Consider the following 225,717-nt stretch of genomic DNA (forward strand, 5'->3'; position numbering starts at 1 on the left):
GGGATGGGGTATGTAGCAAAGTGACGTGGTAAAGCACCACCTTCTCATGTAATGACCAACAGCAGCACTTTCAGCTTGGCACAAGTATGTCTCAAAGCCATCATGGGCCATTTATGATTAAAGACATCTCATTAATCAAGGAAAATACTTGGGTGAAAAAATGGTGGGAAGATAGTGCGTTGGTCCCTTAATTACTAAGCAAATGCAAGGGTCTACTGCTCCCTGTAATTTGAAAGGAGCAATCACAAAGGGTCTACCCTGTCAAATCTCTCCTCAGGGCAGAGAAACCGTCAAAGAATGGGCCGTTTTCCTGAATTTTGCATTTCCCTTTTCAGTTGTACACTCAAGAGTTCATCTGTCTCTTTTTAGCACTTCATCTAAAGTATGTTGCCATGATTAGAAAGGACACAGCAGCTCAGGTCTTCAAGCTTCACCTTGGTGGCCTTGCCCTGTGTCCATTTCTATCTGTTTTGTATCCTTAGGGCCCTCATTTCCTCCCCCTCCTCTGTGTGCACAGCTGACTTCAGCCATTCTGGCCCCAACTCATGGCTGCTTTGTCTCAGAACTCTAGACTGGTCTTCTTTTCCATCTGGGCCAGAGCATACCATTGAGCTCATTGGCCCTGAAAGGAGAGCCACTGGAGCTGGCATAGGCAGGGGATAAGTGTTTGCATCTACGTCATTTGACCCTGAGCTGGATGATTCTGATCGTTGTGAGGACCTTTTCTCAGTCTCCTGCTCATGACTTCCAAGGTTGGACCACACACCTGACAAGCTTTACAGAAGTTGAAATTGTAGCCCTGAGGCTGGTAAGGAAAACAGCAAGTCCCAGTCCCTGCCCCAACATTTCTGGCTGGTCTGCCAGTCTCAATTGGCTCTGTCTGAGAACAGAGCCAACTGAGATCCTGTTGGCTCTGTTCCCCAGAGTCCCCCAGGATCCTTTCCAGTCACATAAACAGATCCAGTTCAGCCTAGCCTTGCCCTGCTTTGCACACTGGCTGGCCCTGAAACAGACTCTTTCTTGATATTTTGCAGGATCCTCCTTCCTTTGTATACAAAACCTCCTTTCTGCTCATTCTCCTCCATAAACAGATGTCATTGCTCCAGAAATGAAACCTGGGTATCTGGTCTTTAAAAATCTCTGCCCTCCTTACCAACAGGAAATGCAGTGTCAGGCATTGAGCCAGTCTTTGGCATTTGTCCCTGCCTTGTCCCAGTCACCCTCTTCTTTACTGGATCTCCCACTGGCCTTCCTGATTCACTGACCTTCTGCAAAACCTCAGCCCCTTGGGCCCACCTGCAGCTCACTATCTTCATTATTGCTCTCAAATTGATCACCATCTCACTTTTCCTGCTGTTCACTCCAAATTGCTTCCACTTTAAAATTTGAAATTCATCATACAGATGACTGGATGCCACTTTCCTGAAAAGATTGAGGTCATCTGCATGATATTTCTGGAATTCTACCTATTGGCCTCAAATTTTCTATGTCCTCTCACTCATCCTTTTGCCCTCTCTCCCACCTCAAAGAAAGAACTACCTCTCCAAGGCTTTCCCTTATGTTGGTTCTTCAGGTGGAAGGAACACAAGTTTTGAACTCTGTTTTGGGTTCACAGGTGTTTTTACTATTATTGAAAACCATTTGGCACCTAAGACCTTTATTTTTCTTCCTTCTGAGTGGGTCATAGTTTTTGGAGTCTGTTTTGGGTTCAGATCTTAACTCTACAATCTGTTGTAATTATGTGTCTTTGGGCAAATTAGTTGACTCTTCTGAATCTCAGTTTACTAATTTGTAAAATAGGGATAATACTTTCTACATCCTAATGACATAGGTGTGCACAAGGAATCATGTACTGTTTTTAAAAGCCTTGACACACTGTAGGCTTTCATTAAAGCAAGTGTTCCTGGCCTGGTCCTGCTGTCATCATTAATTACTCCCTTGCTCTTGAAGCAATGTCTGGCACTTTTGAAACTGCTCCATGGATTGATCACCTTATCTGCTTCTTGGATGAGTGAACTTGTCCAGTTCAGTGAACCTCTCTGAGCTCTAATCTTCTTTAATAAACAATAAAAAAGGTATTGACCTCACAGAGCTGCTGTAAGAGACAGTGAGACTCGGCCAAATTAAGCACATTTCTACAGTGTCATTGTGTGTGTTGTCAGGTCCTGTGTCTGTATCATGTTTAGTCTACAAAGGCACACATACTCCATCCTTCAGTCAGTACATATTGAGCATTTGTTCTGAGCCAGGTCCTGTTCTAGGTGCTGAAGTATAGCATTGTGGCAGACATTCTTGGTTTTTCACCCAACAGACAATACCCCTCCTTCCTTGATTTCAGGGCCCCAGTTTGTGCATATACTAGGGAAATATATGCTCCAGAAATATGTGCTTGTTCTCCTTTCCAGGGAGAAACCATTACTGATCAGGTCTAATCCCCATCATCTTATTCCATTTTTCATTAGGAGTGGGCCCCTGACCTCATCTGGATAATCATATAAAAGGGGGAATTGGTGAGGTTTCTGAAAAAAATTCCAGAGACATGAGGGGATAAAGTCTTTTCTTTCTGCCCTGACATGGTTGGGTCAGGATATGAAGATTGGAGCTGCAGCAGCCAGACTTTAATATGAGAAAAACAAAGATGTCTGACATTGTTGAATTGCTAAATGCACACTGATGTGAAAACTCAGATGTCCTTGATTGTTTAAGTTACTTTTAATCGTTTTGTCTGCCACATAAAACTGAAAACATTCTTCAAGCAGTAAGCAGGATGAATCAAGTCCCTGCCCTCATATAGCTTACATCTGTCAGTGGGGAGATAGAAAATAAACAAGACGGCAAATACATGCATAATATTAAAGTAAAAAATGACAGTTGCTGGAAACTAAAGAGGACAAGGGGATTCAGAATGATGAAGGCATACTACTTAAGGGACAGTCTTTCTGAGAAGGTGACACTTGAACAGAGACTTGAATGAAGTGAGGAAGCAAATACATGAAGATCTTTTAGGACATTCCAAAGGCAATAGCATTTGAAAGGCCTTGGATCAGGAATGAGCTGGGCCTGTTTGAAAAATCACAAAATGCCCATGTGACTGGAATGCAGGAAATCAGAAGGAAAGTGAGTTAACCAGGGTTAAGTAGGACTCTGTGAGCCACAGTAAAATGTTCAGATTTTATGGGATTAGTGTGATGGGAATCCACTGGAGGACCTTGAATAAGGTAATCACATGACCTGCTTTTGGTTTTAAAAAGACAACTGTGACTGCCAAGTGGAGACGATGCTAGGAGGGAATGATTGTTGAATCCAAGAAACTACTTCAGTGGTTTAGGTGAGAAGTGATAGCTCCAGTGGAGGGTGGGGCAGTAGTGACGGAGAACTATCATATCTAGTTTGTTGTCAGGCTGAAGAGGACTATGTTTTAAATAAGGCTTGCTCATAGATTAGATGTGAGATATGAAAGACATGGAGGAATCGAACATGACTCTAAGTTTTTGGGAGCTGAGCAATTGGGAGGATGATGGGAGCATTTATTTAGATAAATGAACTGAGAAGGGTGTAGGGTTTAGTTTTTCTGGGGAGAGGATTTAGAAATCGACAATGCTCTTTCAGATAAACTTATGTTTGAATTGACTATTAGACCTCAAAGTAGAGATGTGTGGGAATTTAGATAAAAGAATCCAGTTTATTGAAGAAGTAGGGAATTTTTGTAAATAAGAATTTAGAATTCATTAGCCTGGAGATGAAAGCTAAAACTATGGGAGTTGAGATTTTTGAAGTAGGTACCATTATTTCTATTTTACAGATTGGGAGACACAGCACAGAGAGGGTCAGTAACTTGCTCAGGTAGCAGAGCTAGTATGAGGCAAAGCCAGGATTTGAACCCAGATGGTCGTGGCTCTATAATCCTACCATTAACTATTACACCTTGATGTAGCTTATACTTCCACACGGAGGTGAGTGATTTTAGTCATAAGCTATACTAATGTAACTGATATGACAAAATGTAATGGCTCAGACAACATATATATTTTTCTTTCTTAACATTCCAATGAGAGTGTTCTATATAGGTGGATGTTTGGGTCCCAGGCTGAAGAGGCCTCGTCTGTTACTTCCAAGGTCCCTGAGGTTATCTTCACTGCCATTTCTATTGGGGTGCAAATATCTCATTCATTCACATTCCATTGGTTGGAGCTGTCATATGGCTCCATCTACCTGCAGAGGAGGCTGAGAAATGTAGTCTGGATGTATGTCCACAAGCTAAGGGAGAACAGATTTTAGTGAATGACTAGCAGGAATTTCTGCCATATAGACAATGGACTCTAAGCTAGATAATGAGGAAAGGAAGTATAGGGGGTGGGTGATGAACAGTGAAAAAGAAGTGGTAGGGTTCATGGATGGAAGGTTTCAGTGGGCACAAAAATTTGTTAGAGTGAGGATAACTTGAAGAAATAGCTGGAAATATAGGAGCTGATGGGTTGTCTGAGTCTACATGTTTGAAATATAAATTTTGGAGGTGATGCAGTTATTCACAATGACAAAGGTCAAAGTGTGAACACAGGAGTGGATGGTTGGGGTTTGGTAAGGCAGGTGAAGTGACGTGGTCAAGCATATGCTGAGGCAGGAGAAACTACTGTATTTTTCAGACCATAAGACATACCTAGGTTTTAGAGGAGGAAAATAGGAAAAATTTTTTTTTTAATTTTATTTTAATCATTGTTCAAATACAGTTTTCTCCTTTTTACTCCCAATCCAGCCCCCCCCACCCCTCCCCACTTGAAAAAAAATTTTTTGAAGCAAAAAATGTGGTAAAATATTTAATAACATAAATAACATAATATTTCACCCATGTAAATGTAAACAGAACTCAACAGCAGCATTAACAACCATTGTTCCTCCCAAATTTGGGGTGGAGGTGCATCTTATAGTCTGAAAAATAGAGTACATAAAAGCCTAGAGCTGACACTGTCAATGAATAGGTACAGGTCTTTTTTAACTTTTGCAGGGCCTAGGGTAAGAATACAAACAGAGGTCTAAATATACCTTAGGTCTAAATATTTAAGTTATAGGTTAAACCACCAGCTTTAAATATATATCTGCCTTCTTACTTTTACAGATATGCCTTTATAAACCCCTGGAAGACTAAATTTGAAATGAAAATTCTGCCTGTGGATTTTATGAGAATAGCTTTCCTGGCTTTCTAGCCATAGGCTGTGGGCCAGTCCTCTTCCAGCTCTGCCCCATAGTGTATGGGGGTCAGTCCTCACATCCAAGCTCTATCCATACTCACAATGAGAGACAGACACATGGGAGAGATCTGTGCAGGCCATGAAATAGGTTCAGTGGGTACTGAGCAGAGCACCTGGAACAAAGTCCAACAGAGGGACACAGGGGCTGGGTCAACATGGACCCTTGGCTCATGGACTTCTCACCCACTGGAGAAAAGTGTCTTCAGAAGGGTGTGGGGTGGGTCTCCTTGCCTATGTCTTGGTGAAAAACTTCTTAGGAGTCAGTAGGGAAGGCAGAAGGGATAGCAGAGCATCTTGTCATGTATCTCAAAAGGACTCAGCTTTTAGAGGGATGGTGTTGGAGAAATGGTTAGAGGAGTGTGGGGGATGCTTCCTGGACCCTGTGGAGGCAGCCAGGTGAGCCAAGGCTGTAGGAGGTAGGGTCAGGTGAACAGTTCATGGATGGAGAAAGCCACAAATCCTTTGTATAACCACCAACTCACACAGAATACAGAACTCATCCATCACCAAAAAACTCTCCCTCATACTATTCCTATATAATCATCCCCTCCCCCATCATCCCTAACCTCTAGAAACCACTAATCTGTTTTCCATCTTTATAATTTTGTGACTTCCAGAATGTTATATAAGTAGTCATACTGTATGTGACCATTTGAATTTGGCTTTTGTCATCAGCAAAATGCCCCTGAGTCCATCCCAGTGTTGTACTTACCAATGGTTCATTCATTTTTTGTTGTTTTTTTTTTTGCTGAGTAGGATTCTCTAGTAAGAATGTTCCACAGTATGTTAATTCATGCATACACTGTAGGACACTTTGGTTGTTAACAGTTGACTGTTGTAAATAAAGCTGACAATCATGTAGACATTTTTGTGTGGACTGAAGTTTTTATTTCCCTGTAATAAATGCTTAGAAATTCAATTACTGGCAAAAATATGTTTAGTTTCTTTAAGAAGCTGTCAAACTATTTTCTGGGGCAGTTGTGTCATTTTTACATTCTCAATAGCAACATACAAGAGGTCTTGGACTCTGTTTAGAATAATAAAAATGTATTGTTTTAGGTTAAATTAATTTGTAATGTATGGCAATATAAACATTGGTATAAAGCATAAGATAAGGGGCACAATTGGGGATCAGTGTTAGTGTGAATTCTACTTGATTATATATCTTGTTCAAGAACTTTATATAGCTATGAATAAACATGGTTCTTGAAAGTGAAAAAAATTAATTTAAAATATGCAAATTAAAAGATTTTGATAATTATGATTTTCTTTGCTTTAATTTGAATGAATGAAATCTTAGCAGAGGTAACTATAGAAAAGGATTAAGATTGAGTTCTAACATTTGTAATAAAAGAAGTGAAGGCAAACCAGCTTTTGCCTGGGTGTCACTGACTTACATGTTGTTCTCGCTCTCTTTTCTAAATTAAAGCAAACTTGTGTTTATTATGGAGGGGAAATCCAAATTTTGTTTTTCTCTGTTCTACAGTGAAGCAGCCACATGGCAGGAGAAGTTCACTTTGTTTCTCTTGGACTCAGTTTCTTCAATTGTAAATGGTTAGTCTGAACAATTTACTAAATAACCTGGGACAATAAAAATTGCTAAAATGCAGATGTACCTTGCTTTCCCTTGGAGATTCCTGTTCAGCAGTTCTGGGGTGGTGATAGGGAGTCTATGTTTTGTCAAGTTATAGTCTGAATCTGATGAGTAGACAAATTTAGGAGAAAAAGCACAAGATATTAGGTTGCAATTATTGTAAAATGCTTTACTAGCTAGTGTAGAATGAGTAGTTTTAAGCAGGAGAAAGATAAATTTTGTGAAACATTTTATAAGGTTTATTAGTTTTGTTTTGTTTTTTAAAAAAGGCAACATAACATAAAGTAAAAGCCCCCAAATGGACAATAATTTCCTGGACTAAATAAAACTAATGACTAAATAATAACTCAAAACTCTTTCCCTAAAGCAACCACTATTAAGTTTCTAGTGATTCCTTCTCAATAAAGAATATGTATAAGAATATATAAACATATATAAAGAATACATTTATACATATTTTGTATATCTACAGTAAGAGGAATGATGCAGGGCAATTCCATACCTTTTGCTTTTTAAATTATTTTCTTCTCATTTGTTGATGGCCAGCATGCACGGATATATCTTCCTCCTTTGTACGGCTGTATAGTTGGGTCTCCACTATGTGTGAACCACAATTTATTTATCTATCCACTATTAATGGACACTTTGGTGCCTTTTACTTTTTAACTATTACAAAAAAAATCCTGCAATGAGAATCCCTTTTTATATGCTTGGGTGAACTTCTGAAAGAATGTTCTTGGGGACAGTTCCTTGCAGTAGGGTTTACAAATGATATGTGCATTTATAGTTTCAGTGGATATTCCTGAATGCCCTCTGAGAGGTTGCATTAATCTACATTTCCACTAGGGGTATATGGAACTACATCATTCACCATGCCCTTGCCAGCCTTTCGTTTCATCACACCTCAGTATTTTTGGGTTCAATATTTGAAGTAAAATGTCTATTTTGTTTTTAAAAAGTGTCTCTCTGTTTTGAAACTGCTATTGACTTAAAGGCTTTCAGATATATTTTTTCACCCTTACCTCTGCAGAGCTATGATCTGATTCTAGTTGTTGCCCCTCTGCTGACTTCTTTCCGAGCCCAAGTAGCAGAGAGTGTAAGATTTTCCTCCTCTTTCTCCAACCACATCCCTCCTTAAAGAAGAAAATTCATTTTATTGAGGTATTATTGATATACAAACAACAGTACATATTTAATATATACAACTTGATAAGTTTGGAAATAAGTTTATACCTGTGAAACCATCACAAGAATGTATGCCATAAACATATCCATCATATGAAAAAGTTTCCTCCTGTCCTCTTTTTTATTACAATTATTATTTTTGTATGCATTTGTGTAATGGTCACAATCACTCTCCTCTTTCCTTCACATGGGCACTTCCATCATTCCTCATGATGACTTCGCATGGTTCTCTGTTCAGTTTGGTGCAGGTCTGAAGTCTGACCATGTCAAAGGGCATGGAGGGCTGCTAAATTAATGAAATTAAGGCCTCACTCTTGGTTGGCCCAAGGTTCCTTACAGTAGATAAAGTGATGTCCGTGTAAAAGTCCTGCTAAGCCGCAATCCCACTGTCATCTACAGCACCTAATCCAACTGAGCTCTTATGGGCTGTCTCACAGTCACTGGCTTTGTGCTCCTACTGCTGAGGTGGCCCTGCCTGCTAACCAGTCAGAGCCTGAACAGGACCCTGGGGAGGAGACTAGCAGCACTGAAGAAAAGGGCCTTTGTTGACTCACTCAATGGGCAGCTAAGTGCTTAGTAACAAACAGTAAACAAAGGCAGCAACACAGACCACAGAGGCAGCTCAATGGTGAGGAGCAAGAGATCCCTCCTCCCTCTTGGAAAATGATCCATGATGAAGGCCTAGATGAGGTTGTGGAGACTTTTGGCTGCAGCCTTTGACACAGGACACAGGTATTCCCTGACATCATTCACTTTTCTCCCACCAATCTGGTCAAGGGAAGGGCAAACCCACACACTGGGTCTGGGTACAAGGATCACACAGCTGGGCTAGGCCTTGTGCTAGCCGCTCTCTGTTGGTGTGATTTGGAGTATTATTTGTTCCAGGTACTGGTAGGGCCTGATTCAGACAGTGCATTTGTTTTTAAGCAGTAAAGAATGGTCTCAACAAAGACAACAACATTTGTTTGAACCATAGCTTTGTTATTCAGTGTGTGCTTAAATTCAAACAAATGTTTTTAAGTTTCCTAAAACTCAGCTTCCTTACTTATAAAATGGGGGAACTAGTGCCTGCATTGCAGCATTATTGAGGGTACATGAGGGAACATATGTAAGACAATTAATACATGCTTAGAGCTTAAGAGTAGCCCAATAAATGATAGCTCTCACTACTTTCAGGAATGAGTGTTGTGGTTATTGCTTAAAGAAAATTAGTGGTTTAAGGTAAAGAGTTTCAGGCCATGTCTTATTGACTTTAGAAAACAATGGAAAAAATGTCAATGATTCTCCTAGTTTTATACGTATGCTTAGATAAAGGAAAAAGCTTATTTGAGTTTGTCAACAGTTTAAACAACTTTTTTTAATCTTCACTCAAGGACAGTTTTCATTGCTTTCAGAGAGTTGGGGGAAGGAGGGAGGAAGGGAGAGAGAGATGTGAGAGAGAAACATCAATTGGTTTGCCTTCTTTTTTTTATTTTTATTTTTTCATTCTTTTAGGTATCTGTTTATTTTATTTTTTAAGATTTTATTTATTTATTTTTAGAGAGCGAAGGGAGGGAGATAGAGAGAGAGAGAGAAACATCAATGTGCGGTTGCTGGGGGTCAGTGGCCTGCAACCCAGGCATGTACCCTGACTGGGAATTGAACCTGCGACACTTTGGTTCACAGCCCGAGCTCAATCCACTGAGCTATGCCAGCCAGGGTGGTCTGCCTTCTTATATGCGCCCTGGCTGGGGCTTGAACCCTTAACCTGGGTATGTGCCCCGTCCGGAATCAAACCCGCAGCCTTTTGATCTATAGGACAATGCTTCAACCAACTGAGCCATGCTAGCCAGGTCCAACTTTTTTTTTTAAGGAACAATTGAATTCAGAGATGAAACATGTATATATCTCCTGCTAAATCCTATTATTTGCTATTGGTTATAGCTGACACCAATCAGTTGGTTTATTATTTCAAAAAGTACTGACTAAATATCTCTTGGTGCTAAGCCAGGTGCTAAGTGCTAGGGACAACTCCCTCTGCTCAAAAAACCTTTCAGGTGAGTGGGGGAGCTGGAGAGCTCTACCTATACAACTCATGATAGCAGCAAGTGTTAAAGTGGCACAGGCTCTTGGAAGTGCATGTTTAAGCATGTTGAATACTAAGTGGAAACCAGCACCCTCTGCTGGTTTCCAGAGGGTGGGAGGGGAGGAGAAGGGGAAAGACATTCCAGGCTGAGAAAAGCACACTCAAAGGCCCTGTGGCATGAATAAGCAAAGTATGTTCTGGGAATAATGGGCAGTTTGGCATCTGATAAGAAAGGAGGCTACAACAGTGAACAGGACAAAACAAGGAAGGCCTTCTATGGTTTGCATTTCTTCTGGAGAGACATTGGTAATTTTAATGAGGGGCATGTCATGATTGCATTTAAATATTAGAAAGGTTATTTTGGTAGTAATATGGGCATGGGATTGGAGGGCGTGAAGCTTGGAATGATGACGGATTTACTAACCTAAGGAAACAACAGTGAGGATTAGATAGCCTCTAAGCAGGTACTGCCAGCACTGTGAAAAACCTCAAACATACACATGTATAAGTTCATTAAATTTTATTGCTCTGAAGGATGTGTATTGCATAATATATAATAAGATTTACTTTTTATTGAAAATTTCATGTAGCCAGTTGACTCACACAGAATGCATTCATTGATTTTTGCTAAACTCTTATATCCTTTGTCAGCCTATGTCTGCAATTGACCAAAGAGTGTAGTTCCAATATGAATGTTGGCTGATACTTTTATTTACATTGACAAGAGGAAGTTAAGCAATGATGGTGAATGTGTTAACTTTACTCATCTGTCAGTGACATTAATGACTTCTTTGCTGAATTGGATAATAGATTGTAATTCTGAAAGAGTATTTCCTCAATTTTTGTGCTATTAACAATGTAGCAGCGACAGACATGAAACGCTCTTAGGTTTAATCTGCATTATTAACATTTTCATAAGTCTAAACAATCAACAAAACAACAAACCAAGCCCTGATTTGTAGCTTTTGCCAATTTCTGTGGTGTAAATACTACCAATGTGGCCAATTCTAAGCTCCCAATGAACATCACTGAACACAAATTTGGAAGAGACATGCTCTAGTAAACCATTATATAGTATTTCCACCATATACTTGCAATTGATTTAAATAAGTTCAAGAGCACAGACAACAGTAAAAATATAATAAAATAATTAGGAAATGGTGAGTTTGGGGTATATTATTAATATAATTTATTAAATTGGAAGGTTTTGTAATTTAATTTTTGCAATGGCTATGTTTAACAACCAGCTTGAAAAATTGCTGAAGATTTAATGATTGGCTCTCACTGGCCAGTAGGAGCCTTCTTCAGCACATCATAAGATCCAAGAGAGTTTTTTTTTTTAATATTTTATTTATTTTTAGAGAGGGAAGGGAGGGAGAAAGAGAGAGAGAGAGAAACATCAATGTGTGGTTGCTGGGGGCCGCGGCCTGTAACCCAGGCATGTGCCCTGACTGGGAATCGAACCTGTGATGCTTTGGTTTGCAGCCCGCGCTCAATCCACTGAGCTATACCAGCCAGGGCTGATCCAAAAGAGTTTTAAACAGGCAGAATCTGATGGAGATGGGAATATAATTAGTAAAAATAGGAGGAGGAAGGACAAAGAAAAGAATTAAGAATACACACTTCTCACTATGGACAAATACATCACTCACCAAAATAGGAAACACAGGAGTGGATTCATGAGTGCAAGTCAATGCTGGACTCTTTAAAAAGACCAACATGAAAAGATGACTATCCATTTAAATATGGAACAGAGAAGGATGAGGGCTCTTTGCAGGCTTGAAGGAAGGTCATAGGACTTCTTTAGATGCCTGCAGAATGGCTCTTACTCATTGGTCCACAAGACCCTCTGGGATAGAGGTAAAGTCCTATTTTTTGAATTCCCAGCATTCAAGTTGTCAGGCTTGGCACATTGGTGCTTAATTGGATTCATTTTGGCTAAGTTATTATGCATTAATTCTTTGATTTTTAGAGTAATGTTTACTTTACCCTTCTATAAAATGAATGTAACACTACTCTCTAAAAAGTGTATTTTGAACCTAAAGGAATATCTGTAACTCAATGTAAGCCTTTTTGGAGAGACTCTTGGAGGTAGCCCCTTGCCAATGCTGCCTCTCCATCTGTCCTGCTCATTGGAGTGGAGCTTCTGGAGGAAGAAGAGTGCCTGCTCAGAGGGGCCTTTTGAACCAGGGTAGCACTTTTGGAGGGCACAGAAGTGGCCGTGCCTGGCCACGGAAGTGTGGGCCAGGCACATAGGCTGTATGGGAACTCAAATAAAAACAGCCCTGTTGACCATTTCTCTCCTCTTAATCCCCTGAGTTTCTGGCTCTGGTGATCGCTAGCTCCCCATACCCTCCCACCACCCCATAATCTTCCCCTTTTTTATGTACTTTCCACTCTCGGTGTCTGTGTTCAATCACACAAGCTCAGACATTGAGCAGATGGTGCTGGTTTACAGCCTTGGCTTATCTTGTGATAAGTCCTCCATTAAATTCCATCCCTCTAATCTAAGAGTGTAGTTACTCCAGTTTCCTGGATCATTGACCAGCTTTATTTAGGGGTCTCCTTGGCCACCTAACACAGCAATTCTGCCTCAAAATTCTAATTGCCTGCAGCCATTGCCTGCCTTTAACTGGTTCTTCCAAACAACCTGATGGGACCTAGGGAGTGTCATATGTCACTTGTAATGGGCTAAAGAACCACCCAATGATCTTGTTAAAATGCAGATGCTGACTGAGAAGGCCTGAGAAGAGCCTGGGTATACATTCCTAACAAGTTTCCAGGTGATACCAATATGGTGAGTCTGAAGGGCTACACTTTGAGTAGCAAGGACTGGGGTATACAGCCTAGGTCAATGCCACCAGAAACTCTATTGGTGAATCCATTTCTGCTCTCAAACCTAGCTTTGCAGGTTTGTCCCTCCCTTCCATCATTATATACTCAACATTACTCCTATGAATAGCTAGCATTTATTGAGAAGCTACTGTGTGTCAGACACAATAACTCATGTTTATAGATGAACAAAGAGAAAAAGTAACTTATCTAAAGTAGACAGGAGTCAATCCAACATTGATCTCAGAATCTGCCCTTTCAACCACTATGCTTTGCTATTTTTATTTCCTTCTGAGTGTTATTTGTCCTGAGTTCAGTGTCTTTTGCTGATATATATATATATATATATATATATATATATCTTTGAGTGTACGCCTTTGACAATTAAATTCTCAGCATAAATTTCTGGAAAAGAAATGATTTGATGGGAAGGATGGACATCACTTGGCTCCTGATAAGTGTTGCCAAATCGCTTTATACATCAGCTTTCTCAAATTGGCCATACCCTGAAGAGTTTCTGAGAGGAACAGTTACATTGCAATCTCTCAAACACTGAGAGTGCTTAACTTTGAAACTAACTTGATGGATGAAAAATGGGCCTCCTGGTAGTTTCTATCTGTAGCTTTTAGATTACATGTAGGGGTGGACAGTTTTTCATATGCTTTAATAATGAGTTGCAGTTTCTTCCATGATTTTTCTTAATCCCACTTTCTGCTGATCAACTAGTATTGGGAACTAGTGATATTTCTCTCTTTTGATGGAAATTAGTCATTTTCAGCTTGACCTTCATATTCTAGCTCATTGTACTGAACTTTATGGATGGCACAGTGGGAAGAAGCTTCTAAGCTCAGGAACCTAGGAGAGGATCTAGTGACTGAAGCCCAGGCAAGGGTCTTGAGACTGTAGTTCTCTGCTTACAACCAGTTGGAAGGTCACATGAGGAAGTGCCTTCATTTCTCCAACCCTCAGCTGTTCTGACATGTTTCTTTTCTGTGCTAAAGTGAGGCCCCTTTGATGGGTTAAGCTTGATACAGAAGTTAAGGACTATCTCTTTTCTAGGCATTATTTTTAAGGATCTTCTTTGGATGGATATATTTGCCTTAATGACACAGCTTCACCTCTAGAGGAAATTTTTAAGCAAAGAGTTCATTTTCTGGAGTTTGTGACTGAGTGAGCCACTTTTCCACCTGTATGAGGTTGGAAACCCACTAAAGGCCCTACCATGCTTGAGTCCTCTCTGCCAGAGATTTCGTTCCCAGCTCTAACTATAGGATGAAAGGGGATTAAACTCTCTGTGAAAGTGGACCCTCCCATGCCTGTTTGGCTCCAGGACCCCTCAGGAGGCAGTAGAGCCCTTTTCTCTAACTGGCATTCAGTGATCATTTCCCCCCAACATACTAACCTGTCTCTCTTTCACATTTTCCCTCTCCCTTGGTGGATTCAACCTGTGAAAAGAATGCATGTGTCATCTTTGGTTGTCAGGCAGAAAACATTGAGTTTATATGCAAGGCCCTAAAATTTATCAGACCAAAATGAAAATCTGGAGGATCCTGGCTTGTTAGTGTTTACTCCAAACACATTTTACTATTTTCTTTTATTTTAATAGCCTTTTTTTTAGAGCACACAGCATAATGCCCTCAAGATCCATATAAGTTGTTACAAGTATTACTAGTTTTATTTTAATTGCTGAGTAGAATTCCATGGTACAGATATACTGCAATTTGTTTAGCTGTTCACTAGATGAAGGACATTTTGGTTGTTAATAGTTTATGGCTCAGGTTTTTGTGTGGACATAGTTTTCATTTCTGTGGAATAAGTGCCCAAGAGTGTAACTGCTGGATCACATGGTCTCCCACCCAAGTACTAACCAGGCCCGACCCGGCTTAGCTTCCAGGATCAGATGATATCAATCATATGGTAAGAGTATATTTAGTTTTTTTCCAGAGTGGCTATAACACTTATATTCCCACAGGCAATGTATGAGAGATCCAATTTGTCCACATCCTCACAGCATTCAGTACTATCAATTTTTTTTTATAATAGGTAGGCAGTGATATCTCATTCCTTCCTCTTAAGGCTATTAATACTGAATATCTCTTCAGTATTTGCCATGTGTATATCTACCTCACTATAATGTTTCTTTTTGTCTTTTGCTTATTAAACTTTTCTAAAAAAGTAATGAACCTTATTCTTTTTTAGAACAGTTTTAGGTTTATAGCAGAAACTGAGTGAGATTGTACAGAGATTTCCCATATACTTCCACCCCAACACAGGCATAGCCTCCTCTATTACCAGTATCTTTCTTCAGAGTGGAGGATGAACTGTTATCACTGATGAACCCACATTGACACATCCAAATCACCCAAAGTCCATAATTTACTTTAGGGGTCTCTTGGTGGTGCACATTCTGAAGGTCAGGACAAATTTATAATGGCATATATCTACCATTACAGTATCATACAGAGTAGTTTCCTTGCCTTAAAAATCCTCTGAGCTCCATCTATTTATCCTTCTCCCCTCGACCCCAGAAAACCACTAATCTTTTTACTGTCTTTTCCAGAATGTCATAAAGTTGTAATCATACAGTATATAGCCTTTTTATTTTTTGTTTTATAAATATATTTTATTGATTATGCTATTACAGCAGTCCCATTTTTTCTCCCCTTTATTCTTCTCCACCCTGCAATCTCTTCCCATCAGCATTCCCCCTCTCCCTTAGCTCATGTCCATGTGTCATTATTTAAGTTCTCTGACTTCTCCATTTGCTATACTATTCTTAACCTCCCCCTGCCTATTTTGTACCTACCATTTATGCTTCTTCTTCCATGTACCTTTTCCGCCATTCTCCCACTCCCTGCTAATAATCCTCTGTGTGATCTCCATTTCTGTGATTCTGTTCCTGTTCTATTTGTTTGCTTAGTTTATATATATATAGCAATAAATATATAAACTGCTACTCACAAGCAATATATATACATATATATATTTATTTATTTAGGTTCAGATGTTGTTAGTTGTGTTTGTTGTCATTTTACTGTTCACAGTTTTGATCTTCTTCTATTTCTTAGATAAGTCCCTTTAACATTTCATATAATAAGGGCTTGATGATGATGAACTCCTTTAACTTGACCTTATCTGGGAAACACTTTATCTGCCCTTCCATTCTAAATGATAGATTTGTGGGATAGAGTAATGTTGGATGTAGGTCCTTGCCTTTCATGACTTTGAATACTTCTTTCTAGCCCCTTCTTGCCTGCAAGATTTCTTTTGAGAATTATGGGAACTCCCTTGTAGGTAACTGTCTCCTTTTCTCTTGCCGCTTTTAAGATTCTCTCCTTCTCTTTAAACTCAAGTAATATAATTATGATGTGCCTTGGTGTGTGCTTACTTGGGTCCAACTCCTTTGGGGCTCTCAGAGCTTCCTGGACTTCCTGGAAGTATTTCCTTTGCCAGATTGGGGAAGTTCTCCACAATTTTTTCAAATAAGTTTTCATTTTCTTGTTCTTCCTCTTCTTCTTATGGCACTCCTATGATTTAGGTATTGGAACATTTAAAATTGTTCTGGAGGTTCCTAAGCCTGTCCTTATTATTACTATTTTTTTTTTTGCATTCTTTTTTCTTCATTCTGTTCTGGTTGAATATTTATTTCTTCCTTCTGCTCCAAATCCTTGATTTGAGTCCTGGTTTCCTTCCTTTCACTGTTGGTTCCTTGTATATTTTTCTTTATTTCACTTTGCATAGTCTTCCCTTTTTCCTCCATTTTGTGACCATTTCTGTGAGCATCCTGATTACCAGTGTTTTGAACTCTGCATCTGATAGGCTGGCTGTATCTTTATCACTTGGTTCTGTTTTCGGAGCTTTGATCTGTTCTTTCATTTGGGCCATATTTTTTTGTCTTGGGCATGCTTGTTACTTTGAAGGGGCAGAGCCGTAGGTATTCGCCAGGGTGAGGCAACCCACATTGCTGCATTGCTGCATTATAGGGGGGACATCTCCCCCCTATATAGGGGGTAAGTGTCCAAGAGGGAGCAATGTTGCTTGCTTGGCTCTTGGGTAACTTTCAGTCACTTCCTTTGCTACTCACAAGCAAATTGGGGCCTTTTGGTGCTGATTCCCCAGTTGGTGGGATTTTATGCATTCTAGGACCCTGTGGATCCCTCCAATGAATTCTCCTGTGAGGCTGGGAGTTTCTCCTACCACCACAACCCTCATGGGTTCTTATGGCCAGAGGTTTTGAGGCTTTATTTCTTCATGCTGAAACCCTGTGTTGCATGCTCTGTCTCTCTCTCCACTTGTTCCTCCTGGTTTATCCACACACATATGTGGGACCACCTGGTCCATCAGCTGCTGCCTTGCCACTTTGCATCCTCTCTGCTCTGGCTGCCTGTTTCCATTCCTCCTACCAGTCTGAATGAATATTTTTTCTTTAACTCCTTGGTTGTCAGACTTCCATAAAGTTTGATTTTTCTGGCACTTCTGCTTGTTTTTTTTTTTTTGTTTTTTTTTTTTTTCTTAAAGCTGTTGTTGTCTTTCTTTTGGTTGTGGGAGGAGGCAAAGTGTATCTACCTACAACTCCATCTTGGCAGGAGATCTCAGTATGTAGCCTTTTTAGATTGGCTTCTTTCACTTAGATGTATATATTTAAGTGTCCTCCATTTACTATTTGCTCCTTTTTAAATTTTTCCCTATTTTCTGCCTTCTAAATATTTTTTTACTTTTGATTTTTATTGTTGTTCAAATACAGTTTTCTTCCTCCCCCCACCACTCCCTACTACCCCAGCCTTCCCCACCTCCCTCCCCTGTTTCCACCCCCTTGTAATTGTCCATGTGTCCTTTATAGTTGTTCTCATAAACCCTTCACGCTTTTCCCCCATCATCCCCTCTCCTCTACCTTCTGGTGACTGTCACCTTATTCACAATTTAAATGTCTTTGGTTATATTTTGCTTGCTTGTTTGTTGTGTTGGTTAGGTTCTAGTTACAGGTGAGATCATATGGTATTTGTCTTTCACCGCCTGGCTTATTTCACTTAGCATAATGCTCTCCACTTCCATTCATGCTCTCCCAAAGGGTAGCAACTCCTTCTTTCTTCCTGCTGTGTAGAATTCCACTGTGTAAATGTACCATAGTTTTTTTGATCCATTCACTTACCGCTGGGCACTTCGGTTGCTTCCAGCACTTGGCTATTGTAAATTGTGCTGCTATGAACACTGAAGTACATAGGTTCTTTTGGGTTGGTGTTTCAGGTTTCTTAGGATATAATCCTAGCAGTGGAATTGCTGGGTCAAAAGGCAGTTCCATTTTTAGTTTTCTTAGGAAATTCCATACTGTTTTCCATAGTGGTTGCACCAAACTGCATCCCACCAATAGTGCACCAGGGTTGCCTTTTCTCCGCATCCTCTCCAATGCTTGTTGTTGATTTGTTTATGATGGCCATTCTAACTGGTGAGAGGTGGAATCTCATTGTGGTTTTAATTTACATCTCTCTGATGGCTAGCAATACTGAGCATCTTTTCATATGTCTCTGGAACCTCTGTATGATCTTCATGGTGAAGTGTCTTTTCAAGTCCTTTGCCTCTTTTTTAATTGGGTTGCTTGTCTTCTTAGAGTGAACTCATGTGAGTTCTTTATGTATTTTGGAGATCAAACCTTTCTCTGAGGTATCATTGGCACACATGTTTTCCCATACAGTTGGTTCTCTTGTTATTTTAATACTGTTTTCTTTAGCCATGCAGAAACATTTTAGTTTGATGAGATCCCATTTGTTTATGCTTTCCTTTATGCCCCTGGCTTTAAGGGACATATGAAAATGAAAATATTAGTGAATATATTACTGTGTGGAATATCTCAGATTTTCCTGCCTATGTTCTCCTATAGGACTTGTATGGTGTCAAGACTTACATTTGTCTTTTGTGCACCTTGAATTTATTTTTGTGTATGGTGTAAGTTGGTGATTGAGTTTCATTTTTTGCATGTAGCTGTCCAGCTCTTCCGACACCATTTGTTGAACACGTTATTTTTTTTTGCTTCATTATATGCTGCTTTTTCCTTTGTGAAATATTAATTGACCATAGAGACTTGGGTTTCTTTCTGGGCTCTTTGTTCTGTTCTGTTGATCCATGTGTCTGTTCTTATGCCAGTACCAGGCTGTTTTGATTATGGTGGCTTTGTAATACAGTTTGATATCAGGTATTGTGATCCCTCCTGCTTTGTTCTTCTTTCTCAAAGTTGCTGCTGCTACTCAGGGTCATTTATGATAACATATAAATTTTTGAAGTGTTTGTTCTTTATCTGGGAAATATGCCATTGGTACATTAATAGATATTGCATTGAATCTATAAATTGTTTGGGGTAGTATGGACATTTTGATGATGTTAATTCTTCTGATCCATGAACATGGTATATATTTCCATTTGTTTGTGTCTTCCTTAATTTCTTTCTTCAGTGTTGTGTAGTTTTCTGAGTACAGGTCTTTTACATCCTTGGTTAGATTTATTCCTATGTATTTTTATTTTTCTTGTTGCTGTATCAAATGGGATTTTTTTCTTGATTTCTGCTTCTGTTGTTTCATTGTTGGTATACAAAAATGCCTTTGATTTCTAGATATGACATTGTATCCCACTGTTTTGCCAAAATAATTTATTAGGTCAGGCAGTTTTTGGGCCGAGTCTATAGGATTTTCTATGTACACTATCATGTCATCTGCAAACAGTAACAGTTTTGTTTCCTCCCTTCTGATTTGGATGCCTTTTATTTCCTTTTTTGTCTGATTGTTGTGGCTAAAACTTCCAGTACTATATTGAATAGAAGTGGTGGAAGTGGACAACCTTGTCTTGTTCCTGATCTTTGTGGAAAAGATTTTAGTTTTTGTCCATTGAGTATGATGTTGGCTGTAGGTCTCTCATATATGGCCTTTATTATGTTGAGGAATGCTCCCTCTATTCCCACTTTGCTGAGTGTTTTTATCATAAATGGGTGCAGTACCTATCAAATGCTTTTTCTGTATCTATTGCTATGATCGTGTGATTTTTGTCTTTGCTTTTATTTATGTGACGTATTGCATTTATTGATTTGCAAAATCTGTACCATCCTTGCACCCCTTGGATGAATCCCACTTGGTCATGGTAGGTGATCTTTTTAATGTATTGGATGCAGTTTGCCAATAGTTTGTTGAGGATTTTAGCGTCTATGTTTATCAGCGATATTGGCCTGATCTTTTCTTTCTTTGTTGTGTCTTTATCTGGTTTTCGAATTAGGATGATGCAGGCTTCATAAAATGAGTTTTGGAGTCTTCCATCATTTTGGATTTTTTGGAATAGTCTGTGAAGGGTAGGTGTTAGCTCTTCCTTAAAAGCTTCATAGAATTCTCCTGTGAAACCATCTGGTCCAGGGCTTTCGTGTGTGAGGAATTTTTTGATTACTGCTTAAATTTCATTAGCTGTTATTGGTCTGTTTAGGCTTTCTGCTTCATCTTTATTGAGTTTTGGAAGATTATATTTTTCTAGAAATTTTTCCATTTCACCTACGTTTTCAAATTTCTTGGCATAAACTTCTTCATAGTAATTTCTTACAATCCTTTGTATTTCTGTGGTGTCAGTTCTAATCTCTGCTCTATCATTTCTGATTGTGTTTTTTTTGGATCCTTTCTCTTTTTTTCTTGGTGAGCCTGCTTAAAGAGTTGTCGATTTTGTTTATGTTTTCAAAGAACCAGCTCCTGGATTCCTTGATCCTTAGAATTGTACTTTTAGTCTCTATGTCATTTAATTCTGCTCTAATCTCAGTTATTTCCTTCCTTCTGCTTGCTCTAGGCTGTCTTTGTTGTTGTTCCTCAAGCTCTTGTAGGCATAGGGTTAGGTTGTTTGTTTGAAATGTTTCTATCTTTTTTAGGTAGGCCTGTATCACTATGAACTTCTCTCTCAGAACTGCCTTGCTGCTGTGTCCCATAAATTTTGAGTTGTTGTGAGTTCATTTTCACTTGTTTCCAGAAACTTTTTGATTTCTTCTTGATCTCATTCTCAACCCACTGATTGTTTAATAGCATGTTATTCAATCTCCATGATTTTGAGTGTTTTGGGTGTTCTTCCTTGGGGTTGGTTTCTAGTTTCAGTCCCTTGAGGTCGATAAATGTTTGATATGATTTCAATTTCTTGAATTTGTTGAGGCTTGTTTTTTGTCCTATTATGTGTTCTATCTTTGAAAATGTTCCATGTGCATTTGAAAAGAATGTGTATTTAATCTTATTTGTGTTGGAGGGCTCTATATATATCAGTTAAGCCCATTTCATCTGGGGCATTGTTCAATGCCACAATATCTTTGTTGATACATTGGAAGATCTGTCTATTTTTGACAGTGGGTGTTAAAGTCCAATAATTGTGTTGCTGTCAATATCTTTCTTGAAGTCCTCTCACATTTTCTTTATGTATTTGGGTGCTCCTATGTTGGGTGCATATATATTTACAATGTTTATGTCATCTTGATGGATTCTCCCCTTGAGTATTATGAAGTTACCTTCTGGGTGTCTCTTTATGGCCCATTTTTGGAAGTCTATTTTGTCTGATATAAGTATTTCTACCCCGGCTTTTTTTTCTTCTTTGTTTGCTTGGAAAATTTATTTCCAGTCTTTCACTTTTAGCCTGTGTATAGCTTTTGTCCTGAGGTGGGTCTCTTGTAGGCAAGATATGTGTGGTCATGCTTTCTTATCCATTCAGCTATTCTATGTCTTTTCAGTGGAGCATTTAGTCCATGTACATTTAAGGTTATTATTGATAGGTACTTATTCATTCCCATTTTCGTACCTGTGTTCCTCTCTGTCTCTCTCTCTTCCTCCCTTTCCTTAAAGCAGTCCCTTTAGCATTTCTTGCAGAGATGGTTTGGTGGAGGTGTATTCTTTTAGACTTCTTTTGTCTGGGAAGCTCCTCATTTCCCTTCTATCTTGCTTGAGAGCCTTGCTGAGTAAAGTAGCCTTGTTTGCAGACCTCTGGTTGTCATTACGTGGAATATTTCTTGCCATTCTCATCTGGCTTGGAGCATTTCCAGTGAGAAGTCAGCTGCTAATTTTATCAGGGCTCCCTTGTATGTTACTTCCTGCTTGTCTCTTGCTGCTTTTAAGATTCTCTCTTTGTGAGGTAAAAGACCTGTATTCAAAAAACTCCATAACACTGAGGAGAGAAATAAAGGAAGACACAAACAAATGGAAACATATACCGTGTTCATGGATTGGAAGAATTAATATCATCAAAATGTCCATACTACCAAAAGCAATTTACACATTCAATGCAATACCTATTAAAGTACCAATGGCATATTTCACAGACATAGAACGAACACTTCAACAATTTATATGGAACCACAAACGACCCCGAATAGCTGCTGCAATTTTGAGAAAGAAGAGTAAAGTAGGAGGGATCACAATACCTGACACTAAAGTATACTACAAGGCCACTGTAATCAAAACTGCCTGGTACTGGCATAAAAAACAGGCACATGGACCAATGGAACAGAACAGGGAGCCCAGAAATAAACCCAAGTCTCTACAGTCAATTAATATTTGACAAAGGAAGCAGCAACATAAAATGGAATAAAAATAGCCTCTTCAACAAATGGTGTTGGGAGAACTAGACAGCTACGTGCAAAAAAATGAAACTCGAGCACCAACTTACACCTTATACCAAAAGAGATTCAAAGTGGATAAAAGACTTAAATATAAAGCGTGACACCATTAAAGTCCTAGAAGAGAACGTAGGTAGGAAAATCTCTGATATCTCACGCAGAAACTTTTTTACTGATTTGTCTCCTAGAGCAAGGGTCATAAAGGAAAGAATAAACAAATGGGACCTCATCAAAATTAAAAGCTTTTGCACAGCTAAAGAAAACAGTATCAAAATAACAAGAGAACCAACTGTATGGGAAAACATATTTGCCAATGATACCTCAGACAAGGGTTTAATCTCCAAAATATATAAAGAACTTACATGACTCCACTCTAAGAAGACAAGTAACCCAATTAAAAAATGGGCAAAGGACTTGAACAGACACTTCTCCAAGGAGGACATACAGAAAATCCAAAGACACATGAAACGATGCTCAATATCGCTAGCCATCAGAGAGATGCAGATTAAAACCACAATGAGATACCACTTCACACCAGTCAGAATGGCCATCATAAACAAAGCAACAAACAACAAGTGTTGGAGAGGATGTGGAGAAAGGGGGTCCCTAGTGCACTGTTGGTGGGACTGCAGACTGGTACAACCACTATGGAAAGCAGTTTGGAACTTCCTCAAAAAACTAAAAATGGATCTGCCTTTTGGCCCGGCAATTCCATTGCTGGGACTCTATCCTAAGAACACTAAAACACCAATACAAAAGAACCTTTGCACCCCGATGTTCATAGCAGCACAATGTACAATAGCTAGGTGCTGGAAGCAACCTAGATGCCCATCAGTAAATGAATGGATCAAAAAACTATGGTACATTTACACAATGGAATTCTATGCAGCAGAAAGAAAGAAGGAGCCCATACCCTTTGCAACAGCATGGATGGAGCTGGAAAGCATTATGCTAAGCGAAACAAGCCAGGCAGTGAAAGACAAATACCACATGATATCACCTTTAACAGGAATCTAAACAACGAAACAAAAAAAAAAACTAGCAAAAAAACTAGCAAAGACACTGAAATAGGGGTTAGTCTGACAGTGGCCAGAGGGGAGAGAAGAGGGAATTTCAGGGGGAAATAGGTAGGGTTTACAGGAACAAATTTGGAGGACACATGGACAAAAACTAGGGGTGGGGGGTAATGGGGGGAAGAGGGGAGGGTTGGGTGGGCGGGCTGGAATGGGAGTAGGGGGGAAGAAAACTGTACTTGAACAATGATTAAAATAAAAAAAATTTTTAAAAAAAGATTCTCTCTTTGTTTTGGAATTTTGCCATTTTAATTATGATGTGTCTTGAAGTGGGCTTCTTTGAGTTCCTCTTGATTGGGACTCTCTGTATTTCCTGGATTTTTGTGACTTTTTCTCTCATCAAATTAGGGAATTTTTCCATTATTGCTTTTTCAAGTAGGTTTTCTATCCCTTGCTCTTCTTCTTCTCCTTCTGGTATCCTTTTTATATGAACATTATTATGCTTCATATTGTCTTGTATTTCTCTCAATCCCTCTTCATTCTCTCTGAGCCTCTTTTCTTTTTCTTGCTTTTTTTTTTGTAGTTTGTCCTCTAGCTCACTGACCCTATTTTCTGCTTCAGCACCCTGCTTTTGATCCCTCCTACTGTGTTCTTCAGTTCAGAAATTGTATTCTTCATTTCCTCTTGGTCCTTGTTGATAGGTTCTATTTCCTTTTTCATATTGATATAGTTTTCAGTGAGTTCATTATAGCTTCCCTGTAGTTCCTGGAGGCTCATTGTGAGCTCATTGAGCTTCCTGACAATCATTCCTTTGAACTCAATATGTGATAGTTGTGTTGCCCCTATTTTATTTAGCATTCTTTCTGAGGCTTCCTCCTTTCCTTTCACTTGGGGATTGTTCCTTTGTCTTAGCATTGTTTCTGAGACTCTTCTTGTTAGCCTCAACTTCTTAAATTCATCTGTTTTAGCTCCCTGGGTCTGTGGTGTGAACTTCTGTGGTAGAATACCAGTGAGTTTCAGTGGTGCAGTTTCCTTGATATCCTGAGCTCAGTGGTCTTGGGCTGTCATTTAAGTAGGCTCTGTGTTTGTCTTTGGGTTTTGGTTGTTGTTGGGTCTTTCTTTGGTGGTTCCTTCCCACCACCTGTTGTATTTTGTTGTCCTGGCGAGGGCAGGTTTTGTTGAAGCTGATTCTTCCGTGTGTATAAGGTTTTGAGGATTCTTTCTTGCTTTTGTTCAGTTGTTTGTACTGGGTACTGTCTCTACTGTTTAGTTGTATTTCCAGATAGGTCCTGGATTGAGGTTTGTGTGGTTTCCACTCCCTCCTTCACCTTCTTCTGTTGTTATCTGTTGCTGGTTCCTTTGTTGTTGGGTTTCCTCTCCCAGTGGGTATCCTGGTGTTCACCGTTTCCACCTGCACTTTTTTGTGATCTGTTGGAGGGGGAAGGCAAAACAGTTTAAGACAGCAAGAGAGTATTCTATGATATTTACAGTAGAAGCCAGAAGAGAAGAGATAGGAGATCCTTTGGCTATGTATAGTGTTAACTGTGATCTTCCACCCAGCTAGCTGATTTTTAGAAAGGATGGAAAGAAGATAAGACTCTTGTTGTGGAAGGAAGGATTGTGAGTTGGACCTAGAAGGCAGCGAGGTTGTGGGAGGTGAGATTGTGAGGTAAGGTGAGAGTAAAGGATAGTAAATAGATGTAGTGTGAGAGAGAATAGAGTTAACCACTACAGTAATAAAGTTCAGGAAATTTTAAAGTGGGCTAAGATCTGGGAGGAGTGTTGTGAAGTATTTACAATTGCATGGAACAGCTACTATTTACAATAGTATTAGAACAACAATCATATGACAGAATCTATGTGATCTGGATAATGAGAATAGGGAGTATAGGACCTTGAGTAGTGTGCTAATGGGACACAGGTGAGGTGAAGGACAGTACATTAGCAATACACTATGCAAGAGATATCAGGGGAAACCTGTCAGGTGATACAATATAGCCAGCCTAGCAAAGCAGACTATGCAAAAAGAAGAGGAATACAAAAATACTATTAAGAAAAAGATGTAAGAATAATGGAAAAATAATAATAATACAAATATGCAATAACTTGCAGGTTCTCTGTAACAGCAGAGTCAAATTTGTCTCACTGTCTTGGCTGTTGGGATGCCCCCTCTTTTGGTCCAACTCTGGTCTTTTCACAGATCCAGGTTTTTGTCTCACTTGCAGGTATTTAAAAACTAAAAATAAAAAGCAGACGAAGAGCCCTGGCTGGCGTAGCTCAGTGGATTGAGCGCGGGCTGGGAACCAAAGTGTCCCAGGTTCGATTCCCAGCCAGGGTACCTGCCTGGGTTGCAGGCCATAACCTCCAGCAACCGCACATTGATGTCTCTCTCTCTCTCTCTCTCTCTCCCCCTCTGTTCCCTCCCTAAAAATAAAATAAATAAAATCTTTAAAAAAAGAAAAAAAAGCAGACGAAGGAAGAAGAGTTAAAATTGGAGGAAAGAAAGGAGGAAGGAATAAAAGAAGAAAGCAGGAAAGAGAGGAAAAAGAAATTAAAAGAGAATAAAAGTAATAAAAATTAAAAAATTAAGAATTGTTTAAAAAAATAGAATAAAATTAAAAAGTCTCTTGGTTTCAAAGTGGCCAAACCTGTTTTTCTGGTCTTGCTGTCTGTGGCAGGCTGAGGGGTGATTGGTATGGCTTTTCTTTCTTCAGAATCTGCACTCAGTCTGCTCAGTGGTCTGTGGCGTGCACTGTCTGGGGAGCTATCGTGGGTCCTGGGCTCTGTGCCCTTGGTGTGGGAATCAGTTCTTTCTGCAGGGTTACTGCTGTGGACTGGGCTGCTGCAATGCGCTCCCACTTGCGAGCGCCCTGGCGCACAGGCGCCCTCACCCTCGGCCAATGCCTCACCCTTCCCAGCGCTATGGGGGTGTGCAGGTTCTCCACACAAGCACAACCCTCTGTGCAAACTCGGGATCACCTCCCAGCTTGGTGGCAGGGAGGCCAGTGATTGCAGTAGGAGAATTCCCCAAACAGTGTCTGTCTTTTCACTCCTTCCTCTTGAGAAATTCCTCCTATTCAAGCCTGACGCTCTATACCTTGGCGTGGCTTCTCCCACAGCCCAACTCTCCAGCCAGACCAGTGACCATGGGGATCAGGGACCATTGTGTGACCCAACCCCGCTGGTGTCCACAGACTATGAGGGTGCTCGTAGCCCTTGTGTGTTTGCTAGCAACTGGGTTCCTCTCAGTGCCACTCAGACCCTGTTTGGCTGGGGAGGGAGCAGTTGTCCCAACTCTCTCCCAAGGACTCTGTGGCAAACCTGGCAGTGGGCACTGGGCCTGGGGCTGCAGCATGCCCCCCCACCCCCCAACCCCACACTGGTCCTGGGACCCTACTGTATTGCAGCACTCCTCTCACTGACTAGTTTTTCGGTTCCTCCACAATCCGTGGTCCCCTATTTTTACATATGCTGAGGTATGTTTGTTGCTTGCTCCTCCACTCCGTAGATCAGCCAGGATTCTCTCCCATGTGCAGGGGGAATCCAAATCTGCTCCCTCCTACTCCAACGCTATTTTCCTTCTCTCAACATCTCACTTTTAAGGACATGACTTTTGGGACTTTGGAAAGGAGATACTGAATTACCAAAACTTGTTATGTAAAAGAATACATGGTTACTTGAGCAGTCCACTAAATTTAATACAAATGGGTTTGGTTTTGGTTTTTACATCTCTAGGTCAAGGGCATGTGTCCAGTGTCACATGTGCCAATTAACTCTGTACTTTTTTTAAAAAAAATTGTACCCTTAAACCAGCCAACAATGCCTCTGATGAATGTGATTAAATACCTGCCACGAAGTTCACAAGCTGTACACTCATTTCCAGGAAAATAATCCTGAAAACAGATGCCAGAGCAGCATCTGAGCATCCATACCTGATAACTTACCTAGATTCCATGGGTTCTATTGTAAAGTTCCTAGGCAAGGTCTAGTGCCACAATGACAACAGACTTCATCCCCAATCCCAAATCCAGCCCATTGGTAGACTCTACCTGAAGAAGGGTGGTAAGAAGGATTTTGAAGGCCACTACTGGATCTGTGTGGAAGATCACCACAATCAATTGGTGATGTCTGCCATAAGCATGAGATTGGGTGATATAGCTATGTGTGACTTATAGTGAGAGATCGCTCACACCTTCTACCTGCACCTGGGACTAACACTTCAAGCAGGGAGGGGAATGTTTCAGTATGCTGTTTAGAGTTGAATGTTGGCCTGAAAAAATGAACCAGGGTACATCCTCCTAACCTCAGAACAGAGCCCAGGACTGGGAGAGGAGTATGGGCACAGCACCTCCTGAGATCAGTTTCCTAAATGCCCCCTCTACCCAACATAGGACGCAAGCCAAGTTGGATGATGAGAGGAGCCTGTGATACATGAAAGAGAATAGCAATTAACAGAGCTGAGCGGTAGAGATGTTATAAGAGAGAGAACAGGGATTTTGAAGCTGGTGGCCTCTTCCCCTTAAGCCATTCTCAAGTGCTGTGTTTCATAAGCCCAGGGAGTTAAACCACCCACAAAAAAATCATCATTTGATTCATTCAGGATTCTGTCCCTTCTGACACTGACCCTCTCCCAGTTCAAACACACCTTATCTTCCTGACCTGGAATTTTGTCAGTATACCTCCCCAGGTCTTAGCTTGGCCTATTCTTTTAGCAATGGAACTCTTGGAGCCCTCACTCCTCTGCATGGAGGAGCATGTGCAGGACATAAGGATGATGGGTTTCTCCAGCTCAGCTCAGATGAGAGATACTCTGAGCAAGGAGTAACTAGACCTTCATAAGTCACTCAGTGGGAGCCAAGCTACAGTCAGGAGGGTCATGTCTGGTCCTCACTAGTGAGTGCTGGGATGGACAGGAAATAGTCCTAAGAGCACTCAAGATCTGTCTTATCTCAGGTCTTGTGGAAAGCAGAGCCTAAGACAAGGATTAAATTCTGACATTTCATTCAGGAGCTGTAAGCCCAGGGCAATGAAGGTAAGAAGAAAAGGGAAGGAAGACAAAGGCAAATGTGATATGCAGTGTAATCATGCCAACAATCTAACACTCAGTGTTTCTCTGGAAGGTTTGCAAGATGTGACCCACTCAAAACAGTCCAGGAGGAAAGAAAGAAGGGAGAATTTATTACTTTCTCAGTTTCTTCCAACCTTTTATTTTCTAATGGTTAAGGTTCACACCATAGAACCTAGCTCCCCTTTCATTAGCGGGCCCTTTTAATAGGCATCAAAGAGTCAGCTACATGGCCCAGGATATGGTGTCTTAGCTGTGTTCAGAGTGTAGGAGGTAACATGGTGTGGGTGAAGCACCACCCAAGGGACCTAAATAGAGGGACCCTGCAAGGCACTCAAGTCTGTGTTAAACAATGGGATCCAGACATTCACCCATGAGATCCTGGCAGTATAGGAAAGGGTTCAGGGACATGTAGTGCTAGGGCAACTGCCAGTGGGGTGACAGAGTCAGGGCCACTGCAAATGGGACTCTGGTGCTTTCACTGTTGTGATCCGACTTGGAGAAACGTGGGCCCAAACAAACTAACCCTAGAAGCCATCAAGACTCTATTCACTGAACCCAAAGGAAAAGCATCCTCAGTTCCAGAATGCACCTGAGAAGAGCAGACTTTCCAGATCTGTACTTTTCTGAATAGAAGGATAAGGACAAGGATAAAGAAACAGAACTCATCAATTAAACACCCACTATGCCCTGCTCAGTGTTGGTGCCTGCCTTCCATCATCCTCTCGTTAGATTTTCTTCCCTTTAAAATTGATAGTAGTGTCTATTGGAAAGTTTTGCTATTCAGAAGAGTATCCATGGCAAAACAAAATCACCACTGAAACTGCCCAGAAATAATCACTGTAGACAGCTCAGTGTATATATTTTTAGATGTGTGTGTATGCATGTGTGTGTACAGTTAGAATGCATTGTATATACACATATTTATTTTAAGGTAATTAAATTAGTTTGTACAAACTCATTTTTAAATATATTTTATTGATTATGCTATTACAGTTGTCCTATTTCCCCCTTCACTCCCCTCCACCCTGTACACCCTCTCCCACCCACATTTCCCACATTTAGTTCATGTCCATGTGTCATAAGTTCTTTAGCTTCTACATTTCCCATACTATTCTTAACCTCCCCCTGTCTATTTTCTACCTACCATCTATGTTACTTATTTTCTGTACCTTTTCCCCCTCTCTCTTCCTCCCACTTCCCTGTTGCTAACCCTCCATGTGACCTCTCTTTCTGTGGTTGCTCCTGTTGTAGTTGTTTGCTTAGTTTCTTCTGGTTTTGTTTTAGTTGTGGTTGTAAATAATTGTGAGTTTGCTGTCATTTTACTATACATGTTTTTTTTTATCTTCTTTTCTTAGATAAGTCCCTTTAACATTTCATATAATAAGGGCTTGGTGATGATGAACTCCTTTAACTTGACCTTATCTGAGAAGCACTTTATCTGCCCTTCCATTCTAAATGAAAGCTTTGCTGGATAGAGCAATCTTGGGTGTAGGTCCTTGCCTTTCATGACTTGGAATACTTCTTTCTAGCCCCTTCTTGCCTGTAAGGAGTCTTTTGAGAAGTCAGCTGACAGTTTGATGGGAAATCCTTTGTAAGTAACTGTCTCCTTATCTCTTGCTGCTTCTAGGATTCTCTCCTTCACTCTAATCTTGGGCAGTGTAATTATGATGTGCCTTCATGTGTTCCTTCTTGTACCTCTCTGGTACTGTCTGAGCTTCCTGGACTTCCTGGAAATCTATTTCCTTTGCCAGAATGGGGAAGTTCTCTTTTATTTTTTGTTCAAATAAGTTTTCATTTCTGATTCTTCCTCTTCTCCTTCTGGTACCCCTACAATTTGGATGTTGGAACGTTTAAAGATGACCTGGAGGTTCCTAAGCTTCTCCTCGTTTTTTTGAATTCTTATTCCTCTATTCTTTCCTGTTTGGTTGTTTCTTTCTTCCTTCTGGTCCACTCTATTATTTTGAGTCCCAGTTTCCTTCCCATCACTATTGGTTTTGTGTTCATTTTCCTTCATTTCTCTTATTGTTGCCTGCATATGTTCATCTAATCTGTGACCAAAATCAACCAATTCTGTGAGCATCCTGATCACCAGTGTTTTGAATTGTGCATCTGATAGGTTAGCTATCTCTTGGTCACTTAAAAGGATGAGTTCTGGGACTTTGATTTGTTCTTCTGTTTGAGCCAATTTTTTTTTGGTCTGGTTGCACCTGTTACAGTAAGGGGTGGAGCCTTAGGTGTTCACCAGGGTAGGGCACCCCAGTCGCTGGGTTGTGAAGTTGTATGTGGGGGCGGGGTCGAGAGGGAACAATGGCAGTTGCTCCATTCTCCGTGGGACCTCATCCCCTCTGCTGCTTCCCCCAAGTAAACTGGGCCCCTCTGGTGCCAGTTCCCATGTGGGTGGGCTTGTGCACGCTGTAGGACCCTCCAAGGACATCCTCTGTGAGGATGTGTGTCTCTCCGTGCACCTCAATTCCCACAGATGTTCTCAGTCAGTGTCCGGAGGTTCTATTTCCCAGCGCTGTGATCCTGGGTTGTGCGCCCTGCCTTGCTTTACCGGGTCTGCCGGTTGCCTGTTGCCATCCCTGGGCCAGGGTCTGCCAGCTGCTGTTTGCACACTCTGGGTCCACCTGCTGTGGTTCTGCATGCCCCAGATGCCTTACTCGCCCCCGGATGTCTTACCTGCTGGTCCCACTGCTCTCTCCTGCGACGAGCACCTGGCTGCTTGTCTCCACCCCTCCTACTGGTCTGGATGCATGGGTCTAATTCAACTTCTTGGCTGTCTGACTTCCATTCAGATCAATTTTCTGTATGTTCTGGTTGTCATTCTGTTTCTTAATTGTTGTTGTCCCTATATTGATTGTGCGTGGAGGTACAGTGCATCCACCTATGCCTCCATCTTGACCAGAAGAGCCGTACAGACTTATTTTAATGCTGTCTTATTTTATATCCACTCTCACTGGACATTAATATGTCTCTAGTTTATCACTAATGTCAATAATGTAAAATAAATGTTGTAGCTCAATCAATTTTTACTTGTGCTCTAGGATAATTCCTTGTCAAGGACTTGTTGGGTCCTTTTTATGGTTTTTGCTGCATGCTGCCAATGCTGTCAACATGCCAGACCATTTACCCACAGCTCTTCCAGCACTTCTTGAATACTCACAATAAACTAATAGATTAGGTCATATGAACCCCACTTTACAGGTGTAGAAATTGGGGCACAGAGATGTTGACTTATTCCCTTCTAAGAGCTAATAAATTGATGGCAACAAAGCCTGGGAATAACATTTTTTTTTTTAGTCATTGTTCAAGTACAGTTTTCTGTCTTTTGTTCCCATTCTACCCACCCACCCATCCCTCCCACCTGCCTCCCATTTCCACCACCCCTAGTTTTTGTCCATGTGTCCTCCAAATTTGTTCCTGTAATCCCTACCCATTCTCCCCTGAAATTCCCTCCTCTCTCCCCTCTGGTCAAGGTCCCCTCTGGAATAACATTCTTTAAACACATTCTGCTTCAGAATTCCACAGATCTGAGCTGGGAGCTGGGAGCTAGGAGCTGCAATGACCTATAACCAGGCCTTTCCCAGAGGACAGGCCCAGGCAGGATACACAGCCACCACATGCCTTACCTGAGGTGCATCAGGCCGTTTGTTCTTTCTCTGTCTCTGTAGAAGTTCAGGGGCCTTGAAAGCAGTAGCCCCTATGTGAGATACATGGCCTTGGAAAGAAACACTTCCAAACACAGAAAGCAAGGTTGACCAGGGGCAAACCATGTAGTTCGAGGAGCCTGAAACCAAGGCAGCAACGGGGTGTAGAGACAGAACCACTAGACAGTGGCCATCTGTGGGACTGTGTCCAGTAGATACCTTACAATACCCCCTCTGGGACAGACTGTGAGCTGACCCAGGACAAATATGAAATGAAACACATTCAATCATGATGTGTACATGCACAGGAGCACATGTTACAAAAGGTGGCAACAGCTGGGGCCAATACCTGCATCCAAATTCTTTAGTGGCCTAAGATTTTCAAGGCAAAAGGTAAAGAAAGTTGGGTCCACCTGAAAATTGGAACAAGCTCGAGTTCTCTGGAGTGAGCCAGGAGCCCTGGCAGCTGTTTTTCTGGGCATCAGAATCTCCAGGATAGGGAAGAGGGAGTGAAGGTGCATCATCAGGGAGATATGGGGCTGAAGATGTAGGTACACAGCCTCCCTTCATCTCTTCTAAGTTGGAACACTTCACCCAGACTGCACATATTTGATATCACCTGTGGGGGTGTCCACTGCAGCCTGACCATGCCCAAACATGTGACTTCTGAGTTTACATCTTAGTGTGTGGGTCCAGTGTTTGTTCAAGTTGTCAATTTAATGTCTCAGCTACAAATCCATCTTTCAGTACATGCTCAGTCCCTTAAGCATCTCACCTTTACAGAGAGCACTGAATACAGCTTTCTCAATAGGTGGAGAGACATTGCTGTTTCATGGGGGTCAGCATGTGGGCGAAGACACCTGGTGATGCTTTGCACCAACATCTACTCAGGATGCCCAGTCCCTTGGCCCCCTGTAGGCTCAGTCTTGCTGAGTGGTAATTCTGTCTACATTGATGCTGCAAGCTCCAGGCCTCCCATCTGCAACAGCTCCAGAGCTATGGCTCACTGGCACCTGCCACCACTGAGATGGTCTGTTGGTTATTGCCTGTGCCCTGCTGTCCAGTGACTAAAGGCCAACTATGTCCAGAGACAGCAGCAAACTTCACTGTCATCATGGGCTATAGGTGCAGATCTGGATCCCAACCTGGGGAGGTAGATTCCCTCCAAAGTTTGTCTGCCACTGGGACTGCCTTCAGCCCTAGGGGACCACGTAGAGTTTCCTGTGTAAAAGAGTTACAGTCACTCTTCCTTGGAGTTTAATGATTCTTTATATTACCCTTCCTGTTTAGACCACAGAGTTGTGTTAGTTCTGTCCCTAATGGGACACAAGCTGGTGCAGCATCTTGCAGGGGACAATGTGGGGGTGTACCTGGCCCTCTGTCTCTGATTATGTTCAGATTGTCCAAGTGCTGGAAGGGGCCATAATGCTGCAGGTGCTCTCTCTTTAGCTACCATGCCCAGGAAACTGCAATACTAGGCAAAAAACAGTGCCTTTCTTTAATTTTGCTGCAGGCATGAGTCCAAGCCAGGCTTTCTTTCCCAGTGCAGCTCCATGGTGGATGCCAATTACCTACTCATTATAATACCTTGGGCTGATATAGAAACATTACCCAGAAATGTATTTGTTCGGGAAGCTTTACATTCATCATGCCACACCCCACCCCCATGACTCAAATGTCCCAAACAAACTGTCTTACCCTCACAGAGGTGTTTCAGGAGCCACTCAGCAGCTGGGTACAAGAGAGACCAGATTTTCTCCTCTGACAGAGCTTTGCCCCTTGCCTTCAGGGTACTGGCCACAGTCACAGAGCCTGGGCTCATGCCTGCAAAGACACACCTGTGGTAGAGCCCCCACACTTTCCAGAAACACGGGTGGGCCAGCACTTGCCACTCTGGTCAAGTCACAGTCCAGCCCCCCTAAAGCATAGGGAATCATAGGTGCACAGGAGAAGCTAAACAGATGCTCATTAGAGGGCTGGCTAGGCTGGCTAGCTGATTCTCCAAGAATGAGTAAAAAAATAAATTCCAAAAAAAAGGGCTAAGTGAATGAAAAAATGAATAAACAAAGGAACCATGAGTAGTGCCTCCCTTGGAGCTGGGTATGCACTGTTGCAGAGAGCTACCTATGCGCAGCTGTTGTCCATTGCCTGCTCCCCCTCTCCAACTGGGAAAGTGAGTTAACCTTTTTTTGCCTCTAATACATGATTCATGTCTTTCCCTCTCCAGCTACCACATGCAAATTTGGATCTGATTCCAGTAACAGACCTGTCTCTAATGGTGAACAACACCTGCCTGAAGAGGGAAAATCACTAGAAGGAATAGCGAGGACTGTGATTTGAAAAGGCACAGACTCACAGAAAAGCAACAGAATGCTTTGCTGGAGGAGAGGGTGAAAAGTCTGGTCCCTCCTCTTCTTCTCCCTCTCTTCTTAGAAATGCTCCTTTAAACCAAAGCTGACATTTAAATGCCTGTGCCCCTAACAAACTGCCATCCCCTAATCTCCAGCAAGGAGACCCCAGGTACGGTGGTAGCAGGAAGAGGCCAGGCAGGCTTTTCCTAATCCTTTACTTCACTGATCTTTGTTTAACCAGAGCTCATGGGGTGGTGTTGTGTTGGGGGAAGGGTGGGAAGGTCATTATGGCACCCCCATCTTTCCATCTAGCATGTTAATCCAAGCTCTCCACTCACCAGCTGCTCAACTCCATACATATGCCTTTAAAATCAACCTCCTGTGGCCTTAGGAGAACAGAAAAATTCCCAGGAGAAAGAGCCTTTCTCTTCTATCTTTCTCTGTGAGCCAGAAGGTCAGTGCTGCAGAAAATGAACAGGAAGGTTTAAGTGTAAGTAAGATGTTGCTTATCACAATAAATCTGTGAAGAAGAGACTGTTGACCACTTCTACAGACAGGAAAGCAGTACAAGGAAACCTGGTTAAAATAAAATGATGGAGTAGCAGCTGAAGTCCAGACCCTCTCTCTCTTTTTTTTCTTTTCTGTTCTTTTCTTTTCTCTTCTTTGTTTTTTAAACTTTGTCTGAAACTTATGGACTGGGTATCCTATTTTGCTTTCTTTCTAACTTTCTATATATTTTTAACATTTTCCTATATGTTTTTAAAATTTTCTACATATTTCTACATGTTTTCATGTGTTTTTTCTAACTTCCTGTTTTTCTAACTCTATAACCACACCAAAGGCTATCTTTTAATGAAAAAACAAAGGTACGAGATTATGATTCTCAAATAGGAAATCTCGGAATCTATAATTTAAAACATCCTTACAAAAATATCCCATGTTGTTTTTACTTTTAAACACTCCATGACTAGAAAAGAATGTATTAAAAGTCTTGCTAGGTTGGTGTGGCTAATTAAGACTATTATTTCAATATAGTAAGTCAATGGAGAAAGAACAGTCATTGCAAGAAATAGTGAAAATACACCTTATACAATGGATTATAGATATAATGTAGACCATAAAACTGTGTGTGTTTGTTTAAAAGAAGAAAATATGCCCTGGCCAGCGTGGCTCAGTTGGTTAGAGCATCGTCCTGTATACCAAAAGGTCACAGGTTAGATTCCTGTTCAGGACACATACCCAGGTTGCAGGTTCAATCCCCGGTGGGGCACATACAAGAAAGCAACCAATTAATGTTTGTCTCCCATATCGATGTTTCTCTCTCCCTTTCTCTCTCCCTTTGCCTCTCTCTCTATAGTTTGCCTCTCAATGAAAAAATTCCACCAGGTGAGGATTCAAAACAATAGGAGAAAATATTCAGGATCTAAGACTATGCAAAGTGCTCTTAGGCAACACCAAAAGCACAACCATAGGAAAAATGAAAAATTGGACCTCATCAAAATTAAAAACTCTTGCTCTGAGAAAGATACTGTTAAGAGAATGAAAAGGCAAACTATAGACTTGGAGAAAATATTTGTAAACCACATATCTGACAAAGCCCACTTATATAGAATAGATTAAAAAAAACACTTGAAACTGATCAATAAGAAAACAAACAATCTAACTAGAAAATGGGAAGAGGTATGGACAAACATTTCATCAAAGAGAATTTACAAATGAGAAGGAAGTTGAACATCATTAGTAGTTAAAGAAATACAAATAAAAATTATGATAGGATGCTACTAGACACCAGCAGAATGACTAAAGTAAAAAGCTGTGACACCCCATATGCTGGTGAGAATGTAGGGAAATTGGATCACTCACACAATGCTCGTGAGAATATGCCATGGTACAACTACCTTGTAAAGTATTTTGGCAATTTCTTATAAAAGTAAACATGTAATTCACATTCAACCAAGCAATCACAACTTTGTGTATTTACCCTAAAGAAATAGAAATTTATGTTTACACAAATACCTGTACATGAATTTTTGTAGCAGCTCTATTTGTATAGCCAAAAACTGGAAACACAGATGATCTTCAATAGTTGAATGATTAAGCAAACTATGGTATACTAAAATACTATTAAGCAATTTAAAAGAATGAAATATAGCCCTGACTGGTATGGCTCGGTTGACTGGGTGTTGTCCTGCAAAGTGAAAGGTCACCAGTTTGATTCCTGGTCTGGGCACATGACTCTGTTTGGTCCCTGATCGTGGCATGTATGAGAGGCAACCCATTAATGTTTCTCTCTCACATCAACATTTCTCTCCTTCTCTTTCTCCCCCCCCGACCCCTCTCTATAAAATTAAATAAATAAATAAAATCAAAGAAAATCAAAAGAATGACTTCTGGCTAAGATGAAGGCACAAGTAGATATGCTTTGCTTCGCCATACAACCAATAAAGGATAACAACCAATTTAAAAACAAAAAGCAACCAGAACTTCCAGAAAATTGAACTGTATGGAAGTCCAACAACCAAGGAGTTAAAGAAAAAATATTCATGAAGACTGGTAGGGGGGCGGAGATGGGCACTTGGGGTGGAGAGGAACTGTGGCAAGGTGGCAGCTGGAAGACCAAGTGGTCCCACACTTGCATGAGGATAAACCAGGAGTAACAACTAGGGAGAGAGACAGACTGCACAAAACAGGGTTCCAGCCCAGAGAAATAAAACCTCAAAACCTCTGGCTATAAAAAGCTGTGAAGGTTGCGGTGGTGAGAGAAACTCCCAGTCTCATAGGAGAGTCTGTTAGAGGGAATTATGGGGTCCTGGAATGTACACAAACCCACCTACCTGGGAATCAGCACCACAAGGACCCAATTTGTTTGTGGGTAGCAGGGGAAGTAACTGAAGTGAGGTAAGAGTCAAGCAAGTGGCATCGTTCCCTCTCTGATGCCTCCCCCACATACAGTGCCATGACATAGCAAAGTGGATTGTCCCACCCTGGCATATACCTAAGGCTCCACCCCTTACAATATAACAAGTATACCCAGACAAAAAATATGGCCCAAGTGAAAGAAGAGATCAAAACTTCAGTAAAACAGCTAAGTACTGAGGAGATAGGCAACCTAGCAGATGCAGACTTCAAAACACTGGTAATCAGGATGCTCACAGAAGTGATTGAGTGCAGATGCAAAATAAAGGAAAAAGTGAAGGCTATGCAAAATTAAATAAAGGAAAATATACCAGGAACCAACAGTGAAGGGAAGGAAACCAAGACTCAAATCAACAATTTGGAACAGAAGGGAGAATTAAACATTCAACTGGAACAGAACGAAGAAACAAGAATTCAGAAAAATGAGGAGAGGCTTAGAAATCTCTAGGACAACTTTAAATGTTCCAATGTCTGAATCATAGTGGTGCTAGATGAAGAAGAGGAAGAGCAAGAAACTGCAGACTTTTTTAATTGGCCACTTCTGTGGCTTAAAGACATCATTTTATTTCCTGTCCTTTTTTAAATTTTACATATTTTATTTTACTTTTTTACTATTGTTTAAGTACAGTCGTCTCAAGAAACAACTTGAGACATGTATACCTATAAAGGTATATGTGTTTCTTTTATTTTTAATTTAAATTATTTTATTGTCATTCAATTACAGTTGTCTGTATTTTCTCCCCACGTCCTCCCCCCACCCCAGTCAAACCCACTTCCATCCCTTGCTTCCACGCCCCCTCCTTGGTTTTGTCCATGTGTCCTTTATAGTAGTTTCTGAAAACCCTTCTCCCCGCTGCCCCCTCCCCCCTCCACCTATTGTTATATTGTTCTTAATTTCAATGACTCTGGTTATATTTTGTTTGCTTTTTTCTTTCATTGATTATATTTCAGTTAAAGGTGAGATCATATGGTATTTGTCCCTCACTTCCTGGCTTATTTCACTTAGCATAATCCTCTCCAGTCCATGCTGTCACAGAGGGTGGGAGCTCCTTCTTCCTCTATGCTGCATAGAGTTCCATTGTGTAAATGTACCATAGTTTTTTGATCCACTCATTTGCTGATAGGCACTTAGGTTGCTTCCAGCATTTGGGTATTGTAAATTGTGCTGCTATGAACATTGGAGTACATAGGTTTTTTTTTTTTTTGATTGGTATTGCTGGGCTATTAAGGTATAATCCCAGCAGCAAAACTGCTGGGTAAAAAGAAAATTCCATCTTTAGTTTTCTGAGGAAATTTCATACTGTTTTCCATAGTGGCTGCACCAGTCTGCATCCCCACCAACAGTGCACTATGGTTCTCTTTTCTCTGCATCCTCTCCAACACTTATTTATTGATTTGTTTATGTTGGCCATTCTAACCAGTGAGAGGTGGTTTCTCATTGTGGTTTTAATTTACATCTTTCTGATGGCTAGTGATGCTGAGCATCTTTTCATGTATTTCTGGGCCCTCTGTATGTCCTCCTTGGAGAAGTGTCTGTTCAAGTCTTTTTCTCATTTTTTAATTGGATTTTTTGTCTTCCTGGAGTGGAGTTGTGTGAATTCTTTACATATTTTGGAGATCAAGCCTTTGTCTGAGGTGTCATTGGCAACTATGTTTTCCCACACAGTTGGCTCTCTTTTCATTTTAATGCTGTTTTCTTTAGCATTGCAGAAGCTTTTTAACTTGATGAGGTCCTATTTCTTTATTTTTTTCTGTTATGCCCCTTGCCTTAGAGGACAGATATGTCCTCTAAAGGACATGTTGCCACGTGGAATGTCTGAGATTTTCCTGTCAGTGTTTTCCTCTAGGATGTTTATGGTGTTATAACTTATATTTAAGTTTTTTCTCCACCTTGAATTTACTTTTGTGTATGGTGTAAGTTGGTGATCAAGTTTAATTTTTTGCATGTAACTGTGCAGCTCTTCCCATACCACTTGTTGAAGAGGCTATTTTTGCTTCATTTTATGCTTCTTCCCCCTTTGTCGAGTATTAATTGACCATATAGACTTGGGTTTATTTCTGAGCCCTCTGTTCTGTTCCATTGGTCTATGTGCCTGTCCTTATGCCAGTACCCGGTTGTTTTGATTACAGTAGCCTTGTAATACAGTTTGATATCAGGTATTGTGATCCCTCCTATTTTGTTCTTCTTTCTCAAAATTACTGCAGCTATTCAGGGTCATTTATGGTAACATATAAATTTCTGAAATGTTTGTCCTATATCTGTGAAACATGTCATGGATACTTTAATAGGGGTTGCATTGATTCTATAAATTGCTTTGGGTAGTATGGCCATTTTGTATATGTGTGTCTTGATGACCCTTCCCCCTTTTTCCCCCGTTATCCCCTCCCCTCTCCCCCCTGGTTACTGTCAGTTCATTCTTTTCTTTTTTTCAATTGTTGTTCATGTACAGTTGTCTCCATTTTCACCCCACCACAGCTTCCTGCTCCACCAATCCCTGCCTCCCACCCTCAAACCTACCCCCTTTGGCTTTGCTTTGTGTGTCCTTTATACATGTTCCTTGATGACCCTTCCTCTTTTCCCGCATTATCCCCTCCCTTTTCCCCTCTGGTTTTTGTCAGTTTGTTCTTTATTTCAGTGCCTGTGGTTATATTTTGCTTGCTTGTTTGTTTTGTTGATTAGGTTCCAGTTAAAGGTGAGATCATATGGTATTTGTCTTTCACTGCCTGGCTTATTTTACTTAGCATAATGCTCTCCACTTCCATCCATCTTGTTGCAAAGGGTAGAAGCTCCTTCTTTCTTTCTGCTGTGTAGTATTCCATTGTATAAATGTATCATATTTTTTTGATCCACTCATTTGCTGATGGGCACTTAGGTTGCTTCCAACACTTGGCTATTGTAAGTTGTGGTACTATGAACATTGGGGTGCATAGGTTCTTTTGAACTGATGTTTCAGGGTTCTTAGGATATAATCCTAGCAGTGGAATTGCTGGGTCAAAAGGAAGTTCCATCTTTAGTTTTCTAAGGAAATCCCTTACTGTTTTCCACAGTGGCTGCACTGTCGCAGCCACCAGCTGGTAGTGACCTCGGAACGCTGTGGATGGTTCGTCAAGACACAAGAAAAACATACAAAGAGACAACCAGGTCATGTGGGGAAATAGGGACGGAACAGCCAGTCTCTCTAGTGGGGAGCACCATGGCCACCTTCCCTAGGGGAGAGTGCCCCTAAGGGAGAATGCCCCATTCTCCTGCCTGAGCAGGCTTTTTATTGGGTTCATTTGCATAAGAATTCAGGTAAAGCTCATTACTCATTGCCAGGAAGTAAGGATCGAACAATAGATAACAAGGAACTCTGAGGGCCTATTTTGAGTCAGGGTCAGATAGTTAAAGAGCTGTAAAACTTTGAGGAACAAACTTACTTCTTGCTTGGACCCTTATCATTTCACTGAGAGCACTCTAAACAAAGGCTTCACAGGATTTTACATATTCTTTCTTAGGCCTGATCACCCAGGGGAACCCACCCTTTCCAGCACAGGGCTGCACCACCCTCTGTCATTGTTTCAGGCTTAGGTGGAGCAAGGGAACTAAGGCAGCCAAGAGATTAGGAGATTTTCTCGCAAGACAATGAGGACTCAGGCTATGTCAAAGCTGAGGGGCCAGGGTCCATCACCTCCTTTTGCTGTAGCCCCAAAGTCCTTCCTTGGGGGCCTCCCATGTGATCATGCCTGTCTTAGATCGTTGCCCCCTTGCGGAATCTTACCTGTCATTGGCTAACCGACCAAGCATTGGGGGCCAGTTATAGATGAAGTAAAAGGAGCAGGAGCGGTGCTCCTGCCAGGGAGATAAGCCTGTCTCCTTGGTGGCTTATGGTCCAAGGTCATTCATTCCCTCAGCCTTAGCCTTGGAGGGGGTTACAGCTTCTGATACCAGGCAGGGTGGTTCCCAACATCCAAGAATGAGTGTAACTGGCTCAACCACTTTTGCTTTTTCATTTGCAAAATCCCTCTTCTGTGATGTGATTAACATCAATAGCTCCTTTGTTTTCTGTAAAAGGTAACCACCTAAAGCAAACCTGAGCACAGTAAATGAGAACCATCAAGTAAAGTGCTGAGAGATAGAAAGAAAGGCCTGTCATGGCGGAGGCTGCAGCTTTTGCTCCCCTTGAGAGAAAAACCATGCTGTCCCTTTTCCTTCACCAGACTCGGTAGTATGTGTGAATGTCTCATTTCATCCATAATGATGTAGACACTGTGGGCCGGTGTCTGAATCACATAAGATAAAATTACCTGAAGCTAAACATTCCTGTGTGTGCTCACACTCACGAGTACAGGTAATAGGAAATCAACTAGATCTGTGACAGCATCCACATCATTATCCTGTTTGTGATATTTTACTATAGCTTTGCTAGATGTCATTATTGAGGGAAATTTTGTAAGGAGTACATGGAATCTCTTGGTATTATTTCTTACAACTGCATGTGAACCTACAAGTATTTCAATATTAAAGTTTAATTAAAAAAACGTAATGAGATATCATTTCGTATCACTTAAAGGGGGAAGAATAAGAAATTCAATACCACCTGACTGGTGTGGCTCAGTGGATTGAATGCCAGCCTGTGATCCAAAGGGTCTCTGGTTCACTTCCCAGTCAGGGCACATGTCTGGATTTCCGGCCAGGTCCCCAGTACTGGGTGCATGAGAAGCAACCACACATAGATGCTTCTCTCTCTCTCTTTCTCTTTCCCTTGCTTTTCTCTAAAAATAAATAAAATCCTTAAAAAACACACAATAAATCATTAAAAACAACAAAAAAGGAGTCTAATACCACCACTCGTTGGCAAATATCTGGAAGAAAGTGAGACTCTCATATACTGCAAATGAGAATGTAAATTGGTTAACCAACTATCTTGGAACATAAATTAGCATGAAATGATAAATTTGAGTATGCATGTAAAAAGAAAACTCTAGTCAGTTTCTCTATTCAAGGACTCTCAGACTGCGGAGTTACACTAAACTAGGTGTATAGGTGACCGTTCTGCGTGGTGGGGCCCAGCTCCCACTCAGAAAGGCCAGTGGAAAGTAAGGTCCAGTGTACAGGGCCCACACCCATGGATAGGTTCTCCTGTGGGGAATAAGGCCTGCATTGTACCTTGGCCATTTTGAGACTTGCTTTTTGCTAAAACTCCTTCACCCTGAACTGAGGCAGCAAACGTTTATTGCTTATCTTTAAAGTAACTTCCTAAAATCTATGCTAAGCCTTCCTAGGATGAGTGTAACCAGTTCAACCACTTTTCCCTTTGCATTTGCAAATATCCTTCTTCTGTGGTGTGATTAGCAGCATCCTCTCCTTTGTTTTCTATAAAAGGTAAACACCTAAAGTGAACCTGTGCATGGTAAATGAGGACCATCCTCAACATAATGTGCCCAGAAAAGCAATAAAAGCTTGTTAGGCAAGGGTTTGCATGCTGTCACTCTTGAGAGAGTGGCCAAGCAGTCCCTTTTCCTCCACAGGACTTGGTTGTCTGTGTTAATTTGTCTCATCTCATCTATAACACCACAGACCCCACAAGCCAGGGTACATCATAGGTGAGCGTGGATAGCACCTATGTGGACACATGACACTGTGACATGAATACACATATATGTGTGTGAAATAGTTAAGGTTGCCATACCTGCTTCTTCAGCAGATATATCCTGTGGTGATACTCTAACATCACTTCTTGAATAGCTACAAGTAAGCAGAATAGTATTTTGCTCATCACAGGTTTTTGTGCAGACTTTTAAAATGAAGAGACTGAAACTGGGCACTTAGTGATATTGAACATATAGTCAACACTTTACAATATATGTGAATAGAAGGGGGGAAATATATATACTGTATACATTCATACTTTCAATTTATTGCAGGCCAAGTAAAGGCAAATAAAATATATACAACATACAAAAGAGGTTAGATAGTGCTTAACACAAATGAGTACTATATGAGTAATAACTTTTTTTGACTATTTCTGGGCAACTTTAACCCATTATGCATAGGGAATTAATATACTATGCTGAAATATTAGTAGTTATTATAGTTATAAGTGGCTTTGGATCTTAAAAATCTGGATTTAACAAACCAACATATTGAATTTTCTTATTTATTAACCAGTTAAAAGAAACTAAGCTTTGATTAATGAAATTTCTGCCTTTTAAAAAAATTTTAAAATATTAAATGTATTTGCCACCCTTCTTGAAAATAAGTTTGACTGCATTATACATTTGCCCTAGAAACTCAAACATTGTGCCATCTGCAGAATGACACAACACCATCTCAAGTCCTACCAATGGGGCTGGACCAGATTCAGAGCAGGTCTCTGGGCTCAGCTGCCATTTTGTGACCTTCAGAAGATAAAGAGCATATTGAAATGCACAGAGAGTATGTCATTGTAAAATCTGAACATGGAAAACTGCAAATCAAGCAGCCCAGATTCTTCAACAAATAAATGATTTTTTAAAAATGAAGAAAGGAAAAAGAGTGAATGAGGTCATGGAAATGCCAGAGTTAGAACCTCCAAAAAAATCTTTCCTTCCATAAAAGCAATGATAAAACAAGCAGCTTAGCAGACAATCTAAGGGTCAAAGCATAGTTGTAGGTCTTTCAAGACCCCATTTTCAGAGAATTGTTAGTTGACCTTACAATGGTAACAGGATCAACCCATCAAAGAATATACAGCTATAAATACATATGAATCTAAAAACAAAACCTCTATATACATGAAGCAAAAACTAACAGAACTGAAGGGAGAAATATACAATTCAATGATAACAGAGACTTCAATTCAATTATTTTCAATAGTAGATAGAACAAATATACAAAAGACCAATAAAGACTTCACCAATACTGTAAGTCAGCTAATCCCAAGAGACTCTGTAAAACATGCTGTTTGACAACAACAGAATATACATTCTTCTCAGGGGCACATGAAACATTCTCTAGGATAAAATGTATGCTAGACCATAAAACAAGTTTTATGTCTCTGTGGCCACCATGGCTCCCATGAAAAAGCTTATGGTGAAGAGGGGGGAAAAAAAAGAAGCAGGTTTTGAAGTTCACCCTTCACTGCAACTACCCTGTAGAAGATGGAATCATGGATGCTGCCAATTTTGAGCAGTTCTTTTAGGAGAGAATCAAAGTGAATGGAAAAGCTGGGAACCTTGGTGGAGGGATTGTAACCATCAAAAGAAGCAAGAGTAAGACCACTATAAATTTTGAGGTGCCTTTTGCAAAAGGTATTTGAAATATCTCATGAAAAAATATTTGAAGAAGAATAATCTACATGACTAGTAGTGTGTAGTTGCTAACAGCAAAGAGAGTTACAAATTGTGTTACTTCCAGATAAATCAGGATGAAGAAGGGGAGGAAGATGAGAATTATAAGTCATTTACCTGACACATTTTATACTAAGTTCTTGAATAAAACCCAGGAACCAAAAAAATAAAAATAAATAAATTTAAAAAGATTGAAAATGTACAAATTATATACACATACAATGCAATGAAATTAGAAATCAATAAGAGATGAAAATTTGGCAGATCGATAAATGAGGAAATTGTAAAATATAATTAAATAACTAGCAGCTCAAGAAGATGTCACAAAGAAAATCAGAAAATGCTTTGAGGTAATAAAAACAAAAGCATGACATACAAAACTTATGGGTTGCAACCAAAGTAGTCCTTAGTGGGAAAATTATTACCTATAAATGCTTATATTAAAAAAGAAGAAAGATCTCAAATTGATAACCTAACCTTTCACTTTGAGAAACTAGGCATAGCCCTGGCTGCTGTGGATCAACTGGATGGAGTATTGTCTCATAAACTGGAGGTTGTGGGTTTAATTCCTTGTCAGAGCACATACCAAAGTTGCAAGTTTGGTCCCCGGACAGGACACTGGTTTGATGTTCATCTCTTGCATCAATGTTTCTCTCCCTCTTTTTCTCCCTCCCTTTCCCTCTCTCTAAAATCAATCAGCATGTCCTCAGATGAGGAGAAAGGGAGGGAGGAAGGAAGAGAGAAAGGAAGGGGACATAAAAGAGCAAAGTAATCGGAATCAAGCAAAAAGGAAGTAAACAATAAAAACTACAGTGAACTTGAATTAAGTAAAAAATAAACAATAGAGAAAATGAACAAAAGCAAAAGTTGGTTATTTGAAAAATATCAACAAAATTGGAAAATCTTTAGCTAGATTGACCAAGATAAAAAGAGAGAAAACTTAAATTAATAAAATCAATAATGAAAGAGTGAACGTCACTACCAATCTTACAGAAATAAAAATAATTATAAGAAAATACTATGAATAGTTGTATGCTGACAAATTAGAAAATCTAGATGAAATAGAAAGTTCCTAGAAAGGCACAAACTGACTCAAGAAGGATCTGAACATCTGACTTGGCACATAACAAGTAAACAGATTGAGTTATTAGTCAAAAAACTTCCTACAAAGAAGAGTTCAGGAATGCAGGGCTTCACTGGTGAATTTTTAAAGAACATCTAAAGAAGACTTAGGAGAGAGAGGAAGATGGCAGTGAGGTAGGAGGGTGCGGATTCCACTTTCCCCTACACATGGGAGAAAAACCTAGCTGATCTATGGAGGAACAGAGCAAACAGCCAACAGACCCCAGCATATATGAAAATAGGGGACCAAAAATTGTAGCGGACATTGAAAAACCAGATGGTAAGGAGAGTGCTTCAGGATAATAAGGTCCCAGGGACCAGCTCAGGGACCAGAGCAGCTGCAGCCCCAGGCCAGGCGCCCACTGGGTCTGCCACAGGGTTCTTGGGAGAGAGCTGGGTCAACTGCTTCCTCCCTGGCTAACAAGGTTTGAGCAGCACCAGGAGAGACCCAGTTGCTTGAAGTCACTGAGAGAGGAATAAGGACTAAGTGGCAGACATACAGGGGCTGTGAACACCCACTGAGCCTGTGGGTGCCAGATGGGGAGAGTTGAGAGTTGGGCCATGACAAGCTGTGACCCCAATAGTCCCCAGTCTGGCTGGAGAATTGGACTGTGTGAGAGGCCAGGCCTCTGTACGGAGTGCCAGGCTTCAGTAAGAGGAATTTCTCAAAAAGAAAAAGTGAAAAAAGAGACACTGTTTGGGGAATTCTCCTGCAGCAATCGCTCTGGCCTCCTCCCCACCCAGCCAGGCAGAGCTCCAAGAAAGCCCTGTACAAACCCATAGCCCTGGGAAGAGGGTATGCCCTAAGATGTGGGACTAGAGGCAGCCTGGCTGAGCACACATTCCCAAAACCCCATGAGACAGCTCTCTGAGGAAGGCCTGGATCCCACACTGAAGGCCCAGGGGAGAGACCCAGGCTAGTGCTGGGGAGAATGCTCAGGCTGACTGAGTGCTATCAGGAAGGGAGAAAAGCCCCTCAGCCTGCTGCAGCCAGCAAGACAAGAAAAAACCATATGGCCAGTTTGAAATCAGTAAGAGGCTCTTTTTAAAGTTTTTTTTTTTTTTTTTTTACTTTTTATTATTCTTTATCTCTCAATTCCTTTTTCCTCCCTTTCCTTCTTTCTTGTTTTATTCATTCTTCCTTTCTTTCCAATTTTATCTTTCCTTCCTTCCTTCTTCTGCTTCTTTTTTTTTTCTTTTTTAAATACCCACAAGTGAGACAAAAACCAGGATCTGTGAAAAGACCAGAGTTGAACCCAAAGTGGGGGCATCCCAACAGCCAAGACAGTGAGACAAATTTGACTCTGCTGTTACAGAGAACCTGCAAGTTATTGCATATTTGTATTATTATTATTTTTCCATTATTCTTACATCTTTTTCTTAATAGTATTTTTGTATTCCTCTTCTTTTTGCATAGTCTGCTTTGCTAGGCTGGCTATATTGTATCACCTGACAGGTTTCCCCTGATATCTCTTCATAGTGTATTGCTAATGTACTGTCCTTCACCTCACCTGTGTCCCATTAGCACACTACTCAAGGTCCTATACTCCCTATTCTCATTATCCAGATCACATAGATTCTGTCATATGATTGTTGTTCTAATACTATTGTAAATAGTAGCTGTTCCATGCAATTGTAAATACTTCACAACACTCCTCCCAGATCTTAGCCCACTTTAAAATTTCCTGAACTTTATTACTGTAGTGGTTAACTCTATTCTCTCTCACACTACATCTATTTACTATCCTTTACTCTCACCTTACCTCACAATCTCACCTCCCACAACCTCGCTGCCTTCTAGGTCCAACTCACAATCCTTCCTTCCACAACAAGAGTCTTATCTTCTTTCCATCCTTTCTAAAAATCAGCTAGCTGGGTGGAAGATCACAGTTAACACTATACATAGCCAAAGGATCTCCTATCTCTTCTCTTCTGGCTTCTACTGTAAATATCATAGAATACTCTCTTGCTGTCTTAAACTGTTTTGCCTTCCCCCTCCAACAGATCACAAAAAAGTGCAGGTGGAAACGGTGAACACCAGGATACCCACTGGGAGAGGAAACCCAACAACAAAGGAACCAGCAACAGATAACAACAGAAGAAGGTGAAGGAGGGAGTGGAAACCACACAAACCTCAATCCAGGACCTATCTGGAAATACAACTAAACAGTAGAGACAGTACCCAGTACAAACAACTGAACAAAAGCAAGAAAGAATCCTCAAAACCTTATACACACGGAAGAATCAGCTTCAACAAAACCTGCCCTCGCCAGGACAACAAAATACAACAGGTGGTGGACAGAGTGACCCTCACTTAACCAGCTGGTGGGCAGGAACCACCAAAGAAAGACCCAACAACAACCAAAACCCAAAGACAAACACAGAGCCTACTTAAATGACAGCCCAAGACCACTGAGCTCAGGATATCAAGGAAACTGCACCACTGAAACTCACTGGTATTCTACCACAGAAGTTCACACCACAGACCCAGGGAGCTAAAACAGATGAATTTAAGAAGTTGAGGCTAACAAGAAGAGTCTCAGAAACAATGCTAAGACAAAGGAACAATCCCCAAGTGAAAGGAAAGGAGGAAGCCTCAGAAAGAATGCTAAATAAAATAGGGGCAACACAACTATCACATATTGAGTTCAAAGGAATGATTGTCAGGAAGCTCAATGAGCTCACAATGAGCCTCCAGGAACTACAGGGAAGCTATAATGAACTCACTGAAAATTATATCAACATGAAAAAGGAAATAGAACCTATCAACAAGGACCAAGAGGAAATGAAGAATACAATTTCTGAACTGAAGAACACAGTAGAAGGGATCAAAAGCAGGATTAATGAAGCAGAAGATCAGATCAGCGAATTGGAGGACAGAGTAGAAAAAAAAAACCCAGAAAGAGCAAGAAAAGGATAAGAGGCTCAGAAAGAATAAAGAGGAATTAAGAGAAATGCAAGACAATATGTAAATGTAATAATATTTGTGTAATAGGGATACCAGAAGGGGAAGAGGAAGAGCAAGGGATAGAAAACTATTTGAAAAAGTAACAATGGAAAAATTCCCTAATTTGATGAGAGAAAAAGTCACACAAATCCAGGAAACACAGAGAGTTCCAATCAAGAAGAGCCAAAGAGGGTCACTTCAAGACATATCATAATTAAAATGGCAAAATACCAAGACAAAGAGAGAATCTTAAAGGCAGCAAGGGAGAAACAGGAAGTAACTTACAAGGGAGCCCCAATAAGGTTAGCTGCTGACTTCTCTATGGAAACACTCCAAGCCAGAAGAGAATGGCAAGAAATATTCCAAGTAATGAGAACCAGAGGTCTGCCACCAAAGCTACTTTACCCAGCAAGGCTCTCAAGCAAGATAGAAGGCCAAAGAAGAAGCTTCCCAGACAAAAGAAGTCTAAAAGAATACACCTCCACCAAAGTAACTCTGCAAGAGATGCTAAAGGGCCTGTTTTAAGGAAAAGAAGGAAGAGAAAGAGAGAAAGAGGGAGCGGGGGGAGAGAGAGAGAGAGAGAGAGAGAGAGGGAAACACAGGTATGAAAATTGGAATGAATAAGTACCTATCGGTAATAACCTTAAACGTACATGGACTAAATGCTCCAATCAAAAGACATAGAATAGCTGAATGGATAAGAAAGCATGACCCACACATATGTTGCCTACAAGAGACCCATCTCAGGATAAAAGACCTACAGAGGCTGAAAGCGAAAGGCTCAAAACAAATTTTTCAAGCAAACAGACAGGGAAAAAAAGCTGGGGTAGGAGTACTCAAATCAGACAAAATGGACTTCCAAAAAAGGGTCATAAAGAGAGATGGAGAAGGTCATTTCATAATACTCAAGGGAAAAATCCACCAAGAAGACATAAACATTGTAAATATATGTGCACGCAACATAGGAGCACGCAAATACATAAAGAAAATCTTAGAGGACTTCAAGAAAGATATTGACAGCAACACAATTATATTAGGGGATTTTAACACTCCACTGTCAAAAATGGACAGATCTTCCAAACAAAATATCAACAGAGACATTGTGGCATTGAACAATATCTTAGATGAAATGGACTTAACTGATATATACAGAGCTCTTCATCTCATAGAAGCAAAATACACATTCTTTTCAAATTCACATGGAACATTTTCAAAGATAGAACACATGATAGGACATTAAACAAGCCTCAGCAAATTCAAGAAATCATATCAAGCATTTTCTCTGACCACAAAGGACTGAAACTAGAAACCAACCCCAAGGGAAGAAACCCAAAACACTCAAACTTATGGAGATTGAATAGCATGCTATTAAACAATGAATGGGTCAAGAATGAAATAAGGGAAGAAATCAAAAAGTTTCTGGAAACAAAGGAAAATGAACTCACAACAACCCAGACTTTACAGGACACAGCAAAGGCAGTTCTGAGAGAGAAGTTCATAGTGATACAGGCCTACCTAAAAAAGATAGAAACATTTCAAACAAACAACCTAACCCTACATCTACAAGAACTTGAGGAACAACAACAAAGGCAGCCTAGAGCAAGCAGAAGGAAGGAAATAACCAAGATTAGAGCAGAATTAAATGACATAGAGACTAAAAGCACAATTCTAAGGATCAAAGAATCCAGGAGCTGGTTCTTTGAAAACATAAACAAAATCAACAAGTCTTTAAGCAGGCTCATCAAGAAAAAAGAGAAAGGATCCAAAAAACCACAATCAGAAATGAAAGAGGAGAGATTAGAACTGACACCACAGAAATACAAAGGATTGTAAGAAATTACTATGAAGAAGTGTATGCCAAGAAATTTGAAAACGTAGGTGAAATGGACAAATTTCTAAAAAATATAATTTTCCAAAACCCAATAAAAAAGAAGCAGAAAGCCTGAACAGACCAATGACAGAAAAAGAAATTGAAGCAGTAATCAAAAAACTCCTGATACACAAAAGTCTGGGTCTGGATGGTTTCACAGGAGAATTCTACAAAGCATTTAAGGAAGAGCTAAGCCCTATCCTCCACAGACTATTCCAAAAAATCAAGAATGATGGAAGACTCCCTAATTCTTTTTATGAAGCCAGCATCATCCTAATTTCGAAACCAAATAGAGACACAACAAAGAAAGAAAATTTCAGGCCAATATCATTGATGAGCATAGACGCTAAAATCCTCAACAAACTATTGGCAAACCGCATACAACAATACATTAAAAAGATCACCTACCATGACCAAGTGGGATTCATCCCAGGGATGCAAGGATGGTTCAACATTCACAAATCAGTAAATGTAATACATCACATAAACAAACCAAAATAAAAAATCACATGATCATATCAGTAAATGGGGGAAAAGCATTTGGTAAGGGACAGCACTTGTTTATGATGAAAACACTCAGCAAAGTGGGAATAGAGGGAGCATTCCTCAACATAATAAAGGGCATATATGACAGACCTACAGCCAACATCATACTCAATGGGCAAAATCTAAAATCTTTTCCACAAAGATCAGGAACAAGATAAGGTTGTCCACTTTTACCACTTCTATTCAATATAGTACTGGAAGTTTTAGCTACAGCAATCAGACAAGAAAAGGAAATAAAAGGCATCCAAATTGTGAATGAGGAAACAAAACTGTCATTGTTTGCAGATGACATGATAGTGCATGTAGAAAATCCTATAGACTCTACCAAAAGACTGCTTGACATAATAAATGAACTTGGCAAAACAGCAGGATACAAAGTCAATATCCAGAAATCAAAGGCATTTTTTTTGTATACCAACAATGAAACAGCAGAAACAGAAATCAAGAGAAAAATCCCATTTGATATAGCAAAAGGAAAAGTAAAATAAGTAGGAAAAAATCTAACCAAGGAAGTAAAAGATCTGTATACAGAAAACTACAAAACACTGAAGAAAGAAATTAAGGAAGACACAAACAAATGGAAATACATTCTGTGATCCTGGATTGGAAGAAGTAACATCATCAAAATGTCCATACTACCCAAAGCAATTTACAGATTCAATGCAATACCTATTAAAGTACCAGTGGCATGTTTCAGAGATATAGAACAAACATTTCAAAAATTTATGTGGAACCATACATGACCCCAAATAGCTGCTGCAATTTTGAGAAAGAAAAGGAAAGTAGGAGGGATCACAATACCTGACATCAATCTGTAGTATAAGGTCACTGTAATCAAAACAGCCTGGTTTAAAAACAGGCACATGGACCAATGGAACAGAACAGAGCCCTGAAATAAGCCCAAGTCTCTACAGCCAATTAATATTTGACAAAGGGGGCAGCAACATAAAATGTAGTAAAACTAGCGTCTTCAACAAATGGTGTTGGGAGAACTGGACAGCTACGTGCAAAAAAATGAAACTCGAGCATCAGCTTACATCATACACATAAATAAATTCAAAGTGGATGAAAGACTTAAATATAAGCCATGTCACCATTAAAGATCTGGAGGAAAACATAGGCAGGAAAATCTCAGATAGTTCGTGCAGCAACATTTTTACTGATACATCTCCCAGAACAAGGGACATAAAGGAAAAAATAAACAAATGGGACCTCATCAAAATACAAAGCTTCTTCACAGCTAAAGAAAACAGTATTAAAATAACAAGAGAACCAATTGTATGGGAAAACATATTTGCCAATGATACCTCAGACAAGGGTTTAATCTCCAAAATATATAAAGAAGTCACACCACTCCACTCTAAAAAGACAAACAACCCAATTGAAAAATGGGCAAAAGACTTGAACAGACACTTCTCCAAGGAGGACATACAGAGGATCCAGATGCACATGAAAAGATGCTCAGTATTGCTAGCTATCAGAGAGATGCAAATTAAAACCACAATGAGATACCACTTTACACCAGTCAGAATGGCCATCATAAACAAAGCAACAAACAACAAATGTCGGAGAGGTTGTGGGGAAAAGGGGCCACTAGTGCACTGTTGCTGGGATTGCAGACTGGTACAACCACTATGGAAAACAGTATGGAATTTTCTCAGAAAACTAAAAATGAATCTGCCTTTTGACCCAGCAATTCCACTGCTAGGATTGTATCTTAAGAACCCTGAAACACCAATCCAGAAGAACCTATGCACTCCAATATTCATACCAGCACAATTTACAATAGTCAAGTGTTGGAAGCAACCTAGATACCCATCAGTAAGTGAATGGATCGAAAAACTATGGTACATTTACACAATGGAATTTTATGGAGCAGATAGAAAGAAGGAGCTCCTACCCTTTGCAACAGCATGGATGGAACTGGAAGACATTATGCTAAGATAAATAAGCCTGGCAGTGAAAGACAAATACCACATAATCTCACCTTTAACAGGAACCTAAAGAACAAAACAAAGAAACAAGCAAAATATAACCAAAGACACTGAAATAGAGAACAGACTGACAGTGTTCAGAGGGGAGAGGAGAGGGAATTTCAGGGGAATTTCAGGGGAAAAGTGGAAGGGTTTACAGGAAGAAGTATAAAGGACACATGGATAATAGCTAGGGGCAGGTGGAAATGGGAGGGAGTAGGGGAGGGCTGGGTGGGTGGGTTCAGATGGGAGTAAAAGATAGAAAATTGTACTGCAACAACAATTAAAATAAAAAATATATTTAAAAAGTTAGATGTTAAGGAGAATATGCCTTGTCAGTTATAATAGAAGCCCAATAATAATAATAATAACAATAAAATATTTATTGAGGACTTTGTATGATCCAGAATCAACATAGCTGAGTGGCTCAGGGCAGAAACTCTGGTGACTGGTTCATGTTTAGGCTTTAGTTCTTACCTGGGGCTTTGCTTTAGTTTCCTTCTATCTAAACAGGAACAATTAAAATATTTACCTCTTAGGATTGTGTTGTGAACCAAATAAGTTAATATAAGGAAAAGATTTAGAGCAAGGCTTGGTACAAGTGTTTTCTGCCCAATAATAACAATATTAATTATTATTACCATATCCATGTACTTTTTACTCAATCCTCGGGAATATTCAGGCATAATAGTCATTTTAAAGATGAAGAAACTGAGGCTCAGAGGAGTCAGATAACGCTCTTCCATTACACCATATTGCTTTTATATTGCTTGCTTAAAAGTGATGCTTTTAAATCATAATATGTCATGTACAGATGGTTTCGGCTACAAGAAACATAAAGCCTAAAATACAGTGGCCAGAACCATAAATATAGTTGTCACTATTTACTTAACAACAAGTCTGGGGATTGGTCAGCATCTCAAGGAATGCCATCAAGAATCCAGGCTGTGTGTTTCCATTCTATTCTCTTTAGCTGCTGGTTTTTTGTTGTTTTTATACTTTTTGCCTCATGGTCACAAGATGGCAGTTCAAATTCCACATTTGACATCAGTCTTCGAAGGGGGAATAAGGAGGAAAGAGTGGGACCGGTCACATGTGTTCTCATTGTCAATAAAGCAAAAGTTTCTCAGAAGCTCCCTAACCGAATTCCCTTCGTCTTTTTCCAGAATTGGGTATCATGGTCACTGCGGCTTTTAGCTACTTTGGACAGGGCAGATATAGAGCATTCCTGTCAATATGATTCTGTTGAGCATGGTTCTATAGAGCAGGAGGCAGCAAAATTTTAAGAGAGTCGCAGATGGTCATTGGGTTAGCCAGCCAGTAATGCTTGCCACATGTGGGAATACAATTATGTTTTTGACCATAAATAACAGAGGTGACTAAAACTTAATCATGTGCTTTTTCTCTTGGGAATATGCACATCTATTCTTTAGGAATGACCCTGTACTGGTCAGCAGGGTTTCATGTTCCACAAAATGAGGTCTGTAACAAGATACTCAAGTCTTTGGATTTACTTAGCATTCTTTTTCTGGGTCAGGGACTATGTATACTGAGCTGTGTGCCACCACTCTTTCCTCCTAGGTTCTAAGAAGGCATTGCCAACCGATTATAGAATTGCTCTCGCTGAGCCCAGAGATAACCTCTGAGGCCTACTCATGGCAATCTAGGCAACCACAATTTAGAGCTGGCAAACAAGATAAGGCTTATTTACCACCTCTGCTCAGTGGAAGTAGCAAGCTAGAGTATTTGATGGCTCCTAAAAACACAAATTTATAAAACAGGCTTTAAAGCAGTTCTTCCTGAAGTGAGATGCTTTCCTGAAAAAGGGTTCTGTGCTGAATTGATTTTGGAAAATGCTGCCTATGATGTCTTTCTCTAAAAGATTTTTCAGAGTAATTTATTAAAGACTATGAAAAGAATTAAAGCATAGAAATTTTTAACTTTATCATAGAATTTCACAAAAATTTTGACTACAGAATTTGTGTGTGTTTGTGTGAGAATGTGAGTTTTCATCTAACAATAAAGAAACCAGTGTAACAAGAGCACATGCTGAAGAACCCTGCCCAGCCATTTATCCTTCTTTCTTTCCCTTCTCCCTTCCAACTTCTATCTCATTCTTGCCTTCTCTAGTTCTGTGGCAGGAAAAAAAAAAAACCATAAAAAGTTTTCTATGCTCTGCAGCTTCTTTGATAAGCAGTGCTCTCTGTAACACTTGCAAAATGTCACAGTGTCTTTGTTTTTATATGATGAGGAGCTGACTAGCAGCTGTCACCAAGGTAACAGTTATCTCAAGGCCAAAACACTGACCTTCGCTTTGCTTCTGCTTCTGTAATGTTTGCTCTAGCAGATGACTCGCCCCCTCCTCCTTTTTGCCTTGTAACAAGTATTTAAAGGAAACTCCAGCTTGGACTCTTTGCTCAGAGGATTTGAATGGTTAACTCCCCTCTGAGCCCCCGGGTAATAAAGTTTGTGCTTCGTCATCTCTCTGTGAGTGAGTGATTTTCTGCAACAGTTCAACATTCCAATGTTTCCTGGTGCTTTTTCTGAAACAGGAACCTGCTCATGTCCCTCCTCCAGTGAAATCTTTTATAGCTCCCCAGTACCCATGGGATTACATTCTACTTCCCAGCAGGGCACACCTGGAGCACAGAATTGGGTTCCTACTTATAGTTTTGTTTCTTCTTTGTACTCTGCAATAATCAGGGCTAGTTTCATGGCCATATGGCCTGCATAATAGCACAGCACCCTACATTTACAAGGGCCCCATGCTTTATTTAATGCTCTGTTGTCACTGTGTTGAAATTCTGAATAACTTCAAATAAAGGGCACTGATCATCATTGTTCTGGGCCCTGCCCATACTCCCTTTCCTTTCAAATATATGCTGACATTTGCACACACTGCTCCCTCCATCTCCAGCTCACTTTCCACTTTTCTGGTTAACTCCAGCCTGACAAGAAATGGTAGTGCGGCCTTTATCTGCAGAATGACCAGCGATATGGATAAGCATGAGAAAAAAGCCTGATTTTGAGTCTGGGTGGAGGCCTTCCCTGTATAAATAGTGGCCATGTAAACACATGAAGGAAGTGCTTAATATAATAAAATATTGATTTTTCCTTTTGTTTGGTGCATACGTGTGACATAAAGTTCAGCCAAAACTTACTGATCTTGTGCTAACTGCTGAAGATTCCAGAATGAAAAAGCCACTGCCCTTTTATATTCCTGAAACTCACATTCTAGTTGAAAGGCCCAATGAGACCCATCTAAATAATCTGAGAAAAATCACAGGCTGCCTAGGTGAATGTAAATTAAAGGCTGTTTGAGCCCTGGTTTGATCTGGATGCTTGGCATAGGTGGAAATTCATTTGGTAAAGCACTTATTTTTCATAAGTATACCAAGCACATGTGTGGGCTCTCTGTGAACTGAAGGGCATTGCTGTTTAGAGAGCAGAAAACCTCACACAGCTGGCACAGTGACAATCATTCTGCATTTGGTGGCTTCAGTGATTATCTTGTATCTATCCCTGAATTCTCCAGAAGGACCAGGCCTTGTTGAAGGGTTCATGAGAACATGTGTTTTTGTTGCCTTCACTGCACACCTGCAGGAACTGGCTGCAGGGCAGCAGCTCTCCAGCTGGCTCATGTAGCACTTTGCTTCCCAGCCCCTGCAGCTCCAGGAGCCCTTGCACTCTCTCCTGCTGACCATGTGTGAAGAGCAGCCTGGCAGGAGACTGCCACTGCAGTTGGTTCTGGAAGCCTGCTGGGTTCATCAGGAAGAAAGGGCTGTACACCCTGCCTCAGACAGTGTCCATATCAGATGGCTGGTTGGCTTGCTTCTGGGCACCCTATCCAAGGTCATTGTGGATCTCCGCTTCTCATGCCAGGAGCCATTAGCCATGTGTGGCAGTTGAAATTTAAATGAGCTAAAATATAGTTAATTAAAGTGAAATAAAATTAAAAATTCAGTTCCTCAGTTTCATCTGCCACGTTCAAGTGTTCAGTAGCCACATGGAGCTGGTGATGGTCATTCTGAATGGGTCAGATCTAGAGCATTCCTGTTCTGTTGGGCAGTGCTGGCAAAGATCTTGGGGCAAGCCAAATTCCTCATGTGGCTAAGACCCTTTGGATCTTGGAAAGAGCCTTTTTACATAAAAACAATCATGTTTATAAACCATGAGTCAGTTTGCCTATCAAAATTAAACTCCAGGCTTCTTGTACAAGAAGTCTTCCCATACCATGCCTACACAGTCCTCCCCACTCCGTGCAAGCTCCCCTCTGCTATTTTGTACCTGCAGGGCATCTCCTTGTTGTGCTTGTCACATTGTGCCAGTTGCTGCCCTGTACCCTTCCCAACACCTAGGAAGGTGCCTGGCACATAGTAGGTATTTGATTTGGCCTGGGTTTTCTTGATGCAAAACAAGAGACAGGGATATTTATGAAAATTACTTATTGGAAAAATACTCCTGGGAGTGATGGAAAGAGGACAGGAAGGGGGGCAAGCCAAGCAAGGAGGTTGTCTCAGGTGGAGACAGCCTCAGGGTAATTGCACCTGTGTTGCATCTCCTTAAGGCCAGGGCAGAGCTGGGACTAGGGTGAGGCAAATGAGGTGCTCAAAGTACAAATGCAAAGAGGTTAGCATCTTAGAAGAATCAGAGAAGGCTGGGTAGCCCTGAACTCATCTTGGAGACAGGCTGGAGAACTGAGCCATGATTAATGGAGGGGTCGTGTGGATAGAGAAGAGAGAACAGTTGTGGACAGGGGGACACTATCAAAAGTCAATCAGAAAATGTCTGTCTCATTCTGTTTTCCTTATTGGATCCCTGCTTTCTTGGCATGTGGACATGTTGCCCCTATTTGTTGAGCCAGAGGGTTTGGTAGGAAAGAAGGTCTATTTGTTTCAAACACTTTAGAGCCTGACCCCCTTTGGTGTCTCATTGTCCCCTGAATGACACAGAATTAATCTAGAGCATTTTCATCAGGGAACCATAAAGGTAGATTTTGGTCACTAACTGGACATTCATTGGGGCTGAACTATGTGAGCTACAATGAGGCATAAATCATGCAGTGAGATTGGGGGAAACAAATAAGCAAATGTGATATAATGGAGTGTAATAGAGGGAGTTGTGAGTATAGTGATGAGGGAAGGTGCTGAAAGGACATTTTCATCTGTATGAGGGCAGAGGTGGAGAGGATTAGAAGTAGAGAGGGCATAGCTCTGGGTCTTGGAGGCACAGAGGAACTCAGCAGGGAGGCCCCCAGCAGTAGAGGGAAAGTGTGGGCAAAAGCACAGATGTGCATAAGTACACAGGTATTGGAGTGGAATTACCTTCAGGGTGTGTATGGGTGATGGGTACAGAGCATGTCTGGGTGCTAGTGAATGCATCGCTAGGCTCTCACTGTGTGGGACAGACACTGCCACACTGACCCAAACTGACAGCTTAGTCTGTATGTATCTATATAAATGCCCCCTCAACCTTGGGATACCAATGTGTGATGCACTTGACCTTCAGGTGGAAAGGATAGTTGTGAAAGAAAGCTCCTCTGCAGAGCAGTACAGGAGCTACCTGCTCAGGAGTAGGTTGCACCAGATGAGCTGTGAGACCAACAGCATGGACCCTGGAGGGTCTGCATCCCTGCAGTGGTGGGTTGGTGCCTGGGTGGGCCACTGGAGACCATGTGCTGCCATATGTGGGCCAGATGTCTATGCTGCGGTGACAGAGAATGCCCGTGCAGACTCAACTCTTCCAGGAAGCCCTTGAAGAGAAGGGGCTGAGCTTAGGACTCCTCTGTGTTGTGGAGAAAGCTTCATTTGGAGATACAATTCAACAGAGATATTTATATCTAGTGTAAACTTATAGTTATAGGGGTCTAGTTGTTCAAGTTGGTAAAACAATTTAAAACAAACAACAGAAAGAAAATTTCTTTAGTTTCTAAGTGGAAAGAAAGGAAAGTAACCTGTAAAATATTGTTTTTGTTGTTGCTCTAGGTGTGTTAAAAGAATGAACTTTAGAATGGTCTTTAAATCTGTTCTCTACTTTTCAACTGTGTCTGAGATTTAAAAAAAAACAAAATACAATAATTTTTGTTTGTTGTCCCTAAAATAAGGTACTTTTTGCTGTTAGGCTTTATCTTTCCCTTAGAACTTCTTCCAACCCTTTGCCATTTTCATTTCCATTTTTCACATGAGGAAACAGACTCAGAGAAGTTAAATAATTTTATCAAGGTCACACAGCTAGTAAGTCAGGATACTGATATCCACACTCCAGTCTGTCTGATTCAAGAAAGGAGGGCAGGTGACCCAGCTCTTTGTCTCTGTTCATGCCCTCCACTATGCTGTTGGGTTAGTTTCAGAGAGAAGCACAGAGATCCAGAGTTCTCTGCAGCCCAGTCCAAGCACCTCAACACATAGTCACTGTAACCTCTCTAACAGGTAAGCAGCAAGGTGTACAGGGCTTTGAGCTTGGTGTGGGAAATAGGGTGGTGGGTGTAACCTACTTCTTTACTGATTATTGATGAGAAGCCTCTTGCTTCTTCAGAAGAAACTGACCCACTGGCAGGTGAAAAAGCCACATTTAAGCAGATACTAAGACAAGGTGATGAGATGCCTGATGGCAGGTGTGCTGTCAGGGCATCTGTCTCCTCTGGGAACCAAGAGCAGGCTCAGTTATGGAACAACAACATGCTTTCATGTCCTTGTCATTATCTATTGCCAGGTGAGGCTCCATAACAGCCACAAATCACAGTGGCTGGAAATAATGATTGATTTAGCTCTTGATTCTGTGAGTTGGGAGTTTAGGCTGTGCTCAGCTGGAAGGTTCTTTTGGACTCTGCTGGATGCCATTGTGCACCTGTGATCGGCTACTTCTGGGGGGATGGCTGGCTATTGTCTTGGAGATCCTAGCTCTTTACCAGAAGGCTAGCCCATGATTGTCAGAGGGAGAAAGAGAAGGGAAGGGAAGGGGCACAGAACTTTCAGAACTAGCCTCCCACCATTTTCATCTCATGGTATTGGCTGAAGCGAGCCACAGACTAGCCTGGCTTCAAGAGGTGGGGAATAGACTCCACCTCCTGATGGGAGGATGGACAAAGTCACACTGCAGCCTTAACTTCTCTAGGCCTCAGCTTCCACATTTGAAAGTGGATATAGTGCTTCCCTCATATGTGTAGGGTGAAGATGAAGTGGTGCGCACATCCTGCCCCACTGAACACCTGCACGTGGTGGTATTTTACTAGCTGGAAGCCATTTCCACTGTTAATTGTTCTTCCTATTCTCTGACTGCTGGCTGGCCAGTGCTCTTCCAGCTGAAGCCTTCCAGGACCTTCAGGAGGGCAGGTAGCCCTGCTCCAGATCCCCTATCTCTGTGGCAGTGCATAGCTCATGGCCAGAAACTCCTTCTCAAAAGTGTTTCCTGCAAAGAAAGGGAAAGGTGAGCAAAGAAAGGGAAAGGTGACCAAAAAAGGGAGAGGATGAAAGAATGGATACCCACAAAGAGGTTTGAATGGGGAGTGGTGGATGGCTGACATAGCAGCTGAAAATGGGCAGAGTCCTCTTGGGATACCAGTCTTCCTGGGCTGAGATTTCTAGAATTGAACCAAAAAACCATGAAACATTCAAGTCAGGGCATTAGGTGTTCATTGAGTGACCTTGCTGTAGTAGATGTTGTATAGGATAGAAAGTTGAAGGTGCCAGGTCTCACCCTTCAGGAAGTTGACAGCCGTGGTGGGGAGGTGGCAGAATGAGGTAGGTGATAAGAGAGCTGACAAGGCCCAATGTACTTGGAAGGGGCCTTTTAAACTGAGGGGAAATGCAGGGGCAAAGGTGTGCGTGGGATGGACAGGGAGGAGAGTCTCTGTTCTGGTTGGCACATAGGATAACAGGGTTAGAGCTGCAGCTGACAGAGCGATGGATGACAGAAACTCTTGCAGTGTGCTCATGCCTGTGGGGACCCCCGACTCCTCACAAGGCAGTCTGCTCTCTGCTGAAGGGTCTGTGCTGGATGGTGAGATTGGGGTGGTCCTGGGATGCACCTTCTACCAGAAACAGCCCACAGAACCATTTCCAGTGCTTAGAAAAAAGAAGCCCTTCCTCAAGGGTGACACTGCCATAGGCTGAAAAACTGTTTTAACCACATGACACCTGGGGGAATAGCATTCCCTGGAGTGGTGACAGATCCCTTATGCACAGGCTGTTTCCTGAGGAGACTGCTTCCACTAGGCCTACCGTTGAGTATTTGACCCTTTGGGAATGTCAGACCCAGATGCCTCCAGAAGGTCTTTGCCTGCCTGTCACAGAGACACTTGTTTAAAGCTTCTCAACAAATCAGAGATGAGCTGAGCCTGCAGTAGCCTTAGGTCATCCTCCTCGTGCATGGATCTGGGCTGCCACCCTCTTAGCCCAGACCCTGTTGCCCTCCAAGGCCACTCTCAGGTCCTCATGATCTCTGGGGAACAGAAACAGGTTCACCTTCTTTGGCTTTTCTTCCTCATCACTCATTAAAGACACTTCTATTGAGTACTCTCTCAGGACATGCACCACCCCTGGCTGGACCTTTGGCCTCTTGAGACAGGTGTCCTGCTGGGTACTCTTGGGGGCACATTAGAAAGTCCACCCAATTATCTCAGTCACTGATGTTGGGTATGGGAGAGTTTATTAACCTCTTGGAGCCTCAATTTCCTGCAAAATAAGTTGAGACTATGTATCTCGTAGCATAATGGTGGGGTCTAAATAATGCTGGGTATTAAGGTATTTCCCAGGTCATAAATGTGATACAGACATAAAGTATTGTGATATGAGAATGGCTGCCCCCACATGCTATTGATTCAACATCCACAGCTAGAAAAAGTTTTATCTAATCTAAATTAAAGGTATCTTTGTTTTTAAAAGTTCTTATTGCATATAGCATACATTTGTATTATATAAGGTATTTTTATAATTTTGATACATGCAATGATTATGTAAGCATGCATGGATTATGAAACTTATAATAAAGTAGACACCCAGCTTAAGAGCTAGAACATCCTATAAGGCTGTTGCTTCAAACTGCCCTGCCCAGCTAGGGACTCAGGCCAGTTTAGCCTCATGTCACTGAAACCTGTTTCCTGCTGGCTCTGGGAAAGGGAGTGCTAGGAGGGTGTGGGGAGAGATGTGCCCACAGAGGAAGCCTAGTCCCAAAGTTGGGGGGTCTAGTCCCATGGCACAAGACTTCTCTTCTCTATGTTGAGTGACCCTGGGTATTTCCCTAGTTCTCCAGGCCAGAGTTTACCCTGCTGGCTGGAGAAGCCCCGGTGACTTTGCATCTGCCTGGATCAATTGTGGTAACTGCTGGGTTAGACTGGGCAGGGGTGGAGGGTGCTAAGGGAGCTGACTAACTGGACAGGTCCAGAGGATGACTGACCTTACTGGGGTTTCAGCCTGGGAGTGTCCCCGAGTGTTCATTCTGTCCTCCAGATGCCTGCCAGAGCTCTCTACAAAGTCATATTCCTGCTTCACGTCCTTCGGCACTTCTTTTCTCCCTTAAGAGAAACCTTCTGTAACTTTGGCTAAATTCTGCTTGTCCTTTCAGCCTTAGCTCAGCCTTCATCTTCTCATTTAGTCAGAAATATTGTTTAAACATCTAGAAAGTATCAGGCACTATTCCAGACCCCAAATCTATGATGTGGGCCAGAGTCCTCTTTGGAGCTTATATTCTAGCATTTATACATTTGTCTGTTTTCTGGGATGGAAAATTTCATCTCCCCTCTCTTGGCTCTGTGCTCCTATCCCAGGGAGACTATGGACTCCCAGAGGGGTTGCAACCTCTGTGTGGATAGGCACTGGTACCTGGATTGGGAGAGATGAGAGGCCTGTCCCTGCTGGGTCACCCACAGCTCTGGTGCTGTCAGCTCTGAGTGAAGACAGTGGCTGCCGTGCCTTGCTCTGAGATGTCTTGGAGTGTATGTGCCTGACTGGTACCCTTCTTGAGTCATCCCCGGCAGAGGAGGAGAGTGATGGTAGAATATGAGCTAGAGGCCATCCTGGGTGTTGGGTGGCAGAGGCTGTAGGGTAGGGACGGGAAGGGAAAAACCAGGTGCAGTTTGAGGCACGAGAAAGCAGAGGACTTAGCAGCCAGGACTCATTGCCAGGGGTGGGGAGGCAGGACCACTGTGAGCCTAAGTTCCATGTGCAGGCTCTATTGTCCCCTTGAACCACACTTAGAAAACACACATTCAAAGATATAAATGTTAAGATTTCAAGAGGGCAGCTACAGAGTAAGTAAACCCAAGCACAGGGCCCTTAGAGCATAAGGGATGAGCACTCCCCCACCTCTCTCTCTCTCTCTCTCTCTCTTTTCTACCCCCATGTGGCCCCTGAACCCACATGTTAATCAACTGCTCAGGTGATTCATGTGTGCAGCAAGGGCAGGAGTTGTGGTGGCTCAGACTGTGCCATGTGATTAGCTCTGCCCAGGATCTTGCAGAAATCTTTTCCTACAGGGTCCTCAGATCTGCATTGCCCCCTGCAGCATCCAGAGAATTAAGATGTGGTGTGGTCTCAATGGCACTAAAACTACACGTCTTTGTTTATCCATGGCTGTCCTCTAAGGAGAATTTCCCTGCGGAGGCCTGGGCTATCGCTCACACTGGCATTTAGAGCAGAGAAGGGAGTGAGTGATTTACTCTCCAGACTATAGCCAAGAGTCCTGAGCCTGACCTGGAAGTCTCCTAGGAACTTTCTGTGTGGGGACAGAGAGGGAAGAGCACTCCATGCAGTGGATGTTGTGTGCAGAGACACAGGCTGACCGGGTCAGGGGCAGTGAAATGTGGGTGTTCAGAGGCCATGGTGGTCAGGGTGAGGTTGTGGTGGTGGATAAATCTGGAATTAATCTGAGTGGGTGGAAAGGCAGAAGGCTGACTGTTACACAATTTTGGATGGGGCTCTGCTGACCCATTTCTCAATGTGAAGTAATCCCTTTGCTCTGGCCCTCTCTTTATTGGATCTGTACCAGCCCCAATTCATTCTGCTGTGTTCTAGGGAACCTAGAGGGCAGTATAAGGTTGAGCGACACCACCAGGGGTGTCTGATTTATTAATAAAAGCCCTGGGCAGTCTTTTTGGAGGTGGAGTCTGAGGGACAGCTGGGCTTTCAGCAAGGTAGAGGCACCAGTAAGACCTGCCTCCTCAGCCTTCCTGGCTCCTGCAGGGCCTGGCAGAGGGTATGATTTGCATCTGGCTCTGCCTGTTTCTAGCTATGCTGCCATGGTAAGTCCCTTACCATCAATGAGCCTCATTTCTCATCTGCTAAATAGTATCATAAATATTCTTAAGAGTTGTACGTTAGTTAAATGAGACAATGTATATAAAGTGTTTAGCATAGCAGCTAGACCACAGTGAAGACTCCATGTCTCATAGTTACTGTTACAATCGATACTGTTATTATTTTCAGACCAAAAAAGGGAAATCCTGTTTGACTCTTAGGGACCTCTATGTGGTGCTGCTGAGTGGGCAATGTCTGGAGGTGAAATGTGACATCACGTCCACAGTGGGGGTCATCTACAATGCTGTCATATCCTTTGCCAATTTGGGGGAGCTGACCCACTTTGGCTTGGCTTACATGAAAGGTAAGTGTCTCTTGCATAGCCCACAGCTGTCCTGGTGCCTCAGGTAACCTAGGTGTCTAGGTACTTGAGCACTATTCCTTCTAAAATAACTGCTTGGGCTGGGGCATATCACCCTGCACACTTAGACATTACTTAGCATGGTGAAGGCTTCAAGTGTTTATGTACAAAGTGTCAAGTAAGTGCAGAAGACTGTAATGAAACCGTGCCTGTAAGATCTTGTGTGTTTTTGTGATTTGCTGGGTTTGGTTGGCTGATCTCAATGTACCAATAAGGAAATGTTAAAATGTTAAACCCATTTCCATCTAGATTGGAATATAAAATGGTGCAGCCACTGTGAAAAATAGAATGGTAGTTTGTCAAAAAATTACAAATAGACTTTCCATATGACCCAGCAATTTTACTTTTGCATATATATGCAAATAATTGAAAACAGGCTTCTCAGAGATTTTTATACACCTATGTTTGTAGCATCACTATTCACAGTAGTTAAAATGTGGAAGCAACCCAAGTGCCCATTGATGGATGAATGGATATGCAAAATGTGGTATGTATATACAATAGAATATTATTCAGCCTTAAAAAGGGTGATAATTCCATCACATGCTATAACATGGATGAAACTTGTGGACATTGTACTAAGTAAACTAGTTGCAAAAAGATAAATACTGTATAATCTCACTTATATAAGTGAGGTACCTAGAGTAGTCAAATTGATAGACACAAAGTGGAATGGTAGTTGCCAGGGGCTGGGGGAAGTGGGTTGGGGATTTACCGTTTAATGGACACAGAGCTGCAATTTCGCAAGATGGAAGGGTTTGGAGGTGAATGGTGGTGATGGTTGTTCAACAATGGGAATGTCCTTAATACCACTGAACTATACACTTAACTATGGTTAAGATAGTAAATTTTATGTTATATGTATTTTATCACAATAAAAATTTTTAAATACTCATCTAATCATTCAGTACTAATAGGAAATCAGCACCCTGACCCTAAGTTAAGAATGAGTTCTGAAAATCCAAAGAAAAGTGTTTCTACACCCTCTTTTCATCTCTGCCCTTCCATTAAGGGGCTCTTTATTTTAATCAACCTCAAATGTCCTTTTGCTATAGTTGAAGTGTTTTAACCACTGTGTGGAATAATGGGAAGAGAGCTGAGCTGGGAACATGTGGGTCTTCAGGTTAAATCCTGGCTCTCCCAGCCCACCTTGCTAGGTGTCATAATCTTGGTGCTCTTCTCTTCTTCCTCCTCCAGTGGGAGAAGCTCATAAGCTTACTGTGGGATCGTCCTGTGTGACACAGGGGTTTAGGAGGGTGGCCTTATCTCCCCATAGTTCTCAGCAGACCTGTGAAAAATATCTCTCCAAAGTTAAAAGCACTACATGTTTTGATGTGATCAATTGATGTTTGCTCAATCTTTAGAACAATGTGAGCAGGAGAATCTTTAGGAAACATTGTATTTTTATTGATCTGTAACATGCAATCTAAATAAAACCAGTGAGCTTGCTCTGGGAGTAGTACAACCTGGGGCTTACCTGCTACTGCCTTCTCCTGGTCAAATACTGACCCTAGGACCCCTCCCATTTGACATTAGCTGTCTAGCTGGGGCCTCCTGGGTAAATCACTCAAAAGTGATCAGTCTGGGATTTGGCTATAAACCCACCAGGGAGGGTTTGCCAGCCAAACTGAAGCAGGGACCTACCATTCCCTGAGGAGGAGTGACCCTGAGGGAAGGGTGAGGTGGTATGGGGACTCAGATTCAGTTGCAAGGAAGAAAGCACAAAGGTAAGTTTAGAGGAGGTTTCTTGAATTTTTTAAAATGGCATTTCCATATTTATTTACTGAGATCTGGTACTTTTGCATTATCAAGAGCCTCTTGTGCCCCCTCCCTAATGTGGATAGTAAATGTGGTGCAAGTTAGTTGACATACACTTTAGGAAGCCATTTATCAGGATTATTATGTTCATTCTTGTCTTTTTTTTTAATCTATTTACCCCTAAAATGTTCTAATTTTGCTTAGAACTTAATTTTGCTTGTACATTTTAATTATTTTCATTAAGTTAAACCATTAACAAAACATTTTGCTAACTTGTAATTAATATATATGTCAAAATAAGACATTGGGCACTGTGTAGTGACTGTTGACTTGAACTTTTCTGGACACCTCCTTCCCTCTCCCCATCATGCATATACATGCCATTGGAAGGGAAGCTTACCTGCTTAAGACTTTTGCCTTACAAACCATGGCAACACACCTGTGGCCAGGCAACCTGATACAAGAGCATCTCTATGCTGAGAGGACAGAGCACAGAGAAGGCTGTGGGGCAGAGTAAGCCTTGGGCAGATCTGCAGGAGGCTTGTGGGAGTGGCCAGGGCATTCAGGCAGAGTGGGGAGGGGATATATTTGCCTCACAGACAGCAGGGGTAGAGACAGGCCCATCAGTGTCTGGGGCTGATTCAACCTCCTTCCCAGAGGTGCTAAGTACAAACAATAGGAGTTGAAGTCCTGAGCTTAGATTGGTAGAGTTTTCAAGCTGGCAACATTCAGGTCAAAAGGCAAATGCAACTCCATTTATGCCCTGTCTTGGTCAGCTTGGGTTGCTAAAACAAAATGCTGTGTAATGGGTGGCTGAAACAACACACATTTACCTCTCATAGTTCTGGAGCCTGGGAAGTACAAGATCAGGGTTTGATTCTGGTCAGGTTTAGAGATCTCTCTGGCTTAGGCAGTTACCTTTTCACTGTGTCTTCACATAGCAGAGAGAACTCTGGTTTCTTCCTCTTTTTATTACATTATCCCACAATGATGGTCAACCCTTATCACCGTATCTAAATCGAATCACCTTCCAAAGGCCACACCTCCAAATACCATCTCATGGAAAGTTAGGGCTTCAATATATGAATTTTGGTAAGACACAAACATTCAGTCCATAACACACCCGTGGCTGGGGACACTTGGGGACCACCCAGTTTATGAAGAGGGCCTGGCCTATGGCAGGGATGGGATAAATACTCATTCCTTTGTTTTTCTTTTTATCTCCATAAGATGGTAGCTGGAAAGCATATAACAGTGATATCTTCTCTAAGATAAATAATCACATTTTCTCTTTTGTTGCCAAGTTTCTCCTCCACGCCCCCCCCCTCTTTGTCTCCTACTACAGCCCCTCATAGACCCGGCAAATCCACAGTGGTAGCAGGTGTGCAAAGAACTTGGTTCCTGCTCTCTCCTGCAACGAGAAAGCTCTTGTCCCACATTCTGGGCAGGGCTCAGGGCTATAGATCTGAGGGGTGGTGCCTGCCTGACTTCTTTTCCCTCCAAATACTCTCTACTTTCATTTCAGACAAAGAGTTCTTCTTCCTGGCCAATGAAATCAGTTTGTGCAAAATAGCCCCTAAGGGGTGGAGTAAGCAACCACAGAAGACCTCCTGGAGTGCCTTCATACTCTTCCTGAGGATCAAGTTCTTTGTCAGTCACAATGGGCTGCTCCAGTGAGTTCTACAGACTTGTTGCATTGTCCATTAAGGGCTAGGCACATCCAGATCCAGGATGACATTAGAGGTAGTAATTAGAGGCAAGTGCTCAGTGAACTTTAACTTGTATATAAATAACAATTATTGTGGTTGACCTTCTATCAACTCAATTCCAATCTGACAGAAAAGGGGGGGAAATCAGTGTTTAGGAGCAAGCTCTGGTCAAAATGAGAACTTGCCTGTTTGTTTCAAATATATTCCACTTCAGGTCAAAATTCTATCTCCCCTGACCTACATGTCCCTCCCCGAATCAGCCCAGTCATGAGAGTTGGAGGATAGGGTCATGGCTTTGGAGTTCAGCCACTGCTTCTTTGTTCTTTAGCTCACTAGAAAAACCACCCAACTGAATGTCAGGTTTTTTTCACTTGAACCACAGCAACAAACATATCCATGGGTGTAAGTACATGGCACAGAGTGGCCTTCAACTAGAGGCAGGAGACATAGTGTGGATAAAGGAGACCACACTTGTCTTACTGCCATTGCCCTCTGGGTAGTATTTGTGTGTATCCTATATTCTCTCCTTTCCTTGTTTTCCAGACTGAGAAAACCCTCTCAGCATTCCAGTGGCCTTTATTTCTTCTTTTCTTTCTCAGGCAGAGCTAGACAAGACATCAATTTCCCCTGTAGCTTCAGAAAGACATCCTGGAGGAGAAGCTGTACTGAAATGATGAGATACTGCTGCATCTGGAAGTCCTGGCTCTGCAGGTTAAGTTTGGCAGTTACCCTGAGGAGGTAGAGGAGGAAAGCTGAGGCTCTTGGTGGGGTCAGCACAGGAGCAGTTAAGGGACAAAGGGAAACTGTTGAAAATGTGGAGACTAAAAAGTATTGTTAGCATTTACCACTTAGATAGGGGTAACCATCTGCTCATCCATCCATCCATCCATCCATTCATCCATCCATGCATCCATTCATCCAATCAAGTGATCTTTGCTAAGTTCTGATGGATACAAAGATGAACAAGTCAAGTTTATGTATTACAATGTAGTTCTAGTCTAAGATCCCTCCTAAAGAGAGTAATTTACTAATTTATTTGGTTCTCATCATCATCATCATCACCATCATCATCATCATCATCAATTAACAGGCCACCTTTACTAAAAGATCTCTATGTACCTGCCATTAAGCTAGACATTTTCTACACCATTAACTCATTTAACCATCAAAACAGCTTTGCAAGGTTGATACTCACATTTTCTAGAAGAGCAATTTGAGACTCATGTGCCAAGAAAATGGCAAAGTCTAAATTTGAGCCCAGGTGTATCTGACTCCAAGGCCAGTGCTGTTTCTGCCAGATCTGCCGCCTCTCAAATAGAAGCTCTAATCTTGCTGGCCAAGTCCTTGTCCCTGCAGCACAATCATATGTAAGTTTCTTTGATTTAATTTGTGTCTAATTGTCCTATGTTATAGCCCTCAAGACTTAGTAGGGGTTACTGGTTATTTAATTTGCAAATACATCAATGTAGGGAGGGATAATGCTAATATATTTTTAACTTAATTAGGATTTAAAACAGAGATGCCATGCAGGAAGGAAGGAACAACCAGGTGAGCTATGACAGAGAGTACTGCAGCTTTCTCTTGGGTTCATGAAAATCCCCTACCCATGTTCATCTTTGAAGCAGTAAAGGGGTCTGTTTAGACCTCAACAAAGACCTAAACAGTATGACATGACATCTAAATGTGGAGTGTGTCTCTGGCTTCGTCAGTAGGAGCAGAAAGAGAAGAGCAATGGAGGTAAAGGTCTCACCGATGTCTTCCCAGGTGACTTCTTAGCCAGTGCACCGGTCTTAATCTTGGAGGGAATCTCACTGCCATGTTATAAAAACCAAGAGCCTTTGGCGGTACTTAACTTGGAGAAGAGATGCTCTAAAGAGGACATGAGAGCTGTGTGATAGAGGGGTCCCTTGCTTGAAAGAGAAAATGAGGTTTAACACATATGGCCTTGGGCCTTTGAATGCTTTCCCAGTAGGGTCTGCATGTCCATCCTGATCTCACCCATTCTCCAAGATCAACTCAGCCCCAACTACACAGCTTTCCTGGCCTCCCCATCTGTGGGAGGAAATTCTCCCCATATTCTCTGGACCCTTGTGTACATATCCCCACACCCTTTGTCCAGGACAGGTGATCACTCAGTAGCAAGTTCTCTCAATAGCAAGTGACAGGAAAGCTCACTTGGCTTGAATAAAACATGTAATTTATTGGCTTACAAAACTGAAGTGTCCAGGCCTCCCTGCTCCTTGGACAAGCCTCCAGTCTTATCACTGCTTACCTTGTAGCTACTTCCTGTCTCCTTGGTCCCCAGGTCTCCTCGGTCTCCTGGTCCTTGCCTGGGGCTTGCTGGGTGCACAGACCCAAATGGCATCAGCAGGACTTGGGTGTCCTGCATCTCTAGGTTATGTGCTCTCCTTAATCAGGTTTCCTTCCAGTAGCTCTAGATTCTACCCTCCAGGTTGCAGCCCAGCACCAAAGGGAGAGGTCCTCTCCCAGTAATGTAATGGAAATCCTGTTGTTCTGTCTCATTGGTTCTGACAGGGTCATGTGCCCATCCTAAGCTAATCACTGTGCAGCAAGACACTGTGCTCTGATTGGTTGCACTTAAGTGATACTGCCACCCTAGGAGCTAGGAGTAGAGCTAACACTAAGCAAAATGCTTGCACTGACAGGGAGGAGGGTGGTTTCCATTTCCAGAAAGGAGGGGCACAGTAGTACATGACCAAAAATATATGTCCACCACCAGTGAGCACTCATGGTGAGGAATGCTACATCCTTGGTGAGCAAAGGAGATGCATTTTGCTAAACTTCTGAGTCTGCTGGAGACATCTGAGTGTGACTGTTACAGGGTGCAGCCAAGAGGGGGGGGACCCCAAATGGGCATTTGAAATGGGGTCCAGAACTTAAGGTGTCCAGGAGATTTTGGGATGTCTCCATCCCCCCTGCCCAGGGAGTGGGTTGGGGGGAGGGACAAATGGAGCAGGGCCATTGAGAGCTGTTTAGCATAGCAACAGCCTTGCAGCTAAGCTCTGGTGTGGTCGTTTGGCATATCTATAACCTTTGACTGGTTGCATAGATATGTTAAGTAGCTGTGATCAGCTCTAAGCCAGGGGAATGGAAGTAACTTCCCCACCCAGATGTAACTGGGGGGGCAGGTCCCCTGAGTTACAGCACCTGCGTGGGAGCTCAGAGAGGATTGGCTCCAGGATATGGGGCCACGCCTGCCCAGACTCATGATGGCAGCCCAGTAAAGCTGGAAGGACACGAACTCTGGCATGTGAAGCCGAGTGTGGGAGGAGTCAGAAATGAGGCTGCAGAGGAAGATTGGCCGCGGGGATTTAAAACCCAGATTTGGTGGCCATTGAGGAGGAGAACCATGTGGCCTTGACGGAGTGGAGACTCCTGCAGCCCTGAGAGGAGGAGAACCACGCGGGCTTGACGGAGTGGAGACTCCTGCAGCCCTGAGAGAGGGAGAACCATGGAGCAGCCCTAGAGGGGAGAATCATGCTGCTTTAAGAAGGAGAACCACGCAGACCTGACTGAGTGGAGACTCCTGCAGCCCTGGGAGGAGGAGAGCCATGCACAGCCCTGAGAGGAGAGAACCATGTGGCTGTGGAGGTGCAGAGAAGATCATGGCCATTGGAGAGAGAGCCACACAGCTTTAGCAGAGTGAAGACTCCCCTGGCCCTGGGAGAGAAGACCACGTGCCTGTGCCAGAGTGGGGACCCCCACAGCTTTAGAAGGGGGAACCACCACCTGGTTTTAGCAGAGATCCTGGTGACTCAGCTGAGGGTGCTGGGAACCCAGGGAGGTCTCCCAGTCGAGATGGAGTTCTAACTGGGAAGAACCAGAGGACTGCCTGAGCCATGGACTTCTATTTCCTTTCCTGAGATACGGTACTCTGGACTGGGCAAAGGGGGAAGGAAAGAAGGACTGTGTCTGTTTGAGGGTGTTTTAAGGGACTTTGGGATTTTGGTGAAGACATTAGGTCACTACTTTAAGTTTGTATAGCATTAAATAAACATTTCCTTTCCTTTTCACAAATCTCTGGCATTGAGAGACGTCTTTCCTAGGGCGGCAGATATAACAGACCCAAGGCCTTCTTTCAATAATAATATATTGTCCCAGGCCCCCCTTGTTGTGTTCTGTAACATGACCTTGTGTTATGCGTTGAATTATATTCCCCACAGTTCATATGTTGAAGCCCTAATCCCAGTACCCCAGAATGTGACTGTCATTGGAGAAGGGTCTTTAAAGTGGTTAAATTAAAGTCAGGCTGTCTTGGTGGGTTCTAATCCAGTCTGACTGGAGTCCTTATAAGAAGAGGGGATTAGGACACAGAAGGACACCAGGGAGTCAGGTGACTAGAGGAAAGACTATCAGAGGACACAGCAAGAAGGTGGTTGCCTACAAGCCAAGGTAAGGCCTCAGAGAAACCAATCCTGTTGAGAATTTTGTCTTGGATTTCTGGCCTCTAGAACTGTGGATTAGTTTATGTTGTTTAAGCCACTTAGTCTGTTGCATTTGTCATGGAAGTCCCAGAAAACTAATATACTGTGAGTCTGCAGCCATCACCAAGTATGGCTACCTTCACAGCATCCTCTGTTCTTAGTTCTCATGTGGTATGGGTTGGAGAGTGTTGGGAACCGCCCTGACTGGTATCAGAAGCTGAAACCCCTGCCTAGGCTAAGGCTAAGGGAACGCCCTTGGAACCATAAGCCAGCAAGGAGACAAAAGCTTATCTCCCTGGCAGGAATGCTGCTTCTGCTGCTTTATTCATAACTGAATCCCAAAAAGCTTGGTCAGTTAGCCAAAGATGGGTAAGATTCCCCAAGGGGGGGGGAACAACCTAAGACAGGCACGATCATTTTGGGAGGCCCCTCAAAAGAAGGACTTTGGGGGCTGCAGCAAAAGGGGGTGATGGACCCTGGCTCCCCGGCTTTGACAAAGCCTGAGTTCTCATTGTCTGGGAGAAAATCTCCTTATCTCTTGGTTGCCTTAGTTCCCTTGCTCCACCTAAGCCTGAAACAATGACAGGGTGGTGCAGCTCTGTGCTGAAAAGGGAGGATTACCCGGGTGATCAGGCCTAAGAAAGAATATGTAAATTACTGTGAAACCTTCTTTGTTTAGAATGCTCTCAGTTGAATGAGAAGGGTCTGAGGAGGAAGTTAGTTTGTTCCTCAAAGTCTTACAGCTCTTTGACCCCGACTCAAAATAGACCTGCAGAGTTCCTTGTTTTCTATGGTTCCTTACTTCCCCCTAATGAGTACTGTACTTTACCTGAATTATTATGCAAAATGAGCCCAATAAAAGCAGGTATGGACAGTAAATCGGCGTGCTCCCCACTAGGGGTGGTGGCCATTTCGTCCCTACTTCCCCACAGAAACTAGTTTGTCTCTGTGCATGTTTTTCTCTCGCATGTTTTTCGACAAGCCATCCACAGCGTTCCGTGATCACTGCTGGCCAGTGGCCCACGCAACAGGAGAGGGCAAGGCTATGACTTCAGTCACAGCTTGTCTTTTCTGTCCCAGTAACTGTGTTTAAGGCTGAGGACAAGTTCAAAGACTAAAATGGTTATTTGAGAACACTGGCTTTCAAATGTTCTGTGCCATGACCTATCATAGAAAAAAAAAAAAAAGATAGATGTTATAACCCAACACACACATATGTACGTATCACAAAACTGAGGCAAAATTTAGGAAATAAGATGCACCCTTTCTATATGTCTTGACATTGGTATTTCCTATTGTATTCTAGTTAATATAAAATTTTCTGGTTATGAACCACTAAATTGTTATCATAATGCCATTTGGAAAAATACCTTTCAGACTATATTAATATCATTTTGCTTTCCTCCCAGTACATCTTCAGAAGAGGCTGCTGTGTCCTGAGTCTTCAAAGTTCTTTATTCCCTCAAACAGCTGTATTTGTCATTATAACATTTCTCACCACCTGGCATGAAATATTCCTTTGTCAGCCTTAATGCTGTTCTCTCCCTTAGAATGAAGCCTGTCTAAGGGTAAAAGTTCTGTCTGTTTTTTTTTTTTCTGCCATTTCCCCAGCACCAAAGCAATGCCCGAAACATAGGGAGTTTGGTCAAGAGCTATTGGTGTAAACAGTGAATGAATGAACAAAGTACAGGGTGACACTGTGAATAACAGTCAGCCATCAGGAAAGTTATCATCTTGCTTGTCAGGTGATAACTGTAGCTCAGTTCCCAACACCTCCCTCCACCCTCACACCCTTGTGCCACCTCAGTCCATGGAGATTGAGATTCACTGACTCCTTCTGGCACTGTGCGAGCCTGGCAGGACAGTCTCCCAGAGCAGTCCTGGCTCCTTGCCCCTTTGACAAGCTTTTAGCCCTGTCACTCATCACATGGAGCTCCTTCCTATATCCTCAGCCCCAAAGCTGGAATCCTTACCATGTCTAAGCCAGCTCTCTCTTGCCCCTGTGTTGCTACATTTGGTGGGGGGGGGGGGGCGGGGCTTGTCAGGAGAAGGGCTCTGACATTTAGAGAGTACTGTAAGCCAAGGTTGCCATAGTGAAGCAGCTGACATCCTTGCTGCACCCTCTAGTCCAATCCTGTATATGGCTTATGTGGACAGGATAGGGTGACTTCCAGCTGCAGGATTAGCCTATCCTCAGCAGGTTCCATGGAGCAGAGTAGGCCTCAGTTTTGGAATCACATGGAACTGGGTCCAAACCCTGCCTGATTTTGTTAGTCATGACGTGCATGACTGGGTACATTATCTCTCTGAGCTTCAGCTTTTTCATCTGCAAAATGGAAATAATAGTTCCCTTGCAAAGCTGCTGTAAGGGTGGAAGGTGGTTATGCATGTATGATCCCTGGCATGTAGCAACTGCTATTTGCAAGCTCCCTTCTCTGTCCCCCAGAGTTAGGAGTGCTCTATTATTAAACCACACAAAGACCTAGCTTTCAGTCTTTGGATTCAGACATGAGATGTAATACCTGAGGCCTTAACTGTAGCCTTAGAGGTTGTAGAAACTGTGGGCCATGTCCATTGAAGGCAACTGGGAGTCTGAGTAAGACTCAGCCCAATCTTCTTATGGGCTCACTCATCCCATGGTTCAGAGGCCCAGTCCTGTCTCTTGATGCTCCATTGGTGACTCCCTGTGCTTGTCCAGTTTCTGACTGACCTCACCTATCCCCTACCTTATTCTGATCTCATCCTCACCTCTGGCTCCTCCCCCAGATCCTGCCCCATCTCAACCTCTCCCACTGCCCTGTGGATCAGAATTGTTCTGAGACACTCTCTGATGCTCTCACGTGGCTCCCAATGGCAGGTCTTTTTCCTTTCTCTTGTTCGTATACAGAGGCAACAGATTACACAAACTCATTCATTTGCACATCCACTTGCTCAGTCCCAATTTATGCAGGGCCTGCTCCATGCTCGGCATCATCTGAGCCTATGTCAACCCTGCAGAGCCAGTGTAATTTCCATTCACAATTGAGAAAAATTGTGCCTCTGTGAGGTTAGGTAAGCTGGTGAGAGCAGCAAGGACTCACTTCTGGGGCCTTGTTTCCTTACCCTCCTGGCACTGTGGTGGGCACATCAGAGGATGTTAGGGGAAACTCAGAGAGGAGAGCCCCACCAGTTGAGTGCATAGTATGAGAAGGCTGGCTATGCAGAGAGCTGCAGATATTCCACTGCTGCCCTGCCTACAGGGGTTCTGAGACTGAGCGGTGTTTCTAGTCTGGTCCAGGAGGAACTTATTGTGCCCTCCTAAGGGACTTGTATTTTGTTTGATAAACGGTTCTGGTGATGGAAAAAAAGAAGAATTTGGAAACCACTGTAGTAGAAGATTGGGAGCCACTGATGAATTCTAAGCAGGAGTGTCATGATTACATTTGCATTTTAAAAAGGCAGACAAAGACAATTTGGTATAAAAATAAATCTCAATCACATCATTATAGCAGAGCAGCTTTCCTCTGGGTGCCTTCTCCTGCAGCCTCTGATCACTTGCAGAGATTTTATACAGTTGTAAACACTTCATTTAACACTTCATTCAAGCCACATTTCATTTGCATTCTGCTTTCTCACTTGATGACACATGTCTTCCTGTGGCTTCCTAATGATCATTTGGAATAGCTATGTGTTACCCCACAGCAAGGTTGGATCTCCACTCACTTACCAGTATGAGTACTATATCAGGTATCATTTAGAAGTGTCATGTAAGTTATAACTACTGTTATTATTATTCCAGCTGTTTTCTGATTTTCCTTTTTTATAAATGACATAGTAATAAATGTTTGTGCTAGAATTATTTTAGTTCCATGTTGACTTCTTCTCTTGGACATATTCCAAGCAATGAGATGCTGGGTCAAAGGTCTTAAACACTTAAAAAAAGTTTACTAGTTTTAAGTTCACAGCAAAATTGAAGGGAAGGTACAGTAAGTTCCCAAATTCTACTTGCCCCCCACTACAGCCTTCCCCATTTTCAGCATCCCCCACCAGAGTGGCACATTTGTTACAATGATGAACTTACATAGACACATCATAATCACCCAAAATCCATAGTTAACATTAGGATTTTTTCTTGATGCTCTATATTCTATGGATTTGGAAAAATTTATAATGACATATATCTACTATTATAGTATCATACAGAGTAGTTTCACTGCCCTAAAAATACTCTGTGCAACACTTAATTGTTCTTCCTCCCACCAATCCCTGGTAACCACAGATCTTTTTACTGTCTTTACAGTTTTGCCTTTTCCATGTCATATATTTGGAATCCTACAGTATTGAGTCTTTGCAGATTGGCTTCTTTCACTTAATAATATGCATTTAACTTTCCTGTATGTCTTTTCATGGCTTGATAACTAATTTCTCCACACTTGATCTTCGCCAAAAGGCTGAGAAGCGATGATAACTAATTTCTTCTTAGCACTGAATAATATTTTACTGTCTGGATGGACCACAGTTTATTTATCCATCACCTATTGAAGAACATCTTTTGTTTCAAGTTTTGACAATTGTGAATAAAGCTGCTATAAACATTCACATGGAGGTTTCTGTGTGGAGATGTTTTTAACTCCTTTGGGTAAATACCAAAGAGCATGATTGCTGGATTGTATGGTAAGAGCATGTTTAGTTTTGTAAGAAACTGCCAATCTGTCTTCCAAAGTGGTTGTATCATTTTTCATTCCCACCACTGATGTTGCTCTAAACTTGTCAATACTTGATGTTGTCCATATTCTGGATTTTGGCCATTCTAATAGCAATCTGAATGCTTTTTTATGCACTAGATTGCTGAGCAATTTCTTTTCCTTTATGTTTCCGAGCTGAGCTCAGAGCTGGCATGAACCAGTCGTAGGCTGGATGATTCTTAGTCTATGGCCACATAGGATAAGCCTGTGCCATGTAGGAGCATGGGGATGTAGCAGACACTGCAGTTCTTTCAGATCCCCTTATTTGGTCAACTTGCCCACCCCCTCATCTGGAAGTTCAGATGCTCTTGGCTCCCAGCTGCCTTCCTCTGGGGTAGTTGGATAGTTGCCCTCAGCTGTAGGGAAATATCTTGCCTAAGGTTGGGCTGGAAGGGGCTGCCTGAGACCAAGAGGGCTGATTCAGGAACACAAGTGCAGGATCACCTTCACCCTCTGTCAAGTCCTACCTCTCTCATTTTTTACAAGGGACCCCAAGACCTCTCCTCCAAAACTGCATACCCATCTCTGGCCCTGAGTCCACATCAGAGACTCCAGCATCAGGCAGGGGTGATGCCTCTACTAGCCACTCCTGCTGGAGCTTCAGCTTCAGGTTCTCTGAGGAGCCAACTTGATGAAGAGTGAGGCCTGGCACAGGGTGGGGCTGTCAGATATTTTCTTGTTCCTGGGTCAACTTCTTGATCACCTGCTTTTAGAGAGATAGTGTCATAAACCAAGACCTTTCCTTACAAAGAGTGGACAGTGCACTAGGAGCACACATGGAGAGAAATGATAAATGAATAAAAAGAAACAAAGTTTCAGGACCAGGGTTTTTCTGTCCTGAAAAAAAATTTCATCATGGAATGTGTAAGGGCTTGGATGACCAAATCTTGTTTCTGTCACTTACAAGTGGTGTTACTATTGAGTGGCTTCCCTCCTTGTCCATTGTGCTCATCTTGTGCCAATAATAATGCTGTCTCTGTGAGATTACTGTGAGAATCAAAAGAACTAGTGGTTCTGAGGACCAACTGGCTTACAGAATGGGCTAAAAAACGATGGTTCTTCTCTTCTCTCCCTTCCATTTACATCATATGATGTGATGCAGCTTCTATATAGTAGAAAAAAGATGTACCAGGTGGGGTTTTTGAAGGAACATCCTAGCCCTGAAGCCCTAACCTGGGTTTTGACTACAGGCAGACTTCTGTTCTTAGAGTTCCATAGAAGCTATTCCTATGGGCCCCCCTTTTTTTCCTGCATCTTATTTTTAGCAGATAGAAACCAAAGCCTATTTCCACATTGAAGATTACATCCTAGCAAGTCTGATTGAGAAGATGACTGCTCTCAGGGTCCAGGCCCAAATCTCAAAGATGCACCACCTCAGTCCTGTGCTCTGGGGACAGGAGGCTGAGCTGGAGTTCTTGAAGGTGAGGCCCTGGTACCCCTGGAAGAAGTCTTGGTGTTCAAGGGCACACAGTCAGCAACCCACTCTAAGGCCTTTCCTGTCGGCTAAATGTGCTCAGACCCAAGAGGAGTTACAAACAAGGGTTCTGAGGCTTGGGGAGGAAGGAAGCTCCATTGCCCACCTGGCAAAGAGAGGCTTCTGGAAGCAGATGACATTGGAAATGATCCCAAAAGATGGGTATGAATTAGTGGGCTGGGGTGGATATGTATGTCAGGGCCTTTCTTCAATCTTAGAGCTCACAGTCACTTTTCTGTGAGTGGAGAGATCACATCTCTTGTAGGTGACATACAGGAAAACTGAGGTACGAAATTGGGTGGTGAGCCAAAAGCAAAACCATTGGAAGACGTCCAGTTTTCAGACTTCCAGAAAACTGTCCTTAGCACAGCACAGATAGTGTGGTCCATGCATATGGGTGCATCTCTGGTCCACTCTTTCCTCAGCCCTTGAGCCAAAGGACCAGCATTTTAGGTTCCATATTGGTGGGCACATACAGAGCCTGCAATGAGTAGACTTTGCTCACTCTTAGACTTACACCTTCTTGAGCCAGGCACTGTGGGCAGTGGAAAATACAATACACACTCCCTGCCCTCCAAGGAGTCCCAAGTCTTCTGGGGAGTACAGACAGGTACCCTGAGGCATGTAATACTGTGATAACTACCCCATGAGAATGACAGAAATAGCAGTTACTCTCTCTCAGGGTGGGAGGGAGTGACTACTCTGCCCATGGAGGTAGAGCTGTCAGGCATGTGGGAGGAGTCCCCTCACCCCCGCCCAACCTCAAGCCTTTTCCAGGGCAGGATACCTGGCTTGGCCTTTAGAATCAGAAGCAGTTAAAAAAGGAAGTTTGAAGACTTATACATTTCTCTGTACAAAGTCTCCTGAGACAGATAGAAATATTGTTATTGTTTTTTGCCTTTAGTAAAGACAGGCATTAGAAAGCCAAACTGCTGAGGGGAGGTGTGGCCTTTTCTTTCTGGTGGGTCACTTAGCAGAACTGTTTGTAGCACCCAGCATGGTGTAAACCTGCAAACATTTTTCATTTGAGAAGCCCTGTCAGAAAGGTGCTTGCTGCATTCCACAATCTAGCGCTCATGTGTGCTCCTTGTCAAGAGGATGCAGCATCCCCTTGGCAAAAGGCAAGTGGGAACTGCAAAGCCATCAGTGCACATTTGGTGGAGAGTGGCCACAGAGCCATGGAGCCAGTAGAGATACCAAGGCATCAGGCCCACAGAGGCCCTGCAGGACTGACAATGCCCGTCTGCCTCTGCTCAGGCCTGGCTTTGTGGCTTTACAAAGTCAACATTTCATAAGCAAAGCCCTGACAGATTTGATTTCACTTGCATGCAATTTTATCAGTTTCCAGCTAACTTTTTGAAGTTCCCCTTTGTTGGGCTTGCTACTACTATGTGCCACCTGAGGTACAGAAGCATGACCCAGTGGGTTTGGTAGCTCAGAGCACATTGTGACCCTTTCTGTTAGAGTGAATGTTTGTTAACAAAGTCTTACCCCACGACTGTAAAAGCAATGATTTGTTTCTAATTATGCCTCGCTATAGATAGCACAGTTACACTAGAATGTATTTAGTCTTCTCTCTTGTTCTAGGCATTCACAGGTATATGTACATATATATTTAAAATTGGTTTTATATTATATATGCAGTTTTATGTATTTTTATAATCCTATCTCACTAAAATTTGAAACTATTTTAAATCAACACACGTACCCTAAATTTTTTTTCTCAATAAGATTGAATATGGGACTATTTAAAACAATACTGAGATTAGTACTTCTTTTTTACATAAGTCTTTAGCTACATTTCTGCTTAATTCCTTAGGAATAGAATCTCATGAATGCACTTACAGGACTGAAGATTATGAAAACTGTAAACATTTAAACATGCTAAGACACTTTATGTTGCAGTTATTTCTGTACATTTTTTGTTCCCTCTACTAGGTTGTAAATGACCTCAGGGCCTGTCTCAGAGCCTAGTTGCTCGATAAACAGGCACTGGATTATTTAATTACAGCTCCTCCAGGCTCCCCTTTCCATTATCAGATTGTGCCTGTTGGCATGCTGTTCACTGGTGACTAATTCTGCTAGTTCATCATCTCACACTAGAAGGAGACTTGGCAGCAGTCAAGTTTGGGTAATGCTGAATAATATACTCTGTCTGGAAGATTCACAACTACATTAGTGTATTAATCCCAGAACAACCTGTTCAAGGTTAATTTAGTGTTTTCTAAAGTTCCTCAATCATGGAACCATTTTCCCACATAACTAGGGGTTGTGATATGCTATTGAAACATTTTTTTGTTCTGTTGAAATCATACTGGTTGTATCTTGTATTTTCCTCCACTTAGCATTATAACATATGCATTCCCCAGATAATTACAAATGCTTTATGAATATCCTGTGTTAAAACTGCCTGATAATACCTTTAAGGCAGTACTAACTTCAGTAAATCACTGACCTCTGGGAGCTGATCCTCCCAACTTAATCTTGTAAGTCTGTACTGAAAATTTCTATGATAAGAGTTTGTACTGATTTCATATTATATTTTCTTAGGACAGAGTTGCAGGAGTGGAGTTGTTACAGAAGAAACTCCCAGAAACTCAGTTCTTCTCATGGATGCAGTAGAAAAATCACAAATCAGTGAATCTATTAACACACAAGCAGGGTTTATTGGTCATCCATTCTCATCATGACAACAGCCTAGCTAAATCGGTGGGGGCTGGGGGTGGAGCTCAGTGAAAGTCATAGAGAAAGCAGTGTTAGGGAGGCTGAAGCAAGGGTGGCCGAAGCAAGGGTGGCCAAAGGCCATGGTGTACTGTGTGGCCAGAGGCGGGGTGGCTAGAGAGCCAAGAGAGAGAGTCCTTCATTCTGAGAGCTTATATAGTTGGTGGGATGGGGCGAAGAAGTTACATACTGATTGACAGGTAAATGTGGTGCCAGCTTTCCTGGGCAGATGTGACTACCCAAACTTAGGTATGTGTGCGGGTCTGTTAGCCCAAATCCTCTTCTTGCTCCAGCTCCCATTTGTACATCTTGTTGTAAGACAGATACGTGACTGGAGGCAGTTAATTAAAGTTGGGGCAGGTACCCAAAGGGCTTTTTCTTTAAGCATTAGGCACTCCCTTGTAAAACAGATAATTACCAGCTCTAGGCAATTAACTAAAGTTGTTTTATGGGCTTCTTCCCTTGGCACTGGAGACCCTCTTCTGCCTTTCAGCCTTGAGGTAAAAGCACAGTTTCAAGACTTTCCCCAATAGTGGAAAAAATACACAGAATTTCAAAGCTTCCCCTCCTCCTGTTTTAGCATGGTGTTTCTTATGATGTTGTCACATCTGGTAATATTATTGGACCAGGCTCAGGACTGCTAAGTTTGTGGGTGAGACATGTCTCTTTCCTCCTTCCTGTCTTGGTTTGCCATCTATTCTAACAGAATTATAGAATCAAAGTATATGAACTGTGAATCTCTTGATGAATAGCTGGAAATAACCCATTTGTTCTGCCAGTTTTCAGTACAGAGAGGGTGCTATGTGGGCTGGGAGCCAGGAGGGCCTAGGTCCAGTCTCAAATTTGCTGCCCTATTTAAGGAGAAGGGGAAAAGAATGAGTTGGCCCTAAGCGCATGGAGATGAAATGACCCTCTGAGAGGAAAGTCAGGGGTAGCAACACAGAAGGAACCAGGAGAGATGGTACTGAAGACTCCCTAGCAGAACACGGAGACATAGATAATGTTACCTTTTTTAATTTTTACTTTTTACAAATTGAAAATGCCATTGACAATCTTATATATTATCAACCATGTTTCCAGTCTTTATAGCAACTGTACTTGTGTTGGTAAGTGTGAAGACATAGAAGCAAATAGACTCATGTTTCCATTCTTGGCACCCAGTGGGAACTTTGCAGATTACTCAATCCTTAATCCTTCTGTGCTTGTATAGAATAATGCCTGGGGACATACCTAGAATCGTGCTTTATATATTTCAGTAGCTTATCCCCCTCTATGTAATTAAAAGTAAAATTAATAATTTATATTAAACAATTAAAAATGTAAGCAAGCCTTTCAAAGGCATCTTTATTATGATGAGTTCCTTTTCTTGCCTTACATTATTTTTTTTAAAGAAATATCACATCAAATACTTTTAAAGAATTTATCTAATTGTTTTAGAGTGAACCTGACTTGTCATACCTCAAGCACATATCTAGTCTGGCCATTGGCTATTTCCACACCAGTGGTTAATAAATATTGTTTTGCATGATGGTGATGGAGATGATGATGATGGTGATAATGATAATGACAAGTGTAACAAAGTCTCTCCAGAGTTAAAAGAAGGAGGCTCAGGGTCCAGAACTTTCATTAAGATTATATGAAGAGCTATAGACTTTGTATGCAGCAGAATTTATGTGTAGAGATTGTTGATTCACAAAAGGAGAGAGGTTGTCAAGGAGCATGAGAAAGGAGCTCTCGAAAGCCATAATTTGTCCCTGTGTTTGTGACCCTGCCTGGGGGTGACAGAGATGGGACAAGACACAGTGCTCTCTGCTCGGTGGTTAGAGATAGAAAACCAGATTTCACCACTGAAACCATTCTGAGAAGTTTTCAAATACCTGGAGCAAAATGTTCCTGCTGTGAGTTCAGGTGCATCAAACTTCTGAAGAGAATTGGAGTCATCCAGGGGAAGATGAGGATTGTAGAGAGCAAGGTAGAGACATAATTAAAAACATTTCTGTTAGGTTTATACTCAAGTTTTTTAAGAATTTGGTTGGTCTGAGGAGTGCCAGCTTTGAATGACACTCAGACCCCTGACAAAATTCAGCCTCCTAACCTGGTAAACTGGCCAACAGGACAGACCTTGGACTGGGGGGCACTACACTGAGGCACTGCCACATGGTAAGAAATACCAGTGATTCCTCATTTTCTCTGCAGGATGTTAATGGCTCATCTTGCTTTAATGGTGATGTCAACCATTTGGACAGTGGCTTTCTGTAGCTGGGCCTTATTTTTTTTTCTGTCTATAAAGTGAATGGGTTGGACCAGATAATACTACAGTTGACTTTGATGCAAATAGAAAAGGAATTCCTTATGGTGAGATTATCCAGAAGAGTCTGAATTCTAAAAACTTCTCCACAATACTATTATGCTATTGTACCATTTTCATAATAACTGTATTCTAGATGTTTTAAAAAGGTATTCAATGAAAAAAGGATTCCTTGGATTAAAAAAAATAGAAAAATGTTATCATATCAGAAGTGCAAGAGAGATTCTGGAGTAAGGAGATCTATTTAGCTCAGTGTTTCCTAAACTTATTTGGCAAGCCTATCCTGTCTTTCTTTCTTTATTTTTTAAAAAAGAACATCTATTAAGGTGTTTTATAGAATTTCTTGAAGCCCTTTATTTAGACCAGTGTGCCTGTCTCTTCTAAACTGGCCTTTTTCTTGCTCCAGGTCACTCAGCAGCTCCTGGAATACGGTGTCTTGGTCCACCAAGTTCTTCCAGAGAAGACAAGGCTTGAAGGGGAAGTGGCCTTGGGGATCTGTGCCAAGGGTCTCATAATATATGAAGTGAAAAACAATAGCAGGATTGCAACTTTACAATTTCAGTGGAGAGAAGTTGGAAAGATTTCAATTTATGTGAGTGTAGCTCAGTTGGGAAATGACCAATGCTTCATTTTTCTTTGATCTGTTGCCTTTAAAGGAGCAATGAATGGGTCATGTAATCTTCTCCTGACAAGAGGAGCTCATAGCCTGCCAGCTAACCTGCACTTGGATACACTGTGGCATATTTATAGGAAGGACACCAGGGGATCTGAAAGTTGTCAGGAGGCCATTTCTTCTCTATAGGCTCTCACCCAGTCTTGCACCCCGCCCCCCCCCCCCCCACGGCCCTTACACACACACCCACTCCTATGGTCAGCCATCAGCCTAAAGGGCTACACTTTCATTCTGGGTAAAGTTCTGTTAATGTGGGGAATCCACTGATGTTGAGATCAAGGCTGGAGGTGGGAGACGGGAGAGGAGGGCATATTGCAGGTGCAGTGGAGTCCACAAGGTTTTAAAACACTTGCCTTTTGTTTTAATTTTCCCTTCACACACAGCGTGCTGAGGACCCCCTGACCTGTCTCCCATGGGCTACAGGTGTACTGCAGGACACTGGTCACTGCAAACCTTTGACACCCATCAAAAGTCTTCAAAGCCTTCTTTTTAAAACCAAAAAAATCCTTAGTAAACACATAACATTTGAAATTGTATCTGAACACCATTTACATGAGTATATATACCTCCTGGATTTAGTTACAGTAAATTTGGCACCAAAGAACATTGTGTGCCCCCCTGCAGGGAGTGCCCTGGCGTCCAACTTGCCTGCAGCCCTGGGGGCCATCCCACTTCAGCAACGACTTCACTATAAGACATGAAATTCTTCATCTTGTGGCCCTTAAAGAAATTGAGTTCTCTTTTATTTAATTTTCTTTTATGTTTTTAAAAGATTTCTTTCTGACTAGATTGCTGTTTTTATTATCATAATCTGATGTTAGAACTTCCTAAGTAGAATGTAATTGATTAATTTATTTTTTCAGTGTTTCTTTTGTTTCTTTCACCTTAGCTGTTGAAGTAACATATTATTAAAATATGATTCTTGATATAATTTTATAATCAATTATTGGTTGTCTTTATGAAAAAAGCTTACATTCACAAGTAAATAATAACAGCATAATCTAATTGATTAAAGTGGCCTTTATACTATTAGGAAAATGACTTTTTCCAAAATATTTTTTTACAACACTAAAAATAAACATTTATATTTGGGGATTGTTCAGAATTTTAAATATATATTACTTTAATTTATTTGAAAGATTATTTAAAGAATTTTTATTATTGAATTAATTCAATATTATTGCATTATTCCCTCTTTTCTTTACATCATATCATGTTTGTTACATTTAAAACAGTAATCTGTTTTAAAATAAATCTGTAAAAATGCAGATAATGTAAAAATTAATTTTGAAAAAAAGAATTTTTTAAGTCATAAAGTTTAAGTGTCTGTAAGTAATACTTTATATTTCAGTTGGTTTAATTTTTATAGATACTTATTTTCCTCACAACCAAGGCTGATTTCTTGATTGCAGCTGAGAAGTGCACCAGGTGCACCAGACAAACTTAGGAGCTTGAATAAAAACATTGCTACTAATTAGTATTCCCATGCCCTAATGACCATCCTCTTTCTCAGCATGAATGTCTTTTGTTAAAGTCACCAGGTAAAATAATTTCACCAGCTGCTTGCCACACACCAGATATCTTACACAGAAAATGACTTGGACTCTTCATATTTCTGCAAACACAAAATGGGGAACTCTGTGAACAATAGGAAAATGAGTTCAGGAAGCTGGTTTGAAATTTGCTTAATTAATAGTGGAAGCCAAAATGCTTCAAACAATCACAGATCATTCATCTTGCTATCCTACAAGGAAGTAGCAAAGGAAATAGGGAAAATGCCCTTTGGAAGAGTGTGGTTTGTAGGTGTATTGGCAGTCTACTTATGACACAGACAACACATTTCAGAAGATCATTCAATTGAGAAAGTGCTCATTGTAGAGTGCTGCTAGTAACTGTTCTTGGTTATTAGCAATAGCTAAAATATCTGAAGAGAAAATATGGGCTTTGTAGGCATCTCTCTAAGAAAAAGAATACAAAGTTCAAAATACTACAACATACAAGTGAATATTCATTTAGAATGAGAAAATAAAATACCACAATTTGTGAATTTAAAACAGCTGAGCTGATACTGCAGAACTACAAAAGCCAAAAAATAATATATTAACTCCCTGAAAAACTCTATAATTCTCCTTTTTCTTTTAAGTGTTCATTGGCATACACTCTGATTACATTTTTTAAAATATTTTATTTATTTATTTTTAGAGAGAGGGGAAGGGAGAAAGAGAGGGACAGAAACATCAATGTGTGGTTGCCACTCATGCACCACCTAGTGGGGACCTGGCCTGCAACCCATGCATATGCCCTGACTGGGAACCGAACTGGTGGCCCCTTGATTTGCAGTCTGGTGCTCAGTCCACTGAGCCACATGAGCTAGAGCAGATTACATTTTAATATGATGACACATTTGTAATACCATTTTTTCCTGGAGAAAATAGAAATATAATTTAGTCTTCCTTTTAGCATGGCTGATCAAAGATTGTTTTTATTTTTGATGCATAATACACACAGATTTGCAGAGATGTAGGTACTCTTTGTAGTGCTGCCAAAGGTTTCTATGCTAGAATTATAGAAATCTAATAACTTCCATTTCATGAGATTGCCATCCAAAAAGAAAAATATTGTGTAGTGTATTGATAATGCAGTATATAAAATTAATAAGGTATACCCCTGCCAGGACAGAACTTTTACTTGATTGAGTGCTTTTGAGAACTAAATTACAGTTTATCATTCTGACAATTGGACAAATTTCCTGTGGACTGGCCTCTGGCTCTGTACCTTTCAAGCCTGGTTCCCTTCCAATGCCGCCCTGGCTGCTTCTGGTGCTGCGTATTGTGGAGCACAGTCAATGTCCTATGGCTACTGGCCTGATATTGTTATTCTGAGACTTTGAGTGTGTTGGCCTAATGGAAGGAGTATTCTGGAATGGCTAGCAATAAATTATTGCAGAACAGACTCCAGATCACATAAATAAATCCCAGTAAATCTACACAGTACATTCTCATCTTAACTTCTCCTTAGTGGGATCTGCTTCCACACCACATACCACCTGTGGTGAGAAGTGGGAATGAGCTGGAGTGGAAGTCAATAGTCAACTGATTCTGGTGAAAGCATATTTTCCCCACGTTTTACAAGAAAGCATGGAGACTTTGCCAGAGTTTCTCCTAGGAAGTGACCTACTCAAGTGAAGGGCCATGGAGCTTCAGCTTCATTAGCTTCATGGCAAATCCTCCTCTGCCTGGGAGAATATCATTGTTCTGCAAAGGTGTATCAGAGCAACCAAACTAGAGTATGAATAAGCAGCAACAATAAAACTACTAGGGATGAAATTTTTGAAATAGTAAAGCAATGAAACAAATGCGTTGAAACAAATAAGACACTATGGAAGTACTAGCATGTTTGTACTCCAACCACAGAGGTGTAAATAAATTCTCCATGTTTATGCTGAAAGCCCTGAGGTTTAGGTTATATATCATTTTATTCACAGAGCAGTTGTCCCTTGAGAAAATTTGCTTGCAAATATAGATTTCTCATTAAATAACATTATCAAGATGGAAAAAATCCATACCATACACTCAAGACTGTTTTCAGCTTTATGCCAAGAAATGCTATCAGAATTTCATTCTTTTGGGTGTTTAATACCTAGACAGAGCACTGATATCCAAAAGGAAACTTTTGTTGAGAGTTTATGAGCTGAAAGATTGAGGTGCGTGTGTGCATGTGTATGTAAGAATGATTTTCTCTTTTCAGATTTGTTATAGAATAGCAATTACATTTGTAAAATTGACTTATCTATTTTTTTCTTTTATATATATATTTTATTAATTATGCTATTACAATTGTCCCACTTTTTTCTCCTTTATTTCCTTCTGCCCTGTACTCCACCCCCACCATCATTCCCCAGCCTTAGTTCATGTCCATAGTTCATACATATAAGTTCTTTGTCTTCTCCATTTCCCATATTATTCTTAACCTCCCGTCTATTTTGTAGCTATCATTTATGCTTCTTCCCTGTACCTTTTTTCCCATTCTTCCCCACCCCTTCCCTGCTGATAACCCTCCACATAATCTCTGTTTCTGTGAATCTGTTTCTGTTCTAGTTGTTTGCTTAGCTTGTTTTTTTTTTTAGGTTCAGTCATTGATAGTTGTTTGTTGTCATTTTACTGTTCATATTTTTTTATCTTCTTTTTCTTAGATAAGTCCCTTTACCATTTCATATAATAAGGGCTTAACGATGATGAACTCCTTTAACTTGACCTTATCTGGGAAGCACTTTATCTGCCCTCCCATTCTAAATGATAGCTTTGCTGGAGAGAGTAACCTAGGATGTAGGTCCTTGCCTTTCATGACTTTTAATACTTCTTTCCAGCCCCTTCTTGCCTGAAAAGTTTCTTTTGAGAAATTGGCTGATAGTCTTATGGGAACTCCTTTGTAGGTAACTGTCTTCTTCTCTCTTGCCTGTTTTGAAGATTCTCCCCTTATCTTTAATCTTGGGTAATGTAATTATGATGTGCCTTGGTATGTACTTCCTTGGGTCCAACTTCTTTGGGACTCTCTGGGCTTCCTGGATTTCCTGGAAGTCTATTTCCTTTGCCAGATTAGGGAAGTTTTCCTTCATTGTGTTTTCAAATAAGTTTTCAATTTCTTGGTCTTCCTGTTCTCCATCTGGCACCCCTATGATTCAGATGTTGGAACGTTAAAAGTTGTTCCAGAAGTTCCTAAGGCTCTCCTCATTTTTTTTTTTTTAATTCTTGTTTCTTCATGATGTTCTGGCTGAATGTTTATTTCTTCTTTCTGGTCTAAAATGTTGATTTGAGTCTCAGTTTCCTTCCTTTCACTGTTGATCCCTGTACACTTTCCTTCATTTCACTTTTCATAGCCTTCCCTTTTCCCTCTACTTTGTGACCATATTCAACCATTTCTGTGAGCTTCCTGAGTACCAGTGTTTTCAACTCTGCATCTGATAGGTTGGCTATTTCTTCATCGCTTAAAATCAGTTGTATTTTTTCTGGAACTTTGATCTGTTCTTTCATTTGGGTCATATTTGTTTGTCTGGATGCACCTGACTTATCTAAAAATTTTTAACACCTGAGTGAACTTGTATAAACTTATCAGGATTCCATGAAAGCATATCAATAATGTACTGACAAGGTAGATAAATTCCAGGCAAATATTCAACTTCAGTAAAGTGTGAATAAAATGATTCACTATGAGAGTTTAGGCATTATTATAATTTGAATATAAGGAAAAATTATTAAGGCTAGTAGGACAGCATCTATCAATGTTTGAGAAAATACATTATTAAAAATTGTAGATATAGTAGAGTTCAATTGGATTCAAAATCTATTTATTAGCACAGTAATGTTCAACATTATATTTATTAATAAAAAAGAATATTTAGAGAATGCTCAAATTATCTAAAATTAGATTAATGATAAAAAGGAATTTCTGGGAGAAAATGTGATGAATCTGCCTTTCGTTAATATCTGACTTGTGTGAATGAGGTTTCTTAGAAAAGGTGACCATCATTGATTAAAAAGAACCAACATTAAAGAGGATCAGGAGTTTCAGAGAGCCCTTTCAAGCAAAAAACCTTATATTTACTAAGTTATCTTCATAGGAGCAACTCAAGGTTATTATAGAAATATCTAGAAAAGCAAGTATATAGATTTTATTTGGACATCATATATAAATTTATAATTCATGTAATCTCTATTACTTTGTATTTTATTAGTCTTCTTAGAATTATATATTATAAAAAGTTATGAAATTTGCCCAGAAAGCTCCATAGAGATAAACCCATACAGATAATCCTCTCCAGTTTATCTCAAGGAGCTGTACAAATATTATCACTCACATTGTATGTGGGCCATGAGGGTATAAATATGGGGGAAGTGTTTTGTGGTTATGTAACCTCAACTCCTGCTACATTTTCAGAACTGGTGGTCTGTTACCTAATCAGTAGAATAAGGATAATATTAGAACTTCCCTCATTCTGGAGCTTTCAGGGGGAAATAAATTAATACCCAGAGAACAGTTAGAACAGAGCTGGGCTCATAATTGTAAGAAATATGAAAATATATACAGTGCTTTTATCTTTTCTATAAGCCCACTAGTTGAGATTTTGCCTGCAACTTCTGGGAATTTGTACAGTGAAAACTATTTTTATATTTAATAGCCTTCAAAATGTACACTGAGGATTATGTTCACTCTTTGCTCAGGGTCAAGTGTACATGTACCTGTCTCAATTTATCTTCTATTCACCTAGCATACCTTGGTGGATAGAAATCACCCAATAAGCAAATGTCCAATTTATGAATGAAGGAAAAATAAAAAGAGGGGTTTTCCTTAGTCAGACAAAAATTATTGAGCCATGGTCACACAACATGTGCGGTATACTTCTTATGCCTAGAACGTTGACATTTTACTGGCCCAGTATTTGATTACTTTCTGGACAGTTGTTCTTTATAGATTAATGTCTGTGTTTGCTTCCTTCAGCAAAAGAAGTTCACCATCACAAATAGCATCACTGGAGAAAAGCACACATTTGTCACTGATTCTACCAAGATCTGTAAATGTTTACTGAGCCTGTGCTCTGCCCAATGTGGCTGTAATGCTCAAATGAATGCTCCCTGAGTTGCAACTGGTGAGTAGACACTATGTTTTCCGTCTTCAGAGATTTGGCTTTGGGTGATGGGTTTATCACATTTCCTGTTGATCTCTAATCATCATTTCTTATTGCAAAAAGCAGGATTTCCTTCTTTTTAATGGCTGAATAATATTCCATTATATATGTAACCACATTTTCTTTTTCCATTCATCTGTTGATGGAAACTTAGTTTGTTTCTATATCTTGGATATTGTGAATAATGCTGCAGTGAACATGGGAGTGTAGAGATTTCTTTAACAGCTTCTTTTCACTTCCTTCAAGTTCATACCCAGAAGTAAAATTGCTGAGTCATATGGTAGTTCTATTTTTAATTTTTTGAGGAACCTCCATACTCTTTTCCATAGTAACTGTACCAAATTACACCTCCCCCAGGGCAAGGGCTCCCTTTTGTCCCTATCTTCACTAGTTCTTATCTTTTGCCTTTTGTTATGATAGCCATTCTAACAGATGTGAGGTGATACCTCATTGTGGTTTTACTGTGCATTTCTCTAATGATTAGTGATGTTGAACATCTTTTCATGTACCTCTTAGACATTTGTATGTTTTCTTTAGAAACATTAAACAATTTTTCTTTGTCTTTTAAAATATTTTTTTCATATTAGAAACTCTCTACATACACTGTTTTTGATGCATCCAGGCAAGAATGTGCTGTCTTCCTCTGATGGCCCCACAGACTCCTCACACTCAATGTATCTGAAGTTGACCTCATCCTCCCACACAAATTCCTCTACCTTGGGAGGGTTTGGACCCTTTCTCCTCACTTCACCTGTCACCAAATTCTGGGAGTCATGTGCTCCCAAAGACATCTTACTCTCAGCCTTCAAAGTGGCAAAAGGACCAATCCAATCATGTTTTTCCACACTGAAAATTTGTCAGTGGCTCTCTGCTATCTGTAAGTACAAGCCCATACTTCATAGGATAGCATGTCAGACTCATGCCATTTGGCCCAGCCCTGACTTAGTCTTGCTATGACCCCTTCACTCTGCTTCTAGCAACACTGCTTGCTCGCTGGCAGACTGCTGAACACACAGGATGTATCAGGTCTAGGGCCTTTGTGGTTAGCATGGCCTCTGCCCACAAAGTTGTGGCTGCCCTCTCCCAGACTCAGACCACCAAGATAAACCCTATTCTTTAATAATGAGTTCAAGGACAGCCTTTTCTAAAGTTCTCTTGATTCACTACTCCTCTCTTTCCCTCCCAAGTGCATACGCTCTTTAGTGCAGGCTCCATCTTTTCAACTGTTTTCTTTGCCCCTTGCATCTGTGGCTCTGCCTGCCTCCAGTCTGCAGGGCAGGGGCAGTATCCCACTGCCTTCACAGCTCCAGCATGGAGCACAGGTGTGTCAAGTGGGAGGTATTTCGTTCAGGGTTGGTTATTTTTTTGAATTAATGGATGATTAATGTGGAAGTACAATCATTTGCTTAATCATTTTCCTGTTTTGATTTTAAGTTGCTTTTCATTCTTTAATACTCTAAGCTATATTGCAATAAACATCATTGAAAGAAAATTTTTCTGTATCTTGGAATATCTTTAAGCTAAGTCTTGGAATTGTAATTATTGTGTACAAAGGCTGTGGTATTTTTAAGGTCCTTGCTGTTTTCCCCAGTTCCCATGCCCAGTATTGTTTTGCCCATTTCACTGCAACCTTGCCAGAATAGATAGTATCATGTCTATCTTTGCCTGTTTGATAGGTAAAATGATGTCTCATTTGGCATTTTTTTTGATTGTTTATAAGCTCAACATTTTCCAAATGTTTCTTAGTCATTCTTCAGTGAATTGTGTCAATGAGCATATTACTTTTTAGTTAGTTATATTTGGTGCTCTGGGGAGAGAGAACAATCACCATGTTTTCACAAGTGCCCAATTTTAGGACTAAATCAGGCAGGCTCAGTCAGCCCCTTTCAGATGGGTGGCGGGGCTGCTGGGATGCTGTTGCTCCTGCAGCTGTGGCTGTAGGACTCTGCACATCTTTAGTGGGCTTCCCAGGATCTGGTCCTGATTCCCTTCACATTTTCTCCATGGCCCCTGGCTTTGGTGGCTCTCGTGCTCTTGAAACACTGTAACTAACCTAGACTATGGAGCTTGTCATCCAAACCAACTGAGACATTTCCTGGTGCTTTCCTGGTGCCACAGTTATTCTCTGAGTCACCCATGGCCAGTGGACAGAAACCATTCATTCTCCTCGGCAAGCTGGTTGGTAGCTTTGGAACATTCTTGGCAAGACTTCCTTATATTATTAAAAGGTTCTCAGCTCTTGGCTTTCCTACCTTAGTAGTCAATTCTTCCTTTACTGCTTGTCTAGCCAATCAAACTCCACTAAGCTAGGGCCTAATAATAATAGCACACTCCCCACCAGCACCACCAGCCTTGACTTTGTGCCAGTTATCTGATGCTAGTTGCATGACATCTGTGTTCTCCTTCCTTGAACTCACTGTGTAGTATTTGTCCTTCCCAGTGCCCTGATTCTCTTAGGCTTCTTGCTGGGGACAACCCTGCCCAGAGCCCACTGGGGATCTTCTCTGAAATCTTCCATTAGTCTCTCCCTTAGGGGACAGCCCCTCCTTCCTTTACCCTCAATCTCTGTGTCAAGGCTTCCTTTCAACCCACTAAACCTCTCTGAGCTGAGACCCTGCCACCACCATCTTTCCCTACAGTGTCCCTGTGGGTATTATTATCCACCATGAGTAAGCCTAAGCTGACAGTCTCTTTGGGCCTAGCAGTCAGAATGCTAGGCTAGTCATGCCTTAGATGAATCTCCTTGCTGATTTAGTCTCTGCATTCTTGGCATATCGATTTTCTGGTGTGGACTGTGAGGTCAGCTGACTTGACTGTGAGTTCTGCTCTACCACTTACCAATCCAGAGACCTTGAGGAAAATTTTAATTCTCTCTTAGCCTCATTTTTTCCTCATCTATAAAGTAGGAATAATAATACCTACTCCACAGGGTTATTGTGAGGATGGAACAATAAATTGCAGATAACAGGCTTACCACCATTCGTGGCATATCATAAGCATTTAGCATACAGGTCTATCCAGGAAAGATCCAGCCATGTACTATGAAAAATAGAGACATTTACTGAAGAAGATACTAGATACAGAAACACTGGACATAGGACAACAACACATCAGTCCCCTTCAAAATAGGCACCTTGGGACCTTACACAGTTCTTCCAATTGCCATCAGCTGCCCCATCATATTTTGCTATATCTCATTGAAGGTATGATATCTGTGCCCTTTCAAAGGTGATTTTAGTTTGGGGAAAAGTAAAAAGTCACAGGGCACCAAACTGGGGCTGTAGGGGGGCTGAGTCACCTGGATGATTTGATGTTTTGCCAAAAAGGTCTGTATGAGATGTGACACATGAGCAAGTGCATTGTTGTGGTGAAGCTGCCAAGACGCAGTTGCCCATAACTGCGGACTTCTGAATCATCGGAATAGTTTCTGTGGAAGAATATTCAAGCTTAACACAAAATTTGATGTAGATTCATTGCTGTACTTGCTCAGTCATTTTGAATGTGATGGTCACACAGTACATGTGGTCACTCAATGGCGTCTACTGCCCCCACTGACTAGTACAATCAAGTTATCATTGTTCATGCATGTGCAATCCAATCCACTCTCCTTGGCTGCCAGGTTACACTGATGTTGTGCAGACTATTCTCATTATATTAAAAAGGCTAGAATTTTTCCGGACAGACCTTGTGTATGAGTTGTTGGTGTTGAGGATACCATTGCTGTTGCTATGTGTCTGAATAGATCCAAGCTCTGGAGTAAGATAATATGCAATTTTCGCAAAAGCTGCAGGTCATTTTAAACTGTTCATATTCTTCCATTCTTTCTTGTTCACTGTATGTGAGTCATGATACTGAATGCCTCATAGATACAGAAAGTTCTTGAAAAGTATTTTTAAAGTTACCTGTTTCAGTGGGCAAAGCCCTAACAATGGACCAGGCACCACTGTAGGGAAGGTGGGGAGTCTGCTTGAGGCAACAGTGCCGACAGCCACAGCACTGCTCTGGGCTTCACACACACACACAAAGCCGGAGCCACACAAGCCCTATGTGCCTGAGCACTCTTTCCTTCACGGTTTTAGCAGGGAGAAGTTGACCAGAACATACTCATTGTTCTCATTTTCTCAAAATACAAACTGGGCTTTATAAAAGCATAGTTAATTTACAGGATCTATGTACCAAGTCTCAATTTCTTATGAATGATATGAATAGTGACTCACATTCATGGTCTCAAGTTAGGGACTTCATTAGAATCATTTATTACATCTTTCTACATGAATGGAGTGTCGAAGCTGGACTCAACACATCTGATATATATTCATATTTCAGAAAATTTGATTTTAATTTAAATATTATTACCAGGGAATAAAACTGTATTGAGGTTGAGGACTATATTTCACAGGACAAAGCCTAATTTGGGAACCCAGGTAATTTGAAGACCCATTTGTTACATTTATGAGGACAGTTTTGTGAAGGCAGCAAGCAGAACAGATGGTGGCAGTTAATGTTATAGAGGGCTCTGATGGCATGGTGATGTTGCTGTGGATTTTGTTGGGTTCACACACATCACAACCTTGGATCAGACCTGTCAGCTATAGTAGGAGGGCGAGCATCTCGTTTCTTCCTTCTTATGTCTTTGACATTTCTCTCATTAGTAAGTGCTAATTAGGGAGACTTGGCAGTCTCAGTGCCCATCACAAGAGCAGGTTCATATGAGAAAATGAAGAAAAAGATCAGGAAAAGAAAAGAATGAACACAGTATGGGGCCTGGGATGTGTTGTTGCCACAAGAGTGAGCAGTAGAGCCAATACCATTCTTGTGTTTATTTTTATATTTTTCTCTCAAATTTCAGACTATGGTAAGTGTGTGCAAATGGCCAATTTGTGTCTTGCACACCTGGCCCAGTCCAAGCCTCTCACTTGGATTCAGACAATGTCATGCTCAGAAAGTGCATTGTTCATGCCCAGGCTGGAAGACCCTGCAGGAGGACTGCTGTGCACATCCCTGGAAAATGTCACTATGGACACCTGCAGGGAGACAGGAGCACTAGAAATCGAAAGCAGGTGGTCTTGGCACATACTTTCTTTGGACCCAAACCACCATGTACCTGGTGCTTCAGAGCAATCTATTCCTAGAGAAATTGTTTAAAGGGTGTCAGATATCTAAGGGAAGTATATATTCATTGGGTAACTAGCAACTAATTCTGCAGAGATTTCCTGAAGGTTGACTATGGGAAAAGTCTCTGCTAAACAAAAGAAGGGAGATATTCCATCTCCCTACTATGTTTTTCTACCTTTTAGTGAAGAAAGAATTAGGTGACAATATGAAATTGAAGAGGACAAAGTATATAGGTTGCTATAACCCTATTTGGTCTAATCATGAGCTAAGTACTGTTCTAAGTATGTGTATACATCAACTAACCCCCACAATCTCTTAAAACCTATTGTTTTACCAGTTCTAAAGGGAGAGAAACAGAGTTTGGGATTCAAGCCCACACAGCTGACCCTGGAGTGCTTTACTCCTAACCTTTACACTATGCTACTTTCTCTGTTGATGGATCATTTGTAATTTAATTTGCAAATGAAAATAATGAGTTTACAAACACAACTTGACATTGTAACACAATGATTCAGAAATAGCCTAGAAACTGGATTACACTTACATGGCAAGCTATATAAATAGCACAAATTCACAGGCAGCACCTGACTGATGAAGTTTGCTGAAGGAGTTGTGTTTTTTTTGTTTTTTTGTTTTTTTATTTTTTTTGGATGAGTTATACACCTGTTTCAGCAAGCAGGTATGGACAATTCATCTGGACTTTGACATCTTTTTTTTTTATGATTTTTATTTATTCATTTTTAGAGAGAGGGGAAGAGAAGGAGAGAGAGGAAGAGAAATATCAATGTGTGGTAGTTTCTCACACACCCTGTCCTGGGGACCCGGCCAGCAACCAAGGCATGTGCCCTGACTGGGAATGGAACTGGCGACCCTTTGGTTTGCAGCTCATACTCAATCCACTGAGCCACACCAGCCAGGGCTGAACTTTGACATCTTAAAGTCTTAAAAATTACTGCACCAAATTTGATAAGTACAAATATGTATCACTATGCACTGCAAACTGAATCAATAATGATGAAGTGAACTGTATCTGTTGCTGTGTAATAAACCACTCCAAAACACAGTGGCTGAAAACAACCACCATTTTGTTACTCTATTTCACAGTTTTCTGAATTAGAAATTCAAGCATGGCTTAGTTGGTTGAATCTTTTGCTTCACGTGGTGTTGACTGGAGTCAGCAGAACTGGTCTACAGGTTTCAGGACAGCTGTGCTTATGTGCCTGGCCCTATTGTGGGGATGACTAGGACTGTGAGCCCAGCTGGGCTTTCTCACTCCTGTGCGGTCTCAGGACCTCTCCACATGGTGCCTCCAGCAAGGTAGTCGGGCTTCCACATGGCAGATCAGGGCTCCAGGGGCCCAAGGTAAGGCTGCCAGTCTATTTAAAGGCTGGGCCTGGAGCTGCCACAGCATCACTTCTGACATACTCTTTTTGTCAAGTAGTCTCAGATCAACACAGATTTAAGAGTAGTAGAAATGGACTCCACCTGTTGATGTAGGAATGTCCAAGAATTTGTGACTAACTTTAATCTGTTATTCAAAGTAGTGGTACTTTATAGCACTTTAAAAGCCTAAAGAAGCTCTGACTGGCTCAAGGTTATGGTGCAGGGCAGGGGGGAGTTCTGCCTGCAGGCACCCCCATCCCTCAGCCACAATGGATGAGAATAAGTCTACCAAGACATGATGCGCTTGGGGAGGAAAGGTGGCCAATCTCTCAAAAGAGAAGGGGCAGGAGCCTGTTCCTCAATGGGCTTTTACTGGGTTTAATTTGCATAGGAATACAGGGTATATACATGAAGCTCATCAATAATTGCCAGGCAGTAATGATCAAACAATAGATAACATTCAAAGAACTCTGAAGGTTTATTTAGAGTCAGAGTCAGATAGCTAAAGGGCCACAAAACTCTGGGGAAACAAACTCATTTCATGCTTGGACCCTTATCATTTAAATTGAGGGTTGGAGCACAGTAGATTTCATAGGATTTTTAAATTTTATGTTAATTGTTGTTCAAGTACAATTTTCTATCTTTTGCTCCCATCCAGCCCACCCATCCAGCCCTCAACACCTCTCTCCCATTTCTACCTGCCCTTAGTTTTTGTCCATGTGTCCTTTATACCTGTTCCTGTAAACCCTTCCCCTTTTCCCCTGAAATTCCCCAACCCCCTCTCCTGTGAACACTGTCAGCCTACTCTCTATTTCAGTGTCTTTGGTTATATTTTGCTTGTTTCTTTGTTCCTTACGTTCCTGTTAAAGGTGAGATCATATGGTGTTTGTCTTTCACTGCTTGCCTTATTTTGCTTAGCATAATGCTTTCCAGTTCCATCCATGCTGTTGAAAAGGATAGGAGCTCCTTCTTTCTTTCTGCTGCATAGAATTCCATTGTGTAAATGTACCATAGTTTTTTGATCCATTCATTTACTGATGGGAATCTAGGTTGCTTCCAATACTTGACTATTGTAAATTGTGCTGCTATATACATTGGGGTACATAGGTTCTTCTGGATTGGTGTTTCAGGGTTCTTAGGATATAATCCTAGCAGTGGAATTGCTGGGTCAAAAGGCAGATCCATTTTTAATTTTCTGAGAAAATTCCATACTGTTTTCCATAGTGGTTGTACCAGTTTGCAGTCCCACCAACAGTTCACTAGGGTTCCCTTTCCTCCACAACCTCTCCAACACTCGTTGTTTGTTGCTTTGTTTCTGATAGCCATTCTGAATGGTGAGAAGTGGTATCTCACTGTGGTTTTAATTTGCATCTCTCTGATAGCTAACAATACTGAGCATCTTTTCATGTGTCTCTGGATCCTCTGTATGTCCTCCTTGGAGAAGTGTCTGTTCAAGTCCTTTGTCTATTTGTTAATTGGGTTGTTTGTCTTCTTAGAGTGGAGTAGTGTGAATTCCTTATATATTTTGAAGATTAAATCCTTGTCTGAGGTATCATTGGGAAATATGTTTTCCCATACAGTGGGTTCTCTTTTTATTTTAATACTGTTTTCTTTAGCCATGCAGAAGCTTCTTATATTGATGAAATCCCATTTGTTTATTCTTTCCTTTATGTCCCTTGTTCTAGGGGACATATCAGTGAAAATATTGCTGTGTGAAATATCTGAGATTTTCCTGCCTATGTTCTCCTCTAGGATTTTAATTGTATCATGGCTTATATTTAAATCTTTTGTTTTTAAATTGGTTGTTATCCTTCTTTTGGTTGTGCAAGGAAGTGAAGCTTTTCTGCCTATGCCTCCGTCTTGGCTGGAACCGCCTATTGTTTCTAACCATTTTTTGGTGGAATTGTTAGGGTTTTCTAGAATTATGTTGCCTGAAAAATGTGACAATTTTATTTTTCATTTTCAGTATTGATGCCTTTTATTTCTTTTTTTTTTTTTCCTGATCACTCTGGCTAGGACTTCCAGTACTATGTTGAATGACATTGGTTAGAGTGGGCATTCTTGCCTTGTTCCTGATCTTAGAGGAAAAGCTTTCAGTTTTTTAGCATTGAGTATAATATTAGGTGAGGGCTTTTCATATACGGCCTTTATTCTATACCAATTTTATTGGGTGTTTTAATCATAAATATTGTAGCTTGTCAGATGCTTTTTCCATATCTATTGATATCATCATGTGACTTTTATCCTTCACTTTGTTAATGTTGTGTATCACATTGATCAATTTGCTTATGTTGGACCATCCTGGAATGAAACCCAATTGATTGTGGTGTATTATCCTTTTAATGTATTGTATTTGATTTGCTAGTATTTTGTTTAGGATTTTTGCATCTGTATTCATCAGAGATTCGGGCCTGTGGTTTTCTTTCTTTTTTTCTTTTTCTTTTTTGTTATCTTTGAGAGACTTTTGTATCAGATCTTAGTTTCGTAAAATGTATTAGGAAGTACTGCCTCTTCAGGTTTTTTTTGAAGAATGAGAAAGATGGGTATTAAATCTTCTTTGAATGCTTGGTAAAATTTACTAGTGAAGCCATCTGGTCCTAGGCTTTTTCTTTTTGGGAGGTTTTTGATGATTGTTTCAATTTCCTTGTAGTTGATTTGTCTATTTACATTTTCCATTTCTTTATGATTCAGTCTAGGAAGGTTATGTATTTCTAAAGGCATGTCCATTCTTTCGAGGTTATTGTATTTGGTGGCACATAGTATTCTGTAGTATTCTTATATGATCCTTCATATTTCTGTTGTGTCTGTTGTAATTTCATTTTATTTATTTATTTATTTATTTATTTATTTATAGTAAGGGAAGGAGAAAGAGAGAGACAGGAATATCAATGACTGAGAGAGAAACATTCATCAATTGCCTTCTGTGTGAACCCCAACGAGGGCCAAACTCACAACCTAGGTGTGTGCCTTGAATCAAACTAGGAATTGAGCTGGTGACCTTTTGCTTTTTGGATCATTTCCCAACAACTGAACCACACCAGTCAGGGCTCTTTCATTTCTGAGTTTGTTTATGTGAGTCTTTTCTCTTTTTTCTTTATTGTCTATCCAGAGGTTTGTCAATTTATCTTTTCAAATAAGCAGCCATCTTAACCATTTTTAAATTTACGATTTATTTCTGTTAAGTATATTTACATTGTTGTGTAACCAATCTCTAGAATTCTTTCTATCTAGCAAAACCAAAACTATACCCATTAAACAACAACTCTCACTTCCCTGTTCCTGAGCCCCTGGAAACAACCCTTATGCTTTCTCTCTCTAAGAATTTGATGACTTTAGGCACTTCATATGAGTGGAATCATGCAGTGTTTGTCTTTTAGTGATTGGCAGCATCTGTTGGTCCTTATTTTTTTTAAACAATAGAATTGCATGTGTGGCCCAGATTACATAGCTTTTTCTATGGCTTTGAGCACCCATGGCTTTTCATCTATTCTTTCTTTTCATTCTCCACTTTCCTCATCCCCAAATGTTTATCTTATGCAGAGCTGATCTCTAGGGTGGAGCAGGGTTTCTACTTAATTTATTATTCTCTTAGGGCCTTGAATATTCTTTTTTTCTTTTTCACTAGAATTCTGGCTCAGCCAAGTTCATTTGAATGCCTACACGAAAGGTTTTTGTTTTCAGATTGTTATGAGCAGGGGACAGACAATTGAAATGCCTATAACACAGGTGGCAAACACAAGGCCCACAGGCCAAATCTGGCCCTTCACCTTCTTTTATCCAACCCAGCACCTTGTTTCTACCCAGCAGCAGTGCTGAGCTTTTGCCGAACTATTAAGGAGTAGTTACATTTATACAGTACTAAAATTACATTTGGCCCTTTGAAGGCAACCATGAGGCTGATGTGGCCCCTAGCGAAAATGAGTTTGGCACTCCTGACCTATAAGGATCAAATAGATAAGTTCTGTGTGGAGCCCTCAGGGGCATATCATAGGTCAAGGTGTTAGAGCATGTGCTGTTCAGCCAAAAACAAAACCAAACAACAAAAATCAGAACTGCCTAAAAGATTCACATTTTACACATTCTGCTTCATTCATTTTTGAGCCATCATAAGCCTGGGGAATAGGAACATGCTACCTATTTAATGGTCAAGGAAATGGAGGTTTTGAAGGGCCACATATCCAATCTAAACAAGAGATAGTGGAAGGTTCATAGGAGACCTGAGTGACTTTAAGGTCCCATCTAAGAAAGGAAGACCTTAAAGACATTCCTTCTGGTGCATTATTCACAATCAGATCAGCCATTCATAGGTCTGTCTACAGATCTGCTGTCCTCTCCAGGTCACAATCTGTACTCAGATTCCAAGAAGTTGCCTCCTGGGGACGTCTTATTTCATCTTACCATCTTCCCCTGTAGTACCAGCACTGGCTGGGAGCAACAAAAGAACATCTGTTTGATCCAGAAACCAATGACTTTTGACCCTCTTCCTGGGCTGCCTACCCAGAGTGTGTGCACAGGGATGAGCCAGTCAGTGGGTTAGGTTATGGACCAGGTTTGGGGTAAAGGAAATCTTACACATGATGCTTGCTTTAAATCTTTTCTACCACTTCAATTTGCTTCCCCAGTGATGTTTATAATTGTTTTGTTTTTAAAAATTATTTTCAAAACTAATTTTGGTCAGGAAGAGCACTTGCAGTCCACCATTGGCTGTGGTTTGGTATATGGACTTAAAATGTGCTAGTGTTGGCGAAGATTCCCAGCACTTAGGTCAAGCACAAGGACTACCTGCTGTGGAGCAGTGTGGTTAGAAAAACATATCATCCATTTTAGTTACAACTCTTCTTGCAAGCCAGAATGTGATCTCCCAGTATTTACCAGAAAACATATACAGGGTCAACATCATTGCCCTCTGTCATAATCTTCTGGACCAGTCCCTAAAGGGCTGTATAAAAAGAGATTCCAGAACTAGAAAAATGCTTATAGTTAATGAGCATCAAACCTGGGCATTGTATCTGGAATGCTACCAGCACCTCTTTACCATGAAATCTCTGCCAGGTTTCACCATGGTTCCTGGGGAAAGGAGAGTGGGGAGAGCAATGGGTGGTGGGTCACCATTTGGTAATTTTTCCATGAGTTCCTGTAAGGCATTAGAGTGCCTGCTCCAGGGCTCCAGCTTGCCTAGAAAACCCTTGTGGCTCTGCTTTGGGTTTCCTCTAAGACCCAAGTTGGGGGAAGCCCTACAGGGCACCTGCACTGGGCTGTGGGACCATATCACCCCTTGATTAGAGGCCTAGAAGGGAAAGGCTTTGGTGTCCCATCTCTGCTCTAATTATAGTTTTAGTTTTTACTCACATGAAGTACATCTCTGCTCAAATTCTCTCTTGTCCCAAGCCCAATACAGAAAAAAAGAGTGCTATAATAAGTCATACAGAAAACAATAATGTGACCCCTGCTACCTTTGCCTCTGCTCCTGCTGAGCCAACACTGACTGAGAGTGAGCTTATCAGAACTGTGTTCAGTTATCCATTCTCAGTATTGTGTGTATGCACATGAATGCCTGCCTGAGCACATGTTCACCCCTGTTGTGTTAGAGCTCAGGTAATTTGAAGGGAAATCACAATGTGAGGCTGTGTTTTGATTTCTAGGGTCACAAAATAAGAGAATGAGTTTCACAGCTGAAATGGATCAAGAAATCATGCATGTGACACTGAACCGAGATCCATGTTATGGTTTTGGTAAGAGGGATTGTGGTAGATGAGAACCAGTCTCTCCCTTCGGGTAGACAGCAGTGTGTGCCAGCTTCCTTTTTGATTTTTCTACTCCTCTTTCTACCTCTCCCAATTTTTCTTTTTTGGGTAAAAGTTTTCCTTTTAGATCTGATGAGGTTTTGGGGTACATATAGTGAGAATCTGAGTACATGAGAAAAGGACTCCCCCAGTATCATGTAACATACTTTTCTGGTATATTTAGATTCTTAGTTATGAAAAAAAATAGTCCTCATTTTTAACCTCTTACTATTTGCCACAGACTCTTAAAACCATGTAAGAAAAAAAGACACTGAGTAGACAATCATCTCTTTCCTATTTCTGGTTATATGTTGGAGCAAATTCAGTGCACATTGATGGGCCATGTTCCTAGCTTCAGCTGTGCTTACTAATATGGTACAAAGCACTCTTCTCCATGAGTCTTGGCATAGTGGAAAGAGCCTGTTTAAAGGTCAGAAGACCTATGTACAAATATCAGTGATGCCACCTGGTAGTTGTATGATTTTAAGCAAATAACCTAAACTGTCTGACTTACAAAATCATTAAGTATCATCTTTTGAAATATTATTGGATTGCAGGTTTTGTCATTAAGGAGGGAGAAGATGTAGGCAAAGTTGACCCTGGCATCTTTATATCCTCAATTATACCTGGAGGACCAGCTGAAAAGGCTAAAAAGATCAAATCAGGTATGCCTTTTTAAATCGCCTGAGATACAGCTTTAATTTCCTTGATGGTATTACTGAGACATTTTATTTTTCCAGAAGGGCAGATACTAGCCTTGAATCACATCAGTCTGGAGGGCTTCACATTGGACATGGCTGTTAGAATGATTCAGAATTCTCCTTACTACATAGAATTAATCATTTCTCAGTCAAAAGGTATGTCTTTACCTGCTTTCAGAAGCTGATGAGCCTTCTTCATTTTCAGGGTGCACTTACACCACAGGGTTCTGGATCTTTTAGTCCATGAATTCTTTTGCATCACCATCCTCATGGTAGTGACTTTCAAAGAAGCTGCAGAGTAAATAAGCTCTATAATTGCAGGGTAGAATGGGCTCTACAGTTGCTTGTCCTGCCAAACAGGAGAAGCTGGCTCTAGTTCTTCATTAGACATGGTTGGCACAGCCATTGCACATTTTTATGCCCACTTTTTTTATATAACAAGGAGGACATTCTTTATATCATCCAAGTCCTTATTGAAAGAGCTGACAGAAGGAAGATGTCAGAAGAGTGAATGGAAGTCACACTGACTTCCTTCTAGGACCAATCTGCAACTACAACTCAATTATGGAGAAACCGCCCAGAACAAACAACTGAGCAATAGCCAAAGAGAAACATATAACTTTGAACATACAGAACCAGCTTCAACACAACTGGTCTGGTAAGGAATGAGATGGAAACTTGAGAGGGCTGGCTGAGCACCCACAGGCAGCAGCATCAGTGGGATAATTAAGTGGCCAGTTGGTTCCCCCAGAGAAGATTGGGGTCTAAACCCTAAGCTAGGATTCCCAGCCTAGAACACCATAGCCCAAAAAGTACAAAGATAACAACCAGTGGTGAAAAGCAGCAGGGTTGCTCTCTGCCAGAGTCAGATGGCTGGAGACGCAAGGGCCATTTAAAGAACCAACAAACGAATTTTTATTTGCAGCCATTTACCTTGGGCTCTGGCAAAGGTGGGACCAGAATGGGCTGGAGATGCCTGGGGAGAGATGGGAGACAGAGGCTTTGGGGAGAAAACTGAGAGAGTAGCCACCTGGATTTCAGTGCTGAGTCATCCCCCAGACCACAACAGTCTTTGTGCTTAGGCAGACCACACCCCTCCCAGCAGCTGTAGCCTGAGGGGAAACAATAGCCCCAATGCCAGGAGTGTTGCTGCCCTGGCCCTTTGGTACTTAAGCCTGACTGATGAGTCCTAGTGACCAGAAAAGCAACCAAAGGAGATAGTCAGAGACAGTAGATAACTGTCAAAGGAGGGGCAGATTAGACTAGAGAGACTTGAGGAGAGACTGGGGATGGAGGCTTTGGGGAGAGAACTGAGAAAGCAGCTGCTGGGATCCAGTGCTGAGCCAACCCCCCTATGCAGCAGCCATTCTGCTCAGGAAGACCACTCCCTTCTGAGTAGCAGCAGCCTGAGGGGAAATAATAGCCCCCACCTCAGAGGGATTCAGCCCCACCTACAGTGCCTAAACCTGAGTGCTGAGTGCAGAGTGAACAGATTAACAATTGAAGGAGACAGCCAGTGACAGCAGATCACTGGGAGTACCGAACAGGCTGCCTAAGGTCTGACAGGGTCAATGTCTGACATTCCCAGAGGCAGATCCAGAAAGAAAAAAAAAACAGTGGTAAATACAAGAGGCTTACTGAGATGAAATCCATGGTGGTCTTCACGATTTGCCATATTTTCTTTCCTGCACAGCTTTAAAACATTCATTTCTTGTCCAGCAAATTTGTACATAATATCACTAGATTTTATACTACAGTGTATTTCAACTCACATATTTTGCCCCTCTTTTCACTTAGTGCATTTTACCTTCCTCTTTATTTGAAATATTTTCATTTCAAATTTGGTTTTCTCTCTAGCTACAACTTGTTTCCATTTCACATTCTTACTATTTCTACCCCATCCAGACACTCAAAACATATTTCTTTGTGAAGGGTCATTTCACATCCTTTTACCCAGCACTAAAAATACCCATGTTCTCTCTACACCTTTAGCAAACTTTGCTAGTTGGGTGTGGGTAGGGTAGTTGTTGTTGCATTATTTTTTATTCAAAGTTATCTCTATAGCTTCACTAATTCTGTATTTCAAATAAATTTTACTGGATCCTTCTCCTACTTTTCTTTTCATCTTAAATTTTAATTTTTCCATCTCAGCCTGTTTTTTTCTCCATTTTCTTTGTCTTCTATTCCTCTTTCATCCTGCCATTTTATTCTTTTTTATTCTCCTTTTTTTTTCTTTTGCTTTACATCCCAAATTTTAATTTTCCTCACTTATTCTGGTTTTTGTTACTTACTCTTAGTATTACCTCTCCCTCTATCATTACAAAATCACATCCCATTCCTCTAAACATCTCTTAGACTTTTCTTTGTTTCTTTTTTTCCTCTTATTCCCATACCAGTTATATTAATTTTTGCTCATTTGTTGTTCATAGTACTATAGTGTATCTTTCTCTATAATTTGGCTCCTGTATTTTTATTAATTAGTTGAAATTTTTCTTCTTTTTTCCTCTCTCTCACTTTACTTTATACTATTTTAATTTATGTTTAAACGTAATATTATATGCTTCCTTTCTCATATTCATTCCACACTCTTCATTCCCTTTCCTTATCCATGAGGTAAACTTTACCTGTTCTCCTTCTGTTGCTCTAACTCCCAAATCTTATTAGTGCTCTTCCCTCTGCCCTTTCAAAAATCATGTCACTTTCAGTAGGTCATCTTTTATCCACTGTTCTTTCTTATAATACTCTTAATATTTTTTTAATTTATTTTTAGAGAGGGGAGGGAGAGGGGAGAGAGAGAGAGAGGGAGAGAGAGAGAGAGAGAAACATCAATGTGCGGTTGCTGGGGGTTATGGCCTGCAACCCAGGAATGTATCCTGGCTGGGAATCGAACCTGGGACACTTTGGTTCCCAGCCCGCGCTCAATCCACTGAGCTACGCCAGCCAGGAATACTCTTAATCTTTTTACACCCTTGTTAATACTGGTTCATCTGCTATTGATAATGGGTTTGTGGGAGGAGTTATATTTGCAGGTGTAGGTTTGTTGCCTGGGCTCTGTGATTTTGTTCAGGCAGCACCTGCACAACAGCACACAGGATGTGGTGGGTGAAGTGTCCCCAGTCAACTAGCGATGGGGAAGGGCCCACAAAGGAATGGCCCAACAACAATAAAAACCCAATTACATCCAGAAAACTAAAATAAAAGTCATAAAGAACATCCCAAGAATATAAAATTAAGGTGATCAAGAAGACTGCACCACTGAATATCACAGGTCTCCCACCATAGAAGTTCATACGAGGAAGTCAGAAAGTCAAAACAAATCAATTTAAGAAACAGAAGCAAACAAGAAGAGTCCCACAAATGATGGAAAGACAAAGAAACAATCCTCAATCAAAAGGAAAGGAGGAATCCTCAGAAAGAATGCTAAATGAAATAGAGGCAAGATAACTATCAGATGTTGAATTCAAAACAATGATTATAAAGAAGCTCAACAAACTCAGTGAGAATTACCATAAACTACAGGGATATCCTGAGGAAATTACTGCAAACTATATCAGCATAAAAAGAGATAGAAATGGTCAACAAAGGCCAAGAAGAAATGAAGAATACAATTTCTAAGTTAAAGAACACAGTAGAAGGAGTCAAAAGCAGACTTGATGAAACAGAAGATCAAAACAGTAAGCTGGAGGACAAAGTAGAAAAAAACATCCTAAAAAGAGAAAGAAAAAGAAAAAAAGACCAAAAAAACAATGAAGAGGGGTTAAGGGAAATGCAGGACAGCATAAAACACAATCATATCCATTTAATAGGGATACCAGAAGGAGAAAAAAAGAAGCAAGGACTAGAAAACCTGTTTAAAAAAGTAATGATGGAAAATTCCCTAATTTGGGGAGAGAGCCACACAAGTTCAGGGAGCCCTGAGAGTCCCAATCAAGGGGAATCCAAAGAGGCCCACTTCAAGACACATCTTAATTAAAATGGCAAAATTCTAAGACAAAGAGAGAATCTTAGAGGCAGCAAGGGAGAAATAGGAAGTAACATACAAGAGAGCCACAATAAGGCTAGCAGCTGACTTCTCAACAGAAATATTACAAGCCAGAAGGGATTGTTAAGAAGTATTCCAAGTAATGAAAAGTAAAGACCCACAACCAAGAATACTCTATGCAGCAAGGCTCTCAATTAAAATGGAAGGTGAAATAAGGAGCTTCCTGGACAAAAGAAGGCTAAAAGAATACACCCCCACCAAACAAGCATTGCGAGATATGCTAAAGGGACTGCTTTAAGAAGAGAAAGAAAAACAGTGAGAGAGAAAGGAACAAGGGTACAAAGGGAATAAAATTGTAATGAGTAAGTTCCTCTCAATAATAACCTGAAATGCAAATGGATTAAATGCTCCAGTCAAAAGATGGATAAGAAAATATAACCCACACATATGCTGCCTACAAGACCCACCTCAGAGCAAAAGCTTCACACAGACTGAAAGTGAAGGGCTGGAAACAAATATTCCAAGCAAATGGGAAGGAAAAACTGCTGGGGATGCAATACTTATATCAGACAAAATAGACTTCAAAAAAAAAAAGGGCTATAAAAAGAACCCAGAAAGATATTTCATAACACTCAAGGGACGAACCCAACAAGAAGATATAAACATTATAAACATATATGCACGGAACATAGAAGCAGCAAATACATAAGAAAAATCTTGGAGGACTTCAAAAAGACATAGACAGAAACACAATTATAGTAGGAGATTCTGACACACCACTGTCAACAATGGATAGATATTCCAAATAAAATAACAAAGATATTGCAGCATTCAACAATGTCCTGGATCAAATGGACTTAACTGATACATGTAGAGCCTTTCATCCCAAAGAAGCAACATACACATTCTTTTCAAATGCACATGGAACAGTTACAAAGATAAACCACATCATAGGACAAAAAACAAGCCTCAACAAATTCAAGAAAATTGAAATCATATCAAGCATCCTCTCTGACCACAAAGGCCTGAAACTAGAAATCAAACTCAAGGAAAAACTCAAAAACACCCAAACTCATGGATATTGAATAGCATGCCATTAAACAATAAATGGGTTAAGAATGAGATCAAGAAATAAATAAAAAATTTCTGGAAACAAATGAAAATGAACTGACAACAGTCTAAAATCTATGGGACACAGTGAAGGCAGTCCTGAGAGGGAAGTTCATTGTGACAGGCCTGCCTACAAAGTACAGAAAATTTTCAAATAAACAACCTAAACCTACATCTACAAGAACTGGAAGAACAAAAACAAAGACAGTCCAGAGGAAGTAGAAGGAAGGAAATAACCAAGATCAGAACAGAATTAAATGATATAGAGACTAAAAGCACAATTCTAAGGATCAATGAATCCAGGAGCTTGTTCTTGAAAAGATAAACAAAATGGAGAAGCCTTTAAGCAGATTCATCAAGATAAAAAGGGAGAGGACCCAAATAAACACAATCAGAAATGAAAGAGGAGAGATTACAACTGATACTACAGAAATACAAAGGATTGTAAGAAATTACTATGAAGAACTTTATGCCAAGAAATTTGAAAACTTAGGTGAAATGGAAAAATTTTTAGAAAAATATAATCTTCCAAAACTCAATGAAGAAGCAGAAAGCCTGAACAGACTAATAACAATTGATGAAATTGAAGCAGTAATCCAAAAACTCCCTAAACACACAAAAATCCCTGGGTATGATGGTTTCACAGGAGAATTTTATAAAACATTTAAGGAAGACCTAACCATCATCCTTCACAGACTTTCAAAAAATCCAAGAAGATAGAAGACTCTAAAACCTTTTTATATAGCCAGCATCTTTCTAATCCCAAAACCAGATAACAACACAACAAGGAAAGAAAACTACAGGCCACTATCACTGATGAACATAGACACTAAAATTCTTAACAAAATATTGGCAAACCACATCCAGCATTACATTAAAAAGACCATACACCATGATCACGTGGGATTCATCTCAGGGATGCAATGATGGTACAATATTCATAAATCAACAAATGTAATGTATCACATAAACAAAGGAAAGACAAAAATCACATGATCATATCAATAGTTGAGGAAAAAGCATTTGACAAGGTGTAGCAACCATTGTGGTAAAAATACTCAGTGAAGTGAGAATAGAAGGAGCATTCCTCAACATAATAAAGGCCTTATATGAAAGACCTACAGCCAAAATCATACTCAATGGGAAAAATCTAAAATCTTTCCCACTAAGATAAAGAACAAGACAAGGATGTTCACTTTCACCACTCCTATTCAACATAGTATTGGAAGTCCTAGCCACAGCAATCAGACAAGAAGAAGAAATCAAAGGCATGCAAACTGGAAAGAAGGAAGTAAAATTGTCATTGTTTACAGATGACATGGTAGTGTACATAGAAAATCCTACAGACTCCACCAAAAAACTATTTGACCTAATAAGTGAATTTGGCAAAACATCAGGAAACAGAGTCAATATTCAGACATCAAAGGTATTTCTGTATGCCAGCAATAAAATATCAGAAACAGAAATCAGGAAAAACATCACATTTGATATAGCAACAAGAAAAATAAAGTACCTAGGAATAAACCTAACCAAGGATGTAAAAGACCTGTACTCAGACAACTACACAACACTGAAGAAAGAAATTAAGGAAGACACAAACAAATGGAAACATGTACCATGTTCATGGATTGGAAGAATTAACATCATCAAAATGTCCATTGTATCCAAAGCAATTTATAGATTAGATGCAATCCCTATTAAAATACCAACAACATATTTCAAAAACATCGAACAAACATTTCAAAAATGTATATGGAACCATAAGTGACTCTGAATAGCTGCAGCAATTTTGAGAAAGAAGAGCAAAATAGGTGGAATCACCATACCATACCTGACATCAAAGTGTATTACCAGTCCACAGCAATCAAAACAGTCTGATACAGATATCAGAACAGATACATTGACCAATGGAATGGAATAGAGAGCCCAGAAATAAACCCAAGTCTCCATGTTCAATTAATATTTGACAAATGGGGAAGGAGCATAAAATGGAGTAAAAATACCTTCTATAACAAATGGTGTTGGGAGATCTGGACAGCTACATGGAAAAAAAAAAGAAAGAAACTTGGCCACTAATGTACACCATACACAAAAATAAACTCAGGATGGCTGAAAGACTTAAATATAAGTTGAAACTATAAAAGTCCTAGAGGAGAAGATAGGCATGAAAATCTCATATATTCTATGTAGCAATATTTTCAATGATATGTCCCCTAGACCGAGGGACATAAAGGAAAGAATAAACAAATGGGAGTTCATCAAAATAAAGAGTTTCTGCATGGCAAAAGGAGACATTAGCAAGGTGAAAAGGGAACCAACTCTGTGAGTAAATATATTTGCCAATGAGATCTTGGCCAAGGGTTTGATAACCAAAATATATAAAGAACTCACACAACTCCACTCCAGGAAGACAATCAACACAACTAAAAAAAATGGGCAAAGGACTTGAACAGACTCTTCTCCAAGGAGGACATACAGAGGGCCTAGAGACATATGAAAGGATGCTTAGCATCATTAGCCATCAGAGAGATGCAAATTGAAACCACAGTGAGTTGCCACTTTAAACCAGCCAGAGAGGCCATCATGAACAAACCAACAAACAATAAGCACTAGCAGAGTTGGGCAGAAAAGGGAACCCCAGTACACTTTTGGTGCAAAATGTTTCAGCTTCTGTGTAAAACAGTATGGAATTTTCTCAAGAAACTAAAAAATGGAATTGTGTTTTGAACCAACACTTCCACCTCTGGGTTTATACCCTAAGAATCCTGAAACACCAATTCAAAAGAACCTATGCACCTCAGTGTTTATTAGCAGCACAATTTACAATAGCCAAGTGCTAGAAGCAGTCTAGGTGCCCATCAGTAAATGAGTGGATCAAAAAACTGTGGTACATTTACACAATGGAATACTACATAGCAGAAAGAAAGGAGTTCCTACCCTTTGCAACAGCATGGATGGAACTGGAGAGGATTATGCTAAGTGAAGTAAGATGCCTGGAAGTGAAAGATAAATACCATATAATCTCACCTATAAGTGTAATATAACAAAACAAACAAGCAAGCAAAATATAACCAGATACATTGAAATTAACAACAAACTGACAGTAACCAGAGGGGGAGGGAGAGGGAAATAATGTGGGAAGGAAGGGAAAGGTTCATAAATGAACATGTGTAAAGGACCCATAGACATAGCCAAGGTGGGGTAGGATTGAGGGTGAGAGTTGGGGGTGGATAGAGTGGCAGAAAGTGGTGGTGGGAAAATGCAGGACTGTAGTCTAACATCAATAATTTTTTTTAAAGCCAAAAGAAAAAAAAAAAGAAAGTGACTGCTTCAGGATTCTATGTAGTTGGAGCTTAGTTGTGGCAGTCAGGTGGGAAGAAAACTGCGAACTGTCCTTAAAGCTGAATTTGCATAGCAAGCATGCTGTCTTACTTATTTAAGACTTGACATTTCAGACACCAACAGATATAGTGAAATTTAAAAAAAGATGCTTGTATCCATCCTTAGATACATATGAGAGGGAGAGCAGCAATTGCCATATCAAACAATAATGCTTACATATTTATTTGGGCAGGTTTGGGGAGTGGTGGAGGTAATAAGGGAAGGTTAAAATCCCCTTTTCCTCCATTTATCTGGGAACCCTGCTGCTTTTTGGTTGCCTGGTCCTATAATTTAATGGCAAACTGCCTGCAAATTCAGTCTCATGGATTTCTTCTTCAAAGTTCAGGGTCATTATACAATTTCCCCTTATGATCAGAAGTGATTCACATCACACCAGCCAGTATTTCCTAGTTCTTTAATGTAGTCACCCTATTTGCTTCACCCTTTGAAAACCACACACACTCTCTCATGTTGTGGACACTGACCTGCAGTGTCCATGCTGTTATGGATGAGAAGAGATACATTCACATGGATTACTGAGTCCTGTGGAGGGAAAGGGATGGCATGGCCACACTCAAGGGGAGAATGCCCAGACCCTTGCCTTGACAGGTTTTTATTGGCTTTCAATATGCACAGGAATACAGGTAAAGCTCATTAATCACCATCATCAGGCAGTAAGGATCAAACAGTGGATAGCATACAAAGAACTACAAGGGCTTATTCTGAGTCAGGGTCTGTTAGCTAAAGGGCTACAAAACTTTGGAAAACGAACTCATTTCCTGCTCAGACTCTTATCATTTAATTGAAAGCATTCTAAGCAAAGCAAATTTCATAGAATTTTATGTATTTTTTCTTAGGCCTGATTGCCTGGGGAACCTGCCCTTTGTCATTGCTTCAGGCTTAAGTCAGGCAGGGGAAGTAAGGCAGCCAAGAGATTAGGAGACTTCTTACAGACAATAAGAACTCAGGCTATGTCAAAGCCGAGGTGCAAGGGTCCATCACCCCCTTTTGCTGTAGTCCCCCAAGTCCTTCCCTAGGGCCTCCCCATGATCATGCCTGTCTTAGATTGTTCCTCCCTTAAGGAATCTTACCCATCATTGGCTAACCGATCAAGCACTGGGGCTAGGCAGGGTTAAGTAAAAAGAGCAGAAGTGGCATTCCTGCCAGGCAGATAAGCTTTGTCTCCTTAGTGGCTTATGGTCCAAAGGTCACTCACTCAGCCTTAGCCATGTGGAGTGGTGGTTACAGCTTCTGAAACCAGACAGGACAGTTCCCATCATTAGTCATTAATTACAATTGTTATTGGTAATAACACTGGTTGCTGCCAAGGGCAATGCATCGACAATCAGGTATCTCATGTTCTTGGCCCTGCTGGGTCCTCAAGCTGCAACTAAGTGACTTGGATCTTGACAACCCCTATGGAGGAAGAAGACAAGGCTGACTTTGGTGTATAGAGAGCCATGTATTTCAGCCCCAGAGCCACCACCCTCCAGCTCTGTCTCCTTGGACATGGGGTAGAACGGTCTCCTTTCTCCCCTCTAGACATTTTCCTCTTTTTCTCTGGGCCTTGCAAAACTGACATTTATGGACTATATCCCCCTCTGCTTTCTAGTTGATTCTGCATAGGAGAAGCCCTATATCTAGAGACAACTCCCTGCTTTCCTTTACTCTCAGATACTATCCCACTCACAACACTTGTGATATCAGATGTATATGTGTGGGCTTTCTGGAGTTAACTGCCTGGAGTTAGCAACAGATCCCACAGGTTAATGACTCAGTCTTACAAGACTGCCCCTATTTCAGACACCAATCACAATTAGTTACCCACACTTATGACTTACTTGCTGCAAACTGAGGTTCCTACAACCTCCTTCTCAGATTTTATGATTTCCTAGAGCCTCTCACAGACCCAGGCAAATAGTTTACTTGCTGTTTCCAATTTATTACAAAGAATACTTTAAATGGTGCAAGTGAATAGCCTGATGAAGAGATGCATGGGACAAAGTCTGGAAGGGTCCTGAGAGCAAAAACTTTTGTCCCTATGGAGCTGGATGTGCCATCCTCCTGGCACATGTATGTGCTTACCAGTGTGGAAGTTCTCTGAACTCCACACTTCTGAAATTTTTATGGTGACTTTATCACATAGGCATGATTGATCATTATTAACTCACTTTCCTCTTCCCAGAGAATAGGGGCTGGCGTGGAGTGAAATATTCTAAGCTTATAATCATGGTTTTGCCTTTCTGGTGACCATCTACCATCCTGAAGATCCTTGGCAGCCCACCAAGAGTTATCTCTCTAGATCAAAAGACACTTCTATCTCCCAAGAAATTCCAAGGGATTTAAGATCTCTATCAGGAATCAGGGCTAAAAATCAAATATTAGAACAAAAGATTCTCCTAGTTTCTTATGACTTAGGAAATTTCAAGGGTTTAAGGACCTCTTTTCCAGGAATGAGGAGCAGAGATAAATAGATGTGTTTGATGTTGCTTCACACCCTGGTAGAAACCTGTAGTTGGGGCATGAGTGAGGAGGACAGGCTTGTCATGCTCTGCCTGTGCTGGGGTTGGCTATGTCCTTCCACCAGTGAGCACACTTTGCTTTGCCATGGAACTGTTCTCTAGCTTCGGTGAGCCACCCCCTCCTTCACTCATCAGAATCAGAAAAGGTAACAGCACCACTGTTGTAGTCCATGGTGTTTAGCTCTCTTTATTGGCTTCTCTAGATGTTGCGAAAACCTTTGAAAACTGTGAGCACTCCTCTGTTAACCAGGTTGAATTGTGTACCTTCTCTTCTTGCTGGTACTCCAGTTCACATGGTCAGGTTGTCTCACCTCTCTCAACCTAATTTTTTCCAGAATTTTCAGCTGATGTACAATATTATATTAGTTCTAGGTATACCACATGATCAGACATTTATATAACTTATGAAGTGATAACCCCAATAAATCTGGTACCCATCTGACATCATGTATAGTTACTGCAATATCCTTGACTATACTCCCTATGCTTTACTTTGCATCCCTATGACTATTCTGTAACAAACAATTTGTACTTCTAAATGCCTTTTCCCTTTTTACCCATCCTCCCAACCCACCTCTTCCATCTGACAACTGTCAAAATGTTCTCTGTATCTGCAAGTCTGTTTCTTCTCTGCTTTTTTTTATATATTCCACATATAAATAAAAATATCTGGCAGTTGTCTTTACCTGTATGACTTATTTCACTCAGTACAGTACCCTCTATATTCATCCATGTTGTTGCAGATGGCAAGATTTCATTCTTTTTTAGAGCTGAATCATATTCCATTGTATTTATGCATTTCTTTGTCTACTCATCTATTGATGGACACTTAGGTTGATTTCATCTTGGCTATTTTAAATAATGCTACAATGAACATATAAATGTATATGTCATTTTAATTTAGAGTTTTGGGTTTCTTCAGATAAGTACCAAGAAGTAAAATTGCTGGGTCCTTGTCTCTTGATATAGCCTTGTTTTAAAGTCTATTTTCTCTCATACAAGTATTGGTACCTTACCTTTTCAGTTTATTTCCATTTTCATAAAATATCTTTTTCCATTCCTTTACTTTGAAACTGCATCTTTTCCTCTGAAGTGAGTCTATCATAGATGGCATATATATGTAAGAGTCTGGTTATCTTATTCATTCAGCCACCATATATCTTTTGATTGAAGCATTTAATCTATTTGCATATAAAGAAATTGTTTCTTTATTACCACTTAATATTCATATTTTTAAATATATCCCCCCTGTTCTTATTCTTAAAGAAAATCTTTTAACATATCTTGTAATACTGGTTTGGTGGTGACAAACTCCTTTAGTTTTTTCTTATCTGGGAAGAACTTTATTTGACCTTTGACTTCTTTTTTATTATTGTGTATTCTATCACAGTTGTCCCATTTTTTCCCGCTTTGCCCACCCCCTGCTCCACAGTCATCCCTATACCATTATCCATGTCTATGGGTCATTAACACATGTTCTTTGACTAATCCCTTCCCTTCTTTCCATCATTCCCCTTTCCTCTGTAGCAGCTGTCAGTCTTTTGCATATTGCCATGTCTGTTTATGTTTGTTTGTTTTCTGTCATTAATTAATTTTGTTGGTTAGATCCTTCTTATAAGTGAGGCCTTATGGCATTTGTCTTTCACCACCTGACTTATTTCACTTTACATAATAGTCACCAGTTCCAACTGTTCTGTCACAAAAGGTAGGAATTCCTTCTTTCATTCTGCTGTGTAGTGTTCCATTGTATAAGCGTACCACAGTTTTTTGATCCAGTCATCTAGTGGTGGGCACTTGGTCTGGTTCCAGCACTTGGCTGTTGTAAATTGTGCTTCTATGAAATTGGGGGGCATAGGTTCTTTTGGATTGGTGTTTAGGAATTCTTAGGGTATATTCCCAGCAGTAGCATCATTGGGTCAAAAAGCAGTTCCATTTTTAATTTTTTGAGGAAATTTCATGCTGTTTTCCATAGTGGCTGCACCAGTCTGCACTCCCACCAACAGTGCACTATGGTTCCCTTTTTTCCACATCCTCTCCAACACTTGTTGTTTGTTGATTTTGTTTATGATGGCCATTCTGACTGGTGTGAAGTGTTATCCCATTGTGGTCTTAATCTGCATGTCTCCTATGGCTAATGACGTTCAGTATCCTTTCATGTGTCTCTGGGCCCTCTGTATGTCCTCCTTGGAGAAGTGTCTGTTCAAGTCCTTTGCCCATTTTTTGAATGGGTTGTTTGTCTTCTTAGAGTGGAGTCATGCAAGTTCTTTATATATTTTGGAGATCAGACCCTTATCCAAGGTGTCATTTGGCAGATATGGTAAATATGTTGTTGCATACAACTGGTTCTCTTTTCATTTTAATACCATTTTCTTTAGCCATGCAGAAGCTTTTTATTTTTTTTTAAGATTTTATTTATTTATTTATTTATTTATTTATTTATTTATTTATTTATTTTTGAGAGAGAGAGAGAGAGAGGGAGGGGCACATCAATGTGCGGTTGCTGGGGGTTATGGCCTGCAACCCAGGAATGTACCCTGGCTGGGAATCGAACCTGGAACACTTTTGTTCCCAGCCCGTGCTCAATCCACTGAGCTACGCCAGCCATGGCAAAGCTTTTTATTTTGATAAGGTCCCATTTGTTTATTTTTCCCTTTATGTCCCTTGCTCTAGGGGACATATGGGTGAAAATATTGCTGCTTGGAATATCTTAGATTTTTCTGCTTATGTTCTCCTCTAGGACTTTTATGGTGTCACAACTTATATTTAAATCCTTTATCCACCCTGAATTTATGTTTGTGTATGGTGTCCATTGATAGTCCAGTCTCATTTTTTTTTTTTTTTTGCATGTAGCTGTCCAGATATCCCAACACCATTTGTTGAAGAGGCTACTTTTACTCCATTTTATGCATTTGCCCCCTTTGTCAAATATGAATTGACCATAGAGATTGAGTTTATTTCTGGGCTCTCTGTTCCGTTCCATTGGTCTGTGTGTCTGTTCTTATGCTATTACCAGACTATTTTTATTTCAGTAATCTTGTAATGTAGTTCGATATCAGGTATTGTGATTACTCCTACATTGTTCATCTTTCTCAAAATTGCTACAGCTATTCAGAGTCATTTATGGTTCCATATAAATTTTTGAAATGTTTGTTCTACATCTGTGAAGTATGCCATTGGTACTTTAATAGGTATTGCATTGAATCTACAAATTGCTTTCAGTAATGTAAACATTTTGATGGTGTTAATTCTTCCAATCCATGAGCATGATAAGCTTCTGTTTTTTTTTTTTTCTGCCTTCCTTGATTTCTTTCTTTAGTGTTGTATAGTTTTCTGAGTACAGGTCTTTTACATCCTTGGTTAGATTTATTCCTAGGTATTTTATTTTTCTTGTTGTTATAGCAAATGGGTTTTTTTCCTGCTTTCTGTTTCTTTATTTTTTAATTTCAAAAAATTTATTGTGTAAATTACTAAAATGCCACCTCAATCTGGGTTAAATTAGGTGGAGTTACACCAAAATCTCTTCACTTCTACTTCACAGAGGTAGTATCTCTCTTCAAATCTGTATATATATAATATATATATATATATTTTAATTTCATTTTAATTGTTGTTTAAGTACAGTTTTCTGTCTTTTACCCCCATCCCAGCCCACTGCCCCAGCCCTGCCCACCTTTCTCTCATTTTCACACCCCCTTGTTTTTCTCCACTTGTCCTTTATACTTGTTCCTGTAAATTCCCTCCCCCTTTTCCCCTGAAATTCCCTCCCAGACAATGTCAGTCTGTTCTCAATTTCAGTGTCTTTGGTTATATTTTGCTTATTTGTTTGTTCTGTTGTTTAGGTTCCTGTTAAAGGTGAGATCATATGCTATTTGTCTTTCACTGCCTGGCTTATTTCACTTAGCATAATGCTTTCCATTTCCATCCATACTGTCAGAAGTGGTATAAGCTCCTTCTTTCTCTCTGCTGCCTAGAATTCCATTGTGTAAATGCACAACAGTTTTTTGATCCATTCACTTACTGCTGGGCACCTAGGTGCTCCCAACACTTGGCTATTGTAAATTGTGCTGCTATGAACATTGGGGTGCATAGGTTCTTTTGGATTGGTATTTCAGGGTTCTTAGGATATAGATTCCAGTGGAATTGCTGTGTCAAAAGGCAGATCCATTTTTAGTTTTCTGAGAAAATTCCATACTGTTTTCCATAGTGGTTGTGCCAGTCTACAATCCCACCAACAGTGCACTAGTGTCCCGTTTTCTCCACAATCTCTCCAACACTTGTTTGTTGCTTTGTTTCTGATGGCCATTCTGAATGGTGAGAAGTGGTATCTCATTGTGGGTTTAATTTGCATCTCTTTGATAGCTAGTGATACTGAGTATCTTTTCATGTGTCTCTGGATCCTCTGTATGTCCTCCTTGGAGAAGTGTCTGTTCAAGTCCTTTGTCCATTTGTTAATGGGTTGTTTGTCTTTTTAGAGTGGAGTGGTGTGAGTTCTTTATATATTTGGATATTAAACCCTTGTCTGAGGTATCATTGGCAAATATGTTTTCCCATACAGTTGGTTCTCTTTTTATTTTAATGCTATTTTCTTTAGCCATGCAAAAGCTTTTTAGTTTGATGTGGTCCCATTTGTTTATTCTTTCCTTTATATCCCTTGCTCTGGGGGACATATCAGTAAAAATGTTGCTGCGTGAAATATCTGAGATTTTCCTGCCTATGTTGTCCTCTAAGACTTTAATAGTAACATGACTTATATTTAACTCTTTTATCCACCTTGAATTTATTTTTGTGTATGGTGTGAATTGGTGCTCGAGTTTCATTTTTTTTTCTTTTGAATGTAGCTGTCCAGCTCTCCCAGCACCATTTGTTGAAGAGGCTATTTTTACTCCATTTTATGTTGCTGCCCTTTTTGTCAAATATTTGTTGACCATAGAGACTTAGGTTTCCTTCTGGGCTCTTCTTCTGTTCCATTGGTCTGTCTGTTTTTATGCTGGTACCAGACAGTTTTGATTACCATGGCCTTCAAATACAGTTTGGTATCAGGTATTGTGATCCCTCCTACTTTGCTCTTCTTTCTCAAAATTGCAGCAGCTATCCAGGATCGTTTATGGTTCCATATAAATTTTTGAAGTGCTTGTTGTATGTCTGTGAAATATGCCATTGGTACTTCAATAGATATTGCTTTGCATTTGTAAATTGCTTTGGGTAGCATGGACATTTTGATGATGTTAATTCTTCCAGTCCATGAACACGGTATATATTTCCATTTGTTTGTGTCTTCCTTGATTTGTTTCTTTAGTGTTATGTAGTTTTGTGAGTAGAGGTCTTTTACCCCTCTCAGTTAGGTTTATTGCTGGGTATTTTATTTTTGTTGTTGTTATATAAACTGGGATTTTTTTTCTTGATTTCTACTTCTGATGTTTCATTGTTGGTATACAAAAATTCCTTTGATTTCTAGACATTGACTTTGTATCCTGCTGTTTTGCTAGATTTATTTATTAAGTCAAGTCATTTTTTGGTGGAGTCTATAGGATTTTCTATGTACACTAACATGTCATTTGCAAACATGACAATTTTGCTTCCTCTTTTCCAATTTGCATGCTTTTTATTTTATTTTCCTTGTGTGATTGCTGTGTCTAGGACTTCCAATACTATGTTGAATAGGAGTGGTGAAAGCAGACATCCTTGCCTTCTTCCTGATCTTAGTGGGAAAGCTTTTAGTTTTTCCCTATTGAGTGTGATGTTGTCTGTAGGTTTCTCATATGGGGCCTCTATCATGTTGAGGAATACTCCCTCCACTACCATTTTGCTGAGTGTTTTTATCATAAATAGGTGCTGTACCTTATCAAATGTTTTTTGTGCATCTATGGTGGGGTCATGTGATTTTTGTCTTTGCTTTTGTTTATGTGATGTATCACATTTATTGATTTGCAAATACTGTACCATCCTTACATCCCTGGAATGAATCCAATTTGGTCATGGCAGATGATCTTTTTAATGTATTGTTGGATGTGGTTTGCCAATATTTTGTTGAGGATTTTGGTGTCTATATTCATCATCATTATTGGCCAGTAGTTATCTTTCTTTGTTGTATGTTCATCTGGTTTTGGAATTAGGGTGATTCTGGATTCATAAAAATAGTTTAATGTCTTACCTCTGCTTGAATTTTTTGGAATAATCTGTGAAGGATAGGGGTTAGGTCTTCCTTAAGTGTTTTGTAAAATTCTGGTCTGAAACCACCTGGTCCAGAACTTGTGTGCTGGCAGCTTGTTCATTACTGCTTTGACTTCATCAGCTATTATTGTTCTGTTCTAGGTTTGTGCTTTGTCTTCTTTGAGTTTTGGAAGATTATATTTTTCTAGAAATTTGTCCACTTCACCTAGGTTTTCAAATTTCCTGCATATAGTTCTTCATAATAATTTCTTACAATCCTTTGTATTCCTGTGGTATCAGTCATAACCTCTCCTTTTTCATTTCTGATTGTGTTTATTTGAGTCCTCTCTCTTTTCTTCTTGATGAGTTTGCTAAAGGCTTGTTGATTTTGTTTATCTTTTCAGAGAACCAGCTCCTGGATTCATTGATCCTTAGAATTGTTCCTTTAGTTTTTATGTCATATAATTCTTGCTCTGATCTTGGTTATTTTCTTCCTTCTACTTGCTCTGAGCTGTATTTGTTGTTTTTCCTCCAGTTCTTGGAGGTGTAGTTAGGATGTTTATTTCAAATATTTATGTCTTTTCTATGTAGGCCTATATCACTATGAACTTCCCTCTGGACTGACTGCCTTTGTTGTGTCCCATAATTTTGGATTTTTGTGAGTTCATTTTCATTTTTTTCCAGAAACTTTTTGATTTCATTCTTGATCTCATTCTTAATCCATTCATTGTTTAATAGCATGCTATTTAATCTCCAGAAATTTGAGGTTTTTTGAGTTTTTCCCTTGAAGTTGGTTTCTAGTTTCAGTCCCGTGTGGTCTGAGAAAATGCTTGATATGATTTTAATTTTCTTGAATTTGTTGAGGCTTGTTTTGTGTCCTATCATGTGGTCTTGGAAAATATTGCATGTGCATTTGAAAAGAATGTGTATTTTGCTTCTTTGGGATTCAATGTCCTATATGTATATAGGAATTATATATATGTGTGTGTTTGTGTGGTATATTATATGTGGTATAGTATTAGTAAGGCAGGAGATAGTCAGGAAGGAAGCTCCAGAGGCCCCCGCAGGGCTGAGGTAGAAAACATCTATACATGACAAAGACCCCCTAAGACGGGTTGTTCCTGTTTACTGGGATAACTCTGAATCATAGAATGCGCCTGCGGGCTACCCCTGATTCATTATAATATCATTATAATGAAATAACATCATGGGACTCCCTTCTCCAGTAGCCAGTCAAGAAAATCATAGGAAACCACACATGCGCAGTAGCTTTGAAATCCAACTCCTTGTACCTGCACAGGAAAAGCCCGCCAAAGATTAGCAAGGGGGCTTCTGCCCTATAAGAATAGAATCCCCCAGCCCACATGCCCCTTTTTTTTCTCTGCTCAGAGCTGGCCCACTCCCGTGTCCTGTGGAGTGTACTATCACTTAATAAATCTTCCCTCTTTCTTTATGCTATAAACTTTGTGTGTTCGGTTCAATTCTTTGTCCTCGATCACTAAGAACCTGGTTACCTGTGCACACCTGTGACAGTTTTTGGCGAGCCAGCCAGGAGAAGACACCGGAGTGGTAAGCCTTCTTTGCTGCTCTGACACCTGGGATGCCCTTTTCCGTTATCACCTATTCTGTTTCGGTGACTCTGATGTTCCATGATGGAAGGTCGGCCGCTAATTTGCGGGCACAGGTCGGGCAGTTAAAAGCCACAAGGGCGCCCGCCGCTTGAAGACTCCTGTGATAGAATGACTTGGATGCGGAACGGGGTTAGCCTTAGTCCCCGCCAGGTACAAGAAAATGTCCGCACAACGGTCAGGCACACTGTGGAAAGCACAAAACACTGCCCCACCCCGCGGCCACTCCCCCAATAGGCATAGTCGGACCTTCCATGCGGGATATCAGTCACCAGTTCACCTGCGCTATGACTTCCTTTTGCAGTCTCCTCATCAGGCCCACAGATAGTCTTTTATGCTTTTCCTCCCCAACTGACTTCTGGTCTTTATACCTTCACTCATACCCCACTTGCCTTTTATGTATGAAGGGCTCCTGCTGTCTTTGTACTAGGATATCTACCTTGGGGTCATTGACAGGCTAGCGCTAAGTACAGTTGCAGGAATGAGCCACTCCCATCTTTGCCACGTGTATACTCTCATTGTAAGCAGCAACATCGCTCAGAACCACACAACAGGTGCCTGCTGGTCGCTGGTTACTAAATGGCTGCGTAGAGCCACTCTTACCTAATTAATTGAATTTGGGAATCTAAGGTGGTTTACTTGTTCCTATAAGGGTATTTTAATTTCCCCTCTCAGTCCATTGTCCCTCTATGAGATCCGCCTCCAGTATAAAGGGTGGTATTTTAGACATCTCTTGAGGTCCCTTCTGCGAGACTTCAGACGCAGGTACAATTTCTTAAAGCTCTGGAAAATTACATAAGATATTTAAGGGTCTTCTTTGTGATCTAGAAAAGAGTCATTTTATAATAAGATCATCTTGGTGCTTCTTGAATGGTTTACAAGGCCAGAAATTATTTTTCTAGTAACACACTTCCTTTGCCCCAGATCTTAAAGCTTACAGGAAAATGAGGGTCCCCATAGATGAAGAATACAGAAATGGAAATGTACTAGGGCCACAAGGGTAGAGTCTGGGATTGTTGGGATTATAGGCAATTGCTCAAGAATGCAGGACTGGTTCCTTCCCAATAGTTAGAGACAAAAGTAGACTGTGGTGATTCTCTCAAGTCTTTTAGATTTCTGTCGGCCGACACTCACTAGGATTTCTTTCGCCAGAGACGTCTGGTAGTTCGGTGGGATCCCAGGGGACGCCCTGTGGCCCACTAGGAAGCTCCTGAGGCAAGAAAAGGGGGACGCCTCTCGATTGCAAAGGAGTATCTCTCTCACTAGAATCTCTTTCGCCAGAGACGTCTGGTAGTTCAGTGGGATCCCAGGGGACGCCCATGGCCCACTAGGAATCTCCTAAGGGCAGCAAAGAGAGGGACGCCTCTAGTCTGCAAAGGAGTATCTTTGTGTTTCTTTTCCTTCTCTCTTAGGATCACTGCAGTCGAGATGGGAACTACATCTTCCATCCCTTCCAAATCACTATTGGGTTGCATTCTTAGCAACTGGGATAAATTTGACCCCAAAAATTTAAAAAAGAAGAGATTAGTTTTCTTTTGTAACACAGTTTGGCCCCAATATAAATTAGGGGATGGAGAAATATGGCCTGAGAATGGGAGCAAAAATTATAATACTATCCTACAGCTAGATCTATTCTGCCGGAGGGAAGGCAAATGGTCTGAAGTTCCTTACGTGCAGGCATTTATGGCTCTGTACCGAGATCCCTCGTTTGGCTCCAGCCCCACCCTGACAAAACCTATAGGCCCAAGTGTTGATCAGTTAGAAGATACTCTCCTTAGCTCCCCACCTGTCTCTCAAGGGAGATTAAGGGAACCCCAGAGTTCTGGAGTCTCTGCCCCTACCTTAAAGGAAGCGACCTCTCCACCACCCTATGCTGTAAACAACCTAAAGCCACCAGCTGAGGAAAAACCCAGCCCTGCAGGACATACTAGAAGTGGTGCTTCTTATCTCCCTACCACTCCTGCACTCCTACCCTTGAGGGAGGTAGCAGGCCCTGAAGGTGCTATAAGGGTACAAGTGCCATTCTCTATAACTGATTTACAACAATGTAAAGACAGGCTTGGAAGTTTTTCAGAGGATCCTTCACGTTTCACTAGTAATTTCCAGACTCTTACTCTAGCATTTAGTATGTCGTGGAGGGATTTGTACATAATTCTGACCACCTGCTGTTCCCCAGATGAGAAACAGTGGATCTGGGAGGAGGCCCGTAAGTATGCAGATCAGCTGCATACCCAGAACCCTGGCACTAACCAGCCAGCTGCCCAAGCTGTCCCGGACCAGGAACCTGACTGGGGATACAATACTCAGGCAGGGATCCGGAGTAGGGATGCAATGATAGATTGCTTACTGGCAGGAATGAGAAACTGCATCAAGAAACCTGTGAATTATGAAAAGGTTAGGGAAATCTTTCAGGGCAAGGAAGAGAACCCAGCTCTCTTCAAAAACAGACTAGTGGAAGCCTTCCAAAAATATACAAACTTGGACCCTTCATCCCCAGAGGGTCGAATCTTGATAGGACAGCATTTTATAAGTCAATCTGCCCCTGATATTCGCAGGAAGCTTCAGAAATTACAAATGGGCCCGCAGACCCCCTTAGATCAGCTCATGGATACAGCCTTTTCAGTCTTTAACAATAGGGATTTGGAGGAAAGAAAACAGGGAAAGAAGGAAAGAGAGAAGCAAGCAGAGCTCCTTGCACTAGCCTTTAGTAGTGCCATTGGCGGAAACCAGCCCCATCAGGGGAGCTTGGGGAGGCCTCAAAAGAATCAGGGGCAAAAGGATCAGACCTGTTATAAGTGCAAGCGCCCTGGACACTGGTCAAAGAACTGCACTCAGCCACCTCCGAGGCCCTGTCCTCTATGCAAGAACTTCAGTTCTGATCCCTGGCACTGGAAGGTAGACTGCCCCCGTTCCCATAGTGGAAAGGGGTCATCTCCCAAGGCCATGGCTACTCTTGAGGACTAAAGGTGCCCGGGGAACAGGTCGGCCCCAGGGAATACTCATATTCCCATCTCTACCGAGGAGCCCCGGGTAACTCTAGATGTGGCAGGTAAGAAAATCAACTTTCTTGTTGATACAGGGGCCACTTACTCTGTCCTTAACTCTTACTCTAGACCTCTTTCCTCCAAATCAACTAAAGTAATGGGGGTCGAAGGAAATCCTAAGGCATATTTCTATACATTCCCTATCACTTGCCAATTTGAGAGTCGAATATTCAAACACTCCTTTTTAATTGTTCCTCAGTGCCCTATTCCTCTGTTAGGCCGGGACCTTTTAGCTCGGATGGGAACTATCTTGTTGTTCCCTAAAGTGCCATTTGAGTTAAGTAAGGTGATGATAATCAGTAGTGTTCAAAATCAGGAAGAAATCCCAAGTTCAGTTCTGGATACAGTAAACCCACTAGTTTGGGAGTCAGGAATTCCTGGAAGAGCAAAGACTGCATTACCGGTTAAAATCCAGTTAAAACCCAGGTCAGATTACCCTCACAGGAAGCAGTATCCTATTAAACAAGAAGCTTTGGAGGGCTTACAGCCCATCATAACTAAATTTATACAACATGGGCTCATAGTCCCTTGTCAGTCTCCTTGCAACACTCCCATCTTACCAGTGATGAAACCTACAGGAGAATACAGGCTAGTCCAGGATCTAAGGTTAGTCAATAAAGCAGTAGTTCCTTTACATCCAATAGTAGCTAACCCTTACACCTTGCTCTCGCAGATACCAGATGATGCTCAGTGGTATTCAGTATTAGATTTGAAAAATGCCTTCTTCTGCATCCCTTTGCATCCTGACTCTCAGTATTTATTTGCTTTTGAGTGAACTGATCCAAAGACAATGATACATCAGCAATATACTTGGACTGTATTGCCATAAGGGTTTAGGGACAGTCCCCATCTCTTTGCTAGGGTATTAAAAAAGGATCTTAGAGATGTACAGCTAGAAGGAGGGGCCATTTTACAATATGTAGACAACATACTAATCTGCAGCCCCTCCAAGGAGGCTTCTGATCAAAATACCATCCAGACTCTGAATTTCCTAGCTAAAAGAGGATATCGGGTATCAAAGAAAAAGGCTCAGATTACCAAACAAAAAGTAAATTACTTAGGGTATATTTTGACTCCTGGGTGTAGGCAATTATCACAGGAAAGAATTAAAGCAATTACTGAATTAACTCCACCTGCTACTAAACAGCAGCTTCGCTCCTTCTTAGGAATGGCAGGATTCTGTAGGATTTGGATCCCCAACTTTGGGCTAATCGCCAAACCTCTGTATGAAGCCATTAAGGGGCCAGACACTGAACCCATTATATGGGAAAAAGAATGTGATCAGGCTTTTAATAAAATCAAGCAGGCTCTAATCAAAGCCCCAGCCTTAGGCATCCCCAACTTAAGTAAGCCTTTCTCTCTATACATAGCAAAGAAGCAAGGGATAGCTTTAGGGGTCTTAGTCCAACGACTAGGGAATAAACCTCAACCAGTTACATATTTCTCAAAAAAACTGGACACTGTAGCAGCTGGGTGGCCTCCGTGCCTAAGAGCAGTTGCAGCCATAGCCATGCTAACCGAGGAAACTAGTAAACTAACTCTCGGGCAGAAGTTAAAAGTCTTAACTCCACATCAGGTACAAGGGGTGTTAGAAATGAAAGGGCACCTCTGGCTAACAGGAAATAGACTGACCAAATATCAGGCCCTTCTTCTAGACAATCCTAAAGTAACTATAAAGACCTGTAACACCCTAAACCCAGCCTCCTTAATGCCTACAGAATCGTCCCCAGATTTGATCCATTCCTGCTCAGACATTATTAGTCTTACTCAATCGAGCAGGACTGACTTATTAGACCAGCCCTTAGAAAACCCTGATGATGAGTGGTTCACTAATGGAAGCAGCTTTGTACAAAATAGGCAGAGAAAAGCAGGATATGCAGTAGTTAGTTTATATAACACCATTGAGGCACAGCCCCTTCCATCCTCAACCTCGGCCCAAAAGGCTGAAATTATAGCCCTTACCCGAGCTCTCATCCTAGGACAAGAAAGAAGGGTCAATATCTATACAGACTCCAAATATGCCTTCCTTGTTCTGCATGCTCATGCCGCCATATGGAAAGAAAAAGGGCTCCTCACCGCTAAGAATTCCCCTATTAAACATGGACCAGAAATCTTAAATTTATTGGAAGCAGTTAGGCTCCCTAAGCAAGTGGCAGTTATGCATTGCAAAGGCCACCAAAAGGATATGTCCCATATCTCTCAGGGAAATAGGAGAGCAAACCAAGAAGCAAAGAAAGCAGCGCTAGGGACTGATAGACAAATGGCTTTATTCCCCCCTGTAAATGTCTCAGATATCAAGCCCAACTATACATCTGAGGAAATATCTTGGGCTTTGGAGCAAGGAGGTATCCATGAAGGACCCTGGATATATATTGACCAGAGGCTCTTCCTTCCTCAAGCCTCCCAGTGGAAGTTCTTAAAGGCTTTGCATGACTCCTTCCACCTTGGAAGGGATGCTACAATGACAATGGTTAACAAATTATTCATAGGTAGGAGAATAGCTACTACCATAAAGAATATTTGCCAGGCTTGTACTCTTTGTGCCTATAACAATCCTGGGCAAAAGCCATCCCTGCCCCCGCTGATAGAACCTATTCAGCGAAGAGGGACCTATCCTGGAAAGGACTGGCAGATTGATTTTACCAAAATGCCTCCTTGTAAAGGATACAAATACTTACTAGTCCTGGTAGATACCTTTACTGGATGGATTGAGGCCTTTCCAACAAGGACAGAGAAGGCCACAGAAGTAGTAAAGGCTCTCCTAAAAGAAATAATACCCAGGTTTGGTCTTCCACGATCCCTACAAAGTGATAATGGGCCATCCTTCACTTCTAAGATCACTCAAGCAGTTTCTGAAGCTCTAGGCATAAAATATTATCTTCACTCTGCTTGGAGACCACAGTCCTCTGGAAAGGTAGAACAAGCAAATCAAACTTTAAAAAGGACATTAGCAAAACTTTGCCAAGAAACTTCTGAAAACTGGGCTACGTTGCTACCTATAGCCCTCATGAGAATTAGGGGCTCCCCTAAGGCCAATACTAAACTCAGTCCATTTGAAATGTTGTATGCCCGGCCCTTTTTAACTCTAGATCTGATATTCGATACAGAAACCCATCAAGCAATTAAGTATATAATAAACTTAGGACAAGTGCAAAAAGCTTTACAGGAATATGGAAATAAAGTTTTACCAGCTCCGAAAGGGAATTTTCAAACTGCCATATCTCCGGGAGACTGGGTACTCCTTAAAACCTGGAAGGAGGGATCACCAGCAGACCAACTCAACCCTAAATAAAAAGGGCCTTACCAGGTAGCCCTGAGTACCCCTATGGCTGTAAAACTCTTAGGGGTCGATAGTTGGGTTCATATTTCCAGGGTAAAACTAGCCCCCACGGATCCCAATCTAACTCAGGACCAGCTGGAGACCCAAAGCCCAGACTATACCTGCGAGCCACTGGAAGACCTCAGGTTCCTGTTCAAAAGGAGGAAGCCCTAAAAAGATAAGTAATAACCAATAACAGTGCACTAAAATCACCATTGTTCTGGATAGTTGCACTTCTTAAAAACTTCCTATTCGTACTGGTCCTCTGCTTCATATAAAGGCTTTCTCACTTCCTTCTGGGTGGAATCATATCTGGGTGGATTGTCTAAAATGAAAATGTCTTTGTTATTTCTATTAACCATTCTCTACTCTCCTGCACCCTATATAACAGAATGGGATGAAAATTTTCTAGTAAATGCTTCTCGGACCTTAGCAGCAGAAGAAAACCTGGCCCAATGTTAAATATGTCATCCTAACCCGGAAACTCCTTCCAGATACAATACTCATATAAAAGCCTACCCAATAGCTAATAAATCCTTAATCAGTGCTTTGAATTCCTCTGCCAATTACATGCCTTCCTCTTTTTCTTTAAAAGTCAAATGGGAGCAAAATCCTCCTTTGTGTTTCCGTATGACCCCACTAGAATTAAAGCCATTTAATTACTCCAGCACCTCTTTTAAGTGCAACAGTACAATGGGATGTACCCCATGTTATAATAATACTCATACAAGGGCCATCAACCCATTTCAAGCCCTGGCTTCTCTTTCAAGTTCCAGCTTTCTAAAGAATCTTTCTGAGGAAGAAATTTTCAAACCATTAAATTGGTCACATATAGTATGCTACCCAAATTATGGTTCTAACTGTATTCCTAATAGTACCCATTGTTGCTTTAATAAAACTCACAATGCAGATACAAACGATACTTCTAAATATGTTACTTGGAAATTAAACCAATCTCTTCAAGAAATATTAGCAAAATTTCTACCACCTCCTGCAGGTGGGAAAGATCAGAGAAATAACTTAGGCCCTTTTAAGGACTGCCTTTCCCCCTTGCCATATGCCCTCCTTAACAAATATAACTCCACTAATGCCACAGTTATTGCAGCACCCCCGGGGCTCGTCTGGCTATGTGGGACTCCCAATAACTGGCTAACGGATCATTCAAAATTTCAAGAAGCTATTGCTTATACTCATCTCAGCAACTCTAAACATGGGGGTGACTGCACCTTAGGGACCTTGGCACCCCAAGACCTAACCATTATAAATATAACCACGGGTCCTGGAAGTCCATCTCTCAGCAGAAAAAAATGAGCTTTTGGTCTAGTAGTGGCTGGAGCTGCTGCCACTATAGCCGCTGCAGCCCCCTGGGGAGGCTTTGCCTATCATGAGGCCACTCTAAGGGAACTCACTAAGATTATAAAAAAAATCTCCAAAAATACTGCTGGTACTCTAGCTGGACTCTCAAGATCAGTAAACTCATTGGCAAATGTAGTCATAGATAACTGCCTTGCCCTTAACTATCTTCTAGCAAAACAAGGAGGGGTATGTGCTGTTATCAATAAAACCTGCTGCACCTATATAAATAACTCTGGAATGATCAAAACTAACATAAAAAATTTTATAAACAGGCAAAATGGCTACATAAGTATAATCAACAGGGCCAAGAGATGAAAAAAGCCCTGACCTCTTGGTTCCCTGGCTTAACATGGTTATTACCCTTCTTAGGGCCCTTAATAACACTGCTGGTTTTACTACTTTTAGGGCCTTGCTTATTTAATTTACTTGTTAAATTTGTTTCTTCTAGACTTAAGCAATTCCACGTCAAACTAATAACACTCCAAGGTTTCCAACCAATCCCTGAAAACGATGTCAAAGCTGACCAACATACAGCATCCGCGGTGGCCTCAGGAATTCCTCTTCAACCTCTAGATAAAATAGGGCAAGAGTTCCGTGGTTCTTAATAGGCAGGGTCTACTGTCCAATCTAAGCCTAAAGCAGCTATGGAAGACGGATCTTCATCCTTCAACAACCCCAAAAAGATTTTTAAAAACCATGTCTCTCAGGGGGAAGTTAAGGCAGGAAATAGTCAGGAAGGAAGCTCCAGAGGCCCCCACAGGGCTGAGGTAGAAAACATCTATACATGACAAAGACCCCCTAAGACGGGTTGTTCCTGTTTCCTGGGATAACTCTGAATCATAGAATGCGCCTGCGGGCTACCCCTGATTCATTATAATATCATTATAATGAAATAACATCGTGGGACTCCCTTCTCCAGTAGCCAGTCAAGAAAATCATAGGAAACCACACATGCGCAGTAGCTTTGAAATCCAACTCCTTGTACCTGCACAGGAAAAGCCCGCCAAAGATTAGCAAGGGGGCTTCTGCCCTATAAGAATAGAATCCCCCAGCCCACGTGCCCCTTTTTTTTCTCTGCTCAGAGCTGGCCCACTCCCGTGTCCTGTGGAGTGTACTATCACTTAATAAATCTTCCCTCTTTCTTTATGCTATAAACTTTGTGTGTTCGGTTCAATTCTTTGTCCTCGATCACTAAGAACTTGGTTACCTGTGCACACCTGTGACATTAGTATATATAGTATATATAGTATATTATATATGTATGTATACATATATATATATATATATATATATATATATAGTCAGTTTAGTCCATTTGATCTTGGGCATTGTTCAATGCCACAATGTCTCTTTGTTCACTTTTTTATTTTAGTTGTTCAAGTACAGTTTTCTGTCTTTCACTCCCATCCTTGCCCACCCCCCCCCGCCCTCCCCACTCCTTCCCATTTCCACTCCCCCTAGTTTTTGTCCATGTGTCCTTTATACTTGCCACAATATCTTTTGTTTGGGAGATTTATCCATTTTTGACAGTGGGGTGTTGAAATTCCCTAGTATAATTGTGGTGCTGTCAATATCTTTCTTGATGTCCTCCAAGATTTTCCTTATATATTTGAGTGCTCCTATGTTGCATCCATATGTTTGTAATGTTTATGTCTTCTTGATGGATTCTTCCCTTGAGAATTATGAAGTGACCTTCTGGGTCTGATTTTATGGGCATTTTTTGAAGTCTTTTTTGTCTGATATCAGTATCGCTACACTGGCTTTTATTTCCCTGACAATTTTCTTGGAATATTTGTTTCCAGCCCTTCACTTTCAGTCTATGTAGGTCTTTTGTTCCTAGGTGGGTATCTTGTAGGCATTATAGGTCATATTTTCTTATCCCTTCAGATATTCTATGTCTTTTGATTGGAATGTTTAATCCATTTACATTTAAGGTTATTATTGATAGGTACTTAGTCATTGCCATGTTACTTCTTTATATCTGTGTCCCTCTCTCTCTCACTCTTTTTCTTCCTTTAAAAAAAAACACAAAACAGTCTATTTAGCATCTTTTGTAGTACTGGTTTGTAGGAGGTGTATTCTTTGAGGCTTCTTTTGTCTGAGAAACTCCTTTTATTGCCTTCCATTTTAATTGAGAGCCTTGCTGGATGTAGTAGTCTTAGTTGTAGCTCTTTGTTTTTCATTGCTTGGAATATTTCTTGCCTGTCCTTTCTGGCTTTCAGCATTTTCATTGAGAAGTGAGCTGCTAGTCTTATTGGGGCTCTCTTTTATGTTACTTGTTGTTTCTCCATTGCTGCCTTTATGATTCTCTCTTTATTATTGGAATTTTGCCATGCAATTATAATGTGTCTTGAAGCGGGCATCTTTGGGTTCCTCTTGATTGGGACTCTCGGTGCTTCCTGGATTCATGTGACTTTTTCTGTCATCATATTAGGGGAGTTTTTTTTTTTTTCATTACTTTTTTGAACAGGTTTTCTCTCCTTTGCTCTTCTTCTTCTTCTTCTGGTAACAGAAGAAGATATTATACAGATATACAGATATTATTACGTTTCATGTGGTCCTGCAGTTTCCTTAACACCTCTTTGTTTTTTCTGAGTATTTTTTCCTTTTCTTCCTCTTCCTGGGAGGTGTTTTTTTTTTTTTTTTTTTTTTAACCTTAGCCTTCATATCATTGATTCAATCCTCTGCTTCATCTAACCTGCTTTTGATTTCTTCTACTGTGTTCTTCAACTCAGAAATTGTATTATTCATTTCCTCTTGGCCCTTGTTGATAGTTTCTATTTCTTTTTTCATGTTGATATAGTTTTCAGTGAATTCATCATTATTTCTCTGTAGTTTTTGGTAAATCTCAGGGAGCTCATTGAGCTTCCTGATAACCATTGCTTTGAACTTAATATCTGATAGTTGACTTGCTTCTATTTCATTTAGCACTTTCCTGAGGCTTCCTCCTTTCTTTTCATTTGAGGTTTGTTTCTTGTCTTCCCATTGTTTGTGAGACTATTCTTGTTAGCCTCTGCTTCTTAAACTGATTTGTTCTCACTCCCTTGATTTGTGTTGTGAACTTCTATGGTAGGAGATCTGTGACTTTCAGTCATGAAGTCTCGTTGATCTCCTGAACCTACTGCTCTTGGGCTGTTGTTTATGTTGGGTTCTGGATATATTGGTTTTGATTGTCATTGTGTCTTTTTTTGGTGGGTCCTTCTGTCCAGCTGGTTAACTGAGTGTCACTCTACATACCACATCTTGTATGTTGTTGTGCAGGTGCAGAGAAGTTGTGTTGAAGCTGGTTCTTCTGTCTGTCTGAGGTTATGATGCTTCTCTCTCGCTATTGTTCAGTTGTTTGTTCTGGGTAATTTCTCCACCATTTAGTCATAATTCCAGATTGATCCTGGGTGGAGGCTAGTGTGGTTTCCACTCACTCCTCTGCCATCTTCCTGTTTTATCTGTTAGTGGTTCCTTTGTTAGTGGGTTCTCTCTTCTACCAGGTATACTGGTGTTCTCAGCTTACACCTACTCTTTTATGTGATCAGTTGGAGGGGGGAGGCAAAATGGATTAAGACAGTGCTGGCTGTTTGACTCAGTGGATTGAGTACCAGCATACACACTAAAGGGTCATAGGTTTGATTCCCAGTCAGGGCAACTGAAAAAAAAAAATGGATTAAGACAGAAGGAGCATGTTCTATTGGATTTAAAGTACCTACTCAAAAGAAGAGATAGGAGACCTTTTGAATAAGTGTACTGAGTGTAGTGTTAACTGTGATATTTCACCCCACTAGCCACTTTTTATAAAAGGTGGAGAAGAGATAAGGCTCTTGTCAAAGTGCAGAAGGATTGTGGGCTGAATCCAAAAAAACAGAGTGCTTTTGGGAGGTTAGATTATGAGATGTAGTGAGAAAAAATGGATAGAAAAACAGGTGTAGTGTGCAAGAGAATAGAGTTAACCAAACAGTAATAAGGCTCTGAAGATAGTGAAATGGTCTAAGATCCGGGAGGGGAGCTGTGTAGTATTTACAATTATATGTAAGGACAATTATTTACAATAATACTGGAACAACAATAATATGACAGGAACTATATGATCTGAAAAACAAGAATAGGAATACATGACCTAGAGTAGTGTGCTGTTGGAACACAAGTGAAGTGAAAGAAGGAAAATTAAAATACACTATGAAAGAGAGAATAAAGACAACCAGTCAATCAATGCAATTGAACAAATGAATAAAATGAAGAAAACTAATAGAAAGAAGAGAAATAAAAAATACTAATAAAATAAATGAAGAACAAATAATGAAAAAAATAATACAAATAAACAATAACATGCAAGTTCTATAGGATAGCAAAGTGAAATTTGTCTCATTTTCTCAGTTGTTGGTATTAGCCCTGTGCTCCCTCTCTGGATATGTCTCTGGACCTTTCACAGTTCTAAGTCTTATTGTCTCACTTGTAAGAGGGGTTAAAAAAAAAGCCTCTTGCCAAAGAGCAAGTTCTGCTGATCTTCCTAGATGTTGGGGGTGGAGGAGAACTGGGGTTTGATTTCCTTCCTTCCTGTGGTTTTGTGAGCATTGGGACCAGGCCTAGGCTGCGATATTCACTGTTGCCTAGCCTCTAGCCCAGGTCCTCCATGTGCCGCCACCACTGCCTGGCCCCCACAGTTCATCTATGCCAGGCCAGCACCTTTAGTTCACCAGTTGTGCTGTCCATGAGGTGCACTGATTAGGGGTAACTCAACTACCTTCTTCCTCTTTGTTGGCCTGGGTGCTGTGTACTCTTAAAGTCTCTTTAGGGCAGTTCAGTTCTCCCACTAAATTAAGTCTCTCTGGGGACTGCTAACTCCCTGAACCCTGCTGCCCTGCTCTGACAGTCCTCTTCACTAGCCAGCTACTGAACGAGCCCACTGCCATGAAAGCCAGCCACTGCAAAAGAGTTCCTTAAACAGTGGCTGGGAGCCTTTTTTTTTAAAGTAAAATCCACTTGTTTAAGACTGCCATTCTTAACAAGCACCTGGCTTTACACACAACCCAACTTTCTAACTGACCAGACACTATCCAGGTCAGGGTATGTCAGGGCCCAACTCTTCTCCCTTCTCCAGATGTCACCCAGCTCCCAAATTTCTCTTGTAATTACCTAGGTCAGCATCCACAATCCTAGCAGGTGAACACCACCTCTGTGCGTCTCCCATTTTGTCTTTATTCTCCCCAATGACTTTAAGCATCCAGGTCTCTCATGGTTATGCCACACTGTCTTCCATGCTTTGGTAGTGGAGGGAGCTGCTGATCTGGTTCTCCTTCAAAGATCCTGTGGCTGCTGCCAACCATGGCAACAGGTGCTGGGCTGAGGGCCACAGCAGCCTTGGTCCCTGCCCAGGTTCCAGGGACCTTACCATCCCTACCACCTGTTTTTCAACATTCTCTGCAATTTAGGCCTCAAAACTTCATATATGTTAGGATTCTGTTGGCTGTTCACTCAGTTCCTCAGAAGATCATCTAGGTATTCCAGCTGAGTGTAGGGGAAGTGGGCTCCTCTCCCATCTGCCTCACAGCCATCCTAATTGCTTTGCTTTTGGTGTTTTTAAGATTCTCTCTTTGTCTTTAACCTTCAGAATTTTAATTATGGTATGTCTTGTTGTGGGCCTCTTTGGGTTTCTCTTGTTTGGGACTCTCTGCTCCTCCTGGACTTGTATGTCTAGTTCCTTCACCAGGTTAGGAGAGTTTTCCATCATTATTTTTTCATATAAGCATTCAATTTCTTGCTCTCTTTTTTCTCCCTACAGCTCCCCCATGATGCAATATTGGTATGCTTGAAGTTGTCTCAGGGGCTTCTTACACTATCCTATTTTGGGGGATTTAAAAAAATTTTTGCTGTTCTGATTAGGTATTTTCTTCTTTCTTATCTTTTAAATCACTGTTTTGATTCTTGACTTCATCTACTCTATTGTTGATTCCCTGTAATGTATTCTTCATTTCAGTTAGTGTATTCATCATTTCTGACTGGTTCTTCTTTATGTTTTCCCCTCCAATGATTATGTTTCCTATCTGTTTGTGGAAGTTCTTACTAAGTTCCTCTACTCATCTCCTAAGTTCATTGAACATCCTTATAACCAGTGTTTTGAACTCTGCAACAGTAGATTGCTTGTCTCCATTTTGTTTAGTTCTTTTTGAGGAGTTTTGTTGTTTTTTTTTTTTTTTTCCATTTTGGACATGCTTCTTTATCTCCTCATTTTGGAAGTCTCCCTGTGTTTGTTTCTATGTATCAAGTAAAGCCTCGCTGTCTCCTGGTCTTGATAGAGTGGCCTTATGTAGTAGGTGTCCTGCAGGGCCTAGTGGCAAAGCCTTCCCAGACACCTGAGTTGGGTGCTCCAGGTATACCTCCCTTGGTGCAGGCTATGTGCACCCTACTGTTTTAGTTGAGCCTTGATTACCATTGAAACATCAATGGGAGGGATTTAGCCCCAGGCAGATCAGCTGTAGGTACTGACTCTTACCATGGTAGAGAACCTTTTGTGTGGAGGCTGATCCCACAGAGCAGAATCACTTCATCAGGGCTCAGGTCACTGTTGAGTCTACCCCTTGAGTGTGTTGCCCATGACAAAGGTTGGTGGTGGTTCAGTGTGGTCTGATTCTGTCCCCTGGGTGTGCTGGCTGTGGAGCCTCTCAAGAGGAACAGGTCAAGGTCAACTGCCACCAGTGCTCCTTCCAGAACCACCTGGCTTGAGCTACAAAGCAATCTTCATAAGGCTGTTACTTGTCTGGGCTTGGAGACGCCTGGGAAAGGCCAAGTTGTGAACCAAGACTGGCTGCTGCTAGTGACAGGCTGAGGTAACTTAGCAAGAAGTATGGAGGATACAGAGGCCAGTTACTGCTTGTTTGTGAGATTTTTAGGAAAGTTAGCAGTGTGAGCCAAGGCATGCCATATGTATGGAACATCCACTGAGAAGGGCTTGAGTGGGACCAAAAGTTGGGTGGGTCAGGGTCTCAGGGAATCACCAGGGTGGGGTGAACAGTGTGAGCTAGGTTGATGGAGACTCAGATATGGCACCAGCCTGCTGACTCTGTGGGTGGAGGGCTTAGCAAAGAAACTTCTGCTTGGGAGAAAGTTACCCTCCAGTCCTTGCCATAATGCCAGTCAATTCAGCTCCTCTCCATATGTCTAAGGCACTTTCCAAACTGCTGCCCCACTGCTGGAGCTCAGAGAGAGTGAGTCTGAGTAAGCCTGTGCACAGGCCCTTTAAGATGAATTTCTGGAGCTCTAGAAGTTGTCTCACTCAGCCACAATCCCCACTGGCATTCACAGTCCGAAGCAATGCAGACTTCTCTTCCCAGCACTGTAACCCTGGACTGGGGGCCTGGTGTGGGGCTGAGACCACTTGCTCCTAGGGGGACCTTCACAGCCAAGGTATCCCTCCCAATTTTGGGTGTGGGACCAGCATGTTCCTCATTTCTGTTCTACTTACAAGTCTTGATGTGGCTTCTTATGCATATTCTTAGTTATAGAACTTCTGTTCTCCTAGATTTCAGATGGTCTGAATAATGGTTGTTCTGAAGTTTAGTTGTAATTCTGATGTGGTTATGGGAGGTTCCAAGTACTGTGTTTACCTATTACCTACACTGACATCTTGACTGTAGGCTCTCAACCTCATTTTTATCTTTTGTGGTTGTGGTAACGATGCCTCTTCACAGAGCTGTGGAGACAAAAGTACCCGGGATTTGGTTCACAGTAGGGTTGAAGAATTCTAGTTCTTTCATAATTGGCCATCACGCTCACCTGGACAGCATGCCACATGAAGAACCAGATGTGGGGTCAACAAGAGAATAATACTAGCAGTGAACATTTATTTAGTGCTTAACCATGTGTTAGGCAAGGGCCCAAGCACTTGGGTGTGTTATGTAAGCTTCATGACAAGCCTATGGGCATTACTATCCTTATTCCTTTTATAGGTGGGATACTTGAGGAACAGAGAGGAAAAGAACATGCCCATGGTCTATCAGGGAGTCAGCAGCAGAGCTTAGATTCAAATCTGGGGAGGAGACACCAGAGCAGAAACCTTCACCCTGGACTGCACTTTGGAAGACACCCTTCTGTAAGGAGCAAGGCCTAAAGGGCTTCTGTTGAACTGGTAATTTTTTTAAGCTTACTTTAGCCTGCTTAGTTTCCTATGTGTTATATTTTCCCGCATGGGGGTGGGCTAGAAAGTACCTAAGCAAAAGGGGCAATTAGGACAAAAGGCTGGGAGTATCTCTGGTCCCATCTTCTGGGCAGAGTTCATTAAAATTCTCTCCCTCACTAGTAGTCTGATAACAGGCAGGTCTGTCTGATTACTGCCATATTCCTGGTGCTCAATTAATGTTGCATGATTGGATGAATAAATAAACAAACCCTATATGGTTATTTCACAATACCAAGCAAAATGCCTGGCATGTGTGGTAGATAATTCTTCTCTTCTATCCTTCTCTTAAAGATTCATCCACTATAAAGTAGAAACCCAATGCAGCTACTCTTGCTGGGGTTGATTGAAGGTCCTCCTGAGGTTTTCTTCTGCTCAAGAAGCTGCTGAGTATCTGGTATACAGCATGTTATAACTAGGCTGATGTCATGTGTGATGGTACCAGGAAGTGCCTGGATGATTTCAGTTCTCGTAACAATATTTGCATCTTAAATAGAAATAGGAGAGGACTTAAATTTATTGAGTCCCTGTTATGTGCTAGGCATCATTCATAGCCACAGTTAGAAGAGGAGCTCTTATTCCAGCTCTGTGGATTTGGAAACTAAGGTTGGAGAGATCAAAAGCCTGGTTGAGGGTGATATAGGCAGGAGCTGCTAAAGCTGGAAGCAAATCCCCTGTTGGCCCAACTCAGTTCATAACTGTTTTGGTGTGCAATGCTGCCAGTCCCTGAGAGTAGGTGAGAGCTAAGAGATGCTATTGCTTAGGCAGGACAAGTGCCCTCACACTTTCTTTATTTTGTTTCTTTGCAGCAGGGTGTTGGTTCTTCTTGTTCTCCATCACTTTCAGAAACCAATGCCAGTGGAATTTGCTTTGTGGAACTGGTTAAAGAAGATGGGACACTTGGATTCAGCATAACTGTAAGAGTTATTAGGAGAGCTCAGAATATAAACAGTTAATAAGATGTTCATCTGGAGGCTTGGTGGGCATTCCACTCACATGGTAACCTCTGATAATGTGCTTAATGGTACAAGCAGAATATGAGAAATGGGTGAACCAAGAAAGTTGTTTTGGGCCTTTGTAGGCTGTGGGAGTTCAAAAACAAACTGGGAGACATAGGGAAAACTTGGGATGAGCAGTGTGGGTGGAATTGGGTGATGAGTCCTAACCCTGAGTTTACGCTGGGCAGCAAGGAGAGGGTAGCAGGGTGGGTCTGGAGGGACGCAAGCCAAAGGTGAGAGGGATATCCACAGCCACCCAGAGAAGGGTCGTGATAGAGTCTGTTGCTCCCACTTTCAAGGTCAGGACAAAGCCAGGTTGGTAACAACTCTCTTCAGAATGGACACTTTGCATTTGGTTTGTGAGCTCTATCTGGCAGATCCTGGAGGAGGGAGGAAAAATACTATACGGGACTGATACAATCCCACTGATTTAACAATCTATTTATGTGTATATACCTGCATGAAGTAATTAGAAGAGAAAGATAGAGTTAAATCTTTATCTAGTGGCCTATAGCGATGTTCACAATCAATTATTAAGTTAAAAAAAGCAAGTTGCTGAATACTGTATAGTTTAATTCTAGTTTTGTATCCACAAACCAGCACACAAGCATACAGGAAATACCAGGCACCAGACATTGATGTGATAGGCACAGTCCATAGCTGAATTCACCTTTATTGGCTGTTGCTTATGGAGAGACAGTGTGGTGCATTGATGTGGCTCTGATTTTCAAACACCTGCCATGGGCCATTGCTGGGGCTGGATACAGCAGCTCCCTTACACAGCTCGTATTGTTATATTTCTTGTGAGTACCTGCTCATGGATACTATATGCTAAACAAATGAGTGAATAGATAAGATGGTATCACATGGAGATACAGTGGCAGGCAGATGGGGGCTCTTTTAGTCCTGAAGGTCAGGGAGGCCCTCCAGGAGGGAACAGACAGGTGGTGACATTTTTGTATTTTTCAGGGTGGCATTAACACAGGTGTGCCCTATGGAGGGATATACATGAAATCCATCATTCCTAGAGGACCAGCTGCCAAGGAAGGGCAGATCCTGCAGGGTGAGGAATGGAATCATGCTGGGAACTGCATTCTTCAGTGTGCAGAGCCCTGACCTGGGAGGTGCAGCCCTGCTCCCACTGTTGAGACATTGTGCAAATAACTGCCTCACCACATCATAGCTCCCTCACCTGGAAAAGGGGACAATTTATGTTAGCCCACCCATTTGATAGGTTCATATAGCAATCAGATATTAATAGTAGCACTTTGAGAACCACAAGGTGACTCAAAAACATAAGATTTTAAATAAGCATGTTACAGTTTGGCCTTCATGGGAGAAAATAGTAGTTTCCATGGAGGACAGAGAATACATTGGTGATGCTCACTTTAGTGTCTGGGGTGGACACTGGTGACCCTTCTCTCTGTCTTTCCTCATGTCCACCACTCTAACAGAAGTAGGTGATTTAGATTGTTCTCTAAAACAGCCATAATTGAACCAAAAAGGGCACTTAGGCTCTTACTTCATTTCTCCTAGAATTCCAGTGTCTCTGGCATCAACCAGGTCTCCCTGACCTTTTTTAAAATAAAAAATATTCTGGAGATAAACATTACCCAAAGAGACTTGAAAAACTTTCAAAAACAGTTTCACAGAAAAACAGGAGAAAGGATGGGGTTATACAGGGATGGCCCAACCAATCGAAAGGCTTCTCTCTCACTGGTAGTGGAAGATGTTCACAGCAGCGCTGGCACTCAGGCCCAGGCAGGGCTCCTTGCTACTCTGCTTCCTACTTCTCCTTGAAGCTGCATGGAAGTCCACTGGGCAGGGAACCCCAGGACAGTCTTTCCTGCAGCCTCAGGGACCTTTGAACATCACATCTGTCTCCCTGCTAGGAGACAGGCTCCTGCAGGTTGATGGAATGAGTCTGTGTGGCCTCACCCACAAGCAAGCTGTGCTGTGCCTTAAGGGCTCCAGGCAGGTAAGTGCACCATCACTCATAACTGGGGAATTTCCCTTCCTTTCAGAGCTTTCCTGGTCAACATCAGACACTGCAATTTCCTGCGAGTGGGAGGGACCCAGGCAGGAAACAAAACAACACTTTCTTCGTTGTCTGTTTGTTTTTCTTTTGTGTCTTCCTTTTACTGTTCCTTTTCTATGTGGATGTGAAAGCCAGGAGGAAGCAGACAGATGTTCCCAAGCGGAAAACCTAACCCCTATAAACAGCCTTGAAAAATGTACTTGTCATTTGCCTTGTCATTTGAATGTGGATTCTGGAATCACACAGCTGAACAGAGCTGATGGAGTGGGGCCACTTTTCTTGCCTGGCTCTGGCTGCCCTCACTCTCTGTTTCAGCACTAAGTGACCAGGGCTTCCACCTACTCTTAGGCTCTCTTACTAACAACCTACCTTTGCATATGCTGATCCCCCCCCACCCCTACTACCACCCCCCAGTCCTTTCGGTTTTCATCATGCTGTGGTGTTAAAGGCCACATCATCCTGGGAATCTTTTTATTACAGTGAAGTAGAAATTCAAGATGCTGAGAGCTAGAGGCATTCACCCAGGCAGCATCTGGATATTATCACATTGTTTCAATCTCTGCCTGAGGGTAGGAGACTCTACTTGCCCCAGTATCCTAAACTACAGAGCTAGCATGGCTCTCTCAGTAGGACTCCTGAGGCCCCTTCTGGAAAGCTTTGCTTTTTTTAACCAAAGAAATCTTCTGGGTATTGGTAATTTACTTATATTGACAGCCTTGATTCACATATCTTGAGAACAGAATCATAATTTACTAGTACTCTTTGTTCTTTAGACCTTTGCTAATTAATATTACAAAAGGTACTTGGCCAACCTACTGGTGGTGATGACAGGTAGGAATTGTCACTCTAGGATCATGGGATTAGTGCTAAATGACAATTGCAACAGAAGAATGTTAGGAGGTCCAACTCCCTTGAATGGAAGTTTGAGATTTCTAAAAAGTGTCCAGGTGATATCGAGCCACTGGTTCTTGAACTATGATTTGGGTAACAAGCGTTTGAGTGTGTGAAGAGGGATGGAAATCAAACCAGATGTAAAGGGGGTCCAGGTTGGCATGGGCATGGGATATTGTGCTAGGGGCTGGGACTTTAGCTGATGGGAAACATTGGAGACTCTTAATCAAGAGTATTGCATATTTAGTTTGTGTCTTTGATCAATCCCTCGATGTCCATGAAGAAGACAGGCTACAAAAGGAGAAGTTAGGGTCCAGCAAGCCAAGGAGCTAGCCACAGTCCAGCTGGGCACTGGCAGCAGGAGAAGGAGGAGAGAAGTAGTGTGCACTGAGATGTTTCTGATGGTGAACATTCAAGCCTTGGAAATCAGATGAGAATTTTGAGGGCAGCAGGGGAGAGCTGACCACTGCAAGTGTGGTCCTGGCAGATTAGTTGAGGGATGTCCCATATTCTGGAAGAGCTAATGCATGGGGAGAAATGTTTTTGGTAAAAGGAAGAGGAGAAAGTGAGGATGAGTGAGGGGGAGAAAATGAATTTGACCTTGAATACACTGAAATAGAGGCACATATATCACTTCCAGGAGAATTTGTCCAATAGGCAGTTGGAAATATGGCTCTGGATCCCAACAGATAGGCTAGCTTGGAGATCTTAATTTGAGATTCAAGTGAAGCAGCTACTGAAAGTATCAGAAAATTAAAAAGCATTTGCAGGGTGAAGGGAGAACCTTCTGGGTGATATACAAGGTATAAATTGCATTTGTTCACCCATCCTAGGTTGCAAGACTGGTGTTAGAGAGAAGAGGCTTGAGGACTGCACAGCAGTATCGTTCTGTTAATAATGGGATAGGAATTGAATGCACGGCTGTTTCCTTGGCAACAGCCTTGCCTGGCAAGCCTGCAAGCTGTGTCTCAGGACAGATGATGAGAGGAGAGAGAATTGTTACTATTGTCATGTCATTCTGTGCTGCTTTTGAATGGTCAACTCAAAAGGGAAAGGAGGAAGGCTTTTTCTGGGTTCTCAGATAGTGAGCAGTGGTGGTCATGATGTGGTCAGCTTTCTGATATAGTGGAAGACAATCTAATAAAATGTGTTTCTGGAAAAATAATGCATTGTCCCAGAATGACTGAAAGGCATAATTCTGCCACCAAACCTTCTGAGGGCTTCTGAGCAGCTGTTGGAATGTTTGTGTTAAGTATTTGGGGATGAAATTGAAATGAAAGGGTCATGCATTTTTCTGACCAAAGCTCCACATTCAAGCTAAGTATTTGTAACAAAGGATCTGAGGAATAATGAAGCAGACTGAGAGAGAAAGGTGTTCAGAATCTGACCTTTTTATCAGCATCATTTTAAAAAGCAGACCCACAATCAGTTTACTAGGGCATCAGTGCACATCTTCTGAGGGTTGCCCCTCTGCACTTCCCTGTGATTTTGTTTTCTGCTAGGAAAAAGGCTTATTTACATAGGATATTATGATTTGGAGTTTAACTGTTTTCCCAGTCCCTTTGTAGAGATTTTCTGGAATGTGTAAGTCAGGTGGGATGCAAGGTAGCCATAGTGAGTGATGGGTTGGGTGGAGGAGCACACATGTTCATAAACAAACCTGTCCTCTTTTATTGCTTCACTGTTGATTCCAGTGAGGACCTTTGAGAAACTGAGTACAAAATGAGCCAAAGGGGCCAGATAATGGTGAAGGTGAAATTAGTCATACAACACATTTGCACCTAAGAGCTTCTGATGCTTTTCTTCCTGCCCCAAATCAAAGTTCACAAAGGCAGTGTGCTCTGTGCCTATATGGAACAATGCCAGCTGAGCTGAAGAAGCCAAATGAGAGGATGCTGAGAGGCCTCTTTGGCTGCCAGATACCCAGGCTCCTGGGACTGTATCTATCTTGGGTGCCCAGAGGCAGCTGTTTTTTCTATGGTCAGTCCACATGGCTAAACAAAACAGCAACTAAGGCATTTCCATGGAGTTGGCCATAATTGTTTCCATAGTCTAATTATGCAAAATTTAGCTCCAAATATATTAAAAAATGGTTGAAGTTCTAAAGGAGTACTAAGAGTGTATGTGATACTAGTTTTACTAAATGCAATGGGCATATTGTATATGTCTATGAACTATATCTTTACATATAGACTTTGTTGATTATCTATAATTGCACTGTGTGATGTGATTGCCATTTGTCACATGTGCCTATTAAGTACTTGAAATGTGGCTAATCCAAATTGATAAAACACACTCTCAGTTTCTGAAAACTTAGTTAATGAGAGGAGAATAAAGTATCTCATTAATACTCTTTTTGTGTTGATTACAAGTTGAAATGGTAATACTTTAGACATATTTAGAGATATATAATCATAAATAAAATATATTATTAAGTTTATTTGACCTCTTTCCTCTCACTTTTAAAACAGAAATTACCTATGTGGTTTGCATTTTCAGCTAACATTCTATTTCCATTGGACAACACTGATCTATAACATATATAATGGATTCTGTCATAAAATTAACAAAATGAAATCATTTTATGTAAAACAAATAGTTCATCTACTTGATAGTTTGCATTTTGAGGCTGGTCAGTTTCACTTGTAATCTACTGAAGGATTTATTCATTCACATCCTACAACACAAGTCCACAATTTGAAGTCAAACTGAAAAAGAATGCCAGTGGTTTGGGATTCAGTTTTGTGCAGATGGAGAGAGAGATTTGCAGCCACCTCAAAAATGATCTTTTGAGGATGAAGCAGCTCTTCCCAGGACAGCCAGCTGAGGAGAAGGGGGCCATTGCAGCTGGTGACATTATTCTGGCTGTGAATGGAAAGCCCACAGAAGGCCTTGTCTGCCAGGTGGGAGGCCATGAATGATGTAGCCTCATGTGCAAGCTTATGTCAACCATGCTTTTTTTCAGGCCCACTCACTGTAGAGAATACTCTGTGATCTTGAAAATCATACCTGGAGCCTGGACTTTGATTCACACACAGAGAGTAATTGGCAGAACATTCTCACATTTAATTTTCCATCTTAGTGTTTAAATAGCTGACCTTGAGTGTGCCTTGCTTCTAATTAGGTTCATAATGAAACTGAGATTAAACCCTGGGCTTTTATGTTGTCTAAAGGTTTCCTAACACATTCTGGGAAGTGAGTATAAGGCTAAAGGGACTGTAGTGGTTCTCATTTTGCCCTTCTTCCCCTTTTTCTACTAAATTCACAACTTTGGGTGCAGTGTTACATTGCTTATCCTGAATATGATAAATATGTAATTCAAAAAAATGTGAAAAGTAGACACTTCTCAATAGTTATTCAAAAAAGCTCTATGAAATATTGTACATGTCAGTCAGGGCTCTGGCAGAAAATTGGCTCACTTGAGGGGATTTTAATAAAGGTGTGGGCAAGGGAGATATGGAGCCCTGGGTCTGGGAACATGAGGTGCAGTTACCCACTCCCCCAAGCCTGAAGGGATATGGGAAGGAGCAATTACCCAATCCCAGAAGCTGGAGCAGACTCACTGAAATGAGCTGTGATGTTAACTGAGGGATGCAGTCATCACCAGCCTCCCTCTGTTCTCTGTCTCTATCCATGTTCATGCTGGCACCAGCTAAGCCCAGTAGGAAGCCCCACTGCTGCCCATACAGGCCCACCTCTGGAGCACAGCACACACATGCTGCATGAAGGTGGAGAAGGGTTCCAGGTGGGGTAGGGAGCAAGGAGTATCCCCAAAACAGTGTATGTTTGGGTGGGGAATGCCTTTTTTCATCTAGCTTCAGATCTAAGGGCTATTCTCTGAGAACTGTGGCAATATTACAGTCAGGAGTTTCCCAGGGCCTTAGCTGAGCACTGCCTGCAGCACCTACATGACTGGTGGTATTGAGATTAGGGGGTGGAAGGAAAGAAGGTTGAACTGGAAGAGCCATTTGTTTGAGTCACTGTGTCTCTGGAGAAAGGCATTATTATTGGCAGATGCTTTATGAATAGGCCCTGGGTAAACTCTGGCTATTTCCAGTCCAATATTGGTTCATTACCTTTGTGGGAGCTGCAGGCTAGTGGCCTTGCCTCCTTGCACTTTGGGAAGTTAGGCCCACAGTGGTGTTCTCTACAGTTTTCTGGAAGTGAGTAACATATAAGGGGTAGGGGGTAGAAGGGCCAGCACAGGGAGATAGTGGAGAGCACAGAAGAGGAGATGCATGGCCATGCCAACTCCACATTTGACTATGGAGTTTGGTTTCTTGTAGGAGGTACTCCATTTACTGAGGCTCATGCTCCTACCTTGCCTACCTCCTTCAGGTGTCTTGCCTGAGACAGAACAGGGATGGCAGGTAAGATGTGGTGTCCTTGCTCTCTCCACATGCCTCAGGTTCAGGTAACCATTTTCCTGTCTGGTGGGTTCTGAGAAGCCCAACTTTGCTTTCTAGGTAGGATTCAATGCCAGCTTCTCTCACTGGGACAGGAAAATAGCTGGTCCCCAAACTCATTTGGTTGGTAACAAGTTCATGAGGTCATATCTCTGACTTTTCCTTTTCCTCCATGATTCTGCCTCTCTTAATGTTTGAATCTTCCTGTATATGGTTACACATGTTCAGGTCTTGGCCATAAAACCTCTATAGCCAGACTCTATGACAGCTGAGCTGATTGTGGGGAAACCAGAAACAAAGGAAGCAGATACAAAACCAGAGTGAGGGAAGGTAAGGATTTCTATTCTGAGGAACGAAATGGACAGCAGAATGTGATCCATCCTCCTAATGCGTAAATTAACCATAAAAGGTCTAGTGCAAGGAAAAGAGGCATTGGAATAAGAAAAAAATCAGAGGTTTTACCTTGATGCCTGTATTAGGTTCACCAGAGAAATAGAACCAAAAGATGTGTATGTGTGAAGGTATATGTGTGCCAAAGCAGGTTCATATATATGGGGGGGGGGAAGAGGGAGAAAGAAGAGGGGAATGGGAGGGGAGAGGAGGAGGGAGAGAGAAAAGAGGAGAAGAGGGAAGGTGAGAGGAGAGGAGAAAAGATAAATTTTAAGGAACTGGATCATGTGATTATGGTGGTTGGATAGCCTAATTCTGGCATCTGGAACTCCAGGGAAGAGTTAATGTTACAGCATGAATCCTAAGGCAATCTGGAGGTGGTATTCATTCTTGGAGTTCTTCGTCTTTTTCTCTTAAAACCTACAGCTGATTGATGCCCACCTACATTACAGAGGTTAATCTGCTTTATTCACAATCTACTGATTTAAACATTAATCTCACCTAAAAAAATACCTTTACAGAACACTAGACTAGTATTTGACCAAATGTCTGGGTACTGTGGCTTAGCCAAGTTAGCACTTAAAATTAACTATCATGATGTGGTGTGTTGGGTCCCTAGGACACAGGCTCTGCAGAAGAGATTCTAGTGTCATAGGTGTATAGGGCCCATCCTTAGAAACACTCCTGGGAAGGTGGGGAAAACAGTTTGAGGGGCTGGAAAAGGAGAAGAAATGTGATGCAGCTGCAACAGGGGTCTTTGCTGACCCCACAGGGAACTCTGGAGCTGGGATGGCCTCTTCCAGTTGTTCTTATGTGGGACATGAGAGTCTGTGCCTTTGCCCTGAATATCAACCAGCACTGGCACATGGGCTATCCCAAGGGAGGGGGCCTAACTTTGGCTGAGGCAGCTCCCTTGAGCTGAGAATTTCTGGGAAGGGGCTTGCTGAGTGCCATCAGCTTCTGACACCCTTAGCAGCTGGGGAATGAGGGCCTCAGCCTGGAAGAGGATCTGTGGGCACACCCTGGAATCCCCCACACCTGCTCTGTCACTCACTTGCTGCATGGGCTTTGGGCAGTTGCCTAACTTCTCTAGGGCTCATGATTCCTCATCTATAAAATGAGGGTAAGAATCACTAGGGACAGCACAAGAGACTTAGTGATTCAGATTCTTTTAGTGCTCAGATTCTGAGAGCTGGTTGATGCTGACTTTGGTGAGAAGAGCTATGGGAAGGAAGTAAGAAATTTACCCATTTGGAATAAAGCTTAGATGACAGCAATTGTTTAAAGCAATTGAACAGGGTGAAAGAGGGTCAAGTTTTGCACACACAAGGATCAGGCTGAGGAGTTTGGTACCCTGGGTTTTGTTGGTATATCCAGGAAATACCAGAGGAAAAGTTGTCCTCTGTCCTGGAAAATAGTTCCACCTGGGAGAACCCAGAAGAGCTTGGTGGGATGGCTTGGGGTAAGGTATGGTGGGCATGCTTTCTCTCTCCTACCTGGAGCCAACTGGAGAGGAAATTTCATTCATTTGTGTGAATCCAAAGGTCAGATTGAAGACCAAGAAAGGGAACATTTAATTTATAATTAGAATAAAGTAATTATGAGAAAGAGGCAGATGTACAAACATTTTGAGTAAGGTCATTCCAAGCAGAAGGAATAGCAAGTGAAAAGTCTCTGAGACATGAATAACCTGGATGTTTGAAGGACAAAAAGATAACAGTTGGTGTTTGGACTGTAGTTAATGAAGGGGAGAATAGAAGGAGAAGTGTAGAGGCAGTTGGGGCCACATAATGTAGGACCTTATATGTTTTGGTAATGTGCTGGCTGCAATGAGAAGCCACTGAAGGGAGTGGTGGTGGAAGATGAAGTGTTAAGCAGGAACATACCCTCACATGGTCTATGCTTTAGAAAGATTACTTGTTGCTTGCTGATGGAGATGGGATAGGGGAGGCAAACCAGTAGTTATTCAGGGAAGATATTATGTGGCATGGACTCAGGTTGTAGTTGAATAGTTGGTAAGAAGTAATCAGATTTGGGATACATCTGGGAGGTAGAGCCCAGAGAATTCTATTTCAATTAGATATGGGTATGAAGAAAGAAAACAAAGTTTGGCTTGAGAAGCTGGATGAATGGTGGCACCACTTATAAAGATAGGGGGTGCATAGAAGGAGGAGTTTACAATACCTGGAAAAGAAGCAATAGTTCTTGATAGCACGCAAAACTGAACTGTTTATGGAACAGCCAAATGGAGATGTCTATTAGGCAGTTACGCGAGGAGAACTGAAAGTAGATTTGGGAATTGTCAGCAAATAATGTAATTTAAAGCCATGAAATGGATGATACTACCTTGGCAAAGAGTGCAGAAAAAGTCAAGAAGAGGGCTGACAAAGTAAGCCATGGGAAACTCTAACATTTTTGAGAGGCCTGGTTCAAAGAAATGAGACAGCAAATGGGACTAAAAAGTGGTCTGGGAGGTGGTAGGAAAACCAGACAAGGACAGAGTTCAGAGTAAAATCTGAACATTTAAGTAGAATAAATGAGTAATGAATGCTCTCAAGAAGGATGGGGGCTCAGTTATACTGGATGTTGCTGAGAGGTAGAGTGACATGAGGACAGAGAATTGTCTTTTGGATTTAGGAAGAGGTAGATCTTTAGAGACCCTGATTGGGACAATTTCATTTGGGGAGTGAACAATGGCCACAGAAGCCTGGTTAGAGTACGTACAAGGGAGAAGGGGGAGATACAGAAATAGTGAGTATAGGCACTCATTTGAATAACAGAGAAATAGTATGGCTATTAGAGGAGGCATGTTGGGGTATTAGTAGAGGAGGATGTTGTGGTAGGATGCAGGCTGGTCAGCTGAGTTTAGTGTGAGAGATGAAGGATTCTTGTCTGAATGTGTTCATTCTCACTATGAAGTAAGAGGTAAGGTGGGGGAACTTGAGGAGAGAGAAGATGAGAAATAATTTAGAGAGTAGAGGGAACAGGAAACTGAATTTACTAAGAAAGTAGAGAAAGATTATTTGGAAGTCTTGAGTGTCCATTTTACCTCTGCATCCCTACATTTGGTATTAGTCAGTGTCTCAAAAGCAGGCACAAAGTCCACACGTACAAATAGTCACTAATATCTGTAATTAAAACAGCACCAGCAAATAACATATGATAGAGGCAGAGAGGGGCAAGAGGATGGGAGCTCAGTGCTCTTGTTTTTAAGGGAGTGATTATGGGGCAGACCATGGAATCTAAGCAGAATAAAGGAAAATGTGGACATGTGTGGCTGGGAGGGAGAGTGTGGTGAAAATGTAGCAGGTCCATGCATGAAGAGCCTTAAAGGGGATGAAGGCTTGCTGGGGAGGAAGTACAGGGATGATGAGCTAGAAGGGGAGGAATGTTTCAAAATGAGATTTTGGAGGTCTCCCAAGAATCATGAGAACAAAAAGACTGCTTTTCCTATTTTTTTGGTCTTATACTTTCTTTTAAAAGATTTTATTTATTTATTTTTAGAGAGGGGAGGGAGGGAGAAAGAGAGAGAGAGAGAAACATCAATGTGTGGTTGCTGGGGGTCATGGCCTGCAACCCAGGCATGTACCCTGGCTGGGAATCGAACCTGCGACACTTTGGTTCGCAGCCCGTGCTCAATCCACTGAGTTACGCCAGCCAGGGCTGGTCTTATACATCTTTATGTATACCCTTTAAAAAGTACTTTATGTATCAATAGAGTCATAGTGTTTATGACTCATATGTAAATAAAAGTACATATATGGAGGTCCTCTCATTGTGGGGGTTGAACAGTCAGACAAGTGAGGAGACCACTAGGCTGGGCAGCAAAAGTTTCTTTCTTATAGGTGATGGCAGGTATGGGAGCTCAGCTCTGTCTGGCTGGCTAGTGTATGTGCTATATTACATCATGGATATAGGCCATGGGATGTAAGTAATACAAGATAATTTTTAGGAAAAGTTAAAATCATGACCCTGAGATGTAAAATGAATACACATTAGAGATTTTTTTTTAAAGACTTTATTTATTTATTTTTAGGGAGGGAAGGCGGAGAGGGGGGAGAGAGAGAGAGAGACAGACAGACAGACAGACAGACAGACATCAATGTGCGGTTGCTGGGGGTTATGGCCTGCAACCCAGGAATGTACCCTGGCTGGGAATCGAACCTGGGACACTTTGGTTCCCAGCCCGAGCTCAATCCACTGAGCTACGCCAGCCAGGGCTCACATTAGAGATTTTAACTAACTTATTCAATGAGGGAAGTAGGCAGATACAAAAACTGGGCAAAAAGGTTTCCTAACTTATACAGAGTTATGAACTATCTCAGAGAAATGAATACAGTTCAAATCAGATAACCCCCAGGTTGTGCTAGAGGCAATGCATAGTTTCCTACTGAAACACAGATTCTTTTTATCCTCTAGAAAGTTGAGTGGTGTTAGTGCACCATAAAAGGCCATCAAAATCAGAACCTAAAAGGCCCAAGGGGAATGTAAACAGTTGAGAAGAATCAAGTAATATTTGGAGAAGTGAAGAGGAGACCCAGGGGAGGGCATCATGTTGGGAGGGAAAGTGAGGCTGTGAAATGGGCCATCTGGGATGAGGACAAATGAAGACAAAGAAACTTAAAAAAACTTCCTGTTGGAAAGTGGAATAAAGAGTCATTGTTACTTCTGTTTTTATATTGTTTAAGTTTTCAAATATTTTAAAAGATTTTATTTATTTATTTTAGAGAGATGGGAAGGGAGGAGATAGAGAGGGAGAGAAACATTAATGTGTGGTTGCCTCTTGTGTGCCCCCCACTGGGGACCTGGCATATAACCCAGGCATGTACCCTGACTGGGAATCAAAATGGTGACCCTTTGGTTCTCATGCCAGCACTCAATCCACTGAGCCACACTAGCCAGGGCTCAAAATAATTTTTATTAAAAACAAACAAACACATTCATCAAGGGCTTCCAATGGTCCCAAGCTAAGGGGCTTAGAGATGGATAAGTGTGCTGCCTAGGGCCTGTGGGAGCTAGGGTCCTGACAGAGGGAGGATGACCCCAGAGTGCATCTCTTAACTGCTCTATTCTACATGAAAAAATTCCTTGTTATTTTTTACAGAAGCAACTTTTAGATTCTTCTCACTGTACATCATGGATCTATTAATCCTTAGGATTTTTTTTTAAGAGACACCTGTTTCAGATCAAGAATTTGCCAAGGCAACATGCACTGACTCAGAGCAGAGCCCCAGCCTAGATCAAGAGGACAGCTGGAGGGACAGTGCCTCCCCAGAATAGGGGAAGGCCTGGATTTCAGGCCAGAGTCTTGGCAACAGGCCACCAGAGAGGCACAATGGGACCAAGACATAAAGGAGACCCTGGGCTACTTCCTTGATGCGTCCTGGGGATTCCAACCCTCATTTATGCAGACAGCAACAGGAAGTAGAGGCTGAGGCATTGCCTACCTCTTTGGAAAAGGATATGAGGCAAAATTGCTATTCAGTCTGTGACATCAGAAGACTGGGTAAGACTCACCACATTGCAGATATTTTGTAAATTGTGTGCATTTTGTGGCTAAAAATTACAATTGAGTCATCAATAACTGTGCTTAGATACTTAGATACTAGGCGCAGCACTGTTCTAGGCATATGGAGGGGAGGCCAACACAAGACAAGCATAAGGTCTGGAGCTGCTGTAATTACAGCTTGTGAACTTTTGAAGGCTGCAGATGGTTTGGAGGCTGCCTTGGGGTTTCTTCTCAGCACTCAAATCTGTGTCTTGCTCCCTCATGGCATCTTAAAGCGTTGTGGTAAGAAAGAATTTCCTGTATACATCATCACCTCTATTGCTAATATAATGCTTCACAATCAGCAGCAGCTTAAAAAAACATGCCTACATTTTCAAAACTAGGCTGAAACATTCATTTCAATATCCATTTTTAACTTAGCTTTATTTTTGTGCTCATGCAGCCCTAACTATTCCAGTTCTCAGTCCTGTCCTGATGGAAAACATACTATTTGATTCAGCTTTACATATTTATTACAGATATCCAAAGTGCACAGAGACCTATTAAAAGCAGAGAGAGGGGCACAAATATTGAGAAAGGGTAAGATACTGCTCCTAGGTGTGTGCTAGGTGGAAGCATGAGCACAAAGCAGACAAATAATGAGGAACAATGGTTTGTGTTTTACACTATATAAACCCAGTGAGATTATATGTGTCTTTTTTGTTGATCAACTTAGAAGACTGACAAAGGCAGATCTATAGGGACTTGTCAGTGACATGAAATGTGAAGTAGACCACATAATGCAATTAGGCAGGGTGAGACCTGTGACTAACAGGAGCCACGTGTTCCTTAAATATATTCAGACAACTTTTAAAAGAAGACTGCGCTAGACAAACAAAAACCAACTAGTCTGCAAACAAGAACAAAGTGGGTAAGCACATTTGTCAGTGTTATTCACTTCATTGTCTAAAAAATGCATAAACACAAGTGTATTCTAGGCAGTAATTGAAAAAATTGATTAAATAATAACAGAAGTAATCTACAGAGATTTATCTAAGGACAGCTATGAGCATGATCTTATAGGAAAAATAAAAGAAACTACTTCCTTGTAGGCATGGGACCACTCTTGGAATTTTAAAGATTTTACTGCCAGATAATTTGGGGTGATGGACAGAGACCCTGAGAACTGGCTTACAAAGTGACTCTGGGTTTAGGTATAGCCTGGAGTTTGACTTGCCATGAGCCATTAATCTAACATGGTTATAAGTTATTGATAAGTTATTTTTTAAAACTAATTATTAGTATAGGTAGTCACTGCTTCATTCATTGAAGAATTCATCACAGAATCTCAGGATTGTTCAATATAAAAATCATTGACTCCAAACCTTGAAGCCCATGCTGAAATCTGCTCTGTGATGTTCCCGAAGTAGGGGTCCTACTTGTGCTTAAATATCTCTAGGGATGCAGAATTCACTTCCTTTTGAGGTTGCCCATTTTATCATCATGTTTCCAAAGTTAGGGAATAAGGTGAAAATCACCTCATGCCATATTGCCCTTGAACATCACTTTGGAAGATATGATGTCCCCTCTGCCTCCCCATTGTGGGAACAGATTAGTTATTTATTTATGTTTGGTTAAGTCTCTGATAAAGTCTGGTGACTTGTGTTTATGGGCTCTCTGCAAAATGCTCATCTTTAAATGCTGGCCTTATAGGAATGAAGAGATGACAAATTCAAGTTTCCCACTGATGTTCACTTCAGGGCTTACCCTCATTGAGTGAAAAGTTGTTAATTGCAGATGCTTCCATTTATTTCTCCCCTCTCTCTCTCCTTCCACCTCCAGCACATATAGTTAAATTCATGTAATTAAAACACATGTAGTTTTAGCAACCAGTATTTAGTGAAAGAATTGATAGAAGTCTTCATAGTCATTTAAGAATGTAAAATTAAGGCAGAGTTCTTGAAAGGAACCCAGAGTTACTCTATGCCTTCAGGGAGGCAGAACACTATTTCTGGATAAGGAGGCTAAAGGTCTAACTCTACTGCAGCTGCTGTGCCAGCTGTGTCATCAGGACAGCTGGCTGAGGGATGAATGAGGCTGCCAGGTGAGGGCTATTGGTCAGATGGGAGGGTGAAGGAGAGCCCTGTGAGGCCTGCTCTGGAGTCAGAGTGTGGCTGAGTGGAGTGAGTGAGGTTGATGCCTGGCTAAGAACAGGAGCAATATAACAGCAGGACAGAGCCCTCATCAGGCTGGGGCCTGGGTACTGCCTTCAGCAGGGTGCTTTCCATATACAGATTCTCAGGGGAAAGCATCTACTCTCCCCATTCCATACATACCACTCTGACAATCCTAAATATTGATCTTCAACAGAATCATTATTTATTCTTCAAACCCAGTAGTCCACTGGACTTTTCCACTTGATATCTTAGAGACACTGCAAATCCTACATGTTAAATGCTGTTGTTGGGGCTCACAGGAGCAGTGGCCCTGAGTTCCCAGCTGCACTAGGTAGGGCTTACAGGAATATCAGACAGGGCCTGTTGCTGGAGAACTGAGAAGGCTAAGCCTCACAAAAAAGACATAAAACCTGAGCTTTGTTGTGAGTTTAACAACAGTAAATGGGGCAATTACAAATCCTTAGTATCTAGGCTTGAAATACTGTCTACTCATTTGACTTGTCTTTCTGGAAGGTACACATGATTTTTGGTGGCCCAAGTCTCTAAAGAACAGCTGTTCAGGGAAGTAAATCCCCTGTAATAAGCAAAGGCTTCACAATGATTTCACCGACTAAACTTAACTGGGATTCTTTTAAGCAGTCTTTGAAGCGTTGCAATATTTGGCGTTCTGGGCCCTGCCAGCTTGTTTGGGGAATGTGGCTGGGCAGGGATCTCACATCAGGTCTGCTGATTGTCCTCTAGTTATCTTGTGTCTAGAGCAGCAGCTGAAGTCATTAACTGTACCTAAAGGTCAGCAGAGAGTTCTGTGACCTTGATCCATTCAAGCTCTTGATAGGAATCCTTGCTGCATTACTCCCAGATGCCCCAGGCTAGCTTGGAGCCCTTGATGAAGGACCCTGCTTCTTTACCTGGCATGTCCACCTGCCCAAACATCTGGCCTTGCTCTAAAGCAATGCTACCATCCTTATTAAACCCCCCAAATCTCTAAGTCTTGCCCCTTCCATGAAATAAGCTGTGCCTTGGGGGTCTCATGGGACTTTTTGTGCCTCTTTTTCCCTTGCTCACCCTTCCCCACCCTCACAGTCAGACTCCAGGTCATATTGTTACAGAAAAAAACAAGGGGGGCCTGGGACGATATATTATTATTGAAAGAAGGCCCTGGGTCTGTTATATCTGCCACCCTAGGAAAGACGTCTCTCAATGCCAGAGATTTGTGAAAAGGAAAGGAAATGTTTATTTAATGCTATACAAACTTAAAGTAGTCACCTAATGTCTTCACCAAAATCCCAAAGTCCCTTAAAACACCCACAAACAGACACAGTCCTTCCTTCCTTCCCCCTTTGCCCAGTCCAGAGTACCGTATCTCAGGAAAGGAAATAGAAGTCCATGGCTCAGGCAGTCCTCTGGTTCTTCTCAGTTAGTCCTCCATCTCGACTGGGAGACCTCCCTGGGTTCCCGGCACCCTAAGCTGAGTCACCGGGATCTCTGCTAAAACCAGGTGGTGGTTCCCCCTTCTAAAGCTGTGGGGGTCCCCACTCTGGCACAGGCACATGGTCTTCTCTCCCAGGGCCCCGTGGTTCTCTCTCTCAGGGCTGCAGGAAGGGAGAGTCCCCACTCTGCCAAAACTGCATGGTTCTCTCCTCCAGGGCTGCCGCGTGGTTCTCCCTCTCTCAGGTCTGCGGGAGTCTTCACTCTGCTAAAGCTGTGTGGCTCTCTCTCCAATGGCCATGATCTTCTCTGCACCTCCACAGCCACATGGTTCTCTCCTCTCAGGGCTGCGCATGGTTCTCCTCCTCAATGGCCGCCAAATCTGGGTTTTAAATCCCCGCAGCCAATCTTCCTCTGCAGCCTCATTTCCGACTCCTCCCACACTCGGCTTCACATGCCAGAACTCATATCCTTCCAGCTTTACTGGGCTGCCATCACGAGTCTGGGCAGGCGTGGCCCCATGTCCTGGAGCCAGTCCTCTCTGAGCTCCCACACAGGTGCTGTAACTCAGGGGACCCGCCCCCCCCCCAGTTACATCTGGGTGGGGAAGTTACTTCCATTCCCCTGGCTTAGAGCTGATCACAGCTACTTAACATATCTATGCAACCAGTCAAAGGTTATAGATATGCCAAACAACCACGCCAGAGCTTAGCTGCAAGGCTGTTGCTATGCTAAACAGCTCTCAATGGCCCTGCTCCATTTGTCCCTTCCCCCAACCCACACCCTGGGCGGGGGGGGGGGGGCGCGGATGGAGACATCCCAAAATCTCCTGGACACCTTGAGTTCTGGACCCCATTTTAAAATGCCCATTTGGCGTCCCCCCTCTTGGCTGCACCCTGTAACAATATCTCAAGGGCAGCTTGGTGGCATGTGTGAAAAGGTGGGAGGAAAGAAAGTCATTCTCCCTGACCTGTGGTGGGGTGATGGCCAGGATTTTTTACTCTGGTGGCCACTAAGCACCCCCCTGGACTTTGGCCAGCTTGCCTCTTGCCTTCCAGGCTGATGGCCTCCCTGGTTCTCTCTCTTTAGGCAGGGCCAGTAGTTGAAGCCCCAGATCAAACCAGGAGAGCAAGGAGCACATTAAAAATATTGGAAGCATATGGTGGTAGGGTCTGAGGCCTGGACAGTTCCATACTGTGTGGCCAACGGATACATGTTGCCACCTCTTTCTCCTCCTCAGAGGACTGCTCCTGGGAGGTGGTGGTGCGGAGTGCACCTGGGCAATAGGTTGGATTTCCCATTCTTTAACAAAATCTCCATTTGTTTTTCTGCACAATTTCTATACAACTAAGCAACCATATTTTCTATACAATTCAACCAAGTATCTTCAAGTTTTAAACCAATTTTCCCTTGAAGAGCTTAGTGATTTTTAAATAAATGATTTTTTAGAATGAATGTTCTTTAGTCAGTTACATGCAGTTTCCTTATATACATAAGAATGTGTGTATATTTACATGAAATGCACATTTCCATATACCATGTAGCTCTCATGAGCAGAGATAAGCTCTTGTTGACAGCAAAAACTGAGGTTGTTTGGGGGCTTGTAGCTATTGGGAGGTACCTAAGCTGATTTTAAAGAAAAGAGGCATTGCTAGAAAGGGAAAGGGAGGGTCAGGGGACATGTAACAATGCCAACCCATTGATTTTGGGGTGGGGAAGGAGGCTGATAAACAAAGATTCATTATTTTGATAAAAAACTAAATCTGTGTGCATTTCTTTTAGATTTTCTTACTCATCATCTCTAGATTTTCAACAGATATTTTCTGAGCACCTTCTCCACATATTTGAAACTGCAAAATGCTGTTCCATCTGCACAGGCTTCTCTTTTTAATCAAAAAGCATGTGTGGTGACTTTGGAGAGCATCTAGAAGGCTATTCTTTCATTGTCATGTTTGTGTCTTCATTGTTAGACAATGAGTCTCACCCTTCATTTGCCTCTTGCATCACACAGGGAGTAAATGTCATTCTAGCTGGCTGCTTCCAAATAGGCACTTTTTCAATGCTCAGGAAAGTATCTGATATTTGCACAAAACATTTGAAGGTCACCTGCTTGAGTTGCTCCCAACCTCCTGCTTTATCCCTTTTCATCTAATTCCTCTGTTGAAGTAACAATCATAATCAGTGTTGCAATAATGGCATCTCCTACTTTTTAAGATCTTACCCTGTACCAGGAACCAGAGATTGCTGTATCAGAATTATTTAATTTAAGCATCCCAATATTCTATACATTTCTTGATCTTCCCACTATTTAGATGAGAAAACCAAAATTTAATAAACTTGCCTGAGTTCTGAGTGACTCCCATGTGAAGAGTTAGTCCTAGAACTGGGTCATAGCTTTGCTTGCAATGTTATGCCCCTTGACAAGTCCGCCATGGTCTCCTGAGCTTGGTTAGGAACTCCCCCTGCACCCATAATACTTTGTGCTGCCTCTACCATAGCACTTACTACCTGGATTGTGACATTTATTTACTGCTCACTCCTCCCATTAAATGGGGGGCTCCTCAAGGACAGGAGTCATGCCTTATTCACTGTTTACCTCCTGGCCCCAGAGCAGTCTCTGACAAGGTTTGAACACTGCCTGGCTCTCCTGTGATGCACCATGATGAGAATCCTGAAAGGCAAGGGAAGCTTGATGCGTGGGTCACTGGCCAGCAGTGATCACGGAATGCTGCGGATGGCTCAACGATACGCGAGAAAAAACATGCACAGAGACAGACTAGTTTCTGTGGAGAAGTAGGGACGGAATGGCCACCCCCTCTAGTGGGGAGCGCGCCGATTTACTGTCCATACCTGCTTTTATTGGGCTCATTTTGCAAAATAATTCAGGTAAAGTACAGTACTCATTACGAGGAAGTAAGGAACTATAGAAAACAAGGAACTCTGAGGGTCTATTTTGAGTCAGGGTCAAAAAGCTGTAAGACTTTGGGAAACAAACTAACTTCCTCCTTGGACCCTTCTCATTCATCTGAGAGCATTCTAAACAAAGAAGGTTTCACAGTAATTTACATGTTCTTTCTTAGGCCTGATCACCCGGGGAATCCTCCCTTTTCAGCACAGAGCTGCACCACCCTGTCATTGTTTCAGGCTTAGGTGGAGCAAGGGAACTAAGGCAACCAAGAGATAAGGAGATTTTCTCCCAGACTTGAGAACTCAGGCTATGTCAAAGCCAAGGAGTGAGGGTCCATCACCCCCTTTTGCTGCAGCCCCCAAAGTCCTTCTTTTGGGGGGCCTCCCACATGATTGTGCCTGTCTTAGATCATTCCCCCCTTGGGGAATCTTATCCATCTTTTGCTAACCGACCAAGCTTTGGGGTTCAGTTATGAATGAAGCAGCAAAAGCAGCACTCCTGCAAGGGAAATAAGCTTTTGTCTCCTTGCTGGCTCACAGTTCCAAGGGCGTTCCCTTAGCCTTGCTTAGGTGGGGGTTACAGCTTCTGATACCAGGCAGGGCGGTTCCCAACAGAAGCTGGGGAAAGGAATTTCTAGCCAATGCTGAAAGACCCACAGGTTCCTGTTTTCTAGTCCTGAATTGGACCAGGATGATGAGGAAGGTGACATGCATCATCTGCCTGAAGTTCCTTCTCCTACTGTGGATGATGAAGTGTATTTTCCTATCAAATGTGTATCAGAAGACCAGCTACCTTGTGTGAAATGTTTGGAAGCAGATTCAGGGACCATTCCTGTTGGGAACCGCCCTGACTGGTATCAGGAGCTGAAAACCCCGCCTAGGCTAAGGCTAAGGGAATGCCCTTGGAACCATAAGCCAGCAAGGAGACAAAAGCTTATCTCCCTGGCAGGAATGCTGCTTCTGCTGCTTTATTCATAACTGAACCCCAAAAAGCTTGGTCGGTTAGCGAAAGACGGGTAAGATTCCCCAAGGGGGGGGAATGACCTAAAACAGGCACGATCACTTTGGGAGGCTCCCCAAAAGAAGGACTTGGGGGGCTGCAGCAAAAGGGGGTGATGTACTCTAGTTCCTTGGCTTTGATATAGCCTGAGTTCTCATCGTCTGGGAGAAAATCTCCTTATTGCCTTAGTCCCCTTGCTCCACCTAAGCCTGAAACAATGACAGGGTGGTGTAGCTCTGTGCTGAAAAGGGCGGATTCCCTGGGTGATCAGGCCTAAGAAAGAACATGTAAATTACTGTGAAACCTTCTTTGTTTAGAATGCTCTCAGTTGAATGAGAGGGGTCCAAGGAGGAAGTTAGTTTGTTCCTCAAAGTCTTATAGCTCTTTGACCCCGACTCAATAGACTGGCAGAGTTCCTTGTTTTCTATAGTTCCTTAATTCCCCTTAATGAGTACTGTACTTTACCTGAATTATTTTGCAAAATGAGCCCAATAAAAGCAGGTATGGACAGTAAATCGGCGCGCTCCCCACTAGGGGTGGTGGCCATTTCGTCCCTACTTCCCCACAGAAACTAGTCTTATCTCTGTGCATGTGTTTTTTCTCGCGTGTTTTTCGGTGAGCCATCCGCAGCGGTCCGTGGTCACTGCTGGCCAGTGACCCACGCGCAACACATTCCCTTGCCACAGTTCTATTCTTGGAGTGCTCCCTCAGTGCGTTTGCCTCTGGAAGAGTCTCAAGATTATGAGAGTGAATGGGAAGACCTATAGGAGACCATGGACCCAGGTGATGGCACCCTCAGGTGGGTATCACTTTGTCTCGGCAGAATGAGGCTGCATTGTGAGTCCAGACACTAGTCTGGTTACCTTCACTTACCTTTCTGATGATGGAAGGCAGGCATGCAGCTGTGAGTGATCAAGACATTAGTTCTTAGGCTGGGCTCTGTGGAGCACCCCACAGATGTGCCCCAAGGCATCCATGGACCTCTGTACCTATTGCAGCATGTTGACTTGTATGGTTCTTTTGGAAAAAAGCAGCTCTCAACACTCTTTGAATTCTCTAACAGATCCATCACTCCCAAGAGTTTAAAAATCTCTGTTGTAAATATTCCCTCTTTCATCCTGGAAGTGGGGAAAAGTGTTGGAGGGCATAGAGAGCTTTGCTTATGGATGAAGTAGTGTGTCCTTGGACTTTTAACCTACGTAACAAATTATTTTATTTTGTCCTGTTAGGCAGTAATAGTGCATAGGTAGAATCTATAAATGATTTAATTTAATCCTCACATCAACTTTGAATGATATTCCTATTCCTCTTTTATAAATGTAGCTTAGAATGTTTATTTAATTATTCCAAAAGCATGCAGCTAGAAGAGATAGATTCACACTGCATCTATCTGATTTTATTTTTGATACATTTTTACATTTTCCCTTGAATATGTCTTTCATATTCAGTGTAAACTTATATAACAGAGATGTCTTTCCATCACATGTCATGAGTCCTACTTTTTCCCTTACAGGATATTTCTCTCTAATGAGGCTAAAACAAGCCTTGCTGTCCAGTAGGATTGGAAATCAGAGCAACTGTTCTGTTTAGGACAGGCTGCCGGCCAAATGGTGGAGGCTACCCAGCAAAACCTATGTATTGTTTTAGATGAACACAGTCTCTTAAGGCAGGACCTGATGATTTCTGCATGGATGTTCTTTCAACTGGAAGAGCCCTCAGATGTCCTTGGTCCAGAGACTGTGCCCACTGGTTTGGCCACCAGGAAGGAGAAGGAGCCTGGGAAGAATATCTGTGATGGAGTGTCTGGCCCAGTTTTTAAGAACTAATATTGAAAAGATCATGTCTATCACTTCTGAGACTCATTCCGAATAGTGACCTCTATTCAATTGTGGGGTATATGTCAAGTGTGTTTGAGTGTGTGTGTGGGTGTATGTGTACCCTTGCACTTGTGGCTGGGAATGGGGGAATTCCCTTTGTGAAAGATGTTGAGAACCAGTCTTCCATCAGGCTTGTCCAACCTGCGGCCTGCAGGCCGCATGCAGCCGAGGATGGCTGTGAATGTGACCCAACACAAAATTGTAAATTTACATAAAACATTATGAAATATTTTTTGTGATTACTTGTTTCAATGTAGTTAATGTGTGGCCCAAGACAACTCTTCCTCCAGTGTGGTGCAGACACCCCAGATGGCTGGACACCCTTGTGACTATATTAAGATAAACTTGGACAAGGCAAGGTACTGTACACACATTCTGGGACAGATGTAATGTTCCAGTTTGCACCTTTTACTTCTCCATTCATTGAAGGAGTTTTCATGACTTTCAAAGTGCCCCTATTTCCTTCAAATGAATCTGCTCAGGGTCTTAGCTCAAAGGCCATGAAAGTAATGCATTTCAACATATTTCTGTGTTCTTTCTATGCAACTCCATATTAGCATAAATTCTTTTGAAAGCATTTTCTTTTGAGACTCAACAATCTGAGTCTAAACATTATATCAAGGAAAAATAAGATGGGAACATCTAATAAAAAAAGAAGAGTGAAGTGGCAGATCCAGTATTACCAGATATTAGACATATAGCCAACACCATAACAAAAACCTGGAACTATGTGGGATTAGCAAATGCCCAAAAGAAATAGACCTTATGGGCCACAGTGTGAGCCAAGGAGGACACTCAACACTATACAATGGGAGACTCATGGCTGTTAGTGTCCCAATGTCAGGGAGGACAACCTCATCGAGAGAACAATGATAATTAAAAAAAGATGACTTAGATTTAAAGATACTTCATCTACCAAAATCACATATAGGTTGATTAAGTGTAAAAATTTAAAAAAATCAGAAAAATCCTGGTAGAAAACAGACTTCCAATGCATCAGATCTATAAAGGAATAGTAAACTTATCTCTGGCTTATCATAACAAAGGACTACAAAAGTGATGGTATTAAAATAACAGTGATAAAATTAATGTGAATTAATTTTAGCAATGGATTGGAAATAATTTACATACTTGCGAATAAAGATTAATTATATAATTTTTGTAAAGTCCATTATAACTTATAATAGATTAGTATTTAAAAGAGCAATGCATATAATAAAATATAAATGGTGGACAAACACATATTCTAATCAAAATAATGTTAATGCATTTGTTTATATTCATTATATTTGCAAAATTTTAAAAACTAATATTCTACTTTGGCAAAATTTTAGTGAAGCTGATATACTCAGAAATATTAAAAGCCATAAACAAGGTTATATCCAATAACTTAACAATACCATTCCTGAGAATTTACCCCAAAGAAATTCAAAATAAGAAAAAAAATCTGTATATTTTAGGATGTTCAATGAGGTACTCTTGGTAAAAACAACAAACTGAAAATGGCTAAAATGGATTTCCAGCCAAGATGGAGGCATAGGTAGAAACCCTTTGTTTCCTCACACAACCAAAAGGAGGACAACAACCAATCTAAAATCAATAAACAACCAGAAGCACCAGAAAATCAAACTGCATGGAACTCCAACAGCCAAGAAATTAAAGAAAACAATCAATCAGAACAACTACTCCAGTAAGGCGGCAGACTGTGTGGGCCACTGGCAGAGAAAAACTGTAGTGAGTCAGTGGACCTTGTGTGCAGGGCTGCCTGTGGTGTGGAGACCTGCTGCATGGGCTGCGTGGGTGGGGCTGACTTAAGGGAAAACTGAGACTCAGAGTTCATATGTCAGTTGCTACATTGGGAGAAAACTCCCAGTCTCACACAGGAGTCCCTGGGAAAGTGCACTAGGGACAAGCAGGAGAGCTGCATTGTTCCCTCTCTGCACCTCCCCCACTCGCAGTGCTACAGCGCAGCAAAGAGGGTTGCCCTGGTTGAGTGAATTCCTAAGGCCCTGCCCCCTTTCAACTTCTCAGGTGTGTCAAGACAAAGAAATATGGCCCAAATGAAAGAACAGTGCATAACCTCAGAAAGAGAACTAAATGATGAGGACATAGCAACCTATCTGGTGGAGAATTTAAAGCCCTGGAAATCAAAATGCTCACAGATCTGATTAAGCTTGGTTGAAAAATGAAAAACAGAACAAAACAGAAAAACAAATGAAAGATAATCAAAATGAAATAAAGTAAAATATTCAGGGAACCAACAGTGACAGGAAGGAAACCAGGACTCAAAATAATGATTTGGAACAAAAGAGAAAAATAAATATCCAACCACAACAAAATGAAGAAACAAAAATTCAAAAAAGTGAAGAGAGTCTTACAGTCCTCTGGGATAACCTGAAATGCTCCACTGTCTGAATTATAGGGGTGCCAGAAGGAGAACAGGAAGAGGAAGAAATTGAAAACTGATTTGAACAAATAATGAAGGAAAACTTCCCCAATCTGGTGAAGGAAATAGACTTCCAGGCAGTCCAGGAAGCTCAGAAAATCCCAAAGAAGTTGGACCCAAAGAGGAACACACCAAGGCACATCATCATTAAGTTACCCAAGATTAAAGATAAAGAGAAAACCCTAAAAGAAACAAGGGGAAAGGAGACAGTTACCTACAAAGGAGTGCCAATTAGGCTATCAGCTGATTTCTTAGAAGAAATCTTGTAGGCAAGAAGGTGCTGGAAAGAAGTATTTGAAGTCATGAAAGGCAAGGACCTACATTCAAGAATACTCTATCCAGCAAAGCTTTCATTTAGAATGGAAGGGCAGATAAAGTGCTTTCCAGACAAATTAAAGGAGTTCATCATCACCAAGTCCTTATTATATGAAATGTTAAAGGAACTTACCTAAGAAAAAGAAACTAAAAAATATGAACAATAAAATGACAACAAACTCACAACTATCAACAAATGAACCTAAAAGGAAAGACAAACAATGAAAACGAAAACTAAGCAAACAACTAGAACAAGAACAGAATCAGAGAAATGGACATAACATGGAGGGATTTCAGTGGGAGTGGGAAGGGTGGAATAGGGGGGAAAATGTACAGGGAAGAAGAAGCATAATTAATAGGCATAAAGTAGACAGGGAGAGATAAAAAATAGTATAGGAAACAGAGGACTCAAAGAACTTATATGTACAACACATGGACTTGAACTAAGTGGGGGGATTGCTGGAGGGTTGAGGGGCAGGGTGGAGGTGAGATAAAGGGAGAAAAAATTGGGAAAACTGTAATAGTATAATCAATAAAATTATTTAAAATTAAAAATAAAACAATAGAGGATAATTTAAGAAAAGAACTTCCTTACTAATAATTATCTTTATAAGATCTTCTCTCTCAACGTTTATCCACTTGGCCTGTCATACACTAAGAGAAGTGAATTAAAGTCTTGTACTAATGTGAAAAAAAAAAGAAAATGGCTAAAATACCTTAGGATATAGTAATATTAGACAATTATGTCAACGTTGTGAAAAACAAATGGAGTAGAAATACTGATAGGATAAAATACAGTAATATTAAAGGTGGTGTGGTAAAAAAAGACAATTATGGTACAGTAGCATAAATGAATATTATGCAGCCAAAAAAACAATAAGTATAAAATAGTCACCACTTAAAAAAGTATTTTGTATAGTAACTCAAAATTGTACACTTACTGATTACAGCTATAGAAAATAATGTATTCACAGAGAAGTGAAATGAATAGAAGGGAATATTCAGCAATAAAATAGAAATCACCTGGTATTTGGGTAATAGGATTTGGAGACTATGTCTTGTTAAAAATTTATATATATATATATATATATATACACACACACACTCAGTATTTTACATTAAAAATAAAGAGACTGAAACAGCCAAAGCAAAAACTAATAAGACAGCAACAAACAAACAAAAACAAAGACAAGGGTTTAAAAATGCCTGTGCTTTAAATCGTAATTTATACACTCTTCTCTCTGTGCTTTGATTTCTAATTTCCTGTTCTCTTTATGATAGAAAAATCTTCTTTATCATTTGGCTGTTTCTGCTGTTAGTGAAAAAGAGGTTTCTAGGCACTTCAACAGTATTATTCAGATGTTTTTTGTGCAACATCCAGCCCTTGGTGAACTATTAGAGTTTCAGAGACCTTAGGTAAGGGAGTTGATCAAGTATGCAATGAAGTGAATAAATAACAGTACTGCTGGAAACTGCTTGCACTGTGCTGAACTCTGGTTATTATTTCTTCTTTGGAAACCAAATGGGTGGCTACAGATCAAAATGAATTGACTCTTCCCCTCCCCCAGACCTTTTTACTCATTTTGCATCATAATTCATTAAAAACTGGTTAATTTGTCTCACGTAAACTTGATTGCAGCTGCCACTCTCCTTGTGTTGGGCAAATGTCAAAAAGAACAGTGCAGTTCTTCTCATTGCCTTATAACTGCTTCTATTTCCGGCTTCTATGTCGTATATTCTCAAATCTGGCCATACCTGAGAATCAACTCCAGAGAGTGTTAAAAATAATGGGTAAAGGGGGTCAAATGTGTGGTAACAGATATAAACTAGACTTTTGATGGTGAGCACACAGAAAGTTAATTATAATTTTGTATACCTGAATTTTACATAATGTTCTTAACCAATGTTACCTCAATTACAAATTTTTTTGAAAAAGAAGAGAAAATCAGCTGTACTATCATCATCCCTGGAGACCCAGAAATAGCAGGCCTGAGGTAAAGCTCAGAAATATGTACTTCTATGATGCCCAGCAGAGGTTTTGGGCATGGCCAGTTTGGGAACCAATGATAAAATGTAGGGGACTAGTTTGTTTTGGTCTGGCAAATCTGACACAGCTCTGTATAGAAAACCGACAGAAGTGAGGTGGTGGGCAGGAGCTAGACCTTCAAACCAAGTTTTCCCATGGGAATCAGGCCTAGAAAATGTGTATAGACTGCTATGGCTTGCTCTTGCTAAAACTGCCTCACCCTGGTCTGAAACAGTAAATGTATATTGTCTATCTTCAAGGTAATTTCCAAAGCCTGTGTGAACTTTCTTAAGGACAGAGCTAATCAGCTCGCCACCTTTCCCTTCTGCATGTGTTGTTTTCATTCCCTTGGTTGTACCTGAAATGTAGACAATAATATTCTATGTAATAGATAATAAATCCTTCTTTGATGTAAGACTCAAGAAAAACAATAAAAGCTTGTCTAGGCAAGGGTCGGAGTGTTCTCCTCTAGAGTAGCCTTGCTGTCCCCTTTTTCTCCACAGGATTGCTGTAGCCTGTGTATTTATTCTCATCTTCAGTCACAACAGATGTATTCTACTGGCTGGAGTCTGCCACATCTGGCACCCAGGAACAGGGACCCAGAGGCTACGAGCTGCAGTTGTGGGCAACACACCAACATGGTTGGAACATGCACATCAGCCCAGGTAAGGGCCGACGACACCGAGTGCTTTTCAGTTAGGTCGTAAGGTGTGTTGTATTTCAGACAAAAAGGGTATCTTTCCAAGGTCTCTCTCTCTTGCGACTGCACTCTCTTTAGTAAGCAGAAGCCTTGATCTCTCTCTCTGGCAATTGCCACACTTGGTGGGCACAGGTTGGGTAGTTAATAGCCACAAGGACACCAACCACTAAAAGTCACCCATGACAGGACAAGTTGGGACATGGACCAGGATAGAACACTAGGTTTCCTGCCAACTGCAAGCAAAAGTCCACATGACAAGAGGCACACTGTAAAAAACATTCACAAACCCATCCTCACAGCACAACCCCCAATCTCATTTTAGGCTTGGGAGAGAAAGCAATGAATTTTCCTTTCAATTAGCTTTTTTCCCTTATGAGCACCTCTGTGCATTCTTTCTTTAAAAGCTGCTTTTTGCAGCCCTTTTAATTCTGCCTTTTCCCTCTGCCTGCCTGTAAACAAAAAAACAGATAGTAAATGAGTGTTTTGGTTTCAACTGGACTCCGAAGATTGCTTTGAGAACTCTGTTAGTTACAGAGTTATTTATAAGTGTCTCAGCTTCTTGCTGAAGCACCTAAGATAAGAGGCATTCCCTCCTCCGGCTTGAGATCTCAGGTGTTCCTATGTGAGTAGGGGCCTTGTGGAGGTGTCTGAGGTCAATCCCTGAGACATGCAGAGGCCTCACAGGGAATTCCAATCACAGTAATTTAACTGTTGGCTCGGTCAGGGATCACAATACAAAGGTTGGTCACCTGGCACTTCGAGCTCCCCCTCACAGTCTTAAACATGTGGGAAAAATCTGAAACCCGTAAGCAGGGTTAGGGTACCCTGGATAACAGGCAGCCCTCCTCAACTGTCTCCCACCAGCAGTACATTTTGACCTACTACATTCTTTTCACTAGGAACAAGTAGGATTTAAAGGTGGAGATGGGATGAAAGTGAAACTGGTTCTGTAATTGCTGCACTTGTGGTGGGAGGAATTTTAGAAAATGGGTCTTTTATTTGTTAAAATTTTTTGTAAGTTTCCAAGAATCCTCAACCATGGGGAATGGCTCTCTAAAGAACAAGAGCAATGTTTTATGTTAATTCAGCAGCTTTTTAAGGCTGCTAGATGTCTCCCTGATAAGGGATCTTTAGACTTAGTTATTTAGGAAAAAGTTGGGCAGAAGTTAAAACAGCACCAAGTAGTATGAGATAAAGGCTAGTGTCTCACTCCCTCCTCCTTTAGAGGATTTAATTTGAAAATACTGGTGTGCTTGAATTTTATTTTTATTTCTGTTTTAAAAGTAATGTCTCAGTCTCAAAATGTTTTGGTAAATTGAATGAGATCTCTAATGTTGTTAAATCATAAGGATTCTACTCAGAAAGAATTTAAATGAATGATTTTTAAAAAATCTCAGTTCCTTCAGACAGTAAAAAGCACAGGAAGAAAAACAATGAGAAAATGTGTCTTTAACCACTCTGAATCCTCTTTCTGAAGGCCCAAGGACTTCTTTGGTCCTGGGAACAAGCTATGCCGAGCTTAGCATCCTCCTTCCCTTTTCTCCAACCTCCCTAAAGTTGTCAAGGGCACTAGATAATGAGACAGCTCACTTTTAAGCACATTCTGGGAATGTAGTAATCACCATGAATAGAAAAAAAAAAAAAGTAAATGCATTTGTCAGTAGAGAAAAAATATTTCTAAAAAGTATGAATGTGTTCATAAATTTGTCAATCTAAAGTTGGGGGTGTGATGTGTTAAAGAAATATTAAGAATCCTTTTTGTTTATGCTGGAGCTGTGATCTTTTATTGTAAACATAAAATATAGGTATACTGTCTCCTAGAAATAACTAGCCCTTCTCCACAGAAGACTATCATTTTTTAACTCAATACCAGTAAACACCGATCATTTCCTTGGGGAAGAACTGGCTATTCTGTCAGAGGGAACGAGTTAGTCAATCGAGTCACGAAAGGCCCTTGGTGTGTAACCACTTTTGTCTAAAACATATTTGAGCAGACTCCCCCCATCCTCCCCATTTTTCTTACAAATTCTGAACCTAAAAACTACCAGGTCCTGAGAACAACAAGGCAGTTAATTTGCTGCTCAAACTCATTGCAGCTTGCAAAAACAGCAGGGGGTCTGTCTTTCAAAGCCCACCCTCCCCTCCAAAAAAAAATAGCTCTTTTAAAACTGAGACTGTTTTTCAGTCACCACTTGGAACCAAATCTCATTCACACTGCTCCCTACCTGTTGCAAACTGGAAAACCAAGGGTTAAGGGCTTAAAGGAGCCCTCCCAGGAGGGCAAGAATCAGACCCCTGGAGCTAAACAAGCAAAGTAATAGAAAAAAGTTAAAGGACTGTTTCTTTATCATTCCCAAGCTAAGCAAATTATTAAAGAATGCCCTGACTGCCAAGCCCTTACTAAGGCACCTCCATCCACGGGAATTAACCCTCAAGGACTAAGTTCTCAAATGATTTGGCAAACAGATGTGACTCATTACTCTCCCTTTGGGAAATTCAAATATATTCATATTTCTATTGATACTTATTCTGGTGCCCTACATGCATCTGCTTTAACAAGAGAATTTGCTAAAAATATACAAGCCCATTGGCTTGAAGCCTTTAGTCATTTAAGATGGCCTCAGCAAATTAAATAACTGATAATGGCCCAGGATATCTTGTCCATTCTACTCAAGCCTTCCCTCAGCGTTGCAATATGCAACATAAAACAAGAATACCTTATAATTCAACTAGTCAGGCAATTGTTGAATGAGTGCATCATACCTGTAAAAATATTCTGAAAAAACAAAAAAGGGGGAGTCAAGAGTGCAACCCCTCAAAATTAGATTATGTTAGCTTTGTTCACCTACAATTTTCTAAATTGTAATAAATCTGTATGTACTCCAATTGAGAAACATTTTCAGAAGAAAAGAGCAAAAGTCATCTTATCCTCAGGTTTTATATAGAGATCCACTGGAAGATGACTCTTGACAGGGCCCTGTAGACCTCTTAACATAAGGAAGAGGGTATGCATGTGTTTCCATCCCTACAGGTCCTGTTTGGCTTCCAGCTAAAAGGGCAAAGCCTTATCATGAACAAAACAGATATCAAGCTCTGCTACCTGGAAATGAAAACTGAGCAGACAGATAACAGACCAGATACCCCATTAGAAGAAAACAAGCCCTGGATGCTGGTGCCAAAAAATACAGTTTATGTTGCTAAGTATTTACTAATTTGATTTTCTGTTTTTACTGACACTTTGTGCTTTCCTTTAAAGGGGCAACTTTACGCTGCAAGCAAAGAGCAACATAGTGATTACTATCAGCTTTCCATGGTAACTACAGTCAACCTGTGAACCCATGAGGGATTTATCATACTCTCAATCCCCCTCCAATTCCTCCTTGTACTTTAGACAGTAGCTGTAAAGACTCAGTCTTTTAGTCTTTGTGCAGAAGTCTGAATGCCGCTGTTGCTTTTCTCCCCAAAAGTCCTCTTGTAGTGAAAAACTGGGGAGCTAAGTGGAAGGTACTGGCTAAACTTGGCACAACAATAGTTTCGGCTCTGCCTCAATTCCCATACACTAATATATGGTGGGAAGGGCCTGGTACCAGGGCACCTATTATCAGAATTGTTTCTCCCAACCACACTAGCATTACAATTCTTGGAAAATGGGCTTGCCTTTTATTGCTAGAAAATGCCTGTATAATTTTTTTTAAATGTCTCTACCAGGATGGCCCTCCAAAACAGGATTGGGTCACAGTTTGTACCTCTCACCCCTACCTGTTTTTGGCAACTCCAGGGACAGCTCAAGTCTTTTATAATAAATCAGCAAAAATTTATTCTCTGCCTATTCCTGCAGGCACCATATATGCCAGCTGTCTTACTCATCTCAATATTATTCAGTTAAGCCTCACTACAGTTTATAGTTAGAAGACAAACTCAAGTATGGGTTCCTGTTAACGTAACCAGAGAATGAGAAGATCCCAATGGCATAGTAGCACTTAACAGTAGCACTGGCCTCCTTAAGAGTCTGACAGTTTGTCAGCACCTTAATTGCATTTATTGTCTCTGCTATAGTTGTCACAGCTACTGCTGCCATGGCAATCACTTCCCTCATTGAATCAGTTCAAACTGCTCATACTATTGATGTTCTTTTAACCATTCCACATTAGAAATGTTTCAACAGGCCCAGATTGATCAAGAAATCCTGACTTGGCTTTCTGCAATCGAATCAGAACCCTCAGCTGGATCAGTGAACACCAGGATGCACTAGTGACTCATCAGCAGCTGACCTTTGATCCTGGTTTCTCCAAACTGTGTGTCACTCCACTATAATGGAACTCCAGCCAATACTCCCAGAGTGATATTCAGCATCACCTAAAAGGAGCCTTTTCTACTAATTTAAATGGGCAAATTAATAAACTACAACTGGGGTTACACCAGCAATTGCAGGACATTCAATGCTTAAAACTAAACAGGAGACTTTTCAAACACTTAATGATAATCTTGGTTGCTAAACCCAAAAAGTTGGTTTGAGGGACTCAACCTGAGATTGTGGGTCACTGGAGCTGCTGGTTGTTTACTGATTTTAATAATGCTTTGTACGTTATGATGCATTTACAAATTATTTGCCCAGGGTCGCAAAAGAGACCAGCAAGTAGCAAGTCTTGTGGGATGCGTCACCACAACAGCTTTAACAAAAAGAAAAAAAAACGGGGGGAATTTACGGGATGGGTTTGTTTTGGTCTGACAAATCTGACGCAGCTCTGTATAGAAAACCGACAGAAGTGAGGTGGTGGGCAGGAGCTAGACCTTCAAACCAAGTTTTCCCATGGGAATCAGGCCTAGAAAATGTGTACAGACTGCTATGGCTTGCTCTTGCTAAAAGTGCCTCACCCTGGTCTGAAACAGTAAATGTATATTGTCTTCAATTAAAGGTAAATTGAAGGTAATTTCCAAAGCCTGTGCGAACTTTCTTAAGGACAAAGCTAATCAGCTTGCCACCTTTCCCTTCTGCATGTGTTATTTTCATCTCCTCGATTGTACCTGAAATGTAGACAATAATATTCTATGTAATAGATAATAAATCCTTCTTTGATATAAGACCCAAGAAAATCAATAAAAGCTTATCTAGGCAAGAGTCAGGGTGCCCTCCTCTTGAGAGAGTAGCTGAGCCCTCCCCTTTTTCTCCACAGAATTGCTGTAGCCTGTGCGTTTATTCTCATCTTCACTCACAACAGGTGTACTCTGCTGTCTGGATTCTGCCACAAACTCTTCAAACATTTTCTCGGCTTTCCCATCCTCTCTACCTGCCATAAATTTATATTTATTAAGTGCAAGCATACCATTTGTACAAAGTTGCTCAAATATATATATATCCACCACTAAATTTTAAAACAAATGTGGGCTTTCCAACTGAATACAGTAAAGATATCAATTTTCTCCAAAGTGATTTAGGGGTCTAATGCAATTCCTATCAAATTCCCAGCAAGGGATTTTATAAACATAGACAAGCTTATTCTGTAATTCATTTTATATGATATTTTTTATATTTTAATATTATTTACATAACCAAAATAAAACAGTATTTTCTGAAATTTATAAGAAAAGACACAGGGCCTAGACTACTAAAATATCTTAAAAAAGTAGAATAAAATGAAGGAATCACTGTACCCAGTATTAATGCTTACTGTATAATTATCACAATCAAGACATGTAGTACAGGCAAAAGGATACACACATAGATCAATGGACTAGAATGAAAAGCCCAGAAATAGACCTACACAAAGATCTCTGCCAGTCTTGGACAAAGGTGTAGAAGGAATTTAGTGGAAAAAAATGTCTCTCAACAAATAGTGTTGGAATGGTTGCATATCTATAGACAAAAAAGAAAGAACATTGACATAAACTTCACACCTTGTAAAAAGATAAACTCCAAATGGAATATTGATTTAAAAGTAAATGTAAAATTATAAGACTTTAAAAAAATAGAAAAGCTTTGGGGATTTAGGGTTCCCCAAAGTGTTCTTAGGCTCGACATCAAAACCATGAAACACAAAAGGAAAACTTGATAAATTTGTCTTTTTCACATATCCAACAAAATAACTGTACCTGGAATAGGTAAAGAACTCTCAAAACTAAATAGTGAATAACCAAAATCCAATTAGAAAGCAAGCAAAAGCCATTTATTTCACTGAGGATGATATAAGCAGATGGCAGATAAGCACATGAAAGGATGTTCAATCTCATTAACTATTAGAGAATTGCAAACTAAAACCTTAATTAGATATCTCTTAATATGTATCAAAAGAGTAAAAATAAAAAAAAGTAGTGACAATACCAAAGGCTGGTGAGGATGTAGCAGTATGAATACAGACATTCTGGAAAACAGTCTGGCACTTATCAAAAGATCCAGAAGTTGCATATTAGACATTTATTTCAGAGAATTGGAAATATGTTTACACAAAAGCTTGTACATGAAAGTTTATAGCAGCTTTATTTGTAAAAACCAGAAATTGGAAACAATCCAGATGCCCTTCAAAAAGTTGAAGGGTTAAATGAGCTATGGTACATCTATATGAAAAGGAATGAACTATTGATACATACTTGGTGGATATATAGAGAATGATGCTGCAAAAAGTCCAATTCCAAAGGTTTGGACAGTATGATTCCATTTATATCACATTCTTGTTTTTAAAGATTTTATTTATTTATTTTCAGAGAGAGGAGATGGGACAGAGAAACAGAGGGAGAGAAACCAATGTATTGGTCTCTCGTATGCTCCTTTCTGGGTACCTGGCTCACAACCCAGGCATGTGCCCTGACTTGGAATCAAACCAGCAACTCCTTGGTTCCCAGGTCCACACTCAATCCACTAAACTACACCAGCAAGGGCTACATCGCATTCTTATAAAGACAAAGTTATAAAAATGGAGAGAAGATTTGTGGTTACAAGGTTAAGGACAAAGTAGGAGAGCAGGAAGAGAAATGAATGTGCTTATACAAGGGTGATAGAAGGGATCCTGAGATCCTGATAGTGATGCAACTGTTCTATGTCTTGACAGAGATGGTGGACATATGAACCTATCCATACATAAAATTGTATAGAACTTAATACACACAGACTCAAACACAAATAAGTATAAGCAAGTAAAAAAATTTCTGAACAAGACAGATGGATTATCTCAATGTCAATATACTGTTTATTATAATGTACTATAGTTTTGTTAAATGTTACCATTGGGGAAAACTGGGTAAAGGATAGGGGAACCATGATATTATTTCTTATAATTGTGTGAGTGTAATTATTTTTTAAAAATTATGATTTAAAAAGTGGTGGAGAGAGGGAAGATGGCAGAGGAGTGAATGGAAGTCATACTGACCTCTTCCAAGGACCAATCTGGAATTACAGCTTAATTGTGCAGAAACCATCTGGAACAAACAACTGAGCAATAGCCAGAGAGAAGCATATAACTTTGGACAGACAGAAGAACCAGCTTTGGCACAACCTGTCTATAAGGAGTGAGGCAGAGAATTGAGAAGGCTGGCTAGGCACCCACAGGCAGCAGCACCTGTGGGATAATTAAGTGGCAGCTGGATGCCCCAGAGAAGATTGGTGTCTAAACCTAAAGCTAGGATTCCCAGCCTAGAACACCAGAGCCCAAAAAGTACACAGATAAAAACCAGCGGTGAAAAGAGGCAAGGCTGCTCTCTATCAGAGTCAGATGGATAGAGATGCAAGGGCCATGTAAAGAGCCAACAAACAAATTTTATTTGCAGCCATTTACCTTGGGCTCTGGAAAAGGTGGGACCAGAATGGGCTGGAGATGCCTGGGGAGAGATGGGAGACAGAGGCCTTGGGGAGAAAACTGAGAGAGTAGCCACCTGGATTTCAGTGCTGAGTCATCCCCCAGACCACAACAGTCTTTGTGCTTAGGCAGACCACACCCCTCCCAGCAGCTGTAGCCTGAGGGGAAACAATAGCCCCAATGCCAGGAGTGTTGCTGCCCTGGCCCTTTGGTACTTAAGCCTGACTGATGAGTCCTAGTGACCAGAAAAGCAACCAAAGGAGATAGTCAGAGACAGTAGATAACTGTCAAAGGAGGGGCAGATTAGACTAGAGAGACTTGAGGAGAGACTGGGGATGGAGGCTTTGGGGAGAGAACTGAGAAAGCAGCTGCTGGGATCCAGTGCTGAGCCAACCCCCCTATGCAGCAGCCATTCTGCTCAGGAAGACCACTCCCTTCTGAGTAGCAGCAGCCTGAGGGGAAATAATAGCCCCCACCTCAGAGGGATTCAGCCCCACCTACAGTGCCTAAACCTGAGTGCTGAGTGCAGAGTGAACAGATTAACAATTGAAGGAGACAGCCAGTGACAGCAGATCACTGGGAGTACCGAACAGGCTGCCTAAGGTCTGACAGGGTCAATGTCTGACATTCCCAGAGGCAGATCCAGAAAGAAAAAAAAAACAGTGGTAAATACAAGAGGCTTACTGAGATGAAATCCATGGTGGTCTTCACGATTTGCCATATTTTCTTTCCTGCACAGCTTTAAAACATTCATTTCTTGTCCAGCAAATTTGTACATAATATCACTAGATTTTATACTACAGTGTATTTCAACTCACATATTTTGCCCCTCTTTTCACTTAGCGCACTTTACCTTCCTCTTTATTTGAAATATTTTCATTTCAAATTTGGTTTTCTCTCTAGCTACAACTTGTTTCCATTCCACATTCTTACTATTTCTACCCCATCCAGACACTCAAAACATATTTTCTTGTGAAGGGTCATTTCACATCCTTTTACCCAGCTCTAAAAATACCCATATTCTCTCTACACCTTTAGCAAACTTTGCTAGTTGGGTGTGGGTAGGGTAGTTGTTGTTGCATTATTTTTATTCAAAGTTATCTCTATAGCTTCACTAATTCTGTATTTCAAATAAATTTTATTGGATCCTTCTCCTACTTTTCTTTTCATCTCAAATTTTAATTTTGCCATCTCAGCCTGTTTTTTTTCTCCTTTTTCTTTGTCTTTTTTCTATTTTTCTTTCATCCTGCCATTTTATTCCTTTTTATTCTCCTTTTTTTTTTCTTTTGCTTTACATCCCAAATTTTAATTTCTCCCTCACTTACTCTGGTTTTTGTTCCTCACTCTTAATATTCCCTCTCCCTCTATCATTACAAAATTACTTCCCATCCCTCTAAATATCTTAGAATTTTCTTTGTTTTTTTTTTTCCTCTTATTCCCATACCACCTATACTAATTTTAGCTCATTTCTTGTTGATAGTATTCTGGTGGATCTTTCTCTCCAATTTGGCTTCTATATTTTTATTAATTTTTTAATATTTTTCTTTCCCTTTTCTTTCTTTCTCTCTTTATTTTATATTACTTTAACTTATGTTTAAACCTTATATTATATGTTTCCCTTCTCATACTCATTCCACATTCCTCATTCCCCTTTTTTACTCATGAGATAAGCTTTACGTTCTCTCCTTTCATTGCTCCAACTCCCAACTCTTATTAGTGCTTTGCACTCTACCATCTCAAAATTATTTCTCTTTCAGTAATTCATCTCATATCCACTCTCCTTTTTATAATAGCCTTAATCTCATTACACCTTTATTAGTAGGAGTCCATTTGCTATTGATAGTGCGATTGTGGGGGGGAATTATACTTGAGGGTGTGGGTATGTTGCTTGGGCTCTGTGGTATTGTTCAGGCTGCACCTGCACAATAGCACACAAGACAAGGTGGACAGTGACCTTCAGTCAACCAGCAGCAGGCAAGGACCCATAAAAGAACAACCTGACAATAATCAAAACCCAATTAGATACAGGATACCAGCAAAAGGCATAAAAGACATGCCAAGAACATCAAGTTAAGGTGATCAAGGACACTACAACATTGATTCTCACAGGCCTCCCACCATAGAAGTTCACACCACAAAGTCAGAAAGTCAAAACAGATCAATTTAAGAAGCAGAAGCAAATAATAAGAGACTCACAAATAATGGGAAGACAAAGAAACAACCCCCTAATCAAAAGGAAAGGAGGAATACTCAGAAAAAATGCTAAATGAAAGAGGCAAGTCAACTATCAGACACTGAGTTCAAAACAATGGTGATAAGGAAGCTGAATGAACTCAGTGTGAATTACCAACATCTATAGGAAAACTATAAGGAATTTACTGCCAAGTATATTAGCATAAAAACTGACAGAAACAATAAACAGGGACCAAGAAGGAAGAAAGAATACAATTTCTGTATTAAAGAACATACTAGAAAGAGTCAAAAGCAGGCTTCCTGCTGCGTAGTATTCCATTGTGCAGAAAGAAAGAAAGAAGGAGCTTCTGCTCTTTGCAATAGCTTGGATGGAACTGGAGAGCATTATGCTAAGTGAAATAAGCCAGGTGGTGAGGGACAAATACTATATGATCTCACCTTTAAGTGGAACCTAGTCAACAAAAGAAACAAGCAAGCAAAATATAACCAGAGACACTGAAATTAAGAACAATCTGACAGTAACCAGAGGAAAGATGGGAGGGAATAATGGGGACAAAAGGGGGAAGTGTTTTCAAAACAACAATAAAGGACTCATGGACAAAACCAAGGGGGGGTGGAATCGGGAGGGGAGGCTGGGGTAGGAGGAGTGGTGGGGGTAAATGGGGACAACTGTACTCAAACAACAATAAAACAATTTTAAAAATCATTGAAATTAAACATGAAACAAAAACAAACAAAAAACACACTCAACGAAGCAGAGGATCGAATTACTGAGCTGGAAGACAAAGTAGAAAAAAACTCCCAGAAAAAGTAAGAAGAGGAAAAAAGACTGAAAAAGAAAGAAGAGGGCTTAAGAGAAATGCAGGAAAACATGAAATGGAATAATATCCATATAATAGGGATACCAGAAGAAGAAGAAGTAGAGGAGCAAGGGGTAGAGAACCTGTTTGAAAAAGTAATGATGGAAAGCTTTCCTAATTTAACTAGGAAAAACACACAAGTCCAGGAAGCACGGAGGGTCTCAATCGAGCAAAACCCAAAGAGGCCCATTGCAAGAAACATCATAACTAAAATAGAAAAAAAAGTAAAGGTAGAGAAAGAATCTTAAAGGCAGCAAGGAGAAATAGGAAGTAATATATAAGGAAGTCCTGATAATGCTAGCAGCTGACTTCTCAACAGAAAAGCTCTAAGCTAGAAGGGAATGGCAAGAAATATTCCAAGTAATGAAAAACAAAGACCTGCAACCAAGACTACTCTACTCAGTGAGGCTCTTAATTAAAATGGAAGGCCAAATAGGGAGCTTCATAGACAAAGAAGGCTAATATTAAACCTCCACCAAACCAGCATTGCAAGATATACTAAAGGGACTGCTTTAAGAAGAGGAAGAAAAACAGTGAGAGAGAAAGGAACAAATGCACAAAAGGAGTAAAATGGCAATGAATAAGTACATATCAATAATGACCTTAAATGTAAATGCATTAAATGCTCCAATCAAAAGACATAGGGTAGGTGAGTGGATAAGAAAACATGACCCATGCATATGATGCCTATAAAAGTTCCACCTCAGAGCTAAAGACCTAGACAGACGAAAGTGAAGGGTTGGAAAAAAATATTCCATGGAAACAGACTGGAAAAAAAAAAAGGCAGGATAACAATACTTATATGAGACAAAACAAACTCCAAAACAAAGGCCATAAAAAGAGACCCAGAAGGACACTTCATAACACTCAAGGGAAGAATCCATCAAGAAGACATAAATATCATAGACATATATGCAGCCAACATAGGAGCACCCAAATATATAATCTTGAAAAATCATGGAGGACTTCAAGAAAGGCATAGACAGTAAGACACTTATACTAGGGGATTTTAACACCCCACTGTCAAAAATGGATAGATCTTCCAAACAAAATATCAACAAAGATATTGAAGTACTGAGAAATGCCCTAGATCAAATGGACTTAACTGATTATATATATATATATATATATATAACTTTTCATCCCAAAGAAGCAAAATACATATTCTTTTCAAATGCACATGGAACATTTTCAAAGATAGAACACATGATAAGACATAAAACAAGACTCAACAAATTCAAGAAAACCAAAATCATATTAAGCATCTTCTCAGACCACAAGGGCCTGAAACTAGAAACCAACCCCAAAGAAAAAACTCAAAAACACACAAATTCATGGAGATTGAATAGCATGCTATTAAACAGTGAATGGGTAAAGAATAAGATCAAGGAAGAAATCAAAAAGTTTCTGGAAATGAATGAAAGCCAACTCACAACAATCCAAAACTTATGGGACACAGCAAAGGCAATTCTGAGAGGGAAGTTCATAGTGATACAGGCCAACCTAAAAATGATAGAAACATTTAAAAAAAATAACCTAACCCTACACCTATAAGAACAGGTGGAACAATGCAAAGACAGCCCAGAGCAAGTAGAAAGAAAGAAAGAACCAAGATCAGAGCAGAATTAAATGATATAGAGACTAAAGAAACAATTCTAAGGATCAATAAATACAGGAGTTTGTTCTTCAAAAAGATAAACAAAACTGATAAGCCCTTAAGCAGACTCATCAAGAAAAACGAGAGAGTACCCAAATAAACACAACCAGAAATTAAAGAGGAGAGATTATAACCAATACCACAGAAATACAAAGGATTGTAAGAAATTATTATGAAGAACTATATGCAAGAAATTTGAAAACCTAGGTGAAATGGACAATTTTCTAGAAAAATATAATCTTCCAAAACTGAATGAAGAAGCAGAAAGCCTGAACAGACCAATAACAGCTGATGAAATCAAAGCATTAATCAAATAGCTCCCAGCCCAAAGAAGCCCTTGACCAGACAGCTTCACAGGAGAATTTTACAAAGCATTTAAGGAAGAGTTAACTCCTATCCTTCACAGACTATTCCAAAAAAATTCAAGAACAGGGAAGACTCCCAAACTCTCTTCATGAAGCCAGCATCATTTTAATCCCAAAAGCAGATGAAGGCAGAACAAAGAAAGAAAAGGCCAATATTGCTGATGAACACAGCAATATTGGTTGGAAATCAGGCCAATATTGCTGATGAACACAGACACTAAAGTCCTCAACAAAATATTGGCAAACTGCATCCAACAATACATTAAAAAGATCATCCACCATGACCAAGTGGGATTCATCCCAGAGATGCAAGGATGGTACAGTATTTGCAAATCAATAAACATAATACATTGCATAAACAAAAACAAAGTAAAAAATAACATGTTCATAAACAGGTGTGGAAAAGCATTTTTAAATATATTTTATTGATTATGCTAATTCAGTTGTCTCATTCCCCTACCTTTATTCCCCTTTACCCTGCACACCCCCTCCCACCCACATCCCCCCTCTTTAGTTCATGTCTATGGATCATACACATACATTTCCTATACTATTCTTAAACCCCATGTCTATTTTCTACCTACCATTTATGCTACTTTTTCTCTTTACCTCCCTCCTCCACTCCCCTGTTGATAACCATCCATGTGATACCCATTTCTGTGGTTCTGTTCCTGTTCTAGTTGTTTGCTTAGTTTGCTTTTGTTTTTGTTTTAGGCATGATTGTTAATAACTGTGAGTTTGCTGTCATTTTACTATACAGCAACAAATTGAAAACGTATTTGTTTTTTATCTTCTTTTTCTTAGATAAATCCTTTCAACATTTCATATAATAAGGGCTTGGTGATGATGAATTCCTTTAACTTGACCTTATCTGGGAAACACTTTATATGACCTTATCTGGGAAACTCTTTATCTTCCATTCTAAATGATAGCTTTGCTGGATAGAGCGATCTTGGATGTAGGTCCTTGCCTTTCATGACTTGGAATACTTCTTTCCAGCCCCTTCTTGCCTGTAAGGTCTCTTTTGAGAAATCAGCTGACAGTATGATGGGAACTCCTTTGTAGGTAACTGTCTTCTTTTCTCTTGCTGCTTCTAGGATTCTCTCCTTATCTTTAATCTTGGGTAATGTAATTATGATGTGCCTTGGCATGTTCCTCCTTGGGTCTAACTTCTTTTGGACTCTCTGAGCTTCCTGGACTTCCTAGAAGTCCATTTCCTTTGCCAGAGTGGGGAAGTTCTCCTTCATTATTTGTTCAAATGAATTTTCAATTTGTTGCTCTTCCTCTTCTCCTTCTGGCACCCCTATAATTCAGATATTGGAATGTTTAAAGATGTCTTGGAGGTTCCTAAGACTCTCTTCACTTTTCTGAATTCTTGTCTCTTCATTCTTTTCTGGTTGAATGGTTCTTTTTTCCTTCTGCTCCACACCATTTATTGGAGTTCTAGATTCCTTCCCATCACTATTGGTTCCCTGTACATTTTCCTTTATTTTACTTAGCATTGCCTTCATTTTTTCATCTAATTTCCAACCAAATTCAACCAGTCCTGTGAGCATTCTGATTACCAGTATTTTGAACTGTGCTTCTGATAGGTTGTCTATCTCTTTGTTGCTTAGTTGTATTTTTTCTGGAGCTTTGATCTGTTCTTTCATTTGGGCTATTTTTTTTTTTTTTTTGGTCTCAGCACACCTGCTATGTATAAGGGGTGGAGCCTTAGGTGTTCACCAGGGTGGGGCAACCCATGTCACTGCTTTGTGACGCTGTATGTGGGGAAGGGGTCAAGAGGGACAAATGGCCCTTGCTCCTCACTTTGCCAGCTTTCAGTCCTTTCTCCCACTGCCCCCCCAAAAAGTGGGCCCTTCTGGTGTTGATTTCTGGGTGGGTTGGCTTATGGACATTCTGGGACTCTGTGGGTCTCTCCAACAAGCTCTTCTGTGAGGCTGAGAGTTTATTTCACTACCACCTCAACCCCCACATGCACTTTCAATCAGTGATTTGAGGCTTTATTGGCCAGCAATGGGACCCCAAGTATGGAGGACTGTCTTGCTCTCCAGGTGTTCCTCCTGGTTTACACACAAGTGAGTGTGGGACTGCCTGCTCCACCAGCTGCTACCTTGCTGGCCTGCCAGCTGCAGCCTTGCTGGCCAGGTGCAGCCTTGTCTGCCCCACTTTACAACCCATGACTTCACTGAGTCTGCCAGCCACCACCTTGCCCACCTTGGTCCTCCACCGCTGCTTTGCCATGAGTCCTCTCCAACCAGCTGCCTGTCTCCACCCCTCCTACTCATCTGGATGGATGTTTCTTCTTTAACTCCTTGGTTGTTGGTATTCCATACAGTTCAATTTTCTGTCAGTTGTGGTTGTTTTTTTGTTTTTAAATTATTGTTGTCCTTCTTTTGGTGGTGTGAGGAGGTACAGTGTATCTACCTACACCTCCATCTTGGCTGGAAGTCCCGGAAAAAGCATTTGATAATGTACAGGACCCATTTATGATAAAAACACTCAGCAAAGTGGGAATAGAGGGAGCATTCCTAATATAATAAAGGCCCTATATGAGAAACCTACAGCCAACATCATACTCAATGGGCAAAAACTTAGAGCTTTCCCTTATTGTCTGACCCATTCATTGTTCCGAAAGTAATTACGGAAGACACAAACAAATGGAAGCATGTACCATATTCACAGATCAGAAGAATTATCATCATCAAAATGTCCATACTACCCAAAGTAATTTAATAGGGATTTGATGCAATCCCTATTAAAATACCAATGACATATTTCACAGATACAGAACAAACATTTCAAAAACTTATATGGAACCATAAACAAGCCTGACTAGGTGCAGCAATTTTGAGAAATAAGAACAAAGTAGGTGGGATCACCATACCTGACATCAAACTGTATTACAAGGCCACTCTATTCAAAATGGCCTGGTACTGGCATAAAAACAGGCACATAGACCAATGGAACATAACAGAGAGCCCAGAAATAAACCCAAGTCTCTACGATCAATTAATATTTGACAAAGGGGGCAGAAATATAAAATGGAGTAAAAATAACCTCTTCAACAAATGATGTTGGGAGAGCTGGACAGCTACGTGTAAAAAAAATAAGACTGGACTATCAATGTACATCATACACAAACATAAATTCAGGGTGGAAAATGTAGAAGGCTGTTCTGCATGGTGGGGGCCCAGCTCCCACTTGGAGATGCACAGGACCCACGCCCACGGATAGGTTCTCCTGTGGGGAATCAGGCCTGCAATGTACCTAGGCCGCTATGAGTCTTGCTTTTTGCTAAAAATCGCTCACCCTGAATTGAAGACTTTTACTGCAAAGTAACTTCCTAAAATCCATGTTAAACCTTCCAAGGATGAGTGTAACCAGTTCAACCAGTTTTGCCTTTTCATTTGCAAATATCCCTGTTCTGTGATGTGATTAGCAGCATTGACTCCTTTGTTTTCTGTAAAAGGTAACCACCTAAAGCGAACCTGTGCATAGTAAATGAGGATGATCATGTACATGTAAAGTGATGAGAGAAAAAAAGGCCCAACATGGCGGAGACCATAGCTTTTGCTCCCCTTGAGAGAAAAGCCACGCTGTCCCTTTCCTCCACTAGACTCGGTAGTCCATGTGAATGTCTCATTTCATCCATAATGACGTGGACACTGTAGATCAGTGTCTGCATCAGAGAAAAGACTTAAATATAAGTCATGATACCTTAAAAGTCCTGCAGGAGAAGATAGGCAAGAAAATCTGAGATACTCCATGCAACAATGTTTTCACCAATATGTCCCCTAGATCAAGGGACATAAAGGAAAGACTAAACATATTGTCTTCATCAAAATAAAATGCTTCTGCATCACTAAATAAACCATCATCAAAATGAAAAGGGAACAGAATGTATGGGTGAACATATTTGCCAATGATACATTGACAAGGGTTTAATCTCCAAAATACATAAAGAACTCACACAACTCCACTCCAGGAAGACAATAAACCCAACTAAAAATGGGCAAAGGACTTAACCAGACACTTCTCCAAGGAGGATATACAGAAGGTCCAGTGACATATGAAATTGTAACAGGGTGCAGCCAAGAGGGGGGACCCCAAATAGGGATTTGAATGGGGTCCAGAACTCAAGGTGTTCAGGAAATATTAGGATCTCCTCACCCTTTAACCTACAGGTGTGGGCTGGGGGAAGGGACACATGGAGCAGGGCCATTGAGAGCTGTTTCGCATAGCAACAGCCTTTCAGCTAGCCTCTGATGTGGTCATTTAACATATCTATAACCTTTAACTGGTTTCATAGATATGTTAAATAGCTGTGGCCATGTTCAGCCAGGAGAATGGAATTAACTTCCCCACCAAGATATAACTGGGGGGCAGGTCCCCTGAGTTACAGGGCATGGGTGCTTGGAGAAGATTGGCTCCGTGACATGGGGCCACTCCTATGCAGACTCATGATGGCAGCCCGGTAAAGCTGGAAGGATATGAGAGGGCTAGCAAGTGCAGCCCTCTTGTACTATTTTGTACTTGTCACATTGTCAAGTGACACATGACACTTGTACTATTTTTTAATGATTCTTTTATTTACTTGTTTTTAGAGAGGGTAAGGGAGGAAGAAAGAGAGGGAGAGAAACATCAATCTGTGGTTGGCTGTCATGTGGCCCCTACTGGGGAGCTTGCCCACAACCCAGTCATGTGCTCTACACTACTAATTGAACCAGTGACACTTTGGTTTCCAGGCCAGCACTCAATCCACTGAGTGACACCAGGGTCACTTGTAGTATTTTTTTAAAATAAATTATATTTCTTTCCTTCAGCTGCCTGAATCTGTTGCAGAATAAAGAACTCAGCTTTAGAGTCAAGCAGTCCTGAAGAAAAATAAATCAGAAGACTATCAGAACAGCTTTACATGTCTCTGTCCCATTTTTAACTTGACACATTCATTGAGCACTTACTATATGGCAGACTCTAGGCAAGGCTCAGGGGATGGACATGAACATGGATGGTGATTAGTCCCCCCCCCCCAAGAGCTTGTGTTCTGTGAAGGAGGTAAAATACAAATGCATTACTATAATCAATAGAAAGAATGCTGTAATGATGGTGTAGAAATAAATGTTGTATAGGAAACAGGTAGTTTTTTCCCAGAAGAAAGTGTGACTCTTGCCTGAGAGTAGGACCTTGAATAAACAACAACACATTATTTGAGAGGAGTGGTATAAGCATTGATAGGCTTGGGAGGAGGCAACAAAGATGCGGCATATAGACAGAGGGAGCAGGGCACTGAGAGACAGGAAAGAGTAAAGAGATTGGGTTGGGGGCAGTGGTGAACTAAGCTTGGCCTTTCAGCAGGTATTTGCTATAATCAGAACTCTAATCACAAAAATTAGTTTGGTTTGTGGGATGGAGGGAGGATTGGTGTGAGGGAGATGAGAAGTCATTTGACCAGTTGGGAGACCATTGCTGATTTCAGAGTAAAAGGAATGGTGAGTACATCAACTGAAATGGGGACTATCAAGGAATTTGAATTTCCAGTATCTCTGGATATGAGGCATCCCAGAGGGATATTTTCACTAAGGTGGGATCATCTTGAAATCCATTGCAAAGGGTGCAGTTACTGAGGCCTGAAAGCAATGATATACTGTGGCTTCGTCTACAAGAGATTTTGTAGAACAGGCCCTAAAATGCCTGTGTTATGAACTCTAACACAGAAAGTGTGCAGCTGAAGGAAAATTAACAGATGAGTATGAATGGACACATCTCATGGCTGAGAAACAAGGGAGGGATGCAGTGTCCCCTCTGCTTCTCCATTAGACTCTGTTAGCTGATAGGCATGCCGTACCAAGTCGTCCCATCTTATGATAAGACCCTGCTAAAGATCAGCAGTTGAAACCTATCTGAATCATTTGCTAAAACCAGGCCTGCTTATTTTCAAGGGTACAGAGTAGATTACTAGTTGTCTATTCAGCATCCTTTCTTTTTTCCTGCTTGTGACTCCTTTTGCTAGTGATGGAACTAATGATTTAATTTAAGCCAATGAAATATAAGCAGATATTTTGCAGGGACTGTTAGAGACAGGGACCCCATACATCTTAAGAGAAGGTTTCCAGAAAGTAATTATTTCTCTACCCTAGCAGATAGCTTCTGACAAGCTTTCCATGAACTCAAGACAAAGTAGTCTTAAGGTGTACCAAATGAAATCAACATGGTGAATGAAAGTGTAAAAAGATAGAAAGAATCTTGGTACTTCTTGACATAATTGAGCTGCTGAATCAATCAACCTGGAACTCTGCCCTGCAGTGGGACTTGGATTTTTCATGGCAAGAAATGTGCTCATGGTTAAGCCAGTCTGACTTGAAGTCAAAAACCTTCCAAATTACACAAGGGATACTCAACTGCCTTTCCCCAAATTCTGTCTTGAAGAGCCCTCTTTGTCTACAACTTGAAGATAGGGACATTTGCCAACCATCATTATCATGATCATCATCATTACTATTATTATTATTATTTCTGTTCCTCAGCCAGGATTTCCTTCACTGGAATTTTAAAATTTCCTTTCATCATTTTGAAATAGAAGGTTCAATGTTTACCTGTGCAATTGAAAATACAATACTTTTGCTAACATACTTAGTGAGAAGCTGGAAGTCTTCACTACAGCTGTGGGTGAGGCTGCTCTTTATAGAAAAGCTTTGTCAGAACCTGCTTGGTTACTAGCTCTGTATCAAAGCACTTTGTGTTTTTAACCACATTTAACTCCCACTATAGCCTTGTGGGGGAGGTATTTTTGGTATCACACAGGGTGCCTTGGTGGTGGAGTGGGGCCATATTACTTGTTCTGACCAAAGACTTGTGAACAAAAGTAATGAATGACACACCCAGTCTGTAACATACACTGTGTGACCCTCCAGGGCTCTCTTTCCATGAGCCACAGTGATCACAATGTGTGAGATGATGAGTATTTTATCTGCCTGTGGGTTGAAGTCACAAAGCATGGAATAGAGTTTCCAGCTGACCTACATTGGATGTATATTGAGAACAAGATATGTGTCAAACTTCTATTGCTATATGTGGCTAAGGTTTGGAGTTTGTTTATTATAGCAGCATAATCTATTGGGTTGGCCAAAGAGTCCATTTAAGTTTTTTCCATTAAATAAAAGACACATTTTTCATTTTCACCAATAACTTTAATGATTTAGATATTTTGAGTATGGCATCTATCTCCCACTATTGCTTTCTTGTGGGTTGAAGCCAGGGGTGCTGCTAAACATCTTCCAATGCATAAGATAGCCCCACAGTAAAGAATTATTTGGGAAAAATGTCAATTGTACCAAGAAACTTCACAAACCACTTTTGACACATTTGATCAGTCACAGCACCTTCTCCATACACTTCACAAACTTTTTGTGTGTTTCAGTTGTGTTTTTACCTTTCTTGAAATAATAAAGCATAAGAAGCCAACAATGTCATGTATTTCTACCATCTTTAATATTAAAATGGCTTCACAAAAATTTACCAACTTTGATAAGTTTTTTAAAATGCATGCTAATATAACAGTGTGATGATACAATCTAACAAAATTGTTTTGAATGAAATTGAAGACAACTAAACACTACTAGAGCCACTGTATGGGAAAAACTAAATGAACTTTTTGGTTAACCCAATAGTTTATTCGGGATCATAAATTCTTAGTGTAGTTTCTATATATAAGGAAATTGAGATCTAGAGAGGTTCCATATTTGTCTGAGATCACCAGCAATTAGTGGTCCCAAAATAAAACCCAGGTCACTCTGGAATAAAGCCCATGCCTTTCTCTCTCAATCATGATGCCTTCCTAAGAACTTGGCAAACCAAGGAGAATGAATGGCTTTCAAGACTATTAAAAGACTTCAATAAATAAGAAAAAAGTCATAAATTCTTTTACTCCAATTGAAAGATTCTCTAAATATTGCTTATTAATGTTCTTAGGTCACATAAAAAAAGTCTCCACTTTCACCATAACTTTCCATACTGCATTTAAAGAAAGCATGCAAAGAGGAAAGTAAAAACATGTGCTATCTTTTTAAATATCCTTTTATGGTTAATCCTATAGGATAGTATTCAAATTTCTTAGTACAATATGCAAACCACTCCAGGAATCTGGTACAACTCAGTTCTCTACATTTCAGTTACATCTCTTTGGCCAGCCCTGAAACTCTTTCTTGTGCGATCACATGGAGCTCCAAGAGCATGCCATGCTCTCTCATGTCATGTAGCACACTCTCCCTCTTCATTCAATCAACACCTACTCATGTTTTAAGAGTCACTTCCTCCAGCAAGCCAGCAGCACTGGTGATCATCCATTCATAGCCTATGAGGCTTTAGAGAGCTAGGAAGTCAGGAATGAACAATTGCTCTGAAAAGTTATTGGAACACTATGCCATTTCCCATTTCTCACCTGTTTCTGAGGTAGACTGGTGCTTCTCCTTCATCTCTGCCTTTCTGAGAGGGGATTTAAGAGAATAATTTATAAGGCTTAATATGTGTCTCCTGAAATTTGAGGGGACACAAGGGCTTAGTGTCTGACACATACCTGAGCAATCCAAAGGTGAAAGGTGATGGCTCAAACAACATGCCTTGTGGGAGAGCAAAGAGAAAGAGGACAGGGCCCAGGAGTGAACTGGCAACATCTTTAGTGGGGGGAGAGTGACATGCAAGTCCTTATTATAACCAAGTGGACCTATAGGCAAGGCACAGCAGCCTGGAGCTGCTGCAAAATGAGCAGGAGTGATATGGTCCCAAACAGAGAGAGAGCCAGACCCTCAGCTAATACAGAGGGCACACTGGTGAGAATCATGAAAAAAGCACCTCTTATGGCTGATGAACTACATGAAGATGGCCTTTCCTGCCTTTGAGAATCCCCTCATTTGGAACACAAAACCAAGTCTACATTGGCCTCTACTTACCCATTTGTCCAGCACCTTTATTTATGGCACAAACCATATGAAACATATTCATGCCCCGAGTGAGCCCACAGAAGGCAAGAGTAGAGGGAGGGCATTATACACAGCTGGACAGAGGCAACATCACCCAGGTAGTGGAGTTGTACTTGGACACATCTCGCAGGGGAATTCTTAGGAAACCACAAGATTGACTCCTAGGACAACTGCCAACACAAAATATCTGCTGAGCCCAAAGGCCTTATCAGTAAATTCTAACTGCAGAGGTATCAGATGCTGCATCTGGAGTGTGTAAAGCTGTGTTAAAAGTGATAGAAACCTTTAATTTCACAAGCCTGTTTCCAACCCAAAGCAGTCCTGGCCTTGGTGCAGAGAGAACCTATCACCTAGATAAGAAGTCAGAGTGAATCTTGCAGTGAAATGAGACTATTCTGGGTGTTCAAAGTTATGGGCCTGTCCAAGATTTTATACGCAAGGGCCCAGGGGGTGGGGAATGCATCTGGGCAATGAGTTTGATTGGCATTGGAAAAAAGAAAAGAAGTTGTCTTCTGCATGCACCCTATTCAATCCGGCTAATGAGATGCAATAAGGTAGTGATATTTATATTCTTGCTGTAAAGCACAGGGCTTGGCACAGACCAAATGGTAATACATGAGAATGGAAAGGCATGTATCCAGCTCTTGTCTTAGAATTTGGCAGTATTTGCAGTTCCCTTTATGCCACATCATTATTTTACTGTCAGTAAGTAGACCTCAAAGTGAAACACAAGGACGTTTATTAGAAGAGTTTGTGGCAGGCTCTCCTGCCAACTTAGCAACTCTCCTATCCAAGCCTAAATATTCTCTCTCCTTGTGGTGTATGCATGCAGAGCTATGGACTGGTTGAAGCTCTGCAAATAGGTGAGAAGCCAACTAATGTGTCACTCAGTTCTTATTTATTGGGTATTTACCATGTGCCAAACTCAGGGACTAGACAGCCAGGAATCCATGCCAAAGTAAGTGCATGTCCTTCTGCACTTTATATAAACTAGTTTTTAGCCTCCACTGGAATTTTTATTGACATTGTAATTTTCATGATTTACTTTTATAGAGTCTTTTATGTGAGGTCTCTCAAAGCTGAGCAGAAAGAAACACACAGAAAAGGCTCCACAGCTTCTTCTAAGCTCACAGTCTTCATCAAATGACACTCGGTGGTGTTGGGTGTGAAAAATACCATCTAAAAATAAACTGGCTACAAAGCTGAGGTCTGTACCATGGTGAATCCTATGAAAGTACAGTGTTGCTGAAATGTTATTTTTTTCTGTTACTGTTTCTTATCCTTAGTTATCTGCACTTCTCTGGCCCCAAGCCAGGTTTAGAAAACCCTAAACTTGAACATAGGTCTTAGAGACTGTGAAGAAATGACTTTGGGTCCTGAAGTTCTGCATGTGAGCTGTCTGAGGTCTGGGAGCCCTTATTGCATGGGTGCTCTCTGATTGTGTCTGGATGTCCACAACTTGAGATGAGGGGTCATTTTGGCAGTAAATTCTTATGCTTGAAAGGAACATATGGGCCCCACCTCAGCAGAAAGCAGATATTTGCCTGGTCTTCAGAGTCCATCTCAGAGTGTGTCTGGATGCCCAGACCAGGGATAGAGATGTAGATAGTGAGAGACCACCATCAGTATTAGCTGTCTGTGCTGGTCACTGTTGCTACACTATTTGAGCTTCCCCAGGAAAGTTCAGTGAGCCTGGGGCCAAGCAAGATGTGTGAGCTCATGAGAGCTATATCTGGGGGCAGCAGAGAGGGGACAACCAAGAGACTCTTTAGCTAGAAAAGGGACCTGGAGGATTGGACTAGGAGAGGCAGAACTGAGGCCTGGGTTGGAGGATCAGAATGAGACCAGGACTGCACTGTGGATTGTGCAGTAGAAAGTGTTGTGAGATTGAGTCCTGGAGTCAAGAGGAAAGGAAACATTAGCAACCTGATCTTCTGGATTCTGCTTAGGAGCAACTGTCTGATGTGTGAATACATCTGGCCTGATTTGTCAAGGGTATCCAGCCTTACCCACAACAGAACAGAGACCATGAGTGTGGCCAGGTCCTCCACTGGGAGAGAAACAGACAGTGAAAAATAGGAACAGTGAGCACAGAAACTCTGGGAGAGTCACATCCCTAGGGAAATTTGTGGTTTTAACCTCCTGGGAAAGGGAAGCAGCATTTAAGGCCAGGCATAGTGCTGGATTCTTCCATTGTTTGCCTCATCTTTTGACTCATAACCTCATGTCCTCTTTGAAAAAAAAAGAGAGAGAGAAACTAAGGCAAAATTTGGGAAGAAACTTGCCCAAGATCAACAGCTATTCAGTAGCAGAGCAGGGAGGGACTAAGGCCAGGCTTGCAAGACTCTTGCACTATCAGTAATTATCAAAACACAAGGATTTGAAATGCTCTCCAGAGTAGTAGAAACCAGCAACAAATTTACAACTATCAACATCTGAATCTGAAAAACAAATTAAGCAAACAGGCAGAGCAGGCACAGAATAATAGGTATGGAGATCATTTGGAGGGTTATCAGCTGGAACAGGGAAGTAGGAGAATGGGGGAAAAGGTATAGGAATTAAGAAGTACAAATTGGTAGGTACAAAATAGACAGGAGGATGTTAAGAACAGTATAGGAGATGGAATAGCCAAAGAACTTACATGCATGACCCATGGACATGAACTAGGGGTGGGGGGATTGTTGGGGGAAAATGGGTGCCAGGAAGAAGGAGGCAAAGGGGGGAAATTGGGACAACTGTAAGAGCATAATCAATAAAATATATATTATTTTAAAAGTAGCAGACACCTTAAGAAAGCATTTAACTTTATAGCTCTTTGAAGATTTCACTAGTAAAAAAAGAAGCAGCCAAAAAAGAATCTTCTGGGTCAGTGGTTTCTGGGAGTATTGTGTGGTTAAGCTGGAAGTTAGGAGGGGTGGGATAAGACTTCAGGGTCCACTCCCAGAAAGTGTTTCATCTCCATTCAGGGATTTCCTGATGCTTTAGTTGGGAAATCTTCCCTCTATCTGTCCTCAGGACAGCCATCTATGTAGGCATACAGTAATATATATAATGTTTGGATTAAGTCATGCTGCTCATGTTTGTGAAATGGTGACCATGTGCAATTCTGACATCAGACATAATGAGAAACAAAAGACACATCTAATATGGGGTCCACCTTTATAAGGAATCCTACCCTGGCACTTGTATCACTCACCTGGAGGGTACCTTGACTGCCAGGGAAGGTGAGGCCTCTGATAAAGAGAAAGCATCCACCTTCGATGACTCATAGAGCAGGAAGCTGATCCCTACAGGTCTGGACAGAGGTGAACTGTTTTCTCTCAGATTCAGTTCTTCTCAACGATATGGTTCTGTCTTTGGACCAACACTGAGGGCTGTGGGCTAAGTAAGGCAAATCTGGTTATGCCTTCAAGGGTAATGGATCTGTCAGAGTGGCTGTGGTCAGAACCAAATGAAGACAGGTGTGCTTACCAAGATAAAAAGATTTTGGCTTCATGTCTTGAGGTATGTTTGCACTCTGAAGTCCCCCTACACTAACCACCCTAGCTGAAACACTCAACTGGTCTAGTAGCCAACTGACCCCACATTCTCGCACAGGTTAGGGAGTCTTTCTGACATAATCTATTTTGTCCACAATGTGCACTCTACACATGTCCCTCTGTGACACTATAAACTGACCCCAAACCCAGCCCCTCTGTGACTCAGTATTGGCCTTAGGGCAGTGATGAGACCACCCCTAGAGAACACAGTGTTCAGTGGTTCAGGATATAGGCATGGGTCAGAAGTTGCTGGCATTAGGAGCCTGGCTTAGGAGGGGCAGATGTACAGAGTGGTGGACTCCCCGGCCCCCGCACGCAAAGAATCTACTGCTGCTCCTCGGTGATCATTGCAGTGCCTGCCGGGGGCAGCAGGGGGCAGCGCTGTAGGCTCTGTCCCAGCCAGCAGAAGGTGTCTGTACAGGGCGAGGCTCTTGTGCGCAGGCTCGCGGGCGCTGCCAGGATTGGACTGCACTTATCCCGCGGGCTGGTGGCCTTCTGAGAGAACTCAACTGGCCAGTCCATCTGGGGCAGGTGGGGCGGTTGGGGCCAGGCCCGTCAGTGCAGAGCCTGGTGAGGAAAGCTGACTGGGGGCTAGGTGGGCCGTTGGAGAGAGGACGAAGACTGCTTCTCTGCCTCATGAGACGACAGAGTTGGGCGCATCCAGTGGTCCTGAGACGAAGCTACCACTGTTGTGTAGGGGCTGAAGGAGTGAATTGTGCCCCCCCACCCAGACACCAGGAGGCCTTCGTGGGCTGGATTTGAATTGGCTCTGAGCAGAGTAAGGCCAGAGCCCTCCAAAGCCTCAGCCTAGGCAGTGTGATGCCTGGCTCTACTGTGACATCTGCTGTGGTCCTGTGTGACAAGTGTGGGACAGGAAACACTTTGACTCTGTGGTAAAGGAAGGTACTAAGTCATGGTCTGCTCTGGCCTGCCCCAGGGTGTTTGGGATGCAGGAAACTCCATTCTTACCCAGGGCTTGTGAGGGTTGAGGGGCACAGAAATAGAACGTTGATTCATCAACTAATTCAACAGTTATTTTTGAGCACCTGTGTGTCAGGTACTGTTCTTGAAGCTGGAATATTAAGAACAAGATAGGTAAGGATTCTATTTTTTTGGAACAGGTAGAATCAAGAATTATGTTTTGAATATGGTAGGTTTCAGATGCCTAGTAGATTTTTCCCCCCAACATATAATATATGAACAGTATGGTTGGGAAGAATTTTCCAGTGAACTGTGTACACCCATCACTTAGATTCCACCATTAACATTTAGCTACACTTGTTTTTTCACATGTCAGTCACCTGGTAGATTTAGTTTTTATTGTGGTAAAATATATACAAAACATAAATCATCTAATAAATACTTAAGAAGCCAAATTGGCCATTGGAAATTTGAAGTCCTGGGGGATATCCTGGCTAGAGTTGATATTTGGAAGCATCACCATATACATGGTATTTAAACTAGAGGACTGGATGAAACCATCTAGGTTGAGAGTGTACACAAAGAAGAGGAGGGGGAGCCAAAAAAGGGAAAGGTGGCAGTCAGCTGGTGAATCCTATTGTGCATGGTGGGCTTGGCAATGAGGAAGATTTTAATTATTATAATTTTTAATTCTCACCTGAGGATATGTTTATTGATTTTGAGAGAGAGACAAAGAAGCAGAAACATCACTGTGGGTATGAAAGAAACATCAATCAGTTGTCTCCAGTAATGTGCCCTAACTGGGGATTGAACCCACAACCTAGGTATGTGCCCTGACCAGGAGTTAAACCTGCACCTTTTTGGCATAGATGATGATGCTCCAACCAACCGATCCACCCAGCCAAGGCTAGGAGGATTTTAAATTATTTTTAACAAGAAAAACATTAGTGGAATAAAGGGCCTTAAGATCAAAGGGAATTTTTTTTAGATAGACTTTTTTTTTTTAGAATAAAATGGTATTTTTAACATACTATTAAGAAAACACATTGATTTTTTAGATAGACTTTTTTAAAAGAAGAAAATAGTATGTTTATATACTGGTGGGATCAAACCCATAAAAAGGGGTACATTGCAGGAGGAAGTCCTGAATACCTGAGAAACCATAGAGCAGGTGGATAGTTGGCTTTGAAATGAGCATGAACACATATTTTATGGTAACTGGAAGAGACATTGACAATGGGTAAAGATACAGGTAATGGTAGAGGCAATGTCTGTGAAGGTGGTCATTGGCTGAGAGTAAGGGCAGCAAAGGAGAAGAGAAGACATGTTAGAACTTGGAAGAGAGATATGTGACATAGCCTTTCTGGAGAATGGGAAATTGAACTACATAACTAGGGAAATGAGATTGGATTGTCAGACTGTGTTAAGTACCTGTTTGAGATGTGTAGTCATGAATTTAAAGTGAGATTAACCACTGGGGATTGTGTGCTTTCCTGTGGGAATGTTCAACCTTGGAAGGGTGTCATAAGGGTTAAATGAGATAATGCCTGGATATCATTTAATACAATGAGAAGTATATTATGAATGTTACCTACTTTTGTTTTTCTCATTTTGTTCTTCTTTTTCTTCTATAAATGTGACTGAGGAGCACAAACATTTACCACCTGATGGGATCTTCTCCTGTAGTATGTTCTGCAGTCAAACAACTACAGTTTGCAGCTATTTGGAGTCTGACTCCTTGTGTATTTGGATTTATACAGCTTGAAAATTGAAGATGTTTACTAAAAATAAACTATAGTAAATAGAGCTCTCCATTGTCAGACTCCATTGTCAAGACTAATTCATAGTCTTGGATTGGATGGGCTATGCATTTGTCACAGTGGCAGCTTATAAATTTTTGTGAAAATCTTTTATTCACTGTATTTCATATTGGATCTGATGTAGTGGGAGTCTACAGAATCCACAGCTTTAGATCACCAGGGAAATATTCGGTTTAATAGGTTGTCATTTCTCCCTGACCACTTGGGCTGTATTATAATACAAATAATAATGACTGACATTGACAGCTCTTAAAAGTGCTACTTTTATAAGCATTTCATATACATAATTCTTGTTTAAGCCACACTATGTGAGGCAATTGCTATTATTATATCAGATGCAAAAGTGGGCTCAGAGAAGTTAAAGAACTTCCCCAAGGTACATTTAATTTGACCTCCAGTTTCTGCTGCAGACTTTAACTATTTTTTTTGTAGGCTGCTTGGCCATTACTTATCTACATATTAGTGGGGCAAAGGTAATGGACTGATGCAGATTTTCTAGCTTCAAAAGCTGCCACTTACTAGCCATGGGCCTTGGAGCAAATCATTTAACCTCTGTGTGCCTTTGTCTTTATATCTATGAAATGGGAATAATATTAGTCGTCCTTTATGATAGGGTTATTGTGAGGATCACATGAGTTAATACATTTAATAAGCAGTGGCTGGTTATTTAAATGCTGCTGTTATCCTCCACCTGGCCCTGCAACCAGCATGGCCTGTGTACTGATCAAAATTTTTATAATCATCCTCTGTTACTGTGTCCAGGTAGAATTTAAATTCACAGGCTTTCTGCTAATGCTCTTAACTCAGGCATCGCCTCTGTTTCCTTTGATTTTATCATCTCTCTGAGGGATGCGAACATAACAAGTTGCTTCTTGGTGCAGAAAACAACCCAGACTTCATTCAGACATATCTGACCAATGAGGTTCATTTCATTAGTCTTGATATTTGCATGCCACTTATAAATAAGGCTTAATGTAATACCATTTTGCCTTTCCCAAATGGGAGGGATTTGGTTGAAAAGGCCAATATACTAAACAGCTATTGCTGAGCATAACATACAGTAAATGTTGTGGTCTAAGAACTGCACACAAAAGTGTTCTGAAAATGTTTGTAAAATTTAGACTTATTTTGATGTGTTGTATCAGTTACTGATTAAAGGAAACTAGACAGGCTTGATATAGGAGACCAGTGTAAGTTTACACACACAAAAAGAGTAATGAATAAGATAAAACAGTGGTCCCCAGTGAGTTTACATCAGAATCTTTGCAAAATACAGATTCCATGTGCACAGACTCTAAATTAGTAAATCATGATGTTGTAGATGGAAGTGGGATCTAAGCTTTTTGTGGTCACGAGCAAAGAATTGAACTGTCCACATGGATATTGTAAAACAAAGCAAGCAGGAAATTCATTAAGGAAGGAATAAATTCCCAAGAAATAGGAGAGTGCCATCTCTGGCCAGGGGATGGCTGTCTTGTATTGAAAGGTTACAGGGTGTATAGGGTTTTTATTTAAGCTTATACACATGTGATTTCCCACAATCCTCCATGATTGTCCACTCTGAAAAGAAACCACGATGCTAATTATTATTAGGTGTTACAAGGTGATTCTCAGAAATCAGGATGCTGACTGATGACAGCTGCAGTGTCTCAGGGTTTCCTATTCTATCTCCTGCCTCAACTTCTGCCTGAGAGACATGGTTCTCAAAAATTCTTTTTTGGGGTTACTGAGGAAGGATGGTCAATCTTCTGTATCTACTTCTTGCTGGAATAGGATAATAGACCCTGTCTGCTGAGAATCATGAAACTCTTGCCCTATCTTACCTCATGGTTGTGGAGGAATTCCTGAGACAGGCATGGACACTGGGTGTTGTAAGATGTTGGCATCAGATTCCTTAAGGATGGTTGAAAACCTTAGAGCATCATTATCCTGATGTGGTGAGTCTGGAAGATATAAATTTAACCAACAGGTTAAAGATGCAAGGGCCAAAGATTAACAAGACCCAACAGAGGTAGAAACCAAGTTACTGAGGGAATGTATCCCTTTACTTGTATCCCAGATAGTTTCAGTTATCTCAGATACAATCCTTTTAGCCATGTTGCTTGCTGTAATATTTTATCAGCATTCATTTCTATTTGCCCTGATGAGTTTATCAAGAAATATTAGCTAGTCTGCTAGAGCACAAATCCCACCCTCCTAGGCCAATAAGTAATCTACTTAAAAGTCCACTCAGATTTCTGGGAGGGCAAGAGAATTTTGAGGCTCGGATTGTGTGTTAGTTCATTTGGCACAAAGTACTGTTAGGGATATTCCTCCTAACACTGCCCAGATTCTGTGTTTTGGCCTGGGTCTGAGTGCTGAAGTTGTCATGACTGACTTGTTTATCAGTTTGCCCACTGTGTTGTGGTTGATGATGGCAATCCTGGCAATTATTATTAAAAGTACTTCCCCAGAGCAAATCCTGGGTAATTTAGAAAAGAGTTATTGACCCAAGAAGGAGTAGCAAGAGTGCAGATTGTTAGCCATAAGAGGTTTCATATTGACTTATCTTTAAGTTTTCTTCTTTTTGAACAGAAATTTGGGGGTCTTCTAAGGGTTCATAGGCATAAGTAGAGTCCAGTTCTTCTGCTGGTGTGGGGGAAAGTCTACTGGTATTATCCTGGAAATGTGAACTCAACTATCTACGCCTAGCAGGTTCATGGACGTGGGAGAACTTATATAACCTAGTAGGGTCCCTTCCATTTAGGGATAAGTTGATCTGTTGGCATTCCCTCTTTCCAAGTTTTGAGAAGTACCCAATCCCCTGGAGATACAGTGGTCTGGAATTTTCCCTTGGGAGTGGGTAAGACCTTATTTCCATATGCCTGTAGTGGTTTTTGTGCCTGCCCTAAATTTATTATATGCTTAACTGCTCAATGGGTTTCTGAATCAAACATCAGATCTAGACTTAAGATAGGCCTGCCATTTAGCATCTCAAATGAACTGTGTTTAGTGTTGACCTTAGGGGAGTCCCTGATTCTCATGAGTGCTACAGCTAGTAATTTACCCAATTTTAAGAAGTTTTTGATGGGGCTTTGCCAATGCCCTTTTCAAGGTCTGATTTGCCTGTTCTACTTTCTCAGAGGACTGAGGTCTTCAAGCAGAGTGAAGATAATATTTTATGCCTAGAGACTCAGATTAATGTTTTATGCCTAGAGACTCTTAGATGTAAAGGATGGCCCTTATCACTTTGTAGGTGAGTGTGGGAGACTAATTGGGTTATTATTTCCTTTAGGGGGGTTTTTGCTATTTCTGTGGCTTTCTCCATCCTTGTCAGAAAAGCCTCAGTCTATCCAGTAAGGGTATCTATCAGGATTAATAAGTATCCTCATATGTCCTCTACAGTGAGGTATTTTGAAAAAATCAATTTGCCAGTCTTCTCCTGAATAGGTTCCTCTTCACTGAATAGGCTCTGACAATGAGGGAAGGGTTCCCCCACCCCCCGGGATGTTGTAGGCACAAAGAGTACAGGCTTGACAAATATCCTTTATGGTAGTTGCTAGCTCTTTGCCTACAACTAATTTGTTAACCATTGTTGTTGTGGCATTCCTTCCTATGTGGAAAGTGTCCTGTAAAGCCTTTAAAAATTTCCACCAGGAGGCCTGGGCAAGGAAGAGTTTTGGGCCAATGTTTATCCAAGATCCTTCTTGGATGCCCCCTTGCTCCAAAGTCCAAGATACCTCCCTAGATGTATAGTTGGGCTTGATATATGAGCCATTCACAGAGAGGAATAAAACCAGTTGTTTGATAGTCCCTAGTACTGCTTTTGTTGTCTCTTGGTCTGCCCTTCTATTTCTCTAGGAGATAGAGGGCATGTGCAATGCATGACTTCCACTTAAGGAGCTTAACTGCTTTTAATAGATTTAGGAATTATGGTCCATTTGTAATGGGGGAATTCCTGAAAGTAAGGAGTCCCCTTTCTTTCTACATAGCATCATGAGCATGCAGAAGAGGAATCTGCATAAATATTAATCCATTTTCCTTATCCTAGAGTAAGAGCTGGGTAAGGGCCATAATTTCAGCCTCTTGGGCAAAGGTCGAGAGTGGAAGGGGTTGTGCTTCAATGGTATGATATAAACTAACTACTGCATAGCACGCCCCCTGCTGCCCATTCTGTACAACGCTGCTTCCATCCGTGGAACCAGTCATCAGGGTTTTCTAAGGATTGGTCTAGCAAGTCAGTTCTACTGGAATAGGTGAGATTAAAAATCTCTGAGCAGGAATGGGTCAAATCTTGAGATGATTCTATAAGAATTAAGGAGACTGGGTTTAATGTATTATGGGTTTTTACAGTTACTTCAGGATTGTCCAGAAGAAAGGCCTGATACCTGGTCAATCTTTTTCCTGTTAGCCAGAGGTTCCCTTTCATTTCTAATATTCATTTTACCTGATGTGGAGTTAAGATCTCTAACTTCTGCCCAAGAGTTCACTTAGCTTTTTCTGTTAGCATGGCTGTGGCTGCAACTGCTCTTAGACATGGAGGCACCTGGTTGCTATATTGTCTAGCTTTTTAGATAAATACACAACTGGTCAAGATTTGTTTCCTAGTCTTTGGACTTACACCCCTCAGGCTATTCCATGCTTTTCTGATATGTATAGAGAGAAAGGTTTGTTTAAGTTAGGGATGCATAGGGCTAGGGCCTCAACTAGGGCCTACTAGATTTTATTAAAAGCTCAATCATGTTCATTTTTCCATATAATGGGTTTGGTGTCTGGCCATGCAGTAGCTTCATATAAAGGTTTTGCAATTAGTCCAAAGCTTGCCATACAAATTCTACAATATCCAGCCATGGCCATTTCTAAGGAAGAAAGAGAGTTGTTATTCAGTATTAGGTGGTATTAAGTCAATGATTGCTTTTATTCTTTCTTGTGACAGTTGTCTAGATCCTGGGGTTAGGATATATCCTAAATAGTTTACTTTCTGTCTGGTAATTTGGACCTTTTTTTTTTCTTAGGGACTCAATATTTCAGGTCCCCAAGGAAGTTCAGAGTTTGGATAGTATTATGATCTGAGGCTTCCTTCAAGGGCTGCAGACTAGGATATCATCTACATAGTATAAGATGTTTCCTTCTTATGATTGTAATTACCTTAGATCTTTTTCTAATGCTATTGCAAACAGATAAGGGCTATCTCTAAGCCCTTGTGGTAGTACCAACCAGGTATATTGCTGATGGGTTATTGTTTTGGGGTCTGTCCACTCAAATAAAAATAAGTCTTGGGAATCTGGGTGGGCAGGGATGCCAAAGAAGGCATCTTTTAGTCTAAAACTGTATATACCACTGAGTATAGTCTGATACTTGAATGAGTATGATGTAAGCATTGGTTATATGGGGATGGAGGAGTGCTACAGCCTTGTTAACTAGTCTTAAATCCTGGACCAATCTACACTCCCCTTTTGAGTTAAGAATGGAGAGGATTGGAGAATTGCAGGGGGACTGACAGGGTACTAGCAGCCTGTGTGTTACATATTTCTCTATGATGGGCTGCAGACCCTCTAGGGCAGGAGTATTAAATTCATTTTCACGGGGGGCCACATCGGCCCCATTGTTGCCTTCAAAGGGCCAAATGTAATTTTAAGACTGTATAAATGTAACTACTCCTTAACAATTGAGATCTAGGCACTGCTGCCAGATAGAAACAAGGCACTGGGTGAGGCAAAACAAAGTGGAGGGCTGGATTCGTCCTGGGGCCTTGTGTTTGTCACCTGTGCTCTAGGGCCTCCTATTTGACAGGATACTGTTTCCTGTGATAATCAGCTGTCCCAGAGTCTTAGGGAAAATTTGAACAGGTTGGCAGCCTTGACTTTCAAATTGACAGGTGACAGGGGTATGTAAGAACAAGTTTGAGACATTCCTTCAACACCCATAATATTAATTGAACTAGGACAGAGAGGTCCAGCATAAGAATTGAGGACAGAATAAGTGGCCCCAGTATCAACAAGAAAGTTAATTTTCTTACCTGCCACATCAACGGTTATCCAGGGTTCCTCATTAGAGATCAAAATGCTGATGTAGGCTGAGAACAGTCTGATCCTTGGGCACCCTCAGTCCTCAAGTGCTCCCATGGCCTTAGGTGATGACCCCTTTCCACTCTGGGAATGGGGGGCAGTCTACCTTCCAGTACCAGGGATCAGGGTTTGCACCTTTGCACATGGTACATGGCCCTGGGGGTGGTCTAGTGCAATCCCTTGCTCTGTGCCAAGGGCATTTACACTTAAAGCATGTTTGACCTTTTTGCCCTTGGCATTTCTGTGGCTTTCCTGGGTTACCTTGAGGTGGCTCTGCATTGCCAATGGTGCTGCTAACAGCAAATGCTATTTACTTGGCCTGCCTTTCCACTCCCTTTTTCCTATGCTGGATCTGTTCCTCCCTTTCCTCAAGGTCTCAGTTGTTTAAAACCAAGGCGGCTATATCAATTAGTTGGGCCATAGGAGTTTGTGGACCCATTTGTAATTTCTGAAGCTTTCTACAGATATCTGGTGCTGGCTGGCTAATGAAATGCTGCTTCATTAATACTTGACCTTCTGGAGAATATGGGTCTAGATTAGTATATTTCCTGAATGCCTCAACCATCCTGTTATGGAAGAGAGCAGGATTCTCTTCATTTCTTTGTGTTATTTTTAATGCTATTTGCCAAAAAATATTCTTGTTTTTCATTAAATTGGCACTGCTCCTTTGTCAAAGACTGTGGACTGAATCTGTGTGGGTCTATGTCTGGGCACTTTATTCTGTTTCATTGATCTATTTGTTTATTCTTTCACAAGTACCATGCTGTCTTAATTACTGTAGCTTATAGTACACCTTGACATTCTTTGTGTCAATGTTCTGACTTTGTTTTTCAGTAGTGTGTTGGATTTTCTGGACTTTTTGCTTTTTCAGATATACTTCAGAATAAATTTGTTGATAACTATGAATACAAAATAACTTTCTGGGATTTTGAAAGGGATCGTATTGACTATAAGTCACATCAGGAAAAATTGAGATCTTAACAGTATTGAATTTTTCTATCCAGGTACATGGAATACTTCTACATCTACTTAGATTTTTGCTTTCTGTCTTCAGTTTTGTAGAGTTCCTCATATAGATTCTGTACATATTTGTTAGACTTATCACTATGCATTTAATTTGGGAGATAATGATAATGTGATTTTTATTTCCAATTCTAATTATTTATTGCTGATATATTGAAAAGGAATTTGCATATTAACTTGTATCCTGTAACCTTACTATAATTAATTATTAGTTCCAGGAGTTCTTTGTAGTTACTGATTCTTCCTCATAGGCAATAATGTCATCTAAGGAGAAATACCAGTTTTATTTCTTTCTTCCTATTTGTACTCTTTATTTCCTTTTCTTGTCTTATTGCATTAGCTATGACTTCTAATATGATCTTGAATAGGAGTCAACAACATTGTTGACTTTTTCCCTATCATAGAGGTATCTATATTCTCACCATTGAGTTACCTCTAGTTTTTTTATAGTTGTTCTTATCAAGTTGACAAAGAAGTTATCCTTTAGTCATAGTTTTCTGAGTTTTTATTATTATTTTTTAAGATTTTATTTATTTATTTTTAGAGAGAGGGAAAGGAAGGGAGAAAGAGAGGGAGAGAAATATCAATGTGTGGTTGACTCTCATATGACTACTTCTGGGGACCTGGCCCCCAACCCAGACATGTGCCCTGACTGGGAATGAACCTGCAACTCTTTGGTTTGCAGCCTGCACTCAATCCACTGAGTTTACACCAGCCAGGGAAATTTTCTGAGTTTTTAAAAATCATAAATGGAATTGGATTCTGTCAAAATTTTTGCATATGTTGATATGATTGTATGATTTTTCTTCTTAGCCTGTTTTGTTGCATTACATTAGTTGAATTCCAAATGTTGAACCAATTTTTCATACCTGTAATAAGTTCTGCTGGTCATAGTATATATTCTTTTATACATTCATTATTGGATTCAATTAGCTAATATTTGTTGAGGAGTTTTATATCTATGTTCATGAATGACGTTGGCCTATAGTTTTCTTTCTTCTAATGTCTGTATTGGATTTTGATGTTAGGGCAATGCTGGCTTCATAGAATGAATGAGGAAGTGTTTCATCTGGTTCTATATTTCAGAAGAGATTTGAGAGGATTGATGTAGTTTTTATTTTTTTCTACATGTTAGATAAAATTCACTAGTGAAAACATCTGAGTCTGGTACTTTTCACATTGGAATGTCATTAGTTATTGATTCAATTTATTTTTAAGTGTTTTTTATTGATTATGCTATTACAGTTCTCCCAATTTTTCTCCCTTCTATCCTCCTCCACCTGCACATCCCCACCCTCTAGCATGCTCCCCAACCTTAGTTCATGTCCATGGGCTGTACATATAAGTTCTTTGGCTTCTCCATAGACAAGAGGAAGTTGAGAATAGTATAGGAAATTATTCAATTTCTTTAATAGGACATTGGCCTATTCAGATGATCTATTTTTCCTTCTGTGAGTATCGGTCAGTTTTCATTTTATAAGGGACTGGTTTCTTTAAGTTGCCAAATTTGGGGGCATTATAAAATTCATTTTTTATCCTTTTAATACCATAGAATCAGTAGTGATGACCCCCCTTTCATTTTAATGATTGTAACCTTTCACTTTTTTTCTTGGTTACCCTGGCTATATGTTTATCAATTTTATTAATTTTTTTTACAAAGAACCAGCTTTTGGTTTTATTGATTTTCCCTATGATTTTCTATTATCAATTTCATTTATTTCTTTTTTATTTTTTTTATGTTGTTGAAGTACATTATGCTAAGTGAAACAAGCCAGGTGGTAAAAGAGAAATACCATATGATTTCACCAGTTTCATTTATTTCTGCGCTAATTTTTATTATTCATTTATTTTTGCTTGTTTTATGTTTACTTGTTCTTTTTTCTTTAATTTCCTGAGGTAGAAACTTAGTTTGTTAATTTTCTTTTTTCTTAATATTTGCATTCAATGCTACAAATTTCTTCCTAAGTACTGCTTTTGCTGTCTCTTCATGAATTTGATAAGCTGCCACTTTCACTTTTATTAGTTTAAAATGTTAAGAATGTCTCTTGAGGCTTTCTTGACCTATGTGTTATTTAATCACATGTTTAATATCCAGCTCTCCATCTCTTATTTATTTCTAGTTTAATTTCACTGTGGTCTGCGAGCACACTTTGTATGTGTTCTACTCTTTTAGATTTGTTTAAAGTTTCCTTAAAGGCCAAAAATGTAGCCTCAAAACTCTTCTAGCCACTATGCACTACCCAGTTACTTCTGCCATTAAGTATTTTTTACAGCAGCACCCCTATTTCTCAGTACCAATTTTCTGCCTTAGTCATTTTGGGTTGCTATAACAAAATACCATAAACTGGGTAGCTTAAACAATAAAATTTATATCCTACCGTTTGGAGGCTGGAAGTCTGAGATCAGGGTGCATGGTTTGGTTTTGTGAGGGCTCCCTTTTAGGTTGTGTACTGCTACCTCATTGTATCCTCACATGGTGGAAAGAGAGCTAGCTAGTTCTCTAGTCTATTCTTACAAGGGCAATAGCTCCATTCATGAGGGTTCCACCCTCATGACCTAATTACTTCCCAATACTCCACCTACAAATACCATCATTTTGGAATTAGGGTTTTATACATGAATTATGGAGGGACACAAACATTCAGTTCTTTGCAGGAGGAAAGCAGATGCAAGCTTCATCTCTTAGTGGAGTCACACAGGAAGCACTTAATTCTCCCCAGAAACAAGTTGTGACAGCTTGTGGGAAGTGCATACCAGGGAAGCTCACTAGAAATTTAAGGTCTTTTTCAGGGGTTGGTCATGGAGGTGTACAGTGCCTGTGTGACTGATGAAAGTTCTGAATTTCCAGACACCCAGAAGGAAAGCGGGTGTTAGCATACATGACATCATTTGTACAGTTGAGGCACAGTGAATCACTTATCATTTAGGAGTATCATTAAGTTTTACCAGGAAAATTTCTAGATGCCAGTTAAGGCCTAGCCTTGCAAATAGGCCTTTTCAAGCATAACAGGCTCAGGACTGTTTGGGTAACTCTTGTCTTTACACAAATGTAATGTGCTTATGCTCTTGACTGATATCTCAGTTATGGAAATGGTTCAACTGTACCTTATAAATAGTAGTTCTTTAGGTAATGCAAGCCAAAGTCTACTAATTCAAGGTACAGGAACTAACTATATGTTTTGGAGTAAGCACTATCATGTTTACTGGTTTACTTCTGAAAGAGAGAGAGGAAGATAGGAGGGAAAGAGACAAGGAAGAACAAACAGATGGATAGTCAGGAGGACCTGAGGTTCAGGAGAATTGAGGGAATATGCCAAAGCAATTTATGCCACCAATAATACAAACCAGAGAAGATTGTAACATAAAATATTACATTAGTTTCAGATGTACAACATATCAATTAGACATTTATACAAATTACCCTAATTACTCTAGTACCCATTGACCCCATAAATAATTATTACAATATTATTGGCTAAATTCCCTATGCTGTACTTTATATCCCTGTGACTGTTTTTATAACTGCTAATTTATACTTTATAATCCCTTCATCTTTTTCATCCAGCTCCCCAACACTCTTCCTCTCTGGCAACCATCAGTTTGTTCTCTATTTATGAATCTGTTTCTGTTTTATTTACTTTGTGTTTTTAGATCCTACATATAAGCAAAATAATATGGTCTTGTCTATTTGACTTCACTTAGCATAATATCATCTAGGTCCATCCATGTTGTTGCAAATGGCAAGAGTTCCTTCCTTTTTATGGCTGAATAACATTCCATTGTATATATGTACCACAGCTTCTTTATCCATTTGTCTAATGACAGATAGTTGGGTTGCTTCCATTTTGGCTATTGTAAATAATTCTGCAATGAACATAGGGGTGTATATATCTTTTAGAATTAGTGTTTTATGTTTTCTTGTATAAATATCCAGAAGTAGAACTGCTGGATCTAAGTAGTTCTATTAATAGTGTTTTGAGGAACCTCCATACTATTTTCTATAATGGCTGTGCCGATTTTCAGTCCCACCAACAATGCACAAGTGTTCCCTTTTCTCCACATCCTTACTAACACATGTTTGTTGATTTATTGATGATAGCCATTCTGACATGTGTAAAGGTGATATCTCATTGTGGCTTTAGTTTACATTTCTCTAATGATTAGTGAGTTTGATCTTCTTTTCATATGTTTATTGACTATCTGTATGTCTGCTTTGGAGAAATGTCTATTTGGGACCTCAGCCCATTTTTTAATTGGATTGTTTGTTTTCTTGGTGTTAAATTGTATGCATTCCTTACAAATTTTCAATATTAACCCTTTATAGGATGTATCATTGATGAGTAGCATCTCCCAATGTGTAACTTGTCTTTTCATTTTGTTGATGTTTTCCTTACTGTGCAAAATTTTGTTTATTTCGATGTAGTCCCATTTGTTTATTCTTACATATGTTTCCCTTGCCTGAGGAAATATATTAAAAAATATTACTAAGGGAAATGTCAGAGAGTTCAGTGTCTAAGTTTTCTTCTAGGAGTTTTATGGCTTCAGGCCTTATATTAGGTGTTTAATACACTTTGAGTTTATAGTGTAAAAAGGTGGCCTAGTTTCACTTTTTTGCATGCATCTGTCTAGTTTTCCCAACACCATTTATTGATTAGACTATCTAGCTCATTGTATATTCTTGCCTTCTTTTTCCTAGATTAATTGATCATGTAGGTATGGATTTATTTCTGGGCTGTCTATTCTCTTCCATTGATCTATGTGTTTGTTTTTATGTCAGTGCCATGCCATGTTGGTTACTATAGGCTTGTAGTATTGTGTGGTAATAAGTAGCATTATACCTCCAACTTTTGTCTATTCTGGGTATTTGTTGTTCCATATAAATATTAGAATTATTTGTTCAAGTTCTATGAAAAATGCCATAGTATTTTGATAGGGATTGTGTTGAAACTATATGTTGCTTTGGATAGTATGAACATTTTAACAATGTTAATTCCTTTTTTCAAAGATCCAAACTTATATTTGATGTTTCAAAACAACTCTTTTTAAAAACTTTTTCTTTACCATTGTTCAAGTATACTTGTCTTCATTTTCCAAACACCACTCTCCCCCCACCCACCGGCCACTGTCAATCCTACCCTCCTTTGGCTTTGTCCATGAGTCCTTTATACATGTTCCTTGATGACCCTTCTCCTTCTTTCCCCCATTATCACACTCTCCCTCCTCCCATCTTGTTACTGTCAGTTTGTTCTTTATTTCAGTGCCTATCTATGAGCATGATATATACTTCCATTTATTTGTATCTTTTTCAATATCTTATAATTTTCTTGAATACAGGCCTTTGTACTCAAAGAACCATTGGCTAAATTCAAGGCTTTTAATTTTTTTGATGCTATTGTAAATGGGATTATTTTCTTAATTTGTCTTTCTGATAGTTCATTATTGATGTATAAAAATACAGCCAATTTCTGAATATTAATTTTTATCCTGCTTTACTGAATTCATTTATCAATTCTAATAGTTTTTTGGTGGAATCTTTAGGGTTCTCTGTGTATAGTATCACACCATCTGTGTGTAATGAATTACTTCTCCCTTTTCAATTTGGATGCATTTATTTCCTTATTTTTTTATCTGATTGCTGTAGCTAGGATTTCCAATACTGTGGTGAAGGTGGACAAACATGTCTTACTCGTGATTTTAAAGAAAAAAAGCTTTTGGCTTCTTACTGTTGAGTAATATGTTAGCTGTCTGTTTCCTGTATATATGGCTTTTATTATGTTGAGGTACATTTCCTTTATTCTCACTTTGCTGATATTATTTTTATTTTTATCACAAATTGGTGGTATATTTTGCCAAATGTTTTTTCTGTACCTATTAATATGATCACATGATTATATTTATTTTGTCTTTTATTTTGTTTAATTGATTTATGGATGTAGAACTGACTTTGCTCCCCAAGAATATATCCCACTTTGATCATGGATGTAGAACTGACTTTGCTCCCCAAGAATATATCCCACTTTGATCATGGTATATCCCCATGGTATCCCACCTTTATAATGTATTGCTTCATTGGTTTGTTAATATTTTGTTGAAGATTTTTGCATCTGTGTTCATCAGGGATATTGGCCAATAACTGTTGTTTTGTAATGTCTTAGTTTTGGTATCAGGGTACTGCTAGTCTCACAAAAATAAGTTTGGGAGCCTTCCCTCCTCTTTTTTCTTTTTTTTTTTTTTTGGAATAGTTTGAGAAGGTAGGTGTTAATTCTTTGACTAGTTTGTAAAATTTACCTGTGATGTCATTTGGGTTGTGTCTTTTGTTGGTTGGGAGTTTGTTTATCTGTTTATTTATTTATTGTATTGTATTGTATTTATCAGGGTGACATTGGTTAATAAAATTATATAGGTTTCATGTGTACAATTCTATAATGCCTCATCTGTATACTGAATGTGTGTTTCCCAACCCAAGTCAAGCCTCTTTCCATCACCACTTAATCCCCTTTTACCCTCTTCTACCTTCCACATGCCCCATTTCCTCTGGTAATCGCCATACTTTTGTCTGTGTCTATGAGGCTTTTTTTTCTTTCATTTGCTTAACCCCTCCACCTTATTCAGTCAAGCTCCCAACACCTTCCCTTCTGGCAGCTGTTAGTCTGTTCTCAGTATCTATGAGTGTGTTTCTAATTTGTTTGTAAGTGTCTTTTGTTAACTAGATTCCACATGAGTGAAATCATATGGTACTTATCTTTCTCTGATTGGTTTATTTCACTTAGATAACACTTTCTATGTCCATCCATGCTGTCACAAAGGGTAAGATTTCCTTCATTTTTATGGCAGAGTAGTATTCCATTTTGTAAATGTACCACAAGTTTTTTATCCACTCATCTACTGATGGTGGATTTGGGCTGCTTCCATAGTTTGGCTATTGTTAATAAGGATGCAATGAGCATAGGAGTTCATATATCCTTTCAAATTAGTATTTTGGTTTTCATCAGATAAATTCCTAGAACTGGGATCACTGGGTCATAAGATAGTTCCATTATCAATTTTTGAGGAAACGCCATACTGCTTTCCATGGCAGCTGCACCAATCTGCATCCCCAGCAACAGTGTATGAGGGTTCTATTGGTGTTTGTTGATTTATTGATTATAGCCTTTCTGACAGGTGTGAAGTGACATCTCATTGTGGTTTTAATTTGTGTTTCTCTGATGATTAGTGCCATTCAGCATCTTTTCATATGTCTATTGGCCATCTATATGTACTCTTTGCAGCTAGTCCTTTGCCCATTTTTAAATTGTATTGTTTGGGGGGTTTTTTTTGGTGTTAGGTTTTATATGTGTTTATATAAATTTTGGATATTAACCCCTTTAAGATGTATCATCAATAAATATGTTCTCCCATTCACTGTGTTGTCTTTTTATTTTGTTAATGATTTCCATTGCTGTGTAAAAACTTTTTTTAGTTTGATGTAATCCATTTATTTTTTCTTTCACTTATTTTCCTTGAGGCAATATTTCAGAAAAAATATTGCTATGAGAAATGTCTGAGATTTTACTGCCTATGTTTTTCACTAGAATTTTATGGTTTAGAGTATAATGTTTAGATTTTTTTAGATTGTTACATTTTATTTTATTTTTAAAATATATTTTATTGATTATGCTATTACAGTTGTCCCATTTCTCCCCTTTCACTCCCCTCTGCCCTGCTCACCCCCTCCCACCCACATTCCCCCCCTTTAGTTCATGTCCATGGGTTGTATATATAAGTTCTTTGGCTTCAACATGTCCTATACTGTTTTTAACCTCTCCCTGTCTATTTTCCACCTACCGTCTATGCTACTTATTCTCTGTACCTTTTCCCCCTCTTCCCCCCTCCCACTCACTATTGATAACCCTCCAAGTGATCTCCATTTCTGTGGTTCTGTTCCTGTTCTAGTTGTTTGCTTAATTTGCTTTTGTTTTTGTTTTAGGTGTGGTTGTTAATAATTGTGAGTTTGTTGTCATTTTACTGTACAAATTTTTATCTTCTTTTTCTTAGACAAATGCCTTTAACATTTTATATAATAAGGGCTTGGTGATGATGAACTCCTTTAACTTGATCTTATGTGGGAAACACTTTATCTGCCCTTCCATTCTAAATGAAAGCTTTGCTGGATAAAGCAATCTTGGATGTAGGTCCTTGCCTTTCATGATTTGGAATACTTCTTTCCAGCCCTTTCTGCCTGCAAGGTCTCTTTTGAGAAATCAGCTGACAGTCTTATGGGAACCCCTTTGTAAGTAACTGTCTCCTTTTCTCTTGCTGCTTCTAGGATTCTCTCCTTATTTTAATCTTGGGTAATGTAATTGTGATGTGCCTTGATGTGTTCCTCCTTGGGTCTCACTTCTTTGGGACTCTCTGAGCTTCCTGGACTTCCTGGAAGTCTATTTCCTTTGCCAGAATGGGGAAGTTCTCCTTTATTATTTGTTCAAATAACTTTTCCTCTTGTTGCTCTTCCTCTTCTCCTACTGGTACCCCTATAATTCAGATGTTGGAGTGTTTAAAGATATCCTGGATGTTCCTAAGCCTCTACTCATTTTTTTGAATTCTTGTTTTCTTCATTCTTTTCTGGTTGGATTTTTCTTTCTTCCTTCTGGTCCTCACCATTGATTCGAGTCCCAGTTTCCTTCCCATCACTATTGGTTCCACGTACATTTTTCCTTTATTTCACTTAGCATAGCCTTCATTTTTTCATCTAATTTGTGACCAAATTCAACCAATTCTGTGAGCATCCTGATTACCAGTGTTTTGAACTGTGCATCTGATAGGTTGGCTATCTCTCTTCATTGTTTAGTTGTATTTTTTCGGGTGCTTTGATCTGTTCTTTTATTTGGGACATTTTTTTTTCTCTTGACACATCCATTCTGTAGTGAAGGGCAGAGCCTTAGGTGTTCACCTGGGAGGGCCAACCCATGTCACTGTGTTGTGATGCTGTATGTGGGGGAGGGGTCGAAAGGGAACAATGGCGCTTGCTCTGTTCTCTGTCAGATTTCAGTCCCTTCCCCTGCTTCCCACATGCAAATTGGGCCCTTTTGGTGCTGATTCTTGGGTGGGTTGGCCTGTGTACATTCTGGAACCCTGTGTGTCTTTCCAACCAGCTCTCCTGTGAGGCTGGGAGTTTCTCCTGCTGCCACCTCAATCCCCACACGTGTTTTCAGTCAGTGGTTTGAGGCTTTATTTCCCCTCACTGGAGCTCTGAGTTGCATGTTCTGTCTTGCTCCCTAATTGTCCCTCCAAGTTTATCTGTGAGGGAATGTGGGACTACTCCACCAGCCTCCCATGCAGCCTTGCCATCCAGCTGCAGCTTTGCACACCCTGCTCCACTATCCGGCACTGGGTCTGACAGCCACTGTCTTGCCTGCCCTAGTCCTCCAGCCACTGCCTAGCTGCAAGTCCTCTACGAGCACCCATCTCCACGCCTCCTACTGGTCTCGATGGGTGTGTCTTCTTTAGCTCCTTGGTTGTTAGACTTCCATACAGTTCAATTTTCTGTCAGTTCTGGTGGGGTTTTTTGTTTGTTTGTTTGTTTTGTTTTCAAATTTGTTGTTGTCCTTGTTTTGGTTCTGCAAGGAAGCACAGTGTATCTACCTATGCCTCCATCTTGTCCAGAAGTCCTAATGTTTAGATCTTTAATTCATTTTGAGTTTGTTCTTATGTATGGTAAAAGAAGTGGTCTACTTTTTTATTTTGTACTTATATGTTCAATTTTCCCAACACTATTTATTGACTAGACCATCTTTATCCTATTTTGTTAATATGTTTTTGCCTCCTTTGTCAAATGTTAATTGACTATAAAGGTGTGGGTTTATTTCTGGGATCTCTTTTCTGTCCCATTGATCTATGCATCTGTTTTTATGCCACTACCATCCTGTTTTGATTACTATGGTCTTATAGTATAGTTTGATATCAGGTAGCATGATTTCTCCAACTTTGTTCTTTTTTCTCAAGATCTGTGGCTATTTGGGGTCTTTTGTGGTTTTATATAAATTTTTAGAATATTTGTTCTAGTTCTGTGAAATATATCATTGGTATCTTGATACAAATTTCATTGACTCTATTGATTGCTTTGGGTAGTATAGACATTTTAATGAAGTTAATTCTTCCTATCCATGAACACAGTATATGCTTCCATTTATTTGTATCTTCAACTTCTTTCTTTAGTTCTTATAATTTTTGAGTACAGGTTTTAATCCTTGGATAGATTTATTTATAGGTATTTATTTTTTGATACAATTGTACATGGAATTGTTTTCTTAGTTTCACTTTCTGATAGTTCATTATTGGTATATAAAATGTCACTGATATTTGGATATATATTTTGTATGCTGCTCATCTACTGAAATCATTTATCATCTCTAGTAGTATTTTGGTGGAATCTTTAGTGTTTTGTATATACAGTACCATGCCACCTGCAAATAATGACAGTTTTACTTCTTGCTTTTCCATTTGTATGCTTTTTATTTCTTTTTCTTGTTTGATGGGAGTGGCTAGGACTTCTAGTTCCACGTTGAATGAGAGTGGTAAAAGCCAGACTGGCCACAGATCTTTAGTTTGTAAACAATCCAATTATCTTCAAGGTGCAGTAAAACAAAGTGTAATAAAATGAGGTATGCCTGTCCCATGTAAAATGTGTATATATCACCAAGCAATCTGCATAATCATGTCAAGAACTCTGGAAAGCTATGGAAGTCAGATTCCTAAATTAAATGTTTCCCTTCAAATCCTAGGGCAGGTATAGAAAATCAGTAAATTAACCCGAGAAGGGGAACCTGAAAAAAAAGTATTTTTTGTTTTAGGATACAGCATTAAGGACTGAGGAATAAAATCTCCAATATGGTATAAAGTGGTCTCATCTGATCATAGAGGAAGAAAACACTCATGTTGGTTTGCTCAGTCAACAAAGGCATGACACTTTGCTTCAGGAGTTAGAATGAGATAGAAAAGGAGTCAATGAATTCTGGTTATATTCTCATATTCTCATCTGGGGTGCTATTTTCAGTTTATCTCAAACTCAATTGAAACTAAAGTAGATTGCTGGCAAAGATAGTTTTCTCATAATTGACTTTGTTTTGGATACAAGATGCCAACATACAGAATTTTAATCTGAGACCACTTGCCAGTTCTTTTTAAAATTCTGTCACATCCCACTCTCAGAGACCTAGGACTTGCCTGGAGAGAAGGGAATAAAAGAAAGCCCTAATGCCCAATACTGAGTATCTTCCTGAATTACTTATAGTTTAGTTGTTGTTATTGTTTTTTAACAAATAGTGTTGTTTTTTTTCTAATTATGAAGAAAGCCAGTATTTATGTAGAAAGTAATCATTAGGATGGTTAATATCTTACAGGAAAATAAATTACAATCTTTGAGGTTTTTTCTTAGAAGTTATTTGTATTGCTACTGGACAAAAAATCTATAGGGTAAGATATAATTGACAAAGTCTAGGACTTTGAATCAATAGTAAATAATGATTTGAATAAAGTACAATAATACATAAGTTCTTATGTATTATCCATATAATTATATAATTCTTGAGAGAACCTGTTAAACATCATCCTTGTATAACATTGAAAGGACCTGCTGCCTATCTTTTTGCCTTACTTCTATGTTTTAAATAATCTTTTTTAACATGCTATATCTAAAAATGTTAAAATATATGTTTTAAAACATTAACTTTTAGATTCAGATTATAGTAATCCCATTTCATTTGGAAGAAGCTAATTGAAAGGTTGCCAGAGAAAAAAAATACTTCAGGTTTTAACCAATGCAGGCAATATAACATGATTTCACAGGCCTCTATGGAAAAGATTAGAAAAGAAAAAATATTTATCCTATGTGAGGATGTTTTATAGATTAAACATGAACTCCTTGAAGAGGTACTTTGTAGTTAATTCTTACCTCCATTCATTGCATTCCTAGCACCTATTTCAGCATAAGTATGGCATTAAAAGTATCAAGTCACTGAGTGACAGTGACTGGATAAATAAGTAATGTGTCAAGCTGTGAAAACTTCAGTTGTCTAATAGAAAATCCTTTGCATTGTTTGTTTGACCAGGTGAACATCAATTGTGTGCTTGCTCCAGGATACTAGTTAGATCTTCTGCTTGAGTCTCTGGACACAAGAAGCTTTTTACCCATCTCATCTGCACATGGGGAAATGTCTTCACCCAGAAAGGCTGCAGCAGAATCTGGTAGGTTTTCATCCAGCACACACTTTGAGGTGTGCAGGGACCAAAAGGAACTAGAGTAGTGTTTCTCAGACTGTAAATATGCATGGAAATCCATGTAGATTTTTTAACCTGCAGATTCTGATTCACTGTGTCTGTGGTGGGCCACAGGATTCTAGTTCATAAAAAGGTTATATACAGCACTTAGAGTAGCAAGGATTAGACTCTTGTGTTTTATTTTCTCTCTACAAGTAACATTTTTTTCTGATTATAAGTATAACATAGTTATTGTGGAGAATATGGGAAATTACAAATAAGCACAAAAACACAAAAAAGGAAAGCTCTTGGTATATAATAATCAATGCAGTGATTTAATTAGATGCCAACTCTTTCCCAGCTGACTCATATTGCCATTACCTTGCCTCAGACATTAGTACCTTGCTTTCATTTTTCAGCCTTTCTTATTGTATCAATATGTATCTTTCCTCATTCTTTGTATATTCACCTCAGTACCTGTTCCATCTTCTACCCTGCCCAATTTGTTATCAGTGTTGCTCACTGCAGGTTTAAGCTAGAGTTGCACAGGGCAGTCTATGTGAGGCTGTTTTTCTGGCCTTGCTGTTCCAAGGCCAGAAAATATATGTAAAGATCCAGAAGTCCTTCTGGTCCCATTCACACTGAGAAAACCCAGAGGCAGCTTTCTTTCTAATTGTGATATTATTTATCCATAGCATGTATATTGTTTCCAGCTTATCCTTCTGATATTGGCATCACTATTGACAATTCATTAATATAATATTACAGATTTTATTCTTTTGTTGAATTTTTAGGATAAATTCTCAGAATTTGGATTCTTGAGCTAGTGAGTCTGAGTTTTGTATTACTTTTACTACTGCCATATTATTTTCCAGAAGAGGCTAATCATGTTATCATTAGTTTACCAGTTATATTGTAACCTCACCAATTTGGTGTTATCACAGCGAGAAGAATTTACTTGTTATGAAATGATGCCTTGAGTTGTTATATTTCTCTGATTACTATCCAGGATTATTTATTTTCTTTTGTGTAACCTGATTTTTTACAAAAATCTGTTTGATACTTTTTTCTTTTTGAACTTTTGCATTAACAGTTCTTAGTTAATTATCTTCTGATCATCTGTCTACTCAAGAGTCTAAGGAAATTACAAACTTTACTGGAGTCCTTTTAAATGTAATTTGATTCAACTTCTTTTCTAGTTTACATTCTAAACACTATTCCTTTATTTTAGCTTCTGTAAAAGGAGAAATGTAGTTGAAGCACCCATTTACTTAAGACATTTGCAAATCAGTAGGCAAAGTGGCCACAATGGGTGGGTTTCCTTAAAAGAAATTATAGTGAAAGTAACAATTCTTGTACTTTATTGGCAAGACATAAGATTCTAAGTACATTTTTTCTGTCACAGGTGAGCACAGGTAACCAGATTCTTGGTGATTCAGGACAAAGAATCGAACTGAACACACAAAGTTTATAGCAGAGACCATAGGAGCAGGCCATCTCCAAAGAGAGATTGACCTCATAGGCTGGAGGGATTCTATTCTTATAGGGCAGATACCCCTGGCTAGTTTTGGCAGGCTTTTACTGCTCATGGTACAAGTAGTTGTATTACTTTAAAGCTACTGCACATGTGGTCTCCCATGATTTTCCCTGATTGGCCACCAAGGAAGAGGGTCCCACAATGTTACTGAATTGACCCCCCTTTTTTCTGGGGTCCCCCTGTACTAGGTTCACCTTTCCTTCTGCCAGAGAATTTTAGCTCTCCATGTAAGAGATTGGTGAAAACGAAAGGCATTATTTATTCAAGTTATACAGACCTTAAGAGTAATGACTTAGTGTCTTCATCAAAATCCCAAAGTCCCTTAAAACACCCACAAACACACACAGTCCTTCCTTCCCCACTTTTCCCAGTCTGGAGTACCGTATCTCAGGAAAAGAAAAAGAAGTCCATGGCTCAGGCAGCCCCTGGTTCTTCCCAGTAATCCGTGCTCAGCTGGTAAGCCTCCTGCGGTTCCCAGAACCATTGGCTGTGTCACCAGGATCTCCAACTAAAGCCAAGTGGTGGTTTCTCTGCTAAAGCCGTGTGGTGATTCCTCTCATGGCTGCAGGGGGCGGGGGGCAGTCCCCATTCTGGACAAAGCCGTGTGATTCTCCCTCACCAAGGCTGCAGGGGTCCCCCATTCTGCCAAAAGTGTGTGGGTCTCCTCTCAACGGCTACCACATCTAGGTTTAAATCCCAACACCAATCTTCCTCTGCAGTCCCATTTCCAACTTCTCCCACAGTCGACTACACTTGCCAGCACTCCCATATCCTTCCAGCTTTACTGGGCTGCCATAGTGGGTCTGGCAGGCATGGTCCCATGGTGTGGAGCCAATCATCTCCAAGTTCTCACGCAGGCTCTGTAACCAGGGGATGTTGCCTCCCAGTACATCCTGGGTGGAAGTCACTCCCTTCTCCCTGGCTCAAAGCATGGTCACAGCTATTTAACATATCTATGAAACCAGTTAAATGTTATAGATATGTTAAATGACCACACTAGAGGTTAGCTGCAAAGCCTTTGCTATGCAAAACAGCTCTCAGTGGGCCCTACTCCATGTGTCCCTTCCCCCAACTCGTACCTGTGGGGGTGGGGGGTGAGGACATCCTGTATATCTTTCTCATATTTCCTGGACACCTTGAGTTCTGGACCCCATTACAAATCCTTCTTTTGAGGGCCCCCTGGCTGCACACCTCCTACAAATCTATATTCAAAAAGTGTTTTGTATGTTATGATAATTTATAGTTTTGGTCTTTATTGCCACCTAGTGAATGGTTCTTTTCTCAAGAACAGATATACTTTGCTAAAATTGAAAAGTTAACATACAGATTAATTTAAAGTCTAAAATAAGAAAGACAGAAACAAAAACAGAGAGATAGAAAGTACCAAATTACTTTAAGTGAATTAAAAAATCTCCAGTCACAGACACGGTCCCAAAATCACTATTATTAAAAGTATTTACAGTTTGCATAGAATTCCAGCTGAAATTGAATTCTCTTTTCTGGGCTCCCTTAAGACTTTATTTAATATCTTTATTGGAGTGCTTATTCATTGTCTCATATAGTTATTTTATATTTTCTTTTGAAGTGCAAACTCCTTGAGGATTAAGCTTGTCTTTCTCTTTTTGCTTAAGCAAGCTCAATACTTTGTATATTGTAGATGTTTAATAATGTTTATTGAGTTGAACATTATCTCAGAGCTGTTCTTGGTGGTGGAAGAAAGTAGGGAGCAGAAATGGGAACTACTAATCTGTAGGTTCTACAATGTATTGTCTTTTAGGAAAGACAGATTAGTAATTTTGATTTATGACAAATTTTTAATTACCAAACAGATGGTTTGTGAACTCTTGGTAAAAAAATGAAGTGATCTTTAAGAAGTGACCAAGTTTCACTCAGAATAAGACAGGTTTAAACCACCCTCTAACTAGGTAGTCTAGAGCAGCCCTGGACCTAGATTCTATAGGAAGCACCTCTGGTGGGCAAGCAATTCTTCCTGGCCACACTAAGATCAGGATGACCCAAATCACCAAACTCCCAGGAAGTTTTTGCTTGAAGCACTGGTGGCCCTAAAATCTTCCTGGAACCAATTGCAAGGACAAACAAATAGGTATTTGCTGAAATCAGAAACTATCTTTTGTTTCTTATTCTGAAAATGGTAGAATACATGGGAAATTCATTTACTAGTATAACTAGTTTACTAGTCACTTAGATGTCCTATTAACAAAGTCTATGTGAAAATCTCAGCCTTCTTTATGTTTCAGGCTCCTTTAAACTTAAACCATGATGAACTGAAATTTCTGATGATCTTATTGCATCAGGTCTGATATTCAGATTTATACAGAACCACCTAGGACCTGAGCTAGCTAGCACCAGTATTTATGGCTACATGGTTAATTCTCATTATGTAAACATTAATGCTAAAACAGATTACTTGGTTCTGATTCTTTCTGCTGGTTCATCTTTAGTTTCTCCAGTCACCCCACTTTTTCTTAAAAGAGACACACTTCCTTTCTGACCTTCCCAACCATGTGTCTGAGAGAGGGCTACCTTTGTGTCTTGTACTTTTTAAGGCTGAGTTCATGGCCACCTATTAATAAACCAGATGGGGTATTTAAAGGAGTCACTGAAAAGTACTTTTGATATTGTACATTTGTGGGTAAGGTTAACAGGCTACATAATGCCCAATGCTGTACTAATACACAACAGGTAGTTAAATCAGTCCACACATCTGTCATAGTACATCCAACTTCCACTTCTAGTGCTATACTTTATTTATATCCTAACTCTGGCTTTGGTCAGGAGTCTCAATCCACAAGAACGATTTATAGGATCATCAGGGACTTCAACTAGGACTCAACTGATACACTATTGCTCAGTAGTTGAAGGCATTACATAGGCAACCCCAGATTCACTCAACCTCTGTGAAATCTCTAACACTTAACCTTTCAAGAAACTTGAAGATTGCATTCTGGTTCTTTCTGAGTCACTGAAGTTATAAGGTTACCATCTTTCTACTACCATCACTTCATCCATTCATAGTCTCCTTGTCTTTCACCACTCCTTACCATCTTCTTGTGACCATATCCAGCCCATGGGTATTGTCTTGCAGCCAGGACTTGCAGGCTATGCTCCACAAACAACTTCACCAAAGGCCTGCTCCAGTGCCTGAGCCAAGGAGGAAGGCTGGACATCAGGAGGAGCTCATAGGAAACCCTGAGGCCTCAGAAAGACTTTTTTTAGGGAGAGGATTTCCGACTGGGCAAAGAAGAGACATCCTTGCCTTATTTCAAGGCTAGGAATCCAGGAATGAGTAGAATGGGAGAAACAGGTGTTTAAAAACATGGTGCTTTTAAACTTTCATATCTGTAGCCCCTAAACCACACATGAGCACACATAAAATGAGTATCTAGTGTTATTCATTTGTCATGGACCCAATTAATTTATGGCCTTATTCCTTTTGTATGACTTACTCCTAATCTAGCCTTCCACTTTATATTTCATTCCTCAAACTGATGCTTAGCACCCCTTCTCCAGCTTTGACCTCTTACATTCTTCCTTGATTCTGATTTGGACTCTTCTAGCCAAGTAATTATTATGATTTTGAAAAAATATCTTGTTCCTTCTAGCCTACCAATCTAGAATCCAAGATGGAATGGCATATACCCACCACAACAGAAAAACTTCCCCCATTACCTAGTACTTTACATTTGTTCAAACCTGGGAAAAGTACTCTTATAGCTAGAGAAACATATAATAAAATGGATATACAAATGACAATTGATAACAAAATTCATTATGCTATAGACATTTGTCTAGTGAATGTTCTGGCCTGGACACTGTATTCTGGGTTGGAAATAGAGAATTAGACAGAATATGGTCTCTCTAAGGAGGTTACAATATACTGTGGAAGTCTGTATGCAGGTAAATTGTAATACAAACAGTGATCCTATAATATTAATCATATTGGGGAAATTGCTATAGTAAAGTAATCTCAGCAGGTCTGGAAAAGGAACTAAGCAATGTGAAATATAGTAGGAATAACATTAAAGTTTGTTTGTTTTGTAGAAGGACATGACCAGGACAAATTGTGCTTTAAATACATTCAGGGAATAAGCACCTAAGAGATTCTTGCACTGAAACATAGCAGATTAAGCTTTAGTGCATGCTCCCTCTAGAAGAAATCCCACTGAAGAAATAGTGAAGAGATGAAAAGATGTAACCACAAGAACATCTTATAAGAAGCAATAATAGCAGATGAAAAAGGTTTACCATTTGGGAATATGGAAAGCAGATGGACAAATAAATGCCTTTAGCAGAGCAGAGAAGAAACCCAACTACCAGAATGGCATGGGGGATGGGAAGTGGCCAATAAGAAACTACCATATTTTTGCATTACAACTAGAAACAATCAGAAGTTAAAGGGAATAGGAGCTAAAAACAGGATAACTGGTTTAAAGTCTATATTAGAATTTTTTTAGACTCTTAGATATCACTTCTCTCAGCCTGTGCAGCAAGATAACTGTTTTAACTTCATCTTAACAGTAGGCAGTAGGCTTGCTCTCTTGAGAGGTGAAGGTGAAGTACTTCTTTTGGATTGGAGATTGGCCAAGCTGGGAGTGGGGATAAGATGCTAAACTGAAAACAGGAGAAATAGTTGAAAGTCTGTATTTAACACAATTTTATGACCCCTCCATCATTTTTCCCCTCAGCTGTCCTGCTTCTTCCACTCATCTGTCAGATTTATACTCACTAGGTAGGAATTCTCCCTAGAGAGATTGGCTTGTCCAAGAGAAAAGATGTACAGATTTTGGGAAGTTCCCAATTAAGGAACAATCTCTCTCTCTCTGTCTCTGTCTCTCTCTCAATTACTACACTGTAAGATTGTAAGGGCTCATATTAATTAAGGAACCACATACACGCAACTCCTATTCAGCTTCTTAATATCTCAATGTGATCCAAATAAATGGGAAAATGAATTTAGAAGCAATGCAGATAAAAACAAGCAAATAAATAAATGTAATTAATATTCTCAGAGAACTAAGAAACTATACTGCATCAGGAAGCACAGAATGTGACTGTTGGCCAAGATGGAGGCATAGGTAAATACACTTTGTCTCTTTGAAGAACCAAAAAAAGGGCAACAACAAATTTAAAAACAAAAGTAACCAGAGCAGAAAGAAAATCAAACTGTAGAGAAGTCCGACAAACAAGAAGTTAAAGAAGAAACATTCACTCAGATTGGTGGGAAGGTAGGGGTGGAGGAAGGCAGCTGGGACAGAAAGGATGCATGGCAAGGCATCAGCTGGAGGACCGGGTAGGCAAGGTAGCAGCTGGAAGACAGGGCTGTCTCACATTTGCCTGCAGGTAAACTGGGAGGAACAACTGGGGAGTGAGACAGATTGCACAACCCAGGGTTCTAGCACAAGGAAAAAAGCCTTAAAACCCTTGGCCATTAAAAACCTGTGGGAGTTGCAGCTGTTGGAGAAACTCCTGCCCTCACAGGAGGATTTGGGAGAGACCCACAGGGTCCTAGAATGTACACAGACTTATACAGGAATTAGCACCAAAGGGGTCCAAATTGCTTGTGGGTAGCAGGGAAAGTGACTGAAAGCTGGAGAGCCAAGCAAGTGGCATTGTTCCCTCTTGGACCCCTCCCCCACATATGGTGCCACAATGCAGGAAGGTTGGTTGCCCTGCCCTGGCAAATACCTAAGGCTCCACCTCTTACAACATAACAGGAGCACCAAGAAAAAGAAATATGGCCCAAATGAAAGAACAGATCAAAGGTCCAAAAATAGAGCTAAGCAATGAAGAAAGGGATAGCCAACCTATCAAATTCAGAGTTCAAAACACTGGTAATCAGGATGCTCACAGAAATGTTTGAGTATGGTTGCAAAATGGAGGACAAAGTTAAGGCTGTGCAAAGTCAAATAAAGAAAAGTATACAGTGAACCAACAGTGAAGGGAAGGAAACTGGGATTCACATCAACATTTGGAGCAGAAGGAAGAAAATAAACATCTAACTAGAACAAAATGAAGAGACATAATTCAGAAGAGTGAGGAGAGGTGTGGGAACCTCCAGAACAACTTAAAACATTCAAGCATCCAAATCATAGAGGTGCCAGAAGGAGAAGAGAAGAGCAAGAAATTGAAGACTTATTTGAAAAAAATGGTGAAGGAAAGCTTTTTTGATCTAGTGAAGGAAATAGTCATGCAAGTCCAGGAAGCTCAGAGAGTCCCAAAGAAGCTGGATCCAAGGAAGCACAAACCAAGGCACATTACTATTATATTACCCCAATTATAGATAAGGAGAGAATCTTAAAAGTAACAAGAGAAAAGGAGACAGTTACCTACAAAGGAGTTCTCAAAAGACTGTCAGCCTATTTCTCAAAAGAAACCTTGCAGGCAATTAAGTGTTGGAAAGAAGTATTCAGAGTCATGAAAGACAAACACCTACACCCAAGATTCCTCTATCCAGCAAAGCTATCATTTAGCTTCTACCATATAGAGTAGAAGGGCAGGTAAAGTGCTTCCTAGATAAGGTAAAGTTAAAGGAGTTCATCATCACCAAGACCTTATCATATGAAATGTTAAAGGGGCTTGTCTAAGAAAAAGATCAAAACTATGAACAGTGAAATGGCAACAAACTCACAACTATTAACAACTGAATCTAAAACAAAAACAAACTAACCAAACAGAACAGGAACAGAATCACAGAAATGGAGATCACATGGAGAATTATCAGTGGGGATGCGGAGGGGATAGAATGGGGGAAAAGGTACAGGGAATAAGAAGCATAAATGGTAGGTACAAAATAGATAGGGGGAGGTTAAGAATAGTATAGGAACGGTGAAGCCAAAGAACTTATATGTACAACCCATGGACATGAACTAAGGAGGAGGAATGCTGGTGTGGGGGGGGGGTGCAATGAAGAGGGGAATAAAGGGAGAAAAAATGGGACAACTATAATAGCATAATCAGGAAAATATACTTAAAATAAAAAAATAAGGAAAGGCTACAAAAAAGAGAAACAATGTTTAAAACAAGATCCATTCAATAAACAAAATGCTCCTATGAATTTTTTAAAATTCAGAGTTGAAAGTAAAGTTGGAGATACTTTTCAGAAAATATAATAAAAATAAAGAGGTAGTACATAGAAAAAGATAGGGTTAGGGGATGAATACAAGACAGTCTGGACTTAACTATAGGAATTTAGAAAAAAATGAAGTTTGAGGAGCTATTAAAGGTGAAAGAATATTAAAGAAGAATTTCCAGACTGAAGAACAGTTTTTAGATGGAGAGTAAGTTCAAGTACCCAGCAAAAGGAAGAAAAAAATGGTACTACACAAAACACAGGAGGAAGATCCTAAAAAGCTTCCAATGAGAGAGAATAGAACAGGGCTAATAATGAAATGTGCTCTAGAGTCAGAACGGCATTGGATTATCAGTTTGTCAAATTATCTCACTGGAAGCTAGAATAAAGGGTTTCTCAGAATGCAGTGTCATCACATGTATTTTCAATGTAGATCAAGTAAGGAGTCTGAGGAGTTGAATAAGGAACTAGGAATGTTTATTCAAAGAAGAGAGCCTAACAATAGACATTATACCTCTTAGCTCCTCAGAAGAGTTATCATGAAATGATTCATTTTGTGGTGCTCCAGAGTGCAGAAGTAGGATCAAGGATTGCAGATTGAGACTCTGGTTTAATTTGTTAGCTATCTGTGCTATTCAATGATGAAAATATGATTGTCTAATACAAACCAATACAACTTTAATAGAATTATATGAGACTCTCTTGAGGGTGGCCAGACTATTTAATGTAAATCTATACATTAAGATGCCATTACAAAAATAAATATCATTTATTCTTTAAATAGTAGAGAGAAAGCTGTCTGGCATAGGCAAAGATAAAAATTTGGTGGGGTTAAAATGGAGACAATTGTACTTGAACATAATAAAAAAAAGTGTGAGTAGATCTGGCAGGTTTATGTTTTAATTAAAAATTTTTTCTTTTAAATTTATTTTATTTTTTTTATTATTTTATTTTATTTTTATTTTTATTGTTGTTCAAATACAATTGTCTCCATTTTCACACTACCACCCACCCCTGCCCCACCCATTCCTGCCTCCCACCCTCAAACCCACACCCTTTGGCTTTGCCCATGTGTCCTTCACACATGTTCCTCCATGCCCCCAATTATCTCCTATTATCCCTCTCCCCCCCCTCTCTAGTTACTGTCAGTGTTATTTATTTCAATGTCTTTGGTTGAAAGAAGGAAAATTAAAAATACACTGCAAAAGAGAACAAGGAAAACTAGTCAAACAATACAATTAAACAACAAATAAAATGAAGAAAACTAAACAGAAATAAAAAATACTAATAAAAAAGGAATAAAAATTAAAAAATAATAATACAAATAAACAATAACTTGCAAGTTCTCTGAATAGCAAAGTGAAATTTGTCTCAGTTTTCAGTTGTTGGGATGACCCCTCTTTGGGTCTAACTCTGGTCCTTTCACAGCTCTGGGTTTTATTGTCTCACTTGTAGGAAAACAAAAAGAGGAAGAGAAAAGAAAGAAAGAAAGAAAGAAAGAAAGAAGA

The 225,717-nt window shown here is 40.7% G+C and overlaps 1 protein-coding gene and 1 pseudogene across 1 annotated transcript; both read left to right on the forward strand.

Moving 5' to 3' along the window:
• Positions 1 to 44,551: 44,551 nt before the first annotated feature.
• LOC114497145 lies at positions 44,552 to 45,021 on the forward strand (annotated as a pseudogene).
• A 9,683-nt stretch (positions 45,022 to 54,704) lies between these two features.
• On the forward strand, positions 54,705 to 153,332 carry FRMPD2 (FERM and PDZ domain containing 2). Its single transcript, XM_036027506.1, is given in 31 exon segments — positions 54,705 to 54,770; positions 56,951 to 57,142; positions 58,799 to 58,887; positions 58,889 to 58,929; positions 59,634 to 59,718; positions 60,580 to 60,715; positions 62,532 to 62,603; positions 64,711 to 64,885; positions 68,226 to 68,373; positions 69,009 to 69,147; positions 78,844 to 78,999; positions 84,488 to 84,673; positions 91,250 to 91,397; positions 93,230 to 93,238; positions 96,286 to 96,499; positions 102,354 to 102,454; positions 103,363 to 103,373; positions 103,591 to 103,666; positions 104,275 to 104,382; positions 104,458 to 104,574; positions 138,845 to 138,987; positions 139,881 to 139,988; positions 141,039 to 141,132; positions 141,962 to 142,047; positions 143,832 to 144,005; positions 145,371 to 145,378; positions 145,658 to 145,901; positions 149,172 to 149,256; positions 152,980 to 153,069; positions 153,072 to 153,148; positions 153,150 to 153,332. Coding segments are annotated over 31 exon segments (3,561 nt in total).
• The last annotated feature ends 72,385 nt before the right edge of the window (positions 153,333 to 225,717 follow it).

The sequence above is a fragment of the Phyllostomus discolor genome, chromosome 5 (assembly GCF_004126475.2).
Source record: "Phyllostomus discolor isolate MPI-MPIP mPhyDis1 chromosome 5, mPhyDis1.pri.v3, whole genome shotgun sequence".
NCBI lineage: Eukaryota > Metazoa > Chordata > Mammalia > Chiroptera > Phyllostomidae > Phyllostomus > Phyllostomus discolor.